This window comes from Mirounga angustirostris, unplaced genomic scaffold (assembly GCF_029215605.1).
Source record: "Mirounga angustirostris isolate CCGP_5_RB_7025 unplaced genomic scaffold, mMirAng1.0.hap1 SCAF_10, whole genome shotgun sequence".
In the NCBI taxonomy this organism is placed as follows: domain Eukaryota; kingdom Metazoa; phylum Chordata; class Mammalia; order Carnivora; family Phocidae; genus Mirounga; species Mirounga angustirostris.
Window position 1 is genome coordinate 109,363,515 of NW_026991718.1, and position 250,763 is coordinate 109,614,277.

The window sequence follows — 250,763 nt, forward strand, 5'->3', positions numbered from 1 at the left end:
AGGAAAAGATGCTCAGCATCACTCATCATCAGGGAAGTGCAAATCAAAACTACAATGAGATGCCACCTTACATCTGTCAGAATGGCTAGAATCAAAAAGACAAGGGACGCCTGGGGGGCTCAGTCAGTTAAGCGTGCAACTCTTTAAGATTTATTTATTTATTTATTAGAGAGAGAGAGCATGAGAGGGGGGAGGGTCAGAGGCAGAAGCAGGCTCCCTGCCGAGCAGGGAGCCCGATGTGGGACTCGATCCCGGGACTCCAGGATCATGACCTGAGCTGAAGGCAGTCGCTTAACCAACTGAGCCACCCAGGCACCCAAGTGCGTGACTCTTGATTTCAGCTCAGGTCATGATCTCAGGGAGATGTGAGATTGAGCCCCTTGTTGGGCTCCGCGTTGGGTGTGCAGCCGGCTTAAGATTCTCTCTCTCCCTTTTCCTCTGCCCCTCCGCCACCCCCTTAAACACAAAAAACCACAAGTGAGTGATGTAGCGATTAATAATTTTTACAGAATTTCAGAAAATATAAATCCCTAGTTGTCAGAATCTATTACTGTCTCAAAGTTCATTTCACCTTATTTTTAAGAAGTCCCTGCAAAACATTTCTGCCTGTCTTGCTCAAAATACTGTAAGTTGTGAGAAACAGTGCTTCCAGGTTGTTCATCCAGAAGCCTCAGCTCCACAGGTGGCTGGGGGTGTGCACACCACGCTCCCAGGCTTCCTCGCCAGCTGGCTTCCATTATGACAATAACCTAGGAGTCTCTGGCAATATTTTTTTTTTTAAGATTTTATTTATTTATTTGACAGAGATCGAGAGAGTGAGACCAGGAACACAAGCAGGGGGAGTGGGATAGGAAGAAGCAGGCTCCCTGCCGAGCAGGGAGCCTGATGCAGGGCTCAATCCCTGGGACCATGACCTGAGCCAAAGGCAGACGCTTAATGACTGAGCCACCCAGGCGCCCCCCGTGTTCTGTTTCTTGACAGGGATGTACACATTTATGGATTATGCACTTACTTACCTGCACTGAGGAAATATTCATCGAAGCAACCGATCAGAGAAATGCCGGTCTCAGGATTTGGGATTGTAATTATTGCTTTTGATCTCCTTTTTGGGAAGGCAAGAGAGTTCCAGGCTCGACTCCCTGCCAGAATTCAGAACGGCCCTGATTCCCGCAGTCGGCGGGCCTTGTTTCCCAGGGGGCCTGTCACCTCTGTACTTGTGTCAGGGACACAACCACGGGGTTAAGTGCAGGGGGAACCTCCCAAAGATTTCAGGGAATATCGGATACCTGTAACTGTATTCCACACAGAAAATTTGGAGTTTACTGGAAAAGTATAGGGAATGACCTTAAGCTTACTCAGGTCTAGTGTGGTCTCCTTGACAGAAGAAATCAAGGAGTCACCCGGTGCCCATTCATGTGGCAAATGCGCTCTTCTCGTTTCCTGTCCACCTGGACTAGTACAAGCAGTTTGCTCCCCGCCTCGCTGCAGTAAACCATTGCCACCCAGTCCAAGAGATGAACAACTCTGCAGTTCGTTTTCAAAGATTTGATTTATTCATTTGACCGAGAGAGAGAGCACGAGCACAAGCAAGGGGAGCTGCAGACAGAGGGAGAGGGCTGAGTAGGGAGCCCGATGCAGGGCTCGATCTCAGGACCCCGGGATCATGACCCAAGCGGAAGGCAGACGCTTAACGACTGAGCCACCCAGGAGCCCCTATTTTATTTTTTAAAGATTTTATTTGTTTATTTGAGAGAGAGAGAGAGAGAGAGCATGAGAGGGGGGAGGGCTGGAGGGAGAAGCAGATTCCCTGCTGAGCAAGGAGCCCGATGCGGGACTCGATCCCGGGACTCCAGGATAATGACCTGAGCCGAAGGCAGTCGCTTAACCAACTGAACCACCCAGGCGCCCTAAGGATTTTATTTTTAAGTAACCTCTATACCCATTGTAGGGCTTGAACTTACAGCCCCGAGACCAAGAGTCGCACACTCCACCAACTGAGCCAGCCAGGCGCCCCAACCACTCTATAGTTTTGCACGACCTAATCCTCAAGACCTTGACCACCCGCCCAGGACATCATGGTGGTCTACTTCATCGATGTCATGTTGCTTATCTTGGAGAATTTGAAGGGGCAGGAATCCAGGTGTAAAACACCTATGCTTGACTGGGGGGATAAATCCCGAGGAAAAATTGCCTACCCAGCAAAATTCCTGGGGGGTCGGCATACTTCTCCCCCTAGGTGAAACACAAATCGCACTTGTCCCTCAATCTACCCTCACAGCGCACAAACCGTGGTAGGGAGGCCTCTGCAAATCTTGGTGAACGCACTTATGTTTGCGTACTGCCTACCAGATGCATTTATTGGGTAGCCCTCAAATCTACGCTCAAGTGGGGCCTTGGGCAAGAGCAGATTCTCTACGAGCTCCAGGCTCACATTCTGCATATATTTGGAACTTGAGGTAAACATCAGAAGAGGCCCTGGGGTTTTTGAGGCCCTCAGGCTAATGATTAGGGTTCTACTGGAGATTAGGCATTCTTCCGTGGGACGCCACATAACTCTGCAACCTGGACCACGTGGGATCTGATGGCTTACATGTGCACCTGACAGCACTCTATGATCCATTAGATGCAGGTACAGATGGGACTGGGCCTGATATAACCCTGAAGGTACCAGTAAGCTGCCTATCTGTGTCTAGACAGGTAAGAGGGCTGTGCGTAAAGGATAAAAACACCGAGGCCTGGTTTATGGGTGGCTCTACGTGACATGCTGGCGACAGCAGTGGATGCTAAGGACTTACAGCCCCATGCAGGGCATTGAAGGACAGCTGTGAAGGAAACGCAGCCCAAACACAGAGCTTCAAGAAAGCAGGACACAGTCTTCCCTGAGGCCAAAGAGCTTGTCAGAATCCTGGTGCAGAAGGGCAGGGACTTTAGCAAGAATGCAGCTGGACTTCCCACGCTCACCAAACACTTCCACTGCAGAGTACCAGGTGGTCCCCTTCTCACAACAAAGCCCAAGGCTATGGGCACAGTTGCCTCAATCCATGGCCCATAATGTGCACCCATCAGCTCTCACCTCAGAAGTTACACTGAGCACCTGAAACCAAGGACTGCACTGTCCTGCACCTGGGCCCTGGGCCCGGGAAAAGATGACCTACTATCAGCCTGCGGAGGGAGGCCAGTGCCCTGAGCGGGGCAGGGCCTGATGGAGGCTGGGTGCAAGGCACTGTGAGAACCACTGGCTCTCTGCCTGTACCTCTCTACCTGCTTCCTCACCTGTGTGTTGAGGGATGGCCCATATTCCCGAAAAGGCTTTCATATTTTGGGGGTTTCCAGGCCGTCTCTACCCCACGGGAGTTGGGGAAAGAAACTAGGTTTCTATTTGCTTTCTCCTGGTGGTATCTGGGCAAGTTCAGCTGAATGGTGACAAAGGGGCAGTGGCTCTGAGAAACACGAGGACTTGGGCTTGAAGAGGGCCAGGCAGCTCTGTGTTCACTTGGTGAACCTTGTGAACTTCAGTTACAAGTATTTCTGGCACCCATAGGGTTTGGTCCAAGTGCTGGGTAAGCCACACTGACCCTGTAAAGGTCAACCAGGCCTCCCCTGCCAGGACCAATCTGGTGTGTGGTCCAAAGAAGCAGGCAGTGCCAGGGCACATGTGGGTCACTGAAGTCATGGGTGGAAAGGGCCACCGAAAGAAATGGGGTCTCCTCCTTGCCTTCTGTGTCTTGGGCACACCAGACCCTAGAGGGCAAATTGCAGGGTCAAGCAGAAGCAGGCCAGTGGTTAGCATGTATCTCAGGTACTGGGTGGTATCTGGTTACTCTGGCTGGAGTCCTAAAGGTCTAGATCAGGAGTTGGCAAACTTCTTCTGTTGCAGCTACTGGTTTCTGCCATCATAGCGTGAAAGTAGTCAATGAATGAGTATAGCTGTGTTCCAATAAAATTTATTTACAAAAATAGGCAGCGGGCCACATTGGGCCCAAGGACTGTAATTTGCCAACCATTGTCCTCGTCCTCGATGACACTTAGTAGATGAGTCGGTTGCATGAGGTGACGATGGTCCATTCTGCTCCTCTGTGAGATGGGAACCTCTGAGGTCTGGTGCTTTGCTGAGCCATACATGGCTGCAGAAGAGGACACCGTGTATGGGAATTTCTGACCAAGTGGTGGGTGCAGAGGCCAGAATGTGAGGGCTACACCGGAACAGGCTGAGCCTCCTTCTTCATAAGAAACATCAACAGATTTATTGCAGATCAGGCCCGACCCTCCTACCCCCATACACACATGGTCCCTGGGTGGGCACTGTCCTTACTGGGCCCTTAAGAGCCCTTGTGCTGTGGCTTGACCACCAGCCCCTCTCTGGTGACGGCCCAGTTGTAGCTCTTTGGCGAGTCCAAAGCTTCTTCCACCCGTGCCTCCAGGTTCTCTCGGGTGATGAAATTTTTTGCTTCCTCCTATTGGGAGACAGAAGGCCAGATGAATGGAAGCACATACCTGCTGGCCTTTAGCCCACTGAGAGGCTCCAGCTCTCCCCCTGGACGGATGCTTGGAGCCCAGGTCCTCTGTGAGTGCCCTGACGACCTTCCTGTGGAAGAACATCAGGCAGCCTTACCATATTCCTCTTTCTGAGATAATTATCCACTGGACATCTCAGCTAGAACTCCAAGCACACCAGTTGTGACAATCTCGTGTTCCCACTGGGTGGAATCAGTTCCTCAATGTTGCCTCAATGTCCCTCTTAATCTCTCTCAAACTTGTCTTTCTCTATTACTTTATTTTTTATTATTTATTTTTTTAAAAGATTTTATTTATTTATTTGACAGAGAGAGACACAGCGAGAGAGGGAACACAAGCAGGGGGAGTGGAAGAGGGAGAAGCAGGCTTCCCGCCAAGCAGGGAGCCCGATGTGGGGCTCGGGTCCTGGGATCATGACCTGAGCCGAAGGCAGACGCTCATATGCCACTGAGCCACCCAGACGTCCCTCCCTCTATTACTTTAATTCAGACCTCATCCATTCTTGCTGGATCACTCCTAACTGGTCTCCCTGCTTTTACTGTCTCACACCTGCCATCCTAGCCCAGAATATTAACACTTCAGTGACTTTATCACCCGCAAAGCAAAATCCGAACTCCTTGTGGAAACGGGAGTCCCTCCCACAGATGTGGGTTTACCACCACCTAGCTACTGGAATACTTTTTCTAACAACTCTCACCTCTGGGTCTCTGCGCCTGCCAGCCACTCTCCTTGCACTCCTCTCCCAAATCCTTACCTACCTCTCACGTCTCAAGGCTGCTCGCTCTCTCAGTGCACGTAGGGGGTGCCCCACTGCGCCGCGCCCAGGCGGAGTTCCCGGCCTCCAACCCCGCCCGCGGAGACGCGGCTCACCTGCAGCTGCAGCACTTCCTGCTCCTTGAGCTGCGCCCAGGCCTCCGCCTCTCGGGCCCGCCGGGCTTTCTCCTCCGCCTGCCGCTGCTCCAGCTCCCGCGCCTCCTGCCGCAGCCTGGCTAACCTGGGGTGGGGTGGGGCAAGAGGCTGACCCTGAGCGCGGCTGGGTCTCCCCGGCGCCAGCCAGCGGCCCGCCCCGCCTCCCGGCCCACTCACCGCAGCTCGTGCAGCCGCTGGTTCTCCGCCTGGTTCCAGGCCATCAGGTCGCGGTGCTCGGTGGCATCTTGCAGCGCCTTGCGCTCTGCCAGGACCCCGGCCCGGGCCTCGTGCACCTTCTTCCGCACCTCGGACACGAACTCCAGCCTGGGCGGAGACGCGCCCAAAGTCGGCACCCTCTACGCCCGCCCGCTCCGATACACCGCCCACGGCGCCGACGGCCACCTCCCCCTTGTGACACACACCTGAGGGCGCGCACCGTCTGGCGGTACTGCCGGTAACGCTCCGTCAGCAAGAAGAATTCTACAGGATCCACCGCGGGCGGGGTCGCCACGCGCCCGACCTTGGACTTGGCCGGAGGGTCGTGGCGGGTCTTGCGGCCGCGCACGGGCAGCAGCAGCGGAGCCGGAGGCCCGCACAGGGACCCCCGGCCCAGGACTCTCAGCGCGTGCAGCATGGCCCAGGCCGCTCAGCGTCCGGCGCGCCGCAGGGCATCGCGGGACCCGGAAGCGGCCGCGGGGCACCACGGGACACGTAGTCCGCGGGCCCCGCCTCCCACCGCCTGGAGGCCGCTCGGGGGTCGCACCCCTGCACACTTCTGCGTCCGCCCCAGGACCACTGGCTCTGGCTGCTCCCTCCCAGCGGGACCGGCCCCGCCCCAACCCCCCCCGTGTCCGTCCCGCCCGCGGGCCGGGCCCACGTCCCTCCAACCTCCACGCGGGGTAGGGTCTTAGTGAGGGTGGACGAGAAAGGAACAGAGGAGAGAACTCGAGGCAGCAGCGTCAGGGACTTCACATCTTTATTGGAGGGCGACAGGGCGCGGCGCTCTACGTCCGGTCTGCGGGGGGGAGGGGGTGGTCATTCCAGCGGACGCCCTGGTCACCTGGCCGCCCGGCTGCGACCTTGCCCGCCCCCACCCCTCCTGACCTGGTTTTGTGGCGGAGGATGCTGCCGCCAGGCGGACGCCCCCTGCCCTTAATACACCTGGTTTGTAAAAACCTGAGCTCACACCGATTTAATTAGGTGGTAAGTTTTTGCCTTTAAGAATTTACAACTTCTTCAGTTACCACTCTCCGGTGCACTTTAAATTTGCAAAATAGTAATAATCCATCTCTGCACACCGATCTTCTGCAATCACGGTCATTCCTAGTGCGTGTCAGTGACCACCTGGTTCTTGGTGTACCCCTCACCTCTTTCCACTGAGGGCCTGCCCACCTCCAGACACACTGGCTTCTCTTGACAAAAAAGAAGCCTGGAGGACCCCACTACAGTCAGTCTTATTTATGGAGGTTTTCAGTACAACTATCTCCACTCCACTAGTGACTTCTTTTAACTTAAGTATCTTATCATAAATTGTCTTCAATTCTGGGAAATAAGGATAGCAGATAGCATCGTGTGTGTGCCCGGGCGTGCCTTGGCAGGGGGGTCTCCGTGTTCTCTCATTACCCCCCCTCTTCTGTCCACACAGCGCCCAAGTTCTTAGTCCCAATGGCCCCTGCTGGCCAAGGCCGGGCCTCTCCCTCTACTTACCAGCAGTGTCTGCACCAGGTGCTGCTTCCGGCGGAGACGCCACCAGCCTGTGGTTCTGCCCTCCCAGGGCACATTGTTCTTGGGGGGAGCCAGGGCATCGCTTGGGAGGTCATGGGCAGTCTGGTCTGGGCTGCTTGCTGGGGTACCCAGGACCCTTCCTCAGGAAGGAGCTGAGGCTGCGGCCTGCCCACTACTCACACTCCAGGCTCACAGGAGGTGAAGGATCCCCAGCCAGCGCCTTCTTCCTCCCACTTAGGCTGGGGAGACCCTTAACCCACCTAGGAGCCTTGGGGCGTGCTGGGGGTGCTGGGCTGAGCTGGACGCTCGTTTTCCTCCAGGGTACCAGCCATGGGACCAGTGCTGAGCCTTCGAGGATCCAAGGTGGACGGTCAGCAGCAGCAGCAGCAGAAAGCCTAGCCTGCAGCTGGCCATGGCAGGGCTGCTCCCATGGAGAGTGGACAGCACTCAAGACGAGACACTTCCATCCATACCTCCTTCCTTTTCTTTCAGGGCCCCCTCGGACAACTGGCACTTCGGCAGCAGCTTTACTGTTTCCTAAGGCCCTTCCCTCTTCTGCCACTGCTGCTCATCCCAGGACTGTAGGGATCTCTGCACCCCAAAGGCTCCTGGCAGCTAGCCTTCCCCAGAGCCCCCTGGGGTGCAGAGGATCCCAGCCTTGCCAGCTGAGGACCCTCCTCAGTCCATCAGGCCTATCCCTCCAGGGATTCCAGAAGTGGGAGAAGGCTGGGAAGAGGAACAGAGACCTGGGTAAGGGGAGCTCTCCCAAGAGTAGCAGCAATGTAAGGGCATTTGGGGCACCTGGTGCATGGCCCGCTGCCTCTGTTCTCTGTGGTTTGCCATCTCTCTTCCATGGCAGGTGGGGATGTGGAATGGATGTGTGGTGGTGACAGGGGCAAGTGCTTCTACCCCTTGTCCCTCCTACACTAGAGGCAGCAGGCAGAGGAAAGGTTTTTTTTTTTCCTGGGACGTGGTTCATGGGTAGGACAGGGACTTGGGAGGGAGAAGAGGAACAGTGTGCCACACACCCAGGACAGACTTCCAGCCAGGAGCCCCAGCCTTTGGGGAGAGCATCCTCTTCACTCACCGAGGGATAGCTGTGGATGAGGTGGCTCCCTGAGGTGGCTCCTCCAGGTGACAGTAGGACCCCCAGCCAGCCAGCTCTGGGATTTACTGATCAGCTGACTCCACCCAGTTCCTGGTCCACACACTCCCGTGACGTCTCAGAGAGGGAGGGAGGCAGCCTGCCACCCAACACCCTTCCCTTACCAGTGTGTGTTCCTAGTGTATTTTTAGTCAGTGGCCCTAGGGTCACCAGACAGATAGCTCCCTCTCCGTCTTCCCAGGGATCTGAAGTGGTAAGACTCCTGCTCCAGCCTGGCCAGGCCCTCGAGAATCCTCTTCCCACTTCCCAGGAGGCATCCTCAAGCTCCTGCCCTTTGACCTACAAAGCGTTCAGTCTTCTCTGACCCAAAAAGTAAACTGTGGCCTGCAATGCCTGGGGACCCTGCATCCCACACAGTTGGCAGCCTGAGTGGGGAGCCCAGCAACCTGTGAAGCGGTCTGGGAGAAACCATGAGGGCCTGAGGGCTTGTTTGCCACACTGTAAACCGGGTTGATGGAGCGGTCCTCATCTACACACCTGGGCACTACTAGGGCTGGGTCACTCCAGACGCAGGCAGGTTTGGGTCGGGCACACCTATCCCCAGGTAGTTTTTCTCTCCTCCCGGGAGGCCCATGAGCGGGGCCCAGCTAAGGGGGCAGTGCAGCATCTGCGGGCCTATGAACGAGCAGGGGGTAGGAATAGTTTTGCCTCTCAAGGTTCCAAGCCTTCCCCTGTGCTCAACCCAGGACTATTCATGGAGTTGGGCACAGCTAATCTAGGACACTCAAAACGTGTCTCCAACTCCCAATCTGCGTCAGCTCAGCTTTCTCCCACCAGCTATTAGCCTGGGGGGCAGGGGGAGGGCAGAGGCCTGTTTACAGGGTTAATAGCCAATCTCTGCATTTGGGCTGAACAGCAAATGCAAGGGCCAGGGTCAGGCTCGGCGTGGGGTGGCCAGTCGTTAGGAGAGCAGGTGCGTCAAATCCTGTGGCAAAGATGGGGGAGGGAATGGCATAACGGGCACCACAGTCATCCACAGGCGCCTGGACTTCAGCTGCCCAGCCAGGAAGGCACACATGAACTTCCAAAATGACTTATCTTTAGCAGGGACCCGAAGCCATGTGTGGACTGTATATTCAGTTAAATTGTTTTGGGAAATACACTTTGTTCCTGTATGTGTTGGTTAACCAAGTAATTTTTAGGGAAACATTTGTGGTTTAGTGAAAATGATTGAGTTCAATAAACTAGCTTAGTTCTGGTTTGGGTTTACAGAATGTTTTATTCAAAGTCCCCTGTGTTTATTTTAAAAGAGGAATGGGGTGCCCTTATTTTTTCCTGTAATTTGTGGTTTTTCGTAAAAAATCCAAACCAGAACTAAGCTTCCCAGGGGACGCTCTGGTTCCTTTCTGGCAACATCCGTAGCTTTTCAAGAACGTTTGCTGTCCCCTTCCAGATTACAGACTCAGAAATTCATCCTCCTATCCGTCTCAGCAGGGCACAGAAAGCCATTTGTTCACCACTCAGCTCCAACTAATGGTCGGCCCTGAGGATAGGACTTTATCCGTCTGGGAGCTGCTTGTAGTCAGCTGGGAAAGCAGAGGCCTCGAGCTGAGTGCTCAGGTGCTGCTGGAGCAGAGGGGCACAAATCCCGGATCAGATGGTCTGGGTGAAGGATGACAGTGAGTTAGCCAGAGTCTGTGCACAGGGCACTTGTGGTGCTCCCACGTAAGGAACAAATATGGAGAAGAGTCAACACAGGAACTGTCAGTGGAGAGAGGTGCAGAGAATGCTGGAAGGCTGCAGGAAGGGACGGGAGACTCTGGAGAGACCGGGTGAACCTCGGGGTGGTGGGAGTGTGAGGCAGGTGTGCGTGGGTCACCTCATATAGTCACTTGGCAGGCAGCAGGATATGCCACCCCGGGGCCCAGGACGGGAGCTCAGGGTTGAAGAAGGGCTAAGGATCCGCCACATGCTGACCACAGGAATGCCTGGTCTCTGGGGAAGGAGAAAGAGGAACAGCAGAGGCTACAGAGTGAGGATGAAGTCAGAAGGGAGGGACTAGTGGACACAGAGTGGGTCCCTGATGAGTGGTGAGAAAGGAATCTGTGGGGATGAAGGGTGGAAGAGGGGAGAGTGAGTCAGGAGACTATCGGCCTGGGGGGAAGTGCCTTTTTTTTTTTTTTTAAATTAAAATGAAAGACTTGTGCATTTGGTGGTGGTGGTGGTGGAGTGCGAAGGAAACTGAGGAAGGAAACCAGGAGTGCGCTGACTTGATGAAGTGAGGTCTGAGCACAGTGGGCACTGGATGCCTCGCTCCCTCTTCTGAGACATCCTCACCGGCTCTAGCTCCAACTCTGTGGGGCACAGCCAACTACCTGAGGGGCAGGCACTGGATGAAGCAGTCACCCCTGCTGTTCCCACATGATTGTGCAGCGTGAGCCTTGATCCACTTCCCGTTAGCCTTGACTTGTTCCTGTTGGGTTAGTGTCTCTTGCAACCATACAAGTCCTGCTTGAAGACATCTGTTTAGTAGCCAGGTGATATTTAAAACATTGACCCAGGGGCACATGGGTGGCTCAGTCAGTTAAGCATCTTCTTCGGCTCAGGTCATGATCCCAGCATCCTGGGATCGAGTTCCGCACTGGGCTCCCTGCTTGGCAGGCAGCCTGCTTCTCCCTCTCCCTCTGTTGCTCCCCCTGCTTGTGCTCTTTCGCTCTCTCAAAAAAATAAATAAAATCTTAAAAAAAAAAAAAATATATATATATATATATATTGGCCAAGGGGCGCCTGGGTGGCTCAGTTGGTTAAGCATCTGCCTTCAGCTCAGGTCATGATCTCAGGGTTCTGGGACTGAGCCCCACGGCAGACTCCCTGCTCAGCGGGGGGTCTGCTTCTCCCTCTGCTGCTCCACACCGCTCATGCTCGCTCTCTCTCAAATAATAAATAAAATCTTAAAAAAAAAAAAAATTAGCCAAGCCACCAAGCAAATCAGCATGGACTTCAGCAGCAAGTGGCCAGGCCACACTGGTGGGTAGGTAGAGGTACTCAGGCCTTCTGTAGGAACCCTGGTACACACTGGTGTGTAAGCTGCTCAACACCAGCCCTAGCAACAGGAGGTAGGCAGCCTGCTGGGACATAGGGAGGCAGCACAGGGCACATGATGGGCTCTCCTATTGGGTTGCCATGTAGCTTGCTTGCCCTCCTCCATCTGTCAGGACTTGGTCATAGAGGCACCAAAGGTAGTCTGCAAAGAGTCAGGGTCTCCTTCCCAAACGTGGTACCTCTCATCAGAAATCCTTCTCAGATTGCTTAATTTACTTATGCTTCTTTGAAAACCACTGAGTTTTGAGTTTACTGCCGCTTGGAGTTCCTTAGTTCTTACAGAAGGACCAAGTACTTCTGATGCACACTCACTTCTCAGAAACTTGCAGAGGTGGTCTGTCACGGTGCCCCTGCCTCCTGTAGATGTCCTGACTATGTGGTGAACTTGGCCCCCATCCTGGAGCCACTGCATCTGTTCACCTTCTGTAGGGTTCTGAGGCCTTCTGTAATGCGGCTCCATGTGACGTTGCCTTCCCTCATCCACATTTCCAGCATCCCTTGGGTCCAGTTCAAGTCCCACCTCCGTCAACAAGCAGAGCAACAGTGATGTCTGAGTGTGCCTCCACGGCCCAGGCTGGGGTGCCACTTCCCAACTCCTGATGGCCTGAGTCGCCCAGAGCCTGCCCCTGCTCCTTGAGAAAGGCCCCAGGGGCCTTAAGACTCTCTCAGCCCCGCACTGACAGCTGTGCCAACTAAAGATGACATTTCCCAGCATTCCTGTAGTCACACAGTGTAGCCTTATGACTAGGTTTGAGCCAACAGGAGTGAAAATGTAAAGAAGAGCTTTTGCTTCATGTCCTTAAAAATGAAGTTGCGGGCGCCTGGGTGGCTCAGTTGGTTAAGCGACTGCCTTCGGCTCAGGTCATGATCCCGGAGTCCCGGGATCGAGTCCCGCATCGGGCTCCCTGCCGAGCAGGGAGTCTGCTTCTCCCTCTGACCCTCCCCCCTCTCATGTGCTCTCTCTCAAATAAATAAATAAAATCTTAAAAAAAAAAAATGAAGTTGCTTTCTCTCCATTTTCTTTTCGCTTCTCCATGGGAAAAGACAGTGATCCAGCTTCAGCCATGAGGACAAGAATAACATTCTAAGGGACACTGGGACCAAAAGACGGGAGAACACTGGGTCTCTGGACTGGGCACCCCATTACATGAGAAATAAATGAACATCCACGTTATTTAAGACACAAATGCTAGACACTTTTGTATAATGTTAGGCTTGATATCAAGTTGGGATTGAAGACTCCTACCATCCTGGCCTCTGGATCTGAGGCACTTTCACATAAAAGTCCTGGAAGTGTAGACAAATATAAAAGAAAATGAAAGCTATTTAATCTAGTAAGTGTGGATATAAAGACTTATCCTGGACAGAGAGACACAATCCAGACCGTTTTATAGCAAAGCACCAGGGAAGTCGTATTGGCCTTAGCTAGCTACCTCCTCTCTCTCCCATGCCCCTGCGCTAGGGAAACAGTGAGGACGCTGACCATCTTCCAGGGAGCAAGGCTGGCTGGGATCACTGCACCAAAGATGCTCTGGGAACGGAGGGTGGGTCCTGGCAACTAGCTGAGAGCTGGAGAGGCTGTGCCAGTTGGAAAGGAGTTGGGAGGACAGTGGCTCCTGAGACCAGCTGAGACAGAACACTAACAGCAGGGCCGGGAGTGGCCTAGGAGAGCCTCAGCCCTGGTCCGGCTGCCCCACCCCAGACAAAGGGAGACGCGTCCTCAGGGAGTCAAAGTTTTTATTACCTGATAATCCCTAGTGTGGTGCCAGAGATACCGCTCTGGTCCCTTTACTCCCCACAGTGGGTTGTGGTGGTGATGGGGGGAGGCTGGGGAGGGGAGGGATTATTTACAGAGCAGGGAGGGAACAACAGCCTGAAAGGGGTGGGGGAGAGGGGGCACCAGGACAACCAACTTCCTCAAGAGCTCTGAGAACTTTGTGCTTTTTTTTCTTAGTTGATGCTGAGCTACCTGGAATTAATTTTGTGTTCCTTCTTTAGGAAAAGATGTCTAAACCAAAGAATAATACAGCCCAATTTCCAGGCAGAGGATTTCACGATGTCAATCCAAACATCACACTATTTAATTCCCCAATAAAACATTGGAAAAAGGACTATCAGTGCTAACACATTTACATATAAAATCTCCACCTAATAGGTAATAGAAGCCTATGTACCAATTTCTAAAACAGTTATAAGATATATACACAATTTTGGGTATATTAACAAAACAGAATATTACAAAATATTAAAGGCAATTTTCCTGTCCACCGATCTCATCACCTCTTACTTGAAGTTGGCATAATCTGAGAATGCGTCAATATATTCCTGCACCACCTTGTAGCAGAACTCATACTGTTCCTGCAGAGCAAAGGGAGGGGAAAAAACCAGCGTTACTGAAGACAACAAGGTACCTGCAGTTCCTGACAGACCTATTTTTTTTAAAAAATGGAAACCTGAGGGGAAGTGAATGTTTTTGGACTTGTACCTGAGTCCCGCTCTACCTACCCGAGTTCTGACAGCATTCCCCTTCTGGGCTGAGTACAGCTAATTTTGTCCAGATGGAGGGGACCCGAGAGGAAGATGTGGCCCTAGGCCTGCAGCAGTCAGATGTGAGTGCACTGGGCTGTGAGGCGGGGAGATGACTCTGCGTGGCCCGCATCTCACCATGCTTGCCAGGCTGCAGGTGCCCTGGCTCTCAAAGCCTCACCAACTCCCAAACCTCTTAAAATGTATTTTTCTTTCCCCTCAGGCATGTCTAGCTCTCCAAGGTTCCAGGGCCCTTCTGGATGCTTGTCCCCATACCCAGTGGTTACTGGTCACTGAGACAGTCAGGAGCCTGAGCCGAAGAGGCGGCACTCCTGAGTCTTCCTACCCCAGCACCCCCTTCTAGCCTTCAGAGAGGCCACTCTTACTGGTGACAGGGCTGTGCCCCTCTGCTCTGTCACCAAGGCTCATTCTGTCTGGGGTACCTTGGGGAATGATGGGCCCCCTGGAAGAGCCTCCCCCTTGAGATGGCCCTGAAAGAGAAGGGCTGTGGATGGGTGGTGGTGTGGGCAGCATACCAGTGTCTGGACCATGTGTGGCCTCTGTAGCCGCAGGCTCTTGACGGTCTGGAAGACATCCAAAATCCCCTCCGCTTTCACCCGTTCCAGGACTGTGCTTAGGGCACAGAAGGTCCCTGTCCGTCCTGCCCCTGCGCTGTAATAGAGCAGACACATCTGTTATAGCCCACTGGGCTGATAAGGTGAAGACAGTGTCAGTGAGCACATAAAGGCCGAGGTGGAGGTTGGGGCTCATGGGAAGGGCTGTCATCTAATGGAGATGCTGGGCTGGGGTGAGGGCAGGGGCCCATTTGCTCCTCTCCCCATAAGCCCCATGCTCACACTGCTCTGGGGAGGAAGGGGTACCCCTGCTGCCCCTTCTGTATGTTCCACTTTGGCTGCTGAGGGGCTCGCCTACAGGACAGTGATGAAGAACCTCACTGAGCCTTCACTGTCTACCTACAAATATTCCTGAATTGCCCTGATCTGCTGCTCACTCACGTTGGGATGCTAGTCTCTTTCCTTTCCTGATAAACCCTGCCCTTATGCAGAGAGAGAGAGAGAGAGAGAGAGAGAGAGAGAGTGTGTGCGTGTGTGTGTGTGCGCGCGCACACGCTGATTCTTTTCTATGCCTCTCATTTGCTTCCTAAGTCCCAGGAATCCAGACTCTGACTCTGACACTATCCACCCTGTTCAATGTCATCAGTTGATTCACCAGACCCTTACTGAGTGCCTGATGTGTGGCAGGGCTGTGGTGGGGAACAACACCCCCAGACAATAAAATATGTAGTGTGGGAAGGAAAAAGAGGAATAGGGGTTCTAGGCAGGGTGGTCAAGGAAGGTTCTCTAATAGGGTGTCACATGAGCAGAGACCTGAAGGTGAGGGCAAGGCCCAATAGCTGTCTGGAGAGGAGTATCTCAGGCACAAGGCAGGATGTCTAGGTGCGGAAGCTCTGTAGCTGAATCTGACGGATGGAAGGACACGAAGGAAGAAAGGAGAGTAGTGGGTGAGGTCAGAGCCCTCAGGGAGAATGCCAATCCCCTGGTACACTTCCTGCCTGGCCTGGGTAAGAGCCCTCAGATCAAGTTGGGCCTTATGAGCTGTTGTTAGGATTCTTTTTTTTTTTTTTTAAAGATTTTATTTACTTATTTGTCAGAGATAGAGAACATAAGCAGGGGGAGCAGCAGGCAGAGCAGACTCAGCAGGCAGAGAGAGAAGCAGACTCCCCACTGAGCAAGGAGCCCGATGTGGGACTCGATCCCAGTACCCTGGGATCACGACCTGAACCAAAGGCAGTCACTTAACTGCCTGAGCCACCCAGGCGTCCCTGTTGTTAGGATGCTAAGTGATGTGGCCTGAAGTTTTTAGAAGAACCTCTCAGGCTGCTGTGTTGACACAGGGAAACACGTGAGGCCAGTATAACTCCTGGGAAGAGGAGGTGGTGGCTCAGACAGAGGGGTGCTGGTGGAGGGAGTGAGAAATACTTGATTCTGAAACCACTTTCCATGTAGAGCAAGGTCGAACATTACACGTGCATATCTGAGGAAATAAGGAGGAGAAGAGTATGGCTCCAAGGCCTCTCATCGGAGAGAGCTGGGGGACTGAAATGCCATTTACTGACTGGGGGAAGGCTGGGCAAAGAGCAGACTTAGGAAGGAAGACGAGAAGTTCTGATCCGGACCTGAAAATGCCAAAACTGAAGATGCCAAAGTGGAAATGTTGAGTAGGTAACTAGACACATAAATCTGGAGTTTAGGGAGAGGTTGACCTGGTGATAATGACACAGGAGTTGGTACGAAAGCCAGGAGACAAGACGGGCTGCCTGGGGGAGTGGCTATTAGTCAACAATGAGGTCCATCTGGGCCCTGGACCACAGATGGAGAGGAATCAGCCAGTGAGGACATAAACCAGGAGAGAAGCCATGTTGAAAGCATTCCACAGAGAAGCGACTGGTTAACTGTGTTGGATACTGATGAAGGTCAAGGGTAAGGAGACAGAAGGATCTCTGGACGCAGCAATGTGGAGGTCACAGGTAGCCCTCACAGGGGCAGTTGCAATGGAGTGTGGAGGGGAGAGGTTAACCAGAATGGGCTCAAGAGAGAATGGGAAGAGAGGAACTGGGGAGTTAGTCTGGACAAATCTTTCTTGAGAAACTTTACTATTAAGGAAAACAGAGAAATAGAGGGGTACCTGGAGGGGAATGAGAGGTAAGAGTTTTTAAAATATTAAGACGGGAGAAATTATAGCCCATTTGCATGAAGATGGTAGTTATCCAGAGGAAAACCTGATGATGTAGGATAGTGAAGTCAGGTCCCTGAGGAGACAAAAGGGGATGGAATTGATATCCAAGTGGAGGGTGACTGTGGCAGACAGGCCCTACCATGGCACCCCAGATCCCTGCCTCTTGGTGCTCATGCCCTTATGCAATCTCTTCCCCATGAGTGTGGGTGGGATGTGTGTGTGCTTCTAACCAACAGACAGTAGCAAGGGGGATGAGATGTATGTAACTACACGTATGTGGTTATGCTACATGGGATCATAAAGACTGTCTCGAAAGGAGACACTCTCTTGCTGGCTTAGAAGAGGTAGCAGCCACACTGGGAAGGTCCACGTGGCAAGGAACTTCAGCCCAGCAGCCTGCAGGGGACTGAATGCTACCAAAAACCAAGTGAGCTTAGAAATGGATCCTTCCTGGGGCGCGTGGGTGGCCCAGTTGGTTAAGCGTCTGTCTTCAGCTCAGGTCGTGATCCCAGGGTCCTGGGATGGAGCCCCACATCGGGTTCCCTGCTCAGTGGGGAGTATGCTTCTCCCTCTCCCACTCCCTCTGCTTGTGTTCTCTCTCTTGCTTTCTCAAAAAAAAAAAAAAAAAAAAAGAAATGGATCCTTCCCATTCGAGCCTCAGATGGGACCACAGCCCTGGCTAACACCTTGACTGGAGTCTTGTGAGACCCTGAAGCGCAGGACTCACCTAAGATGTGCTCAGATTTCTGACCACAGAGACTGTGAGATAAATGTGTTGTTTTAAGATGCTACGTTTGTGGTAATATTATTACACACCAATAGATGATTAATGCAACTGGCTTCAGAGAGAGGTCAGACAACTCATTCACTGAACAGGAGGGATGCAGGGTCCACAGCACCAATGCCGGGAGACAGGCAGCTATGTGCTGGGAGCACACAGAAGTTCTGATTGCTTCTCCTTTCTTACAAACAGAAAACACCGTCCTCTCTCAAATACGAGGACAGAAGAGGTGCTGATGGTATCTAGGTTTGAGAGGAGGTGTGAAATAATCATCTAGGACAAAGGCTGGCAAGCTGTTCTGTAAAGGGCCAGACAGGAAATATCCTGGGTGTTGCTGAGAAGAGACAAAATCCGTTCTAACTGTACAACTCTGACTTCCTGTGTGCTGAGCAGCAGTGTGAGGCACGGAGAGCTCCACGTCTGGTCTCAATTCTGTTGCTGGAGCATGAGAGCAGCAGATACACACACAGACGGGCACAGCTGTGTTCCAATAAAACCTCATATACAGACACCAAAATGTGAATTTCACGCCATCTTCATGTCATGAAATAGTCTTTTGATTTTTAAAAAACCATTTAAAAATGTAAAAACAGGGGACACCTGGGTGGCAGTCGGTTAAGTGGCTGCCTTTGGCTCAGGTCATGAGCCCGGGGTCCTGGGATCCAGTCCTGCACTGGGCTCTCTCTCTGCCTGCCATTCCCCCTGCTGTTCTCTCTCTGGCAAATAAATAAATAAATAAAATCTTAAAAATATAAAAATAGTTCTTAGCTTGCAGACCCACAGAAAACCAGGTGGTAGGCCAGATTTGGCACTGCACCCTAGTATGTCCAGCCGTGGTCTGGAAGAGTGGAAGGTGCAGAAGGATAGCAAGGCAGCAGTAAGGGCCAACCATGAAGTCAGTGGTCAGGAATGTAAACTGAAGCCTGTAACCCGATGCTTCTCTTCAGCCACACTCAGCAGCCCAGTGCAGATGCAGGCTAGCTAGAGAATCTGGGGTTTGCCAAGAAAGGGTGACCAAGGGAAAGAAAAAAGTGTAGGGAAGGAAATACTTATCTGGGCAGTCCAAGGAATCTTTTCGTAGATTTTTAGTTTAATTTTTTTTTTAAAGTAATCTCTACCCCCAATGTGGGTCTCAAACTGACAACCCCGAGTTCAAGAGTTGAGTGTTCTACTGCCTGAGCCAGACAGGTGCACCACCAAGGAATTCTTTTAATTTTGCCAATCCAATGGGCACAAAGCACACTGCATTGTTTTCATTCTCATTTCTCAGAATATTACTAGTAAAGTATAGCACCTTTTTGTGTTCACTGTCCATTTGTATTAGTTGGTACACTTTGTCACTTTTTTAAGATATTTTTTAAATGCTTTATTTTTGTACAGGCAATAAATTATCATAGTTCAAATTTCAAAACAATCCCAAACAAGAAAAGGTTTCCTTCCTACTCCATTTCTTCGCCTTCAGATGCACTCCTGGGAAAGCACCAATGTCCTTGGGTCCTTGCCTGTCCTTCCAGAGATATTTTTAGGCATATACCAACAGAAACATTATGTTCTGTTTTTTAAAAGTCTTTTATTTATTTAAATGATCTCTACACCCCACATAGAGCTTGAACTCACAACCCCAAGATCAAGAGTCGCACATTTCATCCACTGAGCCAGCCAGGCGCCCCCCAACAGAAACACATGTTTTTTCTCTATCTCCCATTTGCTTTTGTTCACAAAGCAATACATCTAGAGTATTAACCCACACCCAGTATATAAGCAGACTCATTAATTTTTGTAGCTCTGTAGCATGAGATCCATAAACATGGCTTATTGAGTCAGCCCCCTATTAATATGTTTAGATAATTTATAATCTTTCACTATTATAAGTAGTACTTCGATAGTGGTGACTATTTCCTTTTGGCCAGTTGATGCACATTTACTGGATACATTCCTAGAAGTTCCTTTGCTTATTTTTCTGTTTTTAAAACCAATTTGCAGTGATTTATGATATACTCTTCCTTCTAAGAATTTTTTTCCCCCAAATTATAATAGCAATACAAGCTCATGGTAAGTTTTTTCCCCCTAAAATGCAATCTCAAACAACACGCCCCCCAAAATTCACCTTTGCTCCCCAAACGAGTCCCCTTATCATCTTTCTTCTGTCAGTGACAGCAACCATTACCAGTAACCCTGATTTAAACTCGGGATACACCCTACAGCCTTGATTCCTCTTCTCTTTCACATCTATGTTTTCAGTCTTGCTCATTTTTCTTCAAATTCTTCTCAAAATAGTTGCCCTTTTCTCTTTTCCTGTGTTTCTTAAGGAGGCCAGACCCTCACCCCCACAGTGTCCAACCAGTCTCTCCACTGTCAGTCTCCTCTGCTGCTCGCCCCTACCCCATCACTATCCCAAATGCTCCCCTGCCCGATATTCTAATGTCACTGGTTCCCTAGCACTTAATGCGAAGTTTGACCACCACAACCCTCTCCCATTATCTGGCCCTGTGCTGGCCACCAAACTCGACTGCCAGGTGCTGCTCCCCAGTGGCCTGCTTTTGTCTGGCTTTCCCCACTGTCGCTCCCCCTGCCTGCCTCTTATGGCCTCCCCTTCCCCCCGAGGGCTGGGGAGAGCGGTACCTGCAGTGCACGGTGATGGGGTGGTTCCCCGACTGCTGTTGCTGCTTCTGCACGGCCGCGATGATGCTGATCATGCCCTTCCCGTCGCTGGGGATGCCCACTTCAGGCCAGCCGTGGAAGTGGAACTGCCGGATCTGCCGGCCTTTGTTCTCCTTTGGAAGAAGGGCGATCAGAGATGTGGGGCGGTCTGGCTTTTCCCTGCGGGAGAAGCCGCACCCCCAGCCACCTTACCCTGGTGTTGGTGACCAGGAGGTCTCTGACAGTGTAGCTCTCACATTCCTCCTCTTTCTTCAGCTCCACTGTGATGTCTCCATAGGACACCACTCCATCAGAGGGCCAGTACTGGGCACATTTCTCCTGGAGGGACAAATGGGAGAGGGGAGGGGCTTGGAATATCACGTATGGTAGAGGCGGGGCTGTCCTTCGAGCCTCCTGCTCCCCTCTGACGGTAGGCACCTCTTACAGGACACCTTCATATCCAAGGTATCAAAAACCCAGAGTGTCATTACGTTACTTAATGTCACTCCAATTCACTTCACTAGGATCCTCACTAGCACGTCTACAGCTGACCCTTGAACAACATGGATTTGAACTGCGTGGGCCCACTTATACACACTCTTCTGGATAAATACAGTACAGTAGTATAAATGTATTTTCTCTTCCTTACGATTTTCTTAATGACATTTTCTTTTCTCTAGTTTACTTTATTGTAAGAACACAGTATATCATACATAAAACATGTAAAATATGTGCTGTTAGTGTCATTGATCAATCTTCAGGTCAGCAGTAGACAATTAATTATTTTTAAAAAAGATTTTATTTATTTGACAGAGAAAGACACAGCAAGAGAGGGAACACAAGCAAGGGGAGTGGGAGAGGGAGAAGCAGGCTTTCCTGCTGAGCAGGGAGCCCGATGCGGGGGCTCAATCCCAGGATCCTGGGATCATGACCTGAGCCGAAGGCAGACGCTTAACGACTGAGCCACCCAGGAGCCACAGTTAATTACATTTTGGTAAGTCAAAAGTTATACACAAATTTTCTTTAAAGATGTTATTTATTTGAGAGAGGGAGAACACACGTAGAGGGCGTGGGAGAGGGAGAAGCAGACTCCCCACTGGGCAACGAGCCTGACGCGGGACTCAATCCCAGGACCCTGGGATCATGACCCGAGCCGAAGGCAGTCGCTTAACCGACTAAACCACCCAGGCGCCCCTACATGGACTTTTTTTTTTTTAACTGAAGTATAGTTGACACACAATGTTACATGCGTTTCAGGTGTACAATACAGTAACTCCGCAAGTCTATACATTATACTATGCTCACCACCAGCTTAGCTACCATCATGTGTCACCACAGAACACTATTACCATACCACTGACTATATTCCCTACGCTGCAGCTTTCATCCCTGTGATATATGCAGATTTGTAACTGTACAAGATAGAAAGAGGGGGCTGGCGGTCAGTGCCCCTAGCCCCTGTGTTGCTCAAGAGTCAACTGTATATTTAAAAACTTAATTCCTGTACTGACATAATCACTTAACCTTTCGTGTTACTTATCTACAGTCTAAGTTGCCACACATGACAAGATCTCTGAAGAGCTCTGACCATCACCTCAGCTACGCAAAACATTTAATGGCATGGTGGAAAGAGAGGAATGTCTTTGCTCCAATTCCTTTTCTCCCCTCCTTTGCCCCCTTGGGGTGTTTCTACCTCGTAGAGATGCTTACATATGTCAGATAGCTAATCCAGAAAAACTGAACCCCACTGACATGCCAGCCGGCTGTGGTGCTTCACTAGAGCTCAGGCCACTGCATCCTTCCATCCCTTTCCTCTTGGTCCTCTGAATCTGCAGTGGCACCCCCATTTCTGTCCTTGTGAGTGAGTAGGAGATGGGTTACGGCCTGTCTTTGCTGGCATCTGGCTCAATTTCCTCCACAGCTATTTGTGGGCGGGGGCTGCCTCTGTTCACCTTTGTCTCCGCACGCCTCGCATGCTGCCTGCATGTGCTAGGCTCTCAGTAGCTGCTCAATGAATTTGTTCCATGTTTGCAGAACAAGTCAGGCTACACATACGCAAATAAAACAATACAGTTATACTGTCCTTTTCTTTGGAGCATTTTGGGGAAGACCTTAAATATCTCACTACTGGTAATTTTAAAATCCTCAACCGTAAATGTACTTCACATTCACTGGGAAAACTATGAAAAGTGGAAAAATAAGAATCACGGACAGTCTCTTAGTCCAAATAAAATCATTAAAGGTCCATTTTAGTGACTCTTCTTGCTTTTCATATGTGTGATCATTCATTACCCCCTTTATAAATGACACTGAGCTCATTTTAAAACACAGACTTATCAAAGTGGTGGATCAGGGAACTCTCACAGACCAGTCTTTTCTACGTATACCCACTTGGGAGTCCTGGGGATACTGTGAGGGTTGGGGCTCTGGGCCCTCTCCTTAGCTAGAACAGCTTTAAAAAAATTCTAATTAAGGCTCTTCAACAGAGATTATGTTGGCTTTTACGGCACTGGTGGGTGGAATGAATTTTGCTACCACAGCTCCCTCCCAACACTGACCTCACACAGTTTGCCAGCCAGGACTGAAGACTGGGACTTTAAAACCATTGTACGAGTGCTGAGATTCAAATGGGCTTGAGAGAAATGGAGTGTATGAGCTAGAATCACACTATGACTAGAAAAACAAACAGTATAGTCCCCTATTTGATGGCTTTCAGATATCTGAGACCCTAGTTTTGGAGGTGAGGCACAACAAAGAAAAGGGGCCAAATGGAAGGCCATCAGGGATAAAGTTAGGGAACTATTAAGAGAGTCCTCTCTTAAAACTGTGGACAAGGAGTCAGTCAACAGTAAAAGCAAACGGGGAGCCTGCTGTGTGGCTACTCTAATGGGGACAACTCCCCAAGGTGATTACACGTGGTTGGGACCGACCAACCAAGAGGTTAGATCAATGCCGTAGAGTGAGTTTCAAGGTGACACAGTTTTGTAGGTGAAGAGGTAAGGAGACAAGCCTGGTAAACTTATGGCTTTATAAAGTTTATAAAGTTACTTTATAAACTTATTTAAAAAAAACTTTTTTTAAGGTTATTTATTTATTTAAGGGGGAGAGAGAGAGAGTGAGAGAGAGCTAGCGAGCACACGAGCAGGAGGGAGGAAGCAGAGGGAGAGGGAGAAGCAGGCTCTCTGCTGAGCAGGGAGCCTGACGTGGGGCTCTATCTCAGGACTTTGAACTCATGACCTGAGCTGAAGGCAGACACTTAACCAACTGAGCACCCAGGCACCCCAGGATTAGGGTTTAAGGGATGATAATACAGAGAAGCCACACAAGACAATTACAGATGTTGGACCAATGGCAGCAACTCATTACACTCAGCCAGGTGAAGGTTACAGGGTTTATTTAATTTAGCTCTCTGAGTGGGCACAATACAGAGGAAGCAGGCTGGACTTAAAAACAAAGCCAGCTATTTAAGAGAAAAAGGCAACAACTGAGGGAAATGGCAGTCCAGAGGTGCCTCTCATGGCTGTGGGGAGGCCGATGGCAGAAAGAGTGGGGCCAAAGGCAACAACACTAGTTCAGGAGGCTGAGTTAAGCTGCTGGAAGGCGAGGTTTTGGAATACCCAACAAGAGCCGCTTCAGTTTAGAGACCTATTGGGGTGACCTTCTTCTAGGCCAAAGGAGAGGAACCCCCTTCCTTAAGAGGCAGAACGTGGGCCTGAGGAATCCAGAGCAGGGGCCAGCAGTGGCCTGGGGATCCTGCTGAGGAGGGAGATGTGAGAGCACAGAGCTGGAGACCAGGCCTGTGCAGAACACAAAGCAGTGACAAAACGGGACCCTCCTGTCAAGGAGTAGGCTGTGACCCATCTCAGAAGCCATGCTCCACTTAGCAGCTAGATGGCAGAAGGAACGAGGGGAAATGGAAACTAGGAGATTTATTTATTTTTATTTTTTAAAGATTTTATTTATTTGAGAGAGAGAGAGAGAGAGTGCGCGCACAAGCAGGGGGAGTGGCAGGCAGCGGCAAAGGGAGCCTGATGCGGGACTCGATCCCAGGACCCTGGGATCATGACCTGAGCTGAAGGCAGTTGCTTAACCAACTGAGCCACCCAGGCACCTGGAAACTAGGAGATTTAAATTAAGCAGGTGAAACTGTGAGAAAGAAGGACCCAATTCAAGTCTTAGGACTAGATGTCAACATGAAAGGCTCCTAAATTTTGTATGCTGGGTAGATTTTCCCTCACAATCTCAGGAAGCCCAAAGAGGATTTTAAGGAGTGACCACAGTTAGAATTCTATTTTCGAAATGATCTCTGGCTGCTGGGTGAAGAAGTGACTAAAAGTGGGTGGGAGTGGAAGTTGGTAGATGGGCTGTCAGGCTAACTGCAGTGGCGCAGGTGAGTGGACAATGGTTTTGAGTAGGGGTCTGTAGCTGTGCCGGAGAGAGGTGGACATGCTCAGCATATGTCAGATCTCACGGATGTGGGAAGGGAGGAGGATGTGGGGACCGAGGAAAGGGGAGTGATGAAGGTAACTACTAGACTTCTGCCATGAACAACTGGGCAGAAGGCAGGACCACTTACCGAGATGGTTAAGAGTTGGGCAGACTAGTACAGGAAGGAGGAAATCATGTTTCATCTGGGCCAGGTGGAGTTTGAGATCCTTAACAGTCATGTGAAGATAACCAGTGGGCACATGGATACACTAGTCCACAACTGGGAAGTGGGGGCTGGGTTAGAGACACAGATTTGGGGACCTCTGGCGTATAAATAGCATTCTAAGCCGCAGGACTAGATGAGGTCCTCAAGGGATAGTGTGTTAAACAACAGAGGGTTAAGGCCTGAGTCAGGACACTTCAATGATTAGAGGTCACACAGAGGAGGAGGAGGTGGTCACAAAGAAAACAAAAGTTGCTGCCAGGCCAGTGAGGGGTTGATATCATGCAGTTCAAGAGAAGAAAATGTTCTGAGGAGGAAGGAGGCGTTCAGTATTTCTGATGCTGCTATAAAACGACCAAAAAGACAAGAGAAAAGAAAGGCCTTTGGAATGGCAAGATGGCAGTCACCACTGATCCTGACTCCAGTACTCCCAGAAGGAACAGGGTGAGGAGAGAACTTGAAGGAAGAAAGCCAACTCTTCAAAGGAGTTGTGCTGGGATAGAAAGGGTGCAGAGAATGGGATACAGAGAGAAGGAACTGAGGGACAGGAGAGAGATGTTTGTTTTGTGAAGACAGGAACGCAACAAGGCACAGGCTGGCTCGGGTAACACAGCAGAGAGGAACTACTGATGGAGGTGAGGGAGAAGGACCGCCTGAGAAGGCAGGAGGCAGTGCGCAGGCACACTGGACAGGTGGACTGAGAGGCGAAGGAACCCCCTCCCACTGCAAGCGGAGATGTGAGAGAATGGGTACGGATCGGAGGAGGCTGGTTGCTTGAAGGAGGGAAGATGAGTGTGTTCTCATCTGATTTCTGAAGAGAAGACTGAGCCAGGTTGTGAGATAAGGTGCCAAGAAAATAAAAGACTGGGAGGGAATAACGGATGTTAGCAAGGAAAGGATTATAATAATGACAAGTCCTAAAAACTCTAAAGAGAGTAAGGAGGAAGGTGAGAACACAAAGGGAGTCAGGGGCTGAGGAAGTGGAGGAGTCCATGGCTCTAAAAGAGGACTTCAACCACCTCCACTTTGACCTCAGTCTGTATTTTCTGATTAAGTTTTTCTCTCCAGCTTCTCTCTTAACTCAGGTAAAAGACCTGGCAGGCAGAGCATCTAGGGATGGGAACCGAAACTGCCCCTCAAGCAATGACGACTGCCCTGACCTCAGCAAGACCCCACATGACTGGACTGACCCCAAGACAGTGATCGACCTGACCATTCTGCCCACCTGCATGTACCCACTGACCTTTGTCCCACAACTTCCTTCTATGAACCTAGAACTATTCTCAGCACTTTGGACATAGTCTTTGGGACAGTAGTCCATGGTCTTTCCAGTGCTGGCCTCACTGAAATAAATTCCTCTTCTGTTTCGCCTCTACTGGGCTCTGCTTTTGGACTGTCAGTGGCAAGTGGCCAAACCTGGCCTGTTTGGGAGTCCTGGAGCTCTTGCACCCTTGGGCCCTGATCACAGCTCTAGAGACCTGGTGAAGATTAAAACTTACTGGAGTAAGAGGAGGGAAGTAGTGAGGTGAACAATCAGCAGACAGTAAGCAGGGCAGGATGCGGGGTGCCTGGTGCTGAGATCCCAAAGGCAGCGCAGATATGGGCAATGACTTGATTTGAGTGGGTGGCTGAGGGAACCGAGAGGCCGAAAGACCAAGGGTAAATGGATCACCTGCATGGATACTTATGCCTTCAGGAGCAGAAGCAGGCATAGGGGCCACCAAGGGGCAATAAGTCCAGTGTTAAAATCATCAGTAGCTGAGGATGGGAGACAAGAATAGTGCTCAAGTCCAGTAGCAGAATACTTGGGAACGGGGCTTTAATCTCAGATTTATGTTTTCAAGTTATGGATTCTAGATAATGATATCCCAAAGAAGGTGCAACAAAAGCTTTTGTGTCTTTTCTCCTGCTGCCTTTAACCTCCTCCTCCTGGACAGCACCCAGTGTCTTGCATGGTCTGAGGCTGACAAGAGTGATGAGGACACACAGCTTTGTGGCAGGTGCCTAATGCAGTCTCATTCTACTGACTCTGGTAAATGGAACACAACCTTGGGTTGGGCTGACCCCATGCAGAAACTGCTAGAACTGCTCTGCCCACTTGGATGAATGGTCCAACCTAAGCTATTGAGGAAGCAGGCTTTACTAAGCATGTTGGTGGATCCCTCTGGTTAAGATGGAGCCAGGGGGAAGGGAGAGAAACAGGGAGAAAAGAGGATTTTAAGTTTTAATTCTTTTGGGATTTTAATGTATATAAAATTGATAATTTAGGATTATGACTTTTTCCTTGGGACTTTAAAACCAGGTGTGGAGAGTGATGGTGTCATGTTGTGTAAATGTAGATACCTTTCACTGTATCATTTAGGCTTGTGAGACGGAACAGAAAGGGAAATCCTGTCTTAGGGGGTCAGAGAGGCCTTATAAAGAATGTCATTAATATCCTGTTCTGATTCAGTTCAGAAGCTTCTGAGGGCAAGAGCTGCTGCCTACCTCATGGGCCCTGCAGAGAGGCAATAAGGCATAGGAGGTAGAGGGGACTGCAGGCTTGACCAGTGGGTGGGAGACTGTGTATGTGCATGGCCCTTTTCCCCATCTCCACCCTTTACTCTCACTAGGTTTCCTTCAAGGACGGAAGAGCCTGATAATCTGATGGGACGAAGTTGGGATATTCACTGGGCCACATTTTATTGTATGGCAGCAGGCTGACAGATGATACTTGTGTTTGCCATCCCAGCACTTCTCCCTGCAATATGGTCCTGCTCATCATAGATCTGGAGGCGGGCAGTGTGGGGATAACTTCATGCAGGTCCATGGTTTATCTACACCTTCCATCTCAGCCTATTAGAGAGGGCCAGGAGACACGCACCTAGCTTCTGGTAACACAGTAGCTCACTGCCCAATCGCAGAGCCAGGAACTGTGCCCCAAACCTCTCACCTCATCAGTATTGTTATTTATTTATTTATTTATTTAAAAGAATTTTATTTACTTATTTGACAGAGAGAGACAAAGCGAGAGAAGGAACACAGCAGGGGGAGTGGGAGAGGGAGAAGCAGGCTTCCCTTGCATCAGGGAGCCCCATGTGGGGCTCGATCCCAAGACCCTGGGATCATGACCTGAGCCGAAGGCAGACGCTTAACGACTGAGCCACCCAGGTGCCCCATCAGGATTGTTATTAATGATAGATGAAGACCTATGAGGTATGTCTGTTGATTAGGGACATGATAGAAATCTGGAAAGAATAGCTAATGAGTCAAGTGATTAAAATTGAAAAAAAAAATCTTGACATACAGAACATCAGGGTGTGCAAATATGTATAAAGCTGTATCAAAGTTAAACTGTACAAGTACAGAATGGGGAAGGTGTAGCTAATAACAACTAACATAAAATATACTTAGTGATTTATTTTTAAATATTTTATTTATTTATTTGACAGACATAGCGAGAGCAGGAACACAAGCAGGGGGAGTGGGAGAGGGAGAAGCAGGCTTCCCCTCGAGTAGGGAGCCCGACGTGGGGCTCAATCCCAGGACCCTGGAACCATGACCTGAACTGAAGGCAGACGCTTAACACCTGAGCCACCCAGGCGCCCCTACTTAGTGATTTTTCAATTGGTTGTAAATTCAGTGAGTCATAAGTGGGTGCCATTCTTAATTCTTCACCCTGTCACCATGGCACCTCTTCACGATCTTTTGGGACAGACCCCTTGTCACCATCAGTGCCGAGTCCAGGCCATCAGCAGTACTGCCACAGTACTGCTTGCAGGGTGCTCGTTTCTAATCTGTCCTCCTCACTGAGCCAGAGGGACTTTAAAAAAAACACAAATCTGATATTGTCAAGGGCTCTTAAACTGCTCTATAAAGTCCAAACTCTTTACTACGGCTCAGAAAGACCTTTATCACCAGGCCCTTGCTGGCTTCTCCAGGCAACTTCTCTCTATTCTGATCCCTGTTAAGTCACACGCCAGGTATAAGGAAGCACCCGTTTACCGCGCTGGGCAACCACAACGGAGTGTTTAAGATCATAAACACTGTGTGAACACAGACTGCGCCACCCAGCGTACAGTGAGAGGTGGAGGCAGGAGGCAGGCAGAGAGTGACCCCTGAGATGGAAAGTGCTCAGTAGAGGCTGTGTGGTTGTGACTCAGGAACAGAAGTACGAGATTCTCTACACTGAGGGGGGCTGACCCAAGGGGGCCTCTAAGGTCCCTTACATTCTGACTTGCCAGACAATTCCATTTTTTAACTGACTTGAGGATGCTTTCTTTAAAAGATTTCCTTGTTACTGAATGTTAACTTATAAATTTCTTCTATTATTTCTCAGGCTCTACTGTTTTCTTTTCTGTAGTCTGCAAAGAGGCAACTCATCTTCCCACAGTCTTCTGGTTCATTTTTCTGACCTGGAAGGCAACCTCTTCTTAGGGACACTCAGGAGTTCCACATTAGATCCTTGGTCTGGCTCTGCATCCCTCATTTCACTAGCTCTGCCCTGTCTGGGAGGTGGGAGGAGGAGGTGCTGCACAAAGCTAGGCTCTGGGTAAACCGTATTCAGGAGAGAAGTAAGAGGCAGGAACGGTCTGGGGGCTCAGACCACACTGCTCTTTCAGTCCTAAGAAAAGCCCCGGATTGCTCAGATCAACTGCTCGGATACAGCTCTTTGGATAGTTTAAGCCAAACACAGCTCCCCTCCACCCCTTTTCCTGTGCTCTCTATCTCCCACAGCCCAGGATCTCATTGAGCTCACCTGGCCTCTCTCCTCCAGTTCTGTTAACATGACGATAGAGCAGGATTTCCACTCCCAGATCATTCGCCAGAAGTCTTCAATGGTGTGGAGAAGAGGACCCTGGCTGGCGATGTATGAGTCCTTCTGTCGGTAGCCCTGTAGAGGCCAGGTCGGTGGGAGGAGTAAGGTGGTTTAATCAGGGAGGGGCTAGCGAAGACAGGTCACTAGGATGGGATGGGGCTGCTTGGAGGCAAACTCATCCCAGGCAGAACTCCCCTTTGGCCAAGGACCAAACCCTGTCTGACATGCTAGTCTCTTTCTTTCTTTTTTTTTTTTTTTAAAGATTTATTTATTTATTTATTTATTTATTTATTTATTTATTTGAGAGAGAGAGAATGAGAGAGAGAGAACACATGAGAGAGGATAGGGTCAGAGGACGAAGCAGACTCCCTGCCGAGCAGGGAGCCCGATACGGGACTCGATCCAGGGACTCCAGGATCATGACCTGAGCCGAAGGCAGTCGCTTAACCAACTGAGCCACCCAGGCGCCCCCATGCTAGTTTCTTTCTATGAGGGCAAGGGAAAGGGGGGTTGGAGCTGGGATAAAGAGAACAAGAATGGGAAAGACCAGAGGCTTTCAGCCCTTGGCTGTGGTCTGTGCTATGAACTTTTCCCTCCAGTTATTACTGCGGTGTGTGCCCTCTTGTTTCCCCCACCACCTGCTCTCTGGGGCCTGACAGACCTAGTGTGCAGGCTGGGTATTGGTTCTGTATTTGATGAACTGACACAAGCACAACCCTCCCAAGCACTGGGAGTGTGGCAGTGCAAGGCCCAGCCAAATCTCCACGGAGGGTGGGGAGCTCTGGGGACACAGCTACCACTTACGTCAATGAAGGATGCATTCACGTAGTCCGTGTTCTCCTCACCCCTCTTGACTGGAATGATCACTCTGTTGAATTCATCTGCAGGAAGGACAGAAGCTGTGGCTCCCCAACATCACCTGTCCTCTCCTATCTCTTTTTCAATCTTTCCTTCCCACCCAGGCCCTGGGTAAGTATAACCCCAGCTGGGCAATAACGTGCCTTTTCCTAGCCCAGGAGGGAGAAACCTTTTGGCCTTCATGCTTTTTTCATCTCCAGAAGCCACTAAAGAACTAAGAGCAATGCCCTAATTCTGGTCTCCAAGTTGATCATGAATTAGTACCTGAGAAGTGGAAGGAGGGATGGGGCACTAAGGCTTTGCAGTGGGGAGAGAGCTCTTACATGGAATGATTTGTAAAACTCGGTTCTTCTTCATGTTGGCTGGAAGGTTTCCAGTCCGCATCTTGTCATTCTGGATTTTGATTGATGTTAACTTCTGAATGGGGAAGGAAAGGGGAAACGTTCCTGATCTCTGTAACTTGGCAAGATTATGCCTGTCAGACCTGCATCTTCAGGCTACTCTGGCTGCATACTGCTCCTCACTGGAGCCCTGACCTCCACTTCCACATGGTCTTGCTGGAACACCGTTTCTTCAATCATAAGCTCAGTGAACAAGCCAAGAGTGTTTGGGAAACACTGCCTTGCGGGCTCCTTGTGGACCCTTCTGGGATTCCCTGGGGCTGAAACTTTATGATCCTGGAGCAAGGATCTTAGTTTCATAGGAGGGAGTGTGCCTGCCTTTCCTCTCTCCCTGTTGTTCCACTCCAGAGGCTGTCTTCGACTCTTTAGAAAACCTTATTCAAATGCACATGCTCCCTTCTCCTGATTCTGAGGCTCCTTCTTGACCCTTGCTACTTAAAGTGCAGCCCATAAACCAGCAACCGTCTCATCGCATTAGAAATGCAGAATCTCAGGCCCTAACTCTGTTTTTCCCTGCCAAATCAGAATCTGCATGTTAACAGGATCTATGGTAATTCGTGTGCACATTATAGTTTGAGAAGAACTGCTTTAAGGGATGCGTTTTTTCCCATTGCAACCCAGAATCTCTTCTTCTGGGAACAGTTATATTGCCAAGAGTGTGACAAGTTCCTTAGGTGTGCTGAGAACCACCGTCTAATGGCATACAGCAGAGGTCAGCAAGCTATGGTCCATGGGCCAAATCTGGCCTGCTGCCTATAAATACACTTGCATGGAAACACAGCCATGCTCATTTGTTTATGTAGCAACCAGGCTGCTTTTGTGCTACAGCAACAGTGTTAAGCAGCTGCAACAGAGACCATATGGCCTGCAAAGCCTAAAATATCTACTGTCTGGTGCTTATAGGAAAGGTTTGCTGCTGCTGTACATTGTAATACATACAATAATATACCTGTGTGTGTGTGTCTGTGTGTCTGTGGGGGGCGGGGGGGTGGGCTGGGGGACTTAAAAAAAAAATACCACTGCCAGTTTTTTGTTTTTTTCTTTCCTTCTAACACAACCCAAGTGATTCTAAGTGCAGGATGGGTTGAAAACAACTAGGTTATGAATATAAAGGGCCAGAAACCCACCGCTTTAACCACGCACGTATCTTACAAGGGGATTCCCAATTTGTTGCTAAGTCTCTAAGAGCCAAGCATTCGATATTCCCCAGAGCACATGGATCCTTCAGTTTGAAAGAGGGAGTTCAGCTCCAACTCACCTTAAACTCCTCCTCTAATCCATTGTTGCTGGTCCCTGGGATTTTGTTGTAAATTTTCTGCAGATGTGTTTCTAGAGAGGTCACTTCTAGTTCTGTATCTCCATAGAGATAATGCTCCAGAAGGGCTTGGTATATGAAGACGTACTGCATCTGAAATGCCATGATGCCCAAGTTCCCAGTTACACAAAGCATGGTCTCTGGGGTGCCAGATGAGCCCCTCCCACCCCGAATTCCCTCCAGTCCACTTCTGCCTTGACCCTAGCAGGTATAAAATTATTCACTCTTGTCCCGGTTCCGTGAGGCAGGACTTCAAATGCATGAAGCCCGCTGGGGGTGCTTAGCTTGGGAGGGAGGGTCCTACTCTGGCAGCCTCCTAGAGTGCAAGCCTGGAGAGAAGGACAAATCCAACTCCCGCTCATTCTCACAGCACAGACTGAACAGTCTGAAGGGGTTGTCAAAGTCTGGTGACACACAAAACCTGGGCCAGCCTCCCTCCCAGTGCTGTGTCCTTTGAACCCCATGCCCCAACCACAGAGCTGATCCTATTGTTGCTCCTGGACATGGCTGAGCTGAGTCACAACTCTGTGGGCACTGGTTCTCTCAGCTGCCTGCATGCATACTTCTCTCAGGACCTGTTCCTCATCCTTAGAGTCTAGTGCAAATGACACCTGCCTTCCCAACTCCTCTGTGCTCCATGTCTCTTTTAATACATAATTTGTAAGGGTCCTTCATCACAGTGCATGATAATCATTTACAATAACCTAGGAGGTTGAGCAATCCATGAGGCTAGTAGGTGTTTTGATCCTGGAATGCCCCCACCCTCACCTTACCCACAAATCACTCACGTCTGTTTGCACCATCTGGCAGCGCTGTGCCCGGATCCGGCTCACAAAGCCATACACGTCCACTTTGCGCTCTGTATGCATCATGTCCAGCATGGCATCAATGACAACAAAGGTACCTGTACGCCCTACACCCGCACTGTAGCCAGAGAGCAGGGGTGTTACTGAGATGGCCAGCATGCCTTGTGGGAGCATACAGGGAAGGGGTAGCATAGGCCAGGACTCTTTCTTCAGGCCATTACATTCTAATTCTGAATGGGGAATAGCTGGAACACTCATGGAGCCAACAATCCCGCTGTATCCCGGACCCCGTACCTTATCAGGACCAGGGAACCCTGACACTCAGAAAGGTGTGAAGGTTCCAAGCACACAAAGCAGCACTCAATCTAGCTTTCTGGCTTCATAGCAGTGGTCTCCCCACCCCCAATCTTGGAGGACTGCCCTTCCCTCTTTCCTCAAAGGCTCTATACCCAGCACAAAAACTTGAGGAGTCTCTCTGGCTGCTGCCCCGGGACCCTAACAGCTTATCTGCTCTGTGTTAGCCTCCTCTCCTCAGCCAGGGCCCCTGTGCTTTCCTTTGCTCTGACCATGGGAACGGAATATGGTATAAGCGGGGAGCCAAGGGTCAGCCACACTGACCTGCAGTGGACCACGATGGCCCCTGCATACTGAGGGTTACAGGCTTTCACCTTCTTGAGGAACTTGAGCATGCCGATAGGGGTGAAAGGCACCCCAAAGTCTGGCCAGCTGGTAAAGTGGAACTGAGTGATGAGGCGCTGTGGCTTCCTGTTGGTCACGTCGCCCACCTGTGGAGTGAGGAGATCCTGTGTGTTGGCCCTGATAACCTGGGGCAGGGCAGTGCCAGGGGAGGGGAGGGGCGGGGCAGCTTAGGAGCCAGGGCCAGCTGTGGTTGTAACAATGGGGAAGTGAGAGTCTGTCCAAGGAAGAGTTAACCATGGGGAGAGGATCTCTTCCCAGGAATCCCATGGGGTAAGGCAGGGCTCTTACAATTATTCTCAGCTGACGGATGCGCAACGTGAAACTCAAGAGAAGTGGCCCAGTCAAGGTCTAGGAACTACTCAATGGCAAGGTCAGAACTGAAATGCAGCTCTCCTGACTCTTGGTGGGCCCTCCTTTTACAGCGCCACCCCGCCCCTCAGCCGAGGGCAGCCTGTGCTCAACCTTCCAGGGCCGCTCTGGAGGACCAAGAGCAGGGGCCACCACATCCTTCACGTCAGGATCCTCTGGAGCAAGAGGAGGTAAGTCAAGTACCCAGAAGATTATACCACCTCCCGAGGCACTTGGCTCATACCTACGATGCTCAAACTCTATCTCAGTAATACTTTTTTCTCCTGCTCATGAAAATGCTTCTCCCTTAGCTTTGACAGAGTTCCCTGAGAGCCCAGATCTCTGGTTTCAGAGTCCAAACAGACTTCACACTCAGTGATTCCCGACCACCCTGAGCAGGAGGGCGGATCACCCAGTCTGTTCTACCCTCTTAGTGGTCAGCAGAGAAAGGAGGCAGGAGACAGTACCTGCTGAATGCAGAACTTTCGCACTGTGTAGTCCACCAGGACGGTCACATCCTCTACCGACACACGGATATTCCCATAGGTCCAGCAGCCTTGGTCTGGCCAGTACTGGGCACACTTACACTGGAAAGGAACAGACATGCATCCCTTGATGACCTCAAACCTCCTGCCCCCAGCAGACGTGAAGAACGTGAAGCAAAGAACCACAAAAGCCCAGAAAGAAGTCCCCAGAAAGTTCCCAGAGAAGGCCTCTTCTCTCACCTTGGTCACTGCAGACTTATTTTACTTTTTTCAAGTTTCTTAGCTTCCATCCTGTTTAGCAGTATCTCTTGATTTCTACATAGCCCCAGCCCTATACTTCTCATTCTTTCCCACCCTGTTCCCTCAGTTCAGGGCAAACTGGAAATTACTTTACCTACAAAATGTGCCCTTCCACAATATCCCAGGTTATGATCTAGGGACAGGACTGTCTGATCCCCTGGAACCAGCAACCTGCTGAGGGGGTTATCAAGGCGGAATGATGCCTTCTCTGGTGCCTGGGCCTTGAACAGCTTCCAAGAGTTAGAGGTCAGGTTGGAGGAAACGATCCTATAGCCCAGTCCTAATGCTATCCCTCTTAAGCACCGCAGAGCTGCTGATTAACATGTCCAACACCCCAGGGTGGGGATCAAGGTAACTTAAGGGCCATTTTGGGAAAAGACTGTCATGAATGGGGGGGGGGGGGGAGTTCCTCTCTAGAACTTGATCCAGAGCTCAGGACTGGTTCTGGCTGTGACACAGTGATGGGGCTGTCCAGGCATGGACTTGGCAGCCACAGCCACAAAAAGAAAAAGGCACAGGGATCAGGCCAGGGCCTCAGATTCCCTTGCACCCCACAGGTTCTCAGTTTATACAGCTCCCCCTCTGCTGACTCAGAGGAGGTACAGGAAACCAGGAGAATGAGGGATTGGAGAGGCCAAGGGAAAAAAGCTCCTCTGCAGCTTTTCCTTAGCAAATGGCCCAAGTCTTTCTTCCAGGTTGTTTTGAAACCAGGGTGAGCTGTCTGACTACGAGGCATGGGGAATGGACCCTAGGCACACCCCTGAGGTTCACCTGAGACTTCCAGGCCCTAGGAAAGTCTAGTAAGCACACTGGCCTGGGTTCCGCCTGGATGAATGATGGGCACAGGAGCCACAAAGAATGGACAGCCCAGGCTCAAACACAGAGGAGTTCCTCTGCTAGTCATGCCTATCTAATTTCTTCACTCACCTCCTTTCTCTCCTTCAGGTTGGTCACCATGACAATGGTGGCTGTGTTTTGTTCCCAGATCATCCTCCAGAAATCATTCACTGTTTCTTCTTTTGGTCCTAAAGTAGCCAATAGCAAAGATGAGGAGAACACATACCAAGGGGAAAAAATCTGCTGGGAAATTGGGAACATTCATTCCTGACTTTTGGAAGCCTGTGCCCACATGTTCTCAGCTAAATATCCAATCCATCTATCCATCCCCCCACCCACTAAGTGAACATTTCCCATCCACCCTGTATGTGTCTGGCACTTCACTAGGAAGTGAAGTGGGGGACAGGAGGTTTCAAAATGTAAAGAGAACACAAATAATGTCTCCCAAGGATATTACAGATGAAGATTAGAAATCATAACTGCTCACTAAATACCCATGTTATTGGCCAGCCAGTGAGCTAAATGCTTTATATCTCATTTACTCCTTCCTATCATGCTCTTAGGTAGGTGTTGTTAGCCACAGAGATGCTAGGTGACTTGCTCAAGCTAGAATTTAAAATTTACCACCATCCAGCCTTTTCCAAAAAGCTGCTGGGAGATTTCTAAACAAAAATGAGGGAGCAGGGCGCCTGGGTGGCTCAGTTGGTTAAGCGACTGCCTTCAGCTCAGGTCATGATCCTGGAGTCCCTGGATCGAGTCCCACATCGGGCTCCCTGCTCAACAGGGGGTCTGCTTCTCCCTCTGATCCTCTCCCCTCCCGTGCTGTCTCTCACCCTCTCACTCTCAAATAATAAATAAATAAATAAAATCTTAAAAAAAAAAAAATGAGGGAGCAAACAAAGAGAAAGAAAAGGGATCTAACAGGATAGAGGCTAATGGAATTCCCTGGGTGTTGGTGAAGGAAAGGCTCAGGATGTTAACTCTTGACAGAGGCTAGAGGGCAACTAATCCAAAATGGAACTGAAGAAAGAAGGTTCTAAAAGGACCTCAGGATAAAAAAAAAATAAAAAAATTAAACTTTATGTTTCTGAAGGTACTGAAAGGAAATATATACTTCTAGTGGAGAGTCTGGGGGAGAGTGGAGTCAGTGCTAGGTATATAAAAAACTAGTGCTAGGTATATAAAAAGCTAAGTAAACGGGGGGAAAAAAGGTAATTATTAACTCTTGGAAAAAAGGAAAATCAAAAGCTGTATAAAACATAATACTTTAGTTGTAAATAATATTCTCTCAGCCCTAAATTGTGATTTAACTCTACTGGGAGAATGGGGAAAAGGGACATGTGTATGCATATCTGTCTGAGTGTGAGACAGTCTGTAAGACAATTAAGTAAATTATCATCTATCATAAGAAGTCATCAACAGATAAAAATGGTTGAATTATAGTAAAAAAGTGAAGAGGAAAGGGGGGAGAACTTTGTTTTTATATGCCTTGTAATACCTTTTTGACTTTCTTAAACTTAGTAGTAAGAAAAACAAATAATGACAGAGTGGACACATGCCAACAAGATGTACAGAGGTAGAGTTGTTCCACTGCCTGGCAAAGTTAGGAAAATCTCCTGGAAGTGGTGACAGTTGAGCCATATGTTAGGGTAGATGAGGTGGATAGGAGTTTAGAAAGGGGATAGAGGGAGAAGAAATGCTCCAGGCAGAGGTGCAGGGGACAGCAGCAAGAAAGAGCATGAGATTTCCAGGGACTATAAGGAGTTCAATGGGGTTATAATGTAGGGTACATGGAATGGTAGATAGAGGTGGAAAGACAGGTATCAGAATCTAAAGGGGTGGAGGCCAGGCTAAGGAAGGCTTGTTGTATACATAATGGAAAATCGTAGGGTTTTCATGAGTCCTAACAAGAGTTTTGCATCAATAAAGGCTATCTGGTGGAAGAAATGCAAGGAGCAAGGCTGGGACCTAGAGGATCAATCAGTTAGGCTACTACAATAGAGCCGGAACAAAAGATGGGAATAAGGCAGTGTGGCAGAGGACCACTCATATTCAGAGCAAGGAAGAGGTAGGAGATCTGGATGATCCCAAATCTGGTTGATTAGATGAACTGCCTTCCATTCATGGTGATAGCCAGAGAATACAGGAAAAAAGCAGTTGGGGGCGGGGGGGGGGGGGGTGAAGAAGAGACATATTTTAGTGAGGTCTCTCTTTTTTTTTTAAGATTTTATTTTTAAGTAATCTCTACACCCAGTGTGAGGCTCAAACCCACAACCTTGAGATCAAGAGTCTCATCCTCCACTGACTGAACCAGCCAGGAACCCTAAGACATATTTTAGTTTTTGATGTTGAAGAGTATGTGGAGGTATCCAGGTGGTGGGGTAGAAAACTTGTTTGAAGGGGCACCTGGGTAGCTCAGTCAGTTAAGCATCTGCCTTCGGCTCTGGTCATGATCCTAGGGTCCTGGGATTGAGCCCCATGTCGGGCTCCCTGCTCAGTGGGGAGTCTGCTTCTCCCTCTCCCTCTGCCCTAACCCCCCTTCTTGTGCACTCTTCTCTCTTTCAAATAAATAAATAAAATTAGGGAAAAGAAGGGAAAGGGAAAGGGGAGGGGGAGGGGGAGGGGGAGGGGGAGGGGGAGGGGAAGGGGAAGGGAAGGGAAGGAAGGAAGGAAGAAAGAAAGAAAGAAAAAATGGCTCAGAAGTTCAAGAGAGTCAGCAGCCAGTCAAACAGAGGTGGGTATTAGATGAGGTCTCTCAAAGAGAATACAGAGGAGAAGAAAAGAAGGGTCAAAAAGAGAATGTCGGAGATCTTCAGCATTATTCAAGTTCAGACAGAAAAAGCCTTGGAGGAAGACTAAGGACGAGCAGATGGAGAAGCAGAACTGAGAAATGGTGCCATGAAAGACAAGAATGGAGTTTCAAGGAAGTAGTTATCCACAGATTTGGGGAGAAACTATATTTAAGAGGGCGAAAGAAGAATAAGAGCCAGAGAAGGAATATTTAGAAAAGTGAGAAAAATCAAGAACTGAATGTCAGGAAGTAACAGAGGAGAATTTCAAGGAGTGTGAAGTACTGTGGAGAGGTTCAAGAGGATGGGAGTCTGAGAAAAGGTCCATCAGAAAATCATAGGTGACCTTAATTCAACAAATATCTTAGCATCAACAAGGCCCCATGGCAAATAAAGCAAGGAAGAGATTGCACATGACTGTTGGTGCTAGAATGATCAATGAGTAGGAGGCAGCTGAGTTGTGCTTCAGAGGGGAGACCTCACTTGATGGATGGCTACAGAGGGTGAGAGAAAGCAGAGCCTGGTTAGGTAATGGCCAGGCCCCAGTGGGAGACTGTAAGGGCAAGAAGGATCTAAGGTTTTTCTCAGCCACCTTATTTTACCTCTTTGTTTTATCTCTAACAGAACTTCCTGCAATGAAAATGTTTCATATCTGGACTAATATGGTAGTCTCTAGCCACATGTAGCTATTAAGACTTAAAATGTTACTAGTATGATTGAGAAACTGAATTTTAAATAGCCCCATGTGGCTAGTGGCTATTGTATTGAACAGCATAGCCACTTACTAGAACTTCCGTTAATTTTGGTGTAAATTGTCCTCTACCAACTAAAGACCCCAAAAAGGCATGGACCATCTCCTGTTTTATTCCTCTACATATCCCTATCACCTAGGCCAGTGCCTGGCACATAATAGATGGCCAATAAACATTTGCTGAATGGCTAAATAAATGGGCTTTGATGGACCATAATAACATCAATTACTTTATAGTGCAGCAAATATCAAGATATTTTTACTAGGATCCCAAAGATGGAGAACACTTATTAAAACTTGGACCTATGGAAATGTGTGCAGGGCACGTAGAAGGCAATGGCACTAGGTCCCTGCTCTGAGGGTTCCTAGACCACTTTTCTGTGAATAATAGAGGAGCTCTTGCCCAACAACTGGGGGAGGAGATGAGCCAGCCTGGACCCTGTGAGGTGGCCAACCCTCTCTGGAGACTGAATCCAAATTCAAACTCTCAGAAGCCTGGCTTGAACCTAAGGTTCCCATTAGGCCCCAAGACAGAGGACCTCATTAGACTGTGGTATGTGTGTGTGTATGTATGTATGTGTGTGCGTGTGTAGCCTTCTCCAGTCTTTTTTATGCACATACACAAAAGGACTTCTTTAACAGGATCCCTGGATACTAAGTCATCAAGATGAAGGCCCTTAGTTATAAATGAGCAAGGCAGATTGTACTTCTTTCAGGTGATAGTAATGACAGAAAAGTTACTGCGTTCTGATTAATCTATTTAGTATCTGAAAGAAAAAAAGTCCAAATACACTAATGAACTCATGGTTAAGCCCAAAAGTAAAAAATTATCATTACTTTACCTTGTGCAGCAATGAATTTGTTCTTTTCTTGGTAGCCCTGAGGGTAGGGTGGGGGAGGAGTGAGGGATAAAAAGAAAGTGAGAACCAAAAATGGATAGGAATGATATTTTTCAGACTCCCAACCAGTTAACAAAGCCTCCCTTGTGAAAAGGTGCAGGCAATTAACAAGATTTCCATTCTAGAAATTTCCAAAGGATTAGCTTTGGATACCAGGAATCAAAGATTACAAAGATCACATGGTCTAGGTAGTCTTCTCAAAGCGAATTATTAATGAACACTGGTGTAAAAACATCCAAATACCAACACCTAGGCTAGACCTTGTTTCTGATGCTTTCTAAGGAGCTGACAATCTAGGTCTTAGTGTTAACCCTCCAAGGTAAAAGCATACTGTGGTGGCTCCAGGGATGAAGCTGGGCCCATATCCAGAAGGAAAAGGGGTTCAATTCTTCTTCTTTTTTTTTTTTTAAAGATTTTATTTATTTATTTGACAGAGAGAGACACAGCGAGAGAGGGAACACAAGCAGGGGGAGTGGGAGAGGGAGAAGCAGGCTTCCCGCAGAGCAGGGAGCCCGATGTGGGACTCGATCCCAGGACCCTGGGATCATGACCTGAGCTGAAGGCAGTCGCTTAACCAACTGAGCCACCCAGGCGCCCGGGGTTCAATTCTTCTAAGGGGTTATTTCCTTGATAATGCTTTACTCAGGTGCAAAAACCTTCGGGGAAGAGCCTGTGGGTATGAGGAATAGTTCCCAGTGTCAGACAACAGGGTTCTCCATTATAGGTCGGGGAGGACAAGAAGCAAAGGGGCCTGGGAATGTCACTTAACAGATAAGGAACCTTGGAAAAACTAACAACTGGCAGTATCTTTCTTTTTCAGTTTTTACTGTTTTAGTTATACATCTTTTCAACCTCACTGTCTAAACGTAGTGTTCACTTGAGAAGTCCTAGGTAAGTGAAAAATCATCTGACTTAAGGATTATAAATCACCCTCTGTTGCTTGAAGACAGCCATAAGATGGGCAATGAAGGAGGAGGCAGCTTCACAGATGGGACACCATGTCACACCAAGATGACGATGTGAAATACAAGTCTGCAAGGCAGTGGCAGAATAAAGGAAGGGGCCTGAGTCTGAGAAGCCACGTCCTATTCCAGTTCAAACAAGAGCAGGGCAGGGTTGCTTCCTAGCACAGAAGGAGAAAGCTTTAGGCCTCGAGAGATGGACATATTTAAAGTCAGTAACAAGAAGCTTGTTAAAATTTTTCTTGAGAAGGAGAATTTAAGTTTCTACAAATATTCTAAGCATTAGAAGACAGAAACTGAGAAAGGCTTAATTTGTTTATAACTAAACTTGTCATTAAAACTGAGAAACTCGGGGCGCCTGAGTGGCTCAGTCGTTAACTGTCTGCCTTCGGCTCAGGTCATGGTCCCAGGGTCCTGGGATCGAGCCCCACATCGGGCTCCCTGCTCAGCGGGAAGCCCGCTTCTCCCTCTCCCACTCCCCCTACTTGTGTTCCCTCTCTCGCTTTGTCTCTGTCAAATAAATAAATAAATAATCTAAAAAACAAAACAAAACAAAACTGAGAAACTCTTGGAATTTGTTAAGCCATATTATATCCCTGCTCCACGAGAAGGCACTAATTTCTCACAGGAGCATGTGGGCCATGAACAGCTTAAAAGCACCGTTGGAGGGCCCAGCCCCAAAGTGCTTCCTATCCCAACCAAGAGTGTGCCATATGTCCCCTATGAACGCATGCTGACATTGTGATATGGCAGCACTGCTTAACCAGTAAGGTATAACTAGAATGAGGCAAATGTACTCGTGTTATGATCAAGGGAAAGAAAAATGTGGCTCCCTGGTTCCTGAGAGGTCTCTGGATTCTGAAAGTCAAATCCTAGGCTAGCTCTAGGGGGTAGCTACATTCCTATCAGTTAAAAATTAAAACACTTCTAAAGACCCTACTCTAAAGACATCTAGAGGTAAGTGAGGAAACTGGTCCCTCTTAAGACTCCAGGCTAGAAGCCTACCTGCCAAATGTGCCACTGTCTGTTTCATCACCTCCTGTGACCAATGTCAGGTTTGCTTTTGGACCTTTGTGTTTTCCAAACCACAGGTCTCATTCTCCCCTGCCTGTTGCCACCACTCCATGGTGCTGGGTACCACTTCTCTTCAAGATTCCCATATGATCTTAGCTCTCTGCAAGAAGGGCTTGGTAAGGGATTGCCAAGCATGGAAATGGGGATTAACTGTAACTGGACAATAAGGTTCTTATTGGGGTGAACAAAATGTTTTAGAAGTAAACGGTGGGGTGCCTGGGTAGCTCAGTTGGTTAAGCGTCTGACTTCGGCTCAGGTCATATCTCGGAGCCCCTGTGTTGGGCTCCATGCTCAGCAGGAAGTCTGCTTGTTCCTCTCCCTCTGCCCCTCCCCACACTCGTGACATCTCTCTCTCTCTCACTCAAATAAATAAAAACAAAAAAAAAGAGGTGCAAGTTTCTTTGAGGTTATGAAAATATTCTGAAGTTGACTAGCGATGATTGTACATATCTGTGAATATTCGAAAAACCAGAGCTGTAAACTTTAAATGGGTGAAAATTACGGTATGTGAATTACACCTCAATAAAGTTGTTTTGTGACCTGCTTATTTCACTTAGCATAATGTCTTCGAAGTTGTAACATGTATCAGAATTTCCTCTCTTTTTTGAGACTGAATAATAGTCTATTGTATGCATATACAACACTTTACTTATCTATTCATCCACTGAAGGACACTTGGGTTGATTCCACCTTTTGGTTATTGTGATTAATGCTGCTGTGAACACGGTGTGCAAATTCTATAGGTATTCTCTTCATACATCCTCCTTCAGTACTCAGGCTTACTCTTGCTAGCTTGTGCTCACTTGTGCGCTCTCTTTTTTAAACTTTCTTTACTGGCTCCTCACACAGCCTACAAAACATATTCAAGTCTCTTGGCCCATTTCTGTAAACATTCTCTAAATCACCACTAAAAAACCTCCTCCCAGTTTCAGCTCTTCCCTTAGGCTTCCCTTTGGTTCATACTAGATATAACTAACCAGACTTACCTGGTGTCAGATATTCTTGTCCTGTTCTTCTCCCTTACTTTTACCAAAGATGGCAAGACCTGCTTTTGTTCTTAGTTATCTGAATAAGCTCAAAAAGGATTCACTGACTCTTACAGAAAAGTACACATTTAGATTTGCATGGGAAATCTTTGGGAATGACTACGGGTAAGCATAAGAATACACATGAAACTATCTGATCTGTAAAAAAAAAAAACTGTTTTGGTCTTGGGGTGCCTGGGTGGCTCAGTCATTAAGCATCTGCCTTCAGCTCAGGTCATGATCCTGGGGTCCTGGGATCGAGCCCCACACTGGGCTCCCTGCTCAGCAGGGGAGCCTGACTCTCCCTCTGCCTGCCGCTCCTCTGCTGTGCTCTGTCAAATAAATACAATCTTTAAAAAAATTTTTTTTGGTCTCTTAAAAAATTTAGACTACTCAGAGAAAACTTGAAATGATAAATATTCCTTCTAATGTGCAGCCGGGAAGGAGCCGGTAGATGGTAGCCAATAGTCATTCAAGGTAATAATGAGAAAAGCTTAAGTTCCTTACATTGATGAATGAAGCATTGATGTAATCAGAATCTGGAACTCCTTCAACCGGTGTCAGATGGACTCTAGAGTGATCATCTAGGAAAAAAAATTAATGTTTCAGTTAATGATACAATCAGGCCAGTTGAGACATCTGTGCCTATGTGCACAGAGACACACATGTATTAAGATGTTACTGCAACATTGTTTATAACAGGGGCGCCTGGGTGGCTCAGTCGTTAAGCGTCTGCCTTCGTTTGGCTCAAGTCATAATCCCATAGTCCTGGGATCGAGCCCGCATCGGGCTCGCTGCTCAGTTGGAAACTGCTTCTCCCTCTCCCACTCCCCCTGCTTGAGTTCCCTCTCTCGCTGTGTCTCTGTCAAAAAATAAATAAAATCTTTTAAAAAAACAAAACAAAATACAACATTGTTTATAACAGAAAAAATGTGGACACATCTTAGCCATCATTCAGAGACTAGTTAAATAAAGACAGATCCACAACATGGAACAGTAAGGAGCTGATAAAAAGGAAAGTGAGTATTTCTGTTTCTTGACAGATGAACTGCCAATATACATTTTTTTTAAAAGATTTTATTTATTTATTTATTTGACACAGAGAGACACATCGAGAGAGGGAACACAAGCAGGGAGAGTGGGAGAGGGAGACGCGGGCTTCCCGCTGAGCAGGGAGCCCGATGTGGGGCTCGATCCCAGGACCCAGGGATCACGACCTGAGCCAAAGGCAGACGCTTGACAACTGAGCCACCCAGGCGCCCCTGCCAATATACACTGTTAAAAGAAAAAAGTCAGAGCAATGTAATAAGGATACCAATTACATTTAAAAAATATGTGTAATATATGTATGCATATATTCACAAGTGAATAAGAAGACATTAAGTATCTATAAATGCCTCAAACAGTGGTCTCTAATATATTTTGCACCCAAAAATACACCAGAAATTTTTTTAAAGGATAAATTTTTTTTGAAAAGGCAATTAAAAAAAACAAAGCAAAGTTCAAACATTTTGCTGTCATATCCCACTGGATTATACATATATCCCATTCTGGAGACCACTGGCTTAGACAAATGTCTGTTACAAGGTTATAAATCAACTGATTAGCAATGACTAACTCTGGGAAAGGGCTATGAAGAGAACTCTGTATTAGGATTTCTTTGCCATAAGCACTACAAAACACCATTAACAACCACGCACATCCTATCTGGTTCCGGTGAAACAGCTCCTCTTGACTTAGAAACTTTAGGCCTGCCACAAAAACCTGGTCAACTTCCCTGACTGAACTTTATGAGCACCTGGGTCACTCTGGGTGACCATAAAGCCTCTTCCAGCCCAAAGGCTTGACCCCACTCTTACTACCAGCCCTCCTATGATCAACCACAAGATTCATTCCACCCTCAAAAAATCTGGTTAGAGATGCAGTTTCAGATTATATGCCAGGAAACTCTGCAAACACTCACAAGGCAAGATGTTTACATATCGATTTTTTTCCTTGTTTTCCTCCTTGGAGGCAGCTTCACAGGTGGCTTGGATAGGACAAGCAGGGAGAGCCTAGAAGGTTAAGAGAAATTAGAAGAAGTTACTAAAAGGGATAAACACCAAACATACAAAATGCTGCACCATTCCCTGACCTGACAGTAAGTTCTACCCTAACTTGGGGGACAAAGATGGGCCCAGGTGAACACTTGCAGCCTAACACAGAGAATGCACCTCTCCTCTAAACAGCCTGCAAGCTCCTTAGAGTTTAACACCAAGAATCCCCTGGGGGCGGAATGCCCTTACTGTTACTATAAGCGCAGCAAGCTCTTTATATGATTACTGTGTGGTTAGGGACCTGTTACAATGCGGGGTCAAAATGGACCACCCCTGTAAACAGGAATGGGGACATAACTGAAGGGATGGGCCATTTATCCCCATGTTAACTAACATGCGAAGATGAGAAGCATCTCAGAGTGAACCACACAGGAGGGGTCTGGATGGTCAGCTGAGTTAGGCCATCTCTAAGGACCTGAAGGGAATGACAGCCCAGTTTCTAGTATCATGCGGCAAGGAAGCAAGGACAGGCAGGTGGGTGGGAGAACATATACATGGACGCAGCAGTTAGGAAGCAGAGGATTAGAGGGAGGTGACATTGAACCTGCAGGAGTTTTGGAGCAAATGTAAATTAGCTAGCACTGGGAAGCGTGGGGGTAAAAGTAAATGGTTTGACATGAGACAGTCTGGACTGTATGAACTTGAGAAAATTTGTTGAACTTTCTAGGACCACATTTCCTCATCTGTAAAACTGGGTTAATAGTATCTGCCACATAAGAAGTAAATACCATAATCTCAAGTCTAGCACAGAGTAAGTATTCAATAAATTAGTTTTATAGGATTGGGAAGCTAAGCTTTACTATTTGAACCACTTTCCTCTTATGTGTTCGATATATTCAAAAATAAGAAAGCAAAAAAGGAAATAGTTCAAAATTCCAACCTAGACAACCTTTCTGACAAGTGATTTGGAAATGTTTTATGAGCCTTAAAATATCCATACTTTGACCTAGCAACTCCACTTCTGAGAATCTAGCCTAAAGAAATAAAAATCTCTTTGTTCACATTATTTATCGTTGTTTGGAACGACCCAAAACTGAAAACAACCTTAGTATTCAGCAGTAGGGGAACAGTTAAGTAAATTATGGTTCATGTATTACTTTTCATTTGTTTTTTCAAGATATAGATTAGGTACCTATTAGGTACCAGGATAAATACAGAGCAAATACTGGTGAATCAATCATATACATAGTTCTTGTTCTCAAGGACAATACAAACTTGTGAAAGACATTAAACAAATAAAACATATAAATTACATAACATGATAAATACAATGAAAGAACAGAATGCTATTACAGAAGTATCAGAAAGCCTAAGAAATACCCAAATTTAGATTAAGGGTAGGTCTCTATGAGGAAGGAGGAGTGTGAAAAATAGTATTCAAGGCACAGAGACCAGCATCTATGATGACCTAGAGGCAGGAGAAGGCCTGGCTGTTTGAGCTAACTGAAAGGTCAGTGAGGGTATTATATAGACAATGTGGGTAGTGGGGATGGCAAGAGGAAGTGGATGAGAGGGGTTTGGCAAGGTTAGATCACACAAGTTCATGTAGGTCCCTGAATGGGGAGTTTGAATTTTAAGTGCATGAGGAAACCATTCAAGGTTTTTCAACTGCAATCCAGTTTACATGTTAAAGAATCACTCTGGCTGCTATGTGGAAAAGGGACCAGGGGGAAAGCAAGAATAGGACCAGGGAAGGATGATGGTATAAGGAAAGATGCATCTGACATACATTCTGTAGTTAGAGATGGAATGAAGGGAAGGTGGGTTGGGGAGAGAAAGAGACAGGAATAAAGGATGACTCTCAGGTGTCTAACTTTGATAATAATAATAAAAAAAATCATTAAATAAAAGAAATGCCAGCCTTAAGAGCAACTTGTTTTTCCAGACAGATGCAAAAGCTTTAAGAAGGGAGCAAATACACTTCCTGGGAACCAGCAAGATAATGGTAGTAGAAATTAAAGTGGAAGACCCTAACATGAGTCAGGGTCTCATACTCCGTCTGCCTTCAGTTACTCGAGTCTCCTTTCAGAGTTAAAATGCTGCTGGTTCTATATGTCATTTTACTGAGAGAGGCAATTCTTTGGACCCTATGCTGCCAATACATAAAGGGGAAAAGAGAGTTTCCTGGGCTGGACTCTTATGCACAGAACAGAGACCTTACTTAAGACTGGAGTTTCCCAATTCACCTTTGGTTTGCCTTCTTCCAGACACGGTAGATTTCTGTAGGTTTCCGCCCTGGTACAGGGCAGGATGAGATACAAGTTTTTAATGCCTTCATAACTAAGCCAGAGGCATTATTTTCCCTGTACACCCTTGTCTAAAATGATGTAGAAAAGAAATAGTGACAGCAGGACTCTTGAAAATAGTCCTCAGGGGTCAGTTATGACAATGACCACACCTCATAGTCCTATCAGCATTCCTAGCTCCCCACAGTCATGATGAAGAAAAACTAGGGTCTCCACCCAGGCTGAGATCCCTAAAAGGAAAGTCAGGAAGAAACAGGAGCTATTGTTCGGGAAGAGAAAACAAAGGGCCTGCTCTAGAGAACCTGGTGTTATATGCGAAGGGTCAGACTGAAGAGCCTGTGGCAGGGATGAAAACAAGGTGAACCCTATTCTTTTAGCTTCTACTCTGAAAAACCTAGCTCACAGAGCTAGGCACAAGCAGGTGACCCAGGCTACCAGATGTTAAAATCTCTAGAAACACTAGGTGGCATCAAAGACCATTTCATCCCCTGCTTAAGCCTTTACTGGGGATAAGGCTATGTATGAAATCATTTTTTTAAAATGTCAAAGTTTTTAAAAAAATTGTTTTTCAATTGTTACATTTATAAAAAAGAAGGATATCCATCGCACAACTTAACTTAGAAGTTCTCTTTGGGCCCTTTCTCTTCATACCCTCTTTTTCTCCCTCCCACAAGTAAATTTAGAATTTTGTGTTATCATCACCTTGCTTTATCTGTATACCATGCACTTTGTATCCTCAAACAATATATATATTTTTTGTTCAGTCTATTTTTTGATAAAAGTGGAATCATAATCAAATGCTGACTTTTTTTTCTTGCCCGACATTATATTCTGAAGATTCACTCAGGCTGTTCCAGGTAGCCAAAGTTCATTCACTTCAACTACTCTGAAGCACTCTGTTTTGAGACCATACCAACATTTATTTATCCATTCTACTACTGATGAATATTTGGGTTGTTTACAGTTAATAATCCTGCCTCAAACACTAATTTGTGTTTCCTCATGCACACATACAAGCATTTCAAGTACGAGAATCTTTACCCTTACCAGATAAGGCCAAACTGTTTTTTCGAGATAACTGTACCAATTTACACTCCCACCAGCAATATAAAGTGTTCCAGTTGTTCTGGATCTTCACCAACGTTTGCTACTGTCAGACTTTAAATTTATCAAATGTAGGCTTTACTTTTCTCTGATTATTAATGAAGTTCACCATCTTTCCACAGTTTACTGGTCAAAAGAGTTCCCTCTTCTGTGAAGTACCTAGTCAAGTGTTTCCCCTATTTTTCAACAGGATTGTTTATTTTCTTATTAATCTGTGGGAGTTCTTTATATATTCTAGATATTCATCCTTTGTCAGTACAAACGTTACAAATATATTTTACTAAGCTTGTGGCCTGCCCTTTCTTATTTATTTATGGACAGAAGTTCTGCATTATAATGTAGCCAAGTTGATTGATCTTTCCCTTTATCAACATTTTAAATCTTAAGAAATCCTTTTTTACTGTGAAATCATAAGCATATTTCCCTCCATTATTGTCTCTATGTTTCATTGTTTTGTCTTTTAAATTTCAGTATCTACACCAACTGGGACCAGTTTTTTGTTTGGTATGAGACAAGAATTCAATTTCATTCTTCCCACAGGGTTACCAACTGTCCCAGCACTACTCATTGTGAAGACCATCCTTTCCCCCACCAAACTGCACAGCCTTTCTGCCATAAATGGGTTTCCACTCACACACGAGTGCTTTGGGGCTATTTTGTTCCAATGGTCAATGCATCTATCCCAGTGCCAATACAGAACTGTCTTAATTTTATAATAACTCTTTATATCTGGTAAGGCAGGTCTCCTCACCTTGTTCTTCTTCTTCAGGAATGTCTTGGCTATTCTTGAATCTTTTTCTCCTCCATATATATTTTAGAATCAGCTTGTCAAGTTCCACAAAAAACCTGTTGGGATTTTTATTGGAATTGCATTGAATCTATATACCAGTTTGGGGAGAATTGACATCTTTACAATATTGAGCTTTCTAATCCACTGACCTTAACTCTTTACTAGTTTAGGATTTTTCTTTAATGTCTTCAAATATTTTTATAATTTTCTCCAAAGATTTTACAAATATTTTGTTAAATTTATTCCTAAGTACTCTACACTTTGGATGCTACTGTAAACGGCATCTTTTAAAAATTATTAGTTTTTGATCATGGCTTATGTATAGAAATGCATTAACTTTTTATCTTGTTTTTGTATCTATCAACCTTGCTAAAGTAACTTATTAATTCTAATAATATATCTGATGAATATTTGGATTTCTCCAAGGACAATATTCTCCTCTGGAAAAAATGCATATTTTGTTTCTTCCTCCTCAATCCTTAATACCTTTCATTTTTTTTTCTGCCTCATTATGCTGCCTAAGATCTCCAGTACAGTGCTGGGTCTCATTCTTTTCTAAATCCAAATCCCCCTGCCAACACTCTAACTTGGGAGTCATCAATGCCCGAGCACTCTGCCATGACGGGGAATATACTCCCTTTTAAGGCAGTTCATCACATCTTGGAAAGTTCTGTTTAGAAGGACACAAAAGCCAGATACACATTTCTTTTCTATTTCCCTTGTCCTGACTAGTGGAAAACCTAGAGGTCAGCTGGAGCCTTCTCTGTCCCTTGAAACCCTTAACCCCCAATTCCCTGGACTGTTGAATTCCAAAGCGCCTGACACAGTTCCTGCTGATTCCCATAGGCCTTCGGCTCTGATTCATTTATTTCAAGACAACTTGTCAATGGAGAGGCTACTTGGCCTCCACCTCACTCTGACGCCACACAGTTCTTCTTAAATTTTCAAATTACACACACATGCTTCTCCACCTGGAAGTCCAAGAATTAAGCTGTCTGTACAAGGATGCAGACTTGCAGCAGGGAGGGTGTCACATCTTGCAACGCACACATTTGGATCATCTCACTGGCTCCACTCTTCCCTCTCTTCTCTGTCCTATCCCCTTTCTCTCAGGAACTAACTAAATTTTGCTGCCTTTTTTTTTTTTTTTTAAACCTTGAACATGCTTTAGGGACCTCAACAGGTGGCTTTTTTAGATAAATTTACTGCTTCTAAGACAAAAGCTGGTCAATAAAAAAATCCAGCTTATAACTCTAGGATGAACGCCATCACCTGGAAATTTCAACCACGGTGGGGCTTCACAGAGAAGCTGCACACTCTCCTTTTAGCCTGTCAAATATCTGAACACAGCTGTCATGTCTTACGCTTATTACTCCTTCAGCTGTTCACCCTCATGGTCCAATTTTTCTCCAGAACAACTTCGCATTTAGTGATATTCCTTTTCACAGAGACTTGATCACAAGACTCCTGGCACAACTCAAGCTGGGAACATCAACTCTTTATTCTATATCCTATGTATTCATTAAAGTACAGTGGATATTATGCTAAAGCTAAGCTCCATTAGTTTCACTTACTATATTAAAAAACCGCTTTTTAAAATGTTATGACAAGAATTCAGTAAAAAGTGAAAGTTCCCTATCATGTTTCTTTCTTTTTTTTTTTTTAAAGATTTTATTTATTTATTTGACAGAGAGAGAGATAGCGAGAGCAGGAACACAAGCAGGGGGAGTGGAAGAGGGAGAAGCAGACTTCCCACCGAGCAGGGAGCCCGATGCGGGACTCAATCCCAGGACCCTGGGATCCTGACCTGAGCCGAAGGCAGACGCTTAACGACTGAGCCACCCAGGCGCCCCTCTATCATGTTTCTTATGTCTTTTACCCACCTTGTAGAAAGCCACTGCTCATAGCTCACAGTATTTTTCCAGACTTTAAAAAGTACTTTTGGGGGCACCTGGCTGGCTCAGTTGGTGGAGCATGTGACTCTTGATCTTGGGGTTGTGTTTGAGCCCCATGTTAGGTATAGAGATTACTTAAAAAAATCTTAAAAAAAAAAAAAGTATTTTTTTAAAAGGGGGATTATACCAGGTATAGTCCCCTGCAATGTCTTTTCTCCCTTAACAATGACTTAGAGACCTAGGTTGAGACATTTATTTTAATGATAGTATAGAATTTCATAATAGATCCAAGAAATCATTTAGCCAATCTGCTATTTGATAGATATTTGCTTTTCATTTTACTTTCTTTGCTATTATAAATAATGCTGTAATGAACAACCTTGTGCAAATACATATTTGGTTTTCTGTCAGAGTCCCAGAAGTTAGGTCAGATAGTGTAAACATTGAAATCTGATTGATATTGCCAAGTCATCCTTCCAATGTTATACCAATTTAAACTTGCTCTACTTGTGCATAAGAATATCTGTATCCCCAGATCTTTGCCCATACCTGACACCAATCTTCTTAAATTTTCAAATCCAACAGGCCCAAAATAATGGTTACTTTTAATCTGCAGCTCCTTGAGACCTTTTCATAGGTTTACAGATCATTTTTTTTTTTCCTGTGAACTACTAATTTTTCTACTGCAATGTTTACTGTCTCGCAGGTCTGTAGCAGCTATGTATTATGAACAAGTCTCTTTCTACCTGTGGCAAACAGTTTCTCAGAGTTGGCCACTTTTTTTTTTTTTTTAAAGATTTTATTTATTTATTCGAGAGAGAGAGAGCACGCAAGCAAGCACAAGTCGGGGGAGCAGAGGGAGAGGGAGAAGCGGACTCCCCACTGAGCAGGGAGCCCGAGGAGGGGCTTGATCCCAGGACCCTGAGATCATGACCTGAGCCGAAGGCAGATGCTTAACCCACTGAGCCCCCCAGGTGCTCAGCTGGCCACTTTTTTATGGTGTCCTTTTTCATAGGAATATTTAATACTTTAATGTATTTCTTTTCTTCCAATATATTCCATTGTGCCTTCTGAATCTTGTGTTTTGCTTAAAAAGGCCTTCCTCACCCCATGATTTTAAGCATATTATTCTTTTTTTTTTTTTTAAGATTTTATTTATTTATTTATTTGAGCCAGAGAGAATGAGAGAGAGAGAGAGAGCACATGAGAGGGGGGAGGATCAGAGGGAGAAGCAGGCTCCCTGCCGAGCAGGGAGCCCGATGTGGGACTCGATCCAGGGACTCCAGGATCATGACGTGAGCCGAAGGCAGTCGCCTAACCAACTGAGCCACCCAGGCGCCCTAAGCATATTATTCTGATAATAGACACAAATCGGTGTGTTTGCCCTAAGTGTTATTGTTCTCTTCCCTGCCAGGGCTGGATGCAGGCACGGCTGCACCTGAGCCACACTGTGCCAAACCGGATTCTCAGGACTGTGAAACCAACAAAGAACAGAGGCTTCCCTAGAGGGCCCCAGAGCCACCAGGATAGGGCCTGTTCTGCCCAAGGTTTGGTAGTCTACCTCAGTTTTTGATTCTGTCAGCTTCCCCAGAGTCTTCCCAATTGATGGTTTGGGGTTTTGTTTTGTTTTGTTTTTCCTTAATTTGCTTGAGTTGACTTCTCTTATTTTTAAATAAAAGATCTTTTTTTTTTTTTAAAGATTTTATTTATTTATTCATGAGAGACAGAGAGAGAGAGAGAGAGAGAGAAGCAGAGGGAGAAGCAGGCTCTCAAGGAGTAGGGAGCCCGATGCAGAACTCGATCCCAGGACCCTGGGATCATGACCTGAGCCGAAGGCAGACGCTTAACCATCTGAGCCACCCAGGTGCCCTAAATAAAAGATCTTAACTGACCTAGCAGTTTCATATGAGAGAGGTGTTGTGGTTGGGAGACTTAGGGGAGAAATGTGGGTATGTGAACCTGATTACTGGGTTCAGATGAAGGGAAAGGAACTGTCAACCAGTTTTCAGGATGGGAAAGAGCAAGCCACTCCTAGTTCACAACTGCACAACAGTTTCTTCAGTTACTGCTTGCAATCACCTGGGGTATGTTCGAACTGGTGGGAAAGAGGTAGGGGAATCCAAATTAAAAGGAGATGATGGAATGTTGAAACCAAGGGGTAGGGTAATTCTGACAATATCAGATAATGAAATAAAAGCCCAGCTCTAACATCAAATGTTTATCTCCAAAGACAGCACAAAACCTAGGGTCTTTTTGACTGTGCTGTGTATTTTGCTGAACCAAAGGTTAAGATTTCAGTATCTTGCTGGCTGCTGAATGTTAATGCCAGTGGGATTCCCATGTTTCCTGGGCCGCTCATGTGAAAGCCAGGGCCTTAAGTGAGACGACGATGGTGCTGAAACAGAGGAGTTGGAGAAAGCCAACTGCTAAAACTCCCTAGTATGCTCTCTACTGCACCCTGCTTTCATGAGGAAGACAAATGCCCTGCGACTCAGCTCTCATCGCTCATGGACAATCAGGATGCAAGCACAATACAATGTGGAGGTTAAAATACATAAACAAAAAGAAAAGCAAAGGGCTAATACTTAGAGGAAAATGCAGGAATTCTTTGAGTTGGATCATCAAAAATCAGAGGACTAACGGATATAGATTTTGGACATCTTAGACCACAGAGGGAAGAGCATCATTTTTGGATAAGGCCAAATTTCTAGTTATGATATGGTTAACTCTTCGGCACATAATGTAACAGCTCAAGATACTGACCACAAAATGGCAGGCTAGGCTGGCCAGTGAAACCTGGACTGAATGCTAAATTCAGCTAGGTAACCATGAAAAACCAGAAAACCCTTGGCACAAAGTGGGGGCTATCAGTGCTACCGGGGCTCCAAGAGGCTCAACCTTCCTGCAGACACCTTCACTGTACCCCTGATGGGATCCACCACGCGTGCTTTGCCAGAGAGGGCACACATGTGAGCAAAGCACTGGAATCTTTCAGAAGTGCTTTCGTGACTGTCTTCACCAAAGTGAGATGCTCGTGGAAGGGACTAGCTTCAAAATGGGATTCTCATCCTTCCTTGGGATGGAAGGAGCCTCAGAGGCCATAGTCACCAGCGCTTAGACATTTCTAGTTGTGGATAAGTCATTGTGAAGCTCCCAACAATGGAAATGGGAGGCAGCCAGTACAGGTGAACTAAGGGGGCCTGACTACACTGCCAAGCTAGAGAAAGGGTCCCTCTGCATCCAACTGCCAGCGTGAGTCAGTTCATGACCTGGAACCCTTCAATGTTAGGCATGTGTAAGGAAGAACTTCACATAACATCAACACTCATATACCATGAACTTCCTCTTCTTCTTCTCTTAAGAATCTACACCCATTTATCATGGTAACTCCACTGGGTAAAGGAAAATACACCTTTGGGGATCTACTCGTTCCAGCCTTGAGCTACCTAATTCCTGGGAACCCAGAATGCCACTATTTTATGCTAGTTAGAATGGAGCCTTTGTAGGCTGGGTGATGGACAGCTATCTACAAGTGGCAGAATACTCACACTGACTGGTCTCTTAAGCCAATGGATAAGAAGGACCATTAAAATAGCAAGAGCAAATGCAAGCTGGAGCAGTAATCTCTTTACCAAAAGGCTAAGCTGAGTTACAGAGGTCCTAAGTCTCTTGGTGAGTTACAGAGGTCCTAAGTGCTACAGAAGATTACAAGTTGCAGGATAATGAGACAGTACATTTATATGTGTGAGTTTAGTGATGGTGTGAAGCAAGTGCTCAGTGATTACTAGTATTAGCTATTCTGATGCTTTCTATCACCACCTCCCCACATGCAAACTACAAAAGAGACTAGCACAAGAGACCGACAGTGTTTAAGGATGTCAGTGGATTATAATATATGAATCATGTAGAACTGCTGATTTGCAGGTGCTTTTCCAGATGCACTCTCCTTTCCTACAGATTAACATAACTGCTGGTACCTGGAATATAGCTATTGATTAATAGCTATATTTTTTTCCTTTATGGTGCACAAAGACTACATGAAGCAGTTCCCATTCTCATGGCAGGAGCAGCCTCAGTGATAAATTATCTTGACATCTCTCTGATGTGATCTGGTTCATCAGGATTTTGTCTGTTTCACAGGACATCACCCTGACAACTATGCTGATGACATCAAGCTGACAGGACTTGAAGAGCAGGTATTTATGTATGTTAGATGTACATGCTGGACATAAAAATACAGTGGCCTGCCACTTCTGCCAAGTTTTCTGAAAGTCAAAGGCCTGTGGCATGTCAGGATATCCCCTCCAGCATAAAAGACATGGTGCTGTTCCTTGTCCATTCCCCCCCATCCCTTAGGAAGGCCTGATGCTTATTGAGCCATTTTGGATTCTGAAGACAGCATATACCACATGCTGGTGTCCTGACTCATTTATTAAGTGACCTGAAAAGAGAAGGCTCTCCAGTTAACCCAGGCCACAGAGAAATAGACTCTGGTTGATCTTGTGGGGCCCTAAGTGTCTGTGCTTAAGGCTGGAGCAGGAAAATCATAATGAAAAACTTTAGGATTTGGGGACAAAACCATGATCCTAGCAGCAAGATCATGTTCCGAGCTTAGCACTGGGCTCTGGTAGAGACTATATGCCTGACCATGGGTCACTAGATATCCTAGTGACTTCGCTGTCCATCAACTAAGTATCACATGATTCCATAAGCCACAAATTTGGACATGTCCAAAAGAATTCTACCTCCAGATGGAAGTGATGTGTACAGAACACTTGCCATACAGCCACTCCTTCAACAGACACATGAATTCCCAATGATATCAACAGTTAACAGAAGAAAAAAGTCCAGCCTAGTGCACAAATGGCTCTGTGAGATAAACTGGCCCACTCTAGAAGTGGACTGCTATGGGATAATCTACTTAAGGGATGACTCTGAATGAGTATAAAAGAGAAATCCTTTCAGGAGACAGAACTTCAAGTAAGGTATCACACTACCTCACTGGAGGTCAGGATCTAAGCTGATCCCTGGATGGTGGATAACTGGAACAAGAAAGACAGGAAATATTTATGCTCCATGTGTATGCTCACCAGACAGCACTCACTGTTAAAAACCCAGGAGATGTTGCTGAGCCCTTTCCTTCACTACCCCAGTGCTGGCCCAATGAGCCCACGAGCATAGTGGCCATGGTAGCATGGCAATGGGATCTCACCACGATATTTGTTTCAATTTGCCTACCGTGCCTCTAGGAATACCACCTCCATCCAGGGATTTACTGGAATGCTTTACCTCAGGCAATATTCCTCCAAACAACTCACTTCACAGAAAAAGAAGTTTGGCAATAGGGTCACATACCCTATACCCTAGAAGCAGTGGGCACTACAGATTATGCAACAGTAGGGTGCCTACTGGGGATCTAGCTCTGGTGCTAAGGCTGGGGTGTCATCTTGGGGGATGAGGTAAATGTTCTCAATCAATAATGAGCATTAAACAGTGACATTTTTCCAATAGCCAAAAAATGAGTCCAAGTTATTCCATTAACTCTTGCCTAGTAAATGGTCTCCTACTTTAACTCTTGCTTCCTTCCTATTCTCTTCTCCACTTTGTAGCTAATGACTCTCTCAGAGTACAAATCTGACCACATCACTCTCCACTCCAAGCCCTTCAGTGACAGAACTGAAATGAGGGGTGACTCACCTACCCAATAACTATTCCTCCCTTCCTCCTTGCTACTATGGCTCCCATTCTGTGGGGTTGACTGCTTATCCCCTACATGACACAGGAATGATCTGGATTGATCTGAGTGGTTGCAGTAAGCCTATTTTTCTCTTACTTGTGACTGAGTTAAGAAGGAGCATGCAACAAGGCACGTTTTCAGAAGCTCTTGGGAAAGTTTTCCTCGCTGATAAAGGGAGACACACAGGAAGAAACAGTCATCCTTTTCCCACTGGACCTTGTTATACCTCCATGTGGCACTTAGAACTGGGGAAGCCATTTTGGCAACAAGAGGGGAGCTAGGCTAAGAGACAAAGCTGACACATGGCTGAGTGGGAGACGTAAAGGAAACAGAGTTTAATAATGCCCAAAGTTGATGAATTAGCCAACTCTGGAACTGTTCCTCTATGTCCATCCCCTCTCTCTAATCATTACCACTTTATGTCAACTTATTAGCACCTCTGTTTTTAAACTGTTGCAGCCCCTAACTGTACTCCCTGCATCTACTCTGGTCTCCCCACGGGTTCTTCTCTATTTAGCAGCCAGAAATATTTTTTCCAAAATATAAATCTGGTTGGTCCATGGCTTTTCACTTCACTTATGATAATCCACATCTACAGTCTGGCCTAGTCTTCTTCCACAGTTTCCTCTCTTGCCACCTACCCAAGCCTTTGCCCTAAGCCACATATAGGCTTTCTTTATTTTTCGAATGTGCCCTTCTCTTACCCACCCTCACTAGTGATAGTTTGGCCCTTGTTATTTCCAGTGCTTGGAACATTCCCCACTCTCCTTTACCAATGCCCTTGCCTATGATTAGGCCTCAGTTAAAACATAATTTCTTCAAGGAAGTTCTGAACTGGGATCAGAACTGGTGGGCTGGACACACCAACCGGTAGATCCGCAAACATGTTCAGCTTCCTTAAGGGAGTTATTAAAAAAAAAATACAAATCTACCCCACGTGAGGCCTGTGCTTGGTAGTCTTCCATGGTCCTCATTTCTATACTGATTTACTCCTATTGTCTGTTACGTAAGACACTCTGGGACCCCTGTTTCAGACTCCAAAAAGCCACCTCTTAATACAGACTCCTACAACTATGTACCAGTCCTTCATGTCCTATATTGCTGTCTGAACTTAAACAGTTATTTTTGTTCTTGTTTATGGGGATTTTCCTACTAGACGGCAAGTTCCCTGAGTGTAGGGACTGGATCTGTTTTTGTTCCCCAGCAAATCCCTGGCACCTAGCACATATTAGATGCTTGATAAGTATTTATTAAACAAAGTAATAGATGCAATGATGAATGGATGGATGGATGGGTAGAGGAGAGAGGTAAGGCAAATCTTATTTCATTTCCTGTCTATAATCACATAGGAAAGGAGTCAGATAAACCTGGTAGAAAATTTCTCACCTCTTAACCCGTTAGAAACCTGTTTTCTACCTCATGACCCAAAAGGCCTGACCTTTGGTCTGCCTTCCTCCCTGCTGACACGCCAGCCTCAGCAAAGAACTCACGTTGAATTCCTCTCTGAAGAGCTTATTGTCATCAGCCATTCTCCGGTTAATCTCCTCTTCCAGCTTGTCCACGGGCAGGGGTGGATACTTCCTGTTGGTGCTTGGGGACCTGGCCAGAAGTGGCACGCTCTGGGGTTCTGCAGTATACAAGGGGGGAGGTTGGTCAGGTACTCTGGAGACCAAATTGGGGATTCTACCTCATGCACCAGGCCTCCAAGAACTAGGACTGCTTTCTTCAAGTCTTCCCTCTACCCCTTTTAGGATGGGGAAATCCCTAATTTCTTGTTTTTCTTCTCCATGAAGGTTCCCCAGGTCATTGAGGGGTGCCTTACCCACATCCTCAGTGCGGCCATTGGATAAGCGGAAAGAATTGGAATGGCTCCCAGCTTGCTTGTATTTCTTAAACCTAATGAGAAAATGTTCATAGTGAAAAAGTAAGCACAGAGTCAAGGGAGACCAATCACCGGCTTCATATTTCCACATATCAATTCAGCTTCCTAAATCTCCTTTACCAAATAAACATGCTCTTTTACAGACAGGTCCTGCCCATGCTGAGCCAACTCCACTTCATGGTGACCTAGTGCCTCTGGATGTTCCTGCTCATCCTCAGCACACTAGAATCCAACGGAGGTGCCGTAACAGTATATTCTGGCTTGTATGGCTCCTCCGTGTGGCTCCAAGTCCAGGACTCGCTGGAGATGACCACCACACCAGGTGGAGAACAGTCAAGTGGGTAGAATGCAGTGGAGGGGAGGTAAGAATATCCCTATCAAACTAAAATCCTGGTATTTCCCCAGTGCAATCAGAGAGAAGCCCAGAGCTTCAGATGGGTGGGCACAGGTCTGGCTACAAGTCTCCTGCAGAACGGTGGAGACACATCACAAACTGTAGGGGTGTGTAAGGTTCCCCTCTCTTTATCCCTGCAAAAGAACACAGGGAGCAGAGAGCAGCTTAAACCAAAGATAAGGGTGGAGTTAATCCAAATTAGCCAGGGCAGTAACTTCAGCAGGAAGAAGACAAATGCACCTCCCTTTTCTCTCCGCTGGGTTCCCCCCCTTCCTTGCCTTTTCTCCCTGTTTGAGTGTAATATCTAGAGGACCCTGGAGAAAGCCAGAAAGGGGAACTCTGTAATTCACATGGTTCAGTTTAGCACACCAGGCTCAGGGATCCTAGATCCTAGGTTTGTCCCCAACACCTCTCCCTCCGCCAACTAGAAATAGAATAAGTCTCTATTTACCATATCATCTCTAATCGGGTACTGTTGAGGGTTGCTTCAGTAAAGCTAGATCTGAGGGTCTTAAATAACCTATCAGTAATAACACAGACTATATAGCTTTTCCCTCAACCTCAAACTACCTTCCTGGGCTTTAGGTTAAACTGGAATTGGGGAACTGGATTTGGGCAGATGGAAGCAAAGGGGAGGGGCTGGGTCTTGAAGAAAACTATGTAGAGCTTTTAAACCACTTCTATGTAGAATTTTAATCTTAATATCATAAACCATTCCCCTCCATTCACTGTCCTTATCCTACTATCTTCTGGACTGTGTGGGCTTAATGAGACCCTGGGGTATTGAAGCAGAATCCAAGAGAATGCAGAAGCTTTAGCATTCTCACCTTAGCATTTAGCATGCTCACCTTAACATGTACAGAACTATGATAATAAACACGATCACTAGCAGAGAGGACAGGGCCACCATCACTGCAATAATTGGCGTCTCATCTGAAACCGAAGAGAACAAAACATGTCATTACCATTGTGTGCAATGGAGGGCTCAAGTCAGCTGCTCGGGGAAACACCCAGATAAGAAAGAAGGGCTCATTCAATGCTTCTGTAGCTGGCAGGGCATGGATAGAGTGAGAGAACATTTCCCACTGCCACCCCAGGGTCAGTGTGGGTGGAAGGGGAAAAGGTAGGTTGAGCACCTAGGATGATACACCCATCCCATCTCTGACTTATACATTTGTTTACTCTGTCTCCCTGCATTAGATTAAAAACCCTCTGAAGCCAGAGACTTTATTTCCTTCATCGCTATAGAGCCTAAAACAGTGCTTAGCACATAAAAAATACTCAAATATTTGAAAGCATGAACACATCAATCCTGATGGCAAGCTGGGTGTGCAGGGCTAACGATGTACTCTGTCCCAGGCTCAATGGGCTCCATCTAGAGGAAGATGGGAGAGGAAGGAAAAAAGACAATTTTCCTATTGTAAACCCAAATGGTTTCCTGGCACAGAGAATACTGTTCCTGATTAAAGCAAGGAGACAGTATTAGATCCTTAAGCCCTATGTCTCTAAAAATGCTGGGTACTCTTTTCTACCACTTTCAACAGCCACCTTTTACCAGGAAGGAGCCCAACTACAGCAACATCTGGCTTGAAGACAGAACAACTCCTCCCTTCATTCCACAGGGCCTGGCTTCCTAACCACCCAATACTTAGCCTCCTTTCTCATGGCAGCTGACCAGGTGCTGACTCATCCTCCTCCAGGCCCACATCTCCACCATGAACACACACAACCACTCTGAGTCTGTAACCATCTTCACCATTTCCCGTTCTGCTAAAAGGGAGGGCATGTCCCTCCCACGTAAAGGTCAATCCTATCACATATGGTCTGGATTACATTCATTACTGTCACCTCAGTGACTTGTCTTCTTGCCCAGTAACTGTATGCCAGGCTCTGCTCCAGACTCTGGGAACAGGGAAGTGATTAAGCAGACTTGTGGGCCTACATTCTGGGGGAAGGAGCAGCACACTCTTCAGAAACAAGTGAACACACAATTTCAGACAGGGACAAGTGCTACGAAGAAAAGAAGAGTAACGGGATAGAGACTGGTGGGCTGGAGGGGGTTATTTTAGAGTAGTTTGGGAAAGTCGGAAGTGCTTATACTGAGCAGAGGTCTAAATAACGTGAAGATGTAAACCATGCAAAGATCTGGGCAAGGAACTTTCTAGGCACAGGGAACAGCAAGCATAACACCCCTTAGCAGCTTGGCGGGTTCAAGAAATAGCACAACGGCCAGTTTTAGTACAGGATGTGACTGGAGAGGTGGGCAGGAGCCGGAAGACTTGGGGCTTCATAGGCCATGGTTAGCAGTGTGGATTTAATTTTGAATGTGATGAGAAGCACTATGTGACTGGAGGGCTTTGAACAGGGCACAAATATCACTGGATTTACATTCTTTTAAAAGATCAGCTAGCTAAACTGACTCATAAGCAGTAGTCATGAGGTGGGAAGTAATCCAGCAGAATATGGTGTCATAAATATAGCCAAGAAAAGAATTTTTCAAGGAGGGAGTAATCCACTCAATCAGATACTACAACAGATTAAGTAGGTGAGTTTCACAGAGAAGTGAAACTGGATTTGACGAGACAACAGCTATTGGTGACTATTTATATGGTAGAAGTCCTCACCTCAAATAAAGAGTCAGTATCTCACTGTCTTCTCTTTCCATCTTTATTTCACTCCATTTATGCTTCCTCACCAACTACTCAACTGAGACCACTCTTAAGAGTGCAGAGAGAATGAACAGCAACTGGAGGGGGATGTGGGATGGAGAGCTTTTTGTTTTGTTTTTTTAAGAGATGGGAGGTATTATACCATGCTTCTTTGTTTTTTTAAAATTTTATTTATTGACAGAGAGCCCCATGTGGGACTCGATCCCAAGACCTTGGGATCACGACCTGAGCCAAAGGCAGACGCTTAACCGACTGAGCCACCAAGGCGCCCCACCATGCTTCTTTGTTAATGGCAATTTTCAAACACACCCTGGTATGTGGCTCTCATCGGAAAATGAGCATTCAAACTGGCTAACTACTCCCTCTTCTTTGAAGAGCTTTCATCTCTTGGTTTCCACAACAAAGCACGCTTCTGATTTTCTTTCTATCTCTTGGCTGCTCCATCTCATTTTAACCTTGCTAGCTGTTCCTCTTCTAACACCAGGTCTCGAAGTGTCTGACTTCCTTGGGCTCCGTCCCCAACACTCTTCTCTGCACTCTATCTAGCTGATCTGATCAGACAGATGGCTGTAAGCACAAATGATACACTAGCAATTCCCACATTTGCACTGCTTGGTCAGACCTCTCTTCTGAGCCTATATGCCACCCCACTTAAATTTCACAGGCAATGCAAACCTTCTGTGTCTAAAGCCTTCCCCTCACCACTCAGTAGTGAACACTGCCATCCACCCTGCTGCTCAAGGAAGAAATGTGGATACCCCCTTGATTTCCTCTTACTTATCATCTATATCCAACCCAGCTGCAAGTAATATGTTTTAGGGCTGAAACCAATGCCTCCAATTTGTCTGCCTTTTTCCATTCTGTTGCCATCACTGTAGTCTCAATCCCTAGCCTCTCAACTGGATCACTGTAAGCCTGTCTACTGCCAATCCATTCTCCACAAAGCAGGCAGAGTGGTCTCTAAGAAAGCGAACCAGATCATGTTCCTCTCTTGTAAGACCTTTTGGTTTCCCAAGCCTTTAGAATGACCTAGAACATGAGCCTAGAACAACCTCCCCCACAAGCCCCTGCTCACCCTATCTCCTGCTACGCTCTCCCTGCTCACTCCGCTTCAGCCGCTGGCACCCTTCATGCTGAGTTCATTCCTTCTGCAGGCCTTCAAACATGTTATTCCATTCTGCTCTACATAGCCTCCCTCCATTCTTTGCCTGGCCACCTCCTACTCACCTAGTTCTCACTTCAAGTGTTGCTCTTCCTAAAGAGGTCTCTTCTGACTTCCTAAAACTAACTTACGATCCTAAGTTTTAGCTTCCTTAACGCTAAAATGAGTTATGTGAAGATTAAATGAGATCATCCATGTGAAGTTCTTGGCACAGTAAGCAGCACACATTATGTACTCACAGTCAGCATTAGCTGTTATCTTCCTTGTTCTTCTCACAAAACACAGTTATTGCCCTTGATAATGACTCCCACACTTTGTAATTATATATTTATTTGAGTATAGTTGATTAATGAGTGTCCTTCCTTTACACCATAAATTCCACAAGGGCAAGAATTACATATCTGCTTTGTTTCTCACCATATACCTAAAACCCAGACAGAATTTCTCACACATTTGGCACTAAAATACTAGATTAATGATCTATCACTAAATACGTCTTTGTTAAATGCCAATCACAAAGGGGTGTACACCAGGCATTCAAAGAAGGTAATTAGAGACATCTGGCTCAAGATGGGGAATTGAATCCATAATTTTACTTCTTTCTCTTCCCAAAAGTACACTGAAATGCTAGAAGAAATATAAAAATACTAATGAATGAAAAGCATATCTGGAAGGCAACAAAGAGTGGCATTAGTAGACCTGAAACAGGGATTTAAAAAAGACAATGCAGAGGGACTGACTGGACTGCGGCAGAGATCAATCAGAGCCAAAGAGCATCCAGCTGAAACACCTCAAGCTTAGAGTCAGCCAGGCCTGGGGATGAGAGTGGGCACTGGGGTAGCAGGATGGTATTTAACCAAAGGTTTGTCAATGCAGGGCCAGCACATCCACAGGCTGGGTAACAAGCTGTGGTGCCCCATCCAGCCTCAGCTAGGAAAACAGCACCCTATACAGAGTGGAGGATTTGTCAAGAGAGTGCTCCCCCGCCCCCATATAAGTTGTACGCCCCCATAAAAGTTGTGCATATATTTTTAAACTCTGTATTATGGAAAACTTTCAAACTCACATACGTGTAAAGAGAACATTACAATGCATCCCTGTGTATTTACCACTTTACTTCAGGGTTAGCACTTACATGCTTTTCATCTCTATCAGGGTTTCTCAACCTCATGATAATGACATTTTGGGCCAGATAACTGTCCGTTGTAGGGGGCTGTCGCGTGCACTGTAAAATGTTTAACAACAACCTTAGCCTCTACCTACTAGGTGTCAGTAGAAAACCTCAATTGTGATGACCAAGGTCATCTGCAGACATTGCCAAATGTCGTCTGGAGGGAAAACCACCCTGAGTTGAGAACTACTCATCTACGCCCACCCCAATGGATTTTATTTTTTTAAAATTTTGTTTATTTGAGAGATAGTGAATGAGAGAAATCACAAGCCGGGGGGAGAGACAGAAGGAGAGGGAGAAGCAGACTCTCTGCTGAGCAGGGAAGCCGACACAAGGCTCGATCCCAGGACCCGGGGATCATGACTGGAGTTGAAGGCAGACGCTCAACCGACTGAGCCACCCAGGCGCCCCTCCACTGGATTATTTTATTTTATTTTTTTTATTTTTTAAAGATTTTATTTATTTATTTGAGAGAGAGAGAATGAGAGACAGAGAGCACGAGAGGGAAGAGGGTTAGAGGGAGAAGCAGACCCCCCGCTGAGCAGGGAGCCCGATGCGGGACTCGATCCCGGGACTCCAGGATCATGACCTGAGCCGAAGGCAGTTGCTTAACCAACTGAGCCACCCAGGCGCCCCACTGGATTATTTTAAAGCAAAGCTGAGACATATCATTTCAACTGTAATTACTTCAATATGTAACATTAAGAGATAAGGATTCTTAATATAATCACAGTACCATTATCCTATTTATAAAGCAACACTAATTCCTTAATATGATTTAATATTCAGTTGCTGTTTAAATATCCCTGTCTCATAACGGTCTTTTCTGATTTGGTTAGAATTTGCATCCAGAGAGGGTCTTTACATTGCACGTGATTGCTAGGTACACTCAGCCCACAGACAGTTTCCTGGGTCAGCCCTGATGACAGAAAGGACAACGGTGGGGCCTGAGGTAATTCTAGTAGGCCACAAGACATGAATTAAAGGGAAAAAAGAAAGGAAGGCAGCTCCACCTAGAAGATAACAACATCCAACTTCCTAAACCATGACTGAACCCCTAGTTGAAGATGTGTTGTTTCTCCTCCCAAAGGGATACCTACTGTGAGCACATTCTAATCCACTCAATGCTCCAGAGCAAAGCTCAACCGCAGCTTTACAGGTGACCTTCACAAATACCAAGGACAGCAAATGGTAGTCCTGGGAAACAGACATAATATAAGAAATAGAATAAATCTTTAAAAACATATTGCAGGGGCACCTGGGTGGCTCAGTTAGTTAAATGTCTGCCTTTGGCTCAGGTCATGAACCCAGGACCCTGGGATCAAGCCCACAAGCCCCATGTTGGGCTCCCTGCTCAGTGGGGAGTCTGCTTCTCTCTCTCCCTCTATCCCTCCCCCAATTCGTGGGCACGTACACTCTCTCTCAAATACATAAAATTTTTAGAAAAAATTAAAAATAAAATATATCACAATTTGTGCAAGAGGACACTGCATTGACTTTTTTAAAAAGCCAGTACAAAACAGGAGTAATCTCACACCCATCAGGGACTGCTACTATCAAAAAACAAAACAAAACAGGGGCGCCTGGGTGGTTCAGTTGGTTAAGCGACTGCCTTCGGCTCAGGTCATGATCCTGGAGTCCCGGAATCGAGTCCCGCATCGGGCTCCCTGCTCGGCGGGGAGTCTGCTTCTCCCTCTGACCCTCCTCCCTCTCATGCTCTCTGTCTCTCATTCTCTCTCTCTCAAATAAATAAATAAAATCTTAAAAAACAAAACAAAACAAAACCAGAAATAACAGGTGTTGGCCAGGATGTGGAGAAACTAGAACCCTTGTTCACTGTTGGTGGAAATGTAAAAATGGTACAGCTGCTGTGGAAGCAGTATGGTGGTTTCACAAAAAATTAAAACAGAATTACCGTATTATCCAGCAATTCCACTTCTGGGTATATGCCCCAAAATCGAAAGCAGGGTCTCAAAGAGATATATGTACACCCATGTTCCTGGCAACATTAGTCACAGTAGCCAAAATGCAGAAGCAACCAAATGTCTACTGCTGGATGAACAGACAAGCAAAATGTTGTATACACACACAATGGAATATTTTCAGCCTTAAAAAGGGAGGAAATTCTTCTTTTTTTTTTAAAGATTTTATTTATTTATTCATGAGAGACAGAGAGAGAGGCAGAGGTAGAGGGAGAAGCAGGCTCCCCGCAGATCCCAGGACCCCGGGATCATGACCTGAGCCGAAGACAGACGCTTAACTGAATGAGCCTCCCAGGCGTCCCAAAAAGGGAGGAAATTCTAAAACATGCTACAGCATGGATGAACGTTGAAGACCTCATGCAAAGTGAATAAGCCAGTCACACAAGGACAAATACTGTATGATTCCACTTACATGAAGTGCCTAGAGTAGTGAAATTCATAGAGTCAGAAAGAAGTATGGGGGTTGCCAGGGGCTGGCAGGAGGGAGGAACGGGGAGTTACGGTTTAATGGGTATGGAGCTTCAATTTTACAAGATGAAAAGAATTATGGAGATGGATGGTAGAGACGACTGCACAACAATGTCAATGAACTCAATGCCAGTGAACAGTACACTTAGAAATGGTTAAAACAGTAAATTTTGTTATGTGAATTTTACCACAATAAAAAAAATTGGGGAAAAAAGGAGCAATCTGGGAATTGCTAAAACTAAAACATGAAACTAGAAACTAAAAGATGATTGGGGGAGAAACAATCTCAATAGAAACGCTGAAAAGGAGAAAAGATGAAACAGAAAAACAAATTAGTAATGTGAAAGACCAAATCACGAAAGTTCCCAGAACACAGAGCAGTAAGAGTGAGATGGAAAGTGTAACAGTGAAGAGATAAGCTAGATTGTTTCTAAGAGTTCTAATAGCTGTTCAAATACTAGATTTAGGAATTCCCAAAGAGGAAAACAGTAAGGAAGGAGGGAAAGAAATTATACGAGAAACTTTTCTTAGCAAGCCAAAACTGACCATCAAGTTTGAATGGCAATACTGAAAAAGGAGCTTTACCTAGATACATCCTGATAAAGGCTTGAAATCAACTAACCAACCAGAAGCCACCCTTAAAAACTTCTAGCAGAAGAAAAAAGGCTCCCTACAGAGAAACAAGAATCAGATTTATGTATGACCGCACATCTAAAATACCACCACCAAAGTCAATAATGCCACTGTCTACCAAGTTCTTAAGAAGGACTCTGAACCTGGAGTTATTCATCTAGCCAAATTTTCATTTGAGCATGAGGTCAAAAGAAAGTCATTCTGGCTTCAGGGTCAGACAAACCTAAGAGTTCAAAACTCTACTATCCTACTTCGTAGTAGTAAGACAATCTTCTGGAAACCTTGAGGAATGCCTTATGAAATGCAAATATATTATCACTCTCCACCTCTTACGGTTAGTGGATGATTTAAAAGAAGCAATATTGGGGCGCCTGGGTCGGTTAAGCGTCTGCCTTCAGCTCAGGTCATGATCTCAGCATCCTGGGATAGAGCCCTGCATTGGGCTCCTGCTCAGTGGGGAGCCTGCTTCTCCCTCTGCCCCTCCCCCTGCTTGTGCTCTCTCTCTGTGTCAAATAAATAAAATCTTAAAAAAAAAAAAAAAAAAAGGCAGCAGCAGCAACATTTGAAAAGTGTCTGATATCAAAGGAAAAGATTTGGCTTTGGCATCCAGAAACTCACACACTAGCAGAAAACCTCAGTCCAGATTTTAGGATCAGGAAGGTCCCTTTGTCTTGAAAACAGGGAAAGTACAACCCAAATGTAGCCCACTGCCAGCTTGTATAAATAAAATTTTATTGGAGTAGAGCTGCTTGCATTCATTTACTTACTGCCCATGACTGCTTTTGCACTACAAACGTAGGGCTGAATAGATGTGACAGAGATAATATGATTGCAAAACTGAAATTCTTTATTATCTGGTCCTTGATAGAAAAAGTCTGCTGAACCCTGATCTAGAATGTTATTACCACCTCTGCTCTTAAACGATTCTAGGCCAAATATCACCTTTTGTGGGTAATTGCTCATTTCTTATACTTCCATAACACTACATACCTAATCTGCTACAACACTAATCCCCCGAATTAAAGTCACCGATTATATGCCCATTAAATTACAAATTTCTGGAAGGCATGCATTCAAGATCACACCCAGATATTCCTGCACTCAATATTTATTGTTTCATTCAATAAATATTTATTGAGTGACTTATTGTGCCAGGCAGGTCTTGAGGGTACAGTAGGGAATAAATCAAAATTCCTTACCCTTATGAAGCTTATATTCTAGTAGACGAGAAAGAACAACAGGTAGTGATGAGTGCTATGAAGAAAAATAAGGCAGGGTAAAAGAGGAAATGCGGGAGGTGTTCTGTGATGTAAGATGGGGTGGTCAGAACAAGTCCTGAATGAATGAATGGATGGAATAAGTAAAGCAAGAACAGTGCAGTATTGTTTATGACCAACAGTAGTAGAGCTGACAACTATAAGCAATATGACAAGAGTCAGCTCGCCAGGTAACTTAGAAATAAAAATTAGTTAATATTTTAGCACTTATATAGCAGACACAGAGCAAAGCACCATACACATATCATTCAATTATCTTAAGAACCCTAAGATAGATATCATTATTAACCCTGTTCTATGGGTGAGGAAACTGAGCACAGAGATTAACTTGCCCATACTACAAAGCTGCAAATCGAAAGCAAAACCACAAAGTTACACTATTCTCCAGATTCTTCATAAACTACAGGACCAACACTTTAACTCTTCCAAGCTTTCAGGCCAGAACAGCCCTCTGTCATAGAAGTAAGATTTTACCTTTGACATCTGAATTATATCCATGTTTCTGATACGGTTAAGGACAATACAGATAGTAAAGATGTCCCCAGGCCTCTGTGAGGGAAAGAGACTCACATCTATTACGAAAACAGGAGAGAACTTGCAACAACAGCTCCCTCTGTCAAATTTTGGACTTGGAGATAGGCTCAGGATCAAGTCACTCTCTTAGGGTACCTCCCTAACTGGACAGAATCATCTCATCTCTCAGGCTTGTCCTGGTCTAGGTCTTCTGGAGGTGGCCTTACATGATGCAGGTGTAGGCAAGGCAAACACACTGGTCTGTCTATTCCTTGCCCAACCCCCACCTCCCCTCTAGCAAAATGACATTCTAGCAAAATGTCACTTCCTAGACTCAGGGTATGGGGTAGCATTTCAAAAATACTAAAATGGTGTTCTGGGACAACAGATGTCTTACTTGCTATATTCTTTTTGCAAGAAAACAAACGGTCATGTTATTCTAAGGGCTCACATGTAGACAGGTGAGTCACCTAAAGACTCAGACCACCTTGGTCAACTACAAAAATAATCACTGAAGTAAAAGCCATATTCCTTTAACCTCAATTCCTTTAGATTTATGTATGACCGCACATCTAAAATACCACCACCGAAGTCAATAATGCCACTGTCTACCAAGTTCTTAAGAAGGACTCTGAACCTGGAGTTATTCATCTAGCCAAATTTTCATTTGAGCATGAGGTCAAAAGAAAGCCATTCTGGCTTCAGGGTCAAAAGTGTAGCAGACACAGCAGACACGAGACAATTTAGAGATTTTCCTGTGTAAGAAAATGCTATTGAATGATCTTGATATATATATTGAGGCTGGTCTCTACACTTTTCAATATCAGTATTCATCAACTCTCAACAGCAGAGTTGTAATGTTTTAAGTGCTTTCTACTGGCTTTAAAAATAGCAAAAAATCATCAGGTTGCCTCAAGAGCCCAAACCACTGGGCTGAGCCCAATCTTGTCTTGGGCCAAATTATCATTCAGAAACTAATTTCTATTGCCCACCTATCTTCCCTAAGGCCTCTGGAGTTATTCTAAAACAAAAATCTGACCATGTCACTTCTTCCTTCCCCTCACCAGGAGACACGCTAGCCCTTGAGCTCACACCACCAGCAGGTCCATTGTGCTGAGGCTAGCTCTGGCCACTCCCCCCACCTCATGCGCCTCAACTGTGCACAGTTCCTCAAATACTTGACTTGCTCTTTCATGGCTCATTGCTTTCACCCTACCTGGCGCATCCTCATTTTCCTCAGTCACTATATTAATTTAAACTGCCCAAAGTTCACCCCCACGCCTCCTTCTAGGAATGAGTCTTTTACACTCTCTTGCAGCACTTTGTGTGGTATAGCCAAATAACATGTAGCTGAGTGGACTTTGATGCTTACTGTTCACAGGTTTCTTCCATGAGACAGGGAATATTTTTTTTCTTTCTGGAATCCTTAGCATCTAACGGGTACTGAATGAATATATAATTAAAGGTACTTAGGGAAAGCCATGGAGTTCACAATAATAATGTCATTTACTATGATGATAAAAAAATACTTCTTTAGAAAGCCGGGGGAGCAGGTGATCTGATGTGAGAGCTGAGCAACCTCAACAAGCCTCTGGGGTTCAACAGAATGCTTATCGTGTCTGCTTCTAGAACTCTGTAGTTCAAGGACTCCTTCTTCACAAATGTTTAGAGGATACTATTCCAGACTTAAAAAAACAAAAAAAAAAAAAACAAAAACCAGGACGCCTGGGTGGCTCAGTAGGTTAAGCATCTGCCTTTGGCTCAGATCATGATCTCAGGGTCCTGGGATTGAGCCCTGTGTCAGGCTCCCTGCTCGGTGGGAAGCCTGCTTCTCCCTCTAACTCTGCCTGTTCATGCTCTCTCTTGCTCACTCTCTCTCTCTCTAATACATACATAAAATCTTAAAAAAAAAAAAAAGGTACAGGCCAGGAGAATAGCTAAATGTCTACAGTCACAGTAGTACTGTTGCAAGATGACCCTGCCTTGGGAGCTGCCTTACACACAGCCTCCAGGAGGCTGACCAGTGCCCCTGTGTCCGTGAGTCCCGACTGACTGGCTGAGATTCCTGACCTCCTTAGTCTCCCATCAACAATAACAGTAACAGAACGGTGGGATGGTAGGAGTGGCAATGTCAAAGCCAGCACTTGCTGAGCAACTGCTATGTGCTGACCCAGCAGTAGGCCAAGCACTTTATATGTGTTACTCCTTTCTCCAAAACAACCCTATGACGGAAACTGTGTTCCTATCCAATTTTGCAAATGGTGAAGAGGCACAGGGAAGTCAGATATCTACCCCACACTGCTGGTTAGTGGTAAGAGTCAACTCACAAACCCAGATGGTCTAGCCCCAGAGTCCACGGCTTGCTTTTAACCACTGCATACACACCTTCTCCAAATATTCCACTATGCCACTCACTCCCCAGCCTCAATATATATATCAAGATCATTCAACAGCATTTTCTTACACAGGAAAATCTCTAAACAGATGAATGAGAGTATGCATCACTATCCTGCTCAAACTTCATGAGAACAGTAAGTAGATGTTACAGATTCCCCTTCAAGACCAAAGAACCCATTCCCCTAGCTGCTGGGAGGGTTAGTGGCTAACAGTTCTCAGCAAGTCCTTTCCCAGGAACTGCCCTTGGCCTAAGAGAGTAGCCTGGCCCAGGGGAAAGCCCCTGTCCCCCCCATTCCAGCTCCAGAGCTTGCTGCAGGATTGACTGAGGGCTTCGCTGCCTTTGCTCTGACCACATGGCATCTCTCATCCTCTCTGCTCAATACTACTGCCTTCGGTGCTTCGCAGGTGCTATGGAGAGAGAAAGTACTCTCCAGTAAGCCTGCTATCTCAGAGTCTGCTCTCTCTAGAACAAAACTAGTAAAACCGAGATGTAAAATTAGTGAAAACTAAACAACAATGGGAGAGTGCACTCATGACCACTGACTTCATGGGGAAGAGGCACTCAGGAGATAATGACAGAACTGGATTTAATGCATTACTATATATTACACAAATCACCCGAAATTAACACCAGTAGAAATGCTTTAAAAGAAAAGCAGGTTACAAAAGGAAAAGTACTGTTGTGATTCCACTTAAATTAGGTAGCTAAGATAGACAAATTTATAGAGACAGGAAATAGAATAGTGGTTACCAGGGGCTGGGAGAAGGGAGAAATGGGGGGTCACTGTTTAATGTTTAGAGTTTTAGTCTGGGATGATAAAAACGTTCTGGAGGTGGATGGTGGTGATAGCTGCACAACAATGTCTTAATTTCACTGAACTATACAGTTAAAACGGAAAATTTCATATGATGTATATTTTACAATTAGAAAAAAAGCTAGTTCTACTGAATAATGTGGGATATATTTAAAAAATAATACACATGAGAAAATAACCAGTTTATTAGACCTCAAGAGAAAGGAAGCAAAGTTCCCTGCCTCCCTTCATCTCTTTTTATTCCTTTCTGTTTTGACAATTAAAACACCAGCCATTGCTATTCAAAAGCATCCCAGAGACCAGTGCAGAAAAACTTACAAGTTAATTCATCTGCATAAGACCTACTTTGCTTGGCAAACCCATTATGATGCAAATATTTTAAAATAATTTGCCTCATTTCTCAGAAAGCATTTGGTTTTAAAATAATGTGATATCAAAATTTACAGAAATACTTCTAAAGGTTTGCTCTGGTAAAAATGTCATTGCATTTGGGGCTTTAGATATTGCTGAGAATATGTACATCTCTTTATTTTCCTGTTTGGTCAAAAGCAATTATACAAATTTTTTTTAACTTAAAAAGGATATATGCTAATACATATTAATAATATGTCACAATTAGCAATATTCTATATAATTAAGGTAATTTCATTTCTTTTTAATCACAATACTGGAACTACTCAAATCCATGTTAGTTAACCAGGTAAAAAAGGAATAATATTGGGGCAAGAAAAGGCTGAATATTAAGAGAATACACATTATGTAGAGGAAGAAAGCAGAGATTGTATGTTTAATCTTAAAGCTATACCATTTTGACTTTTGACTTTAAGATTGGTTAAAAGAGGAGTTTTAGAGAGCAAATATAAGTTATCTATTGCAATATAAATCTATTAAGTCTACATTTGTAGTGAGAATCTAGTAAGCAAATGTGAATAGCAAAGACACTACTTGATAGAATCTAGTTCCTGAGTTTAAGAAAGTGAGAGCTGGAAAATCACAAGAAATCTGTGCACAGTATAACACCTCACTAATACAGTGGCAGATGGACAACACATAAAGGATTATAGTATCTACTTTTCTGATTCAAATGCTCCCTTACTTAGTGGGAATTCATTTAAGCCTTCAAATGTTTTATTAATTATGCAGGAAAAACTGTGCATGGTTAAATAGTGGAGTAAGAATAAAAAGCCCCAGAAAGCTCATTTAATAAAATAAGAAATCACAAGAGAAAAATTGGTTCATGGATTAACATTTCCCAAACTCAAATGCAATGATTATTTCTTAGACTTTTGGGTGATCTCTTTCTCTTACACCCTCTAATGATAGCCCTACTATTGTCCTAAGCAAAATGAGCCAGAACACGTAAGTACCCACGCATTCTGTTCTCTGGTGACCAGGGATTTGGCAGTCCTACTTAGACCACTGACACAGCATCTCCAGCCATAGGGACTTTACACTAGAGAGGTGAAAACCCATAAAATCCATATAAAATGACAAAGGGTCGACACTTTTTAGACTAGGGAAAACAACACAAAAAGCTAGGATGTTTACAGGCAATTATTGACTAGACATCAGGAATTAACTATGGTGTAGCAATTATGGCTTAATATCAACAAAGGATGATATTAGCAAAGTGACATGATAAAGTGAGATACAGCTGTTTTATTACTTGTTAAAAGACGTCATAACTGTTAGAATCCATAATCTATATTTAAAAACATAGTGAATATTTGTTTCTGTTACTCTTCTCTACAAGGTTAATATGGAAACAACTTAAGGGAAAGTAAACACACAACCATACAGATGCACAAGGTTACCACAGACTGTGAGCAAACATGATGAATATTGTACATTATAAAGGGGACAACAGACATAAGGTGAGTGGCTCACCTCTTCTGTCCTTCGAGTCAGAATTACCTGTGTAATAAGTGAGAAATAGAAACATTCATTCTCAAATTAAAGAAAACCATTACAATTCAACCTAAGTTAAGACAAAATAAGCTCTAGGAAAACAGATACTTTCTTCTTTATATATGTTGGAGCTAAAATGAGGTACCATCCAAAAAATGGGAAACAAGATTACCCAGACTCACTAAACTTTAATCAGTGATTTGTCCTTCTGAGTACAAAAACAACACAACATAAATCTTCAAAAAAAAGTACAAGAACACAAAAAGAAATACAAACACAATAGTATTAGAGGTCTTTATGTCTTTTAGGCCATTAAAATGCAATAGCGCAAAATTAAGTTAAGGATATAAAAGACCTAAATGGTAACAGGTAACAAAATCTAACCAGTCTGGGGGGAAAAAAAAATCTAACTAGCGTAGACCAAATTCTATATATTAATAGAGAAAACTTTTTCAAAGGCTTGTGGAATATCCACAAGTCCTTATAAATTATTTCCCATTGTGGAAATAACACAGACAGTATTCTTTCATGATGCAGTAAAACTAGAAATTAACAAAGAAAACACCTGGAAATTAAAAGCAAAGCCAAACTGTAAAACACCTAAAAAATAATAAAATCATTCTTGTGGCAGAATCCACCAATTCTCCCCCAGTAATAGTCTCTTCTTCCTTTTGGTACAGAAACCCTGTTTTGTTTTGTTTTTTTAAGCTGAGCACAAAGCTGTCTGGCTAGAGACTGCATTTCTAAGACTCCTTTGTGCCAAATGTAGTTATATGAAGAATTCTAGGCAATGGGATGCAAGCAAAAGTGATAAGGGTAACTTCTGGATCACATCCTTTGGAAAAGAAATTGTCCCCATTTCCTCTGTTCCCCCTTCCCAGGGGCTGGAACTAGAACCTAATGATGAGAGCCATTTTTGACCAAGCAGATGAGGGCAATTTTGTTGGGATGGCAGAGCCGGTAAGAAAAAAAGAACTTGGGGGCACCTGGGTGGTTCAACTGATTAATTGGCCGACTCTTGATTTTGGCTCAGGTCATGATCTCAGGGCTGTGAGACAGAGCCCCACATCGGGCTCCGCCATGGAGCCTGCTTAAGATTCCCCCCATCTTTCTCTTTCTCTCTCTCTCTCTCTCTCTCTCTCTCTCTCTCTCTCTCTCTCTCGGTGCCTGGATGGCTCAGTCAGTTGAGCGTCTGACTTGGTTTCGGCCCAAGTTGGGCTCTGCACTCAGGGCGGAGTCTGCTTGTCCCTCTCCCTCTGTTCCTCCCTCCCACCCCACCCTGCTCTCTCTCTCATGAATTAAAAGATTCTCTCTCTCTCCTTCTGCCCCTCCCTCCCTTTAAAAAAAAAAAAAAGAAAGAAAAGAAAAAAAGAACTCAGTCCCTGATAAGGCAAAGCCCTCCGTCTACCTCTGGAATGTGAGAGGGCAGAGAGATACTTTTGTCTACTTAAGTCACTGAATTTTGGTCTGCCTTTATCAGAGTAGTTTAGGCTGCACCATAACTAATACAACTACCTACAAGAACACTTATGGGATATGGCTAAAGCTGTGCTTATAAAAATTCATAGCATCAAATATACGAATTAACTGGGAAAAATGAAAATAAAAACAAGTTAAGCATTCAATTCAGGAAGAAAGAGCACAAAATAAATCTAAGAAAAGCAGGGGGAAGGAAGAGTAAGAATAAAAAAGAAATTAATGAAATAAAAACTGAAGAATGGTAGAACTAGTAAGTATACAATAGCAGACTCTGGAAGAAACAAACAACAAACTGTGAAACATAAATGGTTATCCAACTCAAGCATGAAAATGGACATAAATATATAACAAATATTAACAGCTATGTAGGAAATTAATCTTAAGAGATGACTTCTCCTCAAATCCATTCAAGTAATTTTTAAAACATGAATGAGATGCATAGTTTTCTAGGTCACTGACAAGTAAAACTTATCAAAAATAGCACACATACATTAAAAAAAAAAGCACACATACAAAGGAAACACCTAGACCAATTTAAATAACGAATGTCAATGGAAAAACCCCAAATACAGCAGTATCAAACAAAGTGCTACAGTTCATTCAAGGAAAATACAGGACCAAGTAGGGTTGTTTTTGCATAAATGTAAATAGTTCGAAGTCAAAAAATCTATTAAAATGATTCACCATAGCATATTATAAAAAGAAAAAAATCATAACAATCTTGCTCATTGATGCTGAACAGGCAATTGGCAAATTTAACACCCATTCTTGACATATATGCTCTTTAAAGCAGGAATAAATTAATAAAACCTAAACATGATAAATATGTTTACCTCAACCCAAGAGTCAGCACCATGGTTAATGGAAAACCACTAAGAACATCCTTCTGAGAGGTACAAGACAGTGCTTTTACCACTGCTTCCTAATTTTGTTCTGAAGGTATTCACCAATGCATTTAAAGAGAAAAAGAAAGAGACTAATTTGAAGATTTATGATAATTGAAGAAAATTATGTCAAACACTGAGGAAATTTATTAAGATGACCAGGATAAAATATACCTACAAAAGTCAATAGCTTTATGTAGTATACCCAAAACTAAAATAATGACCTAGATCAATTATAGCTCAAAAAAAAAAAAAGTCAATGGCCTTCATAGCCCCAACAGCAGCCAGTTAGAAGACATAAAAGAAAATACTCCATTTATACTAACAAAACACCAAAATAACAAAAAGAAAACCCCTGAAATTAGAAATAAGCTGAACAAAACATGTGCAACATTCAGTGACAAAAACTTTAACACTTCCAAGAAATACAAAGTAAGACTTCAGTAAATGGAATACACTGCATTCTTGGATAGAAAGACTTAAAGATGGGGAGCCTGGGTAGCTCAGTTGGTTAAATGTCTGCCTTTGGCTCTGGTCATGACTGCAGGGTCCTGGGATCTAGTCCCACATCAGGCTCCCTGCTCATCGGAGAGCCTGCCTCTCCTCTCCCTCTCCCTATGCTGCTCCCCCTGCTTGTGCTCTCTCTCTAATAAATAAATAAAATCTTTAATTAAAAAAAAAAAAGACTTCAAGATGTCAACTGTCCTGTTAACCTATAAATGTGACATAATCAATAAAAACTTTTCTCCTACTATGTAAGTTGATTCTAATGTTCATAAAGAAAAATAATCAAGAACTGCTAGTGAAATTCTGAAAAATAAGATTAACAAGGGATGACTAACCTTATCAAATACTGAATAATTTTACAGTTACAATTATTAAAACAGTGAGGTTCTGACATGGACAGAGAAAATAATTAAAAGAAAATACAAATGCCAAGAAACAGAACTCAAATACATATGGGAACCTAAATACATATCAGAATTCAATATATGATAAGGTAGCATTTTGAATCAGTGAGGAAAAAAATAGATATTCATTAAAAGGTATTGGGACAAGTCGTTAATCATTTTGGGGAAAAAAAAAAAAAAACAGATCCATAGCTCACACTTCACATCAGAATAAATTCCAGATGGATAAAAGATTTAAACACACACCCACATATACATATATAGAAGAAAGAAACCATAAGTGCAGAAGAAATAATTAGGAAAATTATTTTGTAATACTGGAGTAAGAAAAGCCTTCCTAGGGGCGCCTGGGTGGTACAGTCGGTTAACTGTCAGACTCTGGGTTTTGGCTCGGGTTATGATTTCAGGGTCCTGGGATCAAGCCCCACCATGGGCTCTATGCAGAGTCTGCTTGAGATGCTCTCTCCTTCTCCCTCCAGCCTCCCACTTGTGCTCTCTCTCTAAAATAAATAAATCTAAAAAAAAAAAAAAAAAGTCTTCCTGTATATGATCTAATACCAAGAAAACATTTAGTTAAACTGATTATTTTTTTAATTAAAAAATATTTTAAATTGCTTATGATAGTTTCTGCAATGAAGAAAAGCTAGAGGAGCAACTGGGGAAAAATATTTGCAACTTTATCACAGGTAGGCAAAGGTTCATTTCCCTAACATTAAAAAGCTTCTATAAATGAGTCAGAAAAACCTGACATTCTCTTAAGAAAACCAGGCAAAGGATACCAACAGAGTTCTTAGAAAAAGAAATAGAAATGATCTTTCCAAATATGGAAAGATGCTCACCCTCACTCAGTGAAATGCAAATTAACGCTACACTGAGATGCTAATTTTCACCTGTCAGACTGGCACAGATCCAGAAGTTTGGTAATTTACTGCAGTGAAGACAGCTTAGGAAAACAGGCACTCTGACACACTGTTCATAGGAATAAATTTCCCAATAGAGGAAAATCTGGCAATATCCACCAGTTTACAAATGCATACTTAAAAATAATTTATCGTACCACTATTCTCATATATGCTTGAAATGATAAATTTTATTGTTTGTACTCTGAAAACAACCTTAATGTATACTGATAGGGAAGACTGGATAAATACATTAAGGTATATCCATACAATGAAGCAACTCTTTACTGTAATACAGAACAGGTATGACAGGCTAATGAAACAAAGCAATGTGCAGAAATATACACAACATATATGTGTATCATTTGTCATAAATACAAGAAAAAGGAATATATATATGTATACATATACATACATACATATATAAAAAGGAAAAAAAACAGAGACTCAAAGCAAAGGTCAAAAGGAGAGAAAAATTTAAAATAATCAATCTAGGATATGTCCAATATCCAAATAATAAAAGAGTTTTAGAAGAAGAAAACAGAGAAAATAGACAGCGGAAGAAAATTTCCAAATAGAAGAAAAATTTCCCGAACTGAAGAACCAAAAATTTCCAGAATCGAAGAACCAAGGCTCCAAAAGTCCTATCAAATATCCAGCATAATGAATGAGAAAGATCCACATCAAGACACATTTCCGTGAAATTTCAGGACACTAATGATAAAGATCTTTCAAAAACACACCAAAGTGTGATTAAGAATCAGGACAGCAGTAGAATCCCCCAAGCCTGGGAATTAGGAGTCAGGACAATGCTTTCAACATTCTGGAGAAAAAAATACGTCCTCTAATTCTATGTATAGACATGTAAGGCCTCATGCAATGTACCTCCCATGACCCCCTATCTCAGGAAGCTACTGGAAGATATGTTCTACCAAATTATGGAGTAATCCAAGAAAGAGGTCAATATAGAAGTCAGGAAGCAGAGGGAATTTCCAAAATAATAGAGAAGGGAAATACCACACCAACACCTGGGCAGCAGCCCTGATGATCAAGCCTAGACTTGAGTAAGACAATGGACGACTCAGGAGGAAGATCTCTAGGAAAAAATAAATAACAGATTACCTTACAGATCTGACTTTACTGAAAACTGTATTGAGAGGCTATGGAAAGTATGAGAAGAATCGGCTAGCAACAGGCAAAAAGAAAACTAAAACAGAAATAGAAGGCAATTGGGGCACTTGGGTGGCTCAGTCAGTTAAGTGGCCGACTCTTGGTTTCAGCTCAGGTCGTGAGCTCATGGGTCGTGAGACCGAGCCCCGTGATGGGCTGCATGCTCAGTGGCGAGTCTGCTTGAAGATTCTCTCCCTCTGCCCCTCCCACCACTTGTGTGAGTGCGCACACTCTTTCTTTCTAATAAATCAATCAATCTTAAAAAAAAAAAAAAAACTATAAGGCAATTATAAAATCCAGGAAAAAATTGTACAAGAAAAGAAAAATCATCACATTATACTTATAACTCAGCAGGGAATAACATTACAGTTATAATAATATAAAACATCAAATACTGATTTAACAAAAAAATTATGATGTAACAATTATGGGAGGACTGGTGAGATGGTAGTGATGAGGAGGACGTGGGGGTTCAGGCTGTAACATCCTGATGTACCATAAAGTTTTCCTTGTGTTTTATTGATCTTGAAAAAGTCACCAGTGAAATGCAGTCTCAGTCTCCCCTGAGACATGAAATGTGTTAACTGTACAATAACCGGCTTCTTAGCTATGGCATAATTTGGACCTAAGGCAGATAATGGAAAACTCAATTCCCTAATAGCAGAGTACAAAGACCACAAAAGCGAGAAAAAGGCCTAACGTGCTATTCAAGAGCCCTGAGATCTAAGACAAATCATTTAACCTCTATAGTCTTACATTAGACATCTATTAAAGGGAGATAATTATCCATGGTCATGTCACAGAACTGATAAATGAAGACAGTACAGAACAGAAGTGAAGAACACAGGATGCAAAATTAGTCAGGCCTGGATTGCTGTCTCACCTTTCCCACTGACTATTTTAGCTTGTACAAGTTATTTTGTCTTCCCTCCTGAAGTAATGGCCATAACTCACAGCAAGAAATGCATTCTACACTGTTACTCCGTAGGTGTTTCTGTATAACTGAAACAAAAGTTTCACAAAATGATATACGAAACACAAAAAGAAAAGAAATGGAACAGGACCATCCACTTAAAAACAAAACAAATCATGGCTAAAATTAACAAGTCAGGAAACGACAGATGTTGGCGGGGATGCGGAGAAAGGGGCACCCTCCTACACTGTTGGTGGGAATGCAAGCTGGTGCAGCCACTCTGGAAAACTGTATGGAGGTTCCTCAAAAAGTTGAAAATAGAGCTATCATATGATCCAGCAATTGCACTACTGGGTATTCACCCCAAAGATACAAATGTAGGGATCCGAAGGGGTACGTGCACCCCGATGTTTATAGCAGCAATGTCCACAATAGCCAAACTGTGGAAAGAGCCAAGATGTCCATCGACAGATGAATGGATAAAGAAGATGTGGTATATATATACAATGGAATATTATGCAGCCATCAAAAGGAATGAGATCTTGCCATTTGCAACGACGTGGATGGAACTGGAGGGTATTATGTTGAGTGAAATAAGTCAAAAAGAGAAAGACATGTATCATATGATCTCACTGATATGAGGAAGTCTTAATTGTAGGAAACAAACTGAGGGTTGCTGGAGTGGGGGGTGGGGTGGGAGGGATGGGGTGACTCGGTGATAGACACTGGGGAGGGTATGTGCTCTGGTAAGCGCTGTGAATTGTGCAAGACTGTTGAATCTCAGATCTGTACCTCTGAAACAAATAATGCAATATATGTTAAGAAAAAAAGAAGAAGAAGAAGAAGAAGAAGGTAGCGGGAGGGGAAGAATGAAGCGGGGGAAATCGGAGGGGTAGACGAACCATGAGAGACGATGGACTCTGAAAAACAAACAGGGTTCTAAAGGGGAGAGGGGTGGGAGGATGGGTTAGCCTGGTGATGGGTATTGAGGAGGGCACATTCTGCATGGAGCACTGGGTGTTATGCACAAACAATGAATCATGGAACACTTCATCTAAAACTAATGATGTATGGGGATTAACATAAGAATAAAAAAAATAAAAATAAATAAAAATAAATAAAATACCAGTAAAAAAACAAAACAAAACAAATCATGATGGCCCACTAAACTGATCTTATGAATTGGTCATGACCTGTATTTCAAAAAATACTCCCTAAGTTACAGTTTCATCATTGTAAAACTCCTCCACCTGCAAAACATAAAATAGACCCGATTTCAGAGGATTCATAGGATACTTCATAGGATTACTTTATAAAACTCTCAGTACAACGCCCACCACTTAAAAATAGTGCTTGCCATGTGCAGGTGTGCACTGTAAATACTTTACCTCTATCAACCCATTTCATCCTGATAGTTCCCCTACAAGATAAGTATTATTACTATCACTCGTTCTTATTTTACAGATGAAGAAACTGAGGCACAGAGGTTAAATAACCTTGCCTGCAGCCACATAGCCAGTGTATGGCAGAGATAGGATTCAAACTCAAGTAGTGTGGCTCAGTAGACTGGGCTCTTAATGGCAAATGCTGTAATCCATTTATAGTGGAAAATACGGGATTAAAGCAGGCAGGTGCAGGGTCTGGGCTGTAAAGTCCAGCTAAAAGAGGTCATCTGTAGAAACCAAATGAGATTCAATTCAGCAAATACTTTCTGAATGCTCCCCATGAGTGAGATGTGATTCCTCTAAGAGCCCTCGCCATCTAACAGGGAAGAAATCTGAGCCAAGGGGATGTGACCACAGAAGAGGGAACAGTGATTTTTGCTAGAGAATGACAGTTACGAAGCTGTCAGGGAACAATTTCCTCTACTCACAGAAACCCTGTGAGGGACCCCTTTCTCTTTTACAGACCAGGACCCTGAGGCTCCAACGGTCAGAAACTTGCTCCACCCCACCTGGTCTCTGACCCAGGGCTGATTCTATCTTCGGTGCCACTTCCCATTCAACCCGATGGACTGAAGGAAAGAAGTGGGCTGGGCTGGGCTGAGGCCCTGAACAAGCTGGTACTGCAATTTAACTGTTTCTCTGAGCTCCTCTAACTCTACCCCTGGCCACAGGGTTCCCACTCCCTATCTGTTATGGACATCCAAACCCATTCTCCTTCCCATGGTCTCCATGGGTCCCTTCTTTTTAAGGCTAATCCTTAGCCTTAAAAGCCTCAGCTTCTGCAGCCTTCATCTTCAGTCTCTTGCATCATCAATTAGCTCCCCTTTCTCTTGTATTTTCAAACTTCTTCTTCTACCTTTAACACTCAAGCCTCCCCAGTCTAACCAGAATGCCAGGCAAAGCAGGATATCCTCTAGAGTATTTCTTCTTTCCTCTTAAGTCTATGTTAAACAGATATTCCTGAGAATTCTCTGTATCTAAGTTTCATTAGTTTGCAATTTTTATTTCAAGAAATCTTGTGGCTAGAAAACACAAAATAATAAAACAGTGAGTAACCTCAAAGAGAAAAAATACAAACCAACCATCCCTAGTACCTGAAGGAGGGAAAGTTTCTGGGGTGGTGGCCACGGTGCTGGAATTCCCCTCCCAAGGCTCTGTGCTGGTATCTGTGAACTGGTTCTCTGGAAGCCACGTTCCATTCGGTGCAAGTGTAGTGACTACAGAACCGGTACTTGCTGTTCTTGTGGTCCCATTGTCAGAGTCTGAAGCATTGACAGTGGTTACATAGGTGGGTCCCAGAGTTAGATTGGGGCTGAATGTTGGTGCCACAGAGGGAGAAGTTACTGAAGAAGTAGTATTTGAAGCTTTGGTCTCTTCTTTGACTGACTCTGCTGTTGATGTTTTCATAGATCTTGTAATGCCTACTGAAGGTGAAACTATAAACATGAAAAAAAGAGAAAGAAAAACACCCCATGAAGAATGTGATAGCTCAAAAGTTATGAGGCACAAAGCAGCAAGCGTTAATAAACTCTCCAAGAGGGGCACCTAGGTGGCTCAGTCAGTTAAGTGGCCGACTCCTGATTTCAGCTCAGGTCATGATCTCAGGGTTCTGGGATTGAGCCCCACGCTGGGCCCCACCCTTACTGAGGAGTCTGCTTGAGACTATCTTTCCCCCACCCCCCACTCGTTCTCGCTCTCTCAAATAAATAAATTAAAAAAATAAATGCACACACACACACACACACATTCTTATCTAACACTGGACCCTTTCTATCATCTCCAAAGGACTACTGTTTAAGGGAAGAAGAAAACTGGATTCATTACTTATTTCCTCAGAATCAATATATAGGAGTCTTAAGTAGCAACAATTTTTTTTTTTAACTTTTCAGGGATGAACATATAATCTATTTATTTAAAGTAGTATATTGTATACAGAGCAATGCTGACCATTCAATAGGACTCAGAGATTTCCAAAGACACTTATTTTATACCATCACTTTTAAGTAAAACTTTCATTAATTTTTTCTTTCTTTAATACCACCCAGGTCTCCAATTTTAGTCATTAAATGTGAAAGCAAAATTCTATTCAGAACACCAGCCTTATCAAATGACAATTTACCTGTGGTTGCATTGTTGGCACCTACACGTGTCAGACTACTGCCAAGCAGAACAAGAATGAACCAGGAATCCATGCTGACCTAGAAAAGAGAAAGCCAGATTAGATAAGATCCTACGTTATTGTAACTTTGTCCAAAATATTCACCAAAGGAGTATTTTGGGTAAAATCTTCCCAGCAATAAAATGTACACACAGGACCAATGATCTTTTTGGAGTCTGATAGGCACATTTCCCTCCCCCCGACCCCAGCCCCACAATCCAACTACTTAATTGAATCTTTATATCAATAAAAATAAAACTTAATTAAGAAGACACTTTTTAAAGCATTATTCGCAACTCTATCAGTACTTTAGAATCACCCAAAGAACATTTAAAAATCCCCATGCCAGACTGTATCTCTGGGGGGTGAGAGCTAGGGAGAGGTCCTGTGAAAAGCTCCCCTTGTGTTCGCCACGTGCAGCTTTAGCATCTTCAGCATGAGAAGTATGGAGAAGGTAGGGTGACTGCGTGAATGTAATGCTCTTTGAAACAGACCTCATACAGCTGTTCCCAAGCTTTATTTCATCTCAAAACACATCAGAGAGCCGTGGCACTCCTATTGGTAATAGTGGCTCATTTGTCCATTCAGATTTTTGTGCCCTGCAGTGAGCTAATTACTAGGGGAAGAACTGGGGACCAATACACGTATACATCCTATCTTCAGGAGACTCACACCCTGGTGGTAACTGAATATGGTAGTGACTCTCCAAGGGAAGCAGGACATGCCTCTCCAAAGGGTACATGAGAATCTCTGAGGAAGGGTGGGGAGATGAAGGTGGTTCATACACAACCTAGGAGTTTGCCTCTGATACCAGCAACCATGCGTAGTAGGCAAATGGGTTCAGTAGGTGGCCTTCCCAAGATGTAACCATATAAGATTTGACTACTTCCCCACTCTTCCCACCTAACCATAATCTAAAATAGGGAAAGCATGCAATTCCCTCCAAAAGGGTTAGAAAACAAATTGGAAGGCTGATTATTTGTATACATATCTATTTTTTTTTAAAGATTTTATTTATTTGACAGAGAGAGAGACAGCGAGGGAGGGAACACAAGCAGGGGGAGTGGGAGAGGGAGAAGCAGGCTCTCCGCAGAGCAGGGAGCCCGATGCAGGGCTCGATCCCAAGGCCCTGGGATCATGACCTGAGCCGAAGGCAGACGCTCAACGACTGAGTCACCCAGGCGCCCCTATACATATCTATTCTTGATAGGAAATGGTTTGAGGAAAAATAACTATGTGTTTGGGGGGAGAGTGTTAGACCGTCACCTCATTCCACAGAGTAAAAATAAATCCAGATGGGTAGAAGGATTAAATGCTTAAAAACACATTTTAAAAGGAAATAAATGAATATTTATGCGAGCTCAGGACAAGGAAGGATTTTCTGATGTAAGAAATGACAAAAGTAAAAATGGCATATTTGATGATAGAAAAAATAAAAGCTACTAAATATAAAAGAAATCAATCACAAATAATGTTCACGGATAGGGAGCTCAATACTGTCAAAGATGTCAGTTCTTCCCAGCTTGGTCTATAGACTCGATGCAATCTCAATCAAATTCTTAGCAAGTTATTTTGTGGATTCTGACAAACTAATTCTCAAGATAAGAGGCAAAAGACTGAGAATAGCCAACTCAATACAGAAGAACAAAGTTGGAGGACTAACACTACCTGACTTCAAAATATATTATAAAGCAACAGTAATCAAGACAGTGTGGTACTGGTAAAAGAAAATAAAAATAGAGCAATATAACAGAACAGAGAGCCCGGATACAGACCCACATAAATACAGTCAACTGATCTTTGACAAAGGAGCAATGGCAATACAATGGAGCAAAGACACTCTTTTCTTTCTTTCTTTCTTTCCTTTTTTTTTTTTTTTTATTTATTTGCGAGAGAGAGAATGAGAGACAGAGAGCATGAGAGGGAGGAGGGTCAGAGGGAGAAGCAGACTCCCTGCTGAGCAGGGAGCCTGATGTGGGACTCGATCCTGGGACTCCAGGATCACGACCTGAGCTGAAGGCAGTCGCTTAACCAACTGAGCCACCCAGGCGCCCGACACTCTTTTCAATAAATGGTGCTGGAACAACTGGGCATATGTGTACAACAAAAAAATCTGGACAAAGACCTTATACTTTCACAAAATTTATTCAAAATGTATCACAGACCTAAATGTAAACACAACACTATAGAATACCTAGAAGATAACACAGGAGAAAATCAAATGATCTGGTATGGCGATGACCTTTTAGGTATAACACCAAAGGCACGATCCTTTGAAATAATTAATAATCTGGACTTCATTCAAATTAAAAACTTCCACTCTGCGAAAGACAATGTCAGGAGAACAAGAAGACAAGCCACAGACTGGGAGAAAATATTTGCAAAAGGCACATCTGATAAAGGACTGTTCTCCAAAATTTATAAGGAACTCTTAAAAATCAACAATTAAGAAAACAAACCAATTAAAATATAGGCCAACTCTGGAAAACAGTATTGAGGTTCCTCAAAAAGTTGAAAGTAGAGCTACCCTACGACCCAGCAATTGCACTACTGGGTATTTACCCCAAAGACACAAATGTATGATCCGAAGGGGCATGTGACCCCCAATGTTTATAGCAGCAATGTCCACAATAGCCAAACTATGGAAAGAGCCTAGATGTCCATCAACAGATGAATGGATAAAGAAGATGTCGTGTATATATATACAATGGAATATTATGCAGCCATAAAAAACAAAAATGGAATCTCGCCATTTGCAACGATGTGGATGGAACCAAAGGGTATTATGCTAAGTGAAATAAGTCAATCAGAGAAAGACAAGTATCATATGATCTCACTGATATGAGGAATTTGAGAAAGAAGACAGAGGATCATAGGGGAAGGGAGGGAAAAATTAAACAAGATGAAACCGGAGAGGGAGACAACCATAAGAGACTCTTAATCTCAGGAAACAAACTGAGGGTTGCTGGAGTGGGGGGGGGGGGGGGGGCTGGAGGGATGGGGTGGCTGGGTGATGGACTTTGGGGAGGGTATGTGTTGTGGTGAGTGCTGTGAATTGTGTAAGACTGATGAATCACAGACGTGTACCCCTGAAACAAATACATCATATGTTAATTTTAAAAAAATTAAAAAATATATATACAGGCCAAAGACCTTAACAGATACTTCAGCGAAGAAGATATAGAGGTTGTAAATAAACATATCGAAAGACATTCAACATATGTCATTAAGGAACTGCAAATTAAAACAATGAGACACTACAACACATCTATCAGAATGGCCAAAATCCAAAATACTGACACCACCAAATACTGGTGAGCACGTGGAGCAACAGGAACTGTCCTACATTGCTGGTGGGAATGGAAAGTGGTACAGCCACTCTGGAAGACAGTTTAGTGGTTTCCTACATAACTAAACATTCTCCATATGATTTAGCAATTGTGCTCCTTGTTATTTACCCAAGAAAGTTGAAAACTATATCTACACAGAAATCTGCAAACAGATGTTTACAACAACTTTATTCTTAATTGCCAAAACTTGGAAGCAACCAAGATGCCCTTCAGTAGGTGGATAAAGAAACTGTACTACATCCAGACAATGGAATATTATGCAGCACTTAAAGGATATGAGTTATCAAGCCATGAAGAGATATAAAGAAACTTTAAGTGCATATTAGTAGGTGAAAGAAAGCAATTTGGAAAAGCTACATACTGTATGATTCCAAGTACATGACGTTCTTAAAAAGGCAAGCTCCTGGAGACAGTAACAAGATCAGTGATTGTGGGGCTAGGAAAGTGGGAGGGAATGAACAGGCAGAGGATTTTTAAGGGCAGTAAAACTATTCTATATGGTAATACAATGATAAATACGTGTCATTATCTATTTGTCTAAACCCATAGAATGTACAACACCAAAAGTGAACCCTAACATAAACAAGACTTTGGGTGATAACGATGTGTCAGTGCAGATGCATCTGCCGGAGTAAGTGTAACTGTGGTACAGAGATGACAAGTGTGGGAGGCTGTGCCTGTGTAGGGGCAGAGAGTATTTGGGAACTCTAATTTCTGCTCAATTTTACCATGAACATAAAACTGCTCTAAAAAAATAAAGTCTGTTTTTAAGAAAGGAAATAAACTAGGAAAATTATCACAAATAAGACAAAGGATTAAAACAAGAAGTCCTATCAATATAGAAAACATTAAGACCTCAATTTTGAAAAATCTAAAGAACCTAAAAAAGATAATTTACAGAAGAGAAAAACAAACGGCTAAGAAAATACATGAAAAAGTGTTGACCATCCCTATTAATCAAAGGGATATAATGATGAGAGAACATTTTTGCCTTTCAAATCAGAAAATATCAATCATATGAAATATTCAATGCTGGCAAGAGTCTCATGAAAAGGAATCAAATACTGGTGGGAATGGCCATTAGCCTGTAACAACAAATTCCTTCCCAGAAAGATTATACAAGAATCTTAAACATGTCCATATTGTTTTGTGACCCATTTCCAGGGTTCTATTCTGAAGTAAATGTAAATAATCTAAAACTCAGACTAAAATGATACAGAGATATTCATTAAGTGGAAAAGCAGAAACAATCCAAATACCCAGCAGCAGGAAAAACAGGAAAAAGTTGAAGTAAGTGCTATGCTGCTATTCAAGATGATATACTGTTACTATTCAAAATGCTATCTTCAAAGAATTTAAGGAAATGGAACAAGCCCTTCATTTTTTTTTAAGCTTAACAGATCAAAACTGAATATACCATATGATCTCAAATGAACTCATGTATTGTGTATGAATGTATAGGCATGAAAGTAAAACTAGAAGGAAAAAATCTAAACATTTAGCACAGCACTTTATGATTTTATTTTCTTCTTTACATTGTACTTTATTCTCTCAATTTTAAAAATGAAGCAGAAAACAAAAACAATCAATAAAATTAAGTTAAAAAGAAAACATATTTCACTACAGAGCATGAATATACGAATCAAAACTAAAAGGAAACTGCTGGAGAAAGATGTACTTCACCTGAGAGGCTGCAAGGGAAAAGAACGAGTGTACAGCGAATGGCAAGCTGGAGAGGATTTGTATGGGTAAACTGGGGAGTGAGAGGTATGTTAATGTAAAAAGATCCATGTCACTAACAAGGTGTATCTATAGACCACAACCAGAAACACTGTAGTCAAGGCCTATTCTTCCCAGAGGATATAAAGACCCTCAGGTAAATTCCTGTTACTTCCTGCCTCCCAGATTAAATTGCATCCATACCTATGCTTTCCTTCTTTCCTCTTCCAGTCTCCAAATCTTCCATTCCAAGTATCCCAGAGCTGCATGTCAGGAAGGAAAACTGAGGTTTCCTCACTTTCCAAAGATCTCATATGCAAAGCCATTCTTCCTAGAGTCTGCTCTAACAGTCCCAGTTCTTGAAGGCACTCATCGCTGAAGAAACTGCAATGTGGCTCACAGTTTTCCTCCCATCCCCAAGTCCCGATACTTTCCTGGAAAACAGGTCAACATCCTCACAGATGACAGCCACCACAATTCACATCTGGGCCAGCCTATGAGTTCCTTGACTTCCTCAATCCCAACAACCTCATACTTTTACTCTACTTGGGCCACCCATGACAATGGCTCACTCCAGGTTCTGTCATCATCAGGAAAAACTCATACTGAATCTTACCTTCCCACTCTCCAACCACACTCCCTATCCTTGCAGTTCTCTCTTTTATGTGTACTATACCTGTTCTTGGACCTCACCTAGGCTTCCAGTCCCTTGAACCTCTATTTTTTTATGCAGTATCTCTGTCCTGTCTATTTCCTTCTTTACCCAACCCAGAAAACTTGGTGTCAATTCCATTACTATGCTATTCCATCACAATGCTAACATCCTAAATTCCTTTGCTACATTGTTCTATTCTACCTACATGGGGAAAAACAAAAACAGCCCAATCCTGAACTAATCCAACCATTAGCCCTACACTTGGGACTGCCGAATGCTACTTAAGAAAATCAAACAGCGGATAAGGCTGATATCACTTCTGCCTCGAAGAAGTCCAAACAATTTCTGAATCTTTCTGTATTTCCCTATTCAGCTCTCTCCAGTTCTCCATAGCAGTGATTTCAAAGAACCTCTCTCTCCTCTCCAATCACCTCCTCCCACACTTTTAGCTACTGGCCTTGCCTTCTTCACTTCAGAGAAAATAGAAGACAATGGACTGCATGACACCCGTAACGCCCAGTCAACATATTTACGAATTTCCTCCTCCTCTGCAATTCCTCCCAAGAATCTCAGACCATCAGGAACCTTGTCCTGTAGATCCCCTACCACCATCCCGTAACTTTAACTCCTCCCTTTCATAACAGCATTTAAACACAATAATTTCTAAAAGAAAAGGAGAACTGCTTTGACTCTATATCAATCCTTCAGCTAGCATTCTCTCTACTCTACTTTGCAGCCAATTTTCTCGAAAGAGTTGTCTCCATGGCAATCTGGCTTCTTTTTCCTCCATTCCACTAAAACAACTAACTACTTCTAAATTTTTAAAGAATGAGCTCTTCAAAAATATTTCTAACTCATTCACAAATGTCTTATTTCCCAATATATAAAGGACTCCTACAGATTAATAAAAAAGGAACAATCCAAAAGAAAAATGGGCAAAAGATATGAAACTGACAACGCACAGAAAAGTAAATGCTTCTCTTAAATTAAAAAAAAAAAAAATTGCTTAACCTCACTCATGATTAGGGAAGTCCAAATTAAAGCTACACTGTGATACCAGTTTTCACCTATCAGATAGACAAATATAAAAAACTTTAACAATGCATTGATAAGGGTTTGAGTAATCAGGTACTCTCATATGATCTATAAATATTCAGCACAAACCCTTTGTGTGTTTACAAACACACAAACCCTTTGACACAATTCCACTTGAGAATTTTACAGATATACCCATACTTTTAAAGTTCCCTATGTACAAAGTTATTCAATGCAGCAACAGAAAAACAGTGGAAATAACCTGAATGTTTACCAACAGGAGAGGGGAATGTGATTAAATAAATGATGGCATATTCATAAAATGGAATACTATGAGGCCTGTTAAACAAAAAGAGGAGACTCTTTGGAGACCATTTCAGTACATAAGACACCTTCTGATTTTGAACCATCTTAAAAACAACCTTTTCTTTTTTTTTTTTTTTTTTTAAGATTTTATTTATTTATTTGAGACAGAGAGAATGAGAGAGAGAGAGCACATGAGAGGAGGGAGGGTCAGAGGGAGAAGCAGACTCCCTGCCGAGCAGGGAGCCCGATGCGGGACTCGATCCCGGGACTCCAGGATCATGACCTGAGCCGAAGGCAGTCGCTTAACCAACTGAGCCACCCAGGCGCCCCAAAAACAACCTTTTCAAAAAATTAAAATTCATGGGGCAGGGGAGCCACTGGTATTTCTCTCTCCCTCTCCTCCCCCCCCCCCCACAAACACAACACCTCTTTGTTGTTAAATCCCTCGACTTCCCTCTGTCACATCTGATTTACTGATATCCCATACGTTCCAAAATTCATCTCTTCTCCACACCTCTCTCTGAATTGATTTTAAAAGCTGGTTCTATGATAAAGATCTACTTAGATGAATACAGATACAGATGAATGGTTAAATAGTTTGAATCCAAGGAAAATATGTACTATCAAATGTCAGAAGGAAACTAGCACTGCCAGCCGTAGTCTCCTCAATACCAGAAACCCTGTCTACAAATTCTAATAGTGGGAATGGTTTCGCCTTTCACAGAATGATTTTTAGGATGAGCTACTATTTGTGATATTTTCACTTCTGTCTGACAGCTTCTTATAAAACTAAATATACACCTACTTCATGAACCAGTAATTCTACTCCTATATATTTACCCAAGAGATATAAAAACGTATGTCCACAAAATGACTAGCACAAAAATGTTCATAATAACAAAAAACTGAAAGCAACCCAGGTAACCATCAATAAGAGATTATATAAACAATGGTATTTTCTCACATGACCTGAGCTGAAATCAAGAGCTGGATGCTGAACCAACTGGGCCACCCAGGTGCTTCCAAAATTAAAAAGTCTTAAAAACAATTAAAAACCGGGGCGCCTGGTGGCTCAGTCGTTAAGCATCTGCCTTCGGCTCAGGTCATGATCCCAGGGTCCTGAGATCTAGCCCCGCATCAGGCTCCTTGCTCGGCGGGAAGCCTGCTTCTCCCTCTCCCACTCCCCCTGCTTGTGTTCCCTCTCTTACTGTGTCTCTCTGTCAAATAAATAAATAAGATCTTAAAACAAACAAACAATTAAAAACCTAATCTATGGTGGGAAAAAAATCAGAACAATGCTTGCCTGGGAAAGAGATGAAGATTTACTGGAAAGGAACATGAGGGTACCTTCCTGGACAACAGTAATATCCCTTATTTTGACAAGGAAATGCGTTTGTGTATTTGCACATAAATTTCACCTCTGAAAACGATTCTACCCATAGATGAGTATCATAAATGATATGCATGCTTAAGTATTTGGGAAGAAGTGTACTGATATAAGCACTTGTTTGAAATACATTAAAAACAGTATGAATGATGGATGAACACAGGGACAGTGGACAGATACATGATAAAACAAGTAGAATAAAATGTTAATTATAGAGTCTAGGTGGTGGGGATGGATATAAAATTCTCTCAATTTTTCTCTATATTTGAAATTTTTTATAATAAAAGGCGGATAAAATAATCAGTTCAGGGAGAACTGGCATATTATGGTATTGAATTTTATACTCTTCGGACAGTATTTTCTTCATTTACTTTTTTTTTTTTTGATGTTCTTCAAAGTATTAACTGTACTTATTCTATTTTTTGTCCTATTCATGTCTTCCTGCATTAATTCCTGGTTATATTATGCTGCCACTGTGAATGAAATCTTTTTAATTTCAGCTATGAGTATAACTGACATATAAGATATTTAAAGTGTACATCATGGGGATTTGATATACATACACAATGTGAAAGGATCCCCCCTATCTAGTTAATTAACACATTCATCATCTTACATCTTATTTTTGGTGAGAATGTTTAAATCCTACTCTCTTAACAAATTTAAATTATACAATACAGTGTTATTAACTATAGTCACCATGTTTTTACATTAGATCCTCAGACCTTATTCATCTTCTAGCTGAAATGAATGGAATCTTTTAATGTAGTCTATTAAAATACTGCTTTTGTTATATATGAAGGACACTGGCCTACTTCTCTTTCATAAACTACTCCAAAAAAAATAATATACATGCTCATTAAAAGAAATACAGAGGGATAGAAAGCAAAACATAGGTCTCATTCACCTCCTGCCCGTCTATTTCCCAAAAGTAATCACTCAATACTTTCTTCTATATTCTTTTAGAAATTTTCTATGCTATACCAGAATATAACTATACATTTTTTAAAAAAAAAATCTATAAAAAGGGTCATATTACACATACTACCTACAGCTTGCATTTTTACTTAATAAATCCTGGACATCTTCCATATCAATACATCTAGCTACCTTTCTTTTCAGTGGTTACACAGTGTTTCACCGTGTCTATATATCAATTCTTTATATATATATATATATATATATATATATATCAATTCTTTTAGCCAGTCTTTCTGTTTGCTTTTGTTAAGTAAGAGTTAATTGTATATGATTTCTTCCTCTGTCACATACATCATTTTTGATTAGGCAAGACTGGCCTGAGTAAAGACAGAATTACATATTTCAGGAAAACCAAGATAATGGAAGAAACTCAAATTTATACATTGTTCATTTTTCAAAAAGCACTTGTGAATCATAATCCTTTGGTTAACTGTAAGTTAAAGAATAACTGAGCAGGGAGGCTCTGGGAGATGAGTCATGAAGTCTGGGCAGTTCCCCGATTTATCAGACACAATGGCACACACATTGTGTTTTCCCTCCTATTCTACCACACCCAGAAAAAGGGTCAATATACAGTCCTTATTTCATCACAAAAGCATTTCTTAGTTAAAAAAAAAAATGTGGGGGGCACCTGGGTGGCTCAGATGGTTAAGCGTCTGCCTTCGGCTCAGGTCATGATCTCAGGGTCCTGGGATCAAGTCCCACATCGGGCTCCTTGCTTAGCGAGGAGCCTGCTTCTCCCTCTGCCTGCCACTCCCCCTGCTTGTACTCTCCCTCTCTCTCTCTCTCTGGCAAAAAGATAAATACAATCTTTAATTAAAAAAAAAAAAATTTGGTTCCACTGCACATACATTAGGGTGCTCAGTCAGGAAAGTTTAACATTCTAACAACAGAGGAAAACCAAGATGCCACTGACAATACTTAAAAGCCCTAGGATATATGACAAATGAAATTCTAAAAAACTATAACTGCTGTTTTCCTGATTTTGAGGGTCTAAGCGCATTTCCTAAATGTTCTTAAAATTCAAATTCAGCGTACATCTGAGACATTCTCTCTATGGAAACATGTGGAGGCTCTGCACTCAGTGGTGAAGACATGGATGGCAGGCAGTGCTCACTAGCTATTAAATCACGTACACTTCCCCTCAGGTCTCAAAGCCCCACGTGCACTGCACACTCTGTATGCCTCCTCTCACTCAACCCTCCCAACCCTATGATGCTGATACTGGTGTTACTGCAACTTACAGTGCTGTGTACCTTTGGGGGTGGGGGTGTTCCTCTGGAACTACAGAAATCTTGGATGTTAACTTTATAAGCAGTCAATTATAGATCCTTACATGCATTTCAGGGCTAAATTATTCCAGATATACAACTTGCACCATTACAGGCATACTGAATATCTGCTAGAGAAAAGATTACTTTGGCTTTAGGCTAAAGAGAAACACTCCTTGCCCAAACATACACTCCCTATCACTGGACCCTGAGAGGTCCCGAAAGACATGTCATCCTCTCCTAAGAGGAAGAAGGAAGAAAACTGGGTGCTAATACTAGGGAAGAACACGCCCCTTTCTAAGTTAGTTGTGGACAAGTGACTAAATCCTGGCCAAGGAGTTATAAGCTAAACTGTATGATGAGATTTCTAGGAAGGTGGTTTTAAAGGGAAGGAAGGGGTTGCCCCCGCCACTCACCCCATTCCTTCCTCCTGTAATCTGGAATTTAGATGTGATCATTGGAGCCCCGGCAGCCTTTATGGACCCTGAAATGACCTAAAGATAGCAGAATAGAGAGCTAGAAAGAAATCAAGTTCTCTGATGACACTAACTGCAATACCAGTCCTGCTTATTTTTATTTCATATATATGAGAAAGAAAAAAACCTATTTTATTTTCTGATCTATACAACTAACTCCAATCCTGATACAGCTAGTTATAAGGAATAAGAAGACCAACTCTTAATATTATGACTTGTGATGATCTAGGAATGGGAATGAAGGTGTTCTGGAATGTATTTTTCTCAGCCCTCTTGCTAGTAAGTACAATGCTGCATTCATTTGCTAAAGAAAAAATATTTCAAGGAATCAATATTGTGAAGCCCCCACCAGCAAAGGAAAGCTCAGCCAATCTGCACATTGCCAAGAGTGTAGACTTTGGCTGTGATAGCTTCCATTAAGAGAATATCTATTCCAAGTTAAGCATTCAATATTCAATACATTAGCACTAATAAAATGTGATCAAGTGTCAGATACAAATTATCTCAGTATCTGGCATTTTATCTCCGTTCAATCTCATAGCAACTCTATAAATTACATACTCTTCTTAACTCCCATTTTGCAGATAAAGAAATTGAAAGATGATCACATAGCTGTTAAATTGTGTAAGTAGAATTCAAATCCAGGGCTACCTGACTTCTCTTCACAAATCTTATCATGATGTTCTTTTTTTTTTTTTTTTTTTTTAAGATTTTATTTATTTATTTGAGAGAGAGAATGAGAGAGAGCACGAGAGGGAAGAGGGTCAGACGGAGAAGCAGACCCCCTGCTGAGCAGGGAGCCTGATGCGGGACTCGATCCTGGGACTCCAGGATCATGACCTGAGCTGAAGGCAGTCGCTTAACCAACTGAGCCACCCAGGCGCCCCATGATCTGTTCTTTTAAAACTGTAAAGACTAGGGGCACCTGGGTGGCTCAGTTCATTAGATGACGGACTCTTGGTTTTGGCTCAGGTCTTGATCTTGGGGTCATGAGTTCAAGCCCTGCGTTGGGCTCCTTGCTCAGTGAGGAAATCTGCTTAAGACTCTCTCTCCTTCTGCCCCTCCCCCCACAATAGATAACTATATCTTAAAAAAAAAAAAAGCGTAAAGACAAATGTAGAAACAGATCAATCTTCCTAATGCCAACTAAAACTATTATTTCCATTTTATATATTTCTAAGCAAAGGGGCAGTGAATGTTTTAAATGTGCTCACATTAATCAATCACTGATTTTCAGATATTCAATATATTATGACTGTTCAAGTACTAGTCTTAAGTAAACTCACCTCTTTCATGGAGATGAAGCTCTCTGGGAGAAAGATATGTATTCCACTCTCAGTCTTACTGAGGATGTCTCTCAGGTGTGGGAGAAACAAAGAAGTGGCAGCTAGGACTGTTAAGCTCTGCCCAGGCCTTCTCCTAGAGCTGTTCAGGTTCTCTGATTTGAGTAAAAGGCACCTAGAAGGAGGATTCAATTCCTTCAGCTAATTGTTCACTCAATCAACATTATATTATTTATTATTAAGAACAAAAACTATTTTTGCAACTACAATCCTTGGCTGCCGCTATGTGCTTGGCACTAGTACCAGGCATTCTATATACTTGAATGCATTTAATCCTCACAACCACCTGATGAGTTAGATATCCTTTTCCCACTCTACAGATGAAGAATCTTCAGATCACAGAGGTTAAGGAATTTCCTCAAGGCCACATACCTATTGAGTGGCTATTAGGATTCCAAATCAAGGCTTTTAAAAACTCAAAAGCTCATGTCCTTGCCTTCACGCTTTACCTAATGTTGGGAATACCACCAGACAGATTAGATATGGACACTGTCATCCAGTAGTTCCCTTGCCAGTAGTGAGGCACAAACAGTTTGTTCAAACTCTTAATTATCACCTGCCATAAATAATGTTAGCTGATTAACATTAAGGTGGTGAAACTGCAGACCAGAGAAGGAATTTTCAGGGGAGGTAATGCTTGAGCTGAACTTGGGAGGATAAAGAGTAGTGAGCTAAGAAAATGGTCAGAAACAGTCCTTCAAGTGAGAGGACTTGGAGGCTTGAATAAACCTATCTGGTTCCAGGAATGGCAAAGAGCTGGGTAAGGGCATCAAGCAGGACCTCAGTAAGTATGCATTAAATGAATGTGAAAATGACCGACCTGAAAGACTGGGGTCTGTGAGGATATGTGGAAGTACTGCAGGCAGTGAGGTGACCAGAAGCAGTGATCAGATCCTGGAGGGGCTTATATGCCACAATAAAAAGTTTTTAAAGATTTATTTTATTTATTTGAGAGAGAGAGTGTGCGTGTATATGTGTGCACGTTGGCACGCAGATTGGGTAGGGGGCAGAGGAAGAGGATCTCAAGCCAACTCGGGGCCGAGCACAGAGCCTGACACGGGGCTCGATCCCACAACCCTGAGATCATGACACCAGCTGAAACCAAGAGCCGGCTGCTCAACTGACTGAGCCAACCAGGTGCCCCCACAATAAAAAGTTTTGATCTTGCACTGAACACACTAAGGAACCACCAAAGGCTTTAGCACAAAGAGAATGACTGGAATAATTTGGATTTCAGAAAAAATGACAGCAGGGTGGAGGATCAACTAACTGGTGGGGTTGAGGTTAGGAGGGCCACTGACTGAAGCCTTCAAGAGTAATCTAGCCAGGGCGCCTGGGTGGCTCAGTTGGTTAAGCAACTGCCTTCGGCTCAGGTCATGATCCCAGGGTCCTGGGATCGAGTCCCGCATCGGGCTCCCGGCTCGTTGGGGAGCCTGCTTCTCCCTCTGACCCTATCCCCTCTCATGCTGTTTCTCTCTCTCTCTCTCTCTCTCTCTCTCTCTCTCTCAAATAAATAAATAAATAAAATCTTAAAAAAAAAAAAAAAGAGTAATCTAGCCAACAAACCAGGAGGACCTCAGGGCAGGGCAGGAGTATCTAGAGACTCTGATAAGAGGATTTACAGGGCATGACATTGTGATTTATAAGAAATACACATAAATGTAGAGACTTGATGAATCACACTATTGTATACCTGAAACTAATGTAACATTGTGTGTCAAATATACTTCAATAAAAAATATATATATATATTTGGTCATTCAGATGACCAAAATGTATTTCTCAGATATATTTGATCTTCATTCACAGTTCCTGGCTCACAGCTCCCAAACCCTTAAAATGTCCTGAGACAAGAACAAGGAGGATCTTTTGTTGTATATTGTCTCTTGCCCTCAGTTCCTAAAAATGCTTCACAGCCATAAAGGTGAAATGTGTGTTTTATAATTCATAATAAAGCCTTTCCACCATAACTGGGTTTATATTAATGAAGGTGACTTTTGCAAAGCACGTAAGAATGGAGACTGGTTGTGAGGGGGACCAACCGTGAATAGAAAGTTGGAACTTTCAGTCCCACCCTGATTTCTTGGGAAGAGCAGCGAGAGGTTGAATCAATCACCAATGACCGATGAATTAATCAACTGTGCCCATGTAATGAAGTCTCTATAAAAAACAAAAAAGAAGGGGGTTCAGAGAGCTTCCACACTGGGAAACTAGAATACTTCCATTTGCCACTCTGCCAAGCCCCAAGTTCCACAACGACAGAAGCTCTTTTGCTTGGGACTTCGTCAATGTTATCTTTTCATCCGGCTGTTGATTTGTATCTTGTAATATCTTTTGTAATACATCAATTATCTAGTGAGTAAACAGGTTTTCCTGAGTACTGTGAGCTGTTATGGTAAATTAATCAAGCCCAAGGTCCTGGGAACCTTTGATTTACAGCCAGTTGGTCAGAAGTAGAGGTAATCACCTGGCCTTGTGACTGGCATCCTGAGTTGGAGGGGGGTCAATGGAACCACCAACTGGTAGCCGGTCGTCTGAACCAGAGGGAGGTCCTATGGGACTGAGCCCTTTACCTGTGGAATCTGATTCTATCTCCGAGTAGATAGTGTCAGAATTGGGTTGAATTCTTGAACACAATGCTGGTGTACAAAAATTGTCTGCTGGTGTGGCAAAGCGAGACACACACACACACACACGTTGAACTGGATCCAGGAACCCTTTCACAGGGGTAGAACTGAAGACTTAACAATGAGATGCCAGAGGTAAAGAGGGTCCAGGTGTCTGACTTAGGTGAATCGTAATGCTATAAGCAGGAGGATGACCACTCTGGGGACGTGACATACCATGGAGAAGGTGATAGCTTAGTTCTGAACATGGAGAATGCACATGACGTATCTACATGGGGCAGGGGTGCGCGGTATGAGGGTGGGAGAAGGGGCAGAATGGCAGACAAGCAATGACAGAGCAGCTGCCACGGAAGTCAGGCAGTAAGCCAAAGAAAGGAAGAAGACAGCTGTAAGAGTGACGAAAGCTGCAATGAGAGCGCCAGGCAAGAGACATCTGACAAGCGCAAGAGGCAGGAGTAGGTGGGTTTGGATGAGTAGAAAACTGATATATGCCATCAAGAGAGGGTGGGGTAGGAACAGCACACTGAATACTTGCCAGGTAGAGAAAAGAGCTTGAAAACCTGCTGAAGGCTTCTGAAGAAGGCCTAGTACACCAGAAACCAACTTTCATTACTATAGGTCTTCTCTTAAGGCAATGTGGCAGAGAGGTCCAAAACAAAGGGAAAAGGACCCCCCTTCCCCAAAATTAGCAAAAGTCTGAAACCCTGAAGAGATGCTCACTTCCACTGATGAAATTCAGGACTACCAAAGGTATAAAAAAGATTAAGTTACACCTAAGGCAAGATTAAGTTTTGGGGCCTGGAGAGAGATGAGCCTGGAGGCAAGGAAGTCAATCAGATTACTTCAATAAACGAATTAGTTTGGTATAAATTTATATTGCAGATTGATTAAGACAAAGAAGAATGTGGAAAAGTATTTGCTCTGTTTAAGCACACCTTGGAATAAATTAATGGATATATGAAACCAAAGTATAGTACAGTTACATGCATAAAATAACAAAAACAAACCAGGGGCAATTTTGAAAAGGAAGAATAAAATGGGAGAAATCCATTTACCCAATGTTAAGACTTAGTATACAGATACCATAGTTAAGACAGTGTGGTATTAGCAAAGGGATAAATTACAGACCTATGAAATAAAACAAAACCAGAAACAAACACACACAAATATACCCAAATATTTTTGACAAGGATGCAAAAATGGAGGAAGGACAGCCTTTTCAACAAATGGTGCTGGGAAAACTGGATACTGTATCCACATGCAAAAAAATGAAGTTGGTTCCCTAACACCTAGCCTTTGAACAATGGTTCAAAGACCATTAGGTCTTAAAAATGGATCAAAGACCTAAACATAAGGGCTAACACTGTAAAACTCTTAGAAGAAAATATGGGGGGGGGGGGAGCTCCATGGCACTGGATTTGGCAATGCTTTTTAAAATATGGCACTAGAAGCACAGTTCAACAAAACAAAAAAACAGGTAAGCTGGACTTCATCAAAATTAAAAACAGCTGTGCATCAATCAAGGATCACTATCAAAAGAATAAAAAGAAAACCAACAGATGGGAGAAAACGTGTGCAAATCACCTGATAAGGAATTGAAAATCAGAATATATAAAGAACTCCTACAACTCAACAACCAAAGAAGCCAACCCGATTAAAAAATGGGCAAAGGACATGAACAGACATTTCTCCAGGGAAGAAAAATGGCCAATAAAAATACAAAAAGATGCTCAAATCACTAATCCTTAGGGAAATGCAAGTCAAAACCATATCGAGACACCACTTCCATGCCCACTAGAATGGCTATTACTTAAAAGAAAAAAAAGAGAAAGATAAAAAGGGGAAAATAACATGTGTTGACAAGGATGTGGAGAAACTGGAAACCTGTGCACTGTCGGTGGAAATGTAAAATGCTGCGGTCACTGTGGAAAACAGTAAGGTGATTATTACTCAAAATAAAAAATAAAGAATTACCATATGATAGAGCAATTCTACTTCTGGGTATATACCCCAAAGATCTGAAAGCAGGAACTCACACAGATATTTTGTACACCAATGTTTATGGCAGCATTATTCACAACAGCCAAAAGGTAGAAGCAACCTAAGTATCCACTGACAGAAGAATGGATAAACAAGATGTGGTATATACATACACTGGAGTATTCAGCCTTAAAAAGAAAATTCTGACATATGCTACCATATGGATGACCCGTGAAGACACAATAATAAATGAAATAAACCAGTTGCAAAAGGACAAATATCATGTGATTTCATTTATATTAAGAATATGATCTGGGGCGCCTGGGTGGTTCAGTCGTTAAGTGTCTGCCTTCAGCTCAGGTCATGATCCCAGGGTCCTGGGTTCGAGCCCCACATCGGGCTCCCTGCTCAGCAGGAAGCCTGCTTCTCCCTCTCCTACTCCCCCTGCTTGTGTTCCCTCTCTCACTGTGTCTCTCTCTGTCAAATAAATAAATAAAATCTTTAAAAAAAAAGAATATGGTCAAATTCATACAGACAGAAAGCAGAATAGTGGTTACCAGGGGTTGTGGGGGGGGGGCAGGGAGGGGAGAATGTGAAGAGTTGCTCAATAGGTACAGAATTTCAGTTTTGCAGGATAAAAAGTTTTAGAGATGGACAGTGATAATGGTTACCCAACAATGTGAGGAACTTAATGCCGTACTATACACTTAAAAATGGTTAAAATGGTAAATTTTATATTATATAGACAACAATAAGAAAATAAGCAACCCAATAAAACAAGAAAAAAATCTGAAGATACATTTTCACCAAAGAAGATATATGTAAGGCAAACAAGCACATGAAATATGTTATAAATCATTAATCATTATGGAAATGCAGAATAAAACGCAAAATACCACACTAAAGTGGCTAAAATTAAAAGACTGATAATATCAAGTATTGTCAAGGATATGAAGAAATCACAACCCTCACACTGCTCATGGGAATGTAAAATGGTATAACCTGTTTGAAAAATCATTTGTCAGTTTCTTAAAAAGTTAAACATAAACCTGCCATACAATCCAACCATTCCACTCTTGGGTATTTATCCAAGAAGAATGTACGTTCATACAAAAGCTTGTACACTAATGTTCACAGAAGCTTTATTTGTAATAGCTGAAAACTGGAAACAACCCCAAAGTCCATCAGTATATCAGTAAACAAATTTTGTTATATCCATGTAAGAGAATATCACTCAGCAATAAAAATGAGGGCGCCTGGGTGGCTCAGTTGGTTAAGCAATAAAAATGAATGAACTATCGATATACACAACAACATGGATGAATCTCAAAATAATTATGCTAAGAAACAAAAGAGTAAATACTTGTTTTAAAACACAGGTTTTATTATTATTCAGTTATGACGAGACCAACAAATCAGATGACTGCCATTGAAAAGACAGTTTGTTATTCACAATTCCCGAGAAGGTGGCATGCCACGCCATACAGGGGCCACATGAAGCACCAGGGCTGGTTAGGAAGCAGGGGGAGTAAGGAGACAACATGAGTAAGAACGGTTATTCGGCTATTGTGGCTTCTGCAGAAAGAAACAGGCAGAGGCGAGGCAAAGCAAAAAGGTTAGGATTAGCTAATCTGAATAAACTCTGGGTTTAGAGGCTATCTTTAATTGCCTGGTACCTGGCCTGGGGGTGAATGAGCAGATAGTGACCTAGAATGTGAAAGCCCTATAAAGGAGCAGGTGGTTGGGGTATGGGATCTGAATTGGCTGGTTTGCATATGAAAGGCACACTAGCAGGTGAGCTGTTTATGATCTCTAGAAATTGGCTAACCCTGAGAGGGGCAGTCTCTTTAGGGTAAGGGAGGCCCTAGATGTCAAAGCATCAAAAACAAATAGTTAATACAATAATGCCTTATTTCATTTATATAAATCCCTAGCAAATACAAGCTAATCTAGAGCGACAGAAACAGATCAGTAGTTGCTTAGGGACAGAGGAGTGGGCATCAGCAAGAGGGAGGATTACAAAGGGGCACAAGAAAAATTCGGGGGATGATGGATATGTTCACACTCTCAACTGTGGTGATGGTTTCACCACATACATATGTCAAAACTTAATAAATTTTATACTTTAAATGTGTATACAGTTTATTGTATGTCAATTATAAAGCTGTTTAAAATTATAGAAATAATCAATACAGAAAATATACAATAAAAATTTTAAAAAGGCCAAAGGATGGTTCTTTGACAAATTAACAAAATAGATAAAAAGAGAAGGCACAAATATTATAAGAAATGGAAATAACTACAAATATAGCAGATGAAAACTGAGCCTATTATCAACAACTACAGGCAAATAATTTTGAAAACTTAAAGAAATGGACAAATCTCCAGAAAAACGGAACTTAAAATTAGCTTAGAAATAAAAAACCTGGGTGCCTGGGTGGCTCAGATGGTTAAGTGTGTGCCTTTGGCTCAGGTCATGATCCCAGGGTCCTCAGATCGAGTCCCGCATCGGGCTCCCTGCTCAGCAGGGAGCCTGCTTCTCCCTCTACCTCTCTCTCTCTCTGATAATAAATAAATAAAATCTTTAAAAAAAAAAGAAATAAAAAACCTGAATGTTCTTATAACTGTTAAAGAAGCTGAATCATAAGTTAAAGTTTTCCTCACAAAGAAAACACTATGCCAAGATGATAGATGAGAAAAAAAAGAGGGAATAATGTCCAATTCGTTCTAAGAGGTAAGTGAAACTTGGCACTAAAATTAAACAAAAACATTACAAGAAAATAAATTACAGTCCCTCTTCCACTCAATAATAACATAGATTCAAAAATCTTAAACAAATTACTAACAAATTGAATCTGGTATATAAAAAAGACAAACCACAATCAATCTGAGTTTATCCAAAGTGTACAAATATGTGTGGATATAAAATCTATAATAAAGAAGAAAGATCATATAATCATTTCAATTGTTGTAGAGGAAATACTGGATAAAAACACATGAATTTATGATTTTTAAAAACCCCTCTGAATTAGGAACAGAAGACTTCCTTCACATGATAAAACAGTTCCTGTTTTAAAACAACAACCCTAACACTGTGCAGCTATCATCTTCAGTAAGGAAACATTGAAAACATTCCCTTTAAAATTAGGAATAAGACAAGAAGACCCATTATCACTTCTACTATTCAATAATTTATGAGAGGGGCACCTGGGTGGCACAGTCAGTTAAGTGTCTGACTTTTGGTTTTGGCTCAGGTTATGATCTCAGAGTCCTCAGACTGAGCCCCACCTTGGGCTCCGTGCTCAGTGTGGAGTCTGCTTGAGATTCTCTCTCCCTTTCCCTCTGCCTCTCCTGCTCATGCCCTCTCTCTAAAATAAATAAATAAATCTTTAAAAAAAATTTATGACAGGTCCCAGCCTCAGCAATAAGAAATAGAATCATAAAAATTAGATAGGATACAGGGGCACCTGGGTGGCTCAGTTGGTTAGTCCGACTCTTGATTTCATCTCAGGTCATGATCTCGGGGTTGTGAGATCCAGTCCTGTGTTGGGCTCCATGCTCCTCACAAAGTCCACTTGAGATTCTCTCTCTCTCCCTCTCCCTCTGCCCCCCCCACTTATGTGCATGCTCTCTTTCTAAATAAATAAAAATAAAAAAAATTAGATAGGATATGATTTTTTTTGCAGGAAATACAATCGTTTACACAGAAAACCCACAACAACCTACAGGCAAATCCTAAGAAACAATGGGGGGTTGAGTACCAAGTTGACTAGAGAAAGGATTTTTATACCCTAGCAAAACTAGCCACTGATTTGCACTGGGAAAGGGTTTGTTAGGTTAAGAGAGAACTAATCAAATGTAAATGCTAAGGAGGACTTAGTGGGAAGGAAAAGAAGGTAGAAGAGATAAGAGAAAGAATGGAAAATTGAAGGAGTTTCAATCTGTCATCTTTGAGATTTCCTGTGAAGAATGTAGCAAAATCAAAGGCTAAAAAAGAGGGGAAGACAGTGGGATAAAGTTGTAAGAGAAGTGTTAAGATTAACACTGCTGCTGCAGAAAATGGCAGGAAATCAAAGAAAAGGGCCCAGCTGAGATGAGACCCACTTTTCAAGAATTCTTTTTCGGGGGGCGCCCGGGTGGCTCAGTCATTAAATGTCTGCCTTAGGCTCAGCTCATGATCCCAGCGTCCTGGGATCGAGCCCCATGTCAGGCTGGCTCCCCGCTCCGTGGGAAGCCTGCTTCTCCCTCTCCCACTCGCCCTGCTTGTGTTCCCTCTTTGGCTGTGTCTCTCTGTCAAATAAATAAAATAACATAAAATAAAATAACATAAAATAACAAAATAAAATAACATAAATAAAATAAAATAAAATAAAATAAATAAAAAAGAATTCTCTTTTGGAAAATTCTCTAAGCAGTAATGGTTTGGAAAACCCAGAATTAAGGTTTGCTGGCTGAATGTAACAGAACTATAAGCAATAGGGTTGAGTACTGGCAAGAAAATAGCTGAACTGCTGAACCAGAGTCTATCTTTTATAGGAATGGTCGGTAGATACTAAAGATGATTCAAAAAAATAAAGGACTAAAGTGACTAAAAATTCAGAAGATGTCAGAGAATATCCTATAGTGGCAACAACAGGTAAACTGGAAGGCCCCAAGAGACTAATTTCACCAGGATCATTTGGAATCTATTATAATTGACAGGTTATATAGTCCTTGAAAAATCAGTAAGTATTGTTAACCCTATATAGTTATAGTTTCCTTGAGATGTAGGAGTCTCAACACCAGCACAATGCAAATCATTTACTACCCCCAGATTATGCCACAAGCAGCTTGCTAAATACCCCTCCATAATTCCATGTTTACTTTCTTCCTCTACTCTTGTAGGCAAAACTTATTTAAGCCTGCAGCGCTGATTCTCTCCTTTAAAAAAACATTGTAGATTTGAAGCAGTCATCAGCCTCCCATCCAACTGATTACAGAAATTATCTAGAGGCAAATTTTATATAAAAATAATTTTTATCTCTGACAAATAAATAAAATCTTTAAAGGGGGGGCACCTGGGTGGCTCAGTTGGTTAAGAGTCTACCTTCAGCTCAGGTCATGATCCTGGGGTCCTGGGATCAAGTCCTGCATCGGGCTCCTTACTCAGTAGGGAACCTGCTTCTCCCTTTGCCTGCCGCTCCCTCTGCTTGTGCGCTCTAACAAATAAATAAAATCTTTAAAAAATAATAATTTTAATATAGACATTTAAATCTTGGCCTACAAACTTGGCAAAAATTAGGCTGCCAAGTCAGTGTATGAGATACTGGCAGACACTAATTTCTATGCTGTGACACTAATCAATACTGAAATCTCTTATCTGGAAGGGGGACTGTTCATATACTCAGTGTCTGCAAAGGGTCCCTGCTGAGCTACACATGGTGCAGTGTGTACTCTACGAAAGAGTCCAGGAGACAGGCGTTGCAGGGGGAGGGTAGTTTAATTCTTTCACAATGCCTGTAGAGAGTCTGGGAGTGATGAAAGCCTAGAAAACTCATGAAAGGCCCTTTTATAACCAGGGTGAATGTGGTGCACAATAGCAAAGTCAGATGACCTACTTAAAGCTTTGCATTTACTGACGAGAATTAATTCTCATTCCACATTAGTCTCTTTCTAGAAAAAGAAAGCCTTACATAATGGTTGGAAAGTTAAGACACAGGGAGTATAACTCAGTTACTAAGTTCCAATCTTTCCCTCTCAAATATCAGCTCAAGACCTACAGTCTGTGGCCAGAAATAGAATATACTTCATAAGGCTCTGAGAGGTATACTCTTGTTTACCTCAGAATAACAATGTGTTCTCTGACTGCTGGACTTTGAGGAAATTTAAGTTCTATAATCCATCAATCAGATCAGAAGTTGGGGCTAATAATATTATGAGAGGAATCTCTTCCTGGACTTTATACAAAGCAAATGGATGGTAGACCTGTCCTGTAAAGCAAGGACTGCCTAAGTTCCTTCAAAGTGGGGAACCAATCATTTGCTCATTTGTTCAACTAAGTTCCTTGTCCTGTACCACACAAGGATGGAGAGAGAAAAGCTCCTGCCCTTGAGGAGCTCACATCTCAAGTGTTTTCTTACCTACCTTTCTCATGTTACCCAAAACATTTCAGGTTTGTCAGTAGAACTCATATAATCCAGGAGGTAGATAAAAATGGTCTTTCTTCATTTTGATTCATTTACTCTCTTTCCTTTAAATAGAGGGCAAGATGGAAAATTCTTACCTCATTCTTCTCTTCTATGATTAATTCCCCATTAAAAAAATTTCTCTGATCTGTTTTAATTTTGTTAAATCAACAGGCACTTAAAGAATGCCTACTGCATGTGCTAAACTGTGTAAACACTTGTGAGGAATATGAAGAAACCTGACATGGTCTCTCTCCTCACGTACTCCTTTCATTACTTCCCATCTCACTTCCATGTGGTATCCTCACCTTCCTCCCTTCCCTCCATCCGTTTTGCTTTGAATGAATAATCAGGTAACTAGTGCAAGATCACAGTGCTAGGGTGCCTGGGTGGCTCAGTTGGTTAAGCATCTGCCTTTGGCTCAGGTCATGATCTTGGGAGTCCCTGGATCAAGTCCTGCATCAGGCTTCCTGCTCATGGGGGAGTCTGCTTCTCCCTCTGCCCTTCACCCCACTCTTTTCTCATTCTCTCAAATAAAATCGTAAAAAAGAAAAAAAACCACAGAACTAGATCTAGAGCCTAAATTCATCAACTCCTAATTCACTAATCTTCTGAAGGAAATTGGGAGAAAAATGGTGGGGGATAGGGGACATCTCCCAGAACTCATTAATATAATTCTGAATTAATCTCAACTACCGCCCCTGCCCCTACCCCCACTTTTTGGGGTGTTATTCAGTCTTTATATTGGCAATTGCTTCTGTCTGGGAGCTTCTGGTCTCAGTTCTTTCAACATCAGTCAGGTCTCAGCTTAAACGAAACCTGCTGAAGTTAGTTATGGTAGGACCATTTTCATATCCTCCCCACTCCAAATATTCACTACCACAGCAACCTTTTCATTGTTTTCACAGAACTTGATTGTATATACATTTATCTGTCATTTAATCAAAACTCTGTCTCCAGTGTAGATTAAAGACCATGCCTGCTCAGCTCACAGAACCTACCTAGCACTAGCAAAGTGCCCCACACATAATAGATATCCCAGACAGTGGACTAAAGTAGGGACTAAACTCCTATTTAAAAGAATCTCAAGCCCTAAAACTGGATTAAAATGATTCAAGACCTCTAGGCAAGGCCAAAAAACAAATGTAAATCCTCTCTAAAAAAAGATATCATCCTAAGTCTCAAATTATTTTTACAAACAATTTAAAAAATACCATGTCTGGTCCATGAGGAAATAACATGAGAATCAGTAGAAAATAGACAAGAACAGTACCATAGCATTAAGAATTTCAGCCAAGAATTAACACCATTATTAAAAAAAAAGGGGGGGGGGGGAGAACTAAAAAAAAAAAAAAGACCAAACAGAAATTCTCAAACTGAGAAAATACAATAGCTGACATAAACATCTCAACAGATGGATTTAAGAACAGATAAAATACAGCTGAAGAGAGAATTAGTGAAATGGAAGTATCTATGATAAAGCAAAGGGAGGCAAAAGGATAAAAAATACAAGAGATGGTAAGAGATATAGAGAATACAATGAGATGATTTATTCTACAATTTGAGTCCCAGATAAAAGGAATAAGAGAAATAAGACAGAAGAAATACTTGAAGAGACAGAGGCTAAAAATTCTCCAAAACTGACAAAAGACATCAAGCCACAGATTCAAGAAATCCTAAGAACCTCAAGCAGATAAATAAAATCTGTGTCTTTATATACCACAGTAATATTTCTGAAAACCAAAGAATTAAAAAAAAATTTTTTTTAAGCAGTCAGAAGGGAAAAAAAGGCTGTGGCGGACTGTTAAAGATGGCTATAAAAATTCTGCACATACCTTTTATAACAAGAAACTAGTACTCCTATCAAAAGATAGAGCTTATTTCCCCACCCCTTGATTTGAGCTGGCCTTGTGACTTGCTTGAACCAAGAAAATGCAGCAGAAGTGATGGTATAACTTCCAAGTTGACACCTCAAGAGACCTTGTAGCTTCCATTTTGCTCTCTGGGAACACTGCTGCCATAATATGAAGCAGCCCTGGCTATGTAAAAAGCCCTGACCTTTTTACATACAGAGGTCCAGCAGACAGCCAACACCAACTGCCAGACATGTGCTTGAGTCAGTCCCAGATTAACCAGGAGCTGACTACAGCTGCACAAATGACTGTAGTCAAGACCACAGAGGAACCAAACAGCTAACCCAACATAGTTTACTGATTCAAAGAATGGTAAGCTAATTAGATGGTTGTTGTTTTACACTACTTTTAATGTCTTCTGCAACAAAAAATAGACAATAATAGAGCACCTGGGTGGCTTAGTAGGTTAAGCATCCTACTCATAATTTCAGCTCAGGTCACGATCTCATGGGTGGGGAGACTGAGCCCAGATTTCAGGCTCTGTGTTCAGCAGAGTCTGCTTGAGATTCTCTCCCTCCACCACACTCTGGAGTGCAGGCATGTGTACTCTCTCTCAAAAATACATAAATAAATCTTAAAAAAAGAGAAAAAAGAAAATAGACAGCAATAGAAAATAGATATGTAAACATTTTCTTCAGGGAAAAATATCAGATTAAATATCTGATCCTAGTACTCAAGTATTGTTAACTTTACATCACAGGAGTTAAGTTACAAGTTACCAAGTAGAAAAGTAAACATCTAAGGACTTTGCATCCTCTCCTAGGGAAAAGGTTAGTGACTTTTGGTTGTATGCAGGGTAGTTATACGATGTTGGGTGGAAGCATGACCTTGTTATTGTCTTTATTCAGAGATTAAGTACGGTTTAAGGAGATGCATATAGGTGCCAAGTTGGTCAAACATTAGTCTGATGTTTCTGTGAAGGTATTTTTGGACAAGATTTACATTTAAACTAGTGCAGACTGTCCTTCATAATATGGGCAGGCGTATCCAATCAATTGACGGTGTGAACAAAAGACTGTTCCTCCCTCAAGCCAGAGAAAATTCTCCAGCAGACTTGTCTTTGAACTTAACTTTTTCTTGAGTCTCCAGCCTGCTAGAGGTTTACTTCAGAAATGTAACCATGGGCTATTAATATATTTTATATTAATAAAAATCCTCATTAAAATAATTCAATTAATTATTAATTTAATTAATTAAAATAATTCAAAATATTAAAAGTCACATGATTACCCTAATGGATGCCAAAAAAGCTACTTGTAAAACTCCTAATTTTTTTTTTTAAATGCATTCATTAGGGAAAAAAATTTATTGAGCATTTACTATGTCAGGTCCTGCTCCTGGTACTAGAAATGAAATAGTAACAAGCAAAACCTATTAAATCCCTACCTTCATGAAACTTACAGTCTAAGAACAAAAAACCAACATTAAACAAATGGACAAATGTGACAAGTGATAGGAGAATTACAGGACTCGAAGAACCTATAAGTAGAAATTTGACCTAGTAAAAAAGCTCAGTCAAGGACTCCCTAAAGCAGTGATTCCTGAACTGGAATGTGAAAAATAAATAGGAGTTAAACAGGAAAGGAGGATAGGAAACTCAGTTCTAGGTAGTGGTCTCAGAAATGGTGGGAGCAGGGCCTGAAAGAAGCCATTGTAACTGGAGCATGAAGAGCATGGTGCCAGAGAAGCCTGGAGATATATGCGGAACAGGACCATAAAAGGAGGATTTTTCTTTGTCCTAAGAGCATTCAGAAGCCTTTGAAGAGTGGAAGCAAGAGGGAATGAGCACTCTGGCTAGGTACAGAGGACAGAGTACAGGATGTAAGTATAAGTAGCCCAGTTAGATTAAGGCCACTGGCAGGGATGTAAAAGCATTACAAGCAGGGAGATATTTAGGAGGTAAACTGAACAGGCACTGATAGTGGATTTGCTTTTGGGGCAAGGGAGAGAGAGGTCTTGAGTGCTACTCCTCTTAGGTTTCTCGTTTACCTAGCAGGTGCATTCAACAAGTCAGGGAATGGAGAAAAAAAACCATACTTGTGAGGGAATGTTCTCAGGAATCCTTAGACACCAGAAACAAAATAACCTTCCAGCTGAAAATATTATCTCAGCCTAATGGCCAACAACATACTGAAAGGCAGTATGCACTGAAATCAATTATCACTAAAGGAAAATAAGAAAAGCACGTTGGCTATCACCACTATGGTTTATTGATCTTCAAAAGGCTGGCATATGGTGTCTGTTGCAACTACCCACTTCTGCTGCTGTGCCATGAAAGCAGCCATGGACGATATGATAAGTATAAATGTGACTCTGTTCCAATAATACTTTATATATGAATACTGAAAATTTGAATTTAATATAACTTATATTTAATATAATTTTCATGTATTTTTTTTGAGGTTTTCCCAACCATTTAAAAATGTAAAACCCATTCTGAGCTCATATGTCATACACAAAAAGGCAGAAGGCTAAATATGGGAGGCAGGCCATAGTAGGCTGACTTCTGTTCTAGAAGTTCTAGCTAAAAGGATGAGAAAAGAAAACAAAATGAGATGTAATCATTAGGGAAAATCCTCCCCAAAACTTAACTGCAGATGAAAGACTGTGCACTTAGAAAAAAGTACACAGGTAAAAAACTAATATTCTTAAACTAATGTACTAATGTTCATAATTTAAAACTGAAATGGGGTCTTCTAGGCCAGGACAATATGGAATATGCATCTCTCCCCTACTTCAACAACAAAAAGCACCCCAGACAAAATTCATGAAGCAACTGAAAGAAGATTCTGAAAAGGGGAAAAAAGAAGGTGGACTGGCTAGGGACCATGGAAATAAAGACTGACCCAACAGGAAGTTTCCTACTTTTTGTTTGATTTGGTTTGGTTTGACTTCTAATATGTCCTAGTCTGAGCTCTGGAGAGGCCCAGAACCTGAAAACAGTAATGAGCACAATAAAAAAAAATGCCAAGAAAAGACTGGCTTTTATAGACAAAGGACCAGGAAAAGGGCAGCTCAGCCAAGACAAAAACATTTTGACCATACATGTCCTACTTCAGGCAAACAACAACAAAAAAAGTGGTGCCCACCTCCCTCTCCTCACTAGGCACTGTAGCCCAGAAACTGTGGGCAGAGTTCGGTCTTCCAATCTTGCATTAACGTCCTGCGTTAATGAGGCAGCAGCACCTTTCCCCACCCCGGTACTGTAGCTGTGGAGAACATGGGGGGAGCCCTGTCTTCCATGTCCACCCTGGAGTAACAAAACAGAATTCTGACCCCAGCACAACCAGACAGTATAGGGAGGATTATGGTGAAGAGGGAGCTAGAGAAACAAATCCTCTAAAATACATGTACAAAATCCTATACATACCTCCAAGCGACTCATGTGTAAAAATGACCAGCAACAACACAGCAAAAAGTTGCAGAACTGAAACTGATCTAAAACAACACCCAGATTTCAGGTTGGACTCTTGGAAGCATACAAGTAGAGCGGACCAGAATAGCACAGCAACGCTTGAAAACTAATCTGATCTTTGAATCACAACCAACAAAGATGGGCCAGCGTGTGTCCTCTAACCCTAAACAGGTTGGCTGCCTGTTAAATACAAAAATTTAAATAGCAATCAAAATATCACAATGTCTACGATGCAATCCAAAATTACTTGTCATATCAGGAACCATGAAAGTCTCAGCTTGAATGAAGAAAAGGCAATCAGTAGATGTCAACACTAAGATGATATAGATGTTGGAATTACCTGAAAAGGATTTTTTTAAAGGTTTTTTATTTATTCATTTGAGAGACAGAGCAAAAGCATGAGCAGGGGGGAGGGTCAGAAGAAGAGAGAGAAGCAGACTCCCTACTGAGCAGGGTGCCCTACACGGGCTTGATCCCAGGACCTGAGCTGAAGACAGACGCCCAACCGACTGAGCCACCCAGGCACCCCTAAAAAGGATTTTATTTATTTTGTTTTAAAGATTTTATTTATTTTACAGAGAGAGAGAGAGCATAAGCAGGGGGAGCGGCAGGCAGGGAGAAAGGGAGATGTAGGCTCCCCGCTGAGCAAGGAGTCCAAAGTGGGGCTTGATTCCAGGACCCTGGGATCTTGACCTGAGCCGTAGACAGATGTTTAACCGACTGAGCCACCCAGGCACCCCCTGAAAAGGATTTTAAAGCAGCTGTTATCAAAATTCTCCAACAAGAAAATTTAAACACTCAGCAAACAGAATATATAAAGAGTACCAAATGGAAATTTTAAAACTAAAAAATACAATACAATGAAATACAGTTGAAAAACCCACTGGACAGGTTCAACAGCAGAATGGAAGTGACAGAGGAAACAATCAATGAACTTAAAAACAGATCAATAAAAAATATCCAATCTGTACAAAAAAGACAGATTAAAAAGAAATGAAGAGAGCCTTAGAGTACTATAGGACAATAATAAAGATCGAACATTTGTGTCAGAGTCCCAAGAATGAGAGAAGAGTACACTCCAAACTTAAAAACATAATAGCATTTACAATCACTCCCCCAAATAGAAAATACGTAAGTATAAATCTAACAAGACATGTTTACGATTTATATGCTAAAAATTATAAAACACTGATGAATCAAATTATACCTAAATAAATGGAGATACATACTGTGTTCATGTTTTAGAAAACTCAACATTAATATAACTGTCAATTCTCCCCAAAATGATCTAAAGGTTTAACACAATACCTGTCAAAATCAAAGCAGGTTTTTGTTTTGTTTTGTTTTTTGGTAGTTCCTGACAAGTGTATTCTAAAATTTATATGGAAAGGCAAAGGAACTAGAATAAAACAATACTTTGAAAAATAAATTTAGAGGAATCATGCTATCCAATTTTAAGACTATTTGTCTACAGTGCCATGGCTGCAAACAGTAGCCTCCTTGGTAGTGTATGCAGCCTGTTGATTGTATGGGTTGCCCTAAGGGACCTTGGAGACAGCTCTTCCAGTGGACACTGAGGTCTGACCTCATGCTATCTCCAATCTAGGCTGCAGACAGGTATGTGGGGTGCCTTTGGAAAGCCCCAGGGCACAGTAGCCAGGGTCCACATTGGCCAAGTCATCATGACCATCCGTACCAAGCTGCAGAACAAGGAGCATGTGATTGAGGCCCTACGCAGGGCCAAGTTCAAGTTCCCTGGCCGCCAGAAGATCCACATTTCCAAGAAGTGGGGTTTTACTAAGTTTAATGCAGATGAATTTGAAGACATGGTGGCTGAAAAGCGGCTTATCCCAGATGGCTGTGGGGTCAAATACATCCCCAATTGTGGCCCCTTGGACAAACGGAGGGCTCTGCACTCTTGAGAACCTCGGCACTGCCCCCTCCCGACTCATGCCCACCAATAAAACCTACTTCCTGTCAAAAAAAAAAAAAAAAAAAAGACTATTTGTCTACAGTAATCAAGACTGTATGGTACTGAAGAAGGGATAGACATAGATCAATAGAACAGGATAGAGAGTCCACAAATAAGACTCACAAGTATGCTTAATTGATTTTTTTTTTTTTTTTTTTACAAAGATACAAAAGCCATTCAATGGAGGAAGGAATTCAATGGGCCTGGAACAACTGGACTTCAACAAGCAAAGACAAAAAAGAACCTTGACTAAAATCTCATAATTTATGTAAAAAGTAACTCAAAATGGATACTAGAAATAAATATAAAATGTAAAACTTAAAAATTTTAGAAGAAAATCTCTGAGACCTAAGGTTAGGTGAAGAGTTCTTAGACATGACACCAAAGAAAGACCTATAAAAGAAGAAATTCATAAATTGGACTTCATCAAAATTAAAAACCAGACCTATGAAAGACTAAAGGAACATAAAAAGACAAGACACAGAGTGGGAGAAAGTATTAGCAAAACACATATCCAACAAAGAACTTTTATCCAGAAAGTATAATTAATTCTCTAAACTCAACAGCCAAGAAAACAAAGAATCTCTTCATTTTTTATTTTAATTTTTTTTAAAGCTTTGCTACTCCTTTACTTGACACTTCTTTTTTTTTTTAAGATTTTATTTATTTATTTATTTGAGAGAGAGAGAGAGAGAGAGAGAGCACAAGCAGGGGGAGGGGCAGAGGGAGAAGCAGGCTCCCGGGTGAGCAGAGAGCCGACATGGGGCTCTATCCCTGGACCCTGGGATGACCTGAGCCAAAGGCAGATGTTTAACCAACTGAGCCACCCAGGCGCCCCCCCCCTCCCTTTTTAAAGCTTTGCTACTCCTTTACTTGACACTTTTTTTAAAGATTTTATTTATTTATTTGACAGAGAAAGAGCGAGAGCAGGAACACAAGCAGGGGGAGTGGGAGAGGGAGAAGCAGGCTTCCCGCTGAGCAGGGAGCCCAATGTGGGGCTCGATCCCACGACCCTAGGATCATGATCTGAGCCAAGGCAGACACTTAACGACTGAGCCACCCAGGCACCTCTATTTTTTTTTTTTTAAGATTTATTTATTTTCAAGAGAGAGGGAGCGAGTGGGGGAGGGGTGGAGGGAGAGAATCTTTAAGCAGACTTCCCACTGAGCGCAGAGTCTGATGGGGGCTCCATCTCACCATCCATGAGATCATGACCTGAGCAGAAACCAAGAATCAGACACTTAACCAACCGCGCCACTCAGGTGCCCCACAAACAATCTCTTTAGAAAATGAGCAAAACAGGGCGCCTGGGTGGCTCAGTGGTTAAGTGTCTGCCTTCAGCTCAGGTCATGGTCCCAGGGTCCTGGGATCGAGCCCCACATCGGGCTCCCTGCTCGGCGGCAAGCCTGCTTCTCCCTCTCCCACTCCTCCTGCTTGTGTTCCCTCTCTTGCTATGTCTCTGTAAAATAAATAAAATGTTTAAAAAATAAAAAAAGAAAATGAGCAAAACAACAAAAGGACATTTCACTGAAAAATATATTCAGATGCTAAATATGGACATAAGATATTCACCATCATTAGCCATCAGGGAAAGGCAAAGTAAAGCCAGGATGAGATACTGCTACACACCTATTAGAATGACTAAAAATTAAAAAAATGGTAACAATGCCAAATGCTAGTAAGGATACAGAGAAACTGAATCTCTCATATAATATTAGTGGGAATGTAAAATGTTACATACAGCCAGTCTGGAAAAAACTTCGGCAGTTTCTTTAAAAAACTAAACACTTAGAGGCACCTGGGTGGCTCAGTTGGTTGAACCTCTGCCTTCAGCTCAGGTCATGATCCCAGGGTCCTGGGATTGAGCACTGCATGGGGCTTCCTGCTTAGCGGGGAGCCTGCTTCTCCCTCTCTGCCCTGCTCGTGCTCGATCTCTCAAATAAAATCTTTAAAAACAAAAACCAAAAAAACTAAACACTTACTTAGCAGCAATGGCACTTCTGGGCATTTACCACAGAGAAATGGGAAACACATCCACACAAAAAACATGTACATGAGTGTTTATAACGGTCTTTTCGTTAATAGCTCCAAACTGGAAGCAACACAAATGTCCTTCAACAAGCAGATGGATCAGTTGTGGTACATCCATACAATGGAATACTACACTGAGCTGTAAAAAAAAAAAAAAAAAAAAAAAAAAAAGAACAAACCACTGATACTTAACAAAAACTTGGGTGGATCTCAAAGGCATTATGCTAGGTGAAAAATTTTTAAAGGCTACATACTGCATAATTCCATTTAAATGCCACTCACTAAATGAAAAACTTACAGTGATAAGTTGACAAGTTTTAAGATTGAGGAGAGGATGAGTATGAGTATGGGGAAGGGAGGAGCATGAGGGATTTTTTCTTTGTGGTGATAGAACAGTTCTGTATCCTGATTGTTATGTGGTTATACAATTCTACGTATGTGGGCACCTGGGTGGCTCAGTCGTTAAGCGTCTGCCTTTGGCTCAGGTCATGATCCCAGTGTCCTGGGATCGAGCCCCGCATCGGGCTTCCTGCTCAGCGGGAAGCCTGCTTCTCTCTCCCCCTCTTGTGTTCCCTCTCTCGCTGTGTCTCTGTCAAAAAAATAAATAAAATCTTTAAAAAAAAAAAAAAACAAAACCCACAATTCTATATATGTAGTAAAATTTCCAAAGCAGTATACACCAAAAACATACATACATATGGGTAAAATTTGGCAAAAAATCCAAAATAAGGTCTGTTTTTTAGTTAATAGTATTATATCAATTTCCTGCTTTTGAAAATATACTGTGGTTATTTATGTAAGATGTTATTACTGGAGCATGAACCTGTAGTATTTTGCAGCTTTTGAGTCTTAAATTATTTTAAAATTAAAAAGTGAAAAAAAGAAAAGGGCGCCTGGGTGGCACAGTCAGTTAAGCATCTGACTCCTGGTTTTGACTCAGGTCATGATCTCGGGGTCCTGGGATCAAGCCCCATGCAGACTCTGCTTGAGATTCTCTCTCCCTCTCCCTCTGCCACTCTCAATTGTGCTGTCTCTCTCTCTCTCTAAAATAAATCTTAAAAAAAAAAAAAAAGAAAAAACTGTAAATATACAGTTAAGTGTAGTCTAGGCATTGTTTTAAAACAAATAAAAGGTATTTGTACTATGAGATGTTACATAATTAACTTCATTAAAACTCTGGTAATGGTGCAGAAACAGATTAACAAGCAAGAAAATTTATATACCCAAGTATTCCATAGATGATAAAGAATTTCAAATCAGGAGAAAATGAAAGGATTACTTAATAAACAGTACTAGGAAAATCACTAAATTAATTGAGCAAAAAGTAAATTAGCTCATTTCATGCAGTATTCCAAAAAAAACATGTTCCAAATGGTTTAAGTTAAGTATAAACTATAAAACATCTTGAAGAAAACATTTGCAGATATTTGTCTGTTCATGAGGTACAGTAGCACTTTCTAAACATAAACAGAGAAACTGAGTAACTTCAAATACAAAAAATGTTTAAACTCCTATATGTCAACAAAACATCATAAATAAAATTTAAATCAAAGTAAGAAACTAGGAAAAGCATTTTCAAAATGTTACAGACAAAGAGCTAAATAATCTTATTTGTGTTTACAAATCAGTAAGTACAAACACATCCATGGAAGAATGGACAAAAAGCACGAATAAGCAATTCATAAAAATGTGAAATTATAATGATAAATTTTAAAAAGCCATCTTTACTAATAACAAAAAAGCAAATTAATGCAATCAGGGTTTTTTTTTTTCCCACCTCTCAAATTGGCACATATTCATATAAATGATAACTCTTTTTTAAGATTTGACTGACAGAGAGAGAGAGGGAGAGAGCATGAGCACAAGTAGCTAGAGTGGCAGGCAGAGAAGGAGTAGCAGGCTCCCTGCTGAGCAAAGAGTCCAATGTGGGGCTAGATCCAGGCTCCAGGGATCATGACCTGAGCCGAAGGCAAATGCTTAACCAACTGGCCACCCAGGTGCCCCAAAAGTGATTAACACTTAAATGTTCATAAGCTACAGGGAAATGAACCTCAAGGTATACTGCTATAATCTCTGATATGTGTCTGTTCTACTCATTTGGCACTTAGTCTATAATGCTATGTGCTATACGATAATTTAGCTTTTTATATATATGATCTAGCTCCTCAATAAGACCAGAAACCTCCAGGCAGGAATTTTCTTACTTTGTTGTTTTCCCAACAATAAAATAAAAACCTACACATAATAGGTATCCAAACTGTTGGTTAATGATATTAATGAAAATTATAAAAACTTCTGAACCATTTAAGAGAGGAGCAAACAAAAGTATATACCTCTGTTACAGACTGAATGTTTGTGTCTCCCTCCCAAATTCTCATATTGAAGCTCTAATCCCCAATATGATTATGTGGAGGCAGGGCCTTCAGGAGGTAATTAGGGTTATATTAGACCATGGGGGTGAGGCTCTCATGATAGGATTAGTGGCCTAAGAAGAAGAAGAAGAGAGATCTCTCTGCCCTCACCCCTCCCCTGCCCCCCCATGCAACAAAGAAAGGCCATATGAGGATACACCAAGAAGTCAGGTCTCTGCAATCCGAGGAGAGTGTTCTTACCAGACATCAACTTATTAACATTTTGATCTTGGACTGCCAGTCTCTAGAACTGTGAGAAATAAATTTCAATTGTTTAAGCCACCCAGTCTAGGTATTTTGTTATAGCAGCCTGAGTGGACGAAGACCATCTCCATCCCATAATTCCCTAATCTACAAAAAAGTGCCATCTTGATTTATGGATTATCCGCACCATCTAGTTTCACCATTCCTGTCTCAGGCTGCCAACCATAACTCCAAAGTATCACACTCAGGGTCTCAGTGCTATGCAGAAAACATCCTTTGTCAGTTTCTAGCACAGTAGCTCAAAGCTCCCTCTGGACAGATGGCTTTAGTGATAAGAGGACATTGCCTCTCCCTTCTTCTCTACAGAGCCTCTATTCTCTCTGTTTAGACTAGAAGAAGAGATTTCCTCATCCTTTCAAAGACTATTAATCTCTGTGTCCATGATCCCATTTGAGATCTTTCCCCCTACAGTATGCCTTTCCTTCTGGTACCTTCAAACTTTCCTCTTCAGCTCTCATTTTCCTGTTTACAAATAGGTACAGATGTTCCGAACAGATTTTTAAAAATGCAAACACAATGACTAGCCCCATTTAACCTTACAGCATTCTCTTTTCCCTTCTTTCCTCATACCACCAACTTAGGTAAGATATACTTTGCTTTTGGGGTGCCTGGGTGGTTCAGTAAGTTAAGTGTGTGCCTTCAGCTCAGGTCATGATTCCAAGGTCCTGGAATGGAGCACCTCATCAGGCTCCCTGGTCAGCAGGGCATCTGCTTCTCCCTCCCCACCCTCCCACTGCCCTCCCAATTCATGTGCATGCACGCTCTCTCTCAAATAAATAAAATCTATTAAAAAAAAAAAAGTGTACTTGCTTTTAGTTCCTCACTATCCACCTCTCCTTAATGACCTCACTGTGTTCTTAATGGCTTCACTCTCAAATCTACAAATAATCTTCTCATCAAATCCAATTTTTTTTCCAACAGTTTCCATTCTCCTTAACTTGCATTTGACATGTGATAGTTATCTGCTTTCTCAAACGTTGCTCGGATTCCTGGTTCTCTGGACACAATTACAAGTAAATTTTAGCTTCCACAGCTTTTCTTCCTCTACCACTCACACATCAATATTTTATCTGAGTCCCATTACAGGCCAGGCATTGCATTAAATGTTAGGGATGCAAGAAAGAAAAAGGTAAAGTCCTTATCCTTAAGTTCATGCATTCATTCTCCAGTTCAGCCACTGACTCAACAAATTTTCATTGAAAAGCCAGGCTCTATGCCACGTGCTGGGTTTAGAAAGCCAATTAAGACCTGTCCCCGTCTTCAATGAGCTCCTGACCCATAGGCAAACATCTTTTTTGTGTCCCCAACATACACTATACACTCCTTGAGAGCAGAATCCAAGTCTTCTACTTCCCTGAATCCCCTCAAAAGTGCTTACTTCAGCAAATGCCCAATACATGCGAAGAACAAAGGACTAACACTGCTCAGGTTAGAGACACACATGAGAAATTAAGAACGCGATTATTTCCTTAGAGAGGCAACAGGGTAGAGTCACACAAACTTACATCTGAATCTTAGTTCTGTCACTACTACAGCTTGGTATTTAACTTTTGGGTTTTCATTTCTTCATCTTTAAAACAGCAATCTCTCCCCACCAGTATCAGAAGACTGCTGTTTATAAAATATGTAATATACGTGTAAACATATCTATATGTAATAATGTAAAACCTCTATCATTGAGTCTAGTACATGGCAGGCACTATCCAAGTGTCCCCCTTCATGTGTTCCTTATTTTTCTTCGTATTCACTAATCCTTTACCATGACCAAAATGACGATTGGTATTCAAATTATACATTTCTTGACTTGATTTTTACAGCCCAGATCAAGCCACCACCTTAATGCATACCTTCAAAATGTGGAACTCAAGGCCAAATTCTAACGGTTTACACTTAAACTTTTTCCCTAAGAAATATCTACATGTTCCTCGAGCCTCAAAATCTGCACCTGTAGTGATAAGGATGAAATGATAACACACTTATATTGGTAATAACAGCTCACATGGTCCCTCTTTTCCATAGCCACTGTGGAATGCAGGGAGGAGCAGAGAGCTCACTCTAGGGTTCCAAAAACCAAATGCAATTTTTAAAAATCAGAAAACAAGGGGCACATGGGTGGCTCAGTTGGTTGAGCATCTGACTCTTGGTTTCAGCTCAGGTCATGATCTCAGGGTTGTGAGATAGAGCCCCACCTCAGGCTCTGCACTCAGCAGGAAGTCTGCTTAAGATTCTCTCCCTCTCCCCCCACTTTTGGGCTCTCTAAAATAAATCTTAAAAAAATAAAAAAAGAAAGAAAAGAATTCAAGACAATTCATTAAACATGAAAAATATTAATCTTCAGATTAAGGGGGTCTACCAACTAAATATACCACTATGGAATTCTAGAATATATGGAATATTTTAAAAGATAAGCTTCCAGAGATGGAAGAAAATTAATTTCCTACAGGAAAACAAAGCTGAGGCTAAATTTCTATAACTCATAAGCAACAATGGATGTCAGAAAAAACAGAGCAATGACTTCAAAGCTCTGAGGGAAAATAACCTGCAACCCAGAAGTCTATACTCAAATCATCACATAAACATGAGGGAAGAACATCAGAAAGCATTAAAGTTTATTTGCCATGTACCCTTTCTCTCAAGAATTTACTTGAGAATAAACTCCAACAAAACAAGAAAAAAAAATGGGGTACCTGGTGGCTCAGTCGGTTGGACACCCAACTCTTAATTTTGGCTCAGGTCATGATCTCAGGTTCATGGGACTGAGCCCGGCATCGGCTCCACGTTCAGCACAGAATCCCGCTTGGAAATCTCTTTCTCCCTCTCCCCGTCTCCCTGCTCTCTCTCACGCTCTCTCTCTCTCTCTCTCTCTCGCTAAAATAAATAAATAAATAAAACTGGAAAAAATTAAAAAAGGAAGACTGAGATCAAAGATCACTGGAGTGGGTCCAACTCAAAAATCTAAGGAAAATCTCAAGAATGCAGCTGTGCAGATAGCCTAGAAAACAGTTAGTATAAATGTGAGCAGGGTCTTAATAGACTAGAATGTGTATGACTGAGCTTGGGAAAAAGTGAGATAATAATACAGACAGACAAGAAAGAAAGAAGACTAGGGGCACCTGGGTGGCTCAGTCGTTAAGCATCTGCCTTCAGCTCCCGTCATGATCCTGGGGTCCTGGCATGGAGCCCCACACTGGGCTCCCTGCTAAGTGGGGAGCCTGCTTCTCCCTCTCCCACTCCCCCTGCTTGCGTTCCCTTTCTCGCTGTGTCTTTCTCTGTCCAAAAAAAAATTAAAAAAAGAAAGAAGACTAGAATCGCCAAGAAAAAAATTGTATAACAGGGGCGCCTGGGTGGCTCAGTCAGTTAAACATCTGCCTTCGGTTCAGATCGTGATCTCAAGGTCCTGGTATGGAGCCCCACATCGGACTCCCTGCTCAGTAGTGAGTCTGCTTTTCCTTCTCTTCCTCTCTCTGTCAAATGAATAAAATCTTAAAAAAAAATTGAGAAAGGAATAGTCTAAATATGAAATAAAAATATGACTGAGGGGGCACCTGGGTGGCTCAGTCAGTTAAGCAACTGCCTTAGGCTCAGGTCATGATCCTGGGGTCCTGGGATCGAGCCCTGCATTGGGCTCCCTGCTCAGCGGGGAATCGGCTTCTCCCTCTACCTCTGCCTCTGCCCCTCCCCCTGCTCGTGCTCTTTCTTCTGTCTCTCTTCCTCTCTCAGGTAAATAAATAAAATCTTTAAAAAAAAAAAAAATATGACTGGAGGGATGCCTGGGTGGCTCAGTTGGTTAAGTGTCTGTCTTTAGCTCAGGTCATGATCCCAGGGTCCTGGGATCGAGTCCCACATCAGGCTCCTTGCTCAGCGGTGAGCCCGCTTCTCCCTCTGCCTGCAGCTCCCCCTGCTTGTGCTTGCTCTCTGACAAATAAATAGAATCTTAAAAAAAAAAAAAGACTGGAAATAACTGATACTTTCAAAAAAAGAACGAACTTTTTCTTCATTTTCTCCTTTGAACAGCCCAGGGTCCAGTACATTAAACCTACAGGGTAAAATATATAAACCCAGAAAACAATACTTGGCCTGACAATGAATAATATTTACTTAGCTATAGTAATGTAAATGCTGTTTATGGGCTTTTTCAGTTTTAGAGAGAAACTGTGGTCAGACCATAAAAGGCTTGGAGGTGTTCTGAGGACAGTATGCAGAGGTTAAAATTCTGACAGGTTAAACTGAAAACTCTATCTGATAGAAAGGTAGGGATGCTGCTGAAAATAGGGGTGCCTGGGTGGCTCAGTCATTAAGCGTCTGCCTTCAGCTCAGATCATGATCCCAGAGTCCTGGGATCAAGCCCTGCATCAGGCTCCCTGCTCGACAGGAAGCCTGCTTCTCCCTCTCCCACTCCCCCTGCTTGTGCTTCCTCTCTCGCTATCTGTCAAATAAATAAATAAAATCTTCAAAAAAAAAAAGAAAAAAGAAATACTGCTGAAAACTAACAAAACAAAAGACAGAGGTTAAAGAGCACTTCTGGTAGTTAGAAAGTTATCCAACTTGTAATGGGTTAATTTGTGTCTCCTCAATACATGTTAAAGTCCCAACCCTCAATACCTGTGAATATGATCTTATTTGGAAACAGGGTCTTTGCAGTTGATCAAGTTAAGATGAGGTCATCACAGTGGGCCCTAATCCAATACAACTGGTATACTTAAGGAAAAAAAAAAAAAAAAAAAAAAAAGGACGTTTGGTTAGGCGACTGCCTTCGGCTCAGGTCATGATCCCAGGGTCCTTGGATCAAGCCCCCCTCAGGCTCCCTGCTTGGCGGGAGGCCTGCTTCTCTCTCTCCCACTCCCCCTGCTTGTGTTCCCTCTCTCACTGTCTCTCTCTCTCTGTCAATTAAATAAATAAATAAAATCTTATATAAAAAAAAAAAAGACATTTGGACCCAGAGACAGACATGCATAGAAGGAAATGATGTGAAGTCACAGAACACCATGTGTAAGGCAAGGGATGCCTGAGGCCACCAAGAGCTAAGAGAGGGAAGAACAGATTCTCTCTCTCAGCCCTCAGAAGGAAGCAGCCCTGGTGACACCTTGATTTTGGACTTCTAGGCTCCAGAACTGTGAAAAAATAAATTTCTGTTCTTTGAACCACCCAATTTACAGTACCTTTGTTATGGCAGCCCCAGGAAACTAATACACAAAAGAAGGAAAAAAAATAAACAACAAATTGGAGGGCAGAGGATGGTATGAGGTAAAAATCCTCATTATTCATACTGGAGAAGTAGAAAATCAAGTAAGATGACTTTTAAAAAAAAGGTTAAAAAAAGAAACAACAATAAAAGTGTATTATCTAGCTTTACAAATGGAGGTCATCAAAAACCAGTCTTGGGGCGCCTGGGTGGTTCAGTTGGTTAAGCGTCTGTCTTCAGCTCAGGTCATGTTCCCAGGGTCCTGGGATGGAGCCTGTGTTGGGCTCCCTGCTCAGCGGGGAGCCTGCTTCTCCCTCTCCCTCTGCTGCTCCCCGTCCTTGTGCTATCTCGCTCATGTTCATTCTCTCTCAAACAAATAAAATCTTAAAAAAAAAAGTCTCAAAAACAATTAAAGCCTATCTCAGCAGAGTGGGAGAGGGAGCTGAAGAACATGTTTATTTCAGGCTCTTTTGCAGTATTTTCTTTATAACCTAGTGTATGCTATTACAGTAAGAATTAAAATTTTTTTAAAGTTATAGAACATGCATAGTATAATCTTACCTTTACAAAAAATTATGATAACTGGATTTTTAAAATGGGCAAAGTACTTGAATAGACATTTCTCCAAAGAAGATATCCAAATGGTCAATAAGCAGATGAAAAGATGCTCTCAACATCACTAATCACTAGGGAAATGAAAAGCAAAACCACAACAGGATACCACTTTACACCCATTTGTATGCCTATTATTAAAAAATGAGATATTACCTCACACCTGTCAAAATGGCTAAAATAAAAAACACAAGAAACAACAGGTGTAGAGAGGATGTGGAGAAAAAGGAACCCTCTAGCATTGTTGGTGGCAACGCAAACTGGTACAGCCACTATGGAAAACAATACAGTGGTTCCTCAAAAAGTTTAAGTTCCTCAAAAAATAACCCTATGATCTGGTAATTGCACTACTGGGTATTTAGCCAAGACATACAAATACACTAATTCAAAGGAATATGTGTACTGCTATGTTTATAGCAGATTATTTATATATATATATATTTTAAAGATATTATTTATTTGAGATAGAGAGAGACAGTGAGAGCAGGAACACAAGCAGGGGGAGTGGGAGAGGGAGAAGAAAGCTTCCTGCCGAGCAGGGAGCCCGATGCAGGGCTTGATCCCAAGGCCCTGGGATCATGACCTGAGCCGAAGACAGACGCTTAACAACTGAGCCACCCAGGCGCCCCTATAGCAGCATTATTTACAATAGCCAAATTATGAAAGCACGCCAATGGTCCACTGATACATGAATGGATAAAGAAGATTTGGGGTGTGTACGTATATACACACAAACACACACAGAGGAATATTATTCAGCCATTAAAAAAAGAATGAAATCCTGCCATTTGCAATGACATGGGATGGAGCTAGAGAATATAATGCTAAGCAAAGTAAAACAGAGAAAGACAAATACCATGTGATTTTACTCAAAAGTGTAATTCAAGAAACAAATGAGCAAGTGAAAAAAAGAGAGAGAGAGAAAAAAACAAAGAAACAGACTCCTAACTACAGAGAACAAACTGATGGTTACCAGGGGGGAGGTGAGTAGGCAGCATGGGGGAAATAGATGATGGGGAATAAGGAGTGCACTTGTGATGAACTCAGGGTGATGTATGGAAGTGCTGAATCACTATATTGTACACCTGAAACTAATTTAACACTGTATGTTAACTATACTGGAATTAAAAAAAATTTTTTTAAAGATTTTATTTATTTATTTATTTGACAGAGAGAGAGACAGTGAGAGCAGGAACACAAGCAGGGGGAGTGGGAGAGCAAGAAGCAGGCTTCCTGCCGAGCAGGGAGCCCGATGTGGGACTCGATCCCAGGACCCTGGGATCATGACCTGAGCCGAAGGCAGACGCTTAGTGACTGAGCCACCCAGGTGCCCCCAGAATTAAAATTTTTAAAAAATAAATGAATACCAAAAAAAAAAAACCCCAAAGTAAGTGCTGGTGAGGATACAGAAAAATCAGAACCCTTGTGCAGTACTGATGGGACTGTAAAATGGTACAGCCACTGCAGAAAACAGTATGGCAGTTCCTCAAAAAAAAAAAAAACAACAAACCCCTGAACATGGAATTAACGACCATCTGGTCTAGCAATTCCACTTCTAAGTACCTACCCCGAAAGAACTGAAAGCAGAGACTTGAAGAGATACCTGTATACCAATATTCATTATGGCATTATTCGCAATAGCCAAAGGTGGAGAAAACTCAAATGTCCGCAAAAAGATGAAGGGATGAATAAAATGTGGTATATACATACAACAGAGTATTATTCAGCCTTAAAAAGCAAATTGTGATACATGCTATAATATGGATGAAACCTGAAGACCTTACACTAACTGAAATAAGCCAGACACAAAAAGATGAATATTGTAGACTTCCATTTACATGAACTACCTAGAGTAATCAAATTCATACAGACGGAAAGTATAATGAATGGTGGTTGCCAGGGGTTGGAGGAAGGGTTGGAGGAATGGGATTTAGTGTATAATGAGTTGGTTTCAGTTGGGGATGATTAAAAAGTTCTGGAGATGGATGGTGGTGATGGCTGCACGGCAATGTGAATACACTTAATGCCAATGAATGGTACACTTAAAAATGATGAAAATGGTAAATTTTATGTTGTGTATATTTTACCAAAGAAACAACAAAAAGGAAATACGTATACAAACACATTAACCTATAAAACCTTTTCAGTGCTGCAGAGGCTCTCATGCCTCACTCTAGTCATGACCTCCCACCTCCTGCTAAGGGAACCACTAGTCTGACTACCATCATATCTCATCTTCTGGTAACTGAACTACATCCACTTTTTCTGTGTCTGGCTTCTTTCACTCAACATTGTATCTCTAAGATTCATCCATATTGTTATGTGTAGTGGTAGTCTGTTCCTTTCTATTGCTGAAAAAAACATCCATTATATGACTATATCACAATTTATATTTACCTATTCACCTATTTTTGGACATTTGATTATTTCCATTTTTTAAGCTATTACAAATAAAGCTTCAGTGTACATTTATATGCAAATGGAGTGGCAGAGAACCTGATTTTAGCTTTATTTTGCGAGGACACGAACTCTGGTGACAAAGCCTCCCTGCAGCTCTGGTTTTATTTCTTACCTTAGTTACTTGAACTGCATCATCCATCACCACTCACTGGAATTCCATAAATAACTTTTTTTTTTTTTTTTTTTTTTTGGTGTGTCACCCACAACTAGCAAAGGAAAAAACCTTTAGAAAAACAAAACAGCCCAATTTAGACCCATGGATTGTTCCCAGGGAGAGGAATACACTCTTAACAAGATGTCTCACAGAGCTCCATCTTAAATAATTCAGATCTCTGAAGAGCTCATGGGAACTGAATTCAATGAGAAATCAGGTCTTCCCAGGGAAAGCAGTACTCCTCCTCTCTTATCCCAAAACTAGGACTATTCTACTGCACTGTTCCTCTAGGGGACATCTGGCAATGACTGAAAATACTTTTGATTGTCTTGCTTGGGTTTTGTTCGTTTGTTTTTAAGTAGTCCAGGTGATTCCACTGTGCAGCCAGGGCTGAGAACCATTCTCCCATCTATTCTTCTGGATCTCATCCTTTCTTCTCCATCTATCTTCAGCCTCGGTTCTCTTTAGAACCCCAGATCTACCCTTGTCTTCTAGACTTGCATATCTCACAAGCACCTCTGATTCAAATAACCAACACTCAGAGAAATACGTTATTTTATTTTATACCTGTTCCCCAACTGCTTATCCCAGTGGATAAAAATCACCACTTACTCCAGGAGTTAGCCAACTTTTTCTATAAAGAGCCACACAGTAAATATTTGGCTTTGCAGATAATACAGCCTCTGTCACAATTATTTAGCTCTGCTGTTTTAGCACAAAAGGAGCCAGACAACAAGGCTGAGCATAGATGTAGTCTAACAAATCTTTATAAACACTGAAATTTGAATTTTATGTAATTTCCCCATGTCCATGTCATAATTTACTTCTGATTTTTTTAACCACTTCAAGAGGTAAAAACAGTTCTTTGTTTCCGGGCTGTGCAAAAGATACCAGCAGGTCACAGTTTGCCAGCTCTGATCTATCCCCTTGCCCAAACCAGAAATCCCAGTTGTCCCAACTCCTTCCTTTCTCTTAGTCACCGAGTCCATCATTACCTCCAGCAAAGTACTTGTCACAAACTACTGCAACTGTTTATGGCCTCCCTCCACAGACTGTAAGATCCTTGAGGTTAAGAACTATGTCTTAATAATATTCATAGAGGGGCACGTGGGTGGCTCAGTCAGTTAAGCACCCAACTCTTGATTTTGGCTTAGGTCATGATCTCAGGGTCGTGAGATCCAGCCTCAAGAGGCTCCGTGCTGGGTGTAGAGCCTGCTTAAGATTCTCTCTCCTCCCCCCTCTCTGCCCCTCCCTGCTCACTTTCTCTCTCAAAAAAAAAATTATTTTAATATTCATAGAGCTCAGCAGAATTCCTAGAACACATACTGTAAGCAATCTACAAAAAGGCTCTTTTGGGGGCACCTGGGTGGTTCAGTCAGTTAAGCATCTGACTTTAGTTCAGGTCATGATCTCAGGATCCTGGGATTGAGCCCTGCGTCTCCCTCTGCTTCTCCCCTTGCCTCTCCACCCCGGCTTGTGTGCTCGCTCGCTCTCAAATAAATAGAATCAAAAAAAAAAAAAAAAGGCTCTTTTTTATTATTATTTTTTAAGTAATCTCTACTGTGGGGTGCGAACATACAACCCCAAGGTCAAGAGCAGCATGCTCTACTGACTGAGTCAGCCTGGCACCCCAGGCTCTTTGTTCCTAAGTCTTTCCCCTAGTTCAAAACAGAGAAAGTTAATGGTATACCCTACGAATTTGACTCTTTCCTATTCTGAGAGCAGTTTCTTTTTAGTTTAGCTTATTCTTGAACTTGATAATAGTAAGGTTTAAAAAGACAAACACCAAATTTTTAAAAGCATTAAATAAAGGCCCAGGCAAACATGGAACATATACCTTATTAAGTATAAATAATAATGATCATTACTATTCAATGACTTAATAATTGCTTAGTTTCTGTTTTCTGAGTGTTTTTTCTGCTTTTCAAGGCACAGATGTAGTCTGCTTAGATCTTTGAAATAATCGACTTAGTCAAATCTTGGGAGATGCCAGTTCCGTGGCTGATTACCAATTAGAGATAACCAAGCACATGAAAAAGCAGCAGCTCAACAAGGATCAGAATAATAACCATTTATTAAGTGCTTATTATGTGTCAGGCACTGTATCGAACTGTATAATGTACATTTAACATTATCTCTGAAACAAGTACAGGAAATAGATGCTTCATTTTGCAGATGAAAAACTGTGGCACAGATCAGTTAAATAACTTGTCTGCAGTCAAACAACTGGTAAGTGGCAAAGATCAGACTCAAATCCAGGGATACTGATTCCAAAACCTATGCTCTCACTCCCTGGTTGAATAGGGCCTCTAACCAATGTACATCAATAGCCATTTGAGAAAAGGGCTTCCCTCCAGAAGGAGCTAAATGGAAAGTTTTGAAGCCCTGTTTGAAATGTATCATAACTGCCATATAATTACAAAACTCCTAAGTATGGTGCAATGTACACAGCCAGTGAGACTTTCTAATCACTGTCTAACTGAATAAAATAAATTGGAAGAGCCAATTCCTTGATATAGCAGAACCTCCTACTCCAAAGATGGGAAACAAAACCTTATGGCAAATTAAAGAGACACTGCCATGATTTCATTTCCTACTGTTAATAGAGCCAATGCCAGGAAGTCTCATGCTTACTATAGCAACCACTGGTCTTGCTATTCACCAAGTTTCTGCCTTTTTGCTTCCTCAGGAAGTAGACAGGAAAATCACACTCCTGATCTCTTTTTTAAAGAGGAGCTGCCATTTAAAAATAGAAATTAATAAATGAGTATGTAAAAATCAGTTTTATGGTTTGGCTGACACCCAATATCTCTGTATATTAAGCTCAATCTTTAAAGCACAGAGTCATCTTTTTTATCTTGCAACACAGCAATCTAGGAAATGTACTAAAATCTCCAGTTACTCTAATCTAGAAATGCTGGATAAATACTAACGTACTTTGAGAAGCTTAGCTAAGTTCTAAGAAAGCAAACAAAACTGCCAGTGGCATGAAACAAAATGTGAACCAGAGCTGGGGGGCATCTAGCTGGCTCAGTCACTGGAGCACATGATTCTTGATCTCGGGGTTGTGAGTTCAAGCCTCACATTGGGGGTAGAGATTATTTTAAAATAAAATCTAGGGGCGCCTGCGTGGCTCAGTCGTTGAGCATCTGCCTTCGGCTCAGGTCATGATCCCAGGGCCCTGGGATCGAGCCTTGCATTGGGCTCCCTGCTCCTCGGGAAGCCTGCTTCTCCCTTTCCTACTCCCCCTGGTTGTGTTCCCTCTATCACTGTGTCTCTCTCTGTCAAATGAATAAATAAAATCTTTAAAAAAAAACAAAATAAAATAAAATAAGAAAAAACCCAAAAAAACAAAAGACAAAAGACAGAGCTGGAAGTATGAGCAGACTTCTGTATTGGCCCCAGAAATACGTGTGAAGACATTTGAATAAATAAGGCAAATAGAAGGAAAGGAGACAGGAAGCAGGCTCCTGAGAAAGATGTGAAATTGGATCTAAGACCTCCTGCAAAACTGTGGCCCTGAAAGGACTACGCTCTGAATGAAAACCTACAAGAAAAAATCTACCTGCATAAACAAGACCACAAAGTTTGTCTACCTCAGTTTGAGCTGGGGGCAAGAGAAGGAAAGGCTCCTTTGAGAATTTGAAACCACAGACATATGCTTCATATGGATTTGAGGTCTAAATTTACTTTTTCTTATGATCCAGGGCCCACTTTCCCTATGGGAAATTAACAAAACTGGCCTGTGCCAGTGATGACACTAGACATCTTTAGTACAAACAAAAATAAACCCACTGTGGAAAGGCAAGCCCTCAACACAAAATGCACATGATTCAGAAAACAGAACAGTCTCATAAAGACTATAAAATGAGTTTAACAATGATTAAGATAAAAGCATCAAAACCATAAGGAAGGCATAAAACACTTTAAAAAGAAGAAAATGGAACAACCAAATGGAGCTTCCAAAATATATTCACTGAAATCTAAAATTTTATAGACAGGTAAACCACTAGAAAAGACACAGCTGAAGACAGAATTAATAAACTTGAAAATATATCTAAAGAATTTATCCAAAATGCTGCACAGAGAAATAAATATACCCTGACCTAGAAAAATAAGTGCAGAGCTAAAAGTTCTAAAGCTGATTATAAAATTTACATAGAAATGAAAAGAACGTAGAATAGCCAAAACAATGCTGATTTTAAAAAAAGAGCGAAATAGCTGGAAGAATATATGAATTCAAAAAATAAGGCCACTTTGCACTCTTTCTCCCTATAATCCAAACCATCCCAACAAACTCAGCAAATTAGGAATTATAAAAAAACTTTGTCAACTTGATAGAAACTGTCTATGAAAAACTAAAGCTAATGCCACATTTAATGGTGAAATACTGAATACCTCCTCCCCAAATCAGGAACAAGGCAAGAATACCCACTTTACCATTTTTATTCAACATTATATTGGAGGGTCCTAGCCAGTGCAACAAAGCAAGAAAAATAAATTAAAAACTATCTACGTTGGAAAAGAAACAGTAAAACTATATTTACAGAGAACATGATCTTATAGATAGAAAACCTTAAGAAGGGAGCGCCTGGGTGGCTCAGTCGTTAAGCATCTGTCTTCGGCTCGGGTCATGATCCCAGGGTCCTGGGACCAAGCCCCGCATCAGGCTTCCTGCTCTGTGGGAGACCTGCTTCTCCCTCCCCCATTCCCCCTGCTTGTGTTCCCTCTCTTGCTGTGTCTCTGTCAAATAAATAAATAAAATCTTAAAAAAAAAAAAAAAGAAAACCTTAAGTCTAAAGAAGAGTTAGTAAAAAAAATAAGTTTAACAAAGTAGCAGAATATAAGGTCAACATAAAATAAACATATACATAAATATCGATTGTATCTTTATATATTATCAATAAATAGTTGGAAATCGAAATATCTTAAAATACCATTTATAAGACAATTTTAAAAACACACAAATTACTGAGAGATGAATATTAACAAGAGATGTACAAGACCTGTACTCTGAAAACTACAAAACACTGCTGAACTTACAGAATACTTAAATAAATGGAGATACATAATCTGTTCAAGTATCAAAAGACTCAGTGTTGTTAAGATGTCCATTTGTCCCAAACTAATTCTACAGAGTCAGTGGAATCTCAAATTCTCAGGTTTTTTAATAGAAATTGACAAGCTGATGGGGCACCTGGGTGGCTCAGTTGGTTAAGCGACTGACTGCCTTCGGCTCAGGTCATGATCCTGGAGTCCCGGGATCGAGTCCGGCATCGGGCTCCCTGCTCAGCAGGGAGTCTGCTTCTCCTTCTGACCCTCCTCCCTCTCATGCTCTCTGTCTCTCATTGTCTCTCTCGCAAATAAATAAAATCTTAAAAAAAAAAAAAGTCAGAAATTGACAAGCTGATTCTACAATTTACCTGAAAATCCAAAGATCTTATAATAGCCAAAACAATTTTGATAAAGAAAAAAAAAAAAAAAAAAAGGTTGGAAGACAACCTGGCAGTAAACAAGAGTATGCTATGGGTGTACAGACATATATAAATCAAAAGAATATATCAGACAGTCCAGAAATAGAACCACGCATATATGACCATTTGATTTTCTACAAATATGCCAAGCCAATTCAATGGGGGCAGAAGAATCTCTTCCACAAGTAGGGCTAGAACAACTGGATACCCATACAGGAAAAAAATGAACTTTGCACCTTATTCTCATGCCAAATGCAAACATTAACTTGAAAGGATATTAGATCTGGACCTAAATGTAACAGCTAAAAGCATAAGAACACATAAGAAAAAAAACTTCACAATCTTGAGACAGTGTATAAATTTGATATTACTGAGTAACAAATTACCACAAAGTTAAAGGTCAGAAGTCCATGGCTGGATTTTCTGCTAACGATCTCACAAAGATAAACCTCAAGGTGTCGCCAGGCTGTGTTCTCATCCGTGCTTAGGATCCTCTTCCAAGTTCACATAGTTGTGGCAGAATTCAGCTCCCTGCAGCTATAGGACTAAGATACGTGTTTCTTTGCTCCTTCTCACCCAGGAGCTGCTCTCCGCTGCTACAGACCATCTGCAATCTTTGCCATATAGACCCCTCCATTTTCAAAGCCAGCAATGGAAAAAATTTCCCTCTTGCTGAAATCTCTGTTTCAAATCTTTTGAATTCTCCTGGCTCTGACTTCTAGACCCAGATTTTAAGGGTTCGTGTGATCAGGTCAGGCCTATCTGTATAATCTCCCTTTAACTGACTCAGTCAACTAATTAATAACTTAATTACATCTTTAATATCCCTTTTGCCATGTAATATAATCACTGGAGTAAAATCCCATCATATTCACTGATGCTGCCCACACTCACAGGAAGGAAATAATACAAAAGAGTGCAGGTCCCTAAGACTCCTGAGGTCTTCTTAGAATTTAGTCTACTACAGATAGACAAAGACTTCTTAGACTGGACACAAAAACATGAACTCTAGGGTGCCTGGGTGGCTCAGATGGTTAAGCGTCTGCCTTCGGCTCAGGTCATGATCCCAGGGTCCTGGGATCGAGTCCTGCATCGGGCTCCCTGCTCCTTGGGAGCCTGCTTCTCCCTCTGCCTCTCTCTCTCTCTCTCTCTCTCTATCTCTCATGAATAAATAAATAAAATCTTTAAAAAAAAAAAATGAACTCTAAAAAAAAAAAAGTGGTCAATTTGGACTTCATCAAAATTACAAATTTCTCCTCTTTGGGAGATACCATTAAAAAACAAAACAAAACAAAAAACAAACAAAAAAAAACCAGGTGTACCTGGCTGGCTCAATTGGAGGAGCATATGACTCTTGATCTCAGGTTCATGAGTTCAAGCCCTACATTGGTTATACAGATTACTTAAATAAAACTTTTAAAATAAATTTTAAAAATTAAAAAAACAAGCCACAGGCTGGGAGAGAATATCTGTAAAATATATATGTACATAATTAATGATTGTATCCAGAATATATAAAAAACCCTTACAATTCAAGCATAAGATACTATTAACAAATAATCCAACAAACAAATGGGCAAAGGATTTAAGATGACATTTCACAAAAGCACATATACAAATGGCCAATAAGGACATAAACAGATATCGAAGGTAGGATCACTAGTAAATATCACTAATCACTAGGAAAATGCAAATAGAACCATAATGAGACACCCATAATGGCTAAAAAGTAAAAGGCCAACAATGCCAAGTGTTGGTGAAGATGTGGAGGGAATGAAACTCTTGCACATTGCTGATGAGAATGTAAAGTGTAAAACGATGTAAAACAATTTGGCAGGTTCTTATAAAATTAAACATACACTTAAACCATAAAACCCAGTAGCAATTCTACTTCTAAGATTTACCCAAAAGAAACAAAGACCTATATCTAAGCAAAGACTTGAACACATATGCTCCTAGCAGCTTTATTCATAAGGGAATCAAACTAAAAAAACCTAAATACTTATTAACATATGGAAGATAAACTACAGTATATTCACACAATGGAATACTTCTCAGAAAAAAGAAACAAAGAAATTGACTACTAATATACCTAACAACATGGATGAAGGTCAAAAACATCATGCTCACTCTTAACTTAAGCAGCCTGAGGTGATCTCTGAAAATGGCTCACTATTCACTTGACCCAGAATACCCTAACAAAATTATGCAATCAAGAAGTTCAAATCTTCATGTTCACTTTAAGAACACACAGGCCATCAAGAGTATGCATATCTGAAAAGCCACCAAGTATCTGAAGAATGTCACTTTGTAAAAGCAAAGTGTGTCATTCCATCGCTACTGTGGTGGAGGTGGTAGGTGTGCCCAGGCAGGCCAAAGAGTGGGGCTGCACACAGGGTCCATGGCCCAAAAAGAGCGCTGAATTTTTACTGCACATGCTTAAAAACGCAGACAGTAATGCTGAACTTAAGGGTTCAGATGTTGATCCTCTGATCATGGAAGCACATCCAAGTGAACAAAGCCCCCAAGATGCAGCGTAGAACTTACAGAGCTCATAGTCAGATTAACCCATACATGACTCTCCCTGCCACACTGAGATGCTCCTTACCGGAAAAAGAGCAGGCTGTTCCTAAACCAGATGAGGAGGTTGCACAGAAGGAAAAGATAACCCAGAAGAAACTAAAGAAACAAAAACTTAAGGTCCAGGAGTAAGTTCTGCATAAAATAAATGCAAATACAATTAAAAACAAAAACAAAACCCAAAAAACATCATGCTCAGTGAAAGAATCAAGACAAAAGTGTACATACTATAAACAATGTAGAAAAGACAAATGTAGGGGCTTCTGAGTGGCTCAGCTGCTTAAGTGTCCAACTCCTGGTTTCAGCTCAGGTCATGATCTCAGGGTCATGAGATCGAACTCCTGTGTCAGGTTCTGCATTCAGCATGGGGTCTGCTTGAGATTCTCCCTGCCTCCCTCTACCTCTGCCCTCCCCCCACTCACACACTCTCTGTCTTAAAAAAAAAAAAAAAAAAAAAGACAAATGTAATCTGTAGTGACAGAGAGCAGATCCCAATTGCCAGGGGCCCAACAAGGGGATAGAGAGGAATAACTAGGAAGGACACAAGGGAACTTTTTGGGGTTAAAGAAATGATTATACTTCAATTAAGTTGATTTTTAAAAGACTATTCATATTGTCTTTTAAAATGTATATAATGTATATTATAATGTATATCGTATCTAACATACATAATATACATATACTATCATATATAATATACATATCATGTATATTATAATGTATATCATTAATATTTTATATCCTGAAGACACACCTGCAATACAATCTTGCCGAGCAGTCATTCATAACAAACCCAACATACAATGCAAAAGATGAGATAAAACAGAAGCTAACAGCTAATTAATAGCTATTTAAAAGTCTATGTATTGAATGTTATACACCATATTAATAAAGAAGCAAAACACATGATCATCTCAATGCAGAAAAAGCATTTAAAGTCAGACACCCGGGCGCCTGGGTGGCTCAGTTGGTTAAGCGACTGCCTTCGGCTCAGGTCATGATCCTGGAGTCCCTGGATCGAGTCCCGCATCGGGCTCCCTGCTTGGCAGGGAGCCTGCTTCTCCCTCTGACCCTCCCCCCTCTCATGTGCTCTCTCTCTCTCTCATTCTGTCTCAAATAAATAAATAAAATCTTAAAAAAAAAAAAAAAGTCAGACACCCCTTCATCACAAAAATACTCACAATGCTCACAGTGCACACTGTCCACTATGCATTTTTTGTTTGTCATCTCACAAATCCACAAATTTACCCACTTTTCCACAAATTCACCATGCATTACATATGTTAGCACTTTCTGGAATGACCTCATGTACAGATCAGCAAGCATCATCTTCCTTTTTCTGGATATATCTTACTGTTGATTCATTAACACTGAACTAATAGCCAACAGCACTTTATGACCGAACAAAGCTTATCTAATGTGAGTATCACATGCACAGATGGATGCATATATAAGTATACATACATGTTTGCATATGCTCTATTCACTTACAGGGACTAGGGGCAGCCATACCCCAGTAGAACAATCATACCTAGCATCTAGACCTGGTTTCTAAATACATCCTCCAATAAAAGGAACCATTTCAATTCTTGGTGAAATGACTGATTTCAGAGCTGGGGCAGGAAAAGTACAGGAAGAGACTGGAACATCTTGTACCACAAAGTCAGGAAGGGAAGTGATCAAAGAATGACAGAACATGTCAAAAGGATATAGGAGCCAGCTTGAAGCCAGAGGCACCCACTAGCCAAATCTGGGACAAATTCAGCATCAAAGTAACATGATATTAATACATAATAACTCATTGAATAAAACAGAAATGCATAAATACATATGAATTTAAGTTAATACATAAACGGGGAAAGGAGGCTTTTCCTTATAATGATATGTCAATTGACAAATGTGAAAGAAATGATAAAATTAGAAAAATCATCATTTGGCAACCACAGGAGTAATAATCCCGCCAAGAAATACCAATGACGCTAAAACTAGTGGGGGAAAGCTTCATAGGGAATGAGGTATTCATTCACATGGTCTCAAAGCGCTTCCTCCTCATAAAGTATTTACTGGCTACAAAGGAAAAAATAGGTAAATTTATAGTAGAGAAAACCAGCAGACCCTATCTTAATCAAGTGATCATGATTAACATAAGAAATGAGACACATAGAAAGTGTACCTCCTGACAAAACCAAATAAGAATACAGCACCATTTACGTGGTATTCCTAACAAAATGCACATTCTGAATCTAACACCATGAAGAAACATCAGGCCCAAACTGAGACATAATCTTCAAAATAATTAGCCTATGCTCTTCAAAAATATCAAGATGATCAAGTCAAAGACAGGACAACAAAATTTCATGTGTGATTCTGAACTGGATCCTTCTGCTTTACAGATTATTATTGGGACAACTGGTAAAACTTGAATGGGATCTGAGGATTAGCTGGTACTACTGTATCACTGTTAAGCTCCGGATTTTAATGGATGTATTGTGGCTACATGGGAGAATGTCCCCATTTGTAGGAAATACACACTGAAGTATTCAAAGCTGATGGAGCATCAAGTGAGCAACTTACTCTCAAATGGCTCAGGGAGGGAAAAGGCTCTTTGTACTATTACTGCAACTTCTCTGTAAACTTAAAATTATTTCAAAATAAAGGACAAAATACAATATTAACAACAAAAAAGCACATACCAATGTCTCAGGATTATAAAACATAATTCTTCTTCAGTAAAATTTCTGGATAGAAAAGTACCCCATTACCCTCACTTTTTTTTTTTTTTTAAGATTTTATTTATTTGACAGAGAGAGCACACAAGCAGGGGGAGTGGCAGGCAGAGGGTAAAGCAGGCTCCCTGCAGAGCAGGGGGAGCCCAATGTAGGACTCGATCCGAGGACCCCGGGATCATGACCCAAGCCAAAGGCAGTCACCCAACCAACTGAGCCATCCAGGCACCCCTACCCTCCCTTACTTTTACTAGCTTTTCTAATAATATCTCTCTTTTTTTTTTTTAAGATTTTATTTATTTATTTGACAGAGACACAGCGAGAGACACAAACAGGGGAAGGCGGAGAAGGAGGCTTCCCGTGGAGCAGGGAACCCAATGTGGGGCTCGAGCCCAGGACCCTGGGATCATGACCTGAGCTGAAGGCAGATGCTTAAAGACTGAGCCACCCAGGCACCCCTATATCTCATTTTCATAGCATTTCCAAATAGAAATTTCCGTGATGATGGAAATGTTCTACATATATACTGGCCAACACACTAGCACCCAGGGCTGAGAACTATCATATTGGAAGTACAGAACTAGAGAACAGTAGTAAAAGCCATAAAAGATTAAAGAACTTCTTCATTTCAAAAGTAGTTTTAGGGCGCCTGGGTGGCTCAGTCATTAAGCGTCTGCCTTCGGCTTGGGTCGTGATCCCAGGGTCCTGGGATCGAGTCCCACATCGGGCTCCCTGCTCTGTGGGAAGCCTGCTTCTCCCTCTCCCACTCCCCCTGCTTGTGTTCCTGCTCTCGCTGTGCCTCTCTCTGTTAAATAAATAAATAAAATCTTAAAAAAAAATAAAAATAAAAAATAGTTTTAATACTAATTAAATTTTAAAACTAAGTTACTTTTTCTATACTTGTTGATAGACTAATGACCTATATTTTTCTTTTCTTTTCTTTTTTTTTTTTTTTTTTAAGATTTTATTTATTTATTTGAGAGAGAGAATGAGAGACAGAGCACGAGAGGGAAGAGGGTCAGAGGGAGAAGCAGACCCCCCGCTGAGCAGGGAGCCCGATGCGGGACTTGATCCCGGGACTCCAGGATCATGACCTGAGCCGAAGGCAGTCGCCCAACCAACTGAGCCACCCAGGCGCCCCTGTTTCCTAATTTCTTAATCAAGTCTGAGTATCTATTAGAAGTAACTGCCTACTTGGGGCACCTGGATGGCTCAGTCGGTTAAACATCCAATTCTTGATTTAGGCTCAGGTCATGATCTCAGGGTTGTGAGACAGAGCCCCATGTCAGGCCCTGTGCTGGGCTTGGAGCCTGCTTAAGATTCTCTCTCTCCGGGGCACCTGGGTGGCTCAGCGGGTTGAGCATCTGCCTTCAGCCCAGGTCATGATCTTGGGTCCTGGGATGGAGCCCTGAGTCAGGCTCTCTGCTCAGTGGGGAGTCGGCTTCTCCCTCTCCCTCTGTGTGCTCTTTCTCTCTCTCAAATAAATAAAATAAAATCTTAAAAAAAAAAAAAAGATTCTCTCTCCCTCTTTCTCTGCCCCCCCCAAAAGACGTAATCACCGATCTTTAAGAGCAGTTTTTGTTTTTCTTTAAACTGACTTTCCTTTTAGTATACCATTCCTACTGATTCATACTCATATCTTGTCTACTTCTTGAAGTATGCCTTCTTAAAATCTAGGGACATGAACATGTCTACCCAGTATTCCCAATTATGGCTCTCACAGATCACAAAGTCATTTTCTCCCAAACTTCTTGTGATTTACACCTTACTTTTACTCCCTCTCATATTCCTCTTTCCCCCAGTTGTAACTGCTACACTGTATATTAAATGGTATTACAACTTTATTTTCTGCCATTCTCAAGGTAATTAAGTTTCCTCTTGATCAGCTTATTTCAATACAATTGCATTATTTCTTTTCCACATGAAATATACTTATTACTTAGCTAATCATTCCAGTATTTTAAACCAAGGTCTAAAAGCCAAAATCTATTTTAATGACATCACCTTCATGGACTATAGGAAAAGAACAACAGCATGCTTCATGTGCATCAAATTCTACAACTCCTGATTTGAAAACAAATGCAAAGTAAAATTCTTATCCCTTGTGAATCACCTTGGTAACCAAATGCCTTGAGCGAATGCAGCAGCATTACCCACCTACGAGGTTCTGTTATTGTTCATGACTGACTTAATTCAGAACTAGAAAAAAACTGTCTTGTATTCAACAGGTCCATGAAGTTAATACCTATGCCAAACATCTTTAGAAACATTTAACAAATCCAGGAAAATCAAGAATTCTACCAAAGACAGAATTTTAAGAGTTGATTTAAAAGAATCCCTCCACCCCTCTTGCTTCTACCTTTTTAAAAAGATTTATTTACTTAACATGCGCGTGTGTGGGGGAGGGAGGGTGGGCAGAGGGAGAGCGAGAATCCCAAGCTGACTCCACACTGAGCATGGAGCTCGTTGCAATGTTTGATCCCATGACCAGGAGACCATGACCCAAACTGAAATCAAGAGTAGGACACCCAAACAACTGAGTCACCCAGGTGCCCCTTCCCTCTGGCTTCTATTAATAACTATTTAAAACAAAAATAAAATTAAAAAGCAATTCAAAATCCCTAACATCAAAATTATTTAGAAGATGCTTAATAGAAAAACTTCCATCTTAAAATCAAACCGGGATTTCCAAGTCAACATGGCATCAAGGCAAGCAGTGCCCATTATGTTGGCCTAGTAAAACACCCAAGAATATACAAAAGCCAGGACTGGCCAGGTGGGGGAACCTGACAGGGCCTAAGCTCCATGCTGTCTTCTAAACCAGAGCAACATGTATAGCATAGCAGAGGCAGGAAAGAGAAAGAATTCACCCTCTTTTCTCTACCTGTTAGGAAAATAGAAAATTTAGGGACCAGAAAGCCAAACAACAATTCAAAAATTTTCTAAGAAAAATTTTTTTGACTTTTTAAATACTGATAAATGTAGTATCTACTTGCTGCAAAAAACTCAAGCAATGCAGCACCTTGAAGGCTCAGCTGGTAGAGCATGTGACTCTCAATTTCAGGGTCATGAGTTCAAGCCTCACACTGAGTAGAGAGCTTACTTAAGAAAATTAAAATAGGGGTGCCTGGGTGGCTCAGTCAGTTAAGCATCTGCCTTCGGCTCAGGTCATGATCCCAGGGGCCTGGGATTGAGTCCCACATTGGGCTCCCTGCTCAGTGGGAACCCTGCTTCTCCCTTTCCCTCTGCCTACCACTCCCCCTGCTTGTGTGTGCTCTGTCAAATAAATAAAATCTTAAAAATATTTAAAAAAAAAAAAAAAAAAGGAAAAATTAAAAAATGGGCAGCCTAAAAAAAATCTCAAGCAATACCAAAGTGTATGAAGTATAAAGTGAAAGTCTCCCATGGTTTCTTTTGCCTTTTGTGGTTCAGTACTGGATCAACACTTGATATAGTTACCAACATTATGTTTTATTTGGTAAACTTTTTGTGCCCTTTGCCCATTTTTCTAATAGTGTTCTGGTCTGTTTCTTATCCACAGGTACTCTTTCATACTAGGATGACATTAACCTTTTCCTGACATATGGTTCCAAATATGTTTCCCCAATTTGCAGTTTTGTTTTTTTTTTAAGAGATTTTATTTGAGAGAGAGAGTGAGAGCACAAGCGAGGGGGAGGGGGAGAGAGAGAGGGAGAGGAAGAAGCAGACTCCTCGCTGAGCAGGGAGCCTGATGGGATGCGGGGCTGGATCCCAGGCCCCTGGGATCATGACTTGAGCCGAAGGCAGACGCTAAACCCACTGAGCCACCCAGGCGCCCTTCAGTTTATCTTTTAGTTTTGTTTATATTATCTCTTTATGCAATCAAATTTTATGCTATCTTTTCCTTCTTGATTCTGGCCTTGATGTAATGCTTTATGCTAAATGGAGAGAGCAAACCATCTGTTTTAGTAAGGGCTGCAAGCTAAGAATGATTTTACACTTTTTCATGGTTGAAAAAAATAAAAAGATTATTTCATGACGTGAAAATTATGTGAAATTCAAACTCCAGTGTCCATAAATAACATCAAACACAGCTGCACTCACTCATTTACATGTTGCCTATGGGCGGCATCAACCCTACACTGGCAGAATTGAGTGGTTACTTGTACATGTGGTGTTCACAGAGCTTTGCACTGCTGCTCAGTGCACCACAAATCACAGTGAGGAAGCTATAACCCAACAGCGTTCCGACTGGCACATATGCATATTGGCATACTGAATTGTGATAGTTTACTTCTTTGTATTACCAGTGCATGGCCATCATGTCAAAACAAGAAAAGTGTATGATGTCTTGATTTAAAGCATAGTGGAGAGTGTGAGTTACTTTGTTATGAAGTCACATGAGAAAGCTTTGTGTTTATTATGCAATGACACTGTAGCTGTGCTAGAAGAATTCAATATATATCAAGATTAGCACACTAAGTAGTTATCCAATATTCCCAATTCACAGGAATGCCATGGTCTTAAAAACCCAAGAGGCTGTTGTATTAGCCAAGCAAAGAAAGTAATTTGCCAGCGATGAGGTGGTTAAACCATGCTCAGCTCTAGGCACTGAAGAAATAGATTCAGAGAAAATAAACTTAAGACTACTAGTTTTTCAGCAAGACCAGTTGCTCCAAAAGTTGAGGACAAAGGGAGTAAGATTAATAATCTATTTAAAAAGGCAAATTAGTTCATGTAGATTCCCTGTTTCTCAATGAGTTGACAGATGTTACCAATACTGCTCAGTTGTTTACTCAAAGAGTCAATACCAAATTTAAACTGAATGAATAGGGGCACCTGTCTGGCTCAGTTGGTGGATCATGCGATTCTTGATCTCATGGTTGTGAGTTCAAGCCCCACAATGAGTGTAGAGATTACTTAAAAAATTAAAAAAGGAAAATCTTTAAAAACAATAAAGTGAATGAAAAATTAGCTTCCACGAATAGTCTGTTGAACAACTATAGGTCAGAAGCTGAGAAAATACTAATTCAGTACAACTTGGAAGTGGAATCTGCTAAAATGTGTTCTAACTGATGATGGTAAAAATATGTGTGGAGTAGATTAAAGCTTAGTTGGATAATTTACAACGTTTGTTAAGATGTAAGACAGTTTATTCATTATATTTTTCACCAGCAGGTACTCTGGAAAATATTTAAATTTATCATGTGTTATTAAACAAACTGTGGATGGTGAATTTCACTCGCTGTCATGGACTTAACTATTGCCAGAAATAAAAGCTGAATAACCTGACTTGCCTGACCACAGAACAATTTGGTGCTTCGCTGTAGTAAAATTTTGTGATTTTTAATCTTTTAAGCTCAGGGCTGAGAATGAAATTTTTCAGAATGGTAAGACCTCTTGCAGATACTATTATCAAATAATGAATGGCTCTGAAACTTAGCTTTTGCTGCAGATTTATAAGATTTAATAAATTCAATCTAAAATTACCAGGGCAGGGGGCACCTGGCTGGCTCAGTTGGAATAGCATGTGACTCCTGATCTTGGGAATGAGGGTTCCAGCCCCAGGCTGGGTGTGGAGGTTACTTAAAAATAAAACCTGGGCGCCTGGGTGGCTCAGTTGGTTAAGCAACTGCCTTCGGCTCAAGTCATAATCCTGGAGTCCCGGGATCGAGTCCCACATCGGGCTCCCTGCTCGGCAGGGAGTCTGCTTCTCCCTCTGACCCTCCCCCCTCTCATGTGCTCTCTCATTCTCTCTCTCAAATAAATAAATAAAATCTTTAAAAATAAATAAAATAAAAATAAAACCTAACAATTTTTTAAATAAATAAAATTACCAGGGCACAACAGCATTTATATGTGAAACTTAAACTTCAACTAAGTCATTCAGACAAAAACTAATATTTGAATCATAAGCAATGTCAAAAGTTGCTTTATACACTTCCCATACTCTCAAATTTAAAATAAGAAGTGAGATCTCCATTCCTAAACAAATTTGCAGTGTATATATTTTCTTGGCTCAAAACTATAGTTTTTTAGGATTTCAATATAAGTGCAAAGAAAATTTCCATATTTCAAAGTCTATTTAACAGTGAAATTATGGAGCTTCCATCTAACCTTCAAATAGAAGTAACTAATCTGCTATGTAATGACATGCTAAAAGGCAAATATTAAAAGAAAAATCTAATATAATTCTATAAACGCTTCCCAAGTGATTAATGTGCTCAATTAAAATCATATGCTCGGGGGCTGATACCAATATATGGCTAGGGTGCCTGGGTGGTTCAGTCAATTAAGCATCCAACTTAAGGCTTAGGCTCGGGTCACGATCTCAGGGTCATGTGATCGAGCCCTGTGTGGGGCTCCCTGCTGGAGAGGGGCGTCTGCTTGATAGTCTCTCTCTCCCTCTGTCCTCCCTACTTGCATGCTCTCTCTCTCTCTAAAATAAATAAAACTTAAATATTTGGCATACATCTGTGTGAAGACATTTTCAAAGATGAAACATATAAAATCACACATATATCATTTATAATCAATTTTGATAGTAGGAAACACTAACTCTGAACCCCAATTAAGCAAACTGTACCACCCTAAAAGAATTCCACTTTTTTCATTTATAAACCTATTATTACAAAAAGTTGTACTTAATAATTACTATATTTTAATTTCATCAATAAGAATTTGTGGGGGTGCCTAGGGGGCTCAGTTGGTTAAGTGTCTGCCTTCGGCTCAGGTCATGACCCCAGAGTCCTGGGACAGAGGCCAGCATAAGACTCCCTCCTCAACAGGGAGTCTGCTTCTGCCTCTTCCTCTGCACCCCCATGCGTGGCATGAAACAAATAAATAAAATCTTTAAAAAAAAAAAAAAAAAAGATGGGATGCCTGGCTGGCTCAGGCGGTTAAGCATCTGCCTTCAGCTCAGGTCATGATCCCAGGTTCCTGGGATTGAGCCCCGGATCGGGCTCACTGCTCAGTGAGGAGCCTGTTTCTCCCTCTGCCCTCCCCCCCCCATCCCGTTTGTGTGGTCGCTCACTCTCTCTCTCTCTGACAGATAAATAAAATCTTTAAAAATATTTTTTTTAATTAAAAAAAAATTTGGGACACCTGGGTGGCTCAGTCGGTTAAGCATCTGCCTTCGGCTCAGGTCATGATCCCAGTGTCTTGGGATCAAGTCCCACATCAGGCTCTTTGCTCAGCATGGAGCCTGATTCTCCCTCTGCCCCTCTTCCCACTCGTGCACACGCTCTCTCTCTGACAAATAAATAAAATCTTAAAAAAAAAAAGATTTTAAGTAATCTCTACATCCAACGTGGGACTCAAACTTAGAACCCCAAGATCAAGAGTCACATGCTCTACCAACTGAGACAGCCAGGCACTTCCTTTAATACCTTTAACTCTGTGATATATTTTACTATCCACAGAGTCAACTGTTACATACCTTCCCCACTTCTGTGGCTCTCCAATTATTGTTCTTTTTCAAAATTTTTCAAAATTTTCTCAAATATTGAATTTACTCTTCCAAATGAACTGCGCTGTGCAATCTGTCAAGCTTTCAAAAAGGTGTACCCCACTGGGCTTACAAAACATGCATTAAATCCGTAGAATAATTTGGGGAACACCCCTACTAAACCTCTATACAGCAGCTCTATAATATTTAAGTCTTTCACATTCAGAAACACAGCATAAATACTGAATTTAAGGCTCTATAGTTTTCTATTACTCTTGCATATTTCCTTTTTTTTAAATAAGATTTACCCACTTATTTTAGAGCGAGAGAAAGCACGAGCAGGGAGAGGGGCAGAGAGAGAGAGAGACAAACAGACTCCCCCACGCGCAGGGAGCCCAACACGGGGCTTGATCCCACATCCCTCAGACCATGACCTGAGACGAAAACCAGAGTTCAAACCAAGAGTCTGAAGCTCCACCAACTGAGCCACTCAGGCACCCCTTGTATGTTTAAGTTAATTTGTGCTATTTCATATCACTTTTTTAAATTTAAAATTCTGCTAGTGTAGCACTTAACACAATGTATAAAGAATTAAGTTTTATAATAGGTCATCTTCACTTATTCACCCTTCTCCACCTACACCCCTCCAAAACAGGAAGCCCTCCAGGGAAAAAGATGTGTCTCATTCACCTTTGAAATCCCAGCACCTACACTTAGCATGTAACAATCCAACAATCAATGTTTCTTGAATCAGCAAATACCTTGCTAAATTATGTAAACCCAATACTAAATCTTTACAAGAGATCTAAAAACAGGTGGTTTATTCATTTGCAATAGGGAAGAGATTCCTAAATCCTCCACCATTCTTGTTAACCTAAAAAATAATACATGTGTCAAAAATACCTTCCTTCTTCTAAGCCCTTCATAAATGAATTCAGTGCAAACCTTTTCTGGATTTATTATTCAACCTTATTCCTTATGTATAAATGGAACAGTCAGCATTTGCTGAATGCTCCCTATGAATTAGGCATGTGACATAGTTTAGCTCATTTACTCCTTATGACAACCCTATGATGTTATTATCCCTCATTTTGCAGATAAGGAAACTAAGGCACAGAGAGGTTAAGTAACTTGTCCCGTGTTACATATCTAATAAATAGTAAAGCTGGATTTGAACCAAGGCAGTCAGCTTCAGAATCCACAAAATATTTTAATTAATTTTTTTTAAGAGAGAGTGAGTGCACACGCACGTGTGCATGACAGTTGGGGGGGGGGGCGCAGAGAGAGAGGGGGAGAGAGAGAATCTCAAGCAGACTCCTTGCTCAGAGTGGAGCCTGACGGGCCTTGATCTCACAACCCTGAGATCATTACCTGAGCCAAAATCAAGAGTTGGATGCTTAACCGACTAAGCCATCCAGGTGCCCTTCAAAATGACTTTTAAAGAGTCATTATTTCATATTTTCATTTCATTAGACTTTGATGGGCCAGGTGAAAACCTTCATTATGTTAAATAAAGTTCAGCTCTACAACTCCTAATATTTTGAATTTATAAAGTTCAAAACAAAACAATCCTCAAATTAGGAACGTTTTAAAGTATTCTAAAAAATGACTAATCATTAATAATTCTGTAATTTATAATCCTTCTGGTTAAATTAGACATAGAAATCTTTAGGTAAATCACTGCAGTTTTGTTTAGCAACTTGTTAATATTTAACTGAGTCACTTAAAGCTATTCAACAAAATTCCCACTCCCTTTGAGATGACCTGGAATCATTTGGCACCAACCTTCTCAAAATGTATTATTAAAGAATCTAATGCTTTTAAAAGAAAATATCAGACCAGTGTGAGCAGCTGCCAAGAATGAGTTTCCTGCCTGGTTTCCATGACTGCATCAATCTGAAACCAGCATAAGAGAAAAGACGTATCCTTGGAAACCAACTCTTTGCTTCCCTCAATTGAGAAAGGGAGTAGGAAAATGAGATAAAATGCTTCAGAATAATTTAACTTGCGTTTAATGTGCCCATTGCACATGATAATCATGGGCAAAAGTCCTGTCCCAATCAAACTTACAAGAAAGTTATGTGATGCCCAGTGGAAAACCCCAAAATGATTTTACAGACTATCTTATGATCCATATACAATATCTGATTTCAATCTTTGAAAGAAAATCACAATAGAAGCTGTACCAGTAAGTTTCATGAATATCTACTTGTGACAATATTTAGTACCCCCTCAATATCCTTACAACTGCATGCCACCATCTGAATTCTCTGTACACACATCCTGTAGTGTCCTTTGTTTTAGGCATTGCAAATTGTGAAATTTCAAAATGGAAGATTTTTCCAAATCCAGGAACAGACTGAATATACTTATGAAAATACCTATACTTTATAACATAAATCCATTCATTTCAACTACACTTCTACGGCAATAACTTCCTATGAAGTGCAAATGAGCTTTAATGAAATATATTAAGCACAGCTTGCCAGGTTTTCTTAAACCAGGGCCCTCCTTCCTTGAAGCTATAAATATACTTCCTGTCATCAATAGCAATGGCTGGAGCAACCCCTATGTTCAAAAGAACTAAAAATACATTATTGTACATATCCTCTCTTCTGCTACCCACCCACCATTCCAAGAGGAACTGACAGAGGGAAATGCAGAGCTGTGTAAAGTTCAGCTGAGAGCAGTGCAGAGATTGTAATTTTCCTTTAAAAAAGGGGGGGGGAATACCTTCAACTAAATGATGTCTAGAGAGATATCAGCTATTACAGGGTTGGAGTAAATTTTAAAATTTTTGGAGGAGCTATTCCTGATCACAGGTTATATTTTGTATTTCATTAACTGTTATTTGGGGACTAGTCTCATTTAATTAAACCATGTCAGGGGCATCTGGTTGGCTCAGCCATGGAGCATGCAACTTTCGATCTCAGGGTTGTGGGTTTGAGCCCCACGCTGCGTGTAGAGATTATTTAAAAATAAAAAAAAAATTTAAAAACCATGTTAACAGAAATTCATGCATGAGAATGATGCAAAGTGAGAACTGTCTATATATAAAAATGTCTCATGGAACCAGATGGGGGTGCTCAGCTAGCACTCTCAGTGGGGTTGGGGCCAATGAGATGGCCCTCATAGTCAGGGGATTGTTACCTAAGGGAGATGGAGCACAAAAGGACAGAAAGCCACATTCTCAATGTCAGAGAAAGGAGGAACAAATTAAAAAAGGGGAAAGACTAGAAAAAATGCTGTGGTGTTAAAATGAAATCAGTGAAGGGAACACAGTGAAATCATGGCTTTCAACATTCTTGGGCAGATACGGATGCTTGTATATGTTTATATGCATAAGTACATATATGTATAAAAATATTACAAATCTTCCAACCACAACTCTGTGTTTCACTTCCCGCCTAAAAAGGAACATACCCCTAACAACTTCCCCCCACTGTAGTAATAAAGGCTCTTACCCATGCTTTCCTCTTGGCTCCTTCTGCCTCCCGACAGACCCTGGTGCTTCCCCCATGTGACGGACCCTGCATAGGATGGTGTGCCTCCTGCTTCTGGGGAACTACAAGTAAACTTCCTTCAATGGCACTGACCTCTTCATGGCATCACTCAGTCATACTTATAAATTAAATGCTGGGTACATTTAAAAATAATATCCTACGTCTGACTTCTAATACATCCTCGGGGCAGCTGGGTGGCTCAATCAGTTAAGCATTTGCCTTCAGTTCAGGTCATGATCTCGGGGTACTGGAATCGAGCCCCATAACGGGCTCCCTGTTCAGCAGGGAGTCTGCTGCTCTCTCTTCCCACCACTCATGCTCTCTCTCACACGTTCTCTCTCCCAAATAAATCTTAAAAAAACATAAATAAATACATCCTCTAACAAAAGAAACCAGAGTTCCTTCATGAAATGGTTGATTCTAGGACTGGGCATGGAAAACCTGTGCCAAAAAGTAAGAAAAGTAAGTGATCTGGGGCCTGGGTGGCTCAGTTGGTTAAGCACCTGCCTTTGGCTCGGGTCATGATCCCAGGGTCCTGGGATAGAGCCCTGCATGGTGGGCTCCCTGCTCAGCAGGGGACCTGCTTCTCCTTCTCCTCCCAGCTCCTGCTCTATCTCTGTTGCTATCTCTGTCTCTCTCAAATAAATAAAATTTTAAAAAAAAGTAAGTGATCAAAGAATGATGGGGACATGAAGAAAAGGCATAGGAGCCAGCTTGAAAGAGTTCCCACTGACCAAATCAGAGCTAATCTGAGCACCAAAACAAATGAAAAATTAGTAAAACAGGAATCCAGGAGTCCATGCTGATATGTTTAAATGATTTTTTTTAGAAAACAGGGAGGGGGGGCGCCTGGGTGGCTCAGTTGGTTAAGCGACTGCCTTCGGCTCAGGTCATGATCCCGGAGTCCCGGGATCGAGTCCCACATCAGGCTCCCTGCTTGGCGGGGAGTCTGCTTCTCCCTCTAACCCTACACCCTCTTGCGCTCTCTCTCTCACTCTCTCTCTAATAAATAAATTAAAAAAAAAAAATCTTTAAAGAAAAAAAAAAAAGAAAACAGGGAGGGGCGCCTGGGTGGCTCAGTTGGTTAAGCCGCCGCCTTCAGCTCAGGTCATGATTCCAGAGTCCTGGGATCGAGCCCCGCGTCGGGCTCCTTGCTCTGTGGGGAGCCTGCTTCTCCCTCTCCCTCTGCCTGCCGCTCCCCCTGCTTGTGATCTCTCTCTCCCTGTCAAATAAATAAATAAAATCTTTAAAAAAAAAAAAAGAACAGGGAGAGAAAGCTTTTCTTTACAGTGAAATGCCAAATTATGAATGCTGGAAGGAATGATGAAATTTTTTAAATTCACCATCTGGCAACCCCTTAGTAATAACTGATTCAGGCACAAATCATCAATGGATGCAAAAACAAATCGGTGAAAATTTGATGAGAAATGGGCTATTTATATAGCCTCAGAGTATCATGCCACAAAATGCGTATTATTTACTTATTAATTAGAGTAAATACTTTTGAACTAACTTACAGTATACAAACCTGTCATCTTAACCAAGTGATAAAATTTCACATAACCAGTAATGGGACAAGGTGCCATGTGCCTCCTGATACAATGTAGTGAAATGAACACAACATCAGGGCTGTGGTGTTCCCGCCAAAAATGCATAACCTAAATCTACTGATGAGGAAACATCAGACTAACCCAAACTGAGGAACATTTTTACAAAGTAACGGGCCTATTCTTCAAAACTGTCAAAATAACTAAAACAAGACTGAGGAACTATTCAAAATTGAAGGAGACTAAAGAGGCATGACAAGGAAAGACATGGCTGTGAATGGTCTCTGAATCTGAGTTACAAGGAGAAAGGGAAGAGGTTTTTCTGCTTTTGTTTTTGGAGGGAGGAGTTCTTTTTTTTTTTTTTGCTGTAAAGAACATAATTGGGAGATCAGCGAAATGTAAGTGGTTGTGAATCAGACAGCAGTATTATATCAATATTTATTTCGTGATTTTAATGGGTATGCTGTGGTTATACAGGAGAGTATCCTTGTTCTTGAAATACACACGGATTTAGAGGTAACAGAGCATTATGTCTGCAACTTATTTCTCAAATGATTCAGAAAAACTATATAAACAGGGGCATCTGGGTGGCTCAGTTGGTTCGGTGGCTGACTCTTGATTTCGGCTCAAATCATGACCTCAGGGTTCTGCAATCAAGCTCTGTGATGGTCTCCTCACTCAGTGGGGAGTCTGCTCAAGGATTTTCTCTCTCTCCCTCTGCCCCTCCCCCGCCCTCGCTCACTTGCACACACATGCACACTCAAATAAATCTTTAAAAAAGAAAAACTGTATAAACAGAAGGATAAAGTGACAAAGATAAGGCAACTGTGGCCAAACTTAACATTAACAATGTGGAATCTGGGGGCATGTGGGCGGCGCAGTCAGTTAAGCGGAAGCCTTCGGCTCAGGTCATGATCCCAGGGTCCTGGATCCAGCCCCACATCGGCCTCTCTGCTCAGCGGGGAGCCTGCTTCTCCCTCTCCCACTCCCCCTGCTTGTGTTCCCTCTCTCACTGTAGTCTCTCTTTGTCAAATAAATAAATAAAATTTAAAAACAACAACAACAACAATGTGGAATCTGGGGGAAGGATATACTAGGCCAAACAGCAAATAAATATTAACAATTTCCAAAGGACTGAAATCATAAAGTCCTATCTTTAACCACAGTACAATTAATCTATAAAACCATTACAAAAAGATAACTAGAAAAACCTCATGTTTGAAAGCTAAAAGGCATACTTATAAATAACCCATAGATCAAAGAAGGAAACCACAAAGAAGTTAGAAAAGTCTGAACTGGGGCGCCTGGGTGGCTCAGTTGGTTGAGCGACTGCCTTCGGCTCAGGTCATGATCCTGGAGTCCCTGGATCGAGTCCCGCATCGGGCTCCCTGCTCAGCAGGGAGTCTGATTCTCCCTCTGGCCCTCCCCCCTCTCATGTGCTCTCTCACATTCTCTCTCTCTCAAATAAAGAAATAAAAATCTAAAAAAAAGAAAGAAAAGTCTGAACTGTATTTTAAAAAAATCCTACCAAATCCATACCAAAATATTAGTAATCTGATGCAATCAACACATAAAAAAGGTAATATAGTACATACTGGGACCCAATGGTGTTTAATGTTAAGAATTAATTAGTGAAAGGTAGTTGCCAGGGGATAGGGGAAGGAGAATGGGAAGTTATTGTTTAAACAGTACAGAGTTGGGCGCCTGGGTGGCTCAGTTGGTTAAGCGACTGCCTTCGGCTCAGGTCATGATCCTGGAGTCCCGGGATCGAGTCCCGCATCGGGCTCCCTGCTCGGCGGGGAGTCTGCTTCTCCCTCTGACCCTCCTCCCTCTCATGCTCTCTGTCTCTCATTCTCTCTCTCGCAAATAAATAAAATCTTAAAAAAAAAAAAAAAAAAAGTATAGAGTTTCAGTTGTGGATGATGAAAAAGTTCTGGAGATGGATGGTGGTGACAGTAGCACAACAATGTGAATATGCACATTAAAATGGGGGCTCCTGGGTGGTTCAGTCGGTTAAGTGTCTGTCTTTGGCTCAGGTCATGATCCCAAGGGAAGCCTGCTTCTCCCTCTCCCTGCAACTCCCCCTGCTTGTGCTCGCTCTGTCAAATTTTTAAAACTTTAAAAATAATAATAAAATAAATAGTTAAAATGGGGACGCCTGGCTAGCTTAGTCGGTAGAGCATCCGACTCTTGATTTCTGGGTCATGAGTTCAAGGCCCCGTTGAGTAAATAAATTTCTTAAAAAAAAAAAAAAAGTTAAAATGGTAAATTTTGTTATGTATCTTTTACAATAAAAATTAGATAAACAGGGGTGCCTGGGTGGCTCAGATGGTTAAGCATCTGTCTGGCTCAGGTCGTGATCCCGAGGTCCTAGAATTGAGCCCTACATCAGGCTGCTTCTCCCTCTCCTTCTGCTGCTCCCCCTGCTTGTGCTCTCTCACTCTGTCAAATAAATAAAAAAAATCTAAAAGAAAAAAAAAAAAGCAAAAATTAGATAAAACAATGAGCTTAAAAGAAAAAATAAGTGTTTACTCCTAAAAAACTGATTAAGGTAACTCATATTGACAATTAAAAAAAAAATCATACTGGGGCGCCTGGGTGGCTCAGTTGGTTAAGCGACTGCCTTCGGCTCAGGTCATGATCCTGGAGTCCCGGGATCGAGTCCCGCATCGGGCTCTCTGCTCAGCAAGGGGTCTGCTTCTCCCTCTGCCCTCTTCCCTCTCGTGCTCTCTGTCTCTCATTCTCTCTCTCTCAAATAAATAAAATCTTTGAAAAAAAAAAGAAAATTCATATGAATATCAATAAATCCAGAAAAAGCATGGGATATAATCCAACAACCATTCATAAAAAACTCTTTGCAGGAAAGGAATGGAACTTCCTTAATCTGATATATGTATGGTATCTAGAGCCAAACCACCCTAAGAATCACAGGGTTGGATTCAACAGACTACCAGATTAGATAACACTGCATGGAATATAAAACCTTGCACCCTTCTTTTAAAATTCTATCACAATTATTTGAAATGTAAAAGACAAAGAAATCTTCTCTGTGCTAATATTGTTCTGATGTCAAGAACAATGACCTCAACAGAAAAACAGGTCTTCCAAGCTACTATTAGAAAAAACGGCTTAAGATCAACAACTTTAAAATCAAAATCATAATTTGGGGCAGGAAGTTAATATGCAACGATTTCTTTAAATAGCAGAATTCTGTTTTCTAGAGTTACCTTTTCCAAAAGAGTTGTCCTTTTAGACTCACCAGCAAACTGTGCTGTTTGAAATTAAGCATTTCACAATTAAGATGTAATATCATAACTGTACTTACTAACAATAACTGGGTACTTCATCTTTAACATTTCTGCAGACTAAACTTATTCAAATCATCCTCTCTTCAACTGTAGAGAAGTTTGGGGTCTGGTCTATCCATTCATTTGTAGGTGGGTACAGTTGACCTCTTTCTGGTAACCACCTCAGTCAGGCCCACAGTTGCTCCATGTCAAGACAGAGTCACCACCTATTCAAGACAGTGTTGTCTTTTTTTTTTTTTGAAGTTTTTTTTTTAAGATTTTTTTTTTTTTTTTTTAGTTTATTTGCTTGAGAGAGAGAGTGAGAGAGAGCAAGAGAGAGGGCACAGAGGGAGAGGGAGAAGCAGACTCCCTGTTGAGCAGAGAGCCCGATGTGGGGCTTGATCCCAGGACTCTGAGATCATGACTTGAGCCGAAGTCAGATGCTTAACCGACTGAGCCACCCAGGCACCCCAGCAGTGTTGTCTTTAGAGTCCTTCATTTTCAAAGTAGGTTGAATTTGCCATTAATAAGCAATTGTCATGATTTCAAAGTTTCTTTTTCTAATTCAATAAAAGTCAATAATGAGAAATGATGCACAGAAAACTGCCTTTCATTTGGGCATTCCTGCCTTTCATTTGCGCATTTGTGGACTCTGGTTAGAATGAGCAAAGCTACAGCAAGACCTATAACAAAATCACTACTGGGACAACTGGATGGCTCAGTCGGTTGAGCGTCTGCCTTCAGCTTGGGTCATGATCCCAGGGTCCTGGGACTGAGTACCATATCAGGCTCCTTGCTCAGCGGGGAGCCTGCTTCTCCCTCTCCCTGCCACTCCCCCTGCTTGTGCTCTCTCTGTCAAATAAATAAATAAAATCTTAAATAAATAAAAAGGCAAACAGAGAACAAAATATTCTGTTAAAAAAAAAAATCACTACTGTAGGGTTTCTTGAATTTGAGCGATATAAATCCCTTTCAAAAGGAAAACAAGTCTTTTTTTTTTTTTTAAGATTTTATTTATTTATTTGAGAGAGAGAGAGGGAGAGCACAGAGGGAGAAGCAGACTCTCCACTGAGCAGACAGCTCGGTGCGGGGCTCGATCCCAGGACCCTCAGATCATGACATGAGCAGAAGGCAGATACTTAACCAACTGAGCCCCCCAGGTGCCCTGGAAAACAAAATTCTTTTTTTTTTTTTTTTTAATTTTATTTATCTGACAAAGAGAGACACAGCAAGAGAGGGAACACAAGCAGGGGGAGTGGGAGAGGGAGAAGAAGGCTTCCTGCCAGGCAGAGAGCCCGATGCAGGGCTCGATCCCAGGATCCCGGGACCATGACCTGAGCCGAGGGCAGACGCTTAACGACTGAGCCACCCAGGCACCCCGGAAAACAAAATTCTTAACACACCTCCAGTGCAAGTTAAAATTTTAAATTAATGAACATAAACATAAAGCTAAAATACATAGCTTTGTATTTGAAACAAATTTACAAATTTAATATAAAAAATATAAAACTAATGAAATTCAAATTAATCATTAATAGATAACAATAGATTTAACTCTGAAATTAAATCACCATTCACAACATGGATATGGTGTAACAGGTTTTTTTTAGCTTGGCATGCCTAAACATGCCATATGCTATCAAGTCCATCACTTTCTCATTCAAACAACTGCAATGAAGTTGCCCTATGTGCCCAGCACAACTTGTCCTTCCACTGGTCCCACAAACTACTTACTTACAAATTAAGAAGTATGTAACCAATGATCCTAAAAATACAAACATAAGCACTGAGATTGTGTGGCAATGCTCAGATACAAGATAGGTAATCATTATATACTTATATTTCAGATTACTGAAATTTAAAAAACTTTCTCTCCAAAATATATCCAAGGACCCCCATTTGAGATCCTGCAATACAGTATGACTGCAGAGGTATTACTGGAAACATCCTCCACCATATCACACAATGCCCCTTTTAAGAGGAAAATACCACAAACCTTAGTGCCAGGAAAGTCTGTTTTTCACTACTGATGATGGTTTATAGCATGTAAGTCCAGTGAATCTCTTGGAATTTCTTTGGCTTGGCTACTTTAACTTGAGAGCTCAATACACAGTCTTCTTTAAATGACTGCTCAGGGGACACCTAGGGGGTTCAGTTGGTTAAGCAGTTGACTCTTGATTTCAGCTCCGGTCATGATCCCAGGGTTCTGGGATCGAGCCCCACACCGGGCTCCCTGCTCAGTGGGAAGCCTGCTTCTCCCTCTCCCACTCCCCCTGCCTGTGTTCCCTCTCTCACTGTCAAATAAATAAATAAAATCTAAAAAAAAAAAAAAAAAAGGTATCCTTTCCACCAGCCATCCACTACCCCAGCCCCCAGAGGTAATTATTATTATTATTATTATTATATTATTATTATCAGTTTCTCTGGTATTCTTCTAGAGAGCTTCTATACACACACACACACACACACACACACAGGTTTTTTTCTATTTCAGCAAATTACTTCAAATTCTCCTCAGAATGAGCTAGACCATAAGTACTTCCTTCCCTGGCCATAATATTTTAGAAATTACAGTGTTTTAAAATTAAGTAATTTAGAGATAGAAGGATCTTAAACCGTCAAGTTCCTTATCACTTTACAGATGAAGAAACTGTGACCCAGAGAGACTTATGTAAAGCGAGATGGCTAATTATTGGTATTGCCAGAAATAGAGCTGAAGTCTGCCACTTCCAAGTCCCTCTTCATCCAAGGGTACTCATATTCCTTCACATTTTCCATAATCATCAGGTGTTTAATGTCTCTTAACCATACGAAAGTGGAAGCAGGAAGTTCCCCTTGCAATGGATCTTTTCTCAGGGGGACAAAACACTGTTTATTTGTAAGTTGTTTAATCACCATCTGTACAAACACAGATTTGTCCACATCAAATCCAACAATACAGATACATCATTGCTAATATTCTTGGTAATTTCCAAGAAACAAAGCTGAAATTTAGTGTAGACACACAGCCCTACAAATCATTAAAAGAAAAAAATATTATATTCTTGACCTCCGTATTTTGGTTTTAATCAATACCTGTTGCCTAGCACTTTCTCCCTCTCCCTCTGACCCTCCCTCTTGCTCATGCCCTCACTGGCTCGCTCTCTCTCTCAAATGATAAATTTAAAAAAAAAAAAAAAAAACTAAAAAATTTTTAAAAAGAAGACATGCTCATCAATAAATAATTGTCCTCAATAAACTACCAGGAAATTAGACATGAAAACAAGTAATTAAAATACACTGCGATCAATAGTACAGTTGTGGGGTGCCTGGATGGCTCAGTAGGTTAGGTAGGCATCTGCCTTCAGCTCAGGTCGTGATCCCAGGGTCTTGGGATCGGGCCCTGTACTGGGCTCCCTGCTAGGCAAGAAGTCGGCTTCTCCCTCTCACTCTCCCTGTGTGTTCTCTGTCAAATAAATAAATAAAATCTTAAAAAAAAAAAAACAGTACAGTTGTTATGCCAATCCTAAAAGAAGAAAACTATGATCTCTGAGTGAATTCAGGAAACTTCACTAAGTAGGTGATACACCAGCTGGGCCTAGAAGAATAAGTAATAGTATGGTTGGTTAAGTTTTTGTTTAATGAATTCAGTTTCAAGGAGAAAGATAAACTGAATCATATACGTACACTCTTTGGCAGTTAGAGTGACAGTCACAAACTAGTAGCACAGTGTATTAAAAAAAATAATTGAATGTGAACTGTTTTAGATAGGCCATGGAACCTCCAGTGTGATATAGGACCCAGTATATCTACTTCTCTCATACACACTGCCTGCCTGGCCTCCAAAAACATTTGAGTTTGCATTCCCTGACTAAATGCCAAATATAACAGGGATGGGAGAAGGAAAAAAAAAAAAAGGCACCTCAAAAACCTTCTGAGTTTTAAGGGCATAATGGGGGTTTAAAGCTTCTTGTTTAAAACTATTTTCCAGTTTTGGAATCAGAAAATAAAACCAACAAAACGAAAAGATGAACAAGAAAAAGCAGGAAATAATAAAAAGACAGCTTTAGATGCTGAGCAAGGTTAGGCTCATTGAAGAGCTAAGTGAGGGGCGCCTGGGTGGCTCAGTCGTTAAGCGTCTGCCTTCGGCTCAGGTCATGATCCCAGGGTCCTGGGATCAAGCCCCACATCGGGCTCCCTGCTCTGCAGGGAGCCTGCTTCTCCCTCTCCCACTCCTCCTGCCTATGTTCCCTCTCTCGCTGTGTCTCTCTCTGTCAAATAAATAAATAAAATCTTTAAAAAAAAAAAAAAAAAGAGCTAAGTGAACTCACTTGCTGCCAAACTCAAGGTACAAGTAAATATGAACTTGTGCCTCAGCAAAATTACGTATTACTACACATTTTGAACCACCAACATCGTTCTAAGAACATTAACCTGCATGTGCTAATATGTGATTATACAATATAAATGTATAGATTATCACATAACATGGTAAGTGACTTGACAGAAATAAGCATAGGATTATACATAGATCAGAGTCGGGCAGTCTGTAACATAATGCTCACTGGAGGAGGTGCTCCTTATATAAAGAGTTTAATAAAAGTGGGAGACGGTTAGTCCAACCAAAGGCAGAGGATCTGAAGTATAGCACAGTGGGCACAGGGAAAAGGTAAGATTAAAAGGCTAAGAGGGGTTGGACTATAAAAGCTTGGTCTCATAAGGCATTTGGATTTTACCCAGAGGATTTTAAACTGGAGAGTGCTGTGATTAGATAAGGAAGTCAAAAAAGTACTCTTAGTAGCAATGTGGTAAATGACCTGGAACAAGGAAGTAAAAATGAGTAGACATCTAGGGACCCTGCAGCAGTCATCTCAGTGAGAAAAAACCTGAACTAAGGGACAGAAGGGATGGAAGAAATTAGACAAATTTGAGAAATACTGAAGGTAAAACAGGAATGCACCACTAACCGGATGAACATCATCATCCAAGTTTCCGGTCTGGGTTACTAGGTTGTACAACTCATCAAAATAGAGAATATAAAAATAACACATTTAAAGGAAGATGAGGGCAGTTCTGAGCCTGTTGGTGCCTAGGAAACAGCCCAATAGAGATAACCAGTAGTAGGTTGTTGGCTATCATCCAGTCTGTGCTGAGGACAAATTTTCTCCTAATTAGCAAGGAGCTGGAAGCTGAAACCATGGGCACAGGCATGTGCCTCCAGGAAGATTATGTAGGATGAAACACAAGAGGGCTGAAAATATTTGGTAAGTCCAAAAGTGATCAGAGAAGAAGGGCCTGGGCGCCTGAGTGGCTCAGTTGGTTAAGCGGCTGCCTTCGGCTCAGGTCATGATCCCAGTGTCCTGGGATGGAGTCCCGCGTCGGGCTCCCTGCTCAGCATGGAGTCTGCTTCTCCCTCTGCCCTCACCCCGCTCGTGCTCACTCGCTCTCACTTTCTCTCTCTCTCAAATAAAATCTTAAAAAAAAAAAAAGCTTTAAAAAAAAAAGAGAGAGAAGAAGGGCCTAAGGGAACTGAGGAGTGGCCACAGAGGTAGAGAAAAACCAGGACACTGTCACAGAACTTCTGGAAAGATAGTTCAGAGAGTAAATGTACAGTTAATAACATTTTCACAGTCTTTTCCCTCTCTCATCCCTTCTACATTTTCCCATTTCCTTCTTTATTGGGTAAATGACATTACAACTCTGGAAGAAAAAGATATGAACAACAAGAAGAGCTATATCAAACACACAGTACTGTTACTTTTGGTTAAGTTAGGATGTGGTTTTTACATGTGGATAATTAAGATTCAGCTAATGAAAAGCACTGGAAGTCTTAAGAGAGTGCATTACTAAATTTGTAAGTTTAATTTCTCAGTATTGCTCAAGTGTTTAAGGAGATTCTGCTTGTTAAGATGGTAACTGAACTATCAAGGACTAGTTGTGCTTGAGTATAAATGTACTTTAAACATCTAAGAAAATTTAATTTACTAACAAAGGAATATGGAAGAATTTAACCTGTTAAACTTGAATTAACATTAATTCAATAGTGAGTACAAGTTATTGCTCTTATTTCTATACAAATATTACAATGCTTATGGCACGCCTGGGTGGCTCAGTAGGTTAAGCGTCTGACTTCAGCTCAGGTCATGATCTCGGGGTCTTGGAATGGAGCCTGGCATCAGGCTCCCAGCTCAGTTGGGAGTTTGCTTGTCCTTCTCCCTCTGCCCCTCCCCCTGTTCATGCCCTCCCTCCCTCTCAAATAAATAAAATCTTCTTAAAAAATTATAATGTTTACAAGTACAATAACAAGACTAAAGGAAAACTAAATTTTTAATTTGGCACTTAAATAAGTTGAATATTAATTTAAACCCAAGTAATCTTTTTTTTTTTAGATTTTATTTTTATTTATTTATTTGATGGAGAGAGACACAGGGAGAGAGGGAACACAAGCAAGGGGAGTGGGAGAGGGAGAAACAGGCTTCCCGCCAAGCAGGGAGCCCGATGTGGGGCTCGATCCCAGGATCCGGGGACCACGACCCGAGCCGAAGGCAGAGGCCCAATGACTGAGCCACCCAGGTGCCCCTAAACCCAAGTAATTTTAAGTAGTCCTTTCTGTGCACAAAAGCCCCACTCAGATGTTAAAAAACAGAAAAGTGAGCTGCTGTTAACCACTACTTGTTTTACAATAGCCTTCAAAACAGAACCTTTGAAAACTAAGTGCAACTGAATAAATATTAAGCAATCTCTCCCACTAACATTGGAGAAACAACTGAACTCCACATAACCCCCACCACCCCTTACCCAAAGGTAAGAACAGCACATCCCAATCTGCTTTAACACCCCTTTTCATAAACATAAAATGCTCATACCCTCCTTTAATGTTAACTGAAATGTCAAACTTAAGAAACATTGTAAGGGGGGCACCTGGGTGGCTCAGTCAGTTAAGCACTGGACTCGGTTTCAGCTCAGGTCATGACCTCAGGGTCACGAGATCAGGCCCCAAGATGGTTTGTCACTCAGGGTGGAGTCTGCTTAAGATTCTTTCTCCCGGGATGCCTGGGTGGCTCAGTTGGTTGGGCACCTGCCTTTGGCTCGGGTCACGATTCCAGGGTCCTGGGATCGAGTCCCATGTCAGGCTCATTGCTCAGTGGGGAGTCTGCTTCTCCCTCTGCCTGCCACTCCCCCTGCTTGTGCTCTCTCTGGCAAATAAATAAAATCTATTAAAAAAAAAAAAAAAAGAGGGCGCCTGGGTGGCTCAGTTGGTTAAGCGACTGCCTTTGGTTCAGGTCATGATCCTGGAGTCCCGGGATCGAGTCCCACATCGGGCTCCCTGCTCAGCAGGGGGTCTGCTTCTCCCTCTGCCCTCTTCCCTCTCGTGCTGTCTCTCATTCTCTCTCTCTCAAATAAATAAATAAAATCTTTAAAAAAAAGATTCTGTCCTTCCCCCTACTCAGGTACTCTCTCTCTCAAAGAATAAAATCTTTAAAAAGGGGGGGGAGGGCACCTGGGTGGCTCAGATGGTTGAGCGGCTAACTCTTGATTTCAGCTCAGGTCATGATCTTGGGGTTCTGGGATCAAATCCAGTGTCAAGCTCCATGATCGTGGGGGGTCTGCTTAAGGATTCTCTCTCCCCCTCTGCCTTCCCACCCCCACGCTGGCACACGCACTCTCTCTCTAAAATAAATAAGTCTTAGAAAAGAAACACATTGAATGGGTGTGTCTTATTTCTGGAAGGCTTCACAAGTTTCCTAGTACTTGGGGATGCCCCCTGGAAAGGGGAACTTAGAAGATGGGGAAGAATTACCTTTTATTGTATATTTTTAGTACACAATAAAAATATTGGAATATTTTAACATGTACATGTATTATTCAAATGCATACATGATTTTAAATGAAGCCAAATTTAAAAATACAAACACTAACTAAAAAATATAAAACCAAGTTTTTTCTTTTTTCAAAAAATGCTTTTTCAAACTTGCCTCCTCTCCACCATAGACAGCCACTATTGAGAATCACCGCCTTAGAGGTTCACAACTGCTGCCAACAGCCACTATTGCTAACTGGGTACGAACTACAAGAAGAAAAAGAATCTTCTATGACTTCTATCAACTAGTAGCAAAGCCCTGGGCAGGCTAGCATCCCAGACTGAGAAAAGAGAGAAACACCAGCTGGAAGTCACTGTGAATTTAGCCTCTGTTAACATATAAGCAGGTTGAGGCGGGCAGTAAGAAGCACTGGAAAGCAGTGGTCTCACAGAGAAAGTAGAGAGAGGCCCTGAATGAGGGACTGGCCTCACTCCCTGAAAGGTGGGTAAAGCATTCACATCACTGGAGACATGGAAAGGACCACCAGGAGAACAGAACCATCCCTATAAAAGCTCTGCCACCCCTCCCCCAGTTCCTTTTAGAAGAGTTGAAGTCCTGGAACTATTCCACATTGCTCTGGTAACAATACTGCTGGTACTTCAATGGAAGACATTCTCTTTATTAACGGGTAGTATTAATGTATTTACAGCATTATATTAAGCCACCGGTCAACCAATGTTTGAAAGCTAATTGCTGGTTAAGCTACTTGTCAATCAATGTGTGAGAACTCCCTGCACCAATTCAGAGCTACCAGGTCTCAAGTTCTTCCCACACACAGCAGCTCAGTTCATTAACAATCATCGCTCCTAAAAAGCCTGGGTTCTGGAACCCTACTAACATTTCTAATGCTTAAATCATACCTATCCACCTGGGCTGCCTGGGTGGTGCAGTCAGTTAAGTGTCTGACTCTTGATTTTGGCTTGGGTCATGATCTCATCGTCATGAAATTGAGCCCTGCGTCAAGCTCCGAGTTCATCACAGACTCTCCTTGAGATTCTCTCTCTAAAATAAATAAATCTCTCTTAAAAAAAAAAAAATACTGGGCGCCTGGGTGGCTCAGTTGGTTAAGCGACTGCTTTCGGCTCAGGTCATGATCCTGGAGTCCCTGGATCGAGTCCCACATCGGGCTCCCTGCTCGGCAGGGAGCCTGCTTCTCTCTCTGACCCTCCCCCCTCTCATGTGCTCTCTCTCTCTCATTCTCTCTGTCTCAAATAAATAAATAAAATCTTTAAAAAAAAAAATACTATCCACCTATCTCCATCCCCACTCCCCCGACCCCAAACCAGTCCAGACCACCACCATTCCTGGCCAAATCTGCTCTAACAATCACCAAATTACTCTCTATGCCCTGTCCAGTTCATTCTCCACAGTAATGACAAATCTTCTGACTACAAAACAGCCAATCAATCCATGTGCACACCCCCAACAACTGCTCACCTATAAATATGACAAAGGTACTAATACATGTGAATGCTACAAAACATTCATTTTCAAAAGTACAAAATAATGATCACAATTATGGTTTTTATATGGGTAAGTATATGGTAAGTATAAAAACTACTGCTATCACTAATATATTAATATTAAACTTATTTTTAAAATATTAGTGTGACCCATATAATTAAATATTTCTCACTATGCTTGAAAAAATTCATTCTAATACTTTGTAACAGAGCAATCTAAAAGTTGGTCTCAAGTCAATACTTGGTTTTAATGGCTATCATAGTCAAAAAGAAACATGGGATCAAAAGGAAGGAACACTATGGCAGTGCTTACTAAATCGCGGTATTTATGGGGTTTTCCAACCCCAACCATTATGGATATGGATATCCAACCATATCCAACCCCAAACATTTTCCTTTAAATCTGACTGGCAGGGGCGCCTGGGTGGCTCAGTCGTTAAGCGTCTGCCTTCGGCTCAGGTCATGATCCCAGGGTCCTGGGATCGAGCCCCGCATCGGGCTCCCTGCTCCGTGGGAAGCCTGCTTCTCCCTCTCCCACTCCCCCTGCTTGTGTTCCCTCTCTCACTGTGTCTCTCTCTGTCAAATAAATAAAACCTTTAAAAAATAATAAATTAAATAAATAAATAAATAAATAAATCTGACTGGCAAATGTCCATCTTCCCTGATGTAAATTACTCTTGAAAACTAATCAGAACACATAATTTCTAACAAATGAATTTGAAACCCACTAAAACTATTCACTTGGAGTATTTTAACTTTTTACTATGGAAAATTTGAAACATACACAGAAGTGCCAACTCTATAATAAACTCTTTTATGCCTATTAACCAGCTTCAGTAACTCAATATATGATAAAGTATCTATAAACGTCTAAACACAATGAATTATTTTTTTTCAGAGAGAGAGGTAAATACTTCAGTACTTATCTCTAAGAGCAAAGAATCATTCCTCTTAATATATTATCATACTTTAAAGTGATTGTTTAAAAATCACCTAACAGGGTGCCTGGGTGGCTCAGTCGTTAAGTGTCTGCCTTTGGCTCAGGTCATGATTCCAGGGTCCTGGGAACGAGTCCCACATCAGGCTCCTTGCTCCGTGGGAAACCTGCTTCTCCCTCTCCCACTCCCCCTGCTTGTGTTCCTTCTCTCACTGTGTCATTCTCTGTCAAATAAATAAATAAAAATCTTGAAAAAAATCACCTAATATACAGATGATATTCAAATTATTCGCAATGGTTTCATACTTTTTTTTTTTTAAAGATTTTATTTATTTATTTGAGAGAGAGAATGAGAGAGAGAGAGAGAGCATGAGAGGGGGAAGGGTCAGGGGGAGAAGCAGACTCCCTGCCGAGCAGGGAGCCCGATGCGGGACTCGATCCCGGGACTCCAGGATCATGACCTGAGCCGAAGGCAGTCGCCCAACCAACTGAGCCACCCAGGCGCCCCCCCCCCCTTTTTTTTTAAGGGACGCCTGGGTGGCTCAGTCGATTAAGTGTCTGCTTTCGGCTCAGGTCATGATCCCTGGGTCCTGGGATCGAGTTCCATATCAAGCTCCTTGCTCAGTGCAGAACCAGCTTCTCCTTCTGCCTGCTGCCCCCCTCCTTGTGCTCGCTCTCTCTTTCTCTCTCTCTGACAAATAAATAAAATCTTTAAAAATATGTCTTTTTTTTTAAAGATTTATTTAAGTAATTTCTACACCCCACATGGGGCTCAAACTCATGACCCCAAGATCAAGATTCAGATACTCTTCCGACTGAGCCCGACAGGCGCCCCTCATAAATATCTCTTTACAGTTGGTCTGTATGAAACAGGATCTAAACAAGGTCTACACATTAATTACACTGAGTGAATAGGTGTCTACTCTTTTCTAATCTGTAATAATTCCTCCATTTTTTGTGCATTTATTTTGAAGTAACTGGCTTTGTTCTTCTGTAGAATTTCTCACATTATGATTTTCTAATTACATTCTGTAAACTCATAGTTAGATCTAGAAGTTCCATTAAGAGTCAGGTTTGAGGGCGCCTGAGTGGCTCAGTCGGTTAAGCGACTGCCTTCGGCTCAGGTCATGATCCTGGAGTCCCTGGATCGAGTCCCGCATCGGGCTCCCTGCTCGGCAGGGAGTCTGCTTCTCCCTCTGACCCTCCCCCCTCTCATGCTCTCTCTCTCTCATTCTCTCTGTCTCAAATAAATAAATAAAATCTAAAAAAAAAAAAGAGTCAGGTTTGATTTTGTAGGGGAGAGAGTATTTCATGAATGGTGTTATATTTTTTCCTTTTGTATCACACTAAAGGAATATAAGGTTTGGTTGTATCCACTTTGGAGATAACATGATTGATCAGAAGATTGTCAGTCTGATCCTTCTATTATTATAGAGTTCCCTAATGGCTTTAGCAACCACTGATGATCAATGTCTAGGTACTTTATTTCATTAGATCACTTGGAATTTTTTTTAGAAATACATCCGGAGATTTTTATCAGGTAACAAATTTTTGTTTCCAAGTTTTTCATGTGTAAAATTATGAGAGTTTTTATAGGTATAACAAAGTAACAATGAGATCATGAGTCATCGGGGAAATGCAAATCAAAACCACAATGAGATACCACTTCACACCCACTAAGACAGCTATAAATGAAAAAGACAGAGGGGGCGCTTGGCTGGCTCAGATGGTGGAGAGTGCTTTTTGACTCTTGATCTTGGGGTTGTGAGTTCCAAGTAGGCGTGAAGCCTACTTAAAAAAAAAAAGAGTAACAAGTATGCTGATGATATGGAGAAACTGGAACTTTTGTGCATTGCTGTTGGGAACTGTAAAACGATGCAGGTGCTTTAGAAAACAGTTTTGGCAGCTCCTCTACAAATTAAACAGTTATTACCATTAACCCTCCTAGGTACCATTCCTAGGTATATACCCAAGAGAAACGAAAACATATGTCCATCCACATAGGAACTTGTACATGTTCATGACAGCACTATTCATAACAGGCAAAAAGTGGAAACAACCCAAATGTTCATTAACTGATTTATGGATAACAAAATTGGTATATTCATACAACGGAACATTATATTATTAAGCTACAAAAAGCAATAAAGTACTGATACATGCCAAAACATGGATGAACCCCAAAAACATTATGCTAAGTAAAAGCCACATATTGAAGGATTCCATTTATATGACATGTCCAGAATAGGCACATCCACAGAGACAGAAAGATAACTGATTGCCAGAGGCTAGGGAAAGGACTGAATGGGAAGTGAAGCTAATGGGTGCAGAATTTCCTCTTGGGATAATGAAAATGTTCTGAAATTAGATAGTGGTGATGATTGCACAACTTCAAGAATATACTAAAAACCACTGAACTGTACATTTTAAAAGAGTGATTTAAGATTTATTCATTTGAGAGAGACGAGTGAACAAGCACACTCGCACAAGCTGGGGGGGCCACAATCTCATGACCCTGAGGTCATGACCTGAGCCTAAACCAAGAGTCAGACACTTAACCAACGGAGCCACCCAGGTGCCCCTAAATGGTGAATTTATGGTATGTAAATTATATTTCAATAAAAGTATTTTTTAATTACTAGGAAAAGGCTATTGCACAGCATATTTCTTTATAAGAAAAAAAGCAGTTACTTTTCAGTCAGTTAAAATAACTTCACTTGAAGAGACAGATTAAGGATATTAATTTTTCAAATAATATTTGCCAAGTAGCACACACAGAAAAAGTCAAATTTCTTATAAAAGAAAAATGCATAACATCAATTTTACTTTACTACAAGATAGCCAACATATGATAATCTGCCTCAATAATCCATTAAGTGGCAGTGAATGAATTTCATCCTTTTATTCAGTCAAAGCAACTGTCTATCTGTAGTTCACATTTAGACAATTATTCCACAAAGCAATGTTATTAAGGCAGTCATTTACTATTAAGAATGTATCTTCTCCAGTACAACCTTCCTCCAGTAGCTCACAAAAGATGTGATTTTGGGGGGATTTAGTTATTAAAAGAAAATCTAGCAAATACTAAGACATGATAGAAGCTTCTATACTTTTATAACTACGTATACAGAAACCCCCCACACTGCAAAATTTGTCCCATTATTGTTCAAATCTTCAGCAACATTTTCTATTCCTCATACAAGAGTATTTGCTGAAAAAGGAATGCATTTTGGCTTCTTGACATATTGTTTTGCAGTCTTTTTTTAAAGCAAGCCTTTTAGGGGGTGGGGTGCATCAGGAAGAACCTGTCAATGGTATGTGCCTTTTTGTCTTTTATAAGAACAAGAAACCTCGGGGCGTCTGGGTGGCTCAGTCAGTTAAGTGTCTGCCTTCAGCTCAGTGACGATCCCAGGGTACTGGGATTGAGCCCCGTATGGGGCTCCCTGCTCCGTGGGAAGCCTGCTTCTCCCTCTCCCACTCCCCCTGCTTATGTTCCTTCTCTCACTGTGTCATTCTCTGTCAAATAAATACATCTTTAAAAAAAAAAAAGAACAAGAAACCTCAAAATATATATATACTTTAATCACTAGGTTAGTAAAATTGTGTAGAGCATCTGATTGAATAGCCTATGACTTTAAACATCACTGGAAAGAGAAAAATGCTGAGGTCCTCTTTATGCTCCATATGCTTAGTTTTCAAATGCCCTGGTACTAATGACAGCCTTGTATTTTATTATTTTATATCACAAGGTTCTACACACTCTTAAGATTCCTATTAATGACAGAGGATGTAAATGCATGTTTCAAATAGGCTTCCTGATACTTTCTAATGTAATAAAAGCTGACTTATTTAAACTGATTTAATAGCTCAGTGACAGTTTATAATAGGAGCTGAACAAGGATCAGCTCCGCCATTGTTTGTTTCTGCTTGCATTTCTTCAGTCACTGGTTTCTTTGCAGGAATTGTTTTAAGCCACTTGTCCATTTTGTGAAGGTTTAATTTTAAAAAAAACCACAACAAACTAGGTAATATAAACTGTTACCAATGTTGCAATACACTGAAAGGAAATGTATGATTATGGCTGTGCTTGCTCACTGCAGAACTCCCTTCTCTTCCTTCAGGACACCCAAAATTCACAGTAACACAGTTAACACTGACTTACAGACCCAATTCCTAAATTTAATGTTTTACCTTTTTTTTTTTTTGATAAATAAAAAGCTCTAAAATTTCCCCCAGCATCCCAGTGAGTCATCGTATCTACCTCACTTTGAAAACTACCGCTCTAGATTGCAGACACAGTGAGCCTTTTACAACTGCAATCAGTTCACTCTCCTCCTTATCATCCTATAATGGCTTAGCTCTGCCTTCAGGATAAAGTCCAAAATCCCTGCATCTTATACAGGGCCCTCAACTCTGGCTCCTGCCTCTCTCTAGTCCAGTGGTTCTCAACCCTGGATGCATATGGGAAACACCTAGGGACTTAAAAATATTTATACATTCTCAGGTCCCACCTTAGACCAATTAAATCAAAATACCTGGAGGTGGGGTATTTGCATCCCTGATTTTTTAAGTTCCCCAGGTGAATCTAAAGTGCAGCCAGTGTGGAGAACTACCCCTCTTACTCACCAAGGTCTCAATTAGGTCTTGTTACTCCAGATGTGATCCACCCACCAGCAGCATCTGCCTCACCAGGGAGCTGGTTAGTAATGCAGAATCCTAAGTCCCGCCCCAGACATACTGAATCAGGACTTGGCATTTTAACAAGGTCTCCAGATGGTTCATGTGAACATTAAGTTAGAGAAGCAATGCCCTTAGGTACCAAACCCCTTCCCAGCTCAGGGACTTCATAAGTATTATCTAACATCGAACCTCTCTGGCATTAGCCCACAAGTGAGAAAGGACAGACATCACATCCATGTTACTTTGGGATATCCCCAGCTCCTGGCACAATGTCTACTATTTTCAGTTGAACATCTAGTCTTACATTTCATATCAACATGATCTTATCCTAAATTTCCACAACATTTCTGACCTATTAACCATGTCTTTCATCAAAAACAAGTTTCCTTTAGATACGTAACTCTTGGATACTATAAATTAAACCTAATTCAAAGTACCATTATATTTCGGTTGAATAAAATATTAGGTTGTGTTTGTAACAGTACTGGCTGGACTGTCAGGAAACAGGGCCACATAAATTGTTGATGGTGTTATAGCTTAGTTCAACCTTTCCAGATAGCAATTTGGCACTGGAACTGTAACCTGAGTCAGTGAACCCATTTTAGGGGCAAGAGTCCAAGAAAATAATCCAAAAGATGTATTTGAGCAAGGATGCTCAAAAGTACCATTTATGGGGCACCTAGATGGCTCAGTCAGTAGAGTATGCAACTCTTCATCTCAGGGTTGTGGGTTCGAGCCCCACGGTGGGTGTAGAGATTACTTAAAAATACAATCTTTTTATTTATTTATTTATTTATTTATTTATTTTTAAAGATTTTATTTATTTGACAGAGAGAGACACAGTGAGAGAGGGAACACAAGCAGGGGGAGTGGGAGAGGGAGAAGCAGGTTCCCCGCTGAGCAGGGAGCCCGATGCGGGGCTCGATCCCAGGACCCTGGGATCATGACCTGAGCCGAAGGCAGACGTCTAACGACTGAGCCACCCAGGCGCCCCTTATTTAGTTATTTTCTTAAGGCAGAGGGTGGGGTCGGGGGTTGTGCAGAGGGAGAGAGAGAATCTTAAGCAGCCTCCACGCCCAGCATGTGAGACTGACACAGTATTTGGCGGGGACAGACACACACCTGGGTGGCACAGTCAGTCAAGTGCCTGACTCTTGGTTTCAGCTCAGGTCATGATCTCATGGGTTGGGGGATCAAGCCCTGGGTATGGCTCACATGCTGGGCATGGAGGCTGCTTAAGATTCTCTCTCTCCCTCTACCCCTTCCCCCCTCCCTTCTCATGCCAGTACATGCCTACTAACTCTCAAATAAATAAATCTTAAAAAGTATAATAGTAAAAAGGATAAAATAAAGGAAAAAATTTAAAAGACTGTACAAACTAGTTATCAGTGCACAGATTACTATTCTGCGATTTAAATTAGATACATAAATGAGTAAATATAAAATATTTTATGCTAGGGGCACCTGGGTGGCTCAGTCGTTAAGCGTCTGCCTTCGGCTCAGGTCGTGATCCCAGGGTCCTGGGATCGAGCCCCGCATCGGGCTCCCTGCTCCGTGGGAAGTCTGCTTCTCCCTCTCCCCCTGCTTGTGTTCCCTCTCTCGCTGTGTCTCTCTCTGTCAAATAAATAAATAAAATCTTAAAAAAAAAAATTTTATGCTATTCAAGAATACAACAATCAGGGCGCCTGGGTGGCTCAGTTGGTTAAGCGACTGCCTTCGGCTCAGGTCATGATCCTGGAGTCCCGGGATCGAGTCCCGCATCGGGCTCCCTGCTCAGCAGGGAGTCTGCTTCTCCCTCTGACCCTCCCCCCTCTCATGTGCTCTCTCTCATTCTCTCTCTCTCAAATAAATAAATAAAATATTGAAAAAAAAAAGAATACAACAATCATATTCTGTATGTACTGATTATTAATACAAAAAAAAAAAAGCTATGCCTGTATACTGACACAAATGGATGTGAATTTAAAGTAAATACAGGGGCACCTGGCTGGCTCAGTCAGTAGGATATGTGTCTCAATCTCAAGGTCTTCCAGTTCAAGCCCCACCTTGGGTGTGGAGCCCACTTAAAAATAAATAAATAAATATAGTTTGGGCAGGGGGACAGGCTAAATAGGTGATGGGGATTACGGAGTCCACTTGTTGTGAGGAGCACCAAGTGACATATGAAGTGCTCAATCACTATACTGTACACCTGAAACTAATATAACATGTAACTGGAATTAAAACTTAAGAAAAAAAGCAAATATAGTTTTACATTTAGTAAATTCTCCTTTCTATAGAGAATATATATATACATATTTTTTAAGATTTTATTTATTTATTTGACAGACACAGAGACACAGCGAGAGAGGGAACACAAGCAGGGGGAGTGGGAGAGGGAGAAGCAGGCTTCCCGCTGAGCAGGGAGCCCGATATGGGGCTCGATCCCAGGACCCTGGGATCATGACCTGAGCTGAAGGCAGATGCCTAACAACTGAGCCACCCAGGCGCCCCACATATTTCTTTTTTTAAGTAAACTCCACACCCAACGTGGTGCATGAACTCATGACCCCAAGATCAAGAGTTGCATGCTCTACTGACTAAGCCAGCCAGGTGTCCCTACAGAGAATATATTAAAACAAATTCGGGGGGGACGCCTGGGTGGCTCAGTCGGTTAAGCGTCTGCCTTCAGCTCAGGTCATGATCCCAGGGTCCTGGGATCGAGTCCCGCATCAGGCTCCCTGCTCTGCGGGGAGCCTGCTTCTCCTGCCTCTGCCTCTGCCTCTCTCTCTCTCTCTCTCTCTCTCTCATGAATAAATAAATAAAATCTTAAAAAAAAAAAAAAAAAACATTCTGGGGCACCTGGGTGGCTTCGTTGGTTAAGCGTCTGACTCTTGGTTTTGGCTCAGGTCATGATCTCAGGGTCATGGAGATTGAGCCCCACATTATGCTCCACACTCAGCATGGTGTCTGCTTGAGATTATCTCTCCCACTCCCTCTGCCCCTCTGGCTCATGCGCTTGCATTCTCTCTTTCTCTAAAATAAATAAATAAATCTCTACAAAATAAGTAAATAAAAATAAAACAAATTTTAATGTTGGGTTATTTATGGGTTTGCCGTTCAGTTTTATTAAGTTAGTGCTATATAGTGCTATTTTTGTTGTACTCAGACTCACTAAAAAGACATTTCTTCAGCTCTGGTATTTGGGAACATTAGTTACTGCATTAGAAGTAAAAAGACAAGATCCGTATTTGGTCAGCTTCCTGCTTATAACTCAAATTCACACTTCACCTGCATCTCACTTTTTCCACATGAAGGTGGAGAAAAATAATGCAACAATGTTTACAAATCAATTGAGTGCCTCCAATGAAAGGTGCTGGGCAAATACAAATATCAGAACTGCTTAAAAAACCACCACCACCACCACACTGACAAGTCACACAAGTCACTTATCCTTCTGAACCTCAATGTCTCCCTTTGTAAACTGAAAGAAATCAGTTAAAATCACATGGGAGGAGATTAGTGAGAGAAAAGTAGGCATATGATAGCCGAAAAAGCATCCCAGGTGATCCTGATGTATACTCTGATGAAGAACCACTGAGTCCCATTCACAGTTTTTGGGAGGAGAATGATTAAGTTAATACAAACACCTTGAAAGGGCGGTGATTTGGCTATAGGTTTGAAAATTTTAAATGCATATATATCCTTTAACCCAGTAATTTCACTTCTAGAAATATATTGTTCAGGTAACTTCACACATGAGCTCCTTACAAAGTACTATGTACAAAAACATCCATTGTAACACTGTAATAGAAAAACCTGGAAACTTAAATATGGTTTAACCTGAAGACTAGTTACAAATTATGGTGCAACCCCACAATGAAAAAAGTAAAAAATGTCAACAGAAAGAATGAACAGCTTTATATCTACTAATATGGAATGATTTCCTAAATATGTTAAAAAGGAAAAAGGTGTGACTGGTATGTACCATGGCGGGAGGAATATGGATAGGTAGACTCATGTTTATAAAGGAACAGTGTCTATGTAAGGCCACTGAAACGAAACTCCAGTCATCTCTGGAGAGTTCAGGGTAAGAGGGAGACTTATTTTCCTCTGTGTTCCCTTTTATACTGCTGGAGTGTTTTCTCTTTCTCCCCCCACCCCGGCCCCTTTTCTGCTGGAGTGTTTTCTCACATGTGTTTATCTTTTCCTGAAACTGAGGATTCTCTCAAGGCCTCCCTCTGAGTCTGAGGCTACGATTCCATCTCTGTAGGGCCTCAGCATTTCCTCCAAATTGCAGGGGCATCAGCTTCTGGCCCCACACTGCCCCTAAATGACTTTTCCAAAGCCTAGTCAGCCCAAGGTTTCTGTCTTTAAAATCCTCCAGTGGCTCTCCACTGCCCAAACTTGAAAACAGCACATACAGCCCTGCAAGCTCACCCTACTCTCATCTCCCACCCTTCTCCCCTCTACCCAATCCAGTTGTTTTAACTTCTCCCGGTTCCCCAAGGACAATGGACTCCTTCTTTCCTATATCCTGTCTATGACACACAAACTCATATGCATCCTCTGTGACCCAAAGGCCCCCCTCCCAGGAAAGGAATGCTCTCTGTACAGCCTGACAGATGTTCTGGAACTAGACGGCCAAGATTCAAATCCTGACTATTCCCTCATGTGCCCCCTATATGGCCTCAGTTTCCACCCTTGTCAGATAGGAAAAAGCCTTGACTGTTCAAAGGATTAAATAAGATAATTCATGGAATGAATTTATTACACGGTCTCTCACAAGGCAAATAAAAGACAATAGTTATTATCATTATTACATTCCCATGGCACTTGTGAGGTATTTGTATTCACCTGTCCTGCATTAGACTGTGAGCTCCTAAAAGGTAAAGATTTGACTTCCATGCTTTTATGTTGTATCCCAAGCACTTCGCCTGGCAAATAGAAGGCACATGAACGCCTTTACTTAAATCAGATGATTGGCTTTTCTGGTTCTGAATTTCATCCAGATGGTAAACAAGTGGCTACAAGGTACCCAGGAACAACCTCCTGGATCCCACATGCCTTAAAATGCATCTATTAGCCAGGCCACTTGGGGCAGGCAGAGGTGAAGAGAGACCACAGGGCTTTGAGGCTTTCAGAGACAGTCAAGCAGATTGGAGACCATCGTGATAGGAGACCTGCCGGTTCCTGCCCGCTGACTACTTATGGGGACTGGGTGAGATGGACACGGGAGATGAGAAATCTGAGATATTAAACGTCCAAGATGTGCCAAAGACTCCAAGCAGGCCTTCAGGAAACACTCAGGAAAAGATTCTCTCAGCAAGTGGGTACCTGGTAAACAGAGAAGAGACATACAGGGGAAGAGATGGGATAGGACCTACAAGACAATGGAGAGGAAGAATCCTCTTAGCATGGGAGATGGAAAGGTAAACAAGACACAGCTCCTGGCCTCAAGAAGCTTCTCAAATCAGAAGGCCTTTAAAGACAGAGGTAGAGGGCGCCTGGGTGGCTCAGTTGGTTGAGCGACTGCCTTCGGCTCAGGTCATGATCCTGGAGTCCCGGGATCGAGTCCCGCATCCGGCTCCCTGCTCGACAGGGAGTCTGCTTCTCCCTCTGCCCCTCCCCCCTCTCATGCTCTATCTCATTCTCTCTGTCTGAAATAAATAAATAAAATCTTTAAAAAACAAAAAAAATAAATAAAAATAAAGACAGAGGTAGAGCTTGGCAGATAAGGGTGGGGGAGGAAAAAGGATCACACAAGCAAAGGCATCCAAACATGTGAAGAGGCAGTCAAGCAGCTCTGAATGGCTGGGGATGAGAGAAAGGAGAATTGAAGGATTAAGCTAAGAGTAAATTGAGGCAAGATCGTCCACGGCCTTGTATGACTTGATAAGACATTTTGGGCTTCATTCATCCCACGGGAAGAGGGAGAGCGAGGAGTTTTTAAGTAAACAAGTGACAGCATCAGATCTGTGTTTTTTGAAGGAGTGGCCAGGCAGGAAGATGTTCGCCCATCTTCCACCCTCAGTTCTCTCCTCCCCCACCATCTTCTGGTTCTAGGCTGCCTTAAGAGCAAGCAGGTGGCCAATGAAGACATCTCCTGGGAAATGTGACTGGTTCTAGAGCACGAATCCCCACCCTAGGTAAAGGTTTCTGAACACATTTATCTCGCCTAAGGAGGCTTTGAACATTCCTCTTTTCCAATCTTACAAACATCATCACCGAGCTCAAAAAAAAAAAAAACAAAACAAAAAAGCCTCAGCTCTGCCATTATTTTTTTCATCTTCAGGAAATACAATTAGGAACCAATTTTCCAAAAAACAATATTCTTTATTTTATTTACCAAAAGTAAAAAGGAAAGGGATCTGCATTCCCAACTGGCTCATTCCGAATTCTGGGCGGCTCTGAGCCCCTATTTCCCTTCTTAAGCAGCCTCGACAGTTGGGAGTGGGCGGAAAAGAGAGGCGCCTGGGCCAGGGGCCGGGGGGGGGGGGGGGCGGTGGTTAAAGGAAAGAAAAGTTGGTCTCCGCAAGAGCAAATTTTCTCATGCCGGGAGTTTTTCTCTTTCTTCCCATTAAATGGACCTGAGCAAATTCTGTTCTCACTGTTCCAAGTTTCTTCTTTCAGAATGAACTATGGCAGCGCCCCGGCCTGGCCCCAGGAGGACGCACGCAAAGTTCCCGGGCAGGCGAGAGGGGTCGGCGCCCTGTCCGGCACGTTTCCGGGGACCCCCGTACGGACAGCGCAAGGACGCGGGGTCCGACTGGAGCCGCCTGATGGGTTCTGCCCGGAAAAGAGGGCCTGGGGCTCCGGCCAGCGACCCCTCCCACCCGCGCCCGGGAGCCGCCCCCCCTTGCGGAGCCCACCGGGGCGGCGGCGGCCGCGAGCACTCACCGAGTCCGGCGCTGGGCGGGACCGCTGGGAACGAGGACGGCGGCTCCGCGGCGGCGTCTCGGCCCGCCACACGCCCTCAGGGCCGCCGCCCGGCCCGCGGCTCGGAGCTCCGCGGCGGCGGCGGCGGCCTCGCCTCCATGGCGAGGGGAAGCGGCTGAGGGGCGACTGGGCGGGCGGCGGTGATGGCGGCCGCGGCCCAGGGTCCGAGCTGGCTGGCGCGCGCGTCTCTGTCAGCGCCGCACTCGCCGCAGCCTCGCTCCCGACCCGGCCTTGGCTGTAAGGTGCGTCCTCATTGGCGGTTCAGAGACGGGCGCTGGTTGGCCCACAGCGAACGGGCGTCTCCCGGCCCTCGCGGGCCCCGCCCTTGCGCGCCTCCGAGCTCGCGTTCGCACGCTCGCCTGAGGCGCTGAGCCGGGTCTCACGGTCTCTCTGGCTCCTGCGCCGCGTGGGCGGTGTGCGTGCGCCCCGCGGCAGCCGGAACCTTGGGGAAGCGGGACCCCGGGAGCGCTGACCTCCCGTGCACCAGCGCCGTCCGCCTCTACAATCCCAGCCCCCTGGACGTGGGCCTTCTTCCCAGTTTACAGATGAGGAAACTGAGGCCAAATACGAATTACACCAATGTCTAGAGACCAGGACTGCCTGGAACTCAAAAGCTTTCCCCCCCCCTCTCCAAATGTATTCCTTTCCGACTCCCTACCCCGCCCAGTTGCTGCAAGGTATTCAAAGGACGTAGGCTCTCTTGGGGAGAGGAACCTGCGAAGCCCCTAGAATGATCCTGGCACCGTAGGTGTTGCCTTACATCAAGTCAGCTCACGCCATCCCCACCCAAGCCCCCAGGGAAATCTCTCCGGCTTTCTAGATACGCCTACCAGGGCCTGGCTTGCCATAGAGCCGAGTACAAATACGACACAGGGCGCTCTGCGGTGGGGGTGTTATTTGCGATAGGACAGAGGGGAGGGGAGGTTCAAAGCACAGAGGACCCGGAGATGCGTCCCGCCCCTGGGGCCGGGGTCGGGGTCGGGGTCGCGCGCGGACCTCTTCCCCAGGGCTCCCTGCCCTACGTGTGGTGCCCCAAAGCTATGCGTAAGTCTGTCCCGCAGCTGCGGCTCACCCAGGCTATGGGACTTGGGCGTCCGGGGCTGAAGGCCGGTTACGCGGTCGTGGTGGGTGGCGGGTGACACACTCTTGCTGGTTGTGGCCCCCACACGAGGTCCCTCGGACGCTTCGGGCCCTGCTCAGGGCGAGTGGTTGGGCATGCATGCTGGAGACAGATTGCACAGCAGTGTGCAAGCAGGGTTTCCTGGGGGGACCCTTAATCCCGGACGCGGAGTCCGCGCCGCCTGCGGTGGGTGGTGCGCCCCAGGGGAAGTCTGTGGCCGGCGGCAACTCTTCTTCATGACAAGGGGTGCCTGGGGGTATATTTTGGTGCAGAAGGAGCCCACATCGGCAACTATTTCCTCGGGGTTGGTGCCCCTATCACCTGCAGTCCCCACCACCGCCTGCAGTTGGGGCGCCAATTTAGGACTTTATGCACTCTCCCTTCTCATTTGTGCAATCAGCGAGTGTCTACTGAGCTGAGCCAAGGCCTGGAAATACAGGCAGCGGTGGCCTCCTTCAGGCTGGCCCCTCCCAAGCAGGGAAGTTCCTTCTCTAGCCGGAGTTGTGTCTCTTGCTTTCAGCAGCGCCAGAGGGGTCACGAAATGGCCAAACCCTTGGCGCCTCTGCCCGAGAAACACTCCAGCCCAAAGGCCCAGAGGCCACATGCTCAGTCTCTTGTTAGGCCAAGAGCAGCCAGTGAGGACAGGTTCTTCCACACGTTTCCCAGGAAGTCCAAACTCAATCTGTCTGCACACCAAAAGGAAAACGGAAAAGCCTGAACTCAAAGCGTTTAGAAACCCTGAAAAATAATGACTATAGGTGCAAGAGGTACCTGGGTACCTAGGGTAGCCGTGGCATCTTAAGACCAAATCCCACCAGCTTAGTTTTGCTTTCTCTACATCTGCCCTATTATCTTAGTATGCCTCTTTTGGTTGATATCTTTCTTTATAGTTTTACTTATATTACCATAAAAATGTTTGACATGCTACTTTTATGTTCTAACATATGTGAAAATAACTATTAAAAAGTGTTGGGGCACCTGGCTGGCTCAGTGGGTAGAGCATGGGACACCTGATCTCAGGGTCGTGAGTTTGAGCCCCATGTTGGGGGTAGAGTTTACTTAAGAAATAATAATAATGATATAAAAAGTGTTCATCCTCAAGATCATCTGGACACACCCCCGCGCGCGTGTGTGCGCACACACACACACACACACACTTGATGTGGCCACACTTCAGAAAACACTGCAGGTTGGGTGTGGGAGTCAGAGAGCCCTGGGGTTCAAGCCCTGCCATTGGCTGGGTGACCTGAAACTCCCTCTGCTACTCTTCCTGGAACCTCCCAGCCTCTGGACTGAGAATTAAAAGCATGTACAGCTTGGCAAGTAACCCATTCTCAGGAAATGCAGTTCTTTCTCTTCATGAGACAGCAGCAATGTGGTCAGAGCATTTGTGATGTGTGTAGGGGTGAGAGAACCTCAGAGCTAGGAGAGGCAGGGTCTTGGGTACCCCATCCTGGAGACTCTGGGAAGGAGTTCAGCTTGGTAACCACGCAGACCGTTTCCAGTGGGAGAGAACAGAGTCCCATCCTCATCTGCCCATGTGTGGAGAGCTGCCCAGCCTCCCCACGTCACCTGATGCCCAGGGTTTCCACACTTTTGCCCATCACCACAGGGCAAAGGGCTGTCTTTGAAGAGGACAGAATAAGAGAGGAGGACCAAGGCGGTGGGGAGGCAGGCTTTCTATACTCAGGCCCACCCATGTGGGAGGCTGAAGCCCTGCTCCCAGTCCTGCTTTAAGTCCAGCTCACTGGAGCATATACCTACAGATAGGCATTTGTGAGCCACGCCACAGGTGCCCCAAGGAGTCACAGGGTTTATGAGAAAAGGACTGGACTGAAGAAGAGCTGGAGGATGGGGGTAAAGGACTCTTGTTTCATTAGGTAAATCACTTCCCCTCTCTGGGCCTCTTTCTCCATCTAGTAAATGGAACAATGAATCATTCGCTCAACAAATATTGAGTACAAACCATGTGCTGGACACAGCAGGGAATAAGACAGAAAAGGTCTCTGCTCTCAGGAATTTACATTCTAGATGGGAGACAGACAATAAACAAACAAGTGAAAAGAAAATTTCCTAAATGCTGTAATGAAAATAAAGCAAGGCAATAAGATAAAAAATTGGAGTAAATGAGAGCCAAGTATCTTTCCAGGCCACTGTTCTACTTCCAAGGGTAATTTGCTAGAGCTTTGTACCTAAGAGATCGCAGCCCCCTTATCTTGAGAAGGCCTTTGACTGACTCTCACTCCAGGGCTGCTATTGATGATATTCTAAACTAGAAGAATGGTCCCCCAGTCCTTATCCTAGCCTCTAGTCACTGAAATTCTGAAGTATTTAGAGGGAAGTGTATTAAAGACTGCAACTTAGTTTGAAGTCATCAAAAATAAGGTGGATAAGTAAGATGAATAGAGGGATGGAGAGATGTGTGATAAAGTAATATAGTAAAATACTAATGGCAGAATCTAGGTGGTGGGTATACAGGTGTTCACTGTAAAATTCTTTCAACTTAGCTGTATGTCTGAAAGTTTTCGTGATAAAATGTTAGGGGGAAAATCAGGGTTTAACTTTACAAAAAAGTACACTGCCTTTAATTTTCAGACAACTCTCTTGTTGGACCACTCTGCTGATTTCTTTTTTTTTTTTTTTTTTTTTTTTTTTTTTTTAAAGATTTATTTATTTGACAGTGAGAGACACAGCGAGAGAGGAAACACAAGCAGAGGAAGTGAGAGAGGGAGAAGCAGGCCTCCCGCCGAGCAGGGAGCCCGATGCGGGGCTCGATCCCAGGACCCTGGGATCACGACCTGAGCCGAAGGCAGACGCTTAACGACTGAGCCACCCGGGCGCCCCCACTCTGCTGATTTCTGAGATAGAAGGCTGATGGGCTGTGCCTGTGATTCCAAAAACTGGCCACATTGCCAGTTCTATACACTCTTCCAGAGCCTCGCCTCTCCCCTACCAAGAGATGGAGTCGATCTCCACTTGAAATGGGGTGGGACTGCCCTAACCAACAGAATGTGGCAGGTATTGAGTGGCCCTGTGCGACTTCCAAAGCTAGATTGGGGAAGGCAGTACAGTTCTGCGCAGCTCTCTTGGGATGCTGCCCTTGGAACCTGGCCGCCATGTTGTGAGCTCTGCTGGGTTGTAGGTGCCCTGGCCAACAACCCCAGCTAAGGTTCCAGTCAACAACCAGCTTCAGCTGCCAGACTTGTGAGTTGCCAATCCTTCCGATGATTTCAGCCCCCAGCTATCAAGTCATCCCCCCACCTTTGAGTCTTCTAGCTGATGTCCCAATTATTGTGGAGCAGACACAAGCCACCATTTTATCCTGTCCAGATTCTTGACCCACGTAGTAAGAGGTGAGCATAATAAATGGCTGTTTTACAATGTGATGTATATCCCCTTGGAAGCTATTCAAAGTTACAAATCAGGTGGAGGAAGAAGAAAAAGAAACAGCTTACCAGGCCCTGAGTCTCCCACTCTTTTCAGGCACTCATTTCAAGTCAACTGTAAAGGCATTAAGAGGGGAAAACCAGAAGCTCCAGGAAGGCCTGCCCTCCCTCTGGGCTTTGGTTTCCTCCTTTGTCCTCCTTCTAGACGAAGGGCGCAAAAAGAGGAAAAGGAAATGCCCTCAGTGTTGGGTGGGGGCACGGGCCATGAAGTTCACGTAACCGGAGTGTACGCTGAAGGCCAGAGATGGACATCTGCAGGGCCAAGAAAGCACTGCTGCTGATGGGGATGGAGCCTCTGTTCGGGGTCAGGTAGAGCCAGGGGTGGCTCATTTGTAGTTCTTCCTTGGCAGAATTGAGATGTTCCATCCTCCTTTTCTCTTCAGCCCCGAGACCACGTAGGAGTTGCTCACCACTGTTAGGTGGGCGTGGTTTGTGAAGGCTCTTTCTCTAACCCTCTAACACGCCGGCCACACTCTCATCGGCCCTCCAACCCTTACTGTAGTGCGAATGGGGGCCTTGCCTCAGGCTCCTCCACTCAGAGGGCCCGATTTCAGTCATCCCTCTTCTGTCACAATAGCTGAGGAGAAGCTCTGAGACCCCCACAAGCGCCATCGGGTTTCAAATCTCAGTTTTGCCATATACGCCCTGTTACCACACCTCCTCAGTCCTCAATCTCCTCTTCTGTAACATGGGGCGATGTTACCGATCTCACAGGGCTGTCTTGTGGAATAAACGAAATAGCAATGGTGAAGTGTTTAGCATGGTTCTTGTGTGTATGTGTATAATGCTTTTCAGATTGGCTCTTGATGGGCTGCTGCTGGAGTTCTGCACAGCTCCCCGTAATCTTCCTAGGGGCTGGGAGCTTAGTTACAGGACTTTCTGCGGTAACTGTGGAGAGGGGCAGGTCTCTTGTAAATATCGCTGAGGAGCTCCCCCTCCAGCCCCAACACAATCAAACACACAGAGTTTTGCTGAAGTGTCTGGATGGTTCTGCCTCCAGCATGCTTTCGCTTAGGCTGGACTGCATGAGACAAGTGCTCTAAAATGTCCCAACTTTATTTACAATCAGACCCCCGGCTCCCACCCCACCCCAGCTCCTAGGTTTAGCTCAGCTCTAAAGAAGCTGGATAAGCAGTGACGCTTCTGCCAAGCCTAGAGCGCAGGGTGACGTAGAGGGTGAGCCCTTCACTTCTTCTGGGCTTGTGCCCTAGCCCGCTGAATCTTGTCGGCCGTGGCCGCGTCTGCCGTTCCAGTGCAGTGGGACAACACAAGAGTCAGCTCTGCTTCGTTCCGGTGCTCAATGGCCACATCTGCGGCCTGAGCCACATCCCTGTGGTTTGAGGAGGAGGGGAGAAGGTGTCAGGCTGCCCAAGGGCACAGACCGTGCCCCTCATCAGCACCCTGGCTCAGCCACCCAGCACCCACAGGGCTCTCAGCCGACGCACCCAACGAGAAGCAAGGCCTTGACCTTCTGCTCAGGACCCACGCGGGAGGCATACTTCTTGGCCTCATATTTGTTGTGTTGTTTCATGCAGATCTCGACAAAGGGCTTAGGAGAAGTTGGGGAGAAGGAGAAGATAAGGCAGCGCCTTCCTGTCCTCTCTCTTATGAGCAAAAGCCCCACGGACGCATGGTCCCTGTGTATTTCATACGCCCTTCAGTGTGCATAATCTCGCCCCACCCCCGCCCTGACACACATACAACAGTTGTGATCTCTGCAGCCTCAGGGCAGGAACCACCTATACCACAGATCTGTTAGAGCCTTGTCCATGCTGCCACTCCACCATCTGAGGCTACCCTCTCGCAATAGGAGTCCCTTGCCTTCTCAGGGCCTGTGTTTTCTCTCACGGCTGCCCTTATCCCACCTATCCGACACACCACTGAACCACCTGCCACAGAAAACAATCCCCCTTGGTCTCGTCCACTGCCTCCCGAACATGCCCCCCTCAGTGCCCTTCCACGCCCTACTTCCATGAGACTTTCCCTTCGGCACACGGTGCCCACAGTGGGCCTCCTTGAGGAGAGCAGCTCATTCCTTCTCTGGCCAACATCTGTGGGCTAACTCGGGCCCACTTGCCCACAGACCTAGCCCACGAGTGTGTTAACTATGTGGGAGGGCTGAATAGATGCAGGAATGGGCCATCTGCCTGTCTCTGGGCCTGGTCCCCTCCCCAGGACTACACCCCTGGGCGTGGGGTCCACGCAGGGCCCCTGCCTCACCAGGTAGCCAATGGGCGATTTCTTGCTCTTAGAAAACTTCTCTAGCTCCTCCCAGTCTTCCAGATCCGCCAGGGCGGTCAGCTTCAGCCACCAGAGCCTGCAGGGAAGCTGGGCTCGCAGGTGTTGCGGGGCCGGAGGGCGGTCCCAGGACCTACCCGCGGCCCAAGCCTCACCTACCTCTTGTCCGGAATGCGGAAGTCACGTGCCAGCTGCTCTGTGCGCTTGCTGTGGCCGCCGAGGACGAGGGTGGTGACCGTGTCGTGCAGAGACAGGTCCACGAAGTGGCCCCCCAGCTCATCTTCCAGGCGCCGCTGCAGCCGCAGGAGCCGCATTTGATCCTCCGTGGCCTGAGGTAGAGATGAGGCCAGATGGGGTCGGACGGGGCCAAGGGACAAGGAGGCAAGACCGGAGCAGAGGAGGTCCTCAGAAAAGAGTAAGGCAAACCTTGGCTGCGAACTCATTCTTGGCCTTGTAGAAGGCGTCAGCTGCCATCTGCAGAGCCGCGACTCGCCCCTCGATACGCTACAGGGGCAAGCAGGGAAGCCTGAACTCACAGCACCAAGGACATCAGCCTTCCCTACTCGGGCTACACTTCTCTCCCCGGTCCCTGCGCCCAGGGTCGCCAGGGCCAGCTTTAGCCGCTGGGGGCACCACCCCAGTGTCCCTAGTGGGGAGGCGGGCTCCCCCGGGACCGACCACCATCCTGGCTTCATATCTTCTCAGACTCTCCCGAAACAGTGAGGACCAGTTGGGGTGTGTACCAGATAGGAGGCCCAGATGCCTGGAGAAGGAGCCCCACCAGCAGCCCAGCCCACAGGCCCCACCCACTCTGTGGACCTCAGACCTCCTCTGCAGCATAGCTGGCTCGGATGTGGAAGCTGCCCAGCTCCTGGTGGTTGTCATCCTGATTGTAAAGGTCCTTCAGTGTCTCTAGCTCCTGATGCTTACAGAACTGGGGCCATGGACAGGCAGTCAGTCAGCAAGGCCAGCTCAGGGGCTCAGGAGATTCCAGCCCCACCCCTGCCCAGGGCACACACCTGTCGGTACAAACTCAGGGCCATGGGCTGGTTCCGAAGAGTCATGAAAAAGTCTCCTCGGTTTAGCTCATTCTTCAGGTGCAGCAACACCGTGAACACTAAGGAACGATAAGGTGGTGTGGGGACTTTGGCCCGGCCCCGTGCTTAGCCCAGGGGTCCCAGCCTTGCCCTCTCTCAAACCCTGCTCACCCAGATCAGTGTCTCCACTCTCGATGGCCTTGCTCAGTGCCAGTTTGCTTCTCTTCATCTTTAGGAGAAGGGGTACCTGCTCCCCAGAGCGTGGCTCATACTCCAGCAGCTATGGGGTGGGGAGAAAGGCACAGAGAGAAGGAGCTGGACTGGGGGCCTCAAATACCAGTGTCAGAGCATCTGGGGAGGGCTGGGCACCCACACCTTGATGGCCAGCTCCGTGCGGCCACAGCCATAGGCCCGCGCAGCAATGTCGGAGTAAGAGACGCCTGGTGTGTCTCCCAGCTTCTGGTTAATGGCCCGAGCAACATCCTCGTCGGACACATCCTTCTGTTGCACCTGCAGATAGAGGGTGGTTGTCACACACACCTGGATCTCACCCTTCACCCCCCTGCCCACACTGGCCCTGGATCAGGACTTCCCCCTTCAGCTCTACACTTCGTATTTCCCACAGCCCATGGGGGCCTGGAATCCTCTAAATGACTTTGAAGCTCACCCTACGTCCTCACCTTGTAGCAGGCCCAGTGGGCCAGGATCCTGCTGACGCCCTGCACTTCAGGAAGGCGCAGGTACTCACAGATCTGGATCGCCAGGGGGTAAAGCCTCCTCAACACCAGCCTGGCAGGCAAGGGGATAAAACATATGGGGGTGAGGTGGGACAGAAAGAGAGGGCAGAGTGGCCCCAGCCTATAACTCGGGCCTCCCAGCTCCCAAAGAAATGGGTGAGCAGTGACCACAAGAAGCCAGCAGGGGCCGTACCACCTGCCCACAAAGAGCCCTCCTCCCACAACCCTGGGGCTTACTGTACCTGTCCAGCAGCACCTGGATGGTGAGCTGCTTGTATCTGCATTTTACCTGGTTAAGGATCCAGCTGGGGTATGAGCCCTATTTGCCAAGGACTTGCAGGCAGCGTCTTCAGCCCCATCCCCTTCCCCCACCGCCACTGACCGTAAACATCCTCGCAGCTCGTTTGAGGATACTGGCTATAAGTGAGAGGGATCCCAATGTGGTAGTCCCGAATGGCATTCAGCACACGCAGGTCCTGACACATGCGCACGAAGCTGTCAGGTGGAAATCTGTCGAGGAAACACTTTCCAAAGGAGGCCGCCTGAGAAGAGCCAGAGGGCAACAGAGGAGATCTTACCGGTCGCCCCACCCCTCCTTCTAGGGCACCCGCCCCGCCCAGCACCCACCACCCAGCCACTCTGGCCAGACCAACCCTGAGCAGACTCTTCTGCATGTCTGGCCGATGCTCATGTCCCGCAGCCTCGATGCACTGCTGCACGGCCTGGGTCAGCTGCCCCAGCTCCTGGATCTCCCGTAGGTACTCATCTGCCTTCTGGCTCTCTTTCTAGGGGGTGGGGGAGGGTGCCAGGGATGGGGTGATATGATAGAGAACACCCCCATGTCTGGTCCCCCCACACCTCTGGGCTGTGGTTCAAATGGGCTGGTATGGAGGGGCTGCAGAGGCCAAAGCCCAAACTCCCTTAGCCCACAGTCTACCCAAGGTACCCATACATCCCCTGCCATATCCGCCACAATTGCTGGCAAGGAGCCTTGATGGTAGCCCGGACTGGTGCCTGGGCTGGGCATAGTAGGGGTTCCCTGCACCTCCCCATCACCACAGGGAGGACACCATGTCACTTCAGTCTACCTGAGCTGGCTCTCCCCAGCCCAGTGTCCTGCCTGGATTCCTCTCTTGACAAGTGGCACCTGGCTGAGTCTACCTTGCCCAGCCAGGGGCATGGGGCTGAGCCAATTAGGAAGGGGAAGGAGAAGAACATCCTGGGATCCAGGAAGAAGCCTAGGGCTTTACCTCGTACTCTTTCTGGGCCTCCAACAACAGTGCTCCAGGGGCCATCGAGGCAATTTTGAAGATCTCCTCGCTGGCCACTAGGAGAAAGTGTTGGTGAGTGTTGGGAGGGCAGGGAATCCTCAGCACTGCCTCAATGCCCTGATCCTGCCCTGGGTCCCATGGTATCCTGTGAGGGCCTCACCTGGAACCTCATGCAGGAACTCGTGGGTGCTACAAGAGAAGATGCGGACCCCATCCAGCTCAGGCACCAGGTAGGAATCTTCATCCAGCACAAACCCGAGCTTGGTCAAGGTTCCCAAGAATACCCAGAAATGGGGCGGGGCAGGTGACCCTCCCTCTCCTCCTTTCCCCTCCCACTCCCCTGCAGGCAGCCCTCCAAGGATACTGGATGCTCTCAGGTGCGTCACCCACCACCATTAGCCGCCTCTCCCAGGCCACCACGACAGCCCTCTCTTTGCTCCGAGGACGGCTGCACCTGTGGGCAACATCACACAATCTGGGACACATACAGGACCCTGGGCCCACAGACACGTCTCCTACCTTCCCACATCACTGCTTACAGCCGGCGTTGGGACAGCCCTGAACATGTGTGCTACCCCTTATCCCGTTCCTCTGACCAACATCTGCTCCCCTCTCCCCCTGTGCTGTCAGCTCCCAGGGGCATCTGGGGCCCACAAGGGGACAGGGGTTTCCCTCAAGTATGCACTGGCAGAGATGATAAAATGCAAGCTCCACCTGGCTTGGCCATTAGACAAGATGAATGAAGGTGTCCCAGGAAACAAGGCTGCGCCCACCCCCAACATAAGACCCCCATCCTCACCAGACCATCTGCTTGGGGGGGGCCCGGATGTTGCAGTTGAACTCACACAGCTTCTCCTGAAAGGGTGCAGGGAACATCATGGCCCTGTCCCGGTAGTCACCAGTCTGGTTAAAAAGCCCTTCCCCTACTGCTAACAGATCTTTCCTGGACAAGGTAGCGTGCCCCCACGTTGTCCCAGGATCACACCTTGAGTGATGCCGTCCCCATCCAGATGTAGCCTGTGTCTGTGAAGAGTGCCAGATGGCGGTAGGTGAAGGAGACTGCCATCTGCAGGAAACTGCTCACTCCGGGGGCCAGGCCAGGGGGCGTCTGGGACAGGCCAGGGAGGACACCAGATGTTTTCTCGGAGCTTCCCCCACTGCCTCCCTCACTCCCTTCCTTCCATTTCACTCCCACTCAGGGCCCTCACCACTGCCGAGCAGGCTGCATGGTCAAGGAGGTAAAGATCAGGCCCCACGGCCAGAAGAATGTGTGCAACTCGGTCCTGGCACAGTGTGGTCCAACACGAGGGTGCACTCTGCAGACCTGCGGCCGGGGAAGGGGACAACTTCAGGACAACCAGAGCCCACAGCTTCTGCCTCTCTTGCTGGACCCCCCCACCCCCCGGGTCTGGAGGCACGTCTGTGGGCGCTGAATGTCTGTCTCAGGAATACCAGGGCTCACCCGGCACCTCCGGCATCCGGCGAAGTTTGAGATCACCCACATTGGCGCTGAGCGTAAAGCGGTGGGCCCCAGTGAGGATGGCCACCCCCGAACCAAACTCAGTATGGAAGATCCGGGCGTCTAGGACCCGGTTCTGGAGCACCTCCTGGGGAGAGGGGCCATGAGTTGAGGGAGCCAGAGTCCCAGACTCCATCCCTTTCCCCAGTCCCCTGCAGTCCCTACATTGCCCATGCTGAAGTGTCTCCGGAAGTCGCCATGAAGCCCATAGACCAGCACTACACCATCTTCCTGCACGCAGAGCAGCTCCTCCTCAGCTGACCAGCCTAGGGACACCACGGGCCCACTCTTCCACTGCAGAGGAGACGGAGGTTCCTGAGGCTGTCCTTGGGACACAGACCCAGCCTAGCCCCCAGGGGGGGATCAGGGGTGCTCACCAGTAGACTGGCCAGAGGCAGGCCAGAGGCAGAGAAGATCTCAAGCACTGGCCGTATGCTGGCCGCCTTCTCCTTCCGCCACGGGTTCCTCAACAGTGCTGTAGTTGAAGAAGAGATTTTCTGTCCAGTTCCCCAGGCCCACCCCATATGAAGCAAGCTTCAGAACCAAAATTTAAAGCATCTTAGCAGGGGGTGAGAAATGGGGGGGAAGAGGGGTGGCCACGTTAGCAAGAACCACCTGACAGCAAGGACTCCAGGCATCATGCACCTTGAGTTCACCCCATTGTCCCAGAATATGCAGTGGCAGAGGGGTGACATACCAATGGGGCCCCCATAGGGCGCAGCGGCTACCAGGCAGTCCCTGAGTTCCTCCTTCAGGTCCCAGTCCATGCTGTACAGCTCATACTTCCTGCCCACACAGAGGCAAGCAGAAATTAGCCTCCTCATGACCCTGCGTCCAGATGGATTGAGCCCAGAGGAACCCCTAAAGCCTCCATTTGTCCTTCACAGGGCAGGCAAGGCCCCCCACAGGTGGGAGAGGGCAATGACTAGAAACAGCTCGGGCAACTGACCACATGCATGCTTAGGGACAGCAGGTGATGGAGCAGAGGCTGTTGGCAGGGCAGGACGTGGTTCGTTGGGCAAGTGTCCGAGGATGGCAGGAGCTCCTGGCACAAGAGACAGGCTACTTGGTCAATATCCAGGGCATAAACTAAGGTAGGACTAGGGTGCGGTGGCTGGCTTGGGCCTCCATTAGCAGGAAATCAGACCCTCTAGGGGGGTCTCTCAGGGCAGGCAACCTTTCTTCTATTTCTGGTTTTTAACACCAAAGCAGGTTGTCCAGCCAGGGGTCCCCCTCAACGCTTGCCGATAATGATCTCCATTTTAGAGGCACTTAGTTAGCAGTACTTGAAAGAAATCCCAGAGGAGTTCTTCAGTGACTCCAGAGCTGGGGGGACAGAGTCCTGGGATAGAGATGTCAATCTCTGAATGCTCAGCTTATGGGAGTAACAGAAATCACAAGCTGGCACGAGATGACTGCAATCTGAGATGGGCGTGGGTCGCCAAGAGTGTGTGTGGCATGAAGATGGAGTAGGAGGCCTGAGGCATGCCATCATTTGAAGGCTGGAGGTGGGGACAAGGGGACGGAAAAGGAGTGGGCCTTATCCCAGGAAGCCAAGAGAAAGCAGTGTTTAAGGGGAGTGTTTCCTCCAGTATCATTTCCGGAGCCTTCCTGATAAGAATCAGAAAGATGCCTACCATTATCTTCTATTTGACATTCTTCTTGGGGTTCTAGCAAAATAATTTAAGAAAAAAAATAAAAAGAGGTTTATATTTCGGAGAAGGAGTGAGTTTGCTGCTATTCACAAATAATGTGATTGTCTACTTAGAAAATCCAAAGCAGGCTATGGAATAATGAACAAAAGAGCTCAGGAGAGTGATCAACAAAAACCTACATATTTTCTATACTGATAAATTTTATATATCATAGCAAGAATCAATTAGAATATGACTTTAAAAGACCCTAATCATGATGGCAATAAAAGAAGAGATAATAAAATAAAATAATAGAAACAAGATAATAATAATAAATATATTATATATATATATAAACAAATAATAAAAAATAAAAACAAGAATGAACCTAACAAAAGTTTTTACAAAATACAACCATGGGGTGGGCGGAAAGAGAAGTGACCCAGGAAACAGACTCTTAACTATAGAGAACAAACTGAGGGTGATGGGAGGGGAGAGGGCGGGGGGTGGGGCTGGGGTGGGGGGGTTGGTTAAATAGGTGATGGGAATTAAGGAGGGCACTGCTGAGATGGGCACCAGGCGTTTTCTGTAGTGACCAATCACTAAATTCTATACCTGAAACTAACATTACACTGTATGATAATGAACTGGAATTTAAATAAAAACTTGAAAGAGGGGGGCGCCTGGGTGGCTCAGTTGGTTAAGCGACTGTCTTCGGCTCAGGTCATGATCCTGGAGTCCCAGGATCGAGTCCCGCATCGGGCTCCCTGCTCGGCAGGGAGTCTGCTTCGTCCTCTGACCCTCCCCCCTCTCATGTGCTCTCTCTTTCTCTCATTCTCTCTATCTCAAATAAATAAATAAAATCTTTTTTTTTTTAAAGATTTTATTTATTTGACAGAGAGAGATACAGCGAGAGAGGGAACATAAGCAGGGGGAGTGGGAGAGGGAAAAGCAGGCTTCCAGCGGAGCAGGGAGCCCAATGTGGGGCTCGATCCCAGGACCCTGGGATCATGACCTGAGCTGAAGGCAGATGCTTAACAACTGAGCCACCCAGGCGCCCCAATAAATAAAATCTTTAAAAAAAAAAAAACTTGAAAGAGGGACATCTAGGTGGCTCAGGTCATGATCTTAGGGTCCTGGGATTGAGTCCCTCATCGGGCTCCCTGCTCAGCTGGGAGTCTGCTTCTCCTTCTATCCCTCCCCCTGCTTGTATTTGTGCTCGTTCTCTCTCTCTCTCAAAAATAAATAAAATCTTTAAAAAAAAAAGAAAAAAAAAGTTTTAAAAAAATCAAATCAAATCAGTTTACTCAAAGATACAGAAAACCTGGAGGAACATTCCAAACTGATCTATGAATGCATGAGAACTCCAATAAAAACCACTCCCAGGGGCACCTGGGTGGCTCAGTTGTTAAGGGTCTGCCTTTGGCACAGGTCATGATCCCAGGGTCCTGGGATCGAGCCCCACATCAGGTTCCCTGCTCCGCGGGAAGCCTGCTTCTCCCTCTCCCACTCCCCCTGCTTGTGTTCCCTCTCTCACTGTCTCTCTCTCTCTGTCAAATAAATAAATAAATAAAATTAAAAAAAAAAAAACACAAAAAAACCCCACTCCCATCTTTGGGGGTGGGGGAAGCACAAACTGATTCTTTTTTAAAAAAAAAAAATAGGCTCCACACCCGGCATGGGCCCAATGCAGGGCTTGAAATCATGACCCTGAGATGGAGAACTGAGCTGAGATCAAGAGTCAGATGCTTAACTGACTGAGCTATCCAGGCGTCCCAGCACATACGGATTCTAAATCTCACTTGCAGAAAAAAAAAATCATTTTAAACAGAAAATGCTGAAAAATATTTTAAAATATTTTGAAAATAAGAGAACAGATATATGTCAGATATCAAATACACAATATAAAACTAAAGTTAATTAAAACTGTTGTTCTGGCACAGGAATAAGCAAATAGATTGATGGAAGAAGAGGCCAGAAAAAGAACTGGGAATTGAGCATGTAATAAAGATGGCATTTCAGATTGCTGCAAATGGATACTTGAAATGAGACAATGGGCCATATGGGAAGAATTGCAATAAACACTATTTCATTACTTAATCTCTACAATAAAATATTTTCCAGATGGAATTCAAGATTTAAATGTTAAAAAAAAAAAAAATCAAGCCAGGGCACATGGGTGGCTCGGTTGTTAAGCATCTGCCTTCGGCTGGGGCGCCTGGGTGGCTCAGTTGGTTAAGCGACTGCCTTCGGCTCAGGTCATGATCCTGGAGTCCCGGGATCGAGTCCCGCATCGGGCTCCCTGCTCGGCAGGGAGTCTGCTTCTCCCTCTGACCCTCCCCACTCTCATGTGCTCGCTCTCTCTAGCTCATTCTCTCTCTCAAATAAATAAATAAAATCTTTAAAAAAAAAAAAAAAGCATCTGCCTTCGGCTCAGGTCATGATCCCAGGGTCCTGGGATTGAGCCCCACATCAGGCTCCCTGCTCAGTGGGAAGCCTGCTTCTCCCTCTCCTGCTCCCCCTGCTTGTGTTCCCTCTCTCGCTGTGTCTCTCTCTGTCAAATAAATAAATAAATAAAATCTTTAAAAAAAAAATCAAGCCATATAAGAACAAATCTTGGCTATTTTTACACTCTCAAAAGAGAAACAATTTCTAAGCATGATATATAACCCAGAAGTCACAGAAAAAGAACGAGTCTAAATAAAAAGGGCTTCTAGGGGCGCCTGGGTGTGGGCTCAGTCGTTAAGCGTCTGCCTTCGGCTCAGGTCATGATCCCAGAATCCTGGGATCGAGCCCCACATCAGGCTGCCTGCTCAGTGGGAAGCCTGCTTCTCCTTCTCCCACTCCCCCTGCTTGTGTTCCCTCTCTCGCTGTGTCTGTCAAATAAATAAATAAAATCTTTAAAAAAAAAAAAGGGGGCTTCTGTACACTTCTATATAAAAAGGAGTAAAAACAATATGTATGTTTTGTATTTGCTTCTATTTGAAAAACAAGAAATTCTGGAAAGATTTCTAAGAATCTAGTAACTGGTGACTGGTAGGTGAGGGGGTGGAATCAGTTGAATAAGGACAGGGACAGAATGAGACTTTGAGTTTTTAAATCACATTACTGGTTATTTATTAAAATGATTAACATTAAAAAACTTTTACACATTAAAAAAAATCCATGGAAAACAAACTAGGAAAACAAATAATGAAAAGGGAAAAAATATGACACATGTGAAAAGCAGGTACTTTTCTTAAAAATACAAAAGGCTCTAAGAAATTTTTTAAAGAAGATTTTATTTATTCATTTGAGAGAGAGAGCACACAAGCAGGGAGGAGGGGCTGAGGGAGAAGGAGAAGCAGACTCCCTGTTGAACAGGGAGCCCACCTCGGGGCTTGATCCCAGGACCCTGGCATCATGACTTGAGCTAAAGGCAGATGCTCAATGGACTGAGACACCCAGGTGCCCTGGCTCTAAGTAATTTTTAAAAATGAAAATAAAACCAAAAGAAAAATGGCCAAGGGCTATAATCATACTATCTTATGTGAAAATATTTAGAAACTAAACAAGAGTGACTGGGTGGCTCAGTTGGCGAAGGTGAAGCGCCTGCCTTCGGCTCAGGTCATGATCTCAGGGTCCTGGGATCAAGTCCCGCATCAGGTTCCCTGCAGGCAGGGAGCCTGCTTCTTCCTCTGCCTGCTGCTCCCCCTGCTTGTGCGTGTGTGCTCTCTCTCTCTGACAGATAAATAAATAAAATCTTTAAAAAAATAAAAATATAAAAATGAATACGTGTCAAGTGACCTACATGAGAAGATATTTGTAACATTTCTAACAAAGGGTTAATATGGAGACCATGTAAAGAGCTCCTTTTTACACCAATGGAAACAACACAATGGAAAAATAGTCAAAGAATATGAAGACATACCTAATGACTATGTAAATATGAATTTAAATTATTTTTTATGTTTTGGCTATCTGACAAAAAAATAAGGGGATAAGAGCATCCAATATTGCTGAAGATGTGGAAAAATGAACACTTTCACACATATTAGGTGGGTGTATAAATTGGTTCAGCCCTTATGGAAGAAAATGAAGTGCTATTTATCCAACTTTTAAATGTGCAGACCCTCTGACTTAGCAACTTCCTTCTAAGAGTCTAACTTCTAAAACTACTTGCACAAGTACACAAAGGTATGAATTTATTGCAGCACTATTTAAAATAGTTCTCTCCCTTGGGCGCCTGGGTGGCTCAGTTGGTTAAGTGACTGCCTTCGGCTCAGGTCATGATCCTGGAGTCCCAGGATCGAGTCCCGCATCGGGCTCCCTGCTCGGCAGGGAGTCTGCTTCTCCCTCTGACCCTCCCCCCTCTCATGCTCTCTCTCTCTCATTCTCTCTCAAATAAATAAATAAAATCTTTAAAAAAAAAATAAAAAAATAAAAAAATAAAAATAAAATAGTTCTCTCCCAAATCCTGGAAAAACCTCCTGGGGTTTTAACCATGGGGTTGGTTAAATAAACTATGGGATACCCATTCTGGGGAATATTATGTGGCCACTGATAGGGTGAGTCCGTGTACTGACATGAAATGATCTCTAGATGTCCTGTTAAGTAAAAAAAAAAAAAAAAAAAAAAAAAGCTGCAGCTCCATAGGAACTATATGAACCCATTTATTTTATACAAAAACTAAGCACATATTTTTGACAAGCATATTTACGTGTAACTACATGTGTGTGTGTAAAGACAGAAAAAAACCGCTCAGAGACATGAAGCTGCACTGAGCTAGAGACAGTGGTTACCTGTGCGGAGGGTGGTGAATGGAGGGATGATGGAGGACTGCTTATTTTTAGACTTTTGCATTATTTGAATTTTTGATAACACATACACATTTTTTGAGATTTTGTTACTAAAACTGTTGCATGAGAATCTGACGGGAAAATAGATGTTCACACGACCTAGTATGCCAGTTATCAATTTATTGCCACTCAGCTCCAAATTCACTCTCCAATACTGTGATAACAAACAGCATTTCTTTACGCCTTTCTCCTTCACCGTGAGTGTGATCTTAACCTTTCTCAGTAGAGGGCGCCTGGAGGGACCCTGCTGGAAGAAAGAGCTCTCTGAGTGCTCCCAGTCGGGGCAGAGCCGGCCAGCAGCCAGGGTATGAGGACATCTCTCAGTTATGCAGCAGCAACCTCAAAGGTTCGCCTGGAATGGTGATCACCTTCCCATGGCTCCCTGGAGAGACACCACACTCCTAGCCTCCTGCTCACACCAGGCTCTACCTCCTCGGCTGCCAAGATGCCCATCCCCTGGCTCTCCTCCTTCCACGGACCACCCCCCTCTGCACACCTGTGCACCCAATTACTGCTTGTGGCTCAGCGTACAGACACCACGTGCTCCGGGCTGCACCAGCAGCCCCATTCCATCGCATGCCCACACGCTTGGCCACCAGCTGCAGCTCACCTGTGTCCCCCTGCCTCTGAACCCCAGAGCATTGTTTCTTGCTTGCCCGGCAACTGGGGACCAGCTCTGGCCCAGGCAAACCAGCGAACTCTGCTTTCCAGTGACCTGCAATTTTATCTTCGCCATCAGGATCTGAACCCCAGCGTGGGGAGGGGCTTCCCTTCCAAGTGTGTCTTTCCTCGGGTGCTCTCCCTCAGCCCTAGGTTATCATACAAAATTTTCTTATATCTTACAGTTACTCTTTTATCACAGTTTCATAATTCTTTATGTTTATCAAACTTTCTCAGTTTAAGTCTCCTGATTGGATCCAAACTGATATAAACTTGGGGCAGGGAGTGGTCCAGAAGACAGCCCCCTAAAGATGAGATTTGGGGATTGGTTTGGTTTTGTGCTTGGGCCTGAGTGCAGTACTGAGCTCCCGGTCATGGGAAACGAATGCTAGTCACCTACTTCATGCAGCAGCATCACAATTAATCAAGCCTGCAGTTTGCTGTGATGAAATATCAAGTCAAACATGTACCTTAGGAGTGACTTCTGTGCCTGACCGTGGGCTAGATCATTTTGAGTGCACTTGAACATTTAAGAGAAAATGACAAGCTTGGATCCATTAACTTTCAGCTCAAGTCATGGCTCTGAGAAGCAGAAAGCTTCCATGATAGCCCTAAAAGAATCTCTTAGTTCTTACAGCCACAAAGCTGCTACTGCTAAAAACTGAACACAAAATTTAATTGCGTGGGCTGTTAAATTATAACAGGTGAATTCACCAACACACCATTTTTCAAGTGAAAGTTAACAGCATTGATCAGGACAAGAATTTGGATCCTGAAACTTAAAAACAGTCCAAGGAGACTAGCCTTCAGCTGCTTGAAAACCCTGTGATAACCTCACTTGGGGTAGATGTCTTGGGAGCCTCCCTCCCCAAGGCTGACCTGGTTAACACTACTGCTGAGTGGCTAATATGCCAACAGCAGAGACTAATATCTGGTCCCAATATGGCACCATTTCTGGAGGGACAAGCCTGCAAGTTGATTACATATGACTTTACAAGGGAGGATGTAGCCATCAGCATCCAAACCCACTGGTCAATCGCAACTTCGCTCATAGAGAGCAATCCGATGTAAGATCCTTCCAGATGTGATGCCGCATAAATACCACAGCATCACCTATGAAACGTTTCTGCCAAAAATGTTCACCCTGAAATCTATTCAAGCCTCTAGATCTAATATACAGTTTCAGGAAATACAGGCTATGATAGAGAATAAAGTTCAAAGGCACCACAGGGAAGCAATGGGACAAATCAAGAAAGTTATTCATCTCTTAAACAAGTCAATGTCATGAAAACAAAAGGTAAGGGCGGGAGTGGGGATAGTAATGTTCAAGTTTACAAAAGACTTAAGAGAGGTAAACAAACGAGGAATTCTAGTTTGGGTCTTGATTTGAACAAACTGGTTATAAAAAGACACTTTGAAGACAACTAGAGAAGTATTAAGGACTGGTTGTTAGACGATTTTAAATGTTAACTTTGTTAGGTGTAAAAGAGTATTGCAGATTTATAGGAAAGACTGCATTTTTATAGGAAAAAATGTCATTTTTTAAAAGTAATACACATTGATGTTGTGTAATTTATTTTTTTTTAAGATTTTATTTTTAAATAATCTCCACACCCAACGTGGGGCTCTAACTTATAACACTAAGATCAAGAGTTGCATGCTCTAGCAAATGAGCCAGTCAGGCACCCCTGCCATTTACTTTAAAATACAACAGAAAGGGGCGCCTGGGTGGCTCAGTTGAGCATCAGACTCTTGGTTTCAACTCAGGTCATGATCTCAGGGTCTTGGGATCAGCCCCGAGCCACGCTCAGTGCAGAGTCTGCTTGTCTCTCTCCCTCCCCTTCTGCCCCCTACCCCCCGCCAAGCAGCTCTCTCTCTCTCTCCCAAATAAAATCTTTTTTTTTTTTTAAAGATTTTATTTATTTATTCATGAGAGATAGAGAGAGAGAGAGGCAGAGGCAGAGGGAGAAGCAGGCTCCCCGCGGAGCAGGGAGCCCGATGCGGGACTCGATCCCAGGACCCTGGGATCATGACCTGAGCTGAAGGCAGACGCTTAACCGACTGAGCCACCCAGGCGTCCCTAAAATCTTTTTTTTTTTAAAGATTTTATTTATTTATTTGAGAGAGAAAGAATGAGAGATAGAGAGCATGAGAGGGAGGAGGATCAGAGGGAGAAGCAGACTCCCTGCTGAGCTGGGAGCTTGATGCGGGACTCGATCCTGGGACTCCAGGATCATGACCTGAGCTGAAGGCAGTCGCTTAACCAACTGGGCCACCCAGGCACCCCTCTTGTTTTTTTAAGATTTTATTTATTTATTTGACAGAGAGAGACACAGCGATGGAGGGAACACAAGCAGGGGGAGTGGGAGAGGGAGAAGCAGGCTCCCCGCTGAGCAGGGAGCCCGATGCGGGGCTCGATCCCAGGACCCTGGGGAACATGACCTGAGCTAAAGGCAGACGCTTAACAACTGAGCCACCCAGCCACCCCCCCAAATAAAATCTTTTAAAAAAATAAAATACACCAGAAAAAGTATTTGATTGAAAAGATGTGTCTGGGAAAAAAAAAAAAAAAGATGTGTCTGGAGTTAGCTTTTAAATAGTCCCAAAAAAGTGTGTAAAAGAGGGAAAGGTAAAGATGAAAAGAAAATGACAGTGTTGATCTGCTGGATGAGGAGTACATGAGTGTCCACTAAATTACTCTTACTATGTTTACATATATTTGAAATTTTTCTTTTTCTTTTTTTTTTTTTTAAGATTTTGTTTATTTATTTGACAGAGAGAGCGCACAAGCAGGCAGAGCAGCAGGCTGAGGGAGGAGAAGCAGACTCTCGCTGAGCAGGGAGCCCAACACGGGGCTCAATCCCAGGACCCTAGGACCATGACCTGAGCTGAAGGCAGCCACTTAACAAACTGAGCCACCCAGGTGCCCCTGAACTTTTTCTTAATAAAATATTTTAACTTCCAAAGTGCTGAAGCAAAGATTGCAACACAACAATTTTTAAGCCCAAATGATGATGATGTACTTTGTTGTACACCTGAAAATGTTCCTAGTAGAAGGCTGAATTCAATTCCCAAGAAAGAAGTGAGGACTCCTCTTTATCCAGTGTTCCAGGGAGTGAAGCTCAGATGAGGCCTGAGATCTGTCCACTGAAGTGACAGAATGTCACTAAGAACAAGGTGGTCAGACCAGAGTGACTGGTCAGTGGGAAGAGAGAAAACAGAAGCAAATGTAGATGGCGGTCTTTGGACCTTTGGCTGGAGTGGGTAGAGAAAAATGGGGTGAGGAGGGACCTGCGGAATGGGGGAGTTTATTTTTTGTTAGGATGGGGAGATACAGATCAAATTTCTAGGACCCATCCCAGAGATAAGGGAGAATGTCTGGCTATGGAAGCTTCACCTAGCCACCATCTCAGGTGATCTTGATGCAAGGGGTCCTGGACAACAGCTGGAGAAACACTGTAGCTGAAGGAGGGTGTGGGTGGACGGCACATAGTTTCTGGGAGGACAGGGAGACAGGGGCACATCTCACTGGGTCAGGTTTGGTAGGGGAAAGTCTAGGCCTTCTATGCGGACTTCCAGTTCTCTCGATGACTTCCAGTTCTCTCAGAAATACAAGGTGAAGTCAACTGTTGGGGAGGAGAGGCCAGGGAGACTATGATTTTCAGTATTTCCGAATTATTTCAATTGTTTCTTTGTGTAATCTTTTAAAAGATTACACAATGCCTCGTGATGAGTGTAGGCTGACCCCCCATAAAAAGACTGAGGACCCAGTTGAGGCTGGTGGGCATCGATCTGCTGTAGTCCCAACCTGGCTGTGTGTGGCCTGCCTGGCAGCACTGAGCAGCAGCCTAGGCACAGGGAGAGACGGTGAGTGCTTGGTGCACTGGGAGGTGGCTCCGTGCCAGGCAGGTGCAACCAAAGGACAAAGGAACAAGGTTGTCAGGGGAAAGGCAAGAAACTGAAATGACTGACTGTGAGTGTACTCCAAACTGGACAGGGAGGGACACATTTATAGAAGTGGGCTCTGCATGCGGACAGAAAGAGAAGGTTTCTGTCCGCATGCAGACAGTGAGGTTGAAGGACAGGTGTATCAGGAGGTATCAGAGTATCAGTGAGGACAGGAGCTTATGGTCAGACAGGGGGCTGCCTGAATTGAGTGTTTCAGAGGCGAAGCAATTCTGGAAGAGCACAGGTGCAGGGTGGAGGGTGGCTGATGTAGAGAAAATCACTTGAGTAGAGCTCAGGGAACCGTGAAGACAGGTGGCCACGTAAGTCACTCTGGAAAGTGGCAAGAGCTGGGATACGCAGGAGGCCGTCCAGTCAAACAGTCAGTGAGGGATGTGGTTCAGGAGGTTGGCAGCACAGACCTGGCTGGGAAGGAGGCAGAGCCCCTCCAAGGGGGATAGGAGTAAGGGTCAGGGAGTCAAGAGCAACAAAACACGGACTACCTCCCCAGGCCTTTGAGGTAAAGAAAGCTTCCCAGGGACAGCTGAGTGACTCAAGCTGTGCTCAAAGGGTGGCATGGGGTATGGAGAGGCAGAGTGAAGGGCAGCAGGGAGGGCGGCCTCTCAGAAGAGCCTAGGGGTGTGGACTCTTGTAAGGACAGCCATACCTTCGATCAGGAAGGCCAGTCATATCTTTCTCTTCTACTTCCAGGTCCTGGAAGTGGAAATCTCAGCAGCAGTAAACAGACCCTGGATTCCAATACAAGGAAATCACTAAACCTAGCAGCTTCTCGTAGCCTCGATACCAGCCCCCTCCAGGAAACACTGAAGAAATCCCTGTGGCTGTGCAACTGAATTTCTGGAAAAGTACGCTCCACTACAGTGTGAGAAGAGCCCTTGTGTGAAAATAGGTGATCTCCAGCCTTTGCCTCCAGGACCCAGGCTGGACTACTGGGCCACTGGGGAGGGAGAGGCACATCAGGTCTAGCCTTGGGGAATAATCTATTCCAAAATCTTCAGGTCCAAGAAAGCCCATCATCACTCCTGAAATCCTATGACTCCAATTTGCCTCAAAAATAAATACTATTGGGGCACCTGGGTGGCTCAGTCATTAAACGTCTGCCTTCAGCTCAGGTTGTGGTCCCAGGATCCTGGAATCAAGCCCCACATCGGGCTCCCTGCTCAGCAGGAAGCCTCCTTCTCCCTCTCCCACTCCCCCTGTTTGTGTTCCTGCTCTCGCTGTCTCTTTCTCTCTGTGAAATAAATAAATAAAATCTTTAAAAAATAAATAAATAAATACTATCAGGGCGCCTGGCTGGCTCAGCTGGTGGAGCGTACAACTCTTGATCTTAGGGTTGTGAGTTTGAGCCCCACGTTGTAGACATTACTTAAAAATAAAGTCTTTAAAAAATAAAAATAAATACTACTAAAGAACTCCTGTACATTGTTGGTGGAATGTAAAATGGTGTAGCTGCCAAGGAAGAGTCTGATGGTTCTTCAAATAAATAAACACAGAATTACATGTTATCCAGCAATTCTATTCAGGGTATATACCCAAAAGAACTGAAAATAGTCTCAAAGGGACATTTGTACACCCAGGTTCATAGCAGCATTATTCATAATAGCCATGAGATAGAAGTAACCCAAGTATCCATTGATGGTATATTGCATAAATAAAATGTGTTATATACGTACAATATTATTCAGCCTTAAGAAGGAATGAAATTTTAACATAGGCTACAATATGGGTAAGTCTTGAGGACAGGACAGTATGCCAAGTGAAATAAACCAGTCGCAAAAAGGCAAATACTGTATGCTTCCACTCTCTACCATAGTCAAATTCATAGAAACAGAAAACAGAATGGTGGCTGGGGGAAGGGGAACATGGGGAGTTATTATTTAATGGTTATAGAATTTCAACTTTGCAAGATGAAAAAGTTCTGGAGATTTCACTGCACAACATGAATATACTTAACACTACTGGACTATCCTTTAGAAGGTTAAGGTAGTGAATTTTTTTTTTTTTTTAAAGATTTTATTTATTTATTTGAGACAGAGAGAATGAGAGAGAGAGAGCACATGAGAGGGGGGAGGGTCAGAGGCAGAAGCAGGCTCCCTGCCGAGCAGGGAGCCCGATGCGGGACTCGATCCAGGGACTCCAGGATCATGACCTGAGCCGAAGGCAGTCGCTTAGCCAACTGAGCCACCCAGGCGCCCCTAAGGTAGTGAATTTTATGTTATGTATATTTAACCACCATTTTTAAAGATTTATTTTTTATTTCTGGGGGGAGGGGCAGAGGGAGAGGGAGAGAGAGAATCTCAAGCAGACTCCCCACTGAGCAGGGAGCCCGACACGGGGCTTGATCTCACAACCCTGAGATCATGACCTGAGGCGAAATCAAGAGTTGGATGCCCAACTGACTGAGCCACCCAGACGCCCCTAACCACAACTTTTTTTAAATGTTCAGATTTAGGGACACCTGGCTGGCTCAGTCAGTAGAACGTGTGACTCTTGCTTTTGGGGGTGTAAGTTTGAGCCCCATGTTGGGTGTAGAGATTATTTAAAAATAAAATCTTAAAAAAAATGTTTGTGTTTATATGTCCCCCCCCAAAAAAAACCCCTACTAAAATAGTCAAATCTCTCTTCTAAGAACAGTTTCAGGAGTACATAATGTATCTTGTCTCCTTTCCCTTACCATAAGGGATGTTTCTACTAAAGTACCTGAAGCAATGTGTCCAAAACCAAGCTAACCCTTTCCCCACAAAACTCACTCTCCTTTCTCATCTTAAGCCAAAAATCCAGTCATTCTCAATTCCTTGCTCTACCTCTTTCCTACCCAGTGCAACCCATGACAATCTCCTTTGATTTTGTTCCCTAAAACTCTTCTGACGCATCCCCTTCTATTTCCAACATTATTGCCCCAGTGTTCCCCATCATCAACCTCTCCCTGGCCTATTGCTTGCTCCTTCCGAAAGGAACTTACTTATTTACACACACATACACAAACACAAACACATACACTCCTGGCAATCCAGCCACACTGGCTCTCTTTGTTTAGATGATTGAGAGTGTCCTAGTCTTTCCAGCCTCAGGACCTTTGTATATGCTCTTTTTCATCACACTCCCTGCACCTACGTTTACTCATCTCCTGGATGAGACATTATTGTTTCCTTCATTAAGTCTTCTTTACTTCTAACCTCCCAGTCTATTATACTCTCTTAGGACCTTATAGCTCTCCTTTACAGTGATTATGATTAAACAAATACTGAGTCATTAATGGTTATCAACTGTCTCTCCTGCTGGCTATAAGCTCTATGAGAGCAGACAGGGTCCATGTCTCTTTATTGGTTGATACACATTCAGCCCTGCAAAGGGTTGGGCAAAATTAATAAACAGGATTAATCCAAGTTTGGTTTTCAAGATAAAAATGGCTTAAATTCTGGAGCCCTATAAGAACTAGTAACCATGCCCTCTCTTTCCCTTCCCAAATTCAGTGAGCTTTCCAGAACATTACTTCCAACACAAAAGAATCCTGTCCTGCAGACAGGACTCGAAATGCAATGCTTGTATCATTCATTTACTTATTGGAACATGTCCTGGCATAAAGCTATGCACAAATATGAGTAAAACCAAATAGCTGCATTTAAAATATTTCCACTCTGGCGAAGCTAGAATATGCTGTATTTTCCTGTTAAAACAACAACAACCAAAAACCCTATGCTTTAACACAGGTTCTAGAAGAACACTGGATTCAAAGCCTGGCTCCACCACTTACCAGCTGTGTAACCTGGCCACCTAACCTCTCTGTGCCTCAGTTTCCTTATTAGTAAGATGGGGCTAATAACGATACCTACCTCATGGGGTCATGAGACAAACAAGTTAATACATATAAAATACTTAACATAGTGTCTAGTACACAGAACGGCTCAACATCCATTATCGAAAATCATACATCCTCCACAGCAAGGCTTAGACCTCTATTCTTTCTGGCAGCACACCACAGGTAAGATGGCTAGCCAGATAGGTCATGTCTGTGGCATGCACTCAACACTTAGACTCATTTAAAACTTCCCTGGTGGGGGCACCTGGGTGGCTCAGTCGGTTAAGCGATTGCCTTCGGCTCAGGTCATGATCCTGGAGTCCCGGATCGAGTCCCGCATCGGGCTCCCTGCTCGGCGGGGAGTCTGCTTCTCCTCCCTCTGACCCTCCTCCCTCTCCTGCTCTCTGTCTCTCGTTCTCTCTCTCTCAAATAAATAAAATCTTTAAAAAAAAAAAAAACAAAACTTCCCTGGTGTATCAACAAAGCTAAGACTGCATGTGAGAAACAGGAGTTCTGTGGTAATGAGGTAATCGTCTTTAGCATTCTCTGGTTTAACAAACTTTTGTAGGCGACATGTATTTTCCAAAGTAATACAAGTTCATATTTTTAAAAGTGTATGATGTATGAAACACTAAGTTACATGGCTGCTTTTGTCAAATGGCATACCTTCTCCACAAAAACAGTTGAAATCGTTGTTACTTCCTACTGACCTTACTGCTTTTTAATTAAATTTCTGCATTTTTTTCATACTGCATATTTCATATGCATATTTATAAGAGGTAAGAATTATGAATAAACAACAAATGCAACAGATCTCTAAAAATCGCCACAAAAGCATTTGTCCTTCTTGGAATGTTAAGAGCTGACATTCTGGGGCGCCTGGGTGGCTCAGATGGTTAAGCGCCTGCCTTCGGCTCAGGCCATGATCTCCAGGGTCCTGGGATCCAGCCCCAGGTCCAGGCTCCCTGCTCAGCGTGGAGTCTGCTTCTCACTATCCCTCTGCCTCTCCCTTTGCTTGTGCTCTCTCTCTCAAATGAATAAATTTTAAAAATCTTAAAAAAAAAAAGGAGCTGACATTCTGTGTATCAAAAATTACACTGAAAAGTTTTAACATGTGAATAACAATGGTATAGTTTCACTAACACAAAAGAGTACTTTGTATTGAAATACGACCCCAGTGCAGTATCTTCATAACCTTTAGTCGACACCAATAAAGTATTTTTAAAATTGTATTGGGCAAGTACTACATAACAGGCACTGTTCTAAAGATGTATTGGACATAGATAAACATAGTCTTGGCCCTCCAGGAACTTAGTTTAGCAGAAGAATCCTATGCAAATATTGCCCTACTGTGCTATTCATAACAGACCATAACACCGGGCCCATGAGGCCGAAAGGAAAGTCAGCTGATTCTACTGGAAATGGATCAGGGAAGATTTTAGAAAGAACCCTTGAACTAAGCCCTGAAAGATGAGCAAAAATTCTTCAGTGAGATAGAGGGCAATGGCAGTACCCACAGAAGGAACTGCAGGCTGGATGCAAATATGGGAAGCCGTGAAACATCGTGGTGTACTGGGGTCCTGTAATTCTGTGCAACTAGAATGCAAGACTTGGGTAGGAGGGGGGCAGACGGAGCTGGAGACTATAAATAGAGGCTGACTTACAGATGTTCCAATAGGAGTTTGTATGTTACCCTACAAAGAAGCGACGCCACTGAAAAATCCTTGTCAGGGTAATGATGTGATCGGTTTACACACTTCAATCGTTTAGGACTCTACGACTCCCGTGAGACGGTTATCCCTAGCTGAGGGTCCTCACTCGCGGGGCCCCTGGATTCGCCCCCTTCTCCCAGTTTGCTGTTACCCCACCCGCCGTGCGATCCCGCCTCCCGCGGAGCGCCCCTGTAGTCCGACTTTGGCAGCACTTCCCCGCAGGAGACTGGACACTCGCTGTCACCCGCAGGCCGTCCCCTCAACGTGGCATCTGAGCATCCTTTCGGAGGCTGACAGATCTGAGCTTCGGCTTTGGGCTCTGCCCCTACTCGTGTGACCGCGGTGTGACTGCCTCAGTTTCCTTCCTGGAGCTGGGGAAGGCCCGGCCCCCTGGCCATTAGGCGGCTGTGCGTTAAGTGGTAGACGCCGGGGGAGAGCCGGCGAGGGGCGGACCCCAGCGCCCACAGTGACGGGGGCGCGCGCCGCCGGCTCCGCCCGAAGACTCAAGGCGGCGGGCGAGCGGGGTAAGCCGGGCCGTGGGCGGGAGGGCGGGGCGGCTCACCGGTAAAAAGCAGAATCCCCGAGCGGGTTCCAGTTCGCCGTGTAGCAGTCCATGGCTGGTGCAGGCGGCGGCTGGGCAGCGCCGAAGGGACACCCGCCTAGCACGGGCTCCGGGCCGGCACTTCCGCTTCCGCCCGTCCGGGTCACGTGGCGAGGATGCCGCCACGGCCATCACCACTGTGGGCAGCTGCACTCGGCCGCCGCCGCGCCCCCGCCCACACCCGGGCCTCGTGCCCGCCCGGGTGGGCCCGGCCCGGGCCCCTGCCCCCCGCCGCGGCCGCCCCCGCCGCCTTCCTGTCTCCTCGGGCGCCGGGGGTCGCGCAGGGCGGGACATGGGTGACCGGAAGTGGAAGCTGTGAGCGTCGCCGCCCGGGGCTCCGAGGCCCGAGGCGCCGTCGGGGCCGCCGCGACGCACGCATGGAGAGCGCTGGGCTCCGGGCTGCGCACCGACGGCTAACCGGGACGCACGGGTTCCGCCGGGCGCGGGCTGTGCAGAACCGACTGGCCTCCCGGGGCGCGGGAACATGAGGCTAGGCCCGGAGCCCCCAGAGGGCGAGGCGCGCGGTGCGCGGGCCTGCCCCGGGCGTGGGTGAACGGTGCGGAGCCCCGGGACTCGGTAATTGGCGCTAGCGGGCGCGCGCATGCGCGGGGCGGCGGCGGGCACGTGGCGAGGCGCAGGGCGGCGCCGCGCGGGAAGCGCCTCGGTGACCTGGTGGCCCGCGGGCTGGCGACCCCCCGCCTCTGGTGCCAAGTGGGACCGAGGCAAGGCGCCACCATGGGTCCCACTGTGCCGCCGCCACCTCGCTTCCGTAGCCCTGAGCAGCCCGGGAGGGGCCGGCGCAGGTCTCATTTATCCCGGGGCGGGCCCTGGGGCCGACCTGTCCTGAGTCCCCGCCCGCGCACGGCTTAGTGGCCTCTCCCCGCAGCCCGTCATTGGCAGCGGCGGCATGGTCTTCTGTCTGGAGAACGAGGAGCCGCGCCTCTCCCTGCGAAGCGCCATGGTCCACTTCCAGGCCTCGGAAGTCCAGCAGCTGCTACACAACAAGTTCGTGGTCATCTTGGGGGACTCAAGTGAGTGCCCCTCTAGGTTCACACTACCCAGCCCCGCATCTTCAGTCTGTTTTCTATGACTGGACCCTTTGTCACCATCCCAAATCTCTTTTCTGACCCCTAGTCTCTTCCAGTCCAGTAGGTGTTCTGTTTTTTATTTCCCCATGCAATCTTCCACAGGTGTCTGACCGATGTAGTCTGTCACATTTTTTACCCCATCCTTGCTCAGCATTTTCCTCCCTGACAGTCTCCCATACTTTCCTTCATGGGAGCAGTGGATTGTGTTGTCTGTCTCCTGGGTGACTTGGCCGACTTACTTCTGCCAGGTGATTGGGCCACTGTGTACTAAGTTGGGGGTGGTGCACCGCCAGAGGCAGAGGTAGTACCAGGATTTTTTTAACCTCACCTTTTCTCCTGCCTCTGTAATGAGCTCCACAGAGGTGGTGTTGGGCAGCCCCAGCCTTGGGAAGATGGGAGGCCTGGACTTAGGAGGAGCTAGGGTGGGGTGAGGCTTGTTTAGCCTCAGGATCTCTGTCTCCCTGCAGTCCAGCGGGCTGTGTACAAGGACCTGGTGCTCTTGCTCCAGAGGGACTCACTGCTCACAGCCGCCCAGTTGAAAGCCAAGGTGAGGGAAGCTTGGTAGCCACGCCAGTGGTGGGTGGGCACAGACCCTGGCCTGGCAGGGTCTTCCTCCCTGGCATGGGTCTGACCAGCTGGGTGGGGGGGTGGGCAGGGGGAGCTGAGCTTTGAACAGGACCAGCTGGTGGCTGGGGGTCAGCTGGGCGAGCTACACAACGGGACGCAGTACCGGGAGGTCCGCCAGTTCTGCTCGGGTTCTGGCCACCACCTTGTGCGCTTCTACTTCCTCACCCGCGTTTACTCCGAGTACCTCGAGGGCGTCCTGGAGGAGCTGACATATGGGCCTGCCCCGGACCTGGTGATCATCAACTCCTGCCTCTGGGATCTCTCCAGGTTGGGGCGGGGGGAGAGGGAAATACTGGTTGGGGGTGGAGGTATGGCTCAGAGGCTATCCACCCTGTGCTCTTGCCCACCCTATGTGCTGTCCGACAGGTATGGCCGCTGCTCGATGGAGAGCTACCGGGAGAACCTGGAGCGGGTGTTTGTGCGCATGGACCAGGTGTTGCCAGATTCGTGCCTGCTGGTGTGGAACATGGCCATGCCCTTGGGGGAGCGTGTCACTGGGGGTTTCCTTCTGCCAGAGGCAAGTGACTGAGGCCCTTCAGGATGGGGGAGGAGGCAGCTGACTGGTAGACAGAGAGCCTTCCCTCCCGACCCTGCTTCATTGTGCGGCTCTTAGATGCTGCACTTTCTTACTCAGCTCCAGCCCCTGGCAGGGTCTCTGCGGCGGGATGTGGTTGAAGGGAACTTCTACAGTGCAACACTGGCCGGGGACCACTGCTTTGATGTCCTCGACCTCCACTTTCATTTTCGGCATGCGGTACAGCACCGTCACCGGGACGGTGTCCACTGGGACCAACACGCACACCGCCACCTCTCACACTTGCTTCTGACCCACGTGGCCGACGCCTGGGGCGTGGAGCTTCCCAAGCGTGACTATCCGTCTGGTGAGCCCTACCACAAGGGAGTAGGAGAGTGATGCAGAGGGGGTTCTTAGAGCATAGGGCTCAGAAACAGAATAGGACAGAGTACTCAGGGAGTAGAGGCCTCTTGAAGGATTGTTGTGGCTCCTGAGTGCACCTTTCTCATCCCCTGGGGAGGGTGAGATCACGGAAGCAACATTTTGACCCAAGTTCTGGTTCCATATGGTCTAGCATATAGTCATCTCTGTACGTGAGTTCATGTAAGCTTTGAGCACGTAAGGCAGCGTGTCAAAAGATCCCTATCCCACAGATGAATAGGGAAGAAATGGGGGGACTTCTAGCTAGGCATGGGGGTAGGAGGGTGGAAAGACGGAAATGGAGGAAGGGCAGTCATTCGATGTTGCAGAAGCAAAGAAACCCCTCAGCTGGTGCTGTCAGGCCTCTCAGTTCTTGCTTGCTCTCAAAAGGAGTATGGTGGCTGATTGTTTCCATGTCTGCTTTCCCCCTGGATCATGTCCTCAAAGGGCGAGGTTCCTACCTTGTTGCCAGCTCATCCCTTTTGGCCTTGGTGTCTAGCACAATTGCTATGTACATGGTACCTACAGGGTAGCGTTTGTTGAGTTGGGGGCACAAGTCATGTTAGAAGGCTGTTTATAGCAGCACTAGAGGGTGTGAGGACACAGAGGCCAGGAATGTCACGGAGGTAAACTAGGACTTGGTAGCCAGGAGTCGGAGCCTTGAGGAGGTGGATTAGGACTTTGATTATATAATGGTTGGGTTTCCTTGTTTTTTAGATGAGAACTAATCCCCAGCGAAGAGAGGGGTGCTCTAATGGTTGTAAGGCTAGTTTGTGGTGGCTTAGGTCTTCTGAACTCAGTTTGGAGGTCCAGAAATAGGGATGTGAAAAGGAAGAGTGAGGTGGGAGGATGTGACTGGTGAGTTTGGTTCAGGCAGACCTCTGAGGTGCTGTGTGTTGTGAGACCCACAACATGACAGGGTCTCGTGGTGTCTAGAGAGAAGACTTCTTAGGCTCATTTGTTGGTCTGTGGGGAGGAACTAGGAGAGGAAAAAGCTACAGATACAGGAACCGGGCATACAAAGGGAGAAGGCTCTAGAGGGGAGCATGAGGTCAGAGCAAAGGCAGATCTGTGACTTTGAGAAAGGCAAGGAAGAAGAAACATACCCTGGGCTTGGCCTGAAATGAGAGAGAATGAGGAAGATGGGGTAGGAAGCAGAGGGTGCCCCCGCCTGGTGGCCTTTTTCTCCAATAGGAGGGAAGAGAGGTTTAAGAGTGTGGACAACCAGAATTTTGGGTGGCCTGGCTCTCAGGCCTAAAACAAACAACCATCCCGTTCTTAGACCCGTGGATTGAGGACTGGCGAGAGCCGGATCATCTGTTCCAGGGGAGCCATGGGCAGCCCCCAGACTTCGGGGAGCAGCTGGCCTTGCCCCCACCCCAGCTCTCTCCCCTGCCCCCTCCCATGCCTTTCCCCTACCCCATTCCTCAGCCCTCGCCACCTCCCTTGTTTCCACCCCTGCCCCAGGACACCCCTTTTTTCCCAGGCCAGCCCTTCCCACCCCACGAATTCTTCAATTATAATTCAACAGAAGACTTCTCGATGTCATCCCACTTAGGTAGGTGCCTCCGCAGTCTCCCCTCCCACCTCTCCCAGCCTCCCTATGCACCTTCCCCAGCCTAGCCTCCTGTGCCCAGGTGGACTGAGAGGAGTTGGGTAGCTCCTTGTGCCCCCAGGATTGGGTTCAGTCACTGCTGGATCTACAACAACATCTGTAGACTCGTTAATCAACTCTTTGATTGTCATAATTTGCTGATTTGGAGGTAGGGGAAGTGGTGTTGCCATTTTGTAGATGGGGAAACAGAAGCCCAGAGAAGCTCACCCTGGAGGATTAAAGCTGCCCGGAGGCAGAGCTGGGCTCACCTGGTCAGAAGCCCGCTCTCTGATAATGGCTGGTTCTTTTGTAGGATGTGGCCCTGGAGTGAACTTTGTGCCTGGCCCCCTGCCACCTCCAGTCCCTGGCCCTATCCCCCATGGTCAGCACCGGGGCCCAGTGGTCCACCGGGGAATGCCACGCTGTGCTCCCAACAGCCCCTACCACGTGCCGAGGATGGGGGGGCCCTGCAGGCAGCGGCTCAGACACTCAGACAGACTGATCCACACAAACAAACTGGACAGACAGCCTCCTGCCCATTCGGGGACATGGCCTGGGTAGACTGGATCTTGGACTGGGGCTGGATGTGCCAGTGGCCCTACAGGGCCTGCTTGCCACCCCCAGTGCTGGGTCAGGGTGTCTGTTATGCCTGGCATTGTTCTTGTCCATTGCTGTCACTAATAAAGGCATGGAAGAACAGAGTGGCATCTTCCTGTGTGAGGGGATGGGTTTCCCAAACCATGATCTGAAGAGTTGGGGAGCTACCTCTGGGCCCTCTCCAGCCTTGGCCCTTTCACCTCATACTATTTAAAAATCATTGAATGTGTCCTTCCTGCTATCTCACACACTCATTTCCACCCTTACCAGAACACAGGTGTGCTTAAAGATCCCGGAGGGGTCCCCTGTTGTCAGCTGCTCTTTGGGATTGGAAAATAGCAAGGGCTGAGTTGAAACTGTCAATATTTTATTTGGAGTTTTGGATCTGGCGAGTTCTCACCTCTATTTTCCAGTGTTATGCATTCAGGTATACATTCAACATTCATCTATTTCTGGACATGTACACATACCTTAGTTATCTGCACAACTCTTGGCACTGGGTGGACACTCATTAAGTGGTTGGAACTAAACAAGCTGCCAAACTCAAGTGGAAGACTGATTAGAAATCTATTATTTAATAGATATAATGCGCAATGGGAGCAAACTAAGCACAGACCAACCTCTTTGTTGGGGGGGGTGGGACTTGGGGGGCTGAGGGAGCATTCTAAGGTGGGGGGGTGGTAAGAGGCTGTGACAAACTCTGTAAGGAAGTTAAGAAAGAGTACAGAGTTTCAGCTTTGACAAGTGGTGTTGACTCTAGGTTTGTGATACTACTAAGCATCGGGTGGAGTGTGGGCCAGATGGTGGCATTGGGCGGGGGGGGGCGGGGGAAGGAAGGAGCATGGTAGTAAGCTGATAGGTGCTGTGGGGCAGAAAAATAGGGTAACATGGAGACACTAAATCATCTTGAAGTAGAATTGGGGCGAAGAGAGGGATGCAGATTTCTTGTATTGAGTTTCCATACTTGTTACTAAAATTTTACCTTGGCAAACTCACACAAAAGGACATGAAATAGCAGATCAGAAAAGTGTTGACTGTTGCTGGCAATTAACCACTTGCAAATGAAAGTAAGCTGTTAAATTAAGCCGCTGGTGCAGGGGAAACTGGTACAGACAACGTGAATTAATAAAACCCTTTAGAGAGCAACGTTGACAGGGTGGTTGAGAATCAAAAGAGACAAACAAGCTTGGTTTTCTTTGGTATAGACAAAAAGTGGAAGGCAACATAGAAAAAAAAGCCTTTTGTTAGGGAGTTAAGATTTTAGATTTGTTATTGTTGCAAAAACTGTTTCTTTTTGTTAACAAAAACTCATCCTTGGGGCAGCCCTCTTCAGCTGCCTCAGTTTGCCCAACCTCTTGTTCACTCTTTTCTGCCTTTCTTCAAAACCCTTTTCTGTCTGGACACTTTTATACCTCTGACTCTGGAGCTTCTCAATGTCACTGGAGAAAACTGGTCCAAAAATTTCAAATTTTTCTCCTGAAAATTGACAGGAGAAGAAAGTAATGAGTTACCCGGTCTCACCCGGCCCTCTCCGTTGCTTGCCATCGTGTTCTCTAAAAACTCCTTGTCCCCTCCCCTACCAATCCTTAGTCTTTTCCACTCCCTTCAAACCCCATCCCAATTCTGGAACTCTCACTCTGTAAGCAAGCTTGAGACTGTTCAGTGTGTTCCATATCCCCATCATTCTGCCTCTGCATTTCCCATCTCCACCCCATTTCACTATGTAGCTCCCATTGCCCACAGGGGGTTTCATAACCTTTCCTTCAGCTTCCCAACATAGACTTGAAATCTATCATAAGAGCAGAATGGAGATAAATTATTTTCTTTTCACTTGGTCACATAAGCATATTATAGTACAAGACACTTGGCTTCTCTCAGATTTTATTCGGTTATGACTGGGAAACAAGAAACTTAAAAAATAGCCACATACATGTCATTACTTACAATGTTTCCTGGCCTTTGTTTTGAGATGTAAAAATGATGAGACTTTTATGTTTCCCCAGTAGGTAGGCACACTTTGCTAGTTAAGCATGACAGAACTCAAACTTCATTGTCTCAAAAACCATCCATATTTGACCATTGACAAATCATTTAATAAGACAATCTTACGTAGGGGCGCCTGGGTGGCTCAGTCCGTGGGGCATCTGCCTTTGGTTTGGGTCATGATCCCAGGGTCCTGGCGTGTCTGGCTCCTTGTTCAGTGGGGAGTCTGCTGCTCCCTCTCCCTCCCCCTGCTTGTGCTCTCTCTTGCTCTCTCTCAAATAAATAAAATCTTTAAAAAAAAAAAAAAAAGACAATCTTACATAGACTCCCTCTCATTCATGGAATCTTGGTGTGTGTTTTTTCATGGACTCTTGTTCTTTTTTTAAAGATTTTATTTTTTTTAGAGAGAGCGAGCAGGGGGAGGGGCAGAGGGAGAGGGGCAGAAAGAGGATCTCCGACTCCGTGCTGAGTGCAGAGCCCAACATGGGGCTGGATCCCACAACCCTAAGATCATGACCCATGCCAAAATCAAGAGTCAGACGCTCAACTGGCTGAGCCACCCAGGAGCCCCTGGAATCTTAGTTCCAATATCCTTTCCTTTGCCATACCAAGATATTCCTGAAAGTAGTAAAAGATGTGTGAGCTCTTCAGTTGTAATACCAGCCTTTATTTTCCAAGAAAATAAGTCTTTCAAGGGGCGCCTGGGTGGCTCAGTCGTTAAGCGTCTGCCTTCGGCTCAGGTCATGATCCCCGGTTCCCGGGATCGAGCCCTGCGTCGGGCTCCCTTCTCCGCGGGAAGCCTGCTTCTCCGCCCCCCCCCCCCCACGCTTGTGTTCCCTCTCTCTCTATGTCTCTCTGTCAAATAAATAAATAAATCTTAAAAAAAAAAAAAAAAAGTCTTTCAAGAAAACAAAATCAGTGGAGTTTTTTTTTTTCAAAACATTTTAACCAAACTGGAAGTTTCCCAACAAAAGCAGATAACTTGCCTTCTGTTACATTGTCCAGTTCCTTGCATGGATTGTGTGTTGAGTTCATTTTAGTGTTTACCTCCACCGGGTACATTGGTGAAAGATAAACTCTGACTACAAGAAAATGGACCTATGCTTAAAAAAAAAAAAAAAAAAAAAAAAGCCTGCTTTATTGAGATGTAACTCAAACTGCATCTATTTCAAATGTACAATTTCATAAATGTTGACATGTATACATTCATGAAACCATCACAGTCAAGATAATGAAACTTATCTTTGCCTCCTTGTAAACCCTTCCCTTGTTCTCTCCCCACAACCTCCTCACATCTCCCAACTTCCAACACCAAGGAACCATTGATACTGATCTGCTGTTACTATAGATCTGTTTGCATTTCCCAGAATTTTACAAGGAACCATTCAATAGGTACTCTTTTTTTAACCTGGCTTCTTTCACTCAGCCTAATTAGTGAGATAGATGGAACAACATGGAAATTCATGTTGTTACGTGTATCAGTAGCTCGCTCTTTTTTACAGCTGAGTAGTATTCTATTGTGTGGCTGTACCAATGTTTATCTGTTCACCTGTTGATGGACATTTGAGTTATTTTTAGTTTTTGCCTGTTGCAAATAAAGTTGCTATGAACATTTATGCACAAATCTTTGTGTGGACATATGTTTTCATTTCTTAGAATGAAATGGCTGGATCATACAGTGGATGTATGTTTAACTTTTAAAGAAACTGACAAACATTCTTCCACAGTGGTTGTCCCATTTTATAGTCAGGCTAGCAGTGTGTGAGGGATACAATTCCCTGACATCCTCATCAACACTTGGTATTAGTCTTTCTAATCTTAGCTATTACGATAGGTGGGTAGTGTGGTTTTACTTTGCATTTCCATAATTACTAATGAAGTTGAAAGTCTTTTCCTGTGCTTATTGGCAATCTGTTTATCTTCTTTGGTAAAGTTTCTTTTCAGACTGTCCCTTCTCTCCTCCCATCCCCTTTTTTTTAAAAAACTTATTATTGGGCATTGAGAACTTTTTATCCTGGATCCAAGTCCTTTATGAGATGTACGGTTTGCCAATACTTGTTCCTTCCATGGCTTGTCTTTTTCTTAGCAGTGTCTTTTGAAGGACAATTTTAGTTTTGATGAGGGGTAGTTTATTTTTCTTTAATGGATTATACTTTTGGTGTCATATCGAAGAATTCTTTGCCTAACCCAAGGTCACAACCATTTTTCTGTATGTTTTCTTCTAGAAGGTTTATGGTTTGGGGTTTTACATTTAGGTCTGTGATCTATTTTGAATTAATTTTTGTATATAGTTCAAGGTGATTGATATTTTTTTACATATGAACACCTAAAGATTCCAACACTACTTGTTGAAGACTATCATTTCCTCACTAAATTCTCTTTGCACCTTTGTTGAAAATCTGTTGTACATATATGTATAGATCTATTTCTGGACCCCATATTCTGTTCCATTGATCTATTTGTCTGTCTTTATGCCAATACCATACTGTCTTGATTATTATAGCTTTACGATAAGTCTGGAAATCAGGTAGTGTTTGTCCTCTAACTTTGTTCTTCTTTATCAAAGTTATTTTGGCTATTCTAGATCCTTTACATTTCTGTATGAGTTTTTTTAAGGTTATTTAGAGAGAGAGCACGCGAGCAGGGGGAAGGGGCAGAGAGAGCCTTAATAAGCAGACTCCACCCTGAGCGTGGAGCCCTACACGGGGCTAGATCCCACGACCCTGTGATCACAACCTGAGCCAAAACCAAGAGTCGGACACTTAACTGACTGTGCCATCCAGGCACCCCTTCCGTATGAGTTTTTTTTTTTTTTTTTTTAAGATTTTTATTGACAGAGAGAGAGAGAGTAAGAGAAGGAACACAAGCAGGGTCAGAGGGAGAGGGAGAAGCAGGCTTCCTGCCGAGCAGGGAGCCTGATGTGGGACTCGATCCCAGTTTTAAAATCAGCTTATTTCTACAGAAATGCTGGGATTTTTATTGTGATTGTATTGAATATATCGATTAAATTTGGGAACAATTGACGTCTTAGCATTGTTGGGTCATCCATTTCATCAACAAGACATATCTCTCCATTATTTAGGTCTTCTTTAATATCTCTCAGCAACATTTTGTAGTTATCAGTGTACAAATCTTTCACATCTTTTGCCAGATTTACCTCTAAGTGCTATTTTTTAATTTTAAATGATGCTGCTTTTTAAATTTCTTTTTAAAAAATATTTTATTTATATGTCAGAGAGAGAGAGCACAAGCAGGGGAAGTGGCAGGTAGAGGGAGAAGCAGACTCCCCGCTGAGCAAGGAGCCCGATGCAGGACTCGATCCCAGGATCCTGGGATCACAACCTGAGTTGAAGGCAAATGCCTAACCAACTGAGCCACGCAGGCGTCCCGCTTTTTAAATTTCTATTTCTGATCATTCATTGCTAGTACAGAGAAACACATTGATTTTTTTTTTAAATTTTTATTAACATATAATGTATTATTTCTTTCAGGGGTACAGGTCTGTGATTCATCAGTCTTACACAATTCACAGCGCTCACCATAGTACCTATCCTCCCCAGTGTCCATCACCCAGCCACCCCATCTCTCCCACCCCCCTCCACTCCAGCAACCCTCAGTTTGTTTCCTGAGATTAAGAGTCTCTTACGGTTTGTCTCCCTCTCTGGTTTCATCTTGTTTCATTTTTCCCTCCCTTCCCCTATGATCCTGTCTTATTTCTCAAATTCCTCATATCAGTGAGATCATATGATAATTGTCTTTCTCTGATTGACTTATTTCGCTTAGCATAATACCCTCTAGTTCCATCCACATCATTGCAAATGGCAAGATTTCAATTTTTTTATGGCTGCATAATATCCCATTGTATATATACACCACATCTTTATCCATTCATCTGTTGATGGACCTCTAGGCTCTTTCCATAGTTTGGCTATTGTGGACATTGCTGCTATAAGCATTGGGGTGCATGTGCCCCTTCGGATCACTACATTTGTATCTTTGGGGTAAATACCCAGTAGTGCACTTGCTGGGTCATAGGGTAACTCTATTTTCAACTTTTTGAGGAACCTCCATACTGTTTTCCAGAGTGGCTGCACCAGCTTGCATTCCCACCAACAGTGTAGGAGGGTTCCCCTTTCTCCGCATCCTCGCCAACATCTGTCATTTCCTGACTTGTTATTTTTAGCCATTCTGACTGGTGTGAGGTGGTATCTCATTGAGGTTTTGATTTGTATTTCCCTGATGCCAGGTGATGTTGAGCACTTTTTCCTGTGTCTGTTGGCCATTTGTATGTCTGCTTTGGAGAAATGTCTGTTGTTTATGTCTTCTGCCCATTTCTTGATTGGATTATTTGTTCTTTGGGTGTTGAGTTTAATAAGTTCTTTATAGATTTTGGATACTAGCCCTTTATCTGGTATGTCATTTGCAAATATCTTCTCCCATTCTGTTGGTTGTCTTTTGGTTTTGTTGACTGTTTCTTTTGCTGTGCAAAAGCTTTTTATCTTGATGAAGCCCCAATAGTTCATTTTTGCCCTTGCTTCCCTTGCCTTTGGCAATGTTTCTAGGAAGAAGTTGCTGTGGCTGAGGTCGAAGAGGTTGCTGCCTGTATTCTCCTCAAGGATTTTGATGGATTCCTGTCTCACAGTTAGGTCTTTCATCCATTTTGAGTCTATTTTTGTGTGTGGTGTGAAGGAAATGGTCCAGTTTCATTCTTCTGCATGTGGCTGTCCAATTTTCCCAACACCATTTGTTGAAGAGACTGTCTTTTTTCCATTGGACATTCTTTCCTGCTTTGTCGAAGATGAGTTGACCATAGAGTTGAGGGTCCATTTCTGGGCTCTCTATTCTGTTCCATTGATCTATGTGTCTGTTTTTATGCCAGTACCATACTGTCTTGATGATGACAGCTTTGTAATAGAGTTTCAAATCCGGAATTGTGATGCCACCAGCTTTGCTTTTCTTTTTCAACATTCCTCTGGCTATCTGGGGTCTTTTCTGGTTCCATACACACAACTGATTTTTTTTGTATGGATCTTGTATCATAATGGTGACTAATATGTACATATTAGTTGCTTTGCTAAATTCCCTTATTAGTTATTAGTTATTAGTTCCAGTAGCTTTTTTATAGATTCCATTGGATTCTCTACATAGGCAGTCCTGTTGTCTGCAAATAAAGATAGCTTCACTTCTTGCTTTCCAATCTGTATGCTTTCTATTTATATTTCTTGCCTTATTGTGCTGGCTAGGACGTCTACAATGTTGAATAGAAATGGTAAAAACAGACATAACATTTTTCCTAATCTTAAGGGAAAAGTATTCAGTTTTTTCACCGACTGTGGGATTAGCCATTTTTTTTAATTTTCTTATTATTTATTTATTTTTATTTATTTATTTGAGACAGAGAGAATGAGAGACAGAGAGCATGAGAGGGAGGAGGGTCAGAGAGAGAAGCAGACTCCCTGCCGAGCAGGGAGCCCGATGCGGGACTTGATCCCGGGACTCCAGGATCATGACCTGAGCCGAAGGCAGTTGCTTAACCAACTGAGCCACCCAGGCGCCCAGCCATTTTTTTTTAAAGATTTTAATTTTAAGTAATCTCTACACCCAACGTGGGGCTCAAACTCACAACACTGAGATCAAGAGTCACATGCTCACAGACTAAGCCAGCCAGGCACCCCTATTTTTCACAGATGCCTTCTATATGCTTGAGGAAATTTCCCTCTATTCCTAGGTTGTTGAGAGTTTTGTTCTATTTTTAATCAGGAATGAATGTTGGATTTATGAAATACCTTTTCTGCATCTATTGAAATGATCACATATAGTTTTTAGTTTGTAATATGGTGAATTACATTAATTGTTATGTGTGTGTGTGTGTGTGTGTTTTAATGTTAAACCACCCTTGCATTCTTGGCTTTAAAAAGGGAAGTGGGGAGGCGCCTAGGTGGCTCAGTTGGTTAAGCGACGGCCTTCGGCTCAGGTCATGATCCTGGAGTCCCTGATCGAGTCCCGCATTGGGCTCCCTGCTCGGCAGGGAGTCTGCTTCTCCCTCTGACCCTCCCCCCTCTCATGTGCTCTCTCTCATTCTCTCTCTCTCAAATAAATAAATAAAATCTTTAAAAAATAAAAAATAAAAATAAAAAGGGAAGTGGGGGTGCCTGGGTGGCTCAGTCGTTGGGCGTCTGTCTTCAGCTCAGGTCATGATCCCGGCGTCCTGGGATTGAGCCCCACATCAAGCTCTCTGCTCAGCTGGAGGCCTACTTCTCCCTCTCCTAACCTGCTTGTGTTCCTGCTCTCACTGTCTCTCTCTCTATCAAATAAATAAATAAAAACCTTAAAAAAAAAAGAATAATTAAAAAAATTAAATTAAAAAAATAAAAAGGAAAGCAGTTCAGGGCGTTTGGGTAGCTAAGTCAGTTGAGCCACTGACTCTTGGCTTCAGGTCAGGTCATGATCTCAGGGTGGTGGGATAGAGCCCCGAGTTGGGATCCATGCTCAGCAGGGAGTCTGCTTGAGATTCTCTCCTCCTTCTGCCCCACCCACTCTCTAAAATAAATAAATGAATCTTTGAAAAAAATAAAAAGGAAAGAGGTTGTGCAGTTTGAAGGTGATAAAGTTGGTATTTTCTCCTCCTCTCAGAAATCACCCAAGCAAAAATGAAAATTTTTGAAATGAAATGAAATGAAAATTTACAGAAATGTAAATACCATATCTGATGACCAGGAGAGAGCAGAAAACCCAAACAATGAATTTGGTGGGTAGGCTGAAAAAAAGCAGTGGAATTGCTGCTTGGTACAAATCACTTTGAATATTATTGGGCAGCATTTGCTAAGGTTGAACATTTACATACTCTATGATCTAACAATTTCACTTTAAAATAAGTGAGCACATCTATCTACCAAAAGACTTGTCCAAGGATATTCATATAAGTTTAATTCATAGTAGCCAAAACTTAGAAACAAGCCAAATGTCCTTCAATAAGAGAGTAGATAAATTGTTGCCTCTGTACAGTGGGATAGTACACTAATAAAGGAGGGCAAACTACTGAGAGATGCAACAACATGGATGAATCTCACAGTTGTAACCTTGATAGAATCCAGACTCTAGAGTACATTTTGTATGACTTTGTTCTGTATGATTTCAAGAATAGGCTAATCTGTTGTGATAGAAGTCATAATACAGGTTACCTATGGGGGAAAGTATTGATTGGGAAAGGACATATGGAACTTTCTGGGATGATGGAAAAGTTCTATATCTTGATCTGCGTGGCAGTTACATGGACACACATACAAGTATATAAAAATTCATTGAGGGGCACCTGGGTGGCTCAGTTGGTTAAGCGACTGCCTTCGGCTTGGGTCATGATCCCGGAGTCCTGGGATCGAGTCCCACGTCGGGCTCCCTGCTTAGCAGGGAGTCTGCTTCTCTCTCTGACCCTCCCCTCTCTCATGCTCTCTCTCTCTCATTCTCTCTCTCAAATAAATGGGTAAAATCTTTAAAAAAACAAAGTTTAAAAAAAATTCATTGAGCTGTACCCCCAAGATTTGTACATTTTACTTGCACGTAAAATGTGTGTGTGTGTGAATTATATGTCAATTAAAAAGGAACCAGGATGGGTTTTTTTCTAGGAAGAGTTCAATATTAAGACACCTAAAAATGTAATTCACCATATAAACAGAATAAAGGAAAATAACCAAGTTGTCCTTGTAGTAGATGCAGAAAAAACAACAACAACAATTCTTTCATTCAATGTCCATTCACAATCAAAACTGTTAGCAAATCAGGAATGGAAAGGAGTTTCCTTAGCTGGATAAAAGTAAACTACCAAAATCCTACAGTGACCTACGTAATTCTTAATGGTGGCACCTTAGAAGAAGTTCCTTTTAAATCAAGATCAAGTCAAAGGTGCTTATGAATAGCAATTCCATATGCCATTGTCTGGGAACCCCAGCTTGCACAGTTAGATGATGAATGCACAAGGAGAGGACTGATAACATACTGATAACATCTGGCTATTAGATGGATGTGGTATCCTTCAGTTTAGAGGACTTTATGACTCATACATGTTACAAATATTTTGCAAGTATGCAGTATCACATCTCAATTTTAAATATTGTGGGTTTTTTGTTAGACATTTAAAGACATAGGCCAGAAAATATGGTAGAAGCAACAAGATCTTAAATCAAGTTCTTTTATTTTTAGGATGGAAAATATTTGAAAGGTAAGGAGGCAGTATAAAGGAAGCAAGACTCAGAATATAGATGTTTGCTCAGCAGAAAAAAAAAAAACTTGTTTAAAATTTGTTGCATCCAAAGCCTGACAAAACCTCACAAAAGACAGCTCTTTCCCCCAGGAGGAATGGGATCATAGACTAGGGGTGGGTCAGGAGTCCGTGACACAGTGATGATGGCTAGATTGGACCCTTCCTTCTCTAGGATTCTCATGAGCTCTGCCCTTGATGCCTCTGGGTTTCTGGCTGGGGGACCCAGGCTGGAGATTTGGGGAAGGGGGTGAGGAGTCCAAGAAGCCCCTACCGATTCACCCTCGCCCCCAGTGCTAGTGTCCCGGCCTGTGAGAGGCCTCTCCCTTCCGTTCCTCCCCACACCCCAACCAAACCTGACTCTTCATTGCCAGAGAGGGAGATCTCCGCTAGGGGTCGCGCCTTGCATCGTCGGTCGCCGGCTCCGCCAGTTGCGATTCCGCGGGGTGCTGACTTTCCGGGGATGGTTAGCACCTTCCTTTTGTGGGTGCCCACAGCCCTCCGATCCCCGGCTTGGCTCAGCATTTCCTTCTCAGCCTCAGGCCCTTGACCTCCTCGTTCCGCCCGCACGGTCAGCGCGCCCGGTTCGACGCCCTCCAGCCCTCGCCCCGGCCCCTCTCCCCAACCTGAGCGAATTGCGCAGTGCCCCACACCTGGCTCTGCTCCCGGAGTCACCTCCCGGCGCGGCGCGGACCACCTCCCCCTCCCTGCAGGAGCGGGTCTCCACCCTATCCCCCTGTGGCCTCTCGGTGAGGACAGCCGCTCCCCACACCCCCGAGCCGGGACCCACTTTCCCCCGCACACGCGAGTCTGCGGAAGAGCGCCCCCTCTCGGCTACCCGCAGCTGGCTCTTAGAGGATCCTCCGGCGCCGCACAGCTCCTCCTTCCAGGGACCCCTCAACCTTCCCCAGGGTGGCCACTGACAACTGTCTCAAGAGGTGCCCCCCGCCCCCGGAGTTCCCTTGACGCCGCCCTCTCGGACCCTCCGTCCCGATCGCTCCTACTCGGTGCTTTCTGCACCTGGGGCGGAGGAGAGTCGTACCCGACGCTCCTGCTCCTAGGTGCCCCCCAGCATATGTGGATGCCCTGTGGCTCCCTCTCTGCTCTCTTAGATGCGACGGACCTGGCGGCTGATGCCTCCTCGGCTCCCGTCCCTCCTGCCCCGCCCGATCTGATTATCCTGGTCAGGCCACGCGGGTAACGGGGTGCCCACGCCACCCCCACCGCCACCCCATCAGAGCAGGCTGCGGGCTGCGGTGCGGGAGGCCAGGCAAAGACACCGACCTAACCGTCCAGGTCACTCAGGCCAACGGGGCGGCTCTCCTTTCTTGGCCCAAATCGGAAAGACCTAGAACTCCTTCATTCCAGCCTGTTCATTTGCCCCAGGCTTGCATTTTTAAGCTTTTTAACTCTAAACGAGTGACTTTATCTACATTCAAAGGAATTTCAGGAATGACGTTCATGATGCCAAGGTCCCTCACTTCCCTTTTATCTGTATACTCCACTCCCCCTTGCCTGCCCCTAGAGTTGGCCATTCCTTTCTGTTTATCTTTTGTTTTCACGTGTTCTAGAGGGGAAAAAAAAAGTTTTGCTGGCATACATTTTAAATTTGTGTAAAAGGAATTGTATTCTCATTCTTTTCACTCAGCACTAGGATTTCGAGATCAATGCGTATAGCATCCTCTCCTAACTGTGCTTAAACCTAACTGTGTAAAATAAGCTGTGCTCATCCACCTGATTTGACCTTTCCCATCCCCTGCCACCACCAATAGTACAATCAGCCCTCTCAAATACATCCCCTTATGCAGTGCTTCTCAAACATTTGTGTGCATGTGTATCACCTGGGATCTTGTTAAAATGCAGGCTCTGATTCCACAGGCCTGGGGGGGGGGGGGGCTCAGACTCTGCATTTCTCGCCAGCTCCCAGGGGATACCTCTACTTCTGGTCCTGGTGGGACCACTCTGAGGAGCCAGGCCCTTACGGGCCTCTATGAGACTTCATTTTGGATTGCTGGGTCACAGGGTATTGGTTGATCAAATTTGATAAATATTGCCCATCAGCTCTGCAGTCTGGCTGTACCACCTTATCCTCTACCAGCAGACACAGGAGGGTAGAAGGTATATATTTATGTGGGGAAGGGAAGAAGGCCTTCTCCTTGCTTCTGTCCAAATCCTTCCTGCCCCCATCTCCGCAGTGTGCCTGGTCTGGGCCAAAACCTCCTCTCTCCCTTAATCATAATGGCCCCAAGGCTCTGAAGTGATGTCCCTGGCCAGCAATGGCCAGCCAAGTCAGCGAGAGACCCAAGACTGGCATCCTGGCTTCATCCCTAACAGGAGCTCTTAAGAACAGGCATTGAGAGGCCCCAGGGTCTTCCATGCGGTTATATTTCCTCCATCGCATTTGCTTGCGTAGCCCACTAGGGTGAACCAGGATTCAAACACCCTGGCTTTGCCCCTGGCAAACGGCGATCCTGAGCCTGTCTCCTTATCTCTAAAAGGGGATAGCATAGCTACAGCTTGTGGCATGAGGAGTCAGTCCAGGAATTTTGCCCACATGCCACGAGCCCCACAGGGGCCCTAAAACAGGTGTTCTTGCCTTGGTTTTACCCTTGAGGAAAATGAAGTTCAAGAAGGTAAACTTTAACAATTTCCACCAAGGCCACGGAGCTAGAAAGTAACAGTGCTTGGGATTCAAACCCATTCTCAGCCAATACCCCAGAGCCCAGGCTAACCATGAGGCTTCACCATCTCCATGTCCTGTCTTGCCCTTCCTACCAGGCCACATTTGAGGGCGAACCACAAGGAAACTGGAAGGAAGGACTGTGCCTGGGGTTTGGGGCTTTGGATGTTGAAGGCCTCTGACCAGTGGCCTGCATGGTTATGAAACTCCACAGCAAATGGGTTTTCGCAAAAATAAACTTAGGTCCTAGGGTCTGGTTCCCATGGCCTGAATGTTTAGGTGGCAGGAAAGAGGAACTTTGGTTCTAGGGCTTCAGGAGCAGAAATTTTAGGGTTAGATATCCAGTGGGGTCACGACTGGGTGGAAGACAGGGAGGGTCAGGAACTGGGTGGGGGTCTGGTGGGTGGGTCTGAGCTGTGGGTGAAGGGCCAGGGTGCTGGGCATGAAGGGATGCCCTCTTCCAGACCTTCCTGGAGCTGTGAGCAGCAGTCGGGACAGCTTCAGAAACCCATGGGCTCTGCTTTCTTCACTCACACAGCTGTCCAGGCATCTCCGGGCGCCAGGCCCCAGCTGCAAGCATTTCACAATCAGGAGAGCTCAGCATGTGCATGTTTCGAGATTTCATGTCACACGACCTTTTACATCTCCACACCCATCCACAATTTCGGAGGGCCAAAATTGTATGCATGACAGAGCGTTTCTCTGAAGGCCCAGGGAAGCTTCCTGCTCTTTCAACCACCTTCAGGGTCAAAAGACCCGTTGAGCCTACAGATTATTCTCAGACTTCAATATAATATCTTACAGTTTTCTGGTCTTTACGAAGTACCTCACACATAGGCGGTATTTTCTTTGACTCACAACAACCCCATGACAGGGTTGGGACCCACTTAACACCGAAGTTCAAAAGAATTAACTGGCCATGGCCACACATTGTGTAAGTGGGGAAATGGGACTTCTTGTTCATTTTTTCCATCACAGACCTTAGGTATCTTAAAGTAGGTCTCCTCTGGGATCCTCACTACCCTAGCTGGCCCACTTCCCAGACTTGGGGGTGCTCACTGAGGCAGAAGGTAGGGAGTCTAGGGAGTGGGGGATGCCTGGGCAGAAAGGAGCGGGAGGTGAGTTAGTTGAGGTCTCATGGGGCTTCTGGCCAGCCCTCTCTCAGCTAGGTTTCTGTCAGTGGGCCCTTTCTAGAGCTCGGGGAAAGAGGGCTACCGAGCTAGAAGTTCTCAATGAGTCTACAGCTGAGACAGCTGGGCATCTGTGAGGAAAAGCAGCTGCCAGTTGCCAAGGGAGCCCTGGTGGTGTCACCAAACCCTTGTGGGAACTCTCGGCGGCTTGGCCAAGCTCTGCCCCTGGCTCACCCTTCTGCCCTGCCCCTTCTTCTCAAAGCCCCCAATGCCTCACACCGAGGACCTGTAGCTTCGGCAGATGGTGGCCAGAGGTTGGGCCGGTCTACGGGGCCAGCTCTAGGCCACATCACGCCTGGCCCGAGCAGTGCTAGGGACGGGGCGGGGGCAGGGCTGGGGGCTGGGGGGTGGGGTCTGGGGCCTGCTGAAGCCACTGCCCTCCCCTTCCCCAGGACCTCAGGCCCTAGGCCAGGGCTCAACAGACACAGGCAGCGGGATGGGGTTGCCCTTCTATTGGTCCAAGTCCTGAGTGTAGTCTGGGTGAGACATGGAGGTGAGGAGGCCCACGAGGCTCAGCAGCGTGGAGAAAAGCAGCAGGAAGGAGGCGGTGAAGAGCAGGGTGGGGAGGGCGCTGAGCACCAGCAGCAGGATGGCTGGCAGCAGATGGCGCCACGCGGCGGCCACGACGGGCCACAGGGAGCTCAGCAGGTAGGAGCCGGTGGTGAAGAGCGCGTGGCACAGCGTCAGCGCCAGCAGCAGGTAGAGGATCCCCTCCAGCCCCCACAGCGCACGCTGGAGTGGCTGCCGCCAGCCCGACGTGGCCCACCACTGGGCCCAGCTCCGAGGCACGTGGCACAGACACCAGCGCACCCAGGCCTGCCGCGTGGCCCAGGCTGACCAGGGCGCAGCCCGCTGCGGCCCCTCACCGGCCCCGATGGCATCTGTCTCCACCTGCGGCTGCGGCGTCATGGCTGGTGCACCTGGGGAGAGGGCCAGGCCAGCTGCAGGAGCAGCCCTGGAGACGCCTGGGGCCTCTGGGCAGGCGGGGGGTGGGGTGGGGGTGGGTGGGTGCAGGGGTCAGGAGGGGACCAGCGTGGGCGGGCCAGGGCTTTGAGCTGGGGCCTGGGTCTTACCTCCGGGCAGAGCCACCTAAGTCATGTTGCTTCCTGCAGCGCCCAGGATGGCCTAGCAGCCAGAGTGGAGCCCCCCTCAACTCCCCCCCATCCCTCACCCCCCTGCCCACCCCCAAGGATCCCTATTGTGACCCGGGTGGGGGTGGGGTCCCGCCAAGAGAGGAGCCACTGCAGGATGTGAGGCTCACCTGAATCCCCCTCCACGGACCGTCCAGGCTGGCAGGGGTGTCTGGTGAGCCCCCAGACGCAAATTCTCGTGCTTTCTTGTGAGAAGCCCTCTCGGGATCCCTGTTCCTACCGTGCTAACTGATATCCAGGCCCACTCTGCTCTCCTGTAAGTCTTTCTGGCCACCCATTCTCTAGAACCACAGAGGAAGCCAGAATGGCCACCCCCAACCCACAAGCTCAGAGGTGGCTGCCACATCCTGCCCTGGCTCCCTGTCCCTTGGCCCCGCCTTCTCTTGCTGTCTCAGACGCAGACCCAGGTATCCGCCGCCCATGCCGGGGGGCCAAAGGGCCCCTGCAGTTCAGGCTGGAGATAAAGGGGTACCCCCCTGCCTGCTCAACCCAGGACAGAGGAAAAGGCGATCTGGGGAAGCAGCAGGGCCAGTGTATTTCTGGATGGGGGCGGAAGGCCAGGCCAAGCAAGGCCAGGGGCACGCCTCGGGCTCCCAGGAGCAGCCCCAGGCCCAGGAGTGCCAGTAGCAGGGCCTCCTGGGGGCCGAGTCATCCTGTGACTGCAGCCGCAGGCAGGAGTGCGGCCCCCTGACTCCGGCCTCCCGGGAGGAGTGTCTGCGGGGGGCCTGCGGGCCTGTGGACAGAGAAGGTGGCGGTGGGGCCTCGGGAGGTTGGCCACTGGCCCACCTGCCGGGCTGCTGCACACTTAACCGGTGGAGCAGGTCAGGGGCCAGGAAGCTGACCAGCAGCAGCGAGGCTGGGCCAGCCAGCTGTCAGCCCCCGTGCTCCCAGCCCTAGGACACTGTCCCGGAGCTGGGCCACGCTAGGGCCCCAGGGGGACATGCACGGACCCACTGGACTATGCGACCCCTCCCCAGCCCCCAGGCCTCTGGGAGGGACTGGGATAGGATAAGCAAGGGCTTTGGGCCTGGGTAAGCAGAGCTGGGTCATGGAGGGAGGTGGAGGTGACAGGAAGGACTAGTGTTGGGGGGGGGAGATGGGAGGGGGCGAGGCCCTGGCAGACACTCAAGAGTGAGCTCCGTGGGAATCCCCCCTCCCCACACACCCACCTGCCACACCCTCCTCACCTCCCACTCCAGTCAGCCGTTCTGGGACTGGGCAGCTGGGGCATTGTGACCTATTGCCAGGTGGGGCCCTGGGGTACAGAGGGGGCTGTTGCTGGTTTTGGCCACCTAAGCAGCTGGTGGCTTAGGTGGGGCTAAGTCAGAAGGGAGTCCGTGATTTCTGAGAACTAAGACTCATCCTCTTGTCTTCGTGAATTCTCTGCCCCAGGGCCCCCGTGAGGATCTGAGTTACCAGGAAGGCATTCTAACTCCATCATCACATGGGCAGCTGAGCAAGAGAGGAAGGGCTGCTTTCTTTCTCCTGAGGGTTCCCAGAGCTCTGTATCCAGGGGCAATCATTCAATCTTCCTGTCAGCAGCTCTCTCTCCCCTGAGAGCTGTGGGATGCCTGTGGGCCCTTGTGGGGGAATTTTCAGGACTACAGCCCTGAAATGCAGAGGCAGGCTCTGCCAGGAAGCACCCTGAGACTTTCTGGGGCTGGGCTCCCACGGGACTGCTACAGGGTGGGGCAGGAGGGGGCTGTTTCGAAGCCCTGTGGTCTGTGGGAAGTGTTTCAGATACTGGGATTCCAGAGATGATATAGGTAATGCAAGAGGGCTTCAACATAGTAACCCCCAAACTGGAGGTTAAAGTTACCCTCTGAGAATGAAAGTAAGGCAAATGAACATATAAGGAAGGGATTGATCGTCTGAAAAGGAAACCTATCCCCATGATAATCTGTAAATGGGTGGTGGCTACAGAGGTTCCAGCACATCTCAGATTAGTGACGTAAGAGGCAAGAGTAGAAGTGGATCATAATTAAGAACAGAATCCTTTCCACATATCATACTTTGAGGGAAAAAATGATGGGGCTGGGGGAAGGGTCCAGTGGCCACACAGTCCCCAGGAGAGGAGAAAGCAAAAATCAGGTGGCATATCCGCCTCCAGCGGGCCCTGTCCAAAGACTCAAGCCTGGTGGACTTGACATCATTAGCATAGAGCCAATGGCCCTGTGGCCCTTGGGACCATTCATCGATTGTTTCTGCTCTGGCTCTTCCCAGAGTAATAAAGCGATACCCGCAGAATTCTGAGGGAAAATGATTTCCAACCTAAAAACGTAGATCTGTCCAAATGATTATCAAGTACAAGAGTAGAATAAAGACATTTTAAGCCATGCAAGTTCTCAAAAATTTGACCTCGTATACACTCTTTCCTAGAAAGCTACTGGAGGATGTGCTTCAGCAAAACAAGGCATTAAACTAAGAGGACAATATGGGAGTCAAGAGATGAGGCTAAACACAGGAAAGCAATGATGAGAAAGGCTCGGGATGTCAGCCGTGCTTCCAAGTAAAGAAAGCAAACAACCCAGGCTGGAATCAAAAGCAAGATGCTCCAGGAGGGATGTCTCCAGAAGAAAATGAAATTATCTGTGGTTTTTAGATATGTTCAAAATGTTCAGTTCTGTTGGTCGCTTTGGGATTAAATTAGTAATTGATGCCTAGAAAACCAAGCAAATGATAAAACAAAGTAGTGCTAACTCCAGGAAACACAAAAAGTTGGACGATAATATTTACACGGTCATATATAAGCACTGAATATTGACTCCAGTGACTTAGCTCTTTGGGAGGATGGAAGGAGTTTGTTTGTGTACTTGAAGATATATGTTCGGGAGGGTGGTAAGAAAGCAAAATCCTTAATTCCATAGCAGGAAACCTACAGATAACATTTAGACATAGAAAAATTAAGAAATAGCAATAGAAGTATAGAGGTAAATACAAGGAGAAATAACAGAATTAAAAGTGGTTGATCTGGGAATGGAGAAGCATAGAAAACAGTCTTCTATTGAGAGCTTAAATGTGATTTACCTTTAAAACTGTATTCTGTAGTATTTCGGCTAAATGATTTAGTTAAAGAAAAGAAAATTAATATAGGGTCATATTACAGAGATCAGGAATACACCCTCCCAGGATGAATGAAATGCCAATATCCCAATATTATGTGGATGTGCTCTTGTAGCTTGAGATAAAATTTCCAGTGACAGCTTCAAACACCATCAAATACCATCAAACTTGAAAGTTGTGAATCTCGGGCACCTGGGTGGCTCAGATGGTTAAGCGTCTGCCTTCGGCTCAGGTCATGATCCTGGGGTCCTGGGATCGAGTCCCGCATCAGGCTCCCTGCTCCTTGGGAGCCTGCTTCTCCCTCTGCCTCTCTCTCTCTGTCTCTCATGAATAAATAAATAAACTCTTTAAAAAAAAAAAAAAGAAAGAAAGAAAGTTGTGAATCTCATGCATTTTAGATGGAGGTGCTCTAAATCTCCCACCTAGCACTGCTCAGCCTTTAATGTGCACGTGTATCTCCGGGGGTTGAATCCTCCGGAGATCCTGTTAAAATGCAGATTCTGATTCAGTAGGTCTGGGGTGGGCTTCTGCATTTCTAACAAGCGCCCAGCCTCTAACGAGCTGGTGCTCTCGGTCCTTGGCCACACTTCGAGGAGCAGGGCTTGAAAAGACCTTGATGTACAAAAGAGAGACAGCTGGGGGAGGTGGTGAGCAGAGGATGGGCGTGTAGCTGTGCATGGAGGTGCCATGGAGCTGCCATTGCAATGCCATGCAATGCCCACCTGCATCACAGGGAGAACACCAAGTGCAGAGTGAGCTCTGCCCCAGCACCAGAGACAGAAGATTAGGAGACCCAGGCAGGCAGGAGATACTACCACTTCTCTCTTTGTGCAGCCAAACACATAGCCTCCTTTCTTTTCTTTTTTTTTTAAAGATTTTATTTATTTATTTGAGAGAGAGAGAATGAGAGAGAACACATGAGAGAGGGGAGGGTCAGAGGGAGAAGCAGACTCCCTGCCAAGCAGGGAGCCCGATGCGGGACTCGATCCAGGGACTCCAGGATCATGACCTGAGCCGAAGGCAGTCGCTCAACCAGCTGAGCCACCCAGGCGCCCTCCTTTCTTTTCTTGACATCGTTTTAGTCCATCCATGTATGTGGGAATAAGAGGACTGTCTGAAGCTGTTTTCCCACCTTTAATTCATCTGGTTAGCTTCAGGGCCCCCAGGAAACCACATATTATCTCACTTCATTACCACCAAAACCCTGGGGCCAAGCTATCATTGTCCCCATTTTACAGATAAGGAAACAGAGGCTCAGAGAGCAAATTACTGTCCGAGGATACCCACACACAACAAACAGCAGAAGTGGGTGTGAAATTGAGCCTATGTGGTGCCGAAGTCAGCTCTCCCCTCCCCCTCCAGCCACCCGACCACCCTAGAGAGTTGGCAGGAGAGTCCCCGGCCATCCCTTAAACCCCAATCCCTTTTGGGCAGCTGTCTCCGCCCAGTCCAGCTCAGTCCTGCTCACTTGTGCTTTGCACCATATCCTCGCCCTCACGAGGCCACGACAAATTCTCCACCTGGCTTCAGGGGCTAGAGATCTGAGCCGCCACCTCCACAGCCTGCTTCCTGGCTTGGCACCTTTGCAGCCCAGGTAACCAAGTGGCAGGGGCCAAAGAGGGCAGCCCAGCTGGGAGCATACCTGAGGGGATAAGGCGGTAATGGAAGGGCATAAGGAAGTTCTGAGGGGTTCAGAGGGCATAGAGGGCCACGAAGGGACCCTGAAGGTTGTAATAGGGCAGTGAGGCAAGGGGTAAGAGAGGTAAGAAGAAGGGTAAGAGGGGGCACAGGGGACACAAGAGGTACCAGCATTCCACAGGTCCAAGCCCCTACTGGATTGGCCGGGAGTGGCCATCCACCAGTCCTTGGGCTGGGCTGGGGGGGGCAGGTCTCCCAGTTCATGGCCCTGCCATCTCCTCTCCCACAGAACCTTGTGTTATTGGGGAAGAGTCAGCTTCCCTCAGCCCTGCTTGGTCCTCTCTAACCTTGAATATATTACACAGATACTTTTTTTCCCCTCAAGATTTATTTATTTATTTGCGAGAGAGAGAGAGAGAGAGAGAGCTCAAGCAAGCGCAAGTGGTGGGGAGGGGCAGCAGAGGGAAAGAATCTCAAGCAGATGCCCTACTGAGTGCAGAGCCTGACCCCCCTGCCCCGGGCTCGATCTCATGACCCAGGAGATCATGACCTGAGCCAAAATCAAGAGTCAGATGCTTAGCCGACTGAGCCACCCAGTGCCCAGGCCTGATGCTCGCCAGTCCCGCCTTCTCCGCCGCGTCCCCCACCCCCGCCTCATTGTCCTCTGGCGCCAGCAGCTGGGGCTCTACGGGCAGGGCTGCCGCAGATCCCGGGATTCCAGAGCACAGGCCCTTTCCCATCCCTGCTCGCTAGCCCCCCTTGATTCCCCCACTACCGATCGACTCCCGCAAAGGAAGGCAATGCGCATCCAGTGTGCGCCTCTGGCCGGTGCTTTGTCCTTGCAAGGAGCACTGACTAGGGACCAGGTGCTGTTCTAGGCCCTGAGCTGTGAACATCTGGGTACAAAAAGCTCTTCTGGAGTGTTGTTTACCTTTGCTGGGGGAGGAGACCCAGACAGTGAACACATAACAAACAAAACAAGATAATCTCAAACAATGTTGAAAGCCTTGAAGATAAATAAGATGATAAAACAGGGTGAGGGATAGAGTGTGTGTAGAGAGTGGGGCTTACTTGCATCAGAATGGTCAGCGAAGGCTTTTCGAAACAGGTGACACTGAAAAGCAATCTGTATGACAAAGATGCCAGCTTGGTGAACCAGTGCCAAGGCCCTGAGGCTGGATGGGGCTGGTGCATTGGAGGGACTGCTAAAATGCCAGTGTGGCTGGAGGCATATGAGCCAGGGAAGAAGAGGGCAGGGGCCGGGCAGGGGTGATGAGGTGGGAAAGGTGTGGGTGGGGAAGAACTGTCATGAAGGGCCTCACAGGTGAGCCCCCGGGGACTTAAGCCACGAAGAACCTGACCTGATTTAGCTGCTGTGGGTGGGAGCCTCAGGAGGCTGAGATGTCCTGGCCGGGTGCCTCCTCCACCCCCTCACACCCGCCTGTCAAACTTGGGTGAGGTTGGGGCCAGAGACAGAGTAGTGGCCAGATTGGGCTTTGGAGGAAGGGGAGCAGCCCTCAGGACCTGTCCAGACCCACTTCTAGCTCTAGGGGAGACTGTCCTGACCTCCCACCCCCGCGAAGCCTCAGTGTAAAGTACTGTCTTTTTGCCCCCCACCCGGCCAGCCCCGCGCTGCCCGAACCCTCGGCTTTGGTGCTCCTTCCCTCAGTTTTTTCTAATGCCCGCTCTGGTGCCTGGGACCTAGCAGTGCCATCCAGGTAGAGCGCTCCAAGGCAGAAGCGGGACCCCGTGGGCCTTCTCCCGGTTACTCCTTTCGGGGGCTCTCTATCCAGAGTGCGTGGGTTGGGTCAGATGCCCTGAGGCGCTCCAGGACTGGCGTCTGTGAGGTCGCCCCTGCTGGTGGCGGGACCTAGTCCCAAGGGTACGGCGTGGGATTTCTTTCGAGAGATCATGTAAGATTGGGCAGTCAGAATGGTGATTTGGGGTGATTCAAATTATTAATACAGATAGAGGCCTGCAAAAAATCATTGCTCAGGGCGGCACACACTCCAAAGGCTTCCTGGCCACGTGTGGGCATCGCTTCTTAGGTGGGGATGGCAGTATCTCCCCGGTGGGCTCCTTGCAAGGACAAAGCACCGGCCAGAGGCGCACACTGGACGCATTGCCTTCCTTCGCGGAGGCGATCGGGCGTGGGGGAATCAAGGGGGGCTAGCTAGCGAGCGGGGATGGGAAAGGGCCTGCGCTCTGGAATCCCCGGATCTGGGGCAGCCCCGCCCATTGAGACCCCCGGCTGCCGGGCCCCGGAGGACAATGAGGCGGGGGTGGGGGACGCGGCGGGGAGGGCGGGACTGGCGAGCATCAGGCCTCGGTCCCTCCACCTCTGTCCGCAGCTGGGTATCTCCTCCGGCTTCTCTCCTCGAGTTATGTAACTCCGGAACGTGGCAGCCGGGCGAGCAAAGGAGGAGGGGAGGGGAGGGGAGGGGAGGGGAGGGGAGGGGAAGGAGGAGAGAAGAGAGGCGGGGCCGGGGGAGGGGGTTGGCGATGGGAAGCGCCGCCTCTGGCTGGGCCCCTAGGGTTCCCTTTTAGAAGGATTCCTGGAGGGTTTGTCCTCCCCTTGCTCCCCGTCCCATCCCACGCCTCAGTTTCCCCTCTACTTTCTGACCCATCCTCCCTGAGAGGCGGCCTCTGGCTCTGGATGGACTTCGCTGTCGGGTAGTAGTTTCCTCCCCAAAGTTCTCAGCTTTACTACCTTGGCCAAGTCAATTGGGCGCTCTGAGCCTCAGTTTACCAGTTTGTAAAATGAAGTTTGATTGAGAGGCCACGTGCAAAGCGCCTGGCGTGGTGCACGGTGCAAAGTAGGGGCCCACTGTGGGCCGGGCGCCTCCTAGGGTTTAGTGAAATCAGGGAGGGGTGCCGAAGGGCTGTGCGGACTCCAGCGCACGAGTCGGGCGGGTGAGCTCGGGACGCCGGAGGGGGCGGGGCGGGGCGGGCCTTGGGGGGGTGCGGAGACCTGGGCGGCCGCTCCGGGGGTCCGCCCCGCGCGCTCAGCCAGGACCCTCCCCTCCCCTCCCTTCCCCTCCCCTCCCCACCCCCGTCCGAGGCCCGCGAGAGGGCTGTGGGCGGGCGGAGCCGCAGGGGGCGTGTGGCGGCGGCAGGAAGGGGCGGGGGGCTCCAGAGCACCCGGCAGGAAGAGACGAACCCACCGACCATCGCGAGCCCCGCGCGTCCGCACCTTTGGATCCCGCCATGTGGGGTCTCCTGCTCGCCTTGGCCACCTTCGCGCCTGCCGTCGGTCTGGGTTTGGAGGCGCCCGGCGCCTCGGTGCTGGGACTCGCGCCGCCCGCTACCACCGAGGCTCGGGGCTCGGCCCGGGGCTCGACCCCGGCCCCGCAGAGCAGCCCGGTCCAGCCGCCCGCGGGGAAGGATAACGGTGAGCGCCCCGACCGAGGGCCCGCTTCTCGGGCTGGCCGGTTACCCTCCTCCGCCGACCCGCTGTGTGCCCACCCTTCCCCGACACGCACACACGCGCTCACACACTCCCTGCCTGGAGCCTGTGTGCAGACCCTTCCCGGACACACACACATCCAGTCCCTCCCTCTCCCTCCTCCTCCCCCCTGCTACGGCTGCTGACTCAGCATCCCCAGTTCCCGGCCAGACCAAGTCAGCGGTCCTGGGATGGAGCCAGTAGGATGCTGCCTCTTCCAGCCCCAAACCTTCCCTTTTCACGGATGAGGAAACTGAGACCACAGCCAGGAGGAGGGGAGAAAGAGGGACAGACAAAAGCACTGAGACCCAAAGGTGCAGAGCTAGACTTAGGACAGAGCCTGAGGGCAGGGGCCGGAAGGAAAGAGGGAGAGCAAGGCGGGGAGAGTGCTCTTTGCTAGCTGCCTGGAGGAATGGGGCACCGGCAGGGGGCGGGAGAGGCGCGTTGCCTGACTTCCCGACTTCTGCTGTGAGTGCCTAGAGGAGGAAGGCAAAGGGATGGCAATCAAGGAGGGCTTCTCAGAGGAGGCAAGTGGAACTGGGTCCTGAAAGGTGGGTGTCTCTGAGTCAGGAAGAGCTAAAGAGAGCCCACCCCCCCCACCCCCCAAGGAAAATGTGTGTGGAAAGACCTGGGTCACCAGATATGAAAACGTACAGTCCGTTCTGGAGGTACCCATGGGGCTTGGTGGGGGTGGGGAACCAGTGGCATCCAACCTGTTCATAGCGCTGTACTGCAGGGCAAGCAGGACACAGGTCCAGCTGTGGAAAGCCTGAGCACCAGGGTGGACAATCTGAGGACAGGACATCTCAGCCCAGAGGGCAGATGCAGCGACAGAGGCAGACTTGGGCTTTGGAGCATGAGCTTGGGTCCAGGGCTAAGGAAGCCTCCTGGGCTGAAATTCAAAGAATGGGAATTAGGCAGTAAGATCAGGGGTGGTGGATGGTATGACGGAGAGGGTCAGCCAAGGCCAAATTCAGCTCCTTGGAGCAACCAAACAGTTCCTAGTGGCTGGATGTAGCTCTCCACTGGAGACGGTCGGAGGTGGAGATGGCCAAACGTAGTCACGTCAAGGAGGAGGAGGAGCCAAGGAAGTGGTGGGAGAGGCAGGTGGGGGTCAGACTTTAAGTCCATGGGAAGGTCTTTAGATACGGGGGGTGAGGGTTGCTGCCGTGGGCTTGCTTGCTTTCTTGGGCTGGCAGACTGACCACTCCATTGGCCATTCTTCCCTCCCCTGGTGCTGTGCCTCCGTGGTCCCCAGGGACCTCAGAACAGCATGTCCGGATTCGCATCGTTAAGAAGAAGAAGGTCATTATGAAGAAACGAAAGAAGCTAACTCACCCCAGACCCATGGTGACTGCCAGGCCTCCGGTGACCGCCACCCCTGCAGGAGCCGTTGACCTCCCAAAGGAGCAGGAGCCAGGTACTGCTACTCCTGTCCAGACTTGCAGCCCCTGGGCCAAATACTAACGTCACTTTTGGCCTCGTGGGCATAGGCATGCCCCCCGCTTGCCTGGCACACGGGCAGGCGTGGGCTCGGCTTCCTACCTGCCCTGGCCACTCTCTCTGGTCCCATCTCACTGCTCTGTCCCTGCTCCAGGCTGTCCCCCTTTGGGCCTGGAGTCCCTGCAAGTTTCAGATAGCCAGCTCGAGGCATCCAGCAGCCAGTCCTTTGGTCTTGGACCACACCGGGGACGGCTCAACATTCAGGTCAGCAGCCTGGCTCTGAGCAGGGCACCATCTAGGAACTTCTTCCCTACCCCTCCCCATCCGCCATCCCTCCCACTCCATACTGTTCACTGGGTCTGATCACCGTGTCCTGTGCCCACAGTCAGGCCTGGAGGATGGTGATCTCTATGATGGGGCCTGGTGCGCTGAGCAGCAGGATGCTGAGCCGTGGTTCCAGGTGGATGCTAGGCACCCCATCCGCTTCTCAGGCATCATCACACAGGGCAGGAACTCTATCTGGAGGTGAGGCAGGCTGGCCCAGTCCAGGAAGTCCTGGGCAGACTCAGGAGGGTGGCGGTAGGTGTCCTGGGGCCACCGATAATCTCTCCCCACGCTTCCTGCCAGGTACGACTGGGTCACATCATACAAGGTCCAGTTCAGCAATGACAGTCGGACATGGTGGGGGAGTAGGAACTGTAGCAGTGGGATGGATGCGGTGAGTGGTCCCATGGTGGTTGCGGCCCTCCTGTAGGGTACTGGGCTAGGCTGGGGCTCCTCTGAGGTCAAGGAATAGATGCCCACTTGGCATCCCAGGAGAAAGGGGGTTGTCGGAATGGGTTGCACCCAGCAAGGGCAGCTTTGGGGGCTAAGCTGCTTTGGAACATGCCCATATCCTCCCCAGATGCTTTCTCCATGGGGTGGGTCCCACTTCGTGCCACAGCTTCCTGCCGGAACACTGTTTCTGGTGGTGGGCCTCCGACCCTTGCATCACTTCTGACCTCCTCACGGCTCTGGCTTGTCCATCTCACAGACGCCTTTTTATACCAGGCTACAGTGTGGGGCCTGGCCAGCTCTACGACTGGCTGCTCCTGAGTGATGTGGCCATATTGGTTTGTCTCAAAAGCTATGAGCGAGCCAGAAAGCCTGGCTGCCTAGGGCTACCCATGGGCAGGGGGTCTGTGTTTGACCTAGAGTGCCGGCCTCCAGCTGAGCCCACCAGGGTGGGTGTGGTGGTGAACTTAGAGGCCTGAGTTCTTTCTCTGGCCCTGGGCCAGGCTGCTGGGTTTTAAGCAGTCCCACCAAAGGACTTGATGCCCCCAGGTATTTCCTGCCAACTCAGACCCAGAGACACCAGTGCTGAACCTCCTGCCTGAGCCCCAGGTGGCCCGCTTCATTCGCCTGCTGCCCCAGACCTGGCTCCAGGGAGGCGCATCCTGCCTCCGGGCAGAGATCCTGGCCTGCCCGGTCTCAGGTGGGCAGTCGGACAAGGGCTGGATGAGCAGGGTAAAACCTCCAGCACGGATCCCCCTTTACCATGAATTCATTCTCCACCAGATCCAAATGACCTATTCCCTAAGACCCCTGCACTGGGATCCTCTGACCCTTTGGACTTCCAGCATCACAATTACAAGGCCATGAGGAAGGTCAGACATAACCCTTATGAGCCTGGAGGGAGGAGCTGCTTATCTTAGGTCCCCTTCCCACCGGGGCATAACCTGCTAGGACTGTCCTCATGTCCCCACTTCCCCCACTGTCTCACCCTTCTCTCCCGTTGGCCCCTAAACTCCGCCCCAATTGCCTTAGTTATGGTGCCTCCCTTGTTCTAACCCTTCCTTCTGGTCTGTGGCCACTCCTCTCCTATACGGTGCCATGGTGCCCCCATCTGTGTGGGCCACCACTGTGTTTCTGTGAGTCCTTCCACGGCCACACGTGGTCTGATCCTGGGGTCTAATCTTCCCACGCCCCATGCCGTGCTACACTCCGCCTCCCAGCTGATGAAGCAGGTGAACGAGAAATGCCCCAACATCACCCGCATCTACAGCATCGGGAAGAGCCACCAGGGCCTGAAGCTCTATGTGATGGAAATGTCAGACCAGCCTGGCGAACACGAGCTGGGTACTGGCAGGTTCTGGGTGGGGAGAGGTAGGTGCAGGGGAGGCTTGTGGGCCTGAGCCAGCTTCGAGCCCCTGTGTTCCCAGGAGAGCCCGAGGTGCGCTACGTGGCCGGCATGCATGGCAATGAGGCGCTGGGACGAGAGTTGCTTCTGCTCCTGATGCAGTTCCTGTGCCGTGAGTTCCTGCGAGGGGACCCACGAGTGACCCGGCTGCTCACCGAGACACGAGTGCACCTGCTGCCCTCCATGAACCCTGACGGTTATGAGACTGCCTTTCGCCGGGTAGGCCACCCGGCATGAGGGCCGCCCTGTGCCTTCTGTCCTGGTGCCTGCTTGGCTTGAATGGGCCCCTTCCCCGACAGGGCTCCGAGCTTGTAGGCTGGGCCGAGGGCCGCTGGAACCACCAGGGCATTGACCTTAACCATAATTTTGCTGACCTCAACACGCCACTCTGGGAAGCAGAGGATGATGGGCTGGTGCCCGACACTGTCCCCAACCATCACCTGCCCCTGCCCACTTACTACACCCTGCCCAATGCCACCGTGAGTATTCTGGGGGGCCGTGGTGGTGGTGGGCCACCCAGGGGCCCTTGTCTCTGTCTCCCACCCCACCTGACCCGCCCCTGTCTAGGTGGCTCCCGAAACGCGGGCCGTGATCGAGTGGATGCAGCGGATCCCCTTTGTGCTGAGTGCCAACCTCCACGGGGGTGAGCTCGTGGTGTCCTACCCATTCGACATGACTCGGACCCCGTGGGCTGCCCGCGAGCTCACGCCCACCCCGGATGATTCCGTGTTCCGCTGGCTCAGCACCGTCTATGCCGGCACTAACCGGGCCATGCAGGAGCCAGACCGCCGACCCTGCCACAGCCAGGACTTCTCCTTGCATGGAAACATCATCAACGGCGCCGACTGGCACACGGTCCCCGGGAGTACGTGTCTCAGGATAGTTAGCCCTGTCCCCACACCCTGCCCCCGGAAGGTGGTCTGCTCGGTCCTCGTAGGGTGGCAGTCTCGATGCCCGCCAGGAAGTGTGTCCCAGAGGAGGGCCCCAGGAGGGCCGGGCTCCCGTCCCCCCCGACCTCCCCCCTAGACTCCAGCCTCTGTGGTCACCCTAGGTATGAATGACTTCAGCTACCTACACACCAACTGCTTCGAGATCACCGTGGAGCTGTCCTGTGACAAGTTCCCTCACGAGAACGAGCTGCCCCAGGAGTGGGAGAACAACAAAGAAGCCCTCCTCACCTACCTGGAGCAGGTCGGATCCAAATCCCCCCAACCTGGGCCTGCCCCGCCTCAATGCTGTGGTCCGGTCCGCTGTCCCCGGGGGTTGCAGCTCCCATGAGGGGGGCCTCCCAAGGTCCCCACAGGAGGCACAGTCTGCCAGCTGGGTGGCCTCGGACATGAGCCGGGAGGAGTAGACCCCACAGCCGTCCAGCCCGGCGGGGGGCCATAGAGCTGTTCCAGAGCTGTCTCAGGAGGGCTGTTCCCAGAAGAGACCCCTTATGCAAGGGCCAGGGGGGACCCTGGTATAGACGCTTCCTGTTCCACGGGAACTGTATCCCTTGTAATGGCTCCGTAAGTAATAGTTTCCAAGGGTTCCAAAAGGACAAGCTGGATATCAGAGGTCGCTGAACTTGGGGAAACCCAAAGACAGGCCTTCCTACCGGGGGTTTGTAGCTCTCCCAGTCCAGATACAATTTATCAGTCAGGAGTTATTTTTACCAGAGTGTGCCCCCTAGGAACATAGACCTGCCGTCACTGAGTTTGCCCTGAACAGAGCCAGAAAATGAAGTGAAGGTCACATTCACACGCAGAAGGGGCAGGGGTTTGATAGCCTTCCCCCCCCCCCCCGCCCCCGCCCCACGCAGGTGAGAATGGGCATTACGGGAGTCGTGCGGGACAAAGACACAGAGCTGGGGATTGCCGATGCTGTCATTGCTGTGGAAGGGATTAACCATGATGTAACGACAGGTGTGCGGGGGAGGGGAGGATGGGGGTGGTGGTGGAGGGGCGCGGCTTTAGGCTGGGTGGGAAGCAGAGGATCACAGGATCCTGATCTGGCCTTTCACTCCTGTCAGCATGGGGCGGGGATTACTGGCGCCTGCTGACCCCAGGGGACTATGTGGTGACCGCGAGTGCTGAGGGCTACCATCCAGCCACGCGGAACTGCCGGGTCCCCTTTGAAGAGGGCCCGGTGCCCTGCCATTTCCACCTCACCAAGACTCCCAAGCAAAGACTTCGAGAACTGCTGGCGGCCGGGGCCAAGGTGCCCCCAGACCTTCGGAGGCGGCTGGAGCGGCTGAGGGGACAGAAGAATTAACAGGTCCAGGTGAAGAGCCCTAGACCTTGGGCAGGCTGGACCTGTCCGGAACTGAAGGAGGGAGGGACAAAGTGGGGGAAGAGGGGCTCAGGCTCATTAAAGCTACTTGGCGCCTCAGCCAGTCTTCCTGTGGTCTCTGTGTCCCAGGTCTTGCCCCTGGGCCAGGCCTCAGTTTTCCCCTTCTCCCCCATCCTATTCCGCACACGCTTGCTTTCATCGATTGACGTCTGGGGGAATGTGTGGAAAGAGGATCCCGCCCGGGTTCTTCTTGAACCTAGGGCTTACCAGAGCAACTCATCCACCAATCGCAGGCACCAGGACAGTGCTGCGGGCCGAGCATGCAAGGAGTCAAGGATAAACGGGGCCCTCCCAGCCCCCAGGGGCTCCCAGTCAAGAGAGGGGACAGTTCAGTGCGGTGTGGGACGTGCTAAGGTGCAGGCCAGGTGCTGTGGGAGCACAGACGGGATTACATACGTGCGTGTGAAATACTGCCGTTCAGCGGGGACTCAGACGTCAAGGATGCAACAGATATGAAGGTTCTCGGAGGTTCGATGGGAGGTGGACCAAGTGTGGGGTATGGACAGAGAGCTCCAAGCAGGAGAGACCAGACAAGGAAGACAGGACAGCTGAGGATGTTTGAATTTGCTTCATCAGCCATTTTTGGAGAGGATTGGTAAATGACAAGATTTGATTAGTTTCTTTTATTTATTTATTTATTTTAAAGATTTTATTTATTTATTTAAGAGAGAGAATGAGATAGAGCATAAGAGGGGGGAGGATCAGAGGGAGAAGCAGACTCCCCGCTGAGCAGGGAGCCCGATGTGGGACTTGATCCTGGGACTATAGGATCATGACCTGAGCCGAAGGCGGTCGCCTAACCAACTGAGCCACCCAGGTGCCCTGATTAGTTTCTTTTAGAATGAAGGGCAAATGATATGTCAGTCTGTGTCTGGCCAGGGAAATACCTGACTCAGGTATTTCAAGCAGAGGAAAATGTAATGCTGCACATTGGATATAGAGGTTTTGGAAGAGCTAGGATGATAAAAAGCGAGAAGGGAGTTTTACCTAGAAAATCAGACTCCGGACCTCCTGCGGCCACCTGTGATCACTTGTGGTCACTTGCCATGGCCAGAGCCTGAAGCAGAATAATTTCTCCCTTCCTGCCACTTTGTAATCTCTAACCTATGAAATCCACTGGCAAAATCTAATGTAACTGGGGCACCTGGCTGGCTCGGTGGAGTGTGCCACTCTTGATCTTGGGGTCGTGAGTTCAAGCCCCACGCTGGGTGTAGAGATTACTTAAATTTTAAAAAAAAAATTTTTTTTAAAGATTTTCTTGATTTATTTGACAGAGAGAGGGCACAAGTAGGCAGAGCAGCAGGCAGAGGGAGAGGGAGAAGCAGGCTCCCCGCTGAGCAGGGGAGTTCGACGCGGGGCTCGATCCCAGGACGCTGGGATCATGACCTAAACCCAAGGCAGCTGCTTAACCGCCTGAGCCATCCAGGCACCCCAAGAAATTAAAGTGTTTTTTAAAAAAATCCAACTGTACCCTAGCTTGCAAAGAAGCCTACAAAATGCAGTTATCAGGCACCCAGCCCCCTGCATTTCAGAGGAGAGTTTGAAAGGGCAGTGGTGGGACAATTACTAACATGTAAATTCAGCACAAAGAGGGCACCTGGGTGGCTCAGTTGGTTAAGCGACCGCCTTCGGCTCAGGTCATGATCCTGGAGTCCCGGGATCAAGTCCCGCATCGGGCTCCCTGCTCGGCGGGGAGTCTGCTTCTCCCTCTCCCGTTCCCCCCTCTTGTGCTCTCTCTCTCTCACTCTCTCTCGCAAATAAATAAATAAAATCTTAATAAATAAATAAATAAATAAATAAATAAATAAATAATAAATTAATTCAGCACAAACAACTCCAGGTAGCCTCTGTTCGGTAAGCCTGCCTAGTGCTGGGCTGTTCCATCGTCTCTGTTTCTTGAGCTGTCTCCGACTCTCCCTCTCATATTTTCAATTTCAGATCAATGGGAGGAATTCAGCGCCCCATTTCCCATCTCCCGGCTCCCCACCTCCAGCTCCCCTTGTACAGCATCACCTTTTTCCAAACAAAAAAAGATTGTCATCGGAGTTTAATAGACATAGTGAAAAGTGCACTTAGGTGCGCAGCTGATAGGCCAAGTGGATTACAAGATGGGTCTCAACTATAGACGATAATAAACTCACTTCCAATGTAAAGATACAGGCACCTTGAAAGTAAAAGGCTGGAAAAGATGTATTAAGGAAGTAGGAGAGGCTTTTTTTTCCCCTAAAAAATTTATTTTTTATTTTTTATTTTTTTTAAAGATTTTATTTATTTATTCGACAGAGAGAGAGAGCGAGAGCAGGAACACAAGCAGGGGGAGTGGGAGAGGGAGAAGCAGGCTCCCCGCAGAGCAGGGAGCCCGATGTGGGGCTCGATCCCAGAACCCTGGGATCATGACCTGAGCCGAAGGCAGACGCTTAACGACTGAGCCACCCAGGTGCCCCTAAAAATTTTATTTTTAAGTAATCTCTATACCCCATGCGGTGCTCGAACTGACAACCCCGAGATGAGAGCTGCCTGTTCCACCCACAGAGCCAACCAGCTGCGGCAGGAGTGGCTATCTTAATATCAAAGTTGACTTCAGGGCAAAGAAAATTACCTTTCTATATACATTGCAGATTTAGCAGTTCAGAGGGAGAACAGAGCAGGCTCAGTGTTCTTTGTTGTGTTTTGGAAATTGGCTCTTGAGTATGAAAAGGGAAGGCCCAAGGAAAGCAGGTGTTGATGCCAAGATGGTGTCTTGGAAGGAGACTAGAGGGACAGCAAGACGGCCAACCCTCCCCCTCCCCCTCCCCCGGGGACCAGCTGTGGGGCCACCTGATCTGGGAGGTGGAGAAAGGAAACTGGGCCCAACCTGGGTGGGGAGGACAAGGACAGGCACGAGAGGGTTGGGACAACAACCTGGGGCCCTGGGTCAGTAGAGCCAGAGCAGACGACCACCCATCAACCTGCCAGCGAGGGACCGACCGCTCTGGAGTCAAGGGTTCCTCTGGGCACGTGTCCACCTCTGCTGCTGAGCACTGCGGGCCTCATCTGATCTCTCTGGGCAGATCCCCGCCCTCTGTCAACAGCCCAGGACATTCCGAAGCAGCCCCGTGGGGGCGCCTGGGTGGCTCAGTTGTTAAGCATCTGCCTTCGGCTCAGGTCATGATCCCAGGGTCCTGGGATCGAGCCTCACATCGGGCTCCCTGCTCAGCGGGAAGCCTGCTTCTCCCTCTCCCACTCCCCCTGCTTGTGTTGCTGCTCTCTCTCTCTCTGTCAAATAAATGGAATATATATATATATATATATATATATACATATATATATATATATTTTTTAATATATTTTTTTAAAAATGGTTAAAAAAAAAACCCACTAGGGGCACGCTTGCCACCCAAGAAGTAGTGGTCCCACAAAGGCCTAGCCCCTGTTCTGGAGGTATAGAGATGGCTACGGTGGGGGCCCTTCCTGTCCCTTCCAGAACCTTCTCAGCAGCCGGTGCCCCCATCCCCTGACTTGAGGGGAGTGTTGGCTGCTAATAGCTGGCTGCTTCCCCCAAGCACTGCTCTTGGCCCGATGGGAGCCCCTGACACAGGGGTTCCATGCTCCGTCCCGCTTGGGCAGCCTGTGACCGAGGACTGACTGGCCCGGAGGTGTTCTAGCTTTCTCCTGGCCACCGAGGGGGCCAAACTGTGGTGGCCTTCAAGCTCCAGGGCTCCCCGCTGGGACCGGTCTCCGCTCTTTCCCTTGCCCTGTCCTGCCTCCCTCGCTGCTTTTCTCCCGGGGAAGACTTTCACATGCACCCAAATCCCCATTTCAGCTCCGTTCCAAGGAATCCCACCTAAGAGAACGGGCTCGTGGCAAGTGCTGAATAAACGCGGGGTCTAAAGGCAGCGTAGCCCCCTCATACGGCGGCAGAGGCCTCGCGGGGCCTCTTTCTCTGCTCTGGCAGCCCCCACTCCGCACACACACACCCCCAGGCACGCACACAGGCACCTAGAGCTCCCTGCCACCCCTCCTCCGCCATCTTCTGCTTTGGAGGTGCTCCCCCAAGGAAGGAGGTTTGAAGGAATTCTGTCAACCTTGAGGCTTCATTGTGAGCTTTTGGTGTTTGGGTGAGACCAAGAGAGTGGATGTCCCTGCCCCAGTCAACAAAGAGGGCAGAGAGGGCGCCTGAGTGGCTCAGTCGTTAAGCGTCTGCCTTTGGCTCGGGTCATGATCCCAGGGTCCTGGGATCGAGCCCCGCATAGGGCTTCCTGCTCGGCGGGGAGCCTGCTTCTCCCTCTCCCACTCCCCCTGCTTGTGTTCCCTCTCTCGCTGTGTCTCTCTCTGTCAAATAAATAAATAAAATCTTTAAAAATAAAAAAAAAAAGACTGTCCGAATAGGGTGCCTCGGTGGCTCAGTCATAAAGCGTCTGCCTTCAGCTCAGGTCATGATCCTCAGGGTCCTGGGATCGAGCCCCGCATCGGGCTCCCTGCTCCGCGGGAAGCCTGCTTCTCCCTCTCCCACTCCCCCTGCTTGTGCTCCCTCTCTCACTGTCTCTCTCTCTGTCAAATAAATAAATAAATAAAATCTTTAAAAAAAAAAAAAAAGAGGGCAGAGAGATGCCCAGCAAGCTGTCTCTCGGTACCTGCTCCTGGCCTGGCCTGACCCCGGGGCCTTGTGGGACTTCGTGCTGCGGCCCGGGGCCAGGGCACCATTGAGGGGCCTGCCAAGTTTGGGCCCGCTCAGCAGCCACTCCACCACACGCCACCCGGCAGCCACGGTTTATCTTGGCGACGTGGCTTTCTGGGCCTAGCTCCAAGAACGGCCTAGGGAGCAGCCCCAGACAAACCAGCTTTTACCACAGAAGCCAAAGCTGGCTGGGCTTGAGTCCCTGCCAGCCCCAAAGTGGCCAGACCCTCCTCCACCCACCTGAAGGTCAACCCAGTCGCTGGGTGAGTGCGTGGATGTGTGGAGGGGAGCCAGGCTCCCAGGTGAGTGGAACCCCAAGAGAGGCAACAGGGACAGGGACCCAGGCCAGAGGGCTTTCCTGGCCTCCCAGGATGGCTGCCTGACTGTGGAGTGTCCCTTGGTCACAGTGCCAGACAGCCCTTTACAACATTGCCACGGGGACGCATCCACACTTCGCCTCTCCCAGGGACTCGGGACCTTCCCTCAGCTCCCCCAGGAGGCCTGGCAGCCCAGCCTGAGGGGCCCACTGCACAGCCAGGGAGGCATCGGGAGCTGCTTTCATTCCCCGGCTGGCAGGGGATGGGGAAGGAAATGCTTTGAAGAAACAGGATGTCAGGATGCTGGGCCCTAAGGAACAACAGACCTGCTAAGGCATTTTTCCTTCCCCTTTTAAACACTTGACCCCTCCCCCCTCAAGGAATAAAATTACCTAAAGAATGTGCCAAAAAAGAAAAAATGGTCTTGTTTCTGTTATCGTCCTGCTGAGAAGCCTCTTCTACATCTTTGGAGTCAGGAAATCTCTTCCATTCTGTCTCCAGTGGGGGTCCATGCACTCAGAACCCTCCCACCATTCCCCTTGGCAGAAGGGCAGCTCTAAACCAGAATGCCCCCCATGCCCCCAGGGCTGCCACTCTGGTCTCCTGCAAGGCTTCTGGAAAGGCCCGGAGGTTTGGCCACCTTTCCCTTAGGGGGGTGGGTGGAGGCAGGGTCTTCTGGACAGATCACCCACGAGTGCCCTTCTGAACTCCAATACAGGGGACCCAGAGCCAAGAGCCCAGCTGGGGAGAGATTGGTTAGAGTGAAGGTAGAATGACTTAGTGAGAAATTAATTTACATTTGTTCTTGTGTTTGCAACCCTGCTCCCAGAAGGTAGCATGGCAGGGTGAAGTACCAGGGTGGTCGGCTGGTCTCTGCATTTTGTTTCCCAGAAGCCTAATTTCCTGAGAAGTGGGGAAGGTGAGGGCCAGTGAGTGCCTTCTGGGAGAGTAGTAGAGAGAGAGAGAGACAGAGACAGAGATAGAGACACAGAGAGGGGTTGAGTGGGGAGAGAGAGAGAGACGGAATGGACTCCCTGCTAACAAATGGTATCTCTTGGGTAAAGGATGGGAGTTTACCATTAAACACGTAATTAGACAGTTAATGCAATGGTTTAACATTAGACATATAATGAATGTAATTCAGCACGTTAACAAAATAATGGAGAAAGTCATGTGATTATCTAAATATATGCAGAAAAGCACTTTATAAAATCTGAACATCTATTCAGAGTTTAAAATTTTTAAAGGAAAATTAGGAATAAAAGGGTATCTATAAAACCAAATATGATACTTAATGGTGAAAAGCCAAAGTTTGCCTTTTGGGATCAGGAACAAAACAAAGATGTCTGCTATTACTCCTTTTATTCAACAATGAATTAAGGGTCCAACCAGTGTCTTTAGGCAAGAAAAAGAAACAAGGACTATAAATGAAGAGATAAAACTGTCCTTTGTAGATAAGAAAATCCGAGATAACCTATGGATAAAGTATTACTATAAGTGAGTCAAGCAAGGTCGCTGGATATAAGGTTATTGTTCAAAAATCAATTGTATACGCATGACAAACAGTGAAATTAAGAAACTGTTATTTTGGGGCGCCTGGGTGGCTCAGTCATTAAGTGTCTGCCTTCGGCTCAGGTCATGATCCCAGGGTCCTGGGTTTGAGCCCCACATCGGGCTCCCTGCTCAGCGGGAAGCCTGCTTCCCCTTTCACACTCCCCTTGCTTGTGTTCACTCTCTTGCTGTGTCTCTCTCTGTCAAATAAATAAATAAAATCTTTAAAAAAAAAAAAAGAAACTTATTTATAATAGCATAAAGTAACCTAATACTGAGGAATAAATGAAAGATGTGTAAGACAGAGGCCTACAAAATACTATTAAGAGAGGGGCACCTGGGTGGCTCAGTTGGTTAAGCAACTGCCTTTGGCTCAGGTCATGATCCCGGGTTCCTGGGATCGAGCCCCGCATTGGGCTCCTTGCTCAGTGAGGAGCCTGCTTCTCCCTCTCCTTCTGCCTGCCACTCTGCCTGCGTGTGTTCTCTCTCTGTCAAATAAATAAATAAATATCTTAAAAAAATACTATTAAGAGAAGTTTTAAAAGATAGAAATAAATGAAGGAATATACAATATCCATAGATTGAGATACTCAATATATCAAAGGCATCAATTCTCCATTAACTGATCTATACATTTACAGATGCAATGTCAAGGAAAATTCAGCAGTTTTTTTAAAAATAGAAGTTGATAAACTGATTATCACATTTATTTGGAAATGCAAAGGACCAAGTGTCGCCAAGATCATTATGAAGAACTAAGTTGGACAGCTTGCTGTACTAGATATAAAAACTTACTACAGGACAGGGAAAGAAACAACAAATGTTGGAGAGGTTGTGGAGACAGGGGAACCCTCTTACACTGTTGGTGGGAATGCAAGTTGGTACAGCCACTCTGGAAAACAGTGTGGAGGTGCCTCAAAAATTTTAAAATAGAGCTACCCTATGACCCAGGAATTGCACTCCTGGGTATTTACCCCAAAGACACAGATGTAGTGAAAAGAAGGGCCATATGCACCCCAATGTTCATAGCAGCAATGTCTGCAATAGCCAAACCATGGAAAGAGCCGAGATGCCCTTCAACGGATGAATGGATAAAGAAGATGTGGTCCATAGATACAATGGAATATTACTCAGCCATCAGAAAAGATGAATACCCAACTTTTACATCAACATGGATGGGACTGGAGGAGATTATGCTAAGTGAAATAAGTCAAGCAGAGCAAGTCAATTATCATATGGTTTCACTTATTTGTGGAACATAAGGAATAGCATGGAGGACATTAGGAGAAGGAAGGGAAAAATGAAGGGGGGGATATCGGAGGGGGAGACGAACCATGAGAGACGATGGACTCTGAGAAACAAACAGGGTTTTAGAGGGGAGGGGGGAGGGGGGATCGGTTAGCCCAGTGATGGGTATTAAGGAGGGCACGTACTGCATGGAGCACTGGGTGTTATACAAAAACAGTGGATTGTGGATCACTACATCAGAAACTAATGATGTATTGTATGGTGACTAACATAACATAAAAAAAAAAAAAAGTTCAAAAAAACCCACAAAACTTACTACAAATCTAAAGTAACTAAGGCAGGGCAGTATTGGTGTAAAGATAAAAAGACCAGGGCGCCTGGGTGGCTCAGTTGGTTGAGCAACTGCCTTCAGCTCAGGTCATGATCCTGGAGTTCCAGGATCGAGTCCCGCATCGGGCTCCCTGCTCAGCAGGGAGTCTGCTTCTCCCTGTGACCCTCCCCCCTCTCATGCTCTCTCTATCTCATTCTCTCTCTCTCTCTCAAATAAATAAATAAAATCTTTAAAAAAAAAAAAAAAGATAAAAAGACCAGTGGATCAGAATAGAGAATCCAGAACAGACCCATATATGTATATATACAGACGCTTGATTCATGAGAAAGGTGTCAACTGCAGTGCAGGGCTGGAAGTTGGTCATTTCGATAAATGGACCTGAGCCAATTGACTATCCATACAAAAATAATTAAACTTGACTTCTAGCTCATACCATACTCAAAAATATCTTCTTGATCTGTAGGTAGGTAAAGATTTCTTAAAAGGATACAAGGGCGCCTGGGTGGCTCCGTTGATTGGGCGACTGCCTTCGGCTCAGGTCATGATCCTGGAGTCCCGGGATCGAGTCCCGCATCGGGCTCCCTGCTCGGCGGGGAGCCTGCTTCTCCCTCTGACCCTCCTCCCTCTCATGCTCTCTGTCTCTCATTCTCTCTCTCTCAGATAAATAAATAAAATCTTTAAAAAAAAAAAAAAAGGATACGAGAAGCATTAACCATAAAGAAAAGATTGATAACTTAGACTACACTCAGTTAAGAAGTTCTGGTAAAAATCTCATAATGAGGGGCGCCTGGCTGACTCAGCCAGAAGGGCATGCGACTCTTGATCTTGGGGTCATGAGTTCGAGCCCCACATTGGGTGTAGAGATTAGTTAAATAAAAACAATTTTTTTTTTTTTTTTAAATCTCACAATGAGAGTGAAGAGAAGGAGCATGTTCAGGAAGTAATAGGAGGATGAGTCCACAGGGATGGTCATTGCTGCACACCCATTAGGACCCTCATGTTGGGGGTCTTCTTGTGAACAGCAGTCTTCAAGCCTTGCAGCCTCAAGGAGGTGGCTCATTTCCTTCTATCCTCCGATGTGTCCTGTTACCACCACTGGGTGGGGGCAGGGGAAGGAAGCTCAAGGGTATAGCTGTGGGTAGGAAGGCAGGACGGGGCCACCCCAGGCTCAAGAGCTAGGAGCTTTGGAGAATCACTGTGAAGAGCCTGTCTTTTCTAGGGGAGAAAGACCCCATGATGTATGAACTTTTTCCTATTTAGAGAAGTCATCCTAGGAAAGAGAAAAGATATTTGGGGGTCTATGCGAACCACCTCAAACATGTTGAACGTTTGCCTCATTCTTTTGTTGTTGTTGTTTTTTAAAGATTTTATTTATTTATTTATTTGACAGGGAGAGAGAGAGAGAGAGCAGGAACACAAGCAGAGGGAGTGGGAGAGGGAGAAGCAGACTCCCTGCCGAGCAGGGAGCCCGATGCGGGGCTCAATCCCAGGACCCTGGGATCATGACCTGAGCCAAAGGCAGACGCTTAACCGACTGAGCCACCCAGGCGCCCCTGTTTGCCTCATTTAAAAATTGATCATGCAGTGGGAAAACAGACCTTGGAGGTTACTCTGGCCAAGGGCTTTTAGTCTATCTTCAAAGGCATGAAGTTTATTGTTTTAGCTTTCACATTTGGATCCACAATCCACCTAGAATTAATTTTTGTGTATGGTGTGAGGCAGAGGTCCAGTTTAATTTTTCATATAAATATCCAGTGGACTCTGTCATTTACTGAAAAGACCATCTTTCCCCCCGATGCATGGCACTTCAAATTTTTCTGGGAGATTTTTCTTTTGGGAAAAAGAAGGACCCCACCCATATGGGTGGGGGTCGGGGAGAAGGGCATTTTGCAGAATAGTCAGCCGGAGGGCTTGTCAAAGCGGTGGCTTACCTTTGCTTGAGTCAGTGGAGCCTGTCCACAGTGGGTCCTGTCTGAGCTAAATGCAGCCCCAAAGGCTGCCGGTCCCCAGGGTAGGGTGCAGACACAGCAGCCTGCTTCTGCTGGAAAACATATGTGGGAGGAAGGCAGAGGACTTTCTGGAGATGCTCTCTCTCTAAAGGGCTAGCAGGAGAAGCTCTTGGTGCCTTGGCCATATCCCTTTGGACTTACAGTTCGGTTCTGGTACTTGCTTGCAACATTCTATAACAAAACCCTAACTGGTGGCTCCTCTTCTGCATGTGGGAGGGCAGGCCAGATGTGCTAGAAGGCTAATCTCCCGGGAGCAGTCCTCAGGTAATTGCAGATGAGGGCTGGAGGATCAATATTCCAGATTCTCCACCCCTCGGGTGGGAGAGCTCTGAGGTGTGTTCTATACGGTCTCCCAGAGCTCTCCAGCAGGGACCTTGTCTCAGGTTCTGCTTCCAGGAGAACCCAAACTAAGACACGTAGGAAAGAACACTGTATTAGTCAGCCTCGGCCGCCATAACAAAATACCAGAGATGGAGTGGCTTGAACAACAGAAATAGATTTTCTCATAGTTTTGGAAGTTAGAAGTCCCAGATCAAGGTGTCACCTGATTCAGTTCCTGGTCAGGACTCTTCTCTGGCTTGTAGAGGGACACCTCACTGTATCCTCACATAGTGAAGAGAGAACTCTGGAGTCTCTTCCTCTTCATACAAGGACACAAGTTCTATCAGATTACAGCCCCACTCTTCTAACCCTATTTAACCTTAATCACCTCCTTAAAGGCCCTATATACAAATAACACCACATAGAGGGAAGGGTTAGGGCTTCAGTGTATGAGTTTTCGGAGGACACAATTCGGTCCGAAGCAGACATTTAGTCACTGATTTGGTCCTGCCTTCTGTGGATGAGGGGGTGGGCACTGTTGACTCGGATGGTGGCCTGAGCACAGTTTTGAAATCTTTGAGGACAGATCTCACATCTTATTTATAGCAACCACGCACTTGACCCACCCCAGGAACCGGAGTGTGACCACTACCCAGCTACCACCTGCATCCAGTGCAGATTCCGGTTCTGCAGGTGTTCAGCCTTGCGGGGGGAACTGGGCCGTGGGAATTGCTCAGAGCCTGTTTAGAGCAGGGCGTGGGCTGGCAGGCTTTGGGGCTCTGCAACATGGACTGGAAGCAAGAGCTGAGGGGGAGGCCAGGGGAGCACGGAGATGAACAGAAGGCTATCCCTGTCATGGGCCCCAAGTGAGCTGAATCCCAGGTATTGGCCAAGAACACAAGAGAAAGAAGTGAAGGCCTCTGAAGGACATGGAGGGCCCATCTGCTCTGGCAAGTGCATTTTGTCCAGAGGACTGCAGGGCATGGGGCCATGGGTTGCAGAGTTTCCAGAGGCCAGAGCCAAGGAGGACCACCAGGAAGAGAGTAAAGCCTGAGGCCTGGAGCTGGATGCTGGGCTCCCTGGACAGTGGGTCAAAAAAGTGGCTTCCAGAGTCAGCTAGCCAGACCTTTGGGATCTAGGGGATGTATCTCAGGGGATGGCAGGGATTCATTCCAGAAGGGGGAGGGACAGTAAATGAGCCTGAAAATCTTGCCTCTTTACTACCCCTCCTCCCAAACTTTAAGACAGGAGAGCCAAAGGTGCCTAGACCTGGGGAGGGGGGTGGTTGGGATTTATTTGAATAGGCAACCTCAGGACCAAAAGCTGCCCTACCCTGCCCTGCCTTGGCCAGGTGAGGCCTTGTAACCTCCGTTCAGAACGGATCTCACTTCTGAGCCTCTGGGCA

At 45.1% G+C, this 250,763-nt stretch overlaps 8 protein-coding genes and 1 pseudogene across 28 annotated transcripts; 3 read left to right on the forward strand and 6 right to left on the reverse strand.

The window, feature by feature from the left end:
* Window positions 1–3,928: 3,928 nt before the first annotated feature.
* Window positions 3,929–6,209, reverse strand: MRPS26 (mitochondrial ribosomal protein S26). Of its 2 annotated transcripts, none has more exons than XM_045885504.2 (4): window positions 5,847–6,209; window positions 5,602–5,748; window positions 5,386–5,509; window positions 3,929–4,454 (listed from the first exon to the last, which is right to left on the reverse strand). In XM_045885504.2, exons 1-4 carry the CDS (start codon window positions 6,056–6,058, stop codon window positions 4,320–4,322), a joined length of 618 nt encoding a protein of 205 aa, XP_045741460.1. In that variant the 5' UTR covers window positions 6,059–6,209; the 3' UTR covers window positions 3,929–4,319. The 2 variants fall into 2 exon arrangements, with proteins under 2 accessions (XP_045741460.1, XP_064428976.1); XM_064572906.1 differs by having other exon boundaries at window positions 4,316–4,454; window positions 5,274–5,509.
* A 159-nt stretch (window positions 6,210–6,368) lies between these two features.
* LOC123850581 (progonadoliberin-2) lies at window positions 6,369–9,372 on the reverse strand. The gene is made up of 2 exons (XM_064572907.1): window positions 7,410–9,372; window positions 6,369–7,268 (listed from the first exon to the last, which is right to left on the reverse strand). The coding sequence occupies exons 1-2, from the start codon at window positions 7,561–7,563 to the stop codon at window positions 7,081–7,083; spliced, it is 342 nt and encodes a 113-aa protein (XP_064428977.1). The 5' UTR covers window positions 7,564–9,372; the 3' UTR covers window positions 6,369–7,080.
* A 141-nt stretch (window positions 9,373–9,513) lies between these two features.
* PTPRA (protein tyrosine phosphatase receptor type A) lies at window positions 9,514–176,383 on the reverse strand. 8 transcript variants are annotated; one of them, XM_045885505.3, is made up of 25 exons: window positions 176,108–176,248; window positions 98,622–98,739; window positions 96,523–96,694; window positions 95,177–95,254; window positions 84,018–84,096; window positions 82,993–83,334; window positions 74,177–74,203; window positions 60,051–60,135; window positions 58,749–58,822; window positions 58,417–58,553; window positions 45,022–45,112; window positions 43,566–43,642; window positions 39,941–39,977; window positions 35,649–35,746; window positions 34,404–34,523; window positions 33,508–33,674; window positions 32,872–33,007; window positions 32,027–32,176; window positions 30,691–30,784; window positions 30,314–30,390; window positions 29,450–29,584; window positions 20,274–20,399; window positions 20,043–20,194; window positions 14,419–14,554; window positions 9,514–13,714 (listed from the first exon to the last, which is right to left on the reverse strand). In XM_045885505.3, the coding sequence occupies exons 3-25, from the start codon at window positions 96,529–96,531 to the stop codon at window positions 13,640–13,642; spliced, it is 2,502 nt and encodes an 833-aa protein (XP_045741461.1). In that variant the 5' UTR covers window positions 96,532–96,694; window positions 98,622–98,739; window positions 176,108–176,248; the 3' UTR covers window positions 9,514–13,639. The 8 variants fall into 8 exon arrangements, with proteins under 8 accessions (XP_045741461.1, XP_045741464.1, XP_045741463.1 ...); XM_045885508.3 differs by lacking the exon at window positions 95,177–95,254; XM_045885507.3 differs by lacking the exon at window positions 74,177–74,203.
* Window positions 114,113–114,238, forward strand: LOC123852203 (small nucleolar RNA SNORA70; annotated as a pseudogene).
* A 5,369-nt stretch (window positions 176,384–181,752) lies between the features above and the next one.
* Window positions 181,753–204,827, reverse strand: VPS16 (VPS16 core subunit of CORVET and HOPS complexes). 6 transcript variants are annotated; one of them, XM_064572909.1, is made up of 25 exons: window positions 204,686–204,827; window positions 188,464–188,559; window positions 188,212–188,300; window positions 187,892–187,989; window positions 187,680–187,808; window positions 187,458–187,602; window positions 187,204–187,319; window positions 186,981–187,103; window positions 186,795–186,850; window positions 186,358–186,449; window positions 186,156–186,248; window positions 185,975–186,051; window positions 185,378–185,509; window positions 185,139–185,266; window positions 184,967–185,002; window positions 184,668–184,776; window positions 184,363–184,497; window positions 184,159–184,267; window positions 183,970–184,067; window positions 183,777–183,884; window positions 183,377–183,454; window positions 183,110–183,279; window positions 182,933–183,029; window positions 182,158–182,261; window positions 181,753–182,042 (listed from the first exon to the last, which is right to left on the reverse strand). In XM_064572909.1, exons 2-25 carry the CDS (start codon window positions 188,466–188,468, stop codon window positions 181,898–181,900), a joined length of 2,472 nt encoding a protein of 823 aa, XP_064428979.1. In that variant the 5' UTR covers window positions 188,469–188,559; window positions 204,686–204,827; the 3' UTR covers window positions 181,753–181,897. The 6 variants fall into 6 exon arrangements, 5 of the variants coding, with proteins under 5 accessions (XP_064428979.1, XP_064428978.1, XP_054366005.1 ...); XM_064572908.1 differs by lacking the exon at window positions 188,464–188,559 and adding an exon at window positions 199,259–199,340 and having other exon boundaries at window positions 204,686–204,822; XM_054510030.2 differs by lacking the exon at window positions 188,464–188,559.
* PCED1A (PC-esterase domain containing 1A) lies at window positions 204,500–209,688 on the forward strand. 8 transcript variants are annotated; one of them, XM_064572913.1, is made up of 8 exons: window positions 204,500–204,647; window positions 205,611–205,755; window positions 206,280–206,359; window positions 206,468–206,706; window positions 206,806–206,956; window positions 207,053–207,320; window positions 208,656–208,931; window positions 209,281–209,688. In XM_064572913.1, the coding sequence occupies exons 2-8, from the start codon at window positions 205,632–205,634 to the stop codon at window positions 209,526–209,528; spliced, it is 1,386 nt and encodes a 461-aa protein (XP_064428983.1). In that variant the 5' UTR covers window positions 204,500–204,647; window positions 205,611–205,631; the 3' UTR covers window positions 209,529–209,688. The 8 variants fall into 8 exon arrangements, with proteins under 8 accessions (XP_064428983.1, XP_045741473.1, XP_045741476.1 ...); XM_045885517.3 differs by lacking the exon at window positions 204,500–204,647 and adding an exon at window positions 205,166–205,300; XM_045885520.3 differs by lacking the exon at window positions 204,500–204,647 and adding an exon at window positions 205,166–205,300 and having other exon boundaries at window positions 208,860–208,931.
* A 10,869-nt stretch (window positions 209,689–220,557) lies between these two features.
* Window positions 220,558–224,683, reverse strand: TMEM239 (transmembrane protein 239). Its single transcript, XM_064572916.1, has one exon. The coding sequence runs from the start codon at window positions 224,578–224,580 to the stop codon at window positions 224,122–224,124; it is 459 nt and encodes a 152-aa protein (XP_064428986.1). The 5' UTR covers window positions 224,581–224,683; the 3' UTR covers window positions 220,558–224,121.
* Window positions 224,684–224,914: 231 nt separating this feature from the next.
* On the reverse strand, window positions 224,915–225,903 carry CUNH20orf141 (chromosome unknown C20orf141 homolog). The gene is given in 3 exon segments (XM_045886231.2): window positions 224,915–225,555; window positions 225,633–225,692; window positions 225,694–225,903. Coding segments are annotated over 3 exon segments (645 nt in total). The 5' UTR covers window positions 225,873–225,903; the 3' UTR covers window positions 224,915–225,149.
* Window positions 225,904–232,584: 6,681 nt separating this feature from the next.
* Window positions 232,585–238,963, forward strand: CPXM1 (carboxypeptidase X, M14 family member 1). The gene is made up of 14 exons (XM_045885523.3): window positions 232,585–232,914; window positions 234,227–234,388; window positions 234,566–234,675; window positions 234,797–234,936; window positions 235,039–235,129; window positions 235,735–235,885; window positions 235,969–236,057; window positions 236,406–236,529; window positions 236,613–236,809; window positions 236,890–237,069; window positions 237,158–237,455; window positions 237,642–237,781; window positions 238,395–238,497; window positions 238,605–238,963. The coding sequence occupies exons 1-14, from the start codon at window positions 232,731–232,733 to the stop codon at window positions 238,844–238,846; spliced, it is 2,211 nt and encodes a 736-aa protein (XP_045741479.1). The 5' UTR covers window positions 232,585–232,730; the 3' UTR covers window positions 238,847–238,963.
* The last annotated feature ends 11,800 nt before the right edge of the window (window positions 238,964–250,763 follow it).

Bases quoted from the DNA above. Each gene is read 5' to 3' on its own strand.
- MRPS26 (XM_045885504.2), bottom strand. From the start codon at position 6,058: ATGCTGCACGCGCTGAGAGTCCTGGGCCGGGGGTCCCTGTGCGGGCCT. The intron at 5,749-5,846 runs GTGTGTGTCACA...GTCTCCGCCCAG, and splicing joins CAGACGGTGCGCGCCCTCAG to GCTGGAGTTCGTGTCCGAGG. The intron at 5,510-5,601 runs GTGAGTGGGCCG...ACCCCACCCCAG, and splicing joins CAGCGGCTGCACGAGCTGCG to GTTAGCCAGGCTGCGGCAGG.
- LOC123850581 (XM_064572907.1), bottom strand. From the start codon at position 7,563: ATGGCCAGCTGCAGGCTAGGCTTTCTGCTGCTGCTGCTGCTGACCGTC. The intron at 7,269-7,409 runs GTGGGTTAAGGG...TGGGTACCCCAG, and splicing joins GCACGCCCCAAGGCTCCTAG to CAAGCAGCCCAGACCAGACT.
- PTPRA (XM_045885505.3), bottom strand. The intron at 43,643-45,021 runs GTGAGTGTTTGC...TTTTTTTCCTAG, and splicing joins ATATGTAAACATCTTGCCTT to ATGATCACTCTAGAGTCCAT. The intron at 33,675-34,403 runs GTACTGTCTCCT...CTCACTCCACAG, and splicing joins GAAAGTTCTGCATTCAGCAG to GTGGGCGACGTGACCAACAG.
- VPS16 (XM_054510030.2), bottom strand. From the start codon at position 204,738: ATGGACTGCTACACGGCGAACTGGAACCCGCTCGGGGATTCTGCTTTT. The intron at 187,104-187,203 runs GTGAGGGCCCTG...GGCCTGTCCCAG, and splicing joins ATGCAGCCTGCTCGGCAGTG to ACGCCCCCTGGCCTGGCCCC. The intron at 184,068-184,158 runs GTGAGCAGGGTT...ATCGTTCCTTAG, and splicing joins GAGTGGAGACACTGATCTGG to TGTTCACGGTGTTGCTGCAC.
- PCED1A (XM_064572913.1), top strand. From the start codon at position 205,632: ATGGTCTTCTGTCTGGAGAACGAGGAGCCGCGCCTCTCCCTGCGAAGC. The intron at 205,756-206,279 runs GTGAGTGCCCCT...GTCTCCCTGCAG, and splicing joins GGTCATCTTGGGGGACTCAA to TCCAGCGGGCTGTGTACAAG. The intron at 206,360-206,467 runs GTGAGGGAAGCT...GGGGGTGGGCAG, and splicing joins CCGCCCAGTTGAAAGCCAAG to GGGGAGCTGAGCTTTGAACA.
- TMEM239 (XM_064572916.1), bottom strand. From the start codon at position 224,580: ATGACGCCGCAGCCGCAGGTGGAGACAGATGCCATCGGGGCCGGTGAG.
- CPXM1 (XM_045885523.3), top strand. From the start codon at position 232,731: ATGTGGGGTCTCCTGCTCGCCTTGGCCACCTTCGCGCCTGCCGTCGGT. The intron at 234,937-235,038 runs GTGAGGCAGGCT...GCTTCCTGCCAG, and splicing joins GGCAGGAACTCTATCTGGAG to GTACGACTGGGTCACATCAT. The intron at 236,810-236,889 runs GTAGGCCACCCG...CTTCCCCGACAG, and splicing joins ATGAGACTGCCTTTCGCCGG to GGCTCCGAGCTTGTAGGCTG.